The following is a 288,358-nucleotide window of genomic DNA, read 5'->3' as shown; positions in this document are numbered from 1 at the left end:
CCTCCCCCAAAATCACACTATTAATTCTGATTGATGTTATAAACTCTAATAAAAGGTCTGGGCTGGGGGAAATTTGAAACACTTGGCTAAAACAAGACTTGAAGACAACTGTCAGATCCACTTTTCAGCTTTCTGCCTATCCCTCATTACCATGCCTCAGTGCCAACCGATTATGTCACCGGGGAAGTGCCTATCTCTGTAATGAAGAAATATTACAGCATCCTTTGGTTCTCAATCCTGCAGGGAAAGAATTAATAACTAATCACATAATCTCTTCTATAATTTATTTCTTCATAATCCTTGGAGTATAACAGCACTAATAATGTAAAGGAAGTGAAAATCATGAGGCTATTAATATTTGTTGTTTTCATTGCACTCTTCTTATTTTGGTTTGACTGTGATGAAAGCCATCACTTTGAAATGTATTATAAAATTTGAAATCTATTACGCCTGATTTACCTAGCGGATGTTCAAAAGAAAGTGACAAGAATAATTTTGAAGAGCAAAATAAACTCTTTTGAGAGCCTTTTGGATTTCTGCCAAAACTAAAGCAATAAAGAATATGAAAAAAAAAAAAGAGTTTTAGGATAATGATTTCTGAAGTTCCTTTAACTGGAGACATTTTTCCCTTTCCTTCCAAGTTTCAAGTGATGGAATTGAGCGACAGAATTTGGAATGACTTCTTAGAAGGGGTTCATATTAAAAAGTTGTTCCTGTTAACTGAGTGTGTTAAAAGATTGCCATTAAGAACTTTTGAGCTTAGATAACTCATTAGCTAAGAAAATTAAATGCCTTCAAAGAAAAAATAATAGGGAATTCAGTGACAAAATGTGAAATATGATATCTGAATTTTCCTAAGCTGAAATACCAGGCAGAGCACCAAAAAAAAGTTAAATTATAAAAGGGGAAATGTACAAGGGCTTATCTCCCACCACTGCAACCCTTATTCCTCCTCGATTTTGGTTCAAAGAAGAAAAAAATAAAGGAAAAACGGACATTTACCTCCCTTAACCCTCCATTATTAAGTAATTAAGGAAAAGGCTGTGTTTAAAACAAGGACAATGTCCTGTTAGTGGCCACCACAGATGCCCCACAACCATTTCCTGGTGCATCCCCAAACTTTTATTGTGTTGTCGGTTCATGTGTGCCGTTGAAGGAATCTAGCTATTTCCAGAAAAAAAATGAACTCTATTATTAATGAATGTCAGGCAGAAACATCGTGAGTGTGTGTGGGTGTGCACGGGTGTGGGTCATAACGCCTGAGATATAAATACACTGTATGTATATGTAGATACCATAATATATAAGTATAATATTTTACAAAATCTGGAACCGCATTTTACATTTCTATTTACTTTATCATGGGCACTTTTGAGAAGCTATTGAAGGAAATAAGCCTTTGTTTTCTAAGTTACTACTGTTTGGGGTTGTGCTTTACTGCAGGGCAGCCCAGGACCCACGTGATGCCCAGTTTGCTCTTTTCAATAAGCTAATAAAAATGGAATTTCTAAAAAAAACAAAAACAAAAACAAAAACAAAAACCTATTTATTTATTTATTTATTTGAGAGAAAATGCATGTGAGCAGGGGGAGGGGCTGAGGGAGAGGGAGAGAGACTCTCCAGCAGACTCCCCGCTGAGCAGGGAGCCCGATGGGAGGCTTGATCTCACGACCCTGGGATCACGACCTCCACTGAAATCAAGCGTCGGACAATTAACCCACTGAGCCAGGCACCCCCATGTGTGGAATTTTTGTGCTAATTGTAATGATGCAGACAAAAAGGGAAAAGAAAACATTAGGGAGCCTAACCTCTCTAACTAGCAAGTGCCAGATCTGTAATTCCTAACCTGGCTTTATGAGCATCTATGTTCCAGTTGTACGTCCGTGAATGTTCTACCACACGTGAGTTTCAATTCATAATCATTACTATTCATTATTATCTTTAAAAAAAGAAAGAAAAGAAAAGAACATTCTTCATGCCTGATTTAAAGGTCCATTTGTTGAGAGCGGGTGTGGTGTGAGGAAGAGGCAGGAAGCCCTCAGCACTAAAAACAGCCCTTGTCACCCTCCATTTCTGTTGGGATGGCTGTAGAATGACAGAAAAGACATTACTATTGAGACTGCCTGCTTGTAACGCTGAAGGGAAATTTAGGTTTTCCTTTAGACTATCTTGAAAAAAATGAGAAAAGTGAAAAATAAACCAACTGAAAGCAAATGACAGATAGACAAGATTCTGAGTGTCTGTGATGCCCACGAGCTAAAGAAACAGAGCCAGGATGAAGGACGTGTGACTAAAGCAGGGTCAGAATGGCTCTTTGCAGCAAAGCAATAGTTAAGGATATGAGAGAAAAGAGCCAAATTATACACAGATGCATGTTTTCAAACTACATTCATAGAGACTGAAAATGTTTTTGTCCTTTTTAAATTGACTTCTAAAGATTGATTGAAGAAGGAAAATTTACTATTTTCTGTCCCTCCACATTTCAGTGCTTTGAATCTACTACAGGCTTTTTCTCCTGCAGCATTTCCAAGGCAGCACTTGTCCTTGCTAAAAGTGTAAACATATACAAATATGATAAACATAGTGTATGCCAATTTATTTTGCCCTAGTTTTAATTTGATCTTTAAATGTAGCACCTTTGATTTTTCTCATAAAATAAATTCAACTCAAATGAAAATGATGGAACAAGTAAAAACAAGAGTCAGAATGTAAGAATAGTCAGGCTGATTGTCTGTTCCAGAACTAAGAGATGACAGAAAGGAATAGGTTGCATGACATATATCAGTGAGAAGTACCTTGATGAGCAGAGTGACAAAGAAAATGATACCTGGGACTTCTCCAAGGAATGTCGGATGCCGACAACTTGCCGAACCTCATGGAGATCTATGCCAACAGTTTGCTGTACTGTACAGTAGAAGCCTTGGGCCATGTGGTATCAGCTTGACCTCTGGACAGACAGGAGACACAGGTTAGCCATGCAGGTGGTCAGTCATGTCCATGGGACAAAGTCCCAAAAAAATCTCTGGACACCACAGGGTGGTGAATGTTCCCAGTTGGCAATACCCCATGAGTGTTGGCACACATCCTTGCGAGGACACATAAGCACAGCTGGGATCTCCACAACTGGTTTCTCCTGACCCCACCCTATTCACCTTTTCCATCTGCTGATTGTAATCGGTATCCCTGAACTGTAGCTATGAATACAATAGCTTTACCAAGCTCTGTGAGTCCTTCTGCTGAATCATTGAACCTGAGGGTGACCTTGAGCCCTTTCCAAATTCACAAATGTTTTTAAGGGAGAACGTGGGAAGATTCTGACTCTTTTACTCCAACAGCCTGTGATACCGCTTTTCTACTCCTACATTGGGACCAGAGAGCCATCTGGAGGGTCAGGAAAGGAGAGGCATGCATTGGGGCAAAGAACAGATGTGAAAACCAAGAGATACTCTGGGATCATAATTCAATTGATAGATATTTTTAATGATTATCTAAATATTAAATATTTATAATGATTTATAAATATTTTTAATGATTTTTTATATACATATGAAGTTTGAAAACATCATCAGAAATTTTAAAAAATATAGGAAGCATGGTCTGAAACAATGTGTCACAACACAGCACACCTGTACCCCCTGAGCTGGCAAAGGTGAATGTCTTTGATGTGATGGTTCTGGGTGTCCACACAGCTATGCAGCAGATATTCTGTCTAATCTGCAACACAATCTGCCATAGGACAATGACCAATGCTCTTGGCCATTTGCAAGTCCGTTCTTCACAGATTAAAAGGGTGATTTCCCTGCAGCCTGATGGGCTTGGGTGAAATGAGCATTCGACAAGTTGGAGAAACAGAGAGAGACTTGCTCAGACCACAGATCTGGGGAATGACATTTTGGATTTGATAGTGTTCATGTGTTTATGATTTGTTTTCATTTTAATATAAAACATAATTCCACTGAATATTCAAATTAAGGAAATTATTCATTGGCGATCACAGCAGAGGATAACATGAAAGATAAGTAGATAAAACGTGTTGATCAATGTGGGGTTGGGTGTGTGTTGGAAAAGTGATTTGGAGAAAACGCCTTTTTTACTGGCCACCAGCCTGGAATCAAAATGGCATCCAATGGGAGCAGATCCATTTGACTTTTCCGAGGATAATGCAAAGCTAGGTGACACAGACACAGGTGACATTATTTTGTTTAGACTTTCAAAGGGCGTTTCATATGGTACAGGAGATAAAAAGCCATTTTGAAATACAGTCCCTTGGGGTTGCTGAAATCAAACAAAGTGCATTGAAAAGTGGTTAAAAGAAAGATACAAAGCACTTCATTTTGTGGCCGGTCAAAGGCATGCTCCTCACTGACATTTGTTAATTTTTTATATACTCATTGATCAAATATCTATCATTTTGATCCTTTTCTCCACAGAGATAATAGTGTCAACTCTTCACTCTGAACCCAGGAAGGAGCTCATTGAACAGGAAACGGGCAGAGAAGGGTGCGTATTCTACCTAGCTCCCATTGTTTGCCGTTCTATATGCTGCTCGCTGGCAGGACCTCACAAAACTATTGCTCTCCAGAAGCAAGAAAGGCTCTGGGCGCACACATCCAGCTGCCCTTCTGCTTGCCCTTCCTGCTTTAAAGAGGATAGGTGGTGGGTGGCTGGGTCCCCTCGTGGACTCAGATACAAATCTACCATGGACAGGTGGATAAGGGACTCCATCTGGTCTCCTGGTACATGAGCAATCCACCTGAAGAAAACTGGGCTTGTCTTCATACCTCTAAAGTATAACATGTTACATACTTTTTCAGCCAAAGGAGAATTCCCAACGCCTTAAAAAAATTTTTTTACAATGACCTGGGGAATTCTAGGAAAACATTGGAATATGTTTGTTTTGGATTAAGTTTTCCTAAGGATACGGGATGGAGGACTACGACCCAGAGACCCAAACACGGTCGCCCTGATCCATTTGTGAATTGCACTTGGATTTCAACATGGCAGCCAAGTTGAATGTTGTGACAGAGACAATATGACTACAAAGCCTAGAATATTTACTATTGAGTCCTTTATAGGAGACGTTTGATCCCTTTATGTAGAAACGTATGCATACATGAAGGTCGATCCTGTGAGAGTTTAAAAAATAAAATAGTTATTGCATATAACATTGTGAGATGTGTAAGTGCCAGGAGATGAAAGACACACACATATATATATATATATATGTGATATAAATGAATTGTAATATATATGTAATGGTCGTTAAAAATACAGTAAACTAGAAGTCACTCCCAGGAAACAAACAAAGACAGCCAAACCCCCGATATTTGAAATTAACCTTCATAAAGTTACGGAGAATATGGAAAGTTAATTTTCAAACCAGAAGGGAAATAAAAGGCAATATTATAAAAAATATTCAAGGCTTGGAACAAAATTTTCTGATAACTTAAAATTTATTACTTTTAATTCTTAAAGTGGAAGTAGCATTCATGATATAAACACATCTTTGGTTTTGTTTCTCTCTCTCTTTCTCTCTCTGTTTCCTTCCCGCTCCAATTTAATACAGCACTTCTCTGATGATTTGGCACAATTTCTCTCTCTAACAGGAACTTAAGATTTTGGATCTATTAACAGTGCATACATTATTTATTAACTTGCATCAGGAGTAATTTTGGAATTGGCAAGCTTCAGAAAGCTGCAGAAAATGATCAGACCGTCACCATTGTGTGTATTATCTCTCAGCAGTCCATGACAGATAAAAACATTAAAAAGGAAACTCCTTTTCTGTCCATCAGAGATGGCAAATATAATTCATAATCTCTCCTCTGTCCATGCAACAGTTAACTTGTGCTTTAGCGCAAACGCTTAAAAGGTACACAGACATTAATCTTAAAACGCTCTGGAGGCCCATATGAACTAGCATTGTATGTCAGTTTGGGGAAAATAGAAGTTGTCTTAGCTGTATTTTTGCAAACTTTGGCAGGCGGTCTGCAGTGCTGAGACACAGGACCATTGTCAGGTGACACAGTCGTCGGGGATATGGCCTGCGATAACTGATTACAAGCAGAAGTCACTCACAGCACTGTACCTACAAGTGCATTACTTGTTTTATGTGCCCACCACTACCCTTTAGGGAGTAGTCAGCAGTGCACACATCGGGGACTTCATTTACAACAGATGACAGCTATCTGAAGCCAGCTATGCATCAGATAAATTGAGTGTATGGGTCTGAGAGGTGAGGATTGATATTGTGTGTGAGTCGCCTGGCTTGGAGGAAAGCTGGAGATGCAGGGACCAAATATAATTGAGAAATGGTTGCAGAGGGGATGGAGTACATCTCAGGCTTAGGAATGCAACGCTGTAGTCAGAAAAAGAAAACATTTGAGATTGGTCACAATGTTGGTTCCGCCTGGGTCCAAATTTCCCATTTCATCACAATTTCTCAATGTATCACTTGTTTTATTAACGTGGCAGGAATGCACGTGACCTAATTTGACTCACATGTTAAGGTACCTCTCTTTGACTAGGTTTGATACAAAAATAAGGAGGAAAGAAAGACTTATCTATTTTGTTTTGCTTTTATTTTGAGTTTTAGAAGAAACTAATATAGTTTCTTTTTTATATAGCATAAATTTTAATATAGCACAAATGCTGAATGTGTGTTTAGAACTTTTGGAAACAGACAATAGTGGAAAATGAATCCTACTTTTAAGGGAGCAGTTTAAGATTTCAGTCTCCCAAGCATAATTTAGGTTTGACATTATGAGAAAAAGCCTTCATGAGTCACAGGGTTTTTAGGAGCTGGTTACCTTAGTGATTTTATTTATCTCTCTGATACTGTCTGACAGTTGAAATGTGCTTGGTGATACCTGCTGGCAGTTGCTAGTTTTAAACTACAGGAAATTGAAAGCAAGTTGCTTCTAGGACATTGAACTTAGAATTCCTTTTCTTTTTCGGCAAATGGTGCACAAATTGTGGAAGTCATCCCGTTGTCTTAATATTTAGGGAAAACTCACATTAAAATCAGCGTTTTTACAAGTGCATAGATTTCAGTAACATACATAGACCTATAGCTACACAAACATACATGTTCCTATATGTTGCTTTAAAAAGTAATGGGCAGGTACAGGGAACCCAGATTTAAATTACAATTGAGTAAATCCAGATTTACCTTATGAAAAGGCAAATCTAAAAGTACAATAAGTGCAGATTAAATTTTCACAATTAAGTTAAAAAGAATCTATTGAATGGTTAATTTCATCAAACCAGACCAATTTAATGAAGCATTAATATTTGCATTATTTTTATAAACCTGGATATATGAATAGAAAATGCCCCTAAATAAAGGTGCTATGGCCTGAATATTTGTGTCCCACTCAGTTCATACGTTGAAATGTTAATGCCCTCTGATGGCATTCAGAGGTGAGGCCTCACCAGTGGGGTTAGTACTTTATAAAGAGACCCTACAGAGCTCCCTAGCCCCTAGCACCCTGTGAAGACACAGTGAGAAGGCACCATCTAAAAATTCCAAAGCCCTCATTGGACATAGAACATTCCAGCACCCTGATTCTGGACTTGCAGTTTCCAGAACTGTGAGAAATAAATGTGTATTGTGTATAAGCCAGTCTATGGTACTGTACGTAGCAGCCTCAACAGATTAAGACATAAGAGATGTCAAAAGTTTGATTTAAACGAGAGTCACTCTGCTTCCGGAAATCAAAAAAATGGATTCCCTCCAAAAATCCATTCCATATTCATGGGAAGTTCGAAGCTCTTCCTAAAATTTCTGGGAGTTCTTTAGAAGCTTGTTCCAAATTATTTCTTTTTCCTTTTTTTTTTTTTTTTTTCCTCCTTATCCCAAAATCTTGCCTCTGTGGACTTGTTGTTTCAATTATGAGTCATCTCCCTGCTGTTATCTGAGTTACCAGCCTCGGGCAGTCCAGCTTCCTGCAGTGTCTCTACACCCCACCCTACACCTACACCTGCACGTGAGAGGACTAGGTGCATGTGCGCGCACACGCACACAAGCGTGCAAGGGCTGTGAAGTGAGACGGGAGCAGCGGAAGGGGACATGGACAAGGCGACTTCATACCGAACATCTCCTAACCTTATGCCTCATTCCATGCAGAGCCAAGTCATTCGGAGCATCCCCTCCTCAGCCCTCCTGCCTTTCTTCTTCGAGGCTCTTCCTGCTGGCTATGACCCTCAGAACTCCAATGTCTATTATGCAGATGAACTTGGCCCTCTCTAGTCTTTGGGTTTAGTTTAGACCTTCCTGCCTTTCAATCTTCTCAAAATGTTTAGCAGATCAAATCCCCTCTCTTGTAATGAAATGTTAGGATGCGGTTGTAATTACACATTGCAGTTATAGATTATATGCTGCATTTGTATTTGTCTCCCCACAAGTTAAAGTTATTCTAAGATGCAAACATTTCCATATAGAAATGAAGGACTATAGTGACATTACTGAGATTAATAGAACTCATCTCTTCTTTTTTTTTTAACAAACTTAGTTCTACTCCCATTCTCACTCAGAACCTTTTATTTCACTTCTCACCATTTTTTTCCTTGAGTTCTCACCTCCTCTGTCAAATACTGCTGTGCCTATTATCCTAGAAGTATGACATCTGTGTTTAATGAAATCACATTCTGAACCTCTGAGACTCTTTCCAGGATCATTATCAATCCTCACACTGGCTCCATGCCTCAAAACCAACTAACTCACTAAGCACTAACTCCACAGTTCTCAAAGTTGGTCCTCGGAACCTCTAACCTTCTTAAAAATATGGGAGACCCTCAAAGAGTTGCTGTGTATGAGGGTCATGTCCAGTGATATTCTGGAACCGGCCCACAGACCCTCCAGAACTAATTTTGAACATTTGCTCCCAACTTTGCATTTGGTAAGCTCTTTTAGTGGCTTGAAAATGCCCATAGATGGAGACTTTCAGTGATGCTCTGGAGCCAGCTGGCCAGAACATTTGATAAATTTTCAAAAATAAAATTGCAAGCCAGTGTTCAAAAATTCATGATTAAAAATTACAATCCATAAACTTACAAATAATTTACATTACAAACAAAATTAATAAATTTCACTACATTTTTCTATTACCTATTCTTTTGAGGTTATGTCTAGGCTCTCTGTAAAGTAGAAATATAATGTCCTGTTGTGCTCTATTAGGCACCTCTTCATGACTCCTTATTGGGTGATGCTGGGTCACTTGAAATTGGCCGAGGCAGGAATATTTACACCACAGCAATTGGCAAATGCTACAAAAGAAGGCTTGGTTTGTTGCTTTGTTGATTTAAGAACATATTAATAAAGAAGATTAAGTTTTTGTGTGTCCAGTCTGTGTAAAGAAGTTGAGGAAATAATCTTCTAATATTAACAAGATATTATTCAGCTTAAAAGCCATTCTTATGAAGGACCAAAGTTCCAATTCAGGGATTTGTCATTTCACTCGTAAATGTAGATATTTATGATGGACCTTCTCTCAGAGAAATAGTTACTAGATGTTTACCATCATAGCACTGGAGTACTTACCACAAGGAAATTGACAAACCTCAATCAGCATCTTCTCATTTTCTTTGTTTGTTTGTTTGTTTGTTTTTTCCAGTGAACCAGATTGCCAGCATACCATTGGTTATATTTATCAATGTTCACTATAGTGGAACAATTCTTACAACATTTAAAAATAACAGTCCAGTAAATGGTAACATGAATCATATAACAAATAAACTGACAACATATGCACAATTTTAACAAAATTATCTGTTCACCCAAACAAACATAAAACAAAAAAATAAATATAACTTAGTGAGATGGAACTGGTCTACATTTTTATGACTCTTTTTAATGCCTTTTTAATAGTTTAATAGAAGACAGATTCTTATAACTGTTTTTGGAATCAATCTGTTGCAATAAACTATTTCACTTTAAATATGTGAAGAGAAGTGAGTGCCACACAGATACATAGTTTAAAAAGGGAGAAACTCAGCAGCCTGCTGACGGTTTCTCCAGGACTCTGCTGTTCAATAGATAACTGTCAATTCATCAGCATTGAACTTGAGGCCAGCAGCGCTGTAACTCATGCCTGAAGGAAGCAAAACGAACACACATATTTTCTACACAAGGCACATCACAGCCTTCTCGCGTTCAGGAACTGTTAGATTAATTAATCAAGGAGGTCATTAGATGGATGTCACTCTCATGCCAAGTGGCCTACCTGAGGAAACCAAAATCTAAGCCTGTAAGTGCCTCGAGGTTACGAAATTGAAACACTAAGGATAACCAATCACACACAGCCAGCGAGGCTCTAAGCTCTAGCCAATCAATAATTTCCTGACCGTGCTGCTGCCTTCTCCCTTTGTCTGCCTGGTCTCCTGGTGGTGGGGAGCTCCTAACCACTTCCAGATTGCTGCTGCCTGATGTGAAGCGAGTTTTGCTCAGACAAATCCTTAACATGTTTAATATGCCTCAGTTTATCTTTTTTTAATTTAATTTAATTTTTCCAGTGTTCCAAAATTCATTGTTTATGCACCACACCCAGTGCTCCGTGCAATACGTGCCCTCCCTAATACCCACTACTGGGCTCACCCATCCCCCTACACTCCTTCTTTCCAAAACCCTCAGTTTGTTTCTCAGAGTCAGTTTATCTTTTAAAAGAACATTAGCCAGAGCTTCAACCACTACTCTTGGGGGCTATTTTAAAGAGTGAAATCACCAAAAAAAGAAAACAACAAAAAACCCAAAACCAAAACAAAACATAAAAACCCACAAAGCCAGAGAAGAACATGGTAGAAAATAAGTTACAAAAGGGAGAGTCAAGCACAGCATGGTTGCTGAGACAGGTGGGCAGAGCACAGCCTCAAGCGGACTTCGGTGCTAGTGGTACCTGCAAGTCTCTGCTCTGGGCACATCCAAATGACCGAGCCCAAATACTGATTGGGGGTTACAAATAAATTATGGCAAGGGGGTGAATTCACAGATACGGAATCCGTCAATAGTGAGGCTTGACTCTACATGTGTGTCTATATTTTATATACATATATATGTATATATACATAGTTTTAAGAAATTAGAAAATATATATCTATCATATATATGATATCAGCTGTTTCTCTAATTTCTTAAAATACACAAAAAGTAAAACATGTTTTCAAGGACCTTGATTATCTATACTTCAGAACCAGTATTACAGCACAAATTTTAACAAGGAAGCCCTAACACATGAAAGTGACAGAATTTTGAACACAGGAACACACATCACTTGTACTAAGCTTAAAGCAAGTGCGATGGAACAGATCAGTTCTTCCATCAAAATTAAGGCAATCATTCAATGGCTAGAAAACAGGGGCATAGGAAAGCTGATCGGTAACAAACCCTAGAAATGTGGGAGAAATCAGAACACAAGGCAGGTGCAGGAGAAGTTTGCCTAGAAGGCGGTAGTCACGGAAGAGATGAAAGGGGTGGGGAAAATGGAGAAACCTATGAAGCGAATAAACTGAAAACACCCCCTTAAATGCAGTGGAAGAAGCTACAAGGTCAGAAAATGAGTGGAGAAATTGACACACTGGCAATTAGGTGTGTGTATTCTAACCCCATAAGGTTTTGTTCTGACAAGAGAGGGCACATCAACAACTTGATTCCACCCCCTTTTTGCGAAGGTTCCACATAGGACAACAGTAAATTAAACCATAAATTTCTAACAGCATATTCAGTTATACACAAAGAAATATCAGGACAGATATTATTATAGCAGAATGTCAAGCATATGGATTCTTCCTGTAAAATGCAAAGAGAAAAAAACATGGGGAAACTGACAAATTAAAAAGACAACTTTGGCATCTTAATTGCAAGGGCTGAAAGTAATTTTTAAATACCTTATTAACTTAATATAAGAGTAACAGGACCACAACATATCAAAGCCAGGAACTACTTTCTAAATCATTGAAAAGAAATCTCTCATTATATTTGATCACACAAAGAAGTGACAGGACTTGCTTGAATACACATTGCTAATCTCAACACCAAAGGTGGTTCCTTAAGTTGCATCCTGGAGGCTTTTGCACTAATATTGCTGAATCGACCATTCATGGGATGCTGTTGCTGTCTCAAAGCAGAAACTTCAGCAGTCCCCTCCACCCACAGTCTGCACCATCTGAAACCTTGGTCATTGCTCAGCTGAGATTTGCTCGTACTTAAGAACTGAGGGTATTATATCTCACAGGATCATTACTAAAAATTAGAATTTTATACACGAATATAAATATATTTTAGAACAGTGGCTTTAGCATTTCAAAGTCATGATGCAGCAAGAGATGACTAGTGGAATATTTTAAAGTATAATTAGAAAATCACAAAGTTGAAAAATCATTTAGTATTCTGTTAGGGAAACTATTTCAGACACAAGGTACTGTGTGAATTTTGTGGAGTTTTTAAATTCATCAATCCTGCTCCCTGAATGATTGCCAAATTTGTCCATAGAAATAATCAATGTACTGATGATAACTTGAATTAGAAGAGCTTTACTGTTTTCAATGAAATTAACCTAATAAATTCCATTTAAAAAAGCATTTGGTTATAAGAATATCATTATCTGAGGTTTTCAAATTTAGCAAAGTTTATACATTTGTTATAAAACACAAACATACATAATATTACTTCTTTCATTATATATGCAAAACGAATTTTCTGAATGGAAGCATATAAAGGAATGGGGAAGACTGATCTGACAGTTATACATCTTAGTGCATGAAACATTATGGATATTTGTTAACTTATTCTAGGTTTATTTTTTTTACTTACAATATTATATGAAAATGTTTTAATTTAAGGACTTCCACAGAAAGGTAGATTCATCATTTATAGTCAACAAAAGCCATTTGACTTTGTTAGAGAATGACATATTTGTTGGTACAATAATAGCTGTTCTAAGATAGAAACCCCCAAATCCCTAATTCAGAACGAAAACTGTTTATTTTTCTCTCATATGAATTTTGAAACAGATGTTCTTGGTCAACAAGGAAGCTTTCCCAGCAAGAGGTAATTCAAAAACTTGGACTTTCTATTTTGTGGCTTTGTTATCTTCAATAAAGTTGCCACATTTATCTTCAGTAAGTCATTGGAAGATGAAAGCAAAGAGGCATGCACATCGCTCCTGCTCAGATTCATGTTAAAAGCTGCTCAGATGCCCCTACATTGTTGCAAGAGTGGTCCAACACTGTAATCAGAGTTTGGTGCTGGTATCTAGCAAGAAACCTGTATTATTTGGGAGACCAGTTACTGGAAAGGGGTGAGATGGAGGATGGATATATTCATCACAAATAAAATATGAACTTCTAAGACTTAAACCTGATTTATTATTAATAAGGAAATATTAAGCAAAAGTGGGTAAATATCATATAGAACAGTTATGCTGCCCTAAAAATTCTCTGTGCTATGTCTTTTCATCCCTCCCTCTCCTCAAGCCCTGGCAACCACTGATCCTTCTACTGCTTCTAGAGTTTTGCCTTTTCCAAAACGTCAAATAGTCAGAATCATACTATATTTGTTCTTTTTATATTGACTTCTTCCACTTAGGAATGTGTGGTTAAGGTTCCACCATATATATATATTTTTTTCATGGCTTCGTAGCTCATTTCTTTATAACACTGAACAGTATTCCGTTTTCTGAATACACCACGATTATTTATCTGTTCACCTCCTGAAGGACATCTTGGTTACTTCCCAATTTTTGCAAGTAAGAACAAAGCTGCTATAAACATCCATGTGCAGGTTTTTGTGTGGACATATGTTTTTAATTCCTTGGAGAAGTACCAAGGCGCATGATGGCTGGGTCATATGGTAGCAGCATATTTAGTTTTGTGAGCAACAACTAAACCGTCTTCTAAACTGACTATCCAATTTTCCTTTCCCACCTGCCGTGAACGAGAATTCCTGTTGCTCCACAACCTTGTCAGCATTTGGTGCTGTCTGTGCTATGGATTTTCACCATCCTAAAGGGCCTGTAGTGGTAGTTTGTTGTTGTTTTAATTTGCATTTCCTACTGACATTTGATGTGGAGTATCTTTTCTTATTCTATTTGCCATCTGTGAATCTTTATGGGTGAGGTATGTGTTCAGGTCTTTTGCCTGTTTTTGAATCAGTTTGTTTTCATACTGTTGAGTTTTACAAGTTCTTTGTATATCTTGGATAACAGCCCTTAATCACCGGTGTCTTTTGCAATTATTTTCTCCCAGTTTGTGGCTTCTCTCCTTTCTCTTGATAGTCTTTCACAGCAGAAGTTTTTCATTTTAATATAGTTTCATCGATTGTGCTATTGGCATAGTATTGAGAAGATCGCCACCCAACCAAAGTCATCTGGAGTTTCTCCCACGTTATTTCCCAGGAGTTTTATAGTTTAAAGGAGGTTCTTTTGAGGAGTTTTGCTACCAAGGGAGGAAAAAAATGTGGTGGTAGCTGGTGGGGGGATGGAGTGCAGGGTGGGTCCAATAGCAACATTAATTAAGTGATTATGTCAAAAGCAAGGGATTACTGAAGTATATCCCACTGTGCGTGGGAGGTGATGGAATCTAGTGCACAGATGGAGGGGACAGCCTTAAGATGGGATCATGGTTTGTTCATCTATGTGAACAGCAGGAACGCAAAGTATGTGGGTGCAGATGCCGGAAAGTGAATAGATGTGGTAGTGGGAGTTTGCAGAATTCTATTCTGAAGCTTGGTTTCCTCAGTGAATAGAAAGCCAAGAATAAAAATGAGAAAGTGGTGCTTGGGGTTTGGGAGAGAGAAGAAGAGAATGGGGAGGTACATGAAATAGAAAAGTAGATATGGTTGCCAGAAATCATCAAAGGGCAGTTGGAGTTCCCAGTGGTGAATTTAGAGGACAAGTTCAGTCCCCATAGTCATGTATATTTCTTTTGCCATGTTCCATGGAGCAATGCAAGCAGGAGATGGTGGATTGATTTAGGCTGTGATGTTGTCAAGTGAACAATGAAGTGAGGAAGAGTGAGGGTGAAAAAGTGAGAGCGTGGCACGGAAGAGATTATATTGAGTCATCATAAGACTTAAGCTAGGGAGGTCAGGAGAGTGGGGATCATTGAGGACGTATGACCAAGAGATTCAGGATGAAAGATACTTGAAGGCAGCTGTCCGAAGGACCAGAAAGTGGTGGTGGGGATTGTGCTGTGTGCTCCTGACATAACAGAGGGTCTCTGCTTGTGTGTGTGTGTGTGGGGGGGGGGGGGTTTATGAAGAAGCCAGGTGGGGTTGTGGGGTGAATGATCTAAGCATTGTTGCATGGCAAGATCATTGGAGGAGATAATGTAAACAGTTGATTAACACACATTTTGAATGTTATGTGTATTACATAATGTATTTCTATAATAAAATAAGCTAGAGAAAGAATGTTAAGAAAATTACAAGGAAAAGAAAAAATATTTATAAAACTGTACTCTAAAAAATCCACATATAAGTTAACCCCCACAGTTCAAACTTGTGCTTTCAAGGGTCAACTCTCTAAACCTGGAGCTGCATATTATGCTAGAAAGCAAGGCACGTAAAAAACTGTTAACTTCAAACTAGAACTTAAACGATAGCAAAAATGAACTAAGGAGTTGACTCAATCCTTACTGGATACACAACTTCTGGAGTCTGTATTTCCTTCCATGCCCTTACAATGCATGACTTACTAATGTGAACTTTGCACCCCATTTTCTTCCAGAATGCAAGCCTCGAGTTGTGCTTCAGACTAGGGAGAGAAGCACAGCTGAGAGAGAAGAGAGCATGGGAGCTTTGCTCAGAATGTGTAAGGCAGCTTCATCTCACAGTATTGGGCCAAAAGTCTGCAGCGAATGCAGGTCACAACTTGTCCCCTCAAACTTCTGCCAATATTTTTCAAATGTACAGTGGCATAGGTCACAGCAAAAACACAAGTAGGAAACAAACACGTAAAAATGTTCACTCTCACTGTTAAGCAAGGTTTATACAAAATGAAATGATAAAATACTAACTTTAAAATTTAGAAGTATTTTGGGATGCTCAGGTTGCTCAGTTGGTTAAGCGTCTGACTCTTGATCTCAGCTCAGATCTTGGTCTCGGGGTTGTGAGTTCAAGCCCTACATTGGTCTCCATATTGGGCATGGAGCCTACTTAAAAAAAAAAAATTAGAAATGTTTAACAATGAGTATCTTCAATGCTGTGATGATAGCATTTTTAACATTTCTGGCAGGACTACAAAATGGCTCATTTTCTCAAACAATACCAGTAAGTTCAGCTCTAAAATTATCTTTATTAAGTACCAATTCTGTGCCAGATCCGTATAAGACTCTGAGGAAAGAAAGAAATACTGTATGTTGTGTTTTGTTCTGTTTTTTTTTTTCCCCTAAAGGAATAAGATTTTGGAAAATTACTCAGAAAAATATTTCAAGAATATTAAAGATACCTATATTTGCTATCTCAATAACTACATATTTAGAAAATTATAAGAGCATTATTTTTAAAAAATGAGTATAATGTTTATAGAATTATATTCATCCTATATATATATATTTCATCCATACATATAAAAACTTAAAGATGGAAATAATAGAAGTCATTTTAGCATATTTTATAAATCTATAAAAATATAGTCATTAAAAATTACATTAATAACGTTAATGACAATGCAAATGTTTATAATAAAATATTGGCTGAAAAACATACAGTTTCAATATTACATAAACTTAGTTAAATATATATGAAAGAATAAAAAGAAATATATTAATATATTAGCAATTGTACTCTCTAGGACATTTTATTTTCTTATATATATACTTTATCTTTTAAAAAAGAAACTATTGCCACAAATTAATTTTATAATCATAAAAACCATGTATTTTAAAAGTACAAAGTTAAAGAGAGAAACTTTCTTGTCAGTGTATCATAGTACTTTATTGTCTACATTTTTATTGTATAGAGTATCAACATGCCTTAACCTAAACAACGGTATCTGAGGAAAAGTAAAGTCTAAATCATTAATAAGTTAATGGTGACTTCTCTTCACCACAGTAAAAACTCCCATTTAAATATGAGCCTCAGCAATAAAGGGAAAAAAAAACTGTATTAAAATCCAATATCTAAATGACTCTACCATATGCTATAAAATGAGCACTTTGTTTTTTTTCAAGTAAGTTAACCTATGGAATGGTTTCAGGCCAGTGTGAAATTCCTAGATAACCTTTGACACAGTGTTCACTGGGTTCATCTTATTACTGATGTACCTTGTGTAATGCTACAGATAGAGTCATCAATAACTGGTTTCACTTCTACCTCCAAAGCGCATATTTAAGGAATATTAAGACATGTGTGTTCTCTGAATATTATGAATACTTACAATGTAATAGTTTGCACTAAGAATAACTCTGTTACCATCAATAGTATAACAGTGTAAAGTGAACAAAGCAAAGGAAAACCATCCTGAATCCTGTTCTCATTATTGTTAACAGTGATGTGTTATTCTTAAAAAATCATAGTATGCATTTCTTTGTAGTTAGCATTCAGGCTTTGCTGTCAGACAGGTCTGGTTGCTATGTCCATTCTGTGTTCTCCTGGCCTGGGTAAGTTAGCAACTTGGTTAACCTTCTGGAGCTTCAAGTCACTCACTTGCAGTTTTGCTATAGGAACAATGAGCTGGTATACTTTAATGTTCAAGTGTTTAAAATTTCAATGTCAAAATTATCATATGTGTCATCAAGTTAAAAATCCATACAACCTCACTAAACTAGGGATTCATTTACTCTTTACAAATATTTGCAAAGGATTTACTATTGGGTTTTTAAAGGCACTTAAATTTTAAATCAAGGGTGGCATGATCCATATACCCCAAAATTTGTCCATTTACATTGAGATAATAGAGACACAGAACAACTAAAAAGAGCATGGCCTGAAGTTATCCCATGAAGTATGAAAGAAGCAAGAGAACATTCTACACTGTTGAAGATGATCCTTCCTATTTATTTGGATACTTCTGTCCCCTCCTTCTTCTATCAAGCATGCTTGCCAAGTTTGTTTTTGAGAAACCTTCTATTTTAGTTTCCTTTTGTAATGTTTTCCTTTTCAACCATATTGGTTTTTAATTTTTGGAAGCCTTATTATCAAGCCATTAGAGTTTCTGGTATTTACTATACTGTAGTGCAGGAAAAAAAACACGTTTTTCATACTTCTGGTCTATAAAAATTATTTAATGTGCTGTCTGCCTGGAAAATGCAATAGTGGTGGAGGTTTAAGGAGAATGTGCTTCTCCTAAACTGTATTTCATTGCAACACATAAAAGTACAAATAAAAACATCATGATGGGGCTCAACTTTTTTCTTTTTCTTCCTAAATGCACCTTCACCTCTCACCTTCTCAAAGTGGTTGAAAGGTCAAACCTAACCATTAACTGTGATGTTATCTCTCCTGGATTGAAGCCTCTTGGTCACCAGGCTCCCATTTCAAATGGACCCTTATGAATTTATATCATCTTCTTCCTTATTCCCCAATTCTACCATAATGCTTGCCCTTGGTAGATATCCGTGTACTGTTTTTGAGAGAGAGAATTAGGACAATGAATTAGAGCACTACCTGGACTGCTTGGGTCACAGAAGCCTGACTTTCTAGTCTTAGGAACTATGTATTCCTAAAGAATAAAGATGGTAAAGTCTTCTCTGGAATTTGAAGGATAAACCATTCTTATCTGGACAAGAATTCCCATCAATGTTTGCATTTCCCAAAAGCATGATAAAAGTATCCATTAGGGGAAAATATACATATAACTCCTTTTAACTAAGATGGATCTATTTATTTGAGAAAATGCTTTTAGGGGAGCTTTTGGTATCACTAGGTCAAAGAATATGGCTAGTAATTTCCAGTTTCAAAAATACAAGGTATCATTGATTTTGGAAGAATATAGGCACATTCTAGAAACTAGCAATCAGACAAAAGGCTACCCATTTATTTTCAAGGCCCTTCTAGAACCACTGAATTGATCGACATAAAGATTTCTCGTCAGACTAGGTTTGTCTCACAAGATTTAACAAAGTCATTATTGAATTCTGGGGGATATAGAATGTAGGCGAGAATGAAAATATTTTGGAATTGCAGTAAGTCAATGATTACTACTCCTGGCTAGAAATATGAAACCTGGAGTTTTAGGCCCACTCTTCAAAACTTAGTATAATTTTCACAGCATGACCTACACATTTAAAAAGTGTAGTGTGGGGTGGGGGGTATCTGGCTGGCTCAGTCAGCATGTGAGTCTTAATTACAGGGTCAGGAATTCAAGCCCCATGCTGGAAGTAAAGCTTACTTAACAAAACAAAATAAAAAGACCCCAAAACTAAAAACTGCAATATAATATATACAGAGGGAAAACTAGGAAAAAATAGATATGGGTGACACTATAATTAAGAATATCTTTAGAGTTCCTGGGTGGTGGCTCAATTGGTTAAGTGACTGCCTTCAGCTCAGGTCATGATCCTGGAGTCTCAGGATCAAGTCCCACATTGGGCTCCCTGCTTAGTGGGGAGTCTACTTCTCCCTGTGACCCACCCCTCTCTCTGTTCTCTCTTTCATTCTCTTTCTCAGATGAATAAATAAAATCTTTAAAAAAATAAAAAGACTATCTCTAATTTGGGGACATATGAGTGGTTTAGTTGGTTAGGGGTCCAACTCTTAGTTCCTGCTCAGGTCATGAACTCAGGGTGGTAAGATCAAGCTCAGCATCTGAGCTCTGCACTCAGCAGCGAGTCTGCTTGAGACTGTCTCTCCTTCTGCCACCCCTGCCCCACCTGAGCATGCACTCTCTCTCTCAAACAAATAAATAAATCTATAAAGTAAAAAACAAGAAAATCTCTAATTTTTGTATAGCAAACAACTACCAAAGTTTCTTTCAAAAACTATTAGAAAACTTGATTTTAAATATTACACCTTTTAAAATGCTTACGAATACATTTGGATTGGTTTTAATCAACTTTCATATGAAATATGCACTCCTTAAGAAGAGTGCCTTAAATCCTGAGAGGAAAATATATAGCAGTACAAGCCTGTCTCAAGAAATAAGAAAGGTCTCAAGTACACAACCTAACCCTACACCTAAAGGAACTGTAGAAAGAACAACAAAGAAAGCCTAAACCCAGCAGAAGAAGAGAAATCATAAAGATCAGAGCAGAAATCAATGAAATAGAAACTAAAAAACAAACAAACAAAACCACAATAGAACAAATCAACGAAACTAGGAGCTGGTTCTTCGAAAGAATTAATAAAATTGGTAAACCCCTGGCCAGACTTATCAAAAAGAAAAGAGAAAGGACGCAAATAAATAAATTCATGAATGAAAGAGGAGCGATCACAATCAACACCAAAGAAATACAAACAATTATAAGAACATACTATGAGCAACACTATGCCAACAAATTCGACAATCTGGAAGAAATGGATACATTTCTAGAAACATATAAACTACCACAACTGAACCAGGGAAAAATAGAAAACCTAAACAGACCCATAACCAATAAGGAGATTGAAACAGTCATCAAAAATCTCCAAACAAACAAAAGCCCAGGGCCAGGTGGCTTCCCAGTGGAATTATACCAAACATTTAAAGAAGAATTAATTCCTATTCTCCTGAAACCGTTTCAAACAATAGAAATGGAAGGAAAACTTCCAAACTCATTTTATGAGGCCAGCATCACCTTCATCCCAAAACCAGACAAGGATCCCACCAAAAAAGAGAATTACAGACCAATATCCTTGATGAACACAGATGAAAAAATTCTCACCAAAATATTAGCCAATAGGATCCAACAGTACATTAAAAGGATTATTCACCACGACCAAGTGGGATTTATTCCAGGGCTGCAAGTTTGGTTCAACATCCGCAAATCAATCAATGTGATGCAATGCATTAATTAAAGAAAGAACAAGAACCATATAATACTCTCAATAAATGCTGAAAAAGCATTTGACAAAGTGCAGCATCCCTTCCTAATTAAAACTCTTCAAAGTGAAGGGATAGAGGGCACATACCTCAATATTATCAAAGCCATCTATGAAAAACCCAATGCAAATATCATTCTCAATGAAGACAAATGGAAAGCTTTTCCGCTAAGGTCAGGAATACATCAGGGATGTCCATTATCACCACTGCTATTCAACATAGTACTAGAAGTCCTAGCCTCAGCAATCAGACAACAAAAAGAAATTAAAGGCATCCAAATCAGCAAAGAAGAAGTCAAACTCTCACTCTTTGCAGATGATATGATACTATATGTGGAAAACCCAAAAGCCTCCACTCCAAAACTGCTAGAACTTGTGCAGGAATTTAGTAAAGTGTCAGGATATAAAATCAATGCACAGAAATCAGTTGCATTTCTTTACACCAACAACAAGACAGAAGAAAGAGAAATTAAAGATTCAATCCCATTTACAATTGCACCCAACACCATAAGATACCTAGGAATAGACCTAACCAAAGAGGCAAAGAATCTATACTCAGAAAACTATAAATTACTCATGAAAGAAATTGAGGAAAATACTAAGAAATGGAAAAACTGTTGCATGCTCATAGATTGGAAGAAAAAATACTGTGAAAATGTCTATTCTACCTAAAGCAATCTACACATTTAATGCAATCCCTACCAAAATCCCATCTATTTTTTTTCAAAGAAATAGAACAAATAATCTTAAAATTTATATGGAACCAGAAAAGACCTCGAATAGCCAAAGGAATATTGAAAAAGAAAGCCAAAGTTGGTGGCGTCACAATTCCAGACTTCAAGCTCTATTACAAAGCTGTCATCATCAGACAGAATGGTACTGGCACAAAAATGGACACATAGATCAATGGAACAGAATAGAAAGCCCAGAAATAGACCCTCAACTCTATGGTCAACTAATCTTCAACAAAGCAGGAAAGAATGTCCAATGGAAAAAAGAGTCTCTTCAACAAATCGTGCTGGGAAAATTGGACAGCCACATGCAGAAAAATGAAATTGGACCACTTCCTTACAGCACAGTTGAAAATAGACTCAAAATGGATGAAGGACCTCAATGTGAGAAAGGAATCCATCAAAATCTTTGAGGAGAACACAGCAACAATCTCTTTGCCCTCAGCCACAGCAACTTCTTCCTAGGAACATCACCAAAGGCAATGGAAGCAAGGGCAAAAATGAACTATTGGGATTTAATCAAGATCAAAAGCTTTTGCACAGCAAAGGAAAGAGTTAACAAAACCAAAAGACAACTGACAGAATGGGAGAAGATATTTGCAAATGACAGATCAGATAAAGGGCTAGTATCCAAAATCTATAAAGAGCTTAGCAAACTCAACACCCAAACAACAAATAATCCAATCAAGAAATGGACAGAGGACATGAACAGATATTTCTGCAAAGAAGACATCCAGATGGCCAAGACACATGAAAAAATGCTCCACATCTCTCAGCATCAGGGAAATACAAATCAAAACCACAATGAGATACTACCTCACACCAGTCAGAATGGCTAAACTTAACAAGTCAGGAAATGTCAGATGCTGACGAGTATGCAGAGAAAGGGGATCCCTTCTACACTGTTGGGAATGCAAGCTGGTGCAACCACTCTGGAGAACAGCAAGGAGGTTCCTCAAAAAGTTGAAAATAGAACTACCCTACAACCCAGCAATTGCACTACTGGGTATTTACCCTAAAGATATAAATGTAGTGATCCAAAGGGGCATGTGCACCTGAATGTTTATAGCAGCAATGTCTACAATAGTCAAACTATGGGAAGAACCTAGATGCCCATCAACAGATGAATGGATAAAGAAGATTTGGTGTATATATACAATGGAGTACTATGCAGCCATCAAAAGAAATGAAATCTTGCCATTTGCGACGCCGTGGATGGAAATAGAGGGTATCATGCTTAGTGAAATAAGTCAATCCGCGAAAGACAACTATCATATGATCTCCCTGATATGAGGAAGTGGAGATGCAATGTGGGAGGTTTGGGGGGTAGGAGAAGATAAATGAAACAAGATGGGATCGGGAGGGAAACAAACCATAAGTGACTCTTAATCTCCCTAAACAAACTGAGGGTTGCTGGGGGGGGGGGGGGAGAGGGAGTGGGGTTATGGACGTTGGGGAGGGTATGTGCTATGGCGAGTGCTGTGGAGTGTGTAAACCTGGCGATTCACAGACCTATACCCCTGGGGATAAAAACACATTATATGTTTATTAAAAATTTTAAAAATTTAAAAAAATGCCAAAATAAAACAAATGAGAAAAACTGGTTAAACTTCTCAAACATACTAAATTATATCAAATATATTATATAAAAGCATTTTAACAAAATAAAGCATTAAACTATTAAAAAAAAAAAAAGGGGAGTGCCTTAGAGAAAATGATTCAGCAAATGGAACTGCTCCAGAGTGAACACACGTAACCACCATGGAGCACAAGGACTGTGACATCACAAGGAAGCCAGCGGGTCACCATAGGTTTGTTCCTATTATAACCTCCTTCCCAGTTCCAAAAAGTAACCCCTTACCTGAGCGTTATGTCAATTCATTGCTTTTCTTTTTACTACCAGAGTATACATCTTTACTACCTAAGTATACATTTTACTACCTAAGTATACATCTCTAAACAGTATGGCTTCACCTGCTTTTACATTGTATATAAGTGGAATCATACATAGATTTTTTTCAACCTGCCCCTATTTGCTCCCGTCAAACATTATGCTTTTGAGATCAGTTTAGGTGTTTCATCTAATTATAGGTTATTCATTTTGACATTGTAAAGTACCACATTGTATGTCTTACCCTCACTTATTTATTCCACTACTGTTGATTGACATTTAGATTGTTTTGCCATTTGGGAAATGATGAATAAAAATGCTGCTGCAAATGTTCACATGTATGTTTCTCCTAGTGCACATATGCGTTGTCCTGGGTTGGGTATTACCAAAGACTCTCTACTTGACCAGACTTCTGTCAGGCTCCTCTGCTGTCTTCTGGACTGGACTTCAACCTTGACTGCCCCCCCCAAGCCCTGTAATTGGGAGTTGAGTCTGATCTTCCATATTGCAATAACCCATTTGCAGTAGTCCTGAAGAAATTTCCTGTTTGAACATGTGTTAGGATAACTTTAAAAAGAGAGAGAGAGAGAATATGCTGAGGAATGAATTGCTTCATCATAGGGACTAGCATCTTCAATTTATCAATATTTTCTATTTTCTGCAATGAATATAACAATTTCCACTTCCACAATCAATCTTTGAACATTTCTGTGGTCCCCCATTTCTGCCATCTCTCGGTGGTTGGAATTTTAGACATGCTTGTAAGTAGACAGTGAATTTTGTTGTTTAATTGATATTTTGCTGGTCACTAATGAGCTTAAGTATCTTTCCACGTGTATACTGGCCATTAAATCATTTGAATAGCCCTCTTTACATACCATTATATTTGCTCATGCTTGCTTGGATTTTTAGCTCATTTTCTCATGGGTTTTTCTGTCCTTCCCATTGAAATGAAGAATTTTTCCATATATTGTGGAACTAGACCTTTGTGATTATATTTGTTGCAAATAATATTTTTTTCACTCTTTTAATGCTGAAATTTGGTGAACAAGAAATCTTACACTTAATGTCATCAAGTTTATAATATTTTTCTCTATGGTGAGTATTTTTTGTATTGTATTAATATTTTTCTGTCCTGATATTATGGAGATATTCTATGATCTTAATTAGATGTATATATCTGCATGTGTTGAGTTTGTATTCATAATCACCATGGAATTATTTCTTCATGAGTGAAATGCAACAAGGTTCAAGTTCTCTATTTTTTGTCTTTGAGGATGTTCTTTGGTCCCCACACCATTTATGGATGGACCAAGTATCCTCCACTGATGTGCCACCTACCCCGTAAATCCAGGCTCCATACATGCCTGTGCCATTTCCCTGCTTCCTTTGTCTACCCTTGCATCAGAACATATGCTTTAGAATTTGCTTTTTTTTTTTTTTCTTATGGCAGTTAATTCCTCCCACAGTCTTGTCCTTCAAGAGTGCTCTGCCTATTTTTGAATTTTTGCATTTCCATGTACATTTTGGAAACATCTCCTCAAGTTCCATCTAAAAAGTTATTTTTATGGAGATTTTATTACCTATAGAGATAATTTGTGGTGATCTCACATTTTTTGTTGGGTTGAGTTTTATCATACATAAGCATGGTATATATCTCAAAATATTAAACCTACTTTAAATTCCTTAATGTTGTTTTAAGATTTTCCTGACATTCTAGGCATCTTTTGTTGGACATATTTGTAGGTACACTTGATTCTCACTATTCTTGTTACTTACGTCCTATAAAGTCACCACAGAGGCTGAACTTGAAAATTGTTCCTGAGTTCAGGTGAGCCTCTGGTTATCCTTTTTGTCAACCAGTCAAAACACAGACTTGTTTTATGTATGATTCTGTTTAAGCATTTTCTCTTTTATTTAAACAATTTTTAAAATTCAAATTCAATTAATTATCATATAATATTTTATTGATTTCAGAGGTACAGGTCTGTGATAAAACAGTCTTATAAAACACCCAGTACTCATTACATCACATGCCCTCCTGAACGTCCATCACCCAGTTAATTACCACATCCTTCCACCCTTCTCCCCTCCAGCAACCCTCAGTTTGTTTCCTATGATTAAGAGTCTCTTAGGGTTTGTCTCCCTCTCTGGTTTTGTCTTGTTTTATTTTTTCCTCTCTTCCCCTGTGAGTCTCTGTTTTGTTACTCACATATCAGTGAGATCATAAGATAATCGTCTTTCTCTGATTGACTTATTTCAGTTAGCATAATACCCTCTAGTTCCATCCATGTCATTGCAAATGGCAAGAGGTTACATTTTGATGGCTGCATAATATTCCATTAGGTATATGTGTCTGAATACCATATCTTCTTTATTCATTCATCAGTCAATGAACATCTAAGCTCTTTTCATAGTTTGGCTTTTGTGGACATTGCAAGCACGTCTTATTTAATAAAGAGTGGCTAAATCTTACACAAGGCTTGACTAGTATTAAAGAATTATAAATATGTTTGATTTCTTATTTTGGAAAGAATAGAGATAATGGATATTAGTCCAACATCAGAAAGATCTGCTTTGAAATTATTTTGTTATTACAGTATTTATTTAGGATATATTTCTCTCAAGGGCACTTGTTAGGATGAACACTGGGTGTTGTATGTAAGTGATGAATCACTGAATTCTACTCCTGAAACCAATATTATACTATATGTTAATTAAAATTTAAATAAAATTTTAGGTGGGGAGGATATATTTCTCTCCTATTTCCAAAAAACTTAAAGCAGTTTAGAGATTAAGAAAAAATGGCAAGATGCGTAATTACACATAATGCAAAATAAGAATTATTTAAAAGATTAGAAAAAGACCTATTTAACTGAATTGACCAACTTAATAAAACATTAAGCAACTACAGTGACATAAAGTTTTCTGAAAGACACAGGATAATCTAAAATATTTGCAGATGGGGGCGCCAGGGTGGCTCAGTGGGTTAAGCCGCTGCCTTCGGCTCAGGTCATGATCTCAGGGTCCTGGGATCGAGTCCCGCATCGGGCTCTCTGCTCAGCAGGGAGTCTGCTTCCTCCTCTCTCTCTCCGCCTGCCTCTCTGCCTACTTGTGATTTCTCTCTGTCAAATAAATAAATAAAATCTTTAAAAATAAATAAATAAATAAATAAATAAAATATTTGCAGATGGGATTTAAGAGAAAACATAAAAATGTATCATAGAGGGGCACTTGCTGGCTCAGTCATTAAGCATCTGCCTTTGGCTCAGGTCATGATCCCAGGATCCTGGAATCAAGCCCCATATTGGGCTCCCTGCTTGGTGGGGAGCCTGCTTCTCCTTCTCGCACTCCCTCTGTTTGTATTCCCTCTCTTGATGTCTCTGTCAAATAAATAATAAAAAATAACTTTTAAAAATGCATCATAGAGAAGATTTAAGAGATTAATAGGGGGTAAATGAATGATTCTATTTTCAGACAAAAGCCATGGTTATCATTGCCTTGGGGGAGGGTAGCACACAGGAGCAGCATGGAATTTGAGAGGAAGATAACTTCACTCACTGTGATGTGTTCCCTCCACTAAAGCTTCCCCACTCTGAGACTTGTCCATTCAGGGGTTGGAACAGCACTAGCTAGTTCATGGTGTCTGGAAGCAAGAGATGCAGAGCAGCTTTTCCCAAGGCCCAGGGACGAAGTCCAGGAGAGAAGCTGCCTGTGTCTTGACCTTTGCCAACACTGAGAACCAAAGGCTTGTGATGTGTATGCCGTGCTCATGATTGCTTGGAAAGCAGACCCTTGGGTCCAATGGAAAGCCCATTGGAAAAACAAAACACTGTAGAAGGGTTATGTACGGCATTCTCAACAAAAACATTAAAAATGAGGTCTGGGGCGAGATGATAATTAGTTGTTAAGGAAAAGACCACAGTCTCACTTGGAGTTGGAAAGCCTCATTTAGACCTACAGCTACATTTGTATTCTGCTAAATCTTTAAAAGTTTTTGGTTGAGCTGCGGTCAGTGAGTGGGGCCTGCATTCCCATGCAGGTCTGCTAACCTCTGCTGAGGCTCACTCTGCGACATGGCCCAGGCTTCTCCGCGTTGGGAGCAGAGCAGGAATCTGCGGGGATCTGGCGCCGGGCACGGAGGAAGGCTCCAGGGCAGAGACTGAATCTGGAACACAGGGGTGAATTTTGACCTCATGAAGACCCCCCAAAGCACTGGGGAGGCAGGCTTTCTCTCAAACCCTAGGTCTTAGGTTCAGGTTGCCATAACAGAAATACCATAATTAAGGTGGCTTAAACAACAAATGTGCACTTTCCACAGTTCTGGAGGCTGGAAGTGGAAGCTCAAGATGACAGCAGGTTAGGAGACTGGGGGTGGGGGGGGACTTCCTGGTTCACAGACCACACAGCTGTGGATCCAGAGGGTGGAGAGAAAGCAAGCCCTAGGCTTCCTGGTCCTTCAGAAAGAGGCACTGATCCCATCCTGGAGGCTCTATCCCTTTGAGCTCCCCAATCCAAATGACCTTCCAGAAACTCCCAACTCCAACTGCCATCAGAGTGGAGACTGGGCTTTGAAATAGGAACAGGGTGTGTCGGGGCAGAAGGGGGAAGACAAGCATGCACTCCACAGCGCCACATATGATCAACTCGGAATTCCCAGGCTTTTTGGCCTAAGCATCCCACAAGCTGAACTCTGGGAAAGAGGAACCAAAGGGAGGGAGGAAAGACATCAGGGGCGCCCGGTGTGCCTGCACTACCAGCCACAGCTTTGGGGCTTTGGGGCATCTCTTTTTAGACAAAAGCAGCTGCTCATTGGTTTGCCCAGGGCTGAGGCCCCGATTCCCTCTCATTGAGACCCACCTCCTTGCAGACTCAAGTCCCAGCCTCTCCTGTTCTGTTTTGTGGGGGAGAGGGGCAGTTCTCTTTACTAAGGGAGACACCAATACATTTCATGTTTCCTAAACATCATGGAAACCATAAAAGTTCAGTTTTCTGTTCTTTGTGTGTTTTATTTTAAGCTTACAAACACTAATTTTGCAAATTAGGTATCACAAGATTTATAGCCCTATTTTGATATTGGGTTTTTTTGTTTGTTTGTTTGTTTGTTTGTTTGTTTTGATATTCCAAGAGTCTGAGAAAATGGAAGCAGCCAGAATTCTGAGACACCCCGGCTATGAGATAACCAAGTCCGTTTTCTCATCACGGACAGCTATGCTAACATAACAAAAGTCCTTCCGTAGCCTTGGCTGCATGTCAGGATCATGTCCCAGCCTTCCCACCCTTGTCTGTTTTCATCTCTGGGGGGAGGGGCTAAGACCCTTTTAAAAATCCCCTGAGTCAGGGCTGTAGAGTCCTGGGCTGCACCTCATACAATCGGGGCTGCAGCCATTCGTTTTCACATGTATGAAGCTCTTGATCTGCGCAGACACTCTGCGAGGCATGTGGGACCTAGTTTCTTGTTTGTTTAATGAAACTTCCCTGTAGGCTTATTACTGTGTCCCACAGAGCCCAACGTTTATGGCTTCTACCTACCAAGCTCAGTGATCTGATGTCTTCCTACTACCATTCCCCAGGCACTCTGATCACCCAAAATGCCAGTTCCTAATTTCAGGCCTTGGATCACACGCCCTCACTCCTAGAGACATTTCCCCATGTAGCTACTCCTGTATCCGCATTCAGGCCTCAGTTCCAACGGCTCCTCCACACAGAGGCCTTCCCAAACGCCCTATTCTTCTCCTCCTTGTTCTTATTCTTCCTCTTGTTCTTCTTCAATATAATCTATGATGCAGGTGCACATTTGAGTTCAATACACTAAAGGTGGGGAACACTGCTGTGAATTTCTTTACCATTATTTCCTTATGTTCCCAGATGGCTCCAGGAGTCCGGCTGGAGCTGGCAGAGGGCAGAGCAGAGGAAATATTACCACCAAACAAGAGGCCAGTCTTCCTGAAGAATCACAGAAAGAAAAGTAATGACCTACTACTCACAAGTATTCTCTCATCTCATTTTAATTCATGAACTGTTAAGCTTTCAGCTTAAGCCAAACTTGAACATTTTATTGATCTGTTCAACACTATTCATGAAGATCATTTGTACTCACACAGTACGTTTGTGACTGATGTGATTAGGTGAAAATGGAATCCAGCTGAAAGGAGACATATATTGGGGAGCAATTACCATATAAATAGACATTAACTATCTATCTAAGAGAGTTCTCCAACATAGAATAAGTGAACCAGGTCTTTGGGGGTGTTCTTTCTGAGATTTCAAATTGGAATGGTATTTCAACACTAGTTTTTTTTTTTTTTTTTCTTTTTCCTCTTTTCTTTTTTCTTCTTCCCTGTGCTAGCAGATGAATAAAACTCTAAGTGAGGTCGAAATTTTCAAGTCTTCAAGCTATGGCTGCAAAATAGCTATATGAACATACTATCCAGTTACAATGTGTGAAAAAGCACAAAAATAGATACAAATCTCAGCATTTTTCATATGGAAATGACAGTAGAACATTCAAATAACACATAACACATATGTTATGGAGGCTTAAAAAAGTTGCATGGATTCAAAAATACAGCTTTAATTTATTTTTCTGTTTATTTTTAAAATTTGTAGAAGCATTCCTTAAGTCAATCTGGCATGAAGTGACACTATTTTCCACATAAGAAGAAAATAGGAGAGAAAAATAAAATCTTTTTAAATGTGGTTGGTTTCTTATGGAACCTAAAATACATTGATTTGCTTCGCTGTTACTTAATGCGTAACTTGAGACATAGATCACCGCTTCACTTTCTTCATCTAAAAAGTGAATTAAGGTTCTTACCACAATAAAACAAAATTTAAAGGAAAAAAAAGACAAGGATAATTATTAGTTACATTTGATTCTCTTTATGTGGAAGCTCAAATTTTTCTGTAGCCAAAAAAATGTGAATTTAAAACATATAACTGTGAACACAGCTGATTAAAAAGACGAGGAAGTAAGTTAGGAAAGTTTTTTTCTGTCTCCTATTTCTAGTTTTTGTTGTACATCCCATCATTTTTGTGTATTTGTAGATGAAACAGGCTACACTTTCTTTTTGACCTCAACGACAGCAATTATTTAATGTTTGAATAGTGCTTCACATTTTACAAAACAATTGAACATAATACAAGACACACTAACTCTCTGAAGACTCAATGGAGCATGTGTAATATAGTTACAGTCTAGAGTCAAAAAGAAAGTGTTGCTGAGACTCAAAGCTCTGTCTTCTGGTTTCAACTCCTGTGTTCTCACCAGGATACTGAGCTGCTTCTGAAATAAAGATGCGTCTGTTAAGTGTAATGGATTACATCTTGCCTGCAAGTGTGTATGTCTTTGTGGTGTACAGAATCCCTGAGTATCAGCTAGGATGGTGTTTGGCCCTCCCTAATATTCTTATTATAATCATGATAACTATGGCTTTGGATTTGCATAGGACTTTAGAGTGTATAAATTGCTGTTATGTAAGTTGGCTCATTTAGCTGTAAAGCAAATATGTGGCTGAGTAATTTGCTACATTACCTCACCCTGATAAACAAATTCACATAGGAAATTTCCCATCTTATCCCTTATTCAGAGCTGTGATTTGCAAGGGTGTCTGTTACCAAGGTCTTTGGAAATTCAAACAAGTGTGAGGAGGTTGTGTGTACTCGGCAACAGTCCCCATACCACTGGTCGATTCTGACCTCTAATATGCTTCAGTGTCCTTCTGAATTTAAGTTTCACTTATCCATTGGATCGAAATGTTTTGAATGCACAGTTAGACAAATGCAGGTTTTAGTTTTTCTTTTTTATTGAGATGAAATTCACACACTATAAAATGAACCGTTTTTAAGTGAGTAATTCAATGGCATTCATTTTGGACATTCACACTGTTGTGCAAACACCACCTCCATCTGGTGCCCAAACATTTTCTACTTTGAGTTTCTACTCTGTTTTCTGCTAAGCTCTGGCAAAAGGCTGAAGGGTGAGGTCAAGAACCTCCCACTGGAGGAAGTTGGGGAAGGTGGACTTCCATGGGAAGTTCTCAGTGCTCCGTGGTGGTGCCAACAGAGGTGAGCAGAGGGTCCTGTGGCATTGGGGGTGGTGGGGTCTATCCTGGGGAGCAGGTACGAGTGTGGGGCAAAGTGCAGCTGGTCCCATCGGATTGGATCTTTGAAGACTGAAGGAGGACTTAGTCATGCCAAGGAAGGGGAAGAGAAGCAGCTGCCAGGAATCCTGTGTTAGGGAGTCTCAAGCTCTTCTCGAAAGCCACAGTGTGATTGTAAGTGACACACAGTAAGAAACAGTGGGGGAGACGGGACGGAAACACAGGCAGACGCAGATCTGGCTAGTGGAAAAGCATGCTTGTTAGGAGCTGGCGAACTTCATCGGGCACGCGGTAGGCAGCCCAGGGGCTGTTGGAGCTGCTCTGGTCAGGTTGTCACTTTGCACACATCATGCACCTGCAGTGTGGCCCGGCAGCGGGGGAGGGCAAGAGTGAGTCCAGAGTTACTGAGTTAGTGGGTGCAGGTAGTGGCGAAACTCATCACAGCTCCAGGAGCGAATTTAGAATACGTAACGGGGTAAGAAGTAAAAACAAGGCATAAAGTTTTCATAAAATAAGCTTTGAAAGTGAGTGTTCAGCAATTAGCATGCTATTGGTGAGTCCACTAGAGTAGTTTTGCATTTAAGACACAAGGACTTGAGACATGAATTTCAGGTCAAGAGGGAGAAACAAGGTATGATCCAATTACCTGGGAAACCATGGATAAGACTGGAAGGAGTAGTGGAAATAAGAAGCCATTGTGAGAGCTCCAAAGGTGAGGGTGGGGGCCATCCGGGGCTCCTCTTCCTTCCAAGTTTCAATAGTACTGCTCATGGCAAGTGAATAGGAAGATGCATCCAATACTAACATATCATTAATAAATAAATTGCATTTGGGTTGAACTGACTGTAACATTAACTGAATTTTCTTTTTAAGAAATCACATAAAATGGGGCACCTGGGTAGTTCAGCAGGTTAAGCCTCTGCCTTCGCCTCATGTCATGATCCCAGGGTCCTGGGATGTCGCCCGGCGTTGGGCTCCTGCTTCCCCCTCTCTCTCGGCCTGCCTCTCTGCCTACTTGTGATCTCTCTCTCTGTCAAATAAATAAATAAAATCTTAAAAAAAAATAAAATAAAACTAAAGTGAACAATGATAACAACAACAAAAATCTCTGACTATCAAAATATGGCATTGGTATATAGATTTTGATTTAGGACTGGAAGTTCATGGTACTGGAGTAACTGAAATTCTGTAAATATTCTTCCAAACTTATTATCCAGTCAGGTAGCCTACCATAGTAATAGATCATTGATTCCTTCATGGTGATATTTAAGTCCTAGCCTTCTCATTTCTAATTGGCTAAGCAGCTGCAAAATTGTCAGGAAGATGAAAAGAAAAGAAAAGAAAAGAATGTAAATAATATTCTGATAGATCATTGTGTTTGTTATATTCATCCTGTTTAATTCATATTATTTCTGTAGAGAATCCTGCTTGAACATCTATTACTCTTTGTGACATTGCCAAAGACAAAGAGCTGCTGTGTTTGATAGCTCCTTGATGTATTTGGCCAATTTTTAGCCGAAAGGATGTGTTTTCTGAATCGAACCATCAATATGACAGAAGCCAGGGAGATAGGGTGTTTTATCTGCAGCAAAGTTTTTCGGAAAAGGGGCTTAAGATCAATTTTTATCATGTAGTTGATATACCGATTACCCAGCTAGCTATAAATTTTGAAACACTAAGTACAGTTCCTGTCTTGTTTACAAATCTTACTCTAACCTGATTAATTTGAAATGATACACAATGAATGCGCCAATGTGACAAGGACAAAGGATAAGGAAAAAAGCCCAACACACCTATCAGGTCGACTATGTGGTTTTACTGACTTCTCTGTCACTGTCAAGTCCTCATTTCTTTTTTTATGAAGTATTTTTTTCATGGATTTACTCCTTGAAATGTCATTCACTAAAGCAAGTTATTCTTCCTCTAAATTCAATTAATTTATTTTCTTTAAAAAAAAAAAAAAAAAGCATTTAAGGGGTGCCTGGGTGGCTCTGTGGGTTAGTGTCTGCCTTCGGCTCAGGTCACGATCTCTGCATCCTGGGATCGAGCCCCGCATCGGGCTCTCTGCTCAGCGGAGAGCCTGCTTCCTCCTCTCTCTCTGCCTGCCTCTCTGCCTCGCTGTCTAGTTGTGATCTCTGTCTGCCAAATAAATAAAATCTAAAAAAAAAAAAAAAAAGAAAGAAAGAAAAGAAAAGAAAAAGAAAGAAAGGAAGGAAGGAAGAAAGAAATTAATTTAAAAGGTATGATTGGACAGGAATGACCATAGGACCTCCCAACAGAAAAGTTCATGGAACTGAATAGAAGGATGTCTTAATACTGATTCATGATTTTACTAATGCAAATCCGGACAAGAATGTTAACTTAAAAATTTTAAATATATGTATATATAAAGACTAAGATCTTCTTTCATATATCTCGTTTTAATTTAGATTTGACATTTCACTTCTGTGGACATACTTCTGTATTTTTCCCAGAAGCGTATTATTTGCTCCATTAATCAAATAAGATAATCATATATAGCAAAATAAACTTCGTGAGGCTCACAGGGGACGTCTACACCAGGGCCCATTTTTATAATGCTGTGACAAAGAGCCAGTAGGAAAAGAAACAAAAAACAGCTAACAACCTTGGAGAAAAAAAGAGGGACTTAACAAATCAAGTTCCTCGAAGCAAACTGAGGGAGGAAATCAAGGGCAGGAATGAGGGTTTGGGCTCCATCCCGCTAGGTCGGAGGAAAGATGGCAGGAAAGTCACTGAGAGTCCGGGGTTTCACTGCTCAGGGTTCAGGTTCTCCTGGAGAAGTTTCTCCAGGCCTCAGTTTCTCCCGGGGGAGATGGGAGGTGGCCTGCAGAGTGGAGGGTGGGGTAGCTGCTTTGAAGGGGCATGGCCTTGGCTGCTCCTGGGAGGAACCCGAGCTGCCCCAGCGCCCGCCTGAGGGTGCCCTTCCGGCAAGTATTGCTGCCTGACCCCTCGGGCCCCACAATTTTCTCTGGCATTGCACAAAACCCCAAACTTCCCACTGGAATAAATTAGGTTAACTTAATGACGTGTCGGTGACATGGGTTGGTATACAATACGTTGGTTATTTAGGATGACAAATTGAACCACCAAAATGATTTAAAGAGAAGGGGAAAATATTATAAACTTGATCCTGAGCTGTGGGATGTGGGAGGCAGGTGTCTATGAAAGTCGAGAGGAAAAGAGAGTTAGGATGGGTGAGTAGGAGGTGAGCTGACATGGCACGGAAATGGCTGGTAAAGGAGGAGTGGGGAACATACAAGGTGCTCCGTAAGGCACAAGGGCAAAGACCAAGGGCATTAGTAAGGCCAGGTGATGAGACTAATGTCGTTCAGTGGAGTTCAAGTTTTCAAAAATGAAGGGTTTCCACATGCACACAAAGTCCAGTGCCTGGTGTAAGAGGTAGCAGAGACAGGGACCATCAGTTAAGCAGGGCGAGAGTGCAGGAGGTGACTTTTTGAGTAGAAGACCTCTTGGGCCGGGGGCGGGGGGAGGACGCCCTTCTCAGTGTCCCTCATACTTAAACTGTGCATTGTTTATCTCATTCCAATATTATTTTCACTTTTGCCCAACCCTTTCTGTTTTTTAAATGGGCTTTTCCCTTTTTCCTCCCTCTTTCCATTTCTAGTTTTTATTGAAGCTCCTTTTCACCCGTGTCAGCCCCTCCCCTGACCCCTGTGCCCACAACCCCACATTCAAAGACACCCTGATGGTCAATTTCATGTGTCAACTTATCTAGGCTCCAGGCTCCGGTCAACTCAACAGTCATCTAGGTCTTTCTGTGAAGGCATTTTGTAAATCTAACAAAAGCCCGTGATCACTGGACTTTATGTAAAGGATGTTATTCTAAATAATCAGGGTGGGTCTCATCCAATCAGTTGAAAGAGCTCAGGAGGAGAGCTGAGGTTTCCCAGAAAAATTCCTGCCTTGGGGCTGTGGCTTTACCACCTGCTAGGGTTAGCAGCCTGTAACTTCCCAACAACTAGCCCTGAGGAATTTGAACCCGCCAACCCAGCCTTCTAATCACATAAACGGATTCCTTGCAACGACTCTCTTAATATATATATTCTGCTGGTTCTATTTCTCTGGTGGAACACTGACTAGATCACACACCTTTATGTTTTGCCCCTTCACAGTGTGGTGGGGCCAAGCAGAACTCCCACTTACTGCCACTAACAAGGTCACCGAGCAGTCTTATCACCTCTAAAACCAACATAATAAAGCCCATAGCTCCGGCTTCCTGAGAGCATTAAATGGGAGTACGTATACATATTTCATGCCACAAGGAGAATCTCAATAAATTAGTTTCATTTCTTTCCCCTGCCCTGTTTTTCCTTTAATTATTTACATTTTCCTTCTCCTTGTGACATACTTTACAATTCGTATTTAGATTGTGTAAAAACCTTTCTCATTTAAATCTCCAATATCTATAAATAATAAAATATCTCTTCAAATGGCACGGAGCCATTAGCCCTGAAAAAAAACTAAGGTCATCGGAATTTTTACTCAGACCTCTGCATTTTTCAGGTTTTAATTCAATAAGTGATACATATTTTTTTCTAACAAAGGATTCACAATCTAAATCACTAAATAGGCAGCCAACTGCCGATCAATATGTGAAAAGTAGTCACTGTACATTTTTGAATCATTCAAAGCTTTCAAAGATTCCCTTAAAATGTTAATCCGTGCATTCATATTTTATTATTTTTCTGCTCTTGCCTGGTTCAGAATAATGGACTTTTGGTAATGAACATTATTCCACTTTTTCTTTTCCTTGAGGCTGCCATTCCCTCCTTAATTCCTTGCACCAGTCATCTGTGTGAGTGCTTGACTTCTAGACATTCTCTTTGAAATATTTTACCAGCTAAAACATCGAATCCCCAACCATCTATCCCTGCATTGTTGAAGGGAATAAACCGATAAAGTCAAAATTCCATAGTTTACTTAATATATTTCAATGAGAAACCCAAAATAGAGAAAACACATGAAATAATTATTTGAAAGTATTGTAATGACTCCGCTGGCAACTGGAAAAATATATAGCCTCTGGAACTCACTTTCTCTGGGAAACAATCCTCGTTATTTTCTAAAAAACAGAATGTTACTCACCTCACACCAGGAGTTTTCCAACTTCTCTGCATATGGAATCACAGAGTGTCCTTTAAATCCCTTGATGCCCAGGCTTGTGTCCCATACCAAGTACAAGAGTATCTTGAAGATGGGGACTAGGAGACAGGACTTCTCAAAGGGTACAACCAAATTTGAGAATCTGTGATTTATGCTGAACTACTCTCCCTCAAAGTGTGCTTCAAGGCCCATTCACATGGTATCACCTCGTTGGGACTTAACACTTACAGGTGTTGAACCCATCCCGGTCTTATTGAATCAGACCATTTTTAGGAAAGTTCACCGATGGTTCTCCTACTCTTATAAAACCACAGCTCTATTCCCCTGCATGTTTTAGTCAAATGTCTTCCATAGTTTCTTCATTATTTCCAATAGAATTAGGACCAGTGAGGTTATATTCTAGAGTAATGTAAGCAGTACCCTAATAGATCACTTTTTAAATTCTATTTAACTTGCATAATGCAAACTCTTTATCTACCTGCCTGTCTACCTGAGTAGCTAGCTTTTTAAGGCGGAGTACATGTGTTGTAGGGGACACACAGTTGACCAACCAAATCTTCTTCGAGATCTTTTCTGGCCCAGCCACACCAGGATGAATGGCATCACTTCATTATAATAGAAGACTAAAACGCTATTCCTTTCGACTAAAACCTGCCATGAAAGACGGGGCAGATTAGAGCAAGTTTCTAGAAGAATATGTCACCCTGTTTTGTATGTAATTAGGTCCCTGTCATATCTAAACACTTGACCCTACCTTTCATGACAAATCAACAATGCTTCCTTCTTCTTCTCTCCAAATAAGTTTCTAATTGAAATTAATTCATAGTCAAGCAAAGTATGATTACTTTACCCACTTCCCCAGAGGCACATCTTTTCTTGGGCCGCAAAGTGACATTTGAAGATGGGGCAAGATTGCAGGCATTCTCCTGTTTAATGGATCTGCACACTTTTCACTCTTCACCTTCCCCTCTTAGTAGATGCCTCATGATTTGTTTTTAACGCAATGCAGAAGTTAATTACTGACCTTCTGTTAACAATGCCAAGCAAGTCTGGAAATTGAACCCAACTGGCTTCTACTAATTTCTCTCCACTTCTCATAACAAATGCAGAGAGATAATACAATAAATGGCTTGAAACATGAAATACTGCTTTTATTAATAGATTTTTCTAACTTTTCTTTTACTCTATGCAAATGATGCCATCGCATACGGACAATAAAGAAGAGTCAGATATAACAGGAATTTAAGGCATGTTCTCCAAGGGTCCCTTGAAAACATTGATTAAACATATATCTGGGGCCACGTCAAATCCCTGTGATGTGTGAGTGATACAAGAACTCTCAGGCAGTATTTAAGAGTTTCCCAACTAACAGTGTTTCCCCTTTCTTTGAGCCACTATTAGAATAACCAAAAGGCAAAGTCTCCTTAAAGAGACATTTCACAGCTTCACCTTTCTCCTCTGCTTCTCTGGGTTACTTCTATCTCTGCCTCATCTACACATCCAGGCACACGGAGGAGTTTGTTTCTTGCCTAAATGCTGTGGCACAGAGAAAGTCTGCCTATGGGCTAAATATGTCTGAAGAAGATCACAGTCTCAGTCTCTTCCGATCAAGTTTTAAAGTACTCGGCTATGCAGTCAGCTGGGTGAGTCCCGTCAAACGATGCCCCCTTTCCCACTAGGTCCTTGAGGTTTTTCCCTGATGTGAAAGCTTTGAATGTTTGTGAGACATCCTTAAACAGACTTTCTCCTGCATTCTTTTCAATCCAATACAATCTCAATACTTTCATTGGTCCCTATTTTCATTATCATTGAACCACTTCAACACAATAGCCCTCAAAAACCAGTTACCAAGTCCGTAATTTCTTATCCATGAATGTGAAACAACAGGTTAATCATAGAGGACAATACTCATTTATAGAACATATAATTTCTTATATGTTTTATAATACTATATGTTAATGCACCGCATATTAATATATAATTTCTTCTCTTTTTTTCTTGGGGGGGGGGTATAGTAGGCACCTACAAAGGCAGCTTTGAGAGCCCGAAAGATATAGACGTATTTGGACATCGATGACGTGCCTATGGGATATGCCAGAAATGATGATTCTGAGCACACTGACAGCTTCCCTTACATCAGATCCTTTGAACTCACATGTGAGTCTAACATCTAAAATCTCTCAGAGATATTGAAATCACGGGGCAGTGCTGCTCTTAGTCCATTTGGTGGTGACTACAATTGACTTACTATTTAAGCCCGAGAGAAACTCAGCAGCCAGAGAGACTGGCCACAGCAGACCTCTGTAGCCTGGAGAAGACCTCAGCTCAGGCAGGCAGGCCTGCCGCGCTGCCCAGGGCCCCGGGGAGGAGGGGGCAGCACTCTGTGGTGTCAATGGGGCCTGTCTTGTAGGCTGTTTTATAACAACTGTTACACAGGAAGTCAAAAATGGTGAGGAAGAAATTGGTAGGCTCCGAAGAGGAGGAAATGGACTTTGTTCTCTGAAGCACACGTTACGTCTCCCTGATACAGGTTGGATGGTTTCCCCCACCCCAAATGTGAAACAATTCACAGATTGAAATCCTAACCCCCTAAAATGGGACCTTATTTGGAAACAGAGTCTTTACAGAGGTGAGCACGTTAAAATGAGGACACACATGACTGGTGTCTTTATAAAGATGAGAAATACGGACACAGGCACATGTGCATTTCTCATTCAGCAAATAATGAGCATCTTTTTTTTTTAAGGAGAAAGAGTAGCAAGCCTTTCTCCTATAGGGTCCCCTGTGGCTACTACCCAGTTCCTCCAGCAAGAAACAAATGAGAAGAGTGTAAGTGCTGTCTTTCTCCTCGCTTCTAGACGGTCCTAAAAAACACCCGGCCCCAGCTTCTTTTCTGATACTTCTCTCCCCCCGTGATAGTCCACATAATTCCACATAAATGTGTGTCACTAAATGAGATGTCAGCCACACCAGTACTCAGAGCGGCTGTGTCGACGTGTACATCTCAAAGTGTGAGCAGGTGACTGAGTCCCTTCTCTCCCTCTCGGCTGATTTTCTGAATTCCCTTGTCCCTAATCAGGCTGTCACTTTTATTGGGAGCATTCAAACATACTGCAAGGTTTTCTTCTCACCACAGCTATTGTAGCCTGATCAATACCTTCTTGGCAGCTGCTTTATTTCCGGAGAGAATAGCACTGGGTTCAGACATATTTGAAGGCATATTCCCTGAGCTCTTTCAACAGCCTTCAACGACTTATCTGACTATTTTTGCCAAAATGAGCCATCTAAACAGCTCTAATTTTTTCCTCTGTCTTTGAGGTTTATATGACTGTAGAAATATCTCAGAAATACATTAGAATTATTCTTGGTGAATTTATAATAACAGTTCCCACAATACTTTTCATCAGGCAGCTGCTTTGTTCCTTGTAAACAAATCTTGGAAAGAGAAATCCTTCCTAAAAATCCTTTCTTATCCTTCCCAGCTTTTGAAACACAGTATAAATCTCCATGTTAACCTCAGATTTCTATTCTCTTGCCGAGTTGAATGCAGGCAGAATGAAAGAACCAGCAGTTCCTGTCTTCCTTTTGTATTTTTGTTTCTCTCTGCCCCCACTTTGGGGACCCCACGCACCACCATTCCCTTTGGAGCCCTCGCCGATCGGCCCCCTCTTCCCGAGGGAAGCAAGGCATGGGAAGCCAGCTGCAGCTGGAGTCACAGGAACCTTCTCTTACAGGTCCCTGTATGACGGGCCTCACATTTCTCTAGATTCCTCGTTAACGCTCTGTCCCACGTACCTGAAGAAAGGACACGACCCTTGCCCCCACACCTGTGTCAGGGGCCTCGGGCATCACAGCAAGCCCTGCAAGGAGGCTTTGCTCACATGGGCCCAGAGCAGAGGTGGGGGGCTGACTGGACAGGAAGGAGGGAGGAAAGCTTCTGTGCTGGAGCACAGGCCTAAAAGGGAAGATGACCTTTTTTAAAATAATTAGAACACTGATGCATTTTCATCAATATCGAAATGTTACAGGCTGAACGGTGTCCCCTGCGAATTCATGTCTTGATGTCTTAACCCCCAGAACCCTAGAACACAACTGTACATAGATTTGGAAAGAGGATTTTTAGGGCAAGGATTAAGATAAAGCGAGGCCCCATGGGTGGACTCCACTGTAATATGACTGGTGTCCTCGTAAGAATTGTTGATTAGGTCACCGGTGCAGAGGCAGGACCATGTGAGGCCACAGGGAGAGGACAGCCGTCTACGAGCCCAGGCCTCCGAGGGAACCAGTCTCAGACTCCAGCCTCCAGAACCATGCCACAGTGCACTTCTGTGGTTTAGGACACTGGGGCTGGTTCTTTGCCAGAACAAACTGCTACAGAAAACCATCTTCTTTAGTCTCTAGTCCAAACGATGAGAAGCTTTAACATAATGATGTTTCTAGTGGGGCTCCGTAGCTCAGGGGTTAGAGCACTGGTCTCGTAACATAATGATGTTTCTTTACATTTCATGGACCAGTTTAACAGGAGAAGTTCACGTATGCCGTATCCAGGTGCACAACGTGTCACTCCTTATCATTTCCTGTACGCTGGATGGAAACTTCATGTGCGGTATGCGGACTTTATTTTATTTTATTTTATTTTACTTTATTAGAGAGGGAAAGAGAAGGATGGAGGGAGAGGGAGAAAAACAGGAGGAGCTCGATCGCATGTCCCTGAGATCATGTCCTAAGCCAAAATCAAAAGTTGGTTGTTTAACTGGCTGAGCCCCCCAGGAGCCCTGTGCGTGGACTCCTCGAATGTCCCCCAACACCCGGCAGTCGTCGTCTCTGGCTGGTGTACGGAGCTGCCACTGCCTTTCTCTATGCCATTCAGCCATTCAGGAATTTTCTTGTTTTCCGTGCCTGGCCTTCCGCCTCTGGGTCCCACCTCACTGACACTCTACCCATCGCTCCTTGGGGACGTCCAAGTTCCCTGAGAGTCTCTGTTGTGTGTGCTGACCCCCTCAGCTGAGGCTCATCCAAGGCCCCCTTGAAACCTCAGCCTGCCGAAGTGGGATCCACTTGGCTCTGCCCACCATGACTGGCCTTCCCCTTTGTCATCCTGAAATTACATCCAGGAGCCCTGAAGCTGTTCTTGTGTATTTCTCTCCGTTGGGATGTAAAGATTTGTCTGCTGAGACACATTCGTTGGTAGTTCAGTCTGATTTAAAAAATCAGCCTGTTTATGGGTGCGTGTGTCTGTGCACATGAGCACGTGCTTGCGAACACCTGTTTATACGTGTTTATGCATGTGCGTGTTCCTAGAACATCAAAGGTCCACTGTCGCCAAATCAAAGGTGAATTCCTCAGCCTGACATTCAAAGACCTTTGTAGAACGGCCTCCATTTTCCTCTGGGGCTTTCCCTCCCTCAGTGGAGATGCATTTTTTTTTTATATTTTTCTCTGCTGAATGTCCTTCTCTAGTCAGAAACCTCCCCTCCACACTATACACATTCCTGCCTCACCTGTCCCAATTCTGTCAGTCGCCTTCAGGCTTAGTTTAAATGTTACCCTTTTCTGTGGAGATCTCTCTGGTCTGTAACACCCCGCTAACCACCCTCCCGCCCAAGAACTTTAAAGCTTTATTTGACTCTGCTTTTTCTTCTCTCGTGATTTGTAGTCTTGCTTGGCAGTTCTCGTAGGGGTGTGTGTATCTCGTTCCTCCCAGAACGAACACTGTATCCGTTTGCTAGGCCTGCCTCAACAAAGAGCCCCGAACAGGCTTGACTGCAGCTTTTCCTGCAGTCCCGGAGGCCACAAGTCAACAATCAAGGTGTTCACTGGGTGGGTTCCTTCAGAGGCAAAGTCTGCATCCCTCCCCTCCAGCTTCTCATGGATTGTTGGCAATCATTAGCATCCCTGAGCTTCAGCTCCTTAACCCCAGTCTCTGCCTTCAAGTTTCTGTGAGACGTCTCTGTGTCCACATTTCTCCTTCTCACAAAGACAGCCATGTTGGATTAGGACCCAACCTACTCCAGCGTGACCTTATTCTATCAGCTGAGGCCCTATTTCCAAATACGGTCACCTTCTGAGGTGTTGCCAATGAGGACCTCCTCATTTTAGTTTGGGTGGGGACACAATTCAACCCTGCATTGAACCACTTCCTTTAGGAGGGCTTCTCGTCTTCTGCCTTGGTGGGGCCGTAGCGTCCCACCCAGGGTTTCTCTCCTTTCAGTGACCCCATAATGATGTGATTGAAATGAACGGTGTTACTTATGCTCCATGCACAGGTATCTTTCCCAACAGCGGGTGCATAGTTACTATCCAGCAACAGATTTTGTTTTAATTGGCCAATATGACTTGGTCTTATACATTCTGGTTGATAGTTTATCCTTCAATTTCATTTAAAAGAAAAAAAAAACACATAGCAGTTCTATTTACACTTTTCTGTGGCATAGACCCTACTAATATAAGCTTTAGTAGAAGCTTCTAGTATTCGCGTGGACAGAGAATAACGGTGTGGCCTGGAGGAGGGCAGCTGTAAGTGGATGAGCACAAAGGGAGATGAAGTGGCAGAGGGGAGGAGATATTTGGCTTGTTCAGCTTGCAGAAAATCACCGATTTGAACAGTGTCACTGCCGTGGGCCCTAGCGACATGTTTATTTACATGTTTTCCTCAAGCCACTGCCCGTCCATTTCTTTGAAAGCCTTGTACATCCCAATCTTGTTGACTCCGAAGGTGAAGTGTCAGACATTTTATACAATGTTACCCTTTAAATTTATATTATTATCTTTCTTTTTAGTGTCTTGTGGTGAATGCAATTCATATTCAAAATGTCTTCTAAGACAATATATGCCTTGAGCCCAGGGAAGTACTTTGAAATCTCTTTGTGAGGTACGATTTCTTCTGTTACTTTCCGTCAAAGAGATTTCCAAATGGCCTCTATGATCTTATTTTTCCTTTTACATGATTTTTTACAGTTGGCCGCACAACAGGACGCCGTTCAGGAATGTTTACCTAAGCCAACTGGAATGAGTCTCACTGGAAAAGGGTGCTTATTACCTTCAGACATGAGGGGCAAATTCAGAAACAAATGACAAGATGCATTTAGCCTCAATGCTATTTGTGAACTTTAGCATAAATAACAAATCCATTAAAATGAAATAAATCTTAAAATGAAAACAAATAACATATTCAAATTTTTGTAGTTTCTAGTCATATATGTCACCTAAATGTAGTCTAAAAAATTAATTTAACACCGTATCTAAACATGAGGTTGACTGTTAGAACTTGCCAGATTATGCTATTCATTCTGAGGTTTGAGTTTTATTTCTTCTTTCACTGAATGCATTAGGATGGCCAAATAACCTCTTTTTATTTTGTTTTTGTTTGTTTGTTTGTTTGTTTGTTCTTTGGTGTCTGTGTGTGCATTAGGACTTCATTAGAGAACAAACTATGTAGAAAGTAAAAAGACGGACCATTCGGTTTGGTAATTTGAAAATCGCTTGTCTGAAATGAAAGATCCAAAGATTTATTTTAAAATGTACACTATTTATATACCATATCCACAATAATCGAACTATTGGCATTAAAATGTAGCCTTTGTAAAACTCTAGATTGCCGATTTGCAAAGGTGGTTCTAAGAAAGAAGGTCATAGTGATTCATGCCTGCCTCAGACATAATGAAAGAATCAAATAAACCACCTCAGTTGATAGCTCAAGGAAGTAGGAAAAAAAAAAAGGACAAATGCAGCCCCAAGTTAGCAGAAGGAAGGAAATAAATATTAACACTAGAATAAATGAAATGGAGACTAAAAAGACAATAGAGAAGTTCATTTAAAATAAGATATGGCTCTTTGACAAGATAAACAAAATTGATAAACCTTTAGTTAGACTCACCAAGAGAAAAAGGCAGAAGACTCAAATAAAATCACAAATGAAAGGGATGTTACACTTGACCCCGCAGGAATGAAGGGAGCATGAGACCACTATTAACAATCAATTACTAACAAATTGGGCAACCTAGTAGAAACAGATAAATTCCTATAAACATACACCCAACCAAGACTGAATCATGAAGAATAGAAAATCTGAATAGATTACTAATGGGGATATTGAATTAGTAACCAAAACGCCCCCAACAAACGGAAGTCCAGGATCAGACAGCTTCATAGGTGAATTCCACTCAATATACAAAGAAGAAATAATATTAATTCTTCTCAAGCTCTTCCAAAAAATAGCTAAGAAGGGAACTCTTCCAAACTTAGATTTTACAAGACCAGCATCACGCGATATCAAAACCAGACAGGAATGTCACAAGAAAAATAACATTTCAGGCAATATCCACGATTAACATAGTGTAAAATGCTCCACAGAATATTAGCAAACTGAATCTAACAATACATCAGAAGGGACATATACCCTGATCCAATAGGATTTATTATGTAGATGCAACGGGGCTTACACATCTGCGAATCAGTCCTTGTATTACGCCACATTAACAAAATGAAAAATAAAAATCACATGATCATCTCAATAAATGTAGGAAAAGCATTTGTAAAATTCAACATCCATTTATTCTCAACAAACTGGGTATAGAAAAACCAGACTTCAACATTATAAAGTCTGTACATGACAAGCTAACATCTAACAGCTAGCATCCTAGTGACTGTGGAAAACTGAAAGCCTTTCCTCTAGGATCAGAAGCAAGAGGAAGATACCCATTCTCACCAATTGTATTCAACATATTTATTGGAATTCTGAGCCACATCCATTAGGCCTATTAGAAATAAAAGTCATCTACACTGAAAAGAAAGAGATCAGTATTTTCAGATGACATGATTTTATGTATAAAAAACTTATAAAGACTCCGTAAAAAAGAAACTGAGGACTAATACACAAATTTAGTGAAGTTGTAGGATACAAAATCAATACACAAACATCTGCTGTGTTTCTCTGCACTAATATTAAGCAATTGGGAAAAGAAATAAAAAGTTCTATTTACAACTGCATCTAAAGCATAAATTTCTTAGAAATAAATTTAAAAGAGGTGAAAGATCTATACTCTGAAAACTGTGAGACTCTAATGAAAGAAATTGAAGCAGATACAAATAAATGGAAAGACTCACTGGAAAATGTGCCTGTGCCCCCATGGTCATTGCAGCCTTGTTCACAATAGCCCAGATATGCAAACAATCTTCTTTTCATTGATGAATAAATGGATAAAGAAGATGTGGCATATATACGCAATGGAATGTTACTCAGTCATAAAAAGGAATGAAATCTTGCCATTTGTGATAACAGGGATAGACCTCCAGAGCATTATGCTAAGTGAAATAACTCAGACAAAGACAACATACACTTTCACAATCTCTCTTACATGTGAAATCTTAAAAAAGAAAGGAAGGAAGGAAGGAAGAAAAAGCTCATAGATATAGAGAACAAATTTTGGGGGGTTGCCAGAGGGGATAGGATAGATAAACTGTGTTTTTTTTAAATTATTAGTAATAAAGAAAAATGTAAACTTTACTATTAAAACATTTTTTAAAAGTGTAGCTTAAGGAAAATCCTTAGTTGTCAACCGAGAAAAGAGCAAATCACTGATTAAATATGAAATTAAATACAAGTACTTTTGAGACTTTGACAAATTGCTACACAGTTAAATAGATGTTATTAAATTCATTCCTTCTGTAGAGTTGGCTAATTTTTCTTGATAGCTAAAATATGCATTTATCAAGCTAACGTAATTTGTTTCAGAAAAATATATCTACTCGATTTGAAATAAGTTTATGTTAATAGTGACTCCAAATTACCATAGCTATGTATTAAAAGGATATCTCTTGCTGTAAGCATAATACATGGATATTGGCTTGAGTCTGACTATTTTGACTATAAATGTAAAACAGACAGTCTTTCTGTTTGTCAGTTAACAACTCAAGGAGATGAAGAAAAGTCTTTTAAAATGCAGATTAGGAGACACAGGATGAATTTCCTTTTTTGTGTTAGCTAAACTGAACTACATGTCCGTGTTGCACAATGCATATGTTAAAGGCATTTTGTTTTGTCTTATTTTGGTTTTGATGATTATCTATAAAGAGTGACCCATGGGGCGCCTGAGTGGCTCAGTCATTAAGTGTCTGCCTTTGGCTTGGGTCATGAACTTAGGGTTCTGGGATCTAGCCCCACATCAGGCTCCCTGCTGGATGGGGAGCCTGCTGCTCCCTCTCTTGCTCCCCCTGCTTGTGTTCCCTCTCTTGCTGTGTCTCTCCCTGTCAAATACATAAATGAAAAAAAAAAAAAATCTTAAAAAAAAGAAAAAAAAGAAGAGTGACTCAGTAAAGCAAATTTACTTATTTTATGATGTCTAGTGAATTTTTACAATGCAACAAGTCACACAAGTTAATTCATACTTCAGAAAGAAGCGAGATTAAGGCCCCTCTCAAGTCAGAGTATTCTATCACGTTGTCTTCTCCAAGGCAAGATCCAGTTCTGTCTGTTTTCAAATATTCTGAGAGAATTAATCCTTCATGTTTTGGACTCTTTCTCCCCTTCCTATGACTTATTTTTCCATCTGAAAGCTCCTGGTTCACCCTCAGCAGTGAAAAACCTTCCAAAATTTTTCTAGAATACTAATTTACCTCTTCACACTCATACTAAGCAGAACCACCAGATTATTGGTCCTAAAATACATCTTTATTTACACCATTTTCCAACTGTGGATGGGGAACTGCAAAAAAATTTTAGTTAGTGATATGTGATATGTAAGTAAATTTAAAATATTGCTCCAACTTAGCTTTATATATACACCCATAGACACACACACACACACACACACACACACTCACACGCATATATAGCTACATCTTCTATATCTAGATATTTAATCTCACAACTCTCCCATGTATAGCTTCTTTTCCAAATACCCCAGTCTACTCATGGAACTAGTTCAAACAAGTTCTACTCATAATTCACAGGTAAACCCAGGATGTTTATAAGGGTGACTATATTTATTTTCATTCCAGGCAAATAGACATACACATAAATTGGGCAGTCCTGAGGAAAATGCCATGTTTGGTTCTATACTTAGTGTTACTATATTATGCAGCAGCAACAACATGTAATCCTATACTTGGTGTTTTTATTATGTAGATAACTTTAAAGATAATCTCAATGAATCTTTTCCCAGTATGATGTAGCATGCCTCATATCTATGTTTCAATGATTGCTGTTTCTCTTCATCTTCTTACAAAACAGTTTTTAGTTATGCTATATTTGTCTTACTCCTTTCAACACTTAGGTTTGCTAAATTTATATATATATGTGTATATATATATACACATATATATATATGTATCTTCACTCATAGATATAACACATTATATTTTGTACAATCAAGGCAAATGGGAAAATAAATATCTGCATTTGCTTATATTTACAAAAAGAAACATTGTAAGAAGAAATAAAAACCGAATAAAAACTATTACCTACAAGCCATAGTAGGAAAGAAGGTGGAGAGGAAGCAATATTCCTGAATAGATCGTATTTTCTTATAACTTTAAAAAATTTAAATGGTTCACATATTTTAAAATGAAATTAAATGAAAGAAAAACAGTATCTCAGAATAAAAAGTAAATATACAAATGAGTTGAAGCTTGTGAAGTAAACATAGTTAGAAAAGAATCACTTTAAATAATGAGGGAACACCAAGGTTTTGAATCCACAATAGCATGAATGCAAAGATGAATAGAACTAAAAAGACAAAACAAAAAACAAATGAACCAAAAAACCACCACCAACAACAACTACAACCAAACCCTCCCCCTTAAACTTAATTTTAAATTTAGACTTCATTTTTCAGTATAAGTAGTAATAGTTTGAGATTATCTTGAAACTATTTTGTAGGTCTTAATGATGTTAAGATCATTAAAAGTCTATTTTGTGTGTGTGTAGGAGAAAGTACACTGATATAAAAATCAGTAATGTTAACTTAAAAATCTGACAGTGCTTAACTTGAATTGGAAATAAGTTACTGAAATCCAGGTTTCTTTTAATTTCTAAAAATACGCATGTCTTAACTCTGTCCTCGGAAAAGCCTAGAAGCAATGTCAGTGAAAGAGTAATGAGTACCTTCCACACCCAGAAAATGGTTTCTAAATGCCATTCCTCACTGTAAAGAACTAGGGATCCTCCGAGAAGAGGCCAGTCCCACATGTCATGTAGGAAACACATGAGTGGTAGTCCCGAAGGACAAGAAAGCCAATATGATGATGCACTCATTGGCTAAAATTGTGAAAATTACATATCAAAAGAGACCATGAAATTTGGTGAACTATATTACACAGTATAAACCCATAATGCACTTAGGTAAGACAGACATGCAGAGAAATCCACCAAACCAGCAGTGGTAACAGCATTTGGGCCCATGGGAAATGAGCATATCACATCTTCCTCTAAAAATTAGATTGATGAAGGAAATAATTAAGCCTTTTTTTGTGAACTGTATTTTATGATATCTGAATAGATAGTTTATTTGAAAAAGTACTTTTCAGAAGAATTCTACCTATTACATTAGACAGGAGTGATAAAATTAGGAAATGGCCAATTTTCAGCACATATTAAAAATTCAGTCATATAAAGTCCATCCCAAAAATTAAATGAAAAATTGATACTGGGCTTTACAGGGAAGAAATCAACCTGTCACCACTTGAATCCACAAAACACAACCAAGCACCACTAAACACAGATGCTGATATTGCTTTCTGATATGATTTCAAGTGAAGCACATCACAGCACCCATGAAATATTCTTGCCAAAATGTTGAACTTTATCAATCCTTGAAAGCCAACTTGAACTTATAAGTAAAATACAGGTAAGGAAACAAGTTAAATGCACCCAAGAAACCAAGCTAATAAGTCTAAAATAGGAGATACTTTATTGGAAAATTCAATTTATGCAGCATGTCAAAGGTATGACTGAAAAGTTATGAAAAGAAAAAGTATGAAAAGAAAAGTCATGGGTGGAGAGACTGACCTGCTACCAAATAAACAGATTAAAGAGACAGAATAATAATAATTTTAGAAAATCAAGCTATGGTCTTTGAATATTTATTCAAATAAACTCATTCTAAAAAGAGACTTTTTAAGCTGTGAACATTTATTGTTAATTTGGTGTTAGATGTGCATAAAAATGTTCACTATATTAACAATGATACTTTTATTCTGCCTTCTTGGATCAGGTGTGCTATTTGCAGTAGACACGAGAGCAGCGTCATTTTAAAAGACATGTAATAAATGATGTAAATGACACTGGAAATGTTTCAACAAATAAAATTTTAAAAATAAAAGATGAAGCAAATTTGGCAAAATCTTGAAAATTGTTGTATCTGGTAATGAGTGTTTGAAAATGCATTATGCTGTTCTCTCCATTTTTGTGTTCTTGAGTATTTCGTAATATTTTTCAGTCAATATCCCCTGATCAGCTGAGCTCTTCCGTGAACATCCATCGTATGTTTTAGGATCTAATCATCAGTGTAATGAACCAAGTATATTAGTCCAGCCTAATAGCTTAAATGGTAGTGATTTTATAGTGACTGTGAATACACTGACACCTGCCCTTGGAAGTTTCCAAAGCATTTCATAATCAATATGATAAAAGCTGAACCCAGACTCTCTTGATAAATAAATATAATTATATATTCCTAATATGGAAAAATAAAGAAAATGACAGTATTTGAGGTTATTAAGAGACTCTTGGCTCAGTTTTTATAATTAGATAAATAAAATTATATTATTATATAAGTATTACATACTTTATTACAATTTTATATTTATATAACCTAAAAGTTATCATTATCAACTTGCTGTTTTATTTCCTCTATCTAACCAGATTCTACTTATTTTGCCTATAAACAAAAATCCACATGCTTTTTAGATGTTTTTCTCATTTTCTTGCTTCCACTCTTGATCAACTATAATCTGCACTCTTTTGAGAACATAAATCTAAAATAAATCTAAAAAATTTTCCATTTCTCTTAGAACAAAGTCAAAGTCTCGTGTATCCCATAGGGGCTGTCGGATACAGACCTCTGCCCTCTCACAGCCTATTTGGAACTGCACAGTGGACATTTTAAGCTCCTTCAATGTGCCATGGGTCTTCTTGCCTCAGGGCTTTTGCACATCCCTCTGTTCTGTCTAAAAAATGTCTCATGACCTTCCTACTGTTGAGTCTAACCAATAGGTCAAATCTCAGATCTTTTTATTTTCTTTTTTTGATTTCCTAGATTGGATGGGATACCCCTTTTTATATTCTCATAAAGTCAGATTCCTTTCCTTCTTAGCATTCATCGCTGCTGAAGTTTTAATGTTATTTCCTTAAACTCTCTTTACTTGGGTGTTCATGCTCTGAAAGTATGTGAACCCTACCTGTTTTCTGTTCATTCTTGTACCAGTTCTGGCCAACACAGTAGCAACTAACCAGTTATTTCTTGAATCAATGAACAGATTCATGAATCAATGAGTCTGAGAGTGGTACAAGAATTATAGATTTCTTTGTCTCTTGGACTTACTGCGAAATATTTCTTTTACTACGATTTTGGATGTATCAAGAACCCAGTTATTCCTTGGCAAATTTGCAGAGAGATCCAGCCCCATGTCAGGCTCTGTGCTCAGTGCAGTTTCCAGCTGCCCTTGCGGCTCTGTGCACTCTCTCTCTCTCGCTCAAGTAAATAAATAAATCTTAAAAAAAAAAAAAAAAAGAAGAAGAAGAAGAAGAAGAAGTTGGATTCATCTTTAGCAAGACAAACCTCAGAGAACTGTCTCCAGATAATTAAGTGTGGATTAGCTTCTCTCATTACTGCTCAAGTTAAACATTGTGAACTATTTTCCATCAGCAAGATTCCCACTGATCAAGCTCTGCTCCCTATGACTTCCATGATTTTGAATTCCTTTCCCTGCCACAGCCTTCACGTCTGTAAAACTGGAATGACAGTGCTCAGTTTGGGGCTGGGAGGGACTGGAATCACAACGAATGTATGAATGTGAACAAAACACGTGGGACAGTCCCTTGCATGTATTACAATTGTTGTCATGTTGGCATACACAATAATATCAGAGCATTTCTAGAAATATAGTGATCACTCTTTTGGGCTGTAAGTTTCCAAAGGTCAAACTTTAAAATGAAAGTCATTCTGGTCCACATATATTTACAGCTTCAGACATTGCTCGTCTAGTTTTTCACAGAAATTAATGACATTGTGTTTCTTGTCAAATTATTTTGTAAAATGCCTACAGTCTATTTTTTATTACCAGGAATCTATCTGTATGGTTCTAAAACTGTGATCCTGTTGTCTTTCTATCATCTGTCCCAGTAAATCATCAGAAGTATGGTTTTATATTCTCTAAATTCTTGACGAAAACAGTCATTTCTACTTAAATAGGGCTGGTTGCATGGGCATGGGTAGAACCTGTGTCATCACCGAGATCCTGCACTTAAAGATCCCACACTTGTTTCCATGCTCTGCCTTGCCATCTTGAAATTATTAATACCTTTTAAAGAAGGTGTCCTGCATTTTCATTTTATGCCAGAGTCTGAAAATTTTGGAATTCATCCTGACATTAAACGGCAAGTAAAAATGTCTTTGCCACAGTCAGGTTTCCCAGGAGGTCATCGCTGCATGGGAAAGCAGGACATAGAACAGGTGTTAAAGGATACCCGCAGGATCCCTCTCTGTGGGAGGAATGGGAAGAAAGCATAACTGGACAGAGGGAAAAACTGAGTTGTCATCCTGGACCATCCACACCCGGTTGCTCAGGAGTTAGACTGTCCTTTTCAGAAGTGTCCAGATTTGAACTGAGTTGGCCATGCCCTTCTCTCTCTGTCCCTACCAATAATCAGTTATTGAATCCAGGCTGCCCCACACAACATAAGATCTCTCGGGCTGGATGGAGAGATGCTCTCTGCAGTCAAGGTAATTGTTGGAAGGCCTCAGAGCCAAAGATCCAAGTCAACAGCACTGACAGCATCTAAAACAGAGTCCTTCATTGACAAGGGCCTACACTGCACATCACCCTGCCCCTTGTGATCTTCTGCATTTGTGAGCAGGCCCTGACTCTCCAGACACACTTCCATAGCACCCTCAAATATCCTCCTGGCATTGACATCCACCCAATGTGTTCACTCTTTTATCACTCCTAGCCACTGGTCTATAAAATGATTTTTCCCCTAACTTGTGATGAATGTTTATGGACCATGTTCATTACTTCCCCTTTGGCCTGTGCAGGGATTTATTTGTTGGGTGTGTATCTACACTTAAGAATTCAGCCCATGGCAATGGAATGGGGCAAGGCTAATTGAACTGGACTTGAATCCAGGACTCTGACCTCATTAATGTGCCTCCTAGCTCAAGAAAATGACAGCACTTGCCTCACAAAACGAGGCTGCTCCAGTTGCCAGCAAAAGAGTGAGGACCATTCAACCACCCACTGTATTTATACACATAGCTTCTAAAGTCCAGCAAATTGGGACGCCTGGGTGGCTCAGTTGGTTAAGCAGCTGCCTTCGGCTCAGGTCATGATCCCAGCGTCCTGGGATCAAGTCCCACATCGGGCTCCTTGCTCCGCAGGGAGCCTGCTTCTCCCTCTGACTCTGCCTTCCACTCTGTCTGCCTGTGCTCGCTCTCACTCTCTCTCTCTTACAAATAAATAAATAAAATCTTTTAATAAAAAAATAAAGTCCAGCAAATTTAGGCAACAATCCATTGGCTATCCACTGTAGTATAACGAAATCAATTCCTCATTATCAATTAATAACAAAACAAATCAATAAGTGCTTAAGTGTGTTAACTATGCCAACAAATTAGCAGAATACCAAGTGTCAGCTAATCCTTCCACTCTGATTTGCTTTATAAAATCAGAAGCAGCATTAAACGCACGCACACGCCCGTTTATGTGCACGACCAAAAACTTACAATCATGGATCAGAAACTAAAATACCAAAATTAGACACACTATTAGGATCTTGCTGATGTCCTCTATTAGCACGAAAAAAGCAAAAAATCTAAGAAAAATGAAGTTTGTTAACTTAAAAAATAATAATAAAAATAAACAGAGGGTAGTCTGGTGACTATAAGGAGGCAAAAGAAAGAGAAAAGATCACATTGTTTTCTAGAAACATTCCAGAGATTCTAAGTGAGGCAGGAAGAAGGCATTTAACGTTAATGGTGGACCTACTGACTACTACTAATTTGGATCAATTTCAAAGAAACTGGAGCAAGAAAAATGATTGTTTGCAAATTCTGTGTTGAGACTCTCAAAGCCTAGAAGGTAACAGTATTTCTCCAGTAACTTGACTCCTTTTTCTCTAGGATCAGATAAAACACCAGCAGGGTCAGTATATAAAGAGCTAAATGGAATCTTTGAAGCAAAATCATTGCTGTCTAGATGCTTTCATCATACTTAGTATTTAGAATAAACAACTCCAAATATCCCCAAATATTTCTGATCACACACTTTTTAATATTGGGTTCCAGAGATACTGGAAATCAATTTGAGCCCAAACCACCTGTCTCTTAAGCAAAAGATATCAATCTGGAAGTTACAAAATTAGCATCCAAGTGGCTATTTCTTGAAAAGGGTAAATAAAATCTTACATGATACAATTTCAGATATACTGGAAGGGTCTAATCCCACGATCTGGAAATGCATGAATTCTTTTACCATAGGTTCCTACACTACGATTTTACCGCTGATGAAACTGCTCTAATCCCTTAGAGGACCACATCCCATCAGGGTCCTCACTTTTTTTTTTTTTTTTTTTTAACCACCGGAAGGATTATCGCATGGTGTCTAGATAGAGGCACTAGGACTCTAAAGGAGGAAAGGGAACCTAAGTGGTCAGAGGACCAGTTCAGTGCACAATACTGAGCGAAACATTGTGACTAGTCTCTTTCTTACTCCAAGCTTTACAGTTGCATCCCAATATCTTAATTGCTGACTTATGATTTATTTCCTTCATTACACCGTGACCTTTCTGAAGTCAAAGATTATTATTCCTAGCGTAGTGCTTAGTTATAGTGAATTCTCAGTGAATGACTACAAAAGGAAGAAGTTATAGACTTGATAAACCCCTGCTGCTCCAGCCAACACACACACACACACACACACACACACACACACGCATGCATGCAAGCACACACACAGAAAGAGAATTTTACCATTCAGATACGAAAATTGAGATTCAACATTCAACTGACTGATGCAAGGGCACTCAGCATGGTGGCAGGTCTGATAATAATGTGAAGTCTTTTCATTTGGAGTCCGGCATTCTTTCCAAGACACGAACTCTTCTTTCCTCTGCAATCACTTTAATATCTGTTGAATTCTTTTGCTGTCTTCTTTCACACAGACCTGAACACAAACAGCCTTACGCTAAAATTACTCTACTCGACTCAAACACATAATAACAGATCCACTCCTATTCTGAAATTAATACGAGCTATTACTGTGTGAAAATAGTTCTTCAATGAATTCTCAAGCACAGAAGAGTAAACATAGTTTTGAAACTGTTTTTGCTTTAAGACTAAAATCTTTGTAGTAACTCCAAAAAATTGTTACCTATCTAATAATAGGATACTTGTTCCTTTCTACAAGAAAATTGGTAAAGTATGCTTTCCTGTGGAGGACCTCTGTGACACAAGCATACTAACAAGGAGATTAGATGCTTTGCCAACTTCTTTGGTGAAGAAACTGCTTTTTTTTTTTTTTTTTTTTTTTTTTTTTTTTTTTTTTTAATGGGCATTTCTGTTTCCTAGCAACTGGAAAGTTCTACACTAATCTATATCTACCTTCTTATGGGACTAGATCAACTCAGGTGCTATTTATGGCACTTGAGCCTTCAAAGAGAAAAAAAGGAGAAAGGCAACCTGAAAAGAATTTATCATGTTGTTTTGATCCTGAGTCTTGGTTTAAATTATATGGTCCCGACACAGCTTTCTTGGGTTTGTAATTACAACATTGAAACCAGACTAAGGGAAGAAAACTTCACTTGTACCCTCTAAGGTCCTTTGGCTCATCTAACAATGAAATTGGCTTATATAAAACAGATTAATGGAAGAAACAGAAATTTAATTGTGCACTTATGAGAGCTCATAAAAATATGAGACTCAAAGAAGTGACCAGAAGGAGCCATTTTTATGTCTCTTAGACAAACAATACGTTTATGAAGAATTGATAAGACAAAGGAGTTTGCATTTAGGTAGCAGATTAACAGGAGAAGTAACAAGTTCTGTTTATTCAGCCTGCTCAGCCCTGAGTTCCTTGTCTCTGGTGGTAAAGGTGTCCCTTTATCTCCTGGTCCAAGGAGGGTGACTTTAACGCAGGAGGTTGATTTCCTACTTCTAGGGGGACAAAGGAGGGTCAGCCTGTCCTTTTGGCCCTGGCTCTTCCTATAAGTGATTTTAATTTAAAATAATCAGTGTGGCCAATTCACACATTTGGGGGCCACCAGTCCCTGAACATGAACAGATTACAAAAGTATTCTAAAGTGATTCAATAGAAAGGACTAGTATATATTTAAAAAAAATTTTTTTTTCTTATTAAAACAAAACAAAAACCTGAACTTGCATAGTGACTCGTTTCAAAACCCACTCCCAATATGGAAAGCGCTTTCTGAATTGTGTACGTGGAAAACATGTGTGAGGCCATGGGATGCATGACTCTCCCTCGTTCTCCATCACGGTTACTAGAGAAATTTGGGGATGGAAAATCACAGCAATATGTCCCCGCTTGCTTATGTATGCAAATCTGGAGGTAGAAGTCATGGAACTAGGCTCTCAGGACCATTGTTTGTCAAAATTCCTCTCTCGTCAAGCCTGGCGCTCTTGCCATATCCCAGATCTCCTCAAAATATCTCGCCAACAATAGAGCTACAAATTTCCATCTGAAATTCATTCAGGATATGCAGTTCAAATTTGCACAAATTTAGGCATTACACAGTGTGCTAGGGATGCAGTTTGAATCAAATATTACATATGCATTTTAAAGGAATAATATCATCCTATGATTGATGATTTTGATAGTATAAAAATCCTTCTTTTGGAATTAAAATTTGATTTATTGCCAGTATTATTTCTTTGCTATCATCCCGTTGTTGGGGAGGAAAACTTTGGTCTTCTCCCTTCTACGTTCTTTGACGGGGCTAATAATTACATTAACATAAGACAGATTAACAAAAGAAAAAAAATACAAATTCATTTCTGTACATAGAACAATGGCAGAGATATGCGGCTCCTGGACAGTCAGGCAGTTGGAGCCACAGTTATCCTGAGCTGCGAAGTGGAAGGGGGTAGGGACCTGGGTCTTCAAAAAAGAGGAAGACAATTCACAGGAAGAGGGGAAGAGCCAAATGTGTGGTAAGTAAATGTTTGCCACATCATGCAGGTCAGGCTTTTGGATGCAAAACTGATCCCTGGCATTAGCTCTCTTCTTGGGACAGGTTCCCAAGGAAATTCTTTGAGGCAATTAGGGAGGGGGGGAACCCTAAAAACCTCTTCTGGGGTATGTTTGGCCTTGATTGCCTTCAACTCAAAATAAACCACTGGCCAAAGTGGCATAATCTGGGGTCACATAATCTGCTCCCCCTCAGAGCCTCCTGGTCTATTTCGAATTTAGACGTTATTTTTATGTTTTTGAGGGGTTCCCTTTTTGTTGTTTAAATTCAGTTAATTTACATATAGTGTTTGTTAGTTTCTGCGGTAGAGTTCAGTGATTCATCAGTGCTCAGTCCATCACGGGCTGCCCTTACGCCCGTCCCCCAGTTACCCCATCCCCCACCCCCCTCCCCTCCAGCAGCCCTCGGTTTGTTTCCTATGATTAAGAGTCTCTTAGGCTTTTCTCCTTCTCTGATTTCCTCTTGCTTTAGACGGATAGAGGATAATACTTCAGCACTCATTTGAGCAAAGTTTGTTTGAGACCACTTTCCTTTATTGTGGTATCCTACAGATTCCTCTTTAAAGTACTGTGAGTTTAAGATGTTCATCTAGGGGTGCCTGGGTGGCCCAGTGGGCTAAGCCTCTGCCTTCAGTTCAGGTCATGATCCCAGCATCTTGGAATCAAGCCCTGAATCAGGCTCTCTGCTCAAGCAGGGAGTCTGCTTCCCTCTCCCTCTCCGCCTGCTTCTCTGCCTACTTGTGATCTCTCTCTGTCAAATAAATAAATAAAATATTTTTTAAAAAAGATTAAAATAAATAAATAAAATGTTAAATTAATTAAAAACAAGCACTAAACAATTTAATGATTTGAAATACAGTGAAAGAAGAAACTGTGTGCATTGTTTGCATTTAGACGTACACAGAGTGTATACTTTTATAATTTTATTTTATATTTTAGAAATTTATTTATTCATTTGAGAGAGACATCGTGAGTGGGGTGGAGTAAAACAGAGAGAAGGCTCTGCAGTGAGCCTGGAGCCCGATTCAGGCTCGATCTCACAACCCTGAGATCACGACCTGAGCTAAAACTAAGAGTCAGATGTTTAACCAACTATGCCACGAAGGTGCCCCTGTATTTATAATTTTAAAACTAGCAATGGGTGTACCAGGGTGTCAGACAGTCAGTTGACTGTCTGATTCTTGGTTTTGGCTCAGGTCATGATCTCATGGGTCTTGGGATCAAGCCCCGAGTGGCGGGGGAAGGGGGAAAAAAAATCAATGCTCAGCAGGGGGTCTGCTTGAAGACTCTCTCTCCACTCTCTCTCTCAAATAAATAAATACATCTTTAAAAAAGCTAACAATAATATGGATTAGATGTATACCAAATGTAACTAACAGTCTATTATTCAGTCCATAATTTTGTGATTATTTTGTGATAAAATATAATTTTGTGAGAAACAAATTTTGATGGGATCCCACTAACATATGCAAATATGTCAGAGAGGATGTAATAGTACCCACTGCCTTTTTAACCTATTTTAGCAACCTGTTGTTACCGTCAATGATATCATTAAATTCAATTAAATGCCACTTAATCTTTACCTACCCCGTGAAGGAATCTGTGATATGTGTGATCCAAAGTGTACTCAGATACATCAGAAAAGATCTCATGAACTCTTAAATCAGAATTTAATTAAACCTAATTTTTAAAACCTGCTCTCTGCCACTCATAAGCCATGCATTCCTCCCCTTTAATGTAGACTGAGGACCGTATGAAGTGTACCTTTACTGGGAATGCAGAAGTGAACAGGTCAGGAGAGCTTACAACACAAGGTAAGTGACGTCTGTGTAAGTAGGTATTTGATACCATGTGTGAGAAACATTATACAAGACACAAGACACAAAAGCAAACGCTTTAGGAGCTCCAGGGAAGAGCGGTCTAGGGGTAGACTAACAAGCAAGCCCACATTATGCTGCAAGACAAGCTGTTAACAGGGATTCATAATTGTAGTCACAGTGGCCTCCTGTGGTCATAAGGAATTTTTACAAAGTGATAGCCTTTACTTACTCAAAAAAAAAAAAAAAATTAGAGCCTGTACACTTATATATCTGTACTTACTTTGGGGCATGAGAAGCAGCCGAGGAAATAGCCCAGAATGGCCGTCTTCCATATCACTTCTCTTAACCTAGAATGTTTGCTTTCAGAGATTCAGGAAATACAACGGAGGAGAATAGGAAAAACTGACCATGGCCATTCTTTTCAAGACAAGGCGATTCTTTCTTGATGCCCGCTCTTATTTCAGCACACTCTGATTCTTCTCCCCATTGTGGTTTTTCATTTTATTTCCCTAAGTCAATTGATTTTATAACAGTATTATGTAAAAGAATATATGGCAGACATTTTCAGGAAAACTATCAGCCCTAATTATTTTTAAACCATCAAAAAAGTAAGAAGTTGGGAGAGGGCAAGAAAACAAAATTGTTCAAAACTCAAGAGACTCAGATATTTAACTTTCAAAAGTCCAAATGAGTTTGATGGAAAGGCCCTATTCTAAATGAAACTATGAGGGTATCATTGAAAAGAAACAGTATCTCAAACCATAGTCAATTCTGTCATGTCAGAAAATAAAGTCAGCAATCATTGGCATTTATCTTGGTGCATTTCCATGGGAAAGGAAAGAAAGTGGATGAGAAAAAAAAACAAATGTCTCTGTAAACAATCACAATAGCCTTATACTGGCAAATTATTTCCCAGTACAAATAAAGAGAAAGATACGTAGTTTTATTTCAAGTCAAACAGGCTATTTATTTTTAAAGTTTGATGTCCACTGTTTAAAAAGAAAAACCACATTTTCCTTCATGCTAGAAGTTTTTAAATAAATGGCTCATATCAGAAATATCCAGACATGTTTTCTATTAATATATGTAACTTATATTTTCCAAACTCAGATTTATTTCTTTTTTCTGTTGTGAGATAGAATATTATCTAAAGGACGTATTACTCAAAAGTATTCAAATGCCAACTATGTAGGTCCTAAAAAGAAGATTTCACATTCTGTTATTTTTATATAAGCAGGCATTTTTTTTTTCTCTGACTCTGTACAGATTATACAACACGGCAGAACTGATTATTTAACAAGTCACACCACAGTAAGGTAACTTAATGTGGCCAATAAAATGACAAACAAAATTAATTATTAAGTGTATGACAGGGATTCTGCTCCATAGGGCAAAGCAGTCCGTATGGACGATTTTCCACACATTGCACGAGGGGAACAAATATTCCGTAAGCTTTTGCAATATGTCAGTGTTCACATGACAACTTCTCCCTCCAGAAACCTCCCTTTCCTAGAGGTAGACATATACCTTTGGATAGATCACCTTCTCGTTCCCTTCAGAAGCAACAGAAAACCCAAAACCCTGGTTTCATATTTAGTTTGAGAAACTGTCCCATGATAAAAGTTTAGGAGACATTCCATTGTGATGAAGACCATGAACCTTGACTTTTCCTATCGAGATGGAAATTATTTCAACTTATGGTTGTGATAAGGAGCCAAGTGACATTTGTAAACTCCTGGCATCCAGATGCTCCTGAAAAATTATCAACTCTTACCGTGCTCACTAGGACGACGATACTGGGCTTAAAATTTCACATTTGAAATTTCAGGTTCGGTCACACAGCCATCTGTTTGTATGAAAAAGGATCTGAGATGTTCACCCCATTTAGGTGAAGGGATCATGATCGGGATCCGTCCTTAACGGTATCCGGCTATGGGAGGAAAACAATGCAGGGGTGCAAACTAGGGAGTAGGGGCAGGGCAACCTCTCTGCTCTCCCATAAACTGTGAACTTCAGCAACAGTGACTAACCATAGGGACAAGTTCCCTAAATGTTTATATTTTCTAGAAGGCAAAAATCGTTTTGAGCTAAGTGTAAACACTTGTGCACATCTCAAAGTCCAGTGACCGTGACATAAAAAATAAAATAAATAAAAATAGTTCTAGGTTATAATGTATGACCTGCTCACCAGGTATATGTATTATTATTATTATATTATATTATATAATATTATATATTATATTATATTATTATTATATATATAATATATATATTATATTATTATATTATATTATATCATATAATATATATATTTCTTTGAAGATACATATATCTTCTATATATATATTATATTATTATTATATTTATTATTTTTCTCTGCAGAATAAGTTTGCAAAGAATCCCATTGTGAAACAGTCCATCTGATGACAGCAAATGAAAGACTCTTGAGACTCCAATCACATTTTCTGAGCCGAGCCCCAGCCCTGACACGCCGGCAGCTGCTGGTTCTTGTGGGCACGCAGGCTGGTGTGAATAGAAAGTGACAGGAGTGTGCTGCATGTCACATTTGAATGAACAGCTACCGTGACAGGAAGACTTTTCTTGTCAACACGATGACTGTGGCTCTGTGAGAGCCCACGTTCCGTGTTATTTTTCCCTGGAGGGAAGTTGGTACCTGATAAATAGACTTCATTCAATGAGGTCAACATTTATTTATTAAGTGTCTACTGTTGCCCGGCGTGGTGGTTCCCCAGGGAGACTGGGTGCTTACCCTCAGGGAGCTTTCATTCCCAGGGAGAGATGGGGGAACCTGCGCAATGTAGATGACATACTATGTAATTGCCCAGACATAACACATATGTTATAATATGTAACTATGCACACACATGACATATGATAGGAGAGGTAAATACAGACTCATAATATACACAAGCAAAAGGAATGTCCCCCCAATACACTGATCTCCAAAGCAGTCTGTGGCTTCTAATAGGTTCTAAGGGAATGTCTACTGTTAAGAAAACATGTGTAACTATTTGGATTACATTTAGTTCTTAATTATGTATTACACCTCCTTTTTGTTCATCCCACGCTCTTTTTCTAGGACAAAATGCTAGAGTGTCCCTGGCCCCCACCTCCATTCCGTTCCAACACTCGCAGAAAATGAAAATAGGTCCCTCCAGATCTGGAGAGGAGTTGCCAAGTAAATTCAATTTATTCCATTTTCACATCTAATTTCACCGAGGAGTAGCCTAGGTACGGCCGCCATCCTTGCAGGCGGACGCGATGATGACCTGTCGTACGCTCCTATTCCATTTATGCTTATGACGAAATTCCAAGCGGTCCGTGAATCATCTGTTATTTCCTACACATCTATTTTAGACTTGCCAAGGGAGAAGCAGTTCTGAAATATGTTGTTCTAGCACTGCTTTTTCCAAATGACATATGCCACATAATCTCCCATGCCACAACAGGAAATCCTGGACACTTTTTTAAATTGCAGCAGCTTCAGCTACTACCGACGGCCGGAGTCACCGGGGCATTATTTGGCAAGAGAGTATGATGCTAGCCAGGAGCACAACGGTTCACCGGCAACTAAAACTCAGTGCTATTTTGAGAATTTTGAGAAAGAGAGAGGAGCTCTTTCTCCAGCATGTGACGTCTGATTGATGCTTAGTGGCAAGTTCAAGACCTCTCTGCGTCCTCTGCTTCGAGCAGCACATAGTTAGACCGCTTGAAACATACTGAGCTTTCAGACCAGGCTGCTAGAATTTCAAGAGACCGTGTTTCGTTTTGAAGGCAGACTTTCGAGCTCAGCTCGGCATTTGTAGACACTTGTTTTGTTCCTGGCAAATCATGCTCAGAGACTCAGATTACTTTTGCCACTAATTTAATGCAGGTTCACTGCGGGCATTATAATTTATAATATTATTTCACATGCCCATACAATACAGAATAACATCTCTTAATAAGCCAACAAAGAAATAGCGTACTCCAAACCAATGTAGGCTAATCACCCAGTTGTTCCAGGCAAAGGGGAGCGGAAAGATATAAAAACCCAAATTCTGTTGAGGTGTCCCTTTCTGGGAGCCGGTTCTCTAGAGTCAGTTTTGCCAACCAAGAACGGTCGACCAGCTGCCATGGCAAAGCAAAGGCCCACGTCGCTAGGGCAGGATGCTAGGGGATCCACGGTGCTGGTGTTGGCAGGTAAGACAGTCTTCTTCATGGGGCCTCTGCATGGTTTTCCCTGCTGCCAGCAAGGAGCAGCCTTGCCATGGCAGGGGCCAGTGTCCCAAGGTCTCCAAAGTGCTCTTTGTATCAGCAAAGTGAGCCTCACCCAGACGGAAGCTTCTCCGTAAATCCTCACAGATTCTTGGCATTTCAGGATTACATGTCTGTTACCTTATCGTCGCCCCTTCCTATGTTCCTACAGATAAGCCCTCGGCTGCACCACAGTTTTGATCACCTCATCCTGCCACAGCCTTCACGACGTAAACGAACTCACCCCCAGACCAGAATAATGTCACCTGAGCACACGTGAACTTGAACTCATAACAAAGGAACCCACACCATTGGTATTTGACAAGTGAAGTTTAAAAAAGAAGGTGTCAAGGAAGGCATCATTGAGTGTGCATTCTCATGTAATAAGGTCAAATTGCCATTTTTCCCCCCTAAGGTGAAAAGATTTTAATTAGAAAAATGTTGCTTTGAGCCCAACTGGTACTTTTCTAAGCACTAGTTTATACTGCTTTTGTGCATGAGTGTGTGTGTGTGTGTGTGTGTGTGTGTGTGTAGCAAAGGACAGCTTCAAAGGAACCGGAGAAGGGGCAGAGTCTCGTACCTACTGGAGGAATATGCCACAGACCATAAGCTAGTGACAGGTGTTGCCGAGGCTTAATATTGATCATGTAAAGGAATCCAGTGGACAAAAATGATTGCATGGACTCCTACTGGCTCTATGTGAGACCTGGCATTTCAAAACTATGGCACCAAAACAGAATAAGCTGGGATAACTGGACATGTGCATATACATTCCTTGTCATTCCCTGTATTTCTAGAGTCCAGACACTTTTACTTCTGTCTGTTAAGCTCCTGCCGCAGCTTTGTCCCGGGTCAGCTCTCTCATGGACTACGAGAGATATGGCGGACCTGCCCACATTAACATATATGTGTGCATAATTTGGGATTGTTGATAGCGTTACCATGCATTGGCCCAGACAGGTTTATGTCTCTTGTGTAATTAAGAGTAGGCAAAGTTATTGTAATATTGCGGTATGTGAGCATGATACGGACAATGAGGTGGCCCACGTTAGTGCTGACAGGTTAAGTTTTGGTCACTGAATGTTTGTAGTGGAATCATGGTGAATGTTTCTTTTGGGCATAATAACAGTGTTAGCGAAGTAAAAATCACTACATCTCAGTCTTGGGGTGAATATATGACTTGATTCTTAGGATAGAAATCTAGAAATAGAAAATACTAAGTAAATGATTAGAAATATTTTTAAGTCTCGATATATATTTTGCCTTTAAAAAACATTCCACTAATTTTGCATTTTATACTAAAGAATGGTGTGCCTTTGTAATTCTGATTACACTGAGTATTAATCTTAATTCATCTTGGCTTGCTTGATGGAAGTAAGTATTTTTCATTCAGTTTACATGGTGCAGTTTCATTACTAATGGATATGAATATTTATCATCTTTATTTGTTTAATGTCATTTATAGTTTTCTTTCATAAATCGTAAGTTTGTATCCATTCTTTTTTACTGGGGTGCTGGTAAAAATATGTTTGTAAGAAACTCTTAGGAATGAGAAGAGAGTTGAGGGAAATTGGAAGGGGAGGTGAATCATGAGAGACTATGGACTCTGAAAAACAACCTGAGGGTTTTGAAGGGGCGGGGGGTGGGAGTTTGGGGGAACCAAGTGGTGGGTATTAGGGAGGGCAGGGATTGCCTGGAGCACTGGGTGTGGTGCAAAAACAATGAATACTGTTACGCTGAAAAGAAAAAAAAAGAATGAATCCTTTTTTGATTATTTTTAATAAAAATATTTTCCTAATCTGCCATTGTCTTATGATACTATCGAACCATGGTTGTTTTAGCAATTTTATATGGTCAAATACAATATGCTTTCTCCCTACATTTTTGGTAATATATTTGTTTTATACACGTACACATTGAAGTGATGACGAACTTTACAATACATTTTGGAAAGCTATATGAAAATGAAAAGAATGTGCTTATAAAACATAAGAGCAAGTCATATAAATGTGATAGATATCAGATTACATGAGATATTGATGGAAAATATCTTGAGATTAAAGAGAAAACAGGGTGAAATAAACCCCCACCCAGGAGTAAGCAAAGAGGAGGAACCATTCTAGAAGAACAAAAAGAGCATTCAGACGGAGGGAAGAGATGAAGTCAGCAAGCGAGAAAGCGCCATTCTTGGGAAGAGTGTATTCAAGAAGGAGAGAGTCATTAAGAGTATCATGTAATGTAGAGCTGCCAAGAAAAACAAAGATTGAGGAAAGGCACTTGAATTGATCTGCTATTTGTAAAACCCTCAGCTGCCACTCCAACAATCCAGGACTTTCATGATAAGCCCTAGCTAATGACTCAAGCTATCATCTGCAAAGCAACCGAGGTACGTGGAGAATCCCATTTAATACAGTTAAGAACCTGACATTTATCACTCCATTCCCTGAAATGCAGCATTTGCTAAAATAAAATATCCTGACATGGGGAAGATTGTGGAAATACGAACACTGGCTACGAACGTTTAAAATGTGACATTTGTTCAAGAAGTTGTCATAACATTTTCTAGATCTCTACTTTTAAAAATGCAATTTCAAGAAGCATTCTCCCAGAATAAGGACATCTCCTACAACCGCATCAATTGTAAAATACAATTTCTATTTGAGGAAACAATGTGGATATCCACCCTGGGGAAAAGAATCAACCTGAGATTTCCTTGCTGAGTTGTGGGTGTACCTACGCCCCCACTCGCACCCCCACCCACCCCGCACCGGGCCACCCACTCCTGTGCAGCCCTCCCTGATGCCGACGGCACTGCCTCAGATTTTAGCTAATCTTACACATCCTACTTCTGCAGAACAATTGACCACCATCACAATTCTTTATGTCCTCAATGCCTTACATGCCTTTAAAATCCAGCTTATGTCTCTGATCCTATACCCAACCATTCTTTATGGTTTCCTTAACTGGCATTTTTTTTCACCAAACTCAATGAATTTTATTTTGCCTCAGGTAACATTATCTTCTGTAGCACTTAACCTACCTTTCTTACCTTGGTTGTTAGGGTGTGAGTGTTTCCTTGCTCTCCTCCCTAATTGCTCTTTCTTTCTATCTTTTAATGGATCCAAACCCATGTCCATCTTTTTAGAGTGCCGGTCTTTTCCAAGGTTATGAATTTTACCTCCTTTCTCTCTCTTTCTCTCCACACATTCCTCCCTCACCCAAGAGGCAATCTTGTGTAGGACAAAGATTTAACTTATAGTGATGTTATCATGTATATGTTACATTTCAGGATAAAACTACAAGAAAAGATGGCCAAATATGTTTTAAAGATTTGCCTCGAGGGGCATTTGCTTCTCGATGTAGTTATTCTAAGTTTAGCAACTGGCCTATTGTGTTATGCATTTCTTGTCCTCATTTTTATCCATTTCCTAGAGACAAGCACAACCCAAGAAAGAAACCTTCCTTGTGGATTCATGATATTTTTGATTGCTGAGTGACAACACCCTCAGGTCCCCCAGTGAGAAAAAAAACGATGACCAGGAGGTTGCTATCAGAGCCAAGGGAAAAGAGGTTAAGATATTTTTTAAGAGAAACATCAAGCTCTTGTAGTAGATGAATCCCATTTCTCTATTTTACACGATTTTTACCTAGATATCAGGGCTAGTCATTAGCATCAGAAAATCTTCTTTCTGCCAGACGGCACTGGCGTGATACTGACAAATCCTCAGGCTCAGTCTCCTCACCCAGGGTTTCCGACCAGTCAGCTGGTGGGTGTTCGTCATTATAACACTTCCTTGCGCTAGATCTCTTCCCATTGCCAAAAGCACAGCTTTATGTTAATGTAGTCACATTTGGAATTGAGCTGCTCTTATAAGAAAAAACATCTGACCTCTTACTGACATCTAGAAAACCACCTAGTTTTATTATCAACACAGTTCAAAAATGGGTTACTTGGAGAAATATTTATGAAAATCGTTCAAGTCACCCATTTTGTGTTAATTTTATTAGTCCGACATTACATATTCTCACTTTGCCCTGAATGCTATAAGCTGTTTTCAAAGGCTCTGTGTAGATCTCTCTCTGGTTCCCATTTATCTTTTGACCTCCAAGCTATCTGTTTAAAGCCCTTTGGATGCTTTTCCACCATGTTGCCAAAAGTAAACACTTAAACTAAGGCACATTCAAAATCAAGGTCACTGCTGTCTCTGTGCCTTCCATCTGTTCCTCCCAGGAACTAATGATCCATATTTGCTTCTTGTATTTCCTTTATCGAATATTGTTATCAACTTCTTACCATGCTTTGGAACATCACCATCGCCTTTGACTTCCTATATCTTGTTTGTATCTACCCTGGACATGCTGCTAATCCCATGATACCCATCTTGGTTCATGTCCTCGATGCTTGCACAGACTAGTGCACTCATCCTGCTTGCTGGGCTCCAACTTCTAATCTCCATCGAATCCTTCTGTCTAATGCACTAGAGCCAGAAGAATCTTCCTTACTCAGTGTTCTATTCGCACTGCATTCCTGCTCTAAAGTCTTTCTTGGCTTCCTTTGGACTTAACTAAAACCTAAGGTAATATGAAGAGAATAATTAAAACACAGAGACAGTCAGAGCTAGCCAGCTTTGAATGGTAGATATACCATCTTTTAGTGGTATACCACCTTTTGTGACTGGCCAGAATTCCTTCATCTGTTACGTGGGTATAACAATATTCCTTACTCAGTGTTTAAGATAGTATAGGGAATATATTAAGCTATTATTAAGATTATTATTACTATACAAATTACTTCTCAGAACATTAAAGAACCTGGTGATCTGACTCCAGACAAAGCTTTTAACTTGAAGACCCTCAATCTATATTTTAATCAAACTGATTTCCAAATAGGTTCTCAGCAAGTATTCTACTTTCTTATGCTCATTATTTTCTTGCTTCCCTATTTTCCCAATACAGACTCTGGGTGTCTACTTATTAAAGTCTACTCATTCTTTCAAACCTAGATGCATTGTCATTATCTTTGAGAAGATGACTTCCCTCTTCATGCTTGGTAATAATAAAATTGATAAGATCAGTACTATAATATGAAGAGAACAATTATAATCTGCCATACTATGCCTTAAGAGCATCACATATAATGTGATGTAGTCTCCTTCTCTTGGATTCTCACAGCGTTTCGACCACTCTAATTCGTCTTACGTTCCATGGGCAGAATCATATTTGTAAATTGCTGTTCAGATCATGTCATCTCCCTGCTCAAAATCTTTTCCTGGATCCCAATTATACCCCCCTAAAAATAGTGTTTGAATTCCTCGGCTGCTGATCCAGCCCACTACTACTCACTGCTCCCAGCGTCCTGTGGTCCCCTGGAGACACGCACGGGCACTTCTCTCAAATTCAGCCATGTGCTACCCCGCATGCACTTCGTACTTTCCTGAAGCTGCGTCCCTGCCATGCTGCCTCCCCTACCCAGACACCCTTCCCAATCTGCCACCCTGTCTTCCTGTGTGTCTTTAGAAACCACGTCAAGTCCTGCCCCCCACAACCATCTTTAGTAGCTGCAATCCCGAATGATCTCACTCACTGAATATGCAAGTACTGTCTGTATCACGCATTTAAAACTAACAATACAAGGAGCTTTTAGCGTGGAGTTTTTTTGGTATTTGTTTCTTACTTCTAGAAATAACTCAAAAGCTATTCAAGGACAGGAAATATGTTTTATGCTTCCTTGTCTAATGTGGATACTATTTTAGATCTGATGAAATGGCGTATCATCATTTCCTCCTTAGGTTGCCTTGCCTTGCTGTCTTTTCTCTCCTTGGCTAAGCAAAGAGCAGGAAGATCCCAGGGAAAGAGAATACGGTATTGACCAGAAGAGCCGCAGATCGGCTTGGAGCCACGGAGAAGACTGTTATGAATCTTACAGTAGACGACAGTCTTGAGAGCCAAGATTTGTTGAAAGGAAGCTCCACATTCATCCACAATCCTTTAACTCCCACTTAACAGACCAAGAGGGAGGCTATGTTAACTTGATCTTAGACTTGATGAAGGAAAAACCTCAAATAGACTTGAGCAGGAGATAGAAAATGTATACCTTCAGTTTTGGGGTGATTGAGAAAGGGCTGACTGGAGAGTCATCAAGAAAAAATAGGGCTGACACAGAGATGCTTTCCTTCCCTCTCCAGCTCCAGTCCCAGATGGGGGGCAAGGTGTGAGTCAGATGCTATGGGTTTGTTATATAGTATCCAGAAAGAAATGCAGGACCTTAACAGAGCTCAAATCCACAGCCTGGGCAGGCTCTGCTCCCAAATGTGCCACCTGTGTCAACACCAAGTGGGGGCTAAAGTCATTGGAAGGCAGGCTCACTCATCCCTTCACAGGGGTGCCGGACAGGAAGACCCCAACAGCTGGGGGGAGACAGTGGAGGCTCCTCACACATTTCTCTCTAACTCCATATGGATAAACTCCTGTTAGCAGGGCTTCTTACCTAGTGGCTCATTTATAAGGAGGGAGGGAGAAAAGGAAGGAGAGAGAAAGAGAGAGGGGCCGGGGAAGTGTGAAAGGTAACACTTCTCAGACAAGTGTTACTAAGATTGACCTATACGTCATAGAAGAAGGTTAAAAACACTGTTTGTGGAAGAAGTGTCAAAAGAATCTATAGAGAGGCTTCACAACCACCACAGCAGCTATGTGGTTTCAATGGAAATCTGGAAACAGAGGAAGACCCCTGACCACCACATGCTTAGGAATCTTGAGGGCATCACCAGGCCAAGCAGACCTTGCATCAGTGTAGAGGGAACAGTGTTTCTCTTGTGATGGCACAGCAGGGCTGGACAGAGAAAATACATCCATCCTTATGGCGCAGGAAGGATTCCGACGATCCAAAAAGCTTTCAACTGATACACCAGGCAGCTGTGGAAAGGGGGAAATAAAGAAGGAAAAGTCTTCAGAGTTGACTTCAGGCCAGATGTTGTAATCTGTAAAAGGAGAGTTGGAATCACATGTCATCACCTACAGGAGATAAGATGTGCGGGGACAGCATCCGAGGAAGGACGGCACCCTGACCAAGTCATTGTCTTTGTCAGAGGATGCCGACAGAGCTCCAGAACGGTCTCAGAAGAGCTGCTTGGTGGATCCCGACATCACCTGTCCCCAAACCAACAAGAGGTCCCCACCTTGCATGCCATCAGCACATATCACCATTGTCTCATCAGGTCCCCATTTGGGGAGAAGGTGGAAAAGGCAGAACTCTGGAAGACTGAGAATTAAGTCTTGGGCCATGATATCTGATGGACACCAAACCTGAAGGGTGGTGAGTGGCTCTTAGAATAGCTGGAAATGACTGGTGGGAAGAGACCTGTTAAAATGAGAAGAGACAGTGAGGCTGTCTTTATGATTGTCTTCATTATTATGTCTTAATTTCTCTAATACCCACTGGAGTACTTAGACTGGGGGCCTTGCAGGAGAGACTAATCAAACGCAGGATATGAAAAGTTATACTATATTTCCTTTGTGCCTGTAAGTTAATGTAAGTAAATTTTTGACAGTGACATGAATATACCCACATTACAACATACTGTGAGTGTCTTGCATATAGAATGGATTTAATAAATATGTATTAAGCTGGTCCTTAAAGGATTTTGCAAATGTGAAGAATTCCGAAGAGGACTTCAGCAGAGAATATACATTACAAGCAATGAAACCCAGAGTATGTTTAGGACGGTCAGCTGACAAGTCTTTCGGCTTCAGAGCTGTCACTCAGCTTATAAGGGGCTACATGGCTTGAGACTAGATGTCTGGCGTGTTAGGTCATTGACACAGTGAGAGGTATGGATGGGCGGGGATAACTTTCCTGCTCGCTTCCTGGGCTCTGGAGACACTCGGTACTGCGGCGGCTGCTGCTGACTTTTCTCCCTGGCTTCTGCACACCAGCTTTGCTCCCGGGCAGTCGCCTCTCTGGCTCCTGTCCACCTGCTCACTTGGTCATTGGGTGACATGGACTTCCAGCTATGAATACCAGGCTGAGAAACTCAAGCTCCCTGATTTCCAAATCGTGAATGTTAATTTTTCATTCCTGTAAAGAGATGCTTGAACGTCCTCATAAGGGAGTTTGTTTCCCATTCTCTGAGACTGATAGGAGTGATTAGCTTACCACCACCTTTGAGGTCCTGATTGACCTTGCATCTGGAAGTAGGAAACCACCTTTGGCCCTTTGACGCCCATGAGAGAGGTCCTAGCTCTTTGTGTCTGTTCTGCCTGTAAATACAGAGACAGTCAATTTCCCATTCTCTTGGCATATCTAGTTATTAATCCCAAATTTCCCCTCCTTCGCTCCCTTTATAAAAAATTGCAAATGGGATTGCTGCTAATTTTCAAGAAAATGGATCCATATTGGCCAGTGAAAGGAAGGCAGCCACAGGGACTGGTACGGGTTGAAAGCTGACAAGATGACGAGTTGGACAGAGGATGCTTTCTCCCACATCTGTTCACTGCCCGTGGCTTGGGCTGCAATGGGCAGAGGGCAGCATTGGCTTGAGATGCCAGCTGGTGCAAGGGCAGCCTTGGCTCCTCAGATCTTACCCACCAGGTGAAGCAAACACCTAGTTAAGAGGGGTTTCTAGGGCCCAAGTCTGTATAGACCTCCTTTGCCATGCCACTGAACCACACGTGAGATCCTGGATCTCTCTTTGTGCTGGGCCCTAGTGATTCATAAACCAGTTTCTTTTGCAATCCACTCCTTACAGAGCCACGGGGTGCACTTGGGCTTCTGCGAGACTTGACACTACAGCGTTTCTGAAGTGACGAGTGAGCTCAGAATTCACCTGATTTGCTCAGCATGTATTTCAAAAGTTTCAGTAGAATCAGAGAGGAGATGTACATGCAAGGTAGCTTTCTGTAATCTTGGAAACTGAAATGGATAGAGCAGACGATCAATTGACACAATGAGGAGAGACAGGGAAGAGAGGTAGAAGTTCACGATCATCTTTGGGGCCTGATGGGAAGAATTATAATCATCCAAAGAACGCTAGCTCCCCTCCCGCAGAACGATAGACCCACAGAGGATAAGCCGTCGGAGGTAATGTCACCGAACATCGAGGGCCCAAACACAAACAGTAGAAGATCTGTGCCAGTGGCCAGAAAGAAATAAAGAGAAAACGCAGTGAGAAATCAGTGCTCTGAAGAGGCTTGGGCTAGCATCCAAAATGGGCAGACCATCTCCCCCACTGCGGCCCCGATCAATTGCTCCTTCTAAGATCCAATCTGTGGCAAGGAGTTCAAGGACAGTAAGTTGACCCAAAACGGGACTGGAAGGAAAATGATTTCTCAGTTCCTTGGGGCCTAGGTAAGAGCCACAGAGATTTTGACATCCAGATACAATAGGAAAACAGCAGAACTGGTTAATTGCCCATGTCAAAAGCTGTGTGTCGCTGACAACATATTGTACAGAATCCTCCAGAGTAACTCCTCTTATATATCTTCAGGGCGTTTTCCGACTTATAATAAACATCAGGCTGCTTCTAAGACCTGCGTGGCCATCACCCTCTGCTCATCACTGTTTAAGTCGTATTGGTCAATGACGTCTCTTCACCTAGAAGTTAAGATCTTGGAGGGCAAGTGTTTGGGACTTTTCATTATCCCCCACCTTGCCCACAAGAGTATCCTACAGATACGCATAATGCTATGCAGTTGATGTCCTTTACAGTAATAGCCTCAGGCAGGGTTTATTACCTGCCATTTTCAGAAAAATAGAAAGAACTGACTATGTATAATGAGGGTCGTCCCCTCATCCCCATTCAGGGCAGGGACGAAAGAGTGGGTCAGACTCTGCAAATGTTTAATTTGTGTCAGGATCATGTATCCTCTATCAATGTAATTTCATGCAAAATAAGATTGGTGTCTGAACACTGAATAATTCATGTGTGACTTACATAAATATATTTCCTTTTGTGCTGAATTGTGCACATTTAGGTTAACTTGGGTTTTTGGTACTTATCCCCTAAAAAGACACTTTTATTAAATTAAGCATAAGTGTGTTATTTTAACATGGACTTACTGTTCCATAGGAAAAGATTCGCTGTGTCATCTTGTAACCAGGGACTTAGCCTGATTGCATAATTTACATGGTTGTATGCGGCCACCTGTATTATTGCCTAATCGGCTTCTCTCTTGCAGATCAACTCATGGTCCTATGATACAAGCTTCCCCCAACAACTAAGTGGCAGCTCTTTTCTGTTAGAGGAAGAGAAATGCCTTTTATTTTAAGAAGTTAGCTTGCATTACTTAAAAATATCTCCTCTCTCCTTTTCCCTATTTTTAACAACTTTATTCAGAAATAATTCACATGCCATAAAAATGTACCTATTTAAAAAGATACAAATCTGTGTTTTTTAGTGTACTCACAGAGTAGTACGACCATCACAACAATGCAAATGATTTTCATTTTTCATCGCCCCCAAAAGGAAAGCCCCTGCTGCCCTGGCATCATTCCCATTTCTCCTCCCTGTCAGCCTTCCCCCACCCCAAATCTATCTCCTGTCTCTGACTTACCTGGGCACTGCCGATACACAGAGTCAGACAACGTACGGTTTCTCGAGTCTTGCCTCCAATTCTGAGCATAATGTTTCTGTGGTGTGCTCACGTTGCAGGAATCAACCTTCAACCTGTTTATTGCAAATACGCTCTCGTTGTATGGATATACCACAGTCTGTGAGGCTACTCATCAATGAATGGACACTGTGGGGATTTCAGCTTCCTGTCTAAATCTTGCAGTGTTTTAAAGAGATGTATCCTCAAAAATTCCTGAAGCCTACTTCTGCTTTAACACTTTGGAAGTGTGACAGTCAGCCTCGACTCCAGGTTCCAGCACGGCAGCTCCCCCCGGCTTGTTGGCCCGGCAACCACACCAGACCCTGTCGCCGTTACTATCGAGATGGGCTTCCATTTCTTCCCTTACGTTCAGTGGCGTGATCAAGATCACTGCTTTCTTTTCTCCCTCTCATTCACAGGCTGCATCTGTGGTGCCAATAGTCTTCATAATATGATGGAATAAAAATAAATACTTCCCTAAATTGAACACAAGAGCCCAAGGATGGCAGCTAGAAAAATCTGTTTCTCTTCAATGCAGCTCCTGCCTCCTGGGGAAAACAAGCATCATCTTAATTTTCTCTAGACCTAGGGCTGATTTACAGCGGAGTGACCTGGCTGATACTCTGCCCTAAGATATAAGAAACTTCATGAGGAAGCAGAGCTCCTAAAGTACAAACTGGTACCAGACAAGCCAAAAGCAAAGCCAGCACTAACAAAACTCTCACTGCTGAATATTTTGTTTGCTTGTTATGCTTTTTGAATTTCTTAAGTGCTAACATTTTCTTTATCTCAACTTGGAACTTTAAATGCCGGCAGACACACAGACACATGCACACACAAAGACACACACTTTCTACGTGTTTAGTTCAGTTAATATAATAAATATGGGGTTCTTTTTCCTTCCTTCCTTCCCTCCTTTTTCTGTCTCTGTCTCTGTCTCTATCTCTGTCCCTGGGCAGCATAACACTGAGAACTCCTTATGTTTTAATTATTGCTTGTTTTTGCGAAACTGAGTGTCTTTCTGGGAAGGATGTGACGAATGCAGGAAGCAGTTTGATTGGCTTGAAGGAAATAAAGGATACACCAAAACGCTGAGTGGGCTGGATTTATGAAGACATTTGTGGGAGCACATATATGATATGCCTTTCAAACCGAGTTAGAGGCTTAGATTCTGTTACATTTATCAGGAAAATAAAATAGAATAACATGGCCAAATACAAGATAATTTTTTATCTCACATGTATGATAAACCTAGAGATTGGCCATCTATGATATTAGTATGTCAATTCCCACATCTTATTCAGGATCAGACTGTGGTCCTTCCACTCAATCATGCCAAAATCTGTTTCTGTCTTGCAGATCAACTCATGGCATAATATGGCTGCTGGATTTCTAGCCATTGCAGCTGTATTCCAAGTTTTAGGGATGAGAAATAAAAGGGGCAAAAAGAGGAACACTGCATATGGTGTAGCATCTTTTAAACTTATCTTTCTTGGTGTCATAAGCAATGCTTTCACTTACATGTAGTCAGCTAAAAGTTTGTCACCTATATTCACATCTACTTCCAAGGGAATAGAGAAGGTAGTCCTTTAGTTGAATTCCCTCTTGCCCCTCTTCAAGCTGGGCGGTGTCATGAAGCAGGAAGCGGAGCATGTATATGGGGCAGACTCTGCGCCTTGTCCACGCCCCTTGTCCACGCCGAACCCAGGGCCCATCTGACTCCCTGGATTTTGGACTGGTGTCCACTGAGAGCAGTGCTAGCACTGTGTCTGGAGCCTGTGAGCATGCATGACAGCAAGAGGGAGGCTGAGTACTCCGCTCTGTGGGAGACAGCAGTACAGAACATGACTGGCAGGGCATGGGCACATGGTGAACAGCACACAGGAGAGGGCTCACGGGCTTGTCGTCAGGTACACTGGGAAATAAGGAGACATTCTCAAAGATGAACAAGGGAATGAGCTCTGCCAACTGAGCCAGCCAAGGTCCAGCTTACGATGAGGATATTCCCTCTAGAGGGGCCTCTCTCCATAGGCACAGGCTGGCAGGGTCCATACAAGGTCACTGAGCTAGTCTATTGGAACAGCTCCAAAGCTTTCAATTATGTTCACACCTCTACCAGAAAAAAAAAAAAAAAATCAAGCAACCACATCAACATAAACACTGTAATTATGAATTAACTAATGAACTACTGATAGATATATTTTTATATAAACTGCATACAAAATAGACATTTAAAAATAATGATATTGTAAATAAATATAGGAAGTTCTAATACTTCCTGCCCCCAGCACCAGGAATTTTCTTACACAATCCTTGCCATAGGCCTCCCACTTAGGGCAATAGAGACAGAGGAATTTTGAGGACTGGGTCAAGTCAACACATCACCGACATTCTGCTAGCCTCCTCAACAAAAAATAAATAAATTAGTTTTTGATATTAAAATACTTCAAGTCTCTTTGTGGAGACAGGAATATTAACAAATGATTATAGTAATTATAATTCAGTGATAAGTGCAACAATCACATTGTGTACTGGGTCTTAAAATGGTGATGATAATGTATGACAGAATCAGAAAAGCTTCATGAAGGATGGAAAGTTATAGAAGAAAGTGAGGAAGGCAATTTTCTCAGTGATGAAGTGGATCCCAGAGAAATGCCACCCGTTGGTACACTCTAAAGATCATGACCATTAAGCATAGAAATATCCCAAGTCATGATGCGATTCTCCAACTGAGCTCCCAAATGTTAACACTGTACACCCCAGTGCATACAGATAACAGTGAGTTAGAAAGGTCATGCTTATTACAAAACAAACCAACAAACAAAAAAGGTTAAGGACTTTGATTCATTTATTCATTCTTATTTTTATTGCCTTATATCTCTACTTATCTGTTGAATAAATATTTCTCAACTCTTGTGCTGTAGACATTGTTCTAGATGCTGGAATTTAAGAGATGAACATTCAAGACAAAATGTCTGTCCTCATGAGACTTGTATTTCAATGCAGAAAAGAACAAAAGAATGATGAACGCACGTATGTTATGGCAGGTGGTGATAAGCTCTCAGAATAAATGTGAAGCGTAAGGAGATAATGATTCGGAGAGTATAGAGAGAAGGATTCTCTAAAGAGGTATTTGAGCATTTGTCTAAACAAAATGGGGAAGCTGGAGCTGCCCAGATTTGGTCATAAAACCAAGGACGCTATCTTTTGGAACAAGTCAAGTTTGGGTGCAGGTGGAAATGTCAGTATGTTATCAGATATTCAAATTTAGTAGCCTGGAGACACTCGTTTCATGAACTTACATGGGTCTTCAATGAAAAAGACAAAGGGAACTCCCCTGGGACAGGTGCCTGTGGAGGGTAGTAAAATCCTATGGGCTGTGGCAGGAAGTGGCCAGGAGGAGGGGAAGGGAGAGCTGAGCAGGTGCAGCCACTGAGCTGGGAAAGTGTAGGCACCAGCCAAGTCTCCAAAAGAAATAACAAGAAGACTATTCCAGGAAGGAGAATTAAGCTATGGGCTGCCAAGTGTTACCGAGAAGCAAAGAAACAGAAAGGGACTGATAATTTGCTGCCAGTGGAAGACCTAGAAACTCCGTTCTCATAATGATTTCAGAGGCACTTCTCACCACCTCTGGGTGGATTATAGCAAAAGCTGTTAGTGACTTGGATGATGAGCTACCCTAGATGGGCAGGTCCCCGTTTATGAAGGGCTTATATTGCACACCATCTGCACATGTGCTGACACAGAGTCACACAGCACAGATGTAGGAACTGAGCCTCGTACACACGGTACTTCAGTTCGTATCAATTAGAGTGTCCAAGAGTCATTGTGAGGAACAGTAACCATGCTAACGAAAGAAAAAAAAAAAAAGCGTATGCAATATATATTTTCTTTTTAACAAGAACAGCCTTCCACATCTTTCTTTCCTGTCAGCTACTGGGCTGGGAGAATCTAGAAAAATCCCAGTTCCAAATACTATTTTTCATCTCGGTAGTTTTATTCTGACATAATCTTAGATTTCCAAAAACAGTTGCAAAATAGTTGAGTTCCTGGGTAGCCTTCTCCCAGTGACTTCCAATGTTAGCATCTTACATAACCACAGAATATTTATCAGAACTAAGAAATCAACACTGATACAATAACCTTCACGGGAGTGTAGACTTTTGTTCAGAACCACCCCCCCCACTCCAGTTTTCCTCCTAACATCCTTTTCTGTTCCAGAATCCCAAGCAGAGCACCACATTGCATTAGTCATGCTGTCTCTTTAGGATGCCCTAACCCATAGCATTTCTCAGTTTTCCCATGATTTTCGTGACCTTGATACTCCCGGAGGTGCCTACCAGGTCTTTTGGAGTGTGTCCCTCAATGTGGGTTTATTTAATGCTTTCTCCTAGATGTTGCATGCAGGTTATGATTTGGGGTGAGAATGACTCAGAGGTGATGTGCTCATCTCCATGAATCATATCAGGAAGGTAAGTGATAGCGACATGATACTGTGGTGTTGACAGCGACCACCGGGTTAACGCCACTTCTGTCCCTTACATAGTACGCTCCTTAGCAGAGAGTCACTAAACGCAGCACATGTTCAAGGAAAGGGAGGAAAACTCTACATTTTGGAGGCAAGAGTATCAATAATTTATGATTAGACATGTATTAAAACTGCTACAGTGGGGCACCTGAGGAGTGGCTCAGTCAGTTGAGCCTCTGACTCTTGATTTTGGCTCAGGTCATGATCTTGGGGTTGTGAGATGGAGCCTCAAGTCAGGTTCCCTCCTGAGCGTGGAGCCTGATTAAGAATCTTTCTCTCGGGGCGCCTTGGTGGCTCCGTGGGTTGGGCCGTTGCCTTCGGCTCAGGTCATGATCCCAGGGTCCTAGGATCGAGACCCGCATCAGGCTCTCTGCTCAGCTGGGAGCCTGCTTCCTTCTCTCTCTCTCTCTGCCTGCCTCTCTGCCTGCTTGTGATCTCTCTCTGTCAAATAAATAAATAAAAATCTTAAAAAAAAAAAAAAAAGAATCTTTCTCTCCCTCTGCCTCTACATGCCCCATGCCCCCCCCAACACACGAGTACATGCACGTGCTCTATCAAATAAATGAATAAATCTTTTAAAAAATGCCACAGTAATTGATAAGTATTTTAGGAAGATACTTGGAGTATATGCAGGTGTCTAGTTACCCTTTAAGGTTTTGCTCAGCATTCACGGTGGATTTTGCCCAGGGCAGTTATGACTGTGGTATTCCAACAGTTATCTCCTCTTCTTTTTTGTTAGTCTGTCTTCACTAACTGGGATTCTTCTGTAAGGAAGATTAGTTCCTTCCTTCCTTCCTTCCTCTATCCATTCTTTCATTTTTTTTTTCATTCTTTCATTCATTCATTCAATCACTTATTTATCTGAGTGTGGATCCATTTTTTAAAAATTTTTTTGTGTTATAATCCAATACATTTCAGTCTGGTTTTGTCTGTTTCTGTTTTTGCTCAAAGTGGTCCTACTTTGGTCATTTGGGAGCACTTTCATGTTGAAGCCCATGTCCTTCTGTCACGTTCGCAAGTCATATATATGGTCCATTTTATACATTTGCTGTCCCAGCCTTAGAATCCATCTTTTCTCCAGAGAGTCCTAAAAACAAGTGGTATTTATTAGAGAATGACATTTAGAAACCTAGGTCTGGGTATTTAATTTCTGGAACACTCTTAATTTAAGATGACTAAATTATCTAGCCTTGTTCTTCTCAAACATGGATCCAACTTTTACCAGTAAAGTTCATGAGAGCAACAGAGTTATCACCTGAGAATCTGAAAACAATAACAAAAAACCTAGATATATTTGTTTTCATAGAACTAGCTATGAAGTTATCCATAATGGATCAAATAAGAATTACACAGTCACCTCTAAAAATGATTAAATAAATACATTTTTAGGCCATGTTGATTTTAATATGTAGAAAAATATATCAAAAAAATAATGCTTTTCATAGCATTATTTTTTATCTCTGCAAATTGCAGAGATAACCAGAGTTTCCAAATCCAAACCCAAGGAGAGGAATACACTTAAAAGCAAATTTTGAATATTCAGTTGGCATCGGCATTGATCTTCTTGTCTTGCAGGTAGAGATACAATCCTTGCCTGTTACAGTCGATTCATCCTAGTTCCTGGACTTCTCAAACTGAGCCATCCAGAAGGAACCCTTGCTCTCCCACCGCAACCTCTCTTCCCGCTGTGTTCCTGCAGCCCTGCCAGCCCACCATCTCCAGAGAGCTCCTCCCCACCGGCTGGGTTGCTCAAGCCAGAAAGCATCTCCGGATCCTCTTCGTTCGGTGTCTTACCGAGTCCAAAATCTACCTTGAGCAGAGATCCCTGTCATTTCAAAGCCACTATTTAATGTGCCCCTTGACAGTTTCCCCTGATTTCTTTCTTGTATGAATTCCAATCTATTCATCTCATAGCAGTTGAGGATTCTTAACAAGTAGATCTGAGCACGTCACTTCCCTGCTGGGATCCTTTCCACCAGTTCACTTAGAATAAAGTGGATGCCGGCTGCATGCCGGGGACATGGGACCTGATCTGGCCTCCAGTGGCCCTGCACCCTCGGTTGGGTTTCCTGCCCCTGCATGTACTCCTCTTGAGTCTCCTCTTCTTTCTCCAAGCTTCACACCTTCCCATCAGAGGCACCTTCTTCAGAAAAATCTCTTCCCCTCTACTCTTTGCCTGATTAACTTTTCTCTACGATTGTTTTGGTTGTTTTTTTGTTTGTTTGTTTTTTACTTAAGACCGATGGATCAGAGAGGTGGTCAGTGGTTCTGTCATCAAAAATGGGTTTCTTTTGTTATGTCCACACAGCATATTTGATTTTCTGCTTGTAATGCATATCATGAATACAAATCACAAACGCGCGTGTACAAAGATATAGCTTTGGATGGATCTATCAAAATCAACCTTTGTTCCCTCGGTCGTCATAAATTTGATCTCAAACGTTTGGAGTTGTTCTCCATTCTGTGGGATTTAAGGGGCTTCATTTCACTCCAGCACCATCGACATGACTTTGTGGGAGCAACCACTGGTTCCCCGTGGCCAGTCTCTCAGTTGCATGACCTCCACGAGGATTCTTCACTCCATGATCCTCTTAGGGGCTGCTGGGCCATTACTGGAATCTACACTCAAGGCCTCTCGTCTCTGCTCACTCGTGCTCTACACGCTTCACCAGGTCACATGGGGAGCACTCCGTGGCTCGCTCGTGACAGCAAGGGGAACTCTGTAGGGCTATTTGGCGTCAACCTGCCTGGAGAAATCACAGACAGTTTCTAAAGTGGGGTTCTACTTTCTTTCCGGATACTTCCCCGGGAAACACAGCAGGATCCCTCGCTCTTGGGTTCTCCAGAGCTACTTAGGCGTTTTATCGTCATCCTCTCTGAGGGGTTGGGTCAATAGTGCGTAGAGAACCAACTCTGTTTTTCAGCAAATCTCCAACATAAAAACATTTATTTCCCTCTGAATGTTTCTCGTCACAGCACTGTGGGTATATTCCTTTCTGAGAGAGCTTTATTCTGACTGCAACATGGGTATTTCTTGAAATAATGATCTCTTCTTGTGTCCTTTCTTGCATCTGCCGGGACATTCTGGCTCACACTTAGTGTGGGCTACGTAGGAGTTTTTGGGAGATGAGACTGGGTTTTGGTGAACACACAGAGCCCCTTCCTCATACAGCTGTGCATAATACTGATTTGTTTAAAAATTGTTAGGCAACCCCAGCCAAGGAAATGAAGGCTTACTTCACTGAGAATTAAATATAACGGGGAGCCTTCACTGAGCCTTTCCCACCTCCCTCCGCTTCTTCCTGATAAGTACAACCCAGGTCGTGCGTTCCACACTGACACACCTGCTACATTAGCTGTGAAAGCTGTCTGAAAACAATTCTGCTTCTCATGGGGGTTTGGCTTTCCCAGGGAGATAACCCACTGCTACTTAGAGAAAACGACATTCTTTTGATTCTGAACTTCAATTCACACGTTCCACCTGACGTCCAAGGACTATATATATATATGTATCTATACATATATATATATATTTTTTTTTCAAACACTAGATAAACTTTAAAGAGATCTCCTGAGGACGAGTAATTATTTTGGAATTGATTCTGCTGTTTAAGTGACTTCTTACTTTGGGAGAAACAATTAAAATTTTCCACTCCTGGGCCTCAATTCCTGGGGTAATTGGGCATCAGAATTCTTCTGGATGCTCCGAGGCGTGGAGGCTGAGACGGACACCAGCAGACCTCACTGAGGCAACTTCTTCCCCCACTGCGGTGTCGTGTACCTGCAGGGGCAAGTTATGCTGTAGCAGGTGAATGTCAAATTTCCCACCACATTGGTCACCGCATACATATTTCTGCATCCTGAGTCCCCACGTTTCCTAAGATATGGGGTCTTGATGCTCCAAGTGCATAAATACACGTAGCACGCTGAAGGCAGGCAAAGAGAATTCCAAACGAAGGACGAGTGTTTCCCTTTCTGTGGGATACATAACAACCAGCTGGACACACACTACTGAGCAAAGGGTCAGTGGGAATCCAAAATTATGGTATGTCAGTCCTCAACTAAATCATTTTGGATATATCTGGCTATGAAAAGTGTTCATTGTTGTTTCTTCCTAGAATTTTTGGTCAACTCACATCTACGGGCAGAAAACATTCATAGGGATAGAAAGAGTAGTGCATTCATTATCTAAATTCCAAGTTATCTTCCCATAATAAGAGATTGGTACTGCAGGTACACCCATAGACAGGAAGTCTCTCTCCATGGAATTATTTCCTCATCAAATGCAATTATGATATCAGACTTCGTATCATCAAATCTCATAATCTCATCTTCCGAGGTTGGGGTTGACTCTTACTGGAAAGCATTTTCTTTGGTCAGTTATTTCTATTACACTACAGTAAGAGGACAATAGTGCCATGTTTATTATTTCCAACACAGGGTTCTACTAATGACCCTCACTGAGTCCCTCTCCGCTTCAGTCATGGCAGGTAAGCTATGGTATCAAGAATTGGGCGATTCGGCACACCCCCTAACACATTTAGAAATAAAGAGGCTCTAAACTAGGTCCTAAGAATACCTAGTCAAAGCAGGCACGCTGTTCAGTGCAAATGCGTGCTATTACTAAGACACCACAGTGCATTACAGGGAGACTAATCTGATCTGTTCTTTTGTGTTTCTTTTCTGTCTTTAGAGAAGACCCTAGAAGAGAATACAGCTAACTTTGGGATCTGGTTTCAGAGCGTCTCATTCAAATACCATACAGAACTTGAAGAAATCAAGGATGACAATGCCTTTTCCCCCCAGTCAAAACAAAAAAATCTAGAATCACTACAGGAGCCAATTCAAAGAAGCAGAAATGTGTAACTTTCAGCTGGGAAGATGATCAAGGTCTTCTTCACTAATTAATAGCACATTGAGGAAATAAATTATCCTGCCATGCTTTCCAGAAGGAGAAGACCAAATAAAGATCTGGGATTTTACACCATCATACATGAAAAACTGTTCAGGGTTTTGGTTCTCTCCATGGTCCCAGCAACTCCCCACCGGGTGCTAATTCCCCATCAGCTTTCATCCTCTCCTTACTGACCTATCTCAGTGCTGCTTCTCCTCCTCTTGACATACTTTTTCACGGGTTCCAGGGCACTGTATCCTCTTGATGTTCATTCCTCCTACCTCACAGTTTGCCCCTCTTGGGAACACATCTGTGGTTCCTCCTTTTCTTCCCTAGCCTCTTGAGTGTCAGGGGGTCAGGTTTGAGTTCTTGTCTCCGTATTTACTCCCTCCTTTGTAATCTAATCCTGTCTCGTGTCCTCACACCGTTTATTTACTGACAATTCCTGTATCTGTGTCTTAAGATCCTGAAATTCAGACTCATAAATCCAGCCACCAATATGAAATTGCAACTTGGAGATCTCATAGACCCCCAAGATGCTACGCGCACAGTGCAATGCTAATGACCTCTCATCAGACCTGATCTGTGGCAGCTTTCCCAGCTGTGCTGATGGCAAATTTTTGCTTCCATCCCCTCAGCCCAGACCCTCTATCTCATCCTTCACTTCTCTCACTGTTTATGCAACATGGTCAAGGAATATGTAGAAAATCCTGGGAACACGGTTGCCCCACATACTGAAGAGTGGGAACTACCTTGTCTCTGTCTGTGGGGTGTATCCAGTGGTTTGGGCTCACTCACTGGTCCCATGCCCTTCTCCACCATCTTACCTCCCGCTGGGACCACCGTCAAAGCCACTGGAAGGTCTTTCCCTGTCATTCTGTCTTCTCCTATGGGAGCATCCAAGCAAACCTTTTGGATCTCGGATTCTGTCACAGTGCTGCTTCTCATTTCATTCAAAGTCATTAGGTTAGACTGAGGAGTCGGCTCTGGTTGCCCACACTTTGCTTTTCACTGGTTGCACCTATACCTGTCTTCCTGCTCCTCCAGGACGCCCACAGGCCACTGCCCACTTCCCACCACCATTTCCTCTGAATGGAATGTTCTCGTAGGTGTCCACCAGGCTAATTCCCATGCTCCCTTCCAGAGTCTGCTTCTTGGCACCTCCCCCAGAAGGCCCACCTGTCCCAGCTTATTTGAAATTGCAACTCTCCAAATCTGCCTTAGTGTACATTTTACTTTTCCCAAAGCACCTTTCACCTCCTCACTGCATGACTCCACTCTTAGTTGTATGTATGGGCGTTGTGTGCAAGACCACGAGACCCACAGGGCAGACATCTCTGCTTTGCTGAAGGACGCCCCAAACACCTGCACAAGTCTGAATCACGGAGTATGAAACAGATGACCACTCCTTAACAGTCAATTGTTTTGTAGAGATACCAAGTTAGGCACTCTGAAAAGCCATCAACAGCAGAATTAGAGGAGAATTAAAGCAGCCCAAAGATTTACATCTGCATGGCCTCAGTGCTAGGTGAGGGCTCCTTCTGCTCCTCCCTTTTCCACCTAGGGTAACCCTCCATGCTAAAGCCCTGTATTCAAATAGCTCTGAAGTCACGGTGCTGACAGATAAGCAGAGAAACTCAGAATACACGAAGCATCCATATGTCTCGGCTTATTTTATATGTTTCTCTTAGTCTCTTGCCTTTAAAGAACAATCTTCAGTTGCTTCAGTTCCCTGAAAACACTGTAGGGAGAGTCCTGAAAGAATCGGATGAACAAAAATAGGTTTGTAAAATCAGAGAAATTTCACTTATTTATCTTTTCCCAGCTGTTATCCACTTTTGCTTCATTCTCCAAACTCAAAAGAGTAATACGTGAAAAACACAACGGGTTTGCCCTTCTGTTTGTTTCCACTACTTTTTTTTTTCCCCCACATTAGCACGGTCCCTCTCTAGCCCTTGACTGTTAAATATACCAGAAAATCTCTTTTTAGATTGTTCTCCACGTGTTTTTTCTTATTCCGTTAAATGTTGTTCTATTGACATCCTACCCATCAGGGCTGACATATTCTTTTTTACAAAAAGAAGGTGGATATCAACTCTGTAAAGAATCCATTGCTCATCTTTGACTTTCAAAATGTGTTTAAAGATTCATAATAGTGAGGATATTCAAAGCTTGTACTTTTATTAGTATTAAGAAGAGTAGAGAGCATTACACACACACAGACCCAAACAAGTCAGACATTAGTAACATGAGCACTGCACACGGTCATTCAGTCTGTGAGCATAACTTCTTCCATCATGGGAAGGACACAAAAACCCTTCTGGGGTGGAGGAGGTGAACCAGAGCAATATGACGTCAAGGGAGTCAGAGCCACTGAGAGGAGTGCACCCTTGTTCATGGCCTCCTTGACTTTGGTGGGAGTTGCGGGGGGGGGGGCACAAGGAAGAAATAACAGCCACATAGAGCCCTAGAACAATCAGGATTGTACCTTCCTCTGTCGGGACCCCGGGGGGGATGCCACCTGCCACATGTGCCTCCTCAGCCAAGAGAAGAAAAGAAAGGAAACTGAAGGCCTGAGAAACCATGGAAGGAAGTTGAAACTGATTTAATCAACCTTCAATCATGATATAACTGTATAAATTGAACAGAAGACCAAGCTTCAGAAAAGGACATTTAAAAATTTTCCACAATCTAGCAGACAGGGACTGACAAAGAAGCTAATTTCATCTTTTGAAAAACAAAGACAGAAAAAGTTATTAAAGTATACTGTGTACATTTAAAACTGACCCCTGCGGTTGCTTGAACTGCATTCGCTTTAGTAAAGTCTGATCTAGTCCTTCCTGAGTAAATAACAGCCATATGGCATCTTTTATGATTTTGTTTTCATTTTCTTTGATGTAGAGCAGGAATCTGCAGAATTGTGAAGCAATCTGGTTTCAGAATCAGAATGAATTTTTATGTTTTCGCCAATCTTTTAAATCTCTTACTCGTATGTAAACAATGTGGTTTTTTCCACTTTTTCTATCAAGTTTTTCAAAACCATTCAGTATATTTTTTACAGAAAAAAAAAAAATCCCCATGTGCCTTCACAACTCGTCCCTTTAGATGACAGCTGATTTTATGCTACGATTAAAATAATAAACTCAGCCACTATGCACAGCATTGTGAAGAAGCAAACCCATCTCTTGGGAAGCATACAATTAATTACAGGAAGCGGAAATTCTACAATCTACAAAGTAGACAGCATTCAGCTAAGGCAGAAGCAGTTCTAGGTCATGGGCTGATGTCAATATGTCTAAAAAATAGGAAAAAATAAATAAAATAAAATGAATAAGTAAAAGAGGCAATCTGGGTTAAATGATAAGCCATTAAGAAAACATCTCCATTAACTCCAATTAACTTCTGAAATAATTATTGCCTGAAACTCTTCCGAGAAGCATAAAATAAGCTGATGTTCCCAAGGCTGTGCTTAATGTACAGACGTGCACAGGAGTAGAAGCCGCAGAGGTAGGGTAGCAGGAGCCCTCCCACACCTGCGCAGATACCTGTTCCCGATGGCGCCACACCTGTGCAGACACCTGTTCCTGATGGCTCCACACCTGTGCAGACACCTGTTCCTGACTGCCCCTCATCTGCTGTTTCATGAAGGCAGAGCCTCATAAACAGGCAGCACACTAACGGTTTGCGATGTCTTCACAGCGTGCTCTCCGCTCAATCGCCTACATGCAAAAAAGCAACTCGATTACATTTTTTTTTTAAATTAAGGGAAGTTAATGCATTAACAAACTAGAAGCTAACTATGAATTTTTAATCTGATTTGAAAACAGGATGTCGAGATGTATTTCGCAATTAATATTGCATTTTATTTGACTTGTGATCAGTATCTGGAGGGGTTGTGAGTGGAGTGTGGAAGTGGAAGCATTTATCGGCATAGGCAAGTGTCTGGCCAGCTTTTCCTTTAATTCTCATCCCTATTCTACTCCACTGCTTCTGGAGACAGAGAGGGAAGGGCCAGGTATTAACATAAAATAATTGTATCTTCGGCTTTTAATCACATTTAAAAAAATCAGTACACAATTCCAGAGTGTTGGTTCATTGGATGAGATCCAGCAATCAAAGCAAGATTTTAGAACCTCTGTGTTTATAGAAAGTTTCATTATTTTCCTTGTGTGGAGTCCTAGTCCAAATGAGAGTCACTAGCCCCCTCTCATGGTGTCCTTGAGGTACTACCACCATTCACCTCAAAGTGTTCTGTTAAGTCCCTGGATTTTCTATTACCAGGAAGTCATTTGGAAGAAATAATCAAGAATACGTTTTTGTTTCCACAACTTCAATCCATTTTAGACTTTCCTAAAGAATTTGTGCTTATATCAATTTTAACAAAATTAATGATTTTCCCTTAAAAAGTCTGAATCTCTAATAAATTTGACCAATGTCTGCTTTTCATTAAAGATTTTCAAATCGTGTTTACCTTGAGCAAACCTTGAAACAAAAGCAGAAGTATGTCAGCGACCATCTGAAAATTTGGAGCTGAAGAGGCTGACATGGTGAGACAAGGAGCCCTGTTTGGCCGGTTCTTACCCAGTCAAGCAGAAGATTACATAAATCCCCCGTAAGCACTTACAGAGACAAAGGGCATAAAAATCCCGCACTTCACACGTCACATTAGGAAGGGCACGAAGGCGAGTTTTAACCAGTCCCGAGGCCCCCGTGCAGCCCTCATTCTCCTTGAGTGGCAGTGGTGCATGGTAACCGACGATGTGGGCAAGGTCATGGACTTGCTTCCGCGGAGCCACACCCGCAGCACGCGTGGGGACGCTCCCGAGAGATCTGGTGCGCTGAGTCACACCAGCCTTGTTCAGGTACACGCTGTGTTCAGGGGCAGGCAAGGAGGCAGTGAGATTGCAAGTGCAGCCAACGCAATTTCAAAAAGTTGTACCTTCCTTCTCTTCTTTTTTAAAAATTTTATTTATTTATTTGAGAGAAAGAGTGTGAATGGGAGCACAAGCAGGGAGAGTGGCAGAGGGAGAGCAAGAGGCAGGCTCCTCAAGAGCAGGGACTTGATCCCAGGACTCTGAGATCATGGCCTTAGTGGAAGGTAGCCGCGTAACCGACTGAGCCACCCACGCGCCCCAAGTTGTGCCATTCTTGATAGAAGTTTCTCTGTGTAATCATAGGTCCAATTTACTTATTTTTTAAATATTTATTTATTTTAGGGAGAGAGAGAGCTTGTGCTCAAGTGGGGGGAGGAGCAGAGAGAGGGGGAGAGAGACTCTCCAGCAGACTCCCCGCTGAGCCCAGAGTCTGTTGCAGGGTCCCATCCATGGTCCTGAGATTATGACCTGAGTCAAGAGCAAGAGTGGAAGGCTTACTAGACTGAGCCAGCCAGGTGCCCAATAATAGGTCTAATTTGGACAATACATAAAAAGAGTTTTAAAATCACCTTAAGGTGCTTTTAATAAAGTGATCTATATGGTTTCTAACATATTATTTGGAGAAATCATGTCAACTTTATATATATATGTATATATATAAGCTTTACATATATTTAAACAGGAAAATATATTTGTATCTATATCTCTAAAACAGGAATAAATACATTTGTATCTATATCTATAGATATAGCCTATATATATATAATGTATATGTATATATATTATATATACATATAAATACATAGATAAATAGATAGATGAACTCAAGTGTCTCCTTTGATTCTGCATACAGAAAGGAAGGGAAGAAGAGTGCCCTCCCCTTCATTTCTTCATTAATCTCCTCCCTAAAATTACATCTTGAAAGCAAAAAAAAAAAAAAAAAAAAAAAAAAATTTACTTTGGAATAAGAAATTATAAGAAAATTAGAATGTAGATTCTCCATCAAAACATATTCTCAAAAAACTCACTCATAATGTAATTGAATTTAACTCATTCCAAATTCAGAAATGAGTTCAAACCAGAATAACATGCAGTGAAACAATCAGTGTATTCTTTCAGAAGACAAATGTTATTTACAATAAAGACACCTAATTTTGGATCTCAGGTACTTCATTTATGAGTTTTGTGATCTTGGTCAAGTCAATTAACCTCAGAGCCCCTGAGTCTCCACATCACTTACATGGGGATGAAATTATCTGACAGTAACTGTGATGAGCGAGTGAGATGTGGCCTGTGACAAAGTCCAGAGAACTGCAAAACGAGGGGCCTTGCAGCTTTAGAATCAATACAGTGGTGTCGGGAAGACTCTTCCAGAGAGACTCCTGGATTACGACACATAATGGTTCCCAAGACGCAGAGGATATTGTTGCCCTGATTGACTATCGAATTTTCAAATAGTAACAGAAATACATTTTAGGTATCAGAATTCTTTTTAAGAGAGTATCTATAAGACAAAGAGCAAGGCTCATCTGTGGATGTAATAATGTGCCTTTGGAATAAAATTGTCTGAATCAGGCAAGATGTGAGAATACAGAGAAGTTAAGAAGCAGACTGGGCGGTCTGTCCCTAAGCCCAGAGCTGACCTTATTGTCAGAGCAGATCCAGCTTCACCTGCCTTTACCGCGGGGCTTAGGAGTCATGACCTCCAAACTCTCATCTCTCAGGGTCTTCCCTCAACAAGGCAGCAGTTATCTCTTAACGTTTCTCAAGCAATGTCAGTAAAACTAGGCTTCTCTCCATTGTAGTGCTCTTGAAAACACTTTGAGAAGATTTCTGACGGAGTTTGGAGACTGTGTCTGCAGTTGTTTCTCCACTAGGCTCCTCGGTAGCAAGGAACAGAAATAGCAGGTAGCTGCTTTCCCCCAGAAAAAGAAAAGGGATAATTAAAAGGATGTGAGAATACTCACACAGCCCAAGAACGCGGGTATGCTGTAGCTAAAAGTTCATCCCACAGGCACAGGTTGGGGGGGGGGGGGCAGCCGTGACCAGTGCCATCAGGAAGACCTGTTTGCAGCACAAACACCAGCAGCATGGAGGGCTGCAGGCAGCGCGGATGTGGCCCCAGAAATGCCAGTGCCTGCGGGGTCCCTGCGGGAAACACATGCCAAACAGAATTAGGAGAAGATGTCGGGGGGGGGGGGGGGGGGCGATGCTTGTGAAAGAGGATGGGGATGGGGAGCAGGAGGAGGCAGGGGAAGGCCTGAGGTCAGACAGGGTGAGAGCCGGGGAGGGCAGCCTGGGCACGCAGAGCGCACGACTGTGGGGTCCCTCCAGAAGTCTCCCAGAGCCCAACGAGGAGCTCCGGGGCAGAGACTGCTCCCACAGAAGCCCCCGCCTGGGCACAGGTAAGCAGGCCCCACACCAGCACCCTGGGTCATCGGCGGGACCGCCGGAGGAAAGCGGCCGCCTGGGGGGCGCCGGGGACCCCCAGCGGACCGCAGGCCAGCTCCAGGGTCACGCCTGAAGGATCAGAGCAGCCCTCGGCCACGGCCACCGCTCCGGCCACCGACAGCCAGGAGAAGGCTTGCCTGCCTTTCACAGGTCGGCGGGGCCTCGGGCTCAAGGTCGCACCCTCTGGAGGCTGGGGACCTGGGAGCCCAGCACGGGGGAACTGGTATTTCCAGCTCTTTCCCAGGAGCCGGACTCTTGCCTTCCACAAGACGGACGACGTAGCTGTTCTGAAGGACGGTCCGCAGCCCCTGGCGGAAGGGCTGATGACAACCCCGTCTCCCGCGTCCCTGAAAGGCATTTGGGGAGCTTTCCCCAACCTCTCAGGTAGCTGGTGGTTTCACCCCCGAAAGGGCTAATACTGGGCTGGGAGAGGCCCGTTTACTGCTGCTCAAGAGGAGCGCACCGCGTGGATGCAGAGTCCCCAAACCCAGAAAGGATAAGTGCTTCCGCGGTCACGGGCCGCACGCGCAGACATAAAATCCCGGATTATTTTAAAGGGGGGAGCGCCCCGCCCCCGCCCCCCGCGGCCTCAGCTGTGGCCGAAGCCGGAGGAGCCGGAGCGGCTCGCAGGCTGGTGGCGGAGCCCGCGCCCTGTGGGCGGACAACTCCCTCCTTCCGGGCCCTTAACAAAGCTCTCCGCATCCCGCAGGTCAGAAGTTTGGGGACCGGCGGCTCCGCGGCTCGTCGGCCGGAGTCTCCACGATGCTGGCAGCTGCGACTCCTCTCTGGAGCCTCCGAGGGCGACAGACTCTCCTTTAATCTTCCTCAGGCTGTTCGCGGAAGTCAGTTCCTGCGGGTTCAGGGCTTCCTTGTGGCTTCTTGGCTGGCTCTCGGCGGAGGGGAGTCTCGGCTTCCAGACACTGCCCGCCCCCTGCCCCTGGCTAGGATCCCGGCGGCAGGTGTCTGCGGGCCCCGCCCAGCGGCAGGTGTCTGCCGGGCCCCGCCCAGCGGCAGGTGTCTGCCGGGCCCCGCCCAGCGGCAGGTGTCTGCCGGCCCCGCCCAGCGGCAGGTGTCTGCCGCACCCCACTCCCCACCCCCCCACCGCCTGCCTCCAGGCCCTTCCGCACTCCACTTCCGTTTTTAAGAGCTCATATGATCGCGGGGCCCTCCTGGGGGTGATTTTCCTATCTTAATATCAGCTGATTTTTCAACCTTGTTTTTATCTGCCGAGGACCCTCCAAATAGCATCTGGGTCTCGGGGCGATGGAAAAATCGGGGCAGGGAGGAAGGGCATCCTCAGTCCTCAGAATCTCGCCTGCCCCAGCCCGGGCTCCGCAACTCACCAGGCCTTCTGGTGCCCCTGGGTGTTCGTTCATTCTTTCTTTCGTTCTTTTTTTCTTTCTCTTTTTAAGATTTTCTTTCTTTATTTGACAGACAGAGATCACAAGCAGGCAGAGAGGCAGAGAGAGAGGAGGAAGCAGGCTCCCCGCTGAGCAAAGAGCCCGATGCAGGGCTCGATTCCAGGGCCCTGAGATCATGACCTGAGCCGAAGGCAGAGGCTTAACCCACTGAGCCACCCAGGCGCCTCCCACGGATGTTATCTTGACCCCAAAGATGCTTATTTCTTCGGTGCCTTGCCCTTCTCCCTCATTTCGCAGACACCCCAAATTTAAAGCCAGGGTCACATAGAACATACTTTAGTTTCCCTCCTCTCACCCGTCGGTATTTACCCATGTATAGTGCGTCATAAATATCTATCGGTTACAGAGGCGATCAGTATATATTTTACACAAACATGTAGTGTTCAACCCACATGTACACAGACCTGGGCGCTGCAGGTGGAGTATGGACTCGAGGAAGGGCCTGCTCCCAAGGACCACATCTGCAGACCCCTGCGTTAGATTCCTGACTTGCCCAGCCGAGGGGGTCAGTTTCTAGATTTACCGAAACACAGTGGCAAGGTGGCTGCAGCTGAGTCCTATGTCTGAAGAGTTTTTTCTTCTGCTACTTGCTTTATAAGGGCTAGGCTGACCCCTGGGGACATCCCAGAACCTACGGAGTCCGACAGGGTGGGATAAGGAGCTGAAATTCTGCTGTACCTGTGACTTCTGTAATCTGCCTCTCGGGATCTGAGCATGATCTCCCATTTCTGAAATTCATGCAGCACCTGCAAGGTAACATCTTCCTCCACGTGGGAAACCCAGGCAGAGCCCAGGGAACCCGGAACAGGATCTGGGCTGCCAATTCTGCCACAGGCCCATGGGTTCTCTTTGGGGAGCTGTATTTGCCCCAACAAACTTTGGCGGTTCCCAGGCAGAGATAACTCTACGATTACTTTCATGTCCTCAGAAGTCCTAGAAATTCTCCCAGGGGGAAGATAATGCACTGAGACCCAGAGAGGTTCTTGCATCAAAAGGTTCTAATCTTTGTTGCTCTGGCTTTTTGTTTTTGTTTTCATTTTCCCTTTCCCATAGCAGACACCCTTGCATCTTCTCGGTTTGACAGCCACTCAGCCTCAAAGGGAGATAGAAAGATTTGGCTCAAAGACAGGACTTCCAGTAAATGAACAAAAACAAGAAAGCACAGATGTGGGCTTGTCAGCTTTTGAAGCAATCTCATCACTGCTTTCAAAGCGAATATATTTCATGATGTTTTTATGAGCTATTTGAAATAACTCGTCTTATTCCATAAATCATTTTATCACATTACTTACTCCCTTCTTTTAAAAACTGGATTTTGCTTGTTAAAATGTGCCCTTAATTTTCAATAGTTGGACAGAAAAGTTGGGCATGATGGAATTTCACAAGCATATTGATCAGTTCTGGGAAAGGTGGAATGGCTACATTCCTCCCCAATTCTACCTCCCAGCACTAAAAGTCCCTGAGCATGAGACAACCAACAGGTACAAGAAGCCAGCTGAAAGGGAGACGGTGGCAGAATAGGTAGGGAGCTGGGGACGTGAGGAAGGAGCGGGTGGGAGGTTCTTCCACTGGCGTCTTCTGCTGGCTGCCCTACATCCCAGGCCAGGTGCCACAGAGACGGCATCCAAGGGGATGATGTCATTAATATGCCTTGACTGCTTTGTCACAACTACAGTGATTATGGGTGTTTAGTTGACAAACGTCTAAACACTCCTTACTAGACACTATGGGAGTCTCACCTAATTCATTTTTCAAAAGTTTGAAAGCCACACACACACATACTTATATCGCTTCAAGTTTATATTTTAAAAAAATTTTTCATTAAGGATTTCACAGAATCGTGAAGCTGGAGGGGACAGTGAACCCTCAGCCATCAAATACCCATGTTCCTTCAGCCAGACAGGGTGATGTCAAACGTTTCAGCTTGTTACCTTCTCCGACATGCACTAACGGGGACAGCCATGGCCGAAGTCTCCAAAGATATTAAAAACTCTAACCCTGTGCGCCTGGGTGGCTCAGTGGGTTAACGCCTCTGCCTTCGGCTCGGGTCATGATTCCGGGGTCCTGGGATCGAGCCCCACATCAGGCTCTCTGCTCAGTGGGAAGCCTGTTTTCTTCTCTCTCTCTGCCTGCCTCTCTGCCTACTTGTGATCTCTGTCTGTCAAATATATAAATAAGATCTTAAAAAAAAAAAAAAACCTCTAACCTTTACACTCCAAGAAGACCATTTCCACCTTGAAAGTTCTGTCTTTGAAACAGCAGCTTGCTTTTCACAGGAGGAAGGGTAGGGTATTGGCCAGGAGGGAGGGAGAGTTCCTCGTGGGCAAGTGTCACTGTGGATTAGCTATGGGCCACAGAATTATAGCTGGTGCTGTGCCCAAAGTTAATTGCAGAACATAGTAAAGGAACTTCTATTTTGACTCACTAGTGCACCGTTTTAAAGGAGCTGGGGTCACATGTCTGGCACCCGAGCTACCGTATGCCCCCCTCGGAGGCTGTCGGAGGAAATGGATTCCCTTCTCGGGGCCCAGGGGAAACAGCTCCCATCACCCCAGGAAGATTCACAGGACAGCAATGCTCACTCAGAGGGGCCACTGGAGCCTATCACGTGGATGTCTAGTGTACTTATATAAACATACACCTCTTCGTAAACACTAGAACTTAAAGATGATTTCCCAATACAACTAAGTGCCAAGATAGTCCACCAGAACAAAGAGAAAAAATAAATCACTTTCCAGATACTGTTGTTACACTGTAACTGTTTCTTGAATTTCTACATATGGGCTTGTTTTTGTTTTATTATATATGCTTTTGTTTATATTTATGGAAACTGTTTAGGGGAGTTTGCCTGGTCCTGGCCCTAACTTGTCCAGTTTGAATTCTTCTCTCTCTCTCTCTCTCTCCCCTCTCTCTCTCTCTCTCTCTTTCTCTTTTTTAAAAATAAACAAGCACCATGTCCTCAAAACCTTGACTATTTTCTCCATATATCCTCTACTCTTGATTCGTCGCCCTGCTGATTTCTCCTGATAGGTAACCAGCTTCCAGACTCCTCTGTCCCTACTGCTCCAAGTTTGAATATGCGATACAGCGGTTAAAATTAGTTTGCAGGTGTATACCTCTCTTTTTCCTGAACTTCAGGCCTTATACATGTCATACAGATCCAACAAAATACTGACTGTACAAATGGGAAAAGCAAGGAAACCTACAGAGACCAGGTGGATGACCAGAATCTTAAGTCGAGCTCATCGCCTGGGCTGTGGCATCCTTCCGTGGTCTCACCTCTGTGGTCAGATGTTACAGTGGATCATATACTGGCCTCAAAATTGCATCTGCAGCTGTATCTAAAATTAATTGCAAAATGTACTAAAGGAACTATTTCTTGACTTATTAGTGCACAATTATCTGTGTGAAACTGCATTTATATGGTCTGTCCTAAACTCTCTACTTTTCATTCTCTAGGTAGATCATGTCGGATAAAATAGTCATTCAGTGTGTCTTATAATGTGTTGAATGGCTGTCCTGTTTTAGGCAGTGAAGTAGATGCTGGCATGCCGTGCCGTGCAAAGGTATATGGTTCCTGCCTTCACAGGACTCACTGTCAGAGATTAAGGGTAATCAAGTCATTCCACAAATGTATTTATTATGACAAGCCTGCAGGGCTATGTGAGCAAACATGGGGTGTGTTGGGAAAGTAAAATGGGGAGCCTGTTCTATCTGCTGGTCAGGGAAGAATTAGCAAAGGCAGACATACGGGATCTGTGACGAGAAGGAACCGAAGGAAACTGGGGTGGGCAGGGGTGACGGTCCGCTGGAGCCCAGGGCCTCAGGGAAGGAGTCCGTTGAACCACCCTAGAAAGTGGAAGCGGGGCGGGGGCTGGAAAGAAGTGAGGGCAGTAGGAAAGGTAGAGGGGGCTGGGGTCGCAGGGGGTTTTGGGATCTGGTGGTCTTTATGCCAAGAGCCCCAGAACGCTAAAAAAAAGGGGGGGGGAGGGAAGAAGAGAAGAAAAATAAGAGTAGAGGAGAGAAGAGGAAAGGAAATGAAAGGAAAGAAAAAGGGAAGGGGAAATGGAAAAGGAAAGGGAAGGGAAGAAATGTAATAACCTTTGTCTTCACTAAAATATTCTGGCTGCATCATGGAGAGGACACTCAGTGACAAGGATGGAGAATGGCATTTTTAGGCGACCACAGTCATCTTGAGTGCACCAGACCTGCAGATCCACTCCGAGTCCTAGAGACTGAGACCCGGAACACCCGGGGGCTGTGGGTGCGCAGCAGCTCCCTCCCTCCCCGTGCAGAGCTGGTTCCCCATGCACAGTCCTTCCTTTCTTTTTTCTGGGGGTCGTTCCTTTACTCCATGTTTCTTTAAAAAAATGGGGCTCTTTCTCCTATGTATTTAAATAGATATCTATATTTCTTCATTATAATATGCATTGTTATAAAGGATATAACCCAGGGATAAAGCATATTAGGGCAATGTGATATCCATCACATCATAAGCTATTTAAAACACACCTGAACAAGCCCCTCTTTAAAAGCCAACGACTTTACATTGACCAGATTCTTCTTGAATCTCTATGCCTTTCCCACTTCCCCCGGAGAATGTTTGTAAGGACTTCTCATCGAATGCCCTGCTGTATGTCCATGCCACACAAATGAGCATATCCATTTGATTTTTACAATGCCCTGTGTACAGAAGGCATCAGGGTTAACATTTGTTTTAGATTAAGTTACCATTGCAGTTATTTTTAGCAAAAACATACTGAAAAACAAATTACTATATGATTTATGAAATATTAGACATAAAAAGCAAACTCATGGGACATGAATCTCATGAGAGAGAGAGATGAGGTTTTCTTTCATTTTCAAATATTTTAGACAGATGTGTGCAGTAGCACCATGTCTTACTAGAATGAAGTACGGTTGGGCAAAATTTTATATTACTGTTTATATAATGTAAATGTTTAAAAACCTGGTTCAGAGAGACAGAAATGAAATGAAGTTTGGTTTAACAATGCCATTTATTTCTTCAATCCTGTTTCAGGATATATTTCCCTATTACCTAGTGAGTGATCTAGGATATAAAATTATTTTTAATACTCTATACTGTGCCAACTTGATGAAGTTCCATCTGAAAAGAATTTCAAAGACTTTATAATGGGCAGAGAGATTGTGTTCATTCAATGAAATACTGGAACATCTAAGAGACCTCAGAGGTTATCTGATTCTACAGTTTCTGAATCTTTCTTTTTCTTTTCTTTTCTTTTTTGACTGAGCTATTTTATTCACTCTTTAAGATGTAAAGAATTGAAGGTAATGTAATTCTTTTTCATAGATATTTAAATGCATTGTATTAGGTGGAAATTCAATTAATTTCTTTTTATAAGATTGTATTTATTATTTACTTGACAGAGAGAGAGAGAGAGAGAGAGCAAGCAAGCACAAGCAGAGGGAGCACAGGCAGAGGGAGAGAGAGAAACAACCTCCCTGCTGAGCAGGGAGCCCGATGTGGTGCTTGATTCTAGGATCCTGGGATGGTCATATGACCTGAGCCAAAGACAGATGTTTAACCAACTGAGCCACCCAGGCACCCCTCAGTTAATTTCTACCTTTAGGGAAGATGCTGCCAGCCTTCCACTACATTTTATGCAAATTCATGTTAGTACTCCTGTTCTTTTATGTGTGTGTCTGCCTTTGGGATTATTGTTTGAAATGGTTTTCCCACCATACTGGACCCACTAGTAACCAACCAGCTAAATAAAATCTGTGTTTATTTTCTATCTGCAGGAGAGTCAGAGCAACACTGTTGCTGTCGGGGCTGGAGCAGATGAACCCCATCAATGCAAGAGGAACACGTAGAAGAGCGCCAGCGGAGGGCAAACCCGCGTCTCAATAGACATTGGCCTTTATCATTCTCCTGTGCTCTCTGGACCAAACACAAGTCTGTTTCCAAACTGTTCCAGTGAACAGGCTGCATGGGGCTTGCTGAAAAATATGATGCCATAATTTATGGGAAACTTTCCATGATCATAGATATTGAAGCAATATTTATTCCATAAATAGTCTCTTCCAAAGGGGAAAAATTATGTTTTCCTTAGACAACATTTTTCAGATGATACTTCTTTATTTCAAGCTTGAATTATTTGCTTGATAGATTCCATAATTTATACTCTATTCACAAAGGAAATAAGCACAGTACGTATCGATGTGGGAGTATCCTATGTTCCTAAGACTTTTGCCTTCGGGCTTAACATCCACTATACTTTCGAATGTTCTTTCTGTAACCCAGAATTTAGCTTCTCCCTGATCACTGCTCTTTCCAGGAGCCCTAGTTTATCTCTCTCTCTGCATGACAGTACAGCTGTACCGCTCCAGATACGGGATAAGAAATTCATCAGCATTTTATTGTTCTTTCCAGATTCTGTTCTTCCATTGATTCAACCTAAGAGTTTCTTGTAGTCGTAACGTGATGTCGCCATGCACAGAGGCCACTTGCAAAGCAACCCTTAAAACATACACTGTCTTGTGTTCACAGTTTCCCCTTGCTTCTCTTCATACAACTGATATTTTACATCCTGTTGTTCAAAGCTGTTGAGTACTAATTTTGTCACCCTTATTCACTGTGCTACATATCTTCTCTCATATTTGGCTTGGAGTTTCCTAAAGAATGGGTGAGTAGCATCTCAATATAATTTTCAAAGCATTAAATTATTAAAGCATCATAGCACTATTATTAAAGCATTAATAAATATATAAAAAAGGACACGGACAAGGTAGGGATCAACAGTAATCTTTTCCTCCCAGGGATATCCAATAGAAACAGCACTATTCTGATACTGATACATCTAGGATCTATGTGTCTATCTACCTTCCATTTATCTATCTACCTATCCCAAGATCATCTGCTGACTCTTAAGTAAGGTAGTATCTCAGATCCTTCAAGCTTTTAATATAACACTAATATCATTTTTTTTAAAAAAAGATTTTATTTATTTATTTGACAGACAGATCACAAGTAGGCAGAGAGGCAGGCAGAGAGAGAGGAGGAAGCAGGCTCCCCACCCAACAGAGAGCCCGATGCGGGACTCGATCCCAGGACGCTGGGATCATGACCTAAGCTGAAGGCAGAGGCTTTAAGCCACTGAGCCACCCAGGTGCCCCAACACTCATATCATTTTATCATCAAGCATTCCAGTAAACTTTTAGGAAAAGAAAATCCTTTTTTATTTTAATTAATTAACTTGTATATTGATTCTTTGGTATTCCAAATACATAAAGCCTCCTTTACTGTTCTGTTTTTAAACAATCTTAAAAGTAACATGATTTTTTATTAACAACTTTATTGATGTGTAACAAAAAACTGCACATTTAATGTATGCATTTTGATGAGTTTGGGCATATGTATGCCCCTGTGAACCCATCATCCCACTCAACATCATAAATGTATCCAACCCATCACCTCCAAACATTTCCTCATGCTTCTCCTCTCTTGGGGTAGGAACGCTAAACACAAAATTTCTCTCTGACAATTTTCTTTTAAGTATACAATACAGTATATAATAACAATACAATACAATACAGTATTGTGAACTATTCTTTGTTTACTCCTAATCCCTAGTGTTGGGATTTGGTGGGGAGACCTTAGGGAGGTAATTAGGGCTAGATTCAGTAATGAGGATAGGGCTATCATGACAGGATTAATGCCTTTACAAAAATGGAAGAGACGAGATTGTTTTTCTCTCCACCATATGAAGGAGAAGGTCTCTTATGAAAATCCAGGAAGGGGGCTCTCCCCGGGAACTGAATCAGCTGGTATCTTGATCTTGGACTTCTCAGACTCTGAAACTGTGATAAATAAATCTCTGTGATTTAAGTGCCCAGTCTATGATATTCTGTTAAAACAGCCAGAACTAAGTAAGGCCCAGCATCCAGGAGGATACCTAATATTCCTAGTTTGTGTACCTATAAGATTGATATAATGTCCTCAGCATACACCCAGGCTAACTTCCATGGAGAGTTATTCCAACTTTATTTAGATAAATCGGGTCTTGTGACATTGGTGTACCTGAGCTTCCAGTAAGTTTTGCGTGACTTTCAAGCTCTTGCAACTTTTCATTCACAGCTTCTTCAAGCAGTAGGGGACCAGGACCTAAAACTCTTACTTTTATCCTGTTCTGTTCAGTTGTCATTCTGTATCCCAGCTAGACTTGTGCCTGTATTACTTAGATAACTGACAATTGTTTTGCATCCATTTCCAGATTTGGGCCTCTTCCAGCCTGTAATGTTTTAAGCCACAGAACTGTGCTAGTTCAATTTCAAAGAGATAGGAGTTTTCTAGCTTATAAAATAACAATCCCTATGATTTGGTATATAAGGTTTATAGAAATGTTCTGAAATGTTTAAATAACAATTAGTATCTCACACAAGAAAATCCATCATTGGTTTTAGGATTTACATATTATTTTTTAGATGTGGAGCAACACTTTTGACTTACCAAAGTGGTTTCTGAATTAAACTTAGCCTTCTCCTGACAATTGAGCATATGGTGTTCACACATTTTCATAAATGGATCTTCATAACTATGGTAACGTGTTCATCTCAGAAGTATATGGTGTAAAGTCTTGGGGCAATGGAAATAGAGTTGTGTTATCTCCCTGAAACTGAAAACTTATCTGATAACAAGGTATGCCCTCTTCTCTCCAGTAGATGTCTCTCTTACACTTTCTCAAGAATCTAGAAACTATCCTAGGCAATGATTTTTTTTTTTAAAAGAGGGCACGGATTGCATGGAGCACTGGGTGTGGTAAAAAAAATAATGAATACTGTTTTTCTGAAAATAAATTAATTAATTTAATTAAAAAAAGAAAAAAAGAATATGTTAGGATCCTATATTTAAGAAATGTATGTCAAAATATTTAAATAAAGCAACTCTACTTTTTAAAACTTTAGCACTGGTAATTGGGTTCCATCTTTATATAGAATTACTTTTACATGTGGATTGCCAGTTCTTCGATTACAAAGGGTTAATATCTTAAAAAAAAAAAAAAAGAGGGTTGTCTATCCATGTTTAGTGATACTTTTTACTCTCAGCTTTGAGTGTTTTTGAAAATCAGTTTCAAAGTATGCCATCATTAGGGAAATATGTTCCTACTATTTACACATAGATTGATTTTCATTTTATTTTATTTTTCTGCACAGAACTTTAAATAAAATTGGAGGATGTTTCTAACAATTACAAAGGTGTGAGGAGCTTTCCGGTTCTTTTTTTTTTTTTTTTTTTAAGATTTTATTTATTTATTTGACAGAGAGAAATCACAAGTAGTCGGAGAGGCAGGCAGAGAGAGAGAGGGAAGCAGGCTCCCTGTTGAGCAGAGAGCCCGATGCGGGACTCAATCCCCGGACCCTGAGATCATGACCTGAGCCGAAGGCAGTGGCTTAACCCACTGTGCCACCCAGGCGCCCCAGCTTTTGGGTTCTTAATGGTGCTGACCAAATGCTTAGGAAAGTGAGGCCCTTTATATCCAGATGTTTGCAATCTCTACTTCCACTTTGAAACAGAGGCGGGCAGAGCCATCGTGTTCTGGAAAGGCAAAGCATACTGTTCATTCCCTCAGCAAGCATCAGATTATTTGATCTTAGTTTAACTTCCTGATGCCGCTTCACTTGGCAGAGGGCATCTGGCAGCAGCTGTGGAATAACAGCTGTGATTTCCTTTAATTGAGTCAAATGAGTCTTGAGAGCTGGGTAGGAAGTTGTTCTTTTGAAATGCTGTTCCCTTTACGTCACTTTCCCCTAAAAGTTGAACGAGATTATAGAGGGAGAAATGTTCTCAAGTGCTCTTTTCCAGAGAAACGTCATCCATAATCATTCAAAATCTATAAAATCCATTCTGTAAGAGAGGCAACAAATGTGATGGAGGTTAGAGGAGAGAACCGAAATCAAACATGGCTGCTTGGAAATTCAAAACTGTCTGCATCCCTCCTAATTCACACTCTCCCCAAGACACACAGGAACTTCACTCTTCGGCCTACATGTAGCTTGTAGCAATATCTGAACTTTATATGGCTTCTGTATGTATTCATCAAGCATATATGGGCTCAGAAATCAAATAATGTGCCTGACAATCACTTTAATAGGTTACCTTGAATTTAACAAACCTTTTTTTTTGTTGTTGTTAATTGCTTAGTCTTTGAACTAATTCTTTCAAGGAAGTGAATATAAAAATAAAAATTGGTAATCTATCTTATTTTAGGGGAAGGGTTTGGATCCTATAAGATCCTTCTAACTTTAAAACAAAACAACTTTTCTGATTTTACTTATCATACATCTTTCAAATTAGGTAAATAAAGTAATACTTCTTTGAAAGCCTTCTTCAATTCCTGTCAATTCTGACCACTGAAATACCCTTTTAAACAGTGATATAAAACAGTCACAGGGATGGAGTAAACCAAACGCCTCTAGATCATGAATATTAAATGTTACTGCAAAAAACCAAAATATCCAATTACTCCTGAAGAAACAAATATTCCTCTAGTATAAAATAATATTGAAGCTAGCTATTTCAATGTTGAAGTTTCCAAATTATATCAAACTTTCTTTTGTAAAGGAAGCGAGCTAAATTTTTGAGGTTTAACAAATTGTACACTTTCGCTTTCAAATAAAAAACAACACGGATTAAAGTGTCATCTCAGCAGGAATAGTACAGCAGAATGTGGGTCAGAGTGGGTATGACAACTGGGTGCACTTTTGTTTGGTCCTGATACTTGACACTACTGGAAGCAGCTTCAGAATAAGCGGGAAGTAGTCACGATATAATCATGATCATTATGATCATAATAATGTCTCGGTCAAAAGTGTACAATCTCCTCTCCATACTTCTTAATTCTACATCGGTCATGTTCACTTTCCTGGAACAAGAGGATCTGTGCTCATGGGGGTGATGTGAGCCTATTACTCCAATGCAACAGGTCACCGATTCATTTCCTCTGTGACTCCTCTCTATAAACGCTTGCTATCTCTTAGCAACGATGCAAACCCAGGTTCTGCAGGGCTTCGTTCCTCCATCTCCATTGCTGGCGATGGGACAGATGACACCACGAGCTTTCTGAATTGTCAATTGATAGAACATTCTTCCTTTTTAATAAATTAATGGGAATGCCAGGATTTGTAGACATGTTTTGTTTTGTTTGTTTGTTTGTTTGTTTGTTCGTTTTAAAGAATCTTATAGGGGCAACTCTGCTTTGGTAAAGATGAAACAAAAGGAGTTTTTCCCCTCTTCCTTCTGCTAAATGCTGATAAAACTCTGAAATTGATATGGAAAGCAAACACAAGGAAACTCTGAAAGGTGGAGGAAGAAGACAGACCAGTCAGTGACCTCAAAACTCAATTAAGGAGTTAACTGAGTTCCTGGGTTTGTTTGGTTTGTTTTTCTTTTGGCTCATATAAACTACATATGAAGCTGAAGAATTCTACCAGCAACCCAGATTTGTGAATGGAAGCAGGCAGAAAAGCCTGCTCCCTCTGGCTCAAGGATCTGGAAAGGGGTGTCCTGGGAAGACAGGACATCTGAGACAGTAATCTCTCTACCTCAGCATATACCACAAGAATAAAATGAGGCCTCATTCTACCACTGCCACCAAAAGGAGTAGGGAGCTTAGATTTCTGATTGCCCCAGGCTCTTAGCTCCCCACTGGCCAGGATCATTCCAGTTGGACAATAACAAGGTGCCCTCACATGGAGGGCTTCCAGCTTCACCCAACAGTGATGAGATGCCCTTCACCTCTCTGCTGGGTTCTATCACCAACGTTCTAGTGCCCAACCGTCATGAGGCTAACCTCTCCACTCCCCTCAAAGTTAGCAGAGGCCAAGTTTGGAGTGTTAATAAGCTGCACCTGTCCCTCCAAGTCACGGAGGGTCTAACAGGGAAATGGAGTAAGGAGCAACCTTATCCCACTCCCTGGTGTTAAGAGATTGATTGAATGGGGAAACTTAACCTCCAACCCCACCTGGCAGTGAAGAAGTTCTGGCCCCTTCTTTCTGAAGGATAGAAGGGGAGACCAGCTTAAAAAAAGTAGATGGAAACAAGACCCAGATTATCCCAATATAATACTCAACAGGTTCTGGTTTCACCCATCATACCAGGAACCAGGAAAAACTCTAAATGAGAAAATCAACCAAAAGGTCCCAAACACCAAAGTGATATAGATGCTAGAATTATTTGACAAAGGATTAAAAGAAGCCACAACAAAAATGTTTCACATTGTAAGCACAAAGGAAAGAAAAGATAGAAGATTTCAAGAAGGAAATAGAAAGATACAAAGATGAAACAAATGGAAGGTTTAGAACTATTGAATGTAATAACTGAGAACAAAAACTCTGTGGATAGGCTCAAAAATAGAACAGAGAAACAGAAGGAAATCCATGAACTTGAAAAGAGAAGAACATATATTGCCTAGTAGGTAAACGAAAGAGAGAAGCAGACTGAAGAAAACGTGCAGAACAATAGAGGCATGGGTGCTTACAACTCAAGACCTGAACCACGGGCCATGGGCATCCTAGATAGAGATGGGGTAGGGTGGTATGATTGGAAAATAGTTGAAAAAATAATGGCTAAAAAGTTCATGGATTTGGCCAAACACAGAAACCTATGGATTTGAAAAGCCGTGGGAACCACAAACAGTACAAACCTGAAGAAATCCACAAGACACATCATCATCAAATTTACGAGAACCTAGGACAAGAAAAATTTTTGAAAGTAGTGAAGAACATCTTAACCACCAGAGGGGAAAACTCCAATGACAGGGAGTTTCTCACCAAAATAAATTTGTTTTGTTTTGTTTTGTTGTTGTTGTTGTTGTTGTTGTTTTAAAGTGTTGAAAGAAAACATCTCTCATCCACAAGTTCCGTATTTAGTGAAAATATCCTCCAGGCATGAAAGGGGAGTCAAGATACTTGCAGATGAAGAAAACTAAGAGTCATTGTTGCCAGCAGTCCTGGTCTGACAGAATGACTAATGGTCGTTCTCTAAACTGAAAGAAAGCCCCAAAGAGCCAACTGTGGAAGATCAGAAGGACAAGAAGGACACAAAAGGGAAGCAAAAAGACGGATAAATATGATAGACTTTCCTTCTCCTCTTGAGATTCCTATAATATGTTGGATGATAGAAGCAAAAAAATAACACAGCCTAATGTGGGTTTGAGTGCATGCAAATGAAAGATTTAGGATGGCTAATTAAAAACAGAGAAGAGCACAGTAACATAAAGATAAGTAAAGCTTCTATATGTCCTCAACCTAGTGAAAATTCCCAAGTATACTGTTTTGTTAGAGTGATATAATCCTTGAGCAACCACCGGAAGCTATACAAAATCTATCCAAGCACTATACAGATAAATCAATATAAATCCTAAAAAAAATTTAAGCAACTCCCAGGAAGGCAGATAAGTGAAAAACAGAGAGAACAAACTGAAAGGAAAACATAAAATGGCAGCCTTCAGTCCAGTGATATCAATAGACACATTATATTTGAATTGTCTCAATACACCAGCTAAAACACAGAGATTTGCAAGACGGATGTATAAAAAAATGAACATAAGAAAGCAAAACCAACCAAAAAAATACAGACAAAGAAAACTGACCCAACTATACGCTGCTTATAAGAAAATCTCTTCAAACATAATAATATGGGTGGGTCGAAAATAAAAGTATGAAAAAAAGCTCTATCATGCAAACATTAATGAAAAGAAGGCAGAAGTATCTCTATTAAAATCAGTTAGCATTGACTTCGGAGAAAAGAAAATTGCCAGAAACAGTAAAGGACATTACATAACGATCCACCAAGAAGTAGTCATAGCAACCCCGAATGTGTGTGTGCCAAACACCAGAGCTACAGAGCTGCACAATATGGTCATGCGTCAGGGATGGACAGAATTAGGAAGAGAGACAGATAAATCCACACCTCCTGCTGGAGACCAGCACCTGTCCCTAAACAACTGATAGAGGAACTAGAGAGAAAATCAGCGAGGGTAGAGGAGAACTCAATGGCACCGTCAACCAACAGGTTCTCATCCATAATCACAGAACACTTCAAACAACGGGATACATAGTCTTTTCAAGTGCCCATGGCACATTCACCAAGCTAGACCATGCCCGCAGTCAGAAAACAAACCTCAGTAAGTGTAAAACGATTGAAATAATATACAAGGTGTTCCTTAGCCACAGTGGAATGGAGCTAGAAATCAATAACACAAAAAGCCAGGAAAATCTCCAAACACTTGGAAATGAAACGATATACTTCTAAATCATCCTTAAGTCAAACGGGACGTCTCAAGGGAAATAAAAGAAGTACTTCAAACCGAATGAAAGTACAAACGCACTGAACTGAATGTATTCATAGGATTTAGACAATGATCTCTAGAGAATTAAAAGGAAAGCCAATGAACTAAGATTTATCACAGAAGCTAAGGATGAATCTGTGTCTCAGCCCCAGAATATCAGTTTCTTAATATTATGATGTGATTGTATGATGTTTCACATTTTGTTTTGTAGTTAGTAATAATGATTGCCAATAAGTACTAGTTTTGTGCTACTTTAGCTGTTTTATTATTGTCTACATAAAGAATTAAATGGAGAGCCAACAAATATCTACTGTACTTCAGAAAAGTAATTCCACTTGCAAATCCTGGATAGACACCATAGGTAACTAGGCTATACCCTCAAAGCTTCTTAACTTTATTTCACATTAGAAACAGCCTCTTTTTGTGAAGGGCTCTATTGTTCAGAGAAACAACAGGGATTTAACTCCACAACCCTGATTACAATAAGGACAATTTTTTTTCCAGGATTTTATTTATTTATTTGAGAGAGAGAAAGCACAAGCATGGGGACCAGCAGGCAGAGGGCGAAGCAGACACCCCACTGAGCAGGGAGACTGATCTGGGGCTCCATCCCTGGGATCATGACCAGAGCTGAAGGCAGACGCTTAGACTGAGCGACCCAGGTGCCCCAAGAAGGACAATTTGGATTTAAACAGAAAAGAAGGCAGTGGATATACGTTCTAAAGGTCTGGCAAATCATTTTAAAACACTGAATTAACACACTGGGAGGGATTTATAGAGGATTTTTTGCATGTAATATCAGAGGGAATCATGACGAGTTTGTTTCATTTTAAACACAAAATTCTGGCAAATTGATATGACGGTGTGTTCTGCAGAGCTACCCCTCACCCACCGGTACTTATCACTTCCCACCTCCGATACCTTAAAACCCTGCTCATAATTGTTATATGAGGAAAAACGAAATGTCATCTGCTGTTCCTCACAGCAAATGAACCCCATGCACTCTACTGAATACTGTTGATGTAAAACATACGGGAGATGTTATGAAATCCACTGGCAGGTGTAAACATACTTCAAAACACGGGAAGTCTCCATCACAAACACGGGAAGATCCATCAGCACAACAGGCAACTTCAGCAGCCTGCTGCTCCAGGCAGGTAGGACAACCGCAGAGTTCCAGCAGGAGCCGTGCCCGAAACACCCTCCCCCAGGAGCTCTCTGCTAGGGGGCGAAAGCCCTTCACTCCCGCAGCACCCAGTCCGCGTGTGAAAGCTCACAGAAATTCAGCTGAGAAATTAGGGCAGGTGGAGGGTAAGTGTGAGTTGTATGACCCATCAAGTCAGAAGTCAATGCCATATTATAAAATTAGTGCATCACTAATCTGAAACGAGGAAATGGGGAGAGACAGAGAGATTGAGAGATTGCGAGAAAGGGAGAGCAAGAGTGAGACTTCTTCCAACGGCCTTAGGCAGTTCATTTATTGGAAAGTAGTTTATTGGGAAACTGTGAACAATATATTAATGCCTTCAAGCAGATACTTTCCATTTGAAATACAAACTGGATCTCAGAGCTAGAGGGCCCTTGAAAATCACTTGGTTCTTTATTTTACACACGGGGAAATCACGCAATTCAGCGATTTACTCAAAGTCTCAGCCAGTCAGCAGCAAGAGCTGATAATAGAAACCATTTCTACCCAATTCTCAATTTATTTCTGATCGGACTGCTTGCTTATTCTTCTCCCCAAATTGCTGGTGTCAAACAGAGCTCGATCTTTTATTTCAGTTTGTATGCACAAGGCTCTACGTCCTGGGACTGACACCCAGGGCAGCTGAGGGGGAGCAGAGAGGTGGATGCTGCTGTCCCCCACCGTGGGGAGGCAGGTGCAGGTCACTGACCGCAGAGCCCAGAGGGGGCTGGTGCCCGTCCTCGGGCCGGTGTTCTCACCCCAGCATAGCCACTCACAGGCACCACTGGTTTAAGATTTCTCAGGGTCTGTTTTCTCAGGAGGGAACTACTATCCAAATTAACTTTACATGTAAAAGCATCTCTTACACGACTAAGCCTGAACACACACACAGTGTGGCTGCCCTGATTGTCCCAGCACTCGCCGCGTCACAGCAATCTTACAAAAAGTGAGCAGAGCCACCCTCGTCCTTCACAGCTGAGTGGCCCTGGTCTCCTGTTCCAATAAGTTCTCCTACACGACCTTCCTTGTCCTCTAAATGCCAAAAAATAAAGTATAAATCCCTCAGCCTGACTCTGAGCCCCCAAGTCCCTGCTCCCCCAGCCCGGGGCCGGGGCGGACACCACAGGACAAGGAGGGTGTCCTGAACACAGCACCTGCCTTATCAACCATACCTTTCTGCACCTGGTTGCCCCTAGCAGAACATTCCTTCCTCTCTGTCTCCAGCAGAAAACCTCCACTTCATTAAGTGCCCAAACGTCACCTGCTCCGTGAAGCAACAAAAGCCAGCACAGAAGCATCATGGTGACATCCCACTCAGGAACTGTGTTTTGGGAATGATTTTGTAGTTCAAATACATTCAACACAGTGATTTTTCACCATTAAAAAAAAAAAAATTCTCCAACCATGGTTTTCAAAATGGTTTCACATTATATTGAATAAATTCCGGAGGTGGGTAACAAGCAGCCTCCAGAATAATATCATCAACTATTTTGAGGTCCTGTGATAGGAAACTCAAGATTTAAACAAAATCTAAATTTAACTGAGGACATAACTTACAGAACAGTTAGTCACATTAAGAGGAAATGCATCATTCAATTCTCGCAAACAGCGATTTCCCTGAGTGCTTTTAAAACACCATTTGTTGTATGTGGAAGATTTCAGGGGCACGACATAGCATGAAGCAAAGTACAGGTTGTTGATTTAATATTTTCTTTTTTTTTTAAAGCTTTTTGATTTAGTATTTTCAAAAGAAAGATCCAGTTCTCAGCGGGGTCATGACGGAAGTAAATATCTTACAAACTATTGAATTGATAGTTCAGGAAAAAAATTACTTTTAGGAAAACTGAAAGTTTGGCACAGCTTTGATTTTTAAGTAGAGGACTTATATTTTTGTTTATGACTAGTTCAACAGACTTAAAACCATAAACCCTTTAATTCTCTTACATGTTATAATATGATTTATATTTACTTTCAAAGACAAGTGAATGGGACTGGGACTAATGAAATCCATGGATCTATGGCTTCAGTTTTAATTGATTATAAGGAACATACAGATATCGATTCAGGATCTATCCCGATGTTTTAAGTGCACAATACCTTTCTAGCGACAAAATAAAAAAAAACTGGAGTCTAGGATATCACATATACACTATTATTGTTCTTCAGCTGGAATTTCATGGAATCAAGGCACATTATCCCCATGTCCACTGGGAGCCAATTATCAGTTAAAAAAATCAGTTGACTTTTGACTGTACTACAGTAGCCCACCGCATTTTTATAGTGACCTCGAGGGTATGTAATGCATTGGCATGCTGCCTTCTTAAATCTTATCCAATAAAATCTTCCATATACTCTGTGCAGTAAGTAAGTAAGTAAGACGGACTCACACCAATAAACACCGGCTGGGCGGCCAGTAGGAAAGGAAAATACATCAGGACCAGGCCAGTGAATAAGCTGGCCATACTAATAAGTTGTATTATTTGAGGGGTCACTAGTGTTCGTTTGAGGGACCAGGAGCACGGAAGCCCTCAACCCTCTGGAAGCAGAACACACAGCACGTGAGGAGCGTGTGTTGGCTGAAGAAGTGTGTGTCTGCGGAAAACGAGGGGTCCTGAGAGTCGGCTGCGCCTGCGAAGTGCCGCTCCCCCTCCGGCCCAGACCGCGACTCCGATGGGCTCTCACGCTACAGGGCCTGAACGTGGCTGCCACCTGCAGGCTGGAAAGGGTGTCTGCAGCTGAGGGTAATGCAAATTTGCCTCACAAAGGGTCAGGGATGTTATTTTCTCCAACCGCAGAAACATCTGTTATTAGCTAAGTTTTGCAATTCTTATTTCATAGTTACTATAGTAATAGAAAACATAAAAGGAGGAAGAGATATAATGAGATTGGTTGAGATAAAAGACGGAAAATGTTATTTATCTAAAGGGAAATGTCCTTACTGGTTTCAGCTTATCTATCATCAGCTAACGCTGCACTTCTTTTTTTTTTTTTTTTAAAGATTTTATTTATTTATTTGACAGAGAGAGATCACAAGTAGGCAGAGAGGCAGGCCGAGAGAGAGAGAGGAGGAAGCAGGCTCCCTGCTGAGCAGAGAGCCCCATGCGGGACTCGATCCCAGGACCCTGAGATCATGACCTGAGCCGAAGGCAGCGGCTTAACCCACTGAGCCACCCAGGCGCCCTAACGCTGCACTTCTTTGAGACTCAAAAAAATCACAAAATACAGATAATACTTAAGAGATAATTAGGGCATATGTGGTAGGTACACATAAAACATATTTTCATGACTTTACTTGTTAAGGTTTATTTCACATTATCCTTATTTTTTATTCTTCTCTTCCTGAAGTCATAACAGGTAAATAAAAGTTAATAAACACATGTTCTAAGGAGAAAAATATTTGACTACTATAAATTTCACGATCCAGAGATGACCAGTTTCATCGTTTTCATGTATATGTTTCTCCTTCTCCTTATGCAAATCGCACACACACACACACACACACGCACACACACAGCTGCCGATAATGTAAACTCCATACATGCTTATTTCCTGAAAGTACGCTCTTATGCCATTACGTATTTTCTAATGTAGTTCATCAAGAATATTCTTCCATGCAAATAAAATCTAAATATGCCACGTGCTTTTTAATGGCAGCATTATATTTCAACATATGGAACCAACAATTCAACCGGTTAATTAATTAGGTGCCTCAAAAGGAGGAAAATTTTGTTTTATAATCACTGCCTTCAAGCTGTCTGCTCTCCCTTCCCTATCCCATATAGAGAAGATGCCAGAACTTTTACAGTTAATTTTCATTTTACGATTGTCTTATTTTCAGTGATTAAAAATCCAATTGTCACCCAGTTCAAAATCTGCCCCTTCGTCTCTGCTTCCAGATGATGTCTAGGTGCAGTGGGACAAAGGGAACTCACCTTTTTAAGTCCGTTTTCTGTTCCTTTCCCTTCTCTTATTCTCTTTACTGCTTCTGGCTCCTCTGGATCCCAGGGCCCAGCCAGAGAGGAAGGATGAGAGCAGAAAGCGCTGGCTCACTCAAACCTTGGACCGCTTTACTGTGTACCCTGTGGGGCCAGGTGACTGAGTGCAGCCAATGGGATGCCAGTAGAGTGACATCAGCCTTCCACCAGGCCACCCTTGCTGAATGCAGATGCTCCACGGAGATCTCCAGGCCCTCGAAGACCACCGTGACTGGAATGAGTGCATTGAGTGGAGTCCGTTAGCTCAGATATGCACGAGATTATGGTGTGTTAAGCCATAAGATTTGGGATCCCTATTAGAGTCAGCTTCACCTTACTAAAGAAGAAGGTCAAGTGTTAAAAGCCAAATCGTGTACCTGAACTTTGACCCAAATATAGTTGGTCTTAGCTGGTACCAAATTTTGGTTTATTTATTTATTTACCTACTTATTTCTTTATGTTTTGGTGGAAGGTTATCTTTCTTCACGTAGAGGTATTACATTTTTCTTCCAAAGCACCACAGCCCCTCCCATCCTCCAATAGTGGGAATTTTCAAGCAAGTGCCTTCTGTAGGATCTGCTTGAGCCACACTTGATGTCCTTGCCTAGCTGTCTCCAGAGTGTAGACCACCTTCAACCAATATTTTTCTTCAGCTCAATAAACACCTCGCTGGGGTGCTTAGTCTGTGTTTTTGGTTTTCATTGTTGATTTTTGCTTTGTTTGCAGAAATGGTGGTGTCGATGAGGAATCTCATCTCATCTCACTTGGCTTGGGAAGGAAAGGAGAAGAAACCTTTTTTTTTTTTTTTCCTCCATCCTAGGTGCTCAGGGAAAGGTAGGGGAGGCAGCCTTACTGAGGTTCCTAATGGGTGAGGATTCTTGAAAGAAAACCCAACTGCCTGCTAGCCGTTGTCCCCCACCATTTCCTCCTGGCTTCCATCAGAAGCCAGTGGTGATAAGGTTGAGGATCCCAGGGCCAGTTTTTACATGAACACATTAGAAACTCTAGGAAAAAGGACCAGTTCCCCTGTTTACTGTAAGCCAATAAACATTCCATTATATGGATATTTGGAATAATATCCATTTAAAGAAAAGATCTTTATAGCTAGCTATTTTTTCACATCCTGAGTAATTTCATCTGGATAATTTTATGAAAGTTGAATTACTTTTTTCAAAAAATATGAATTATTGGATTCCTATAAGGCATATTCTCTCTCCATTATGACTTTTCTAGCTTATTTGCCACTGTAAGAAAAATCTGTCTCTGTACCCAGAGCATCAATAATAGAAATTGAAACTGGAAGAAAAAATTTGGTATATCTGATAGATGAAAAATGCTTTGATGTTTTGTTTGTTTTTTGAATACAATGAATGAAGTTGAATATTAATCTGTGCATACTGGGCATTGGGTTTCTTCTTTAGTGAGTCACCGACTCATAGCAAGATATGAATTCTTGATTTTTCTCCCCAAATTGCTCATCCATCTTCTCCACATATAAATGATACCACTCAGCTTTGCTGGAGTTCAGGTTAAAACCTCATGAATCCTTCTTGATTGTTCTCTGCTCCTCACTCTACACATCAGATCTTTCAGCCGCTTCTACCTGTTTAATCTCCAAAATATACCTGGAAGTCATCTTTCCCTGAAGTCACTTATCACCTGTCTTGTAGACAGCTGTCATAGCTTTCCACCTAGTCTGCGTCTCCCAGAGACTCTCTAGACAGTCACACACTTTGAGAGTTTGGCCTGAAACAATCTCAGCTTGGAGGGTGGGCTGTTATTTTACAATGTGTCCTTCTAATAAGGAATCCTACTGTATTTTCCCCCCAAAATCACATGCCAGGAGTGTTACAAGCCTCCTACCCGCTCACTCCCCAAACACTTTCCACAGAGCTGTCAGAGCAACCATTTAGAGATATAAATTGGGTTGCTGTACAGCTTCTACCTTTCAATGGCTACCCAGCACTTAGAAAATTTCTATATTTATAAAAAATATTTGTATTTTGAAACAATTTCAAACTTCACAGAAAAATTGCAAGTACAGTACTAAGAACTTTCCCCCAAAACCATTTCAAAGTAGTCAACGTGTTGTCCATCGTCCCAAATATTACAGTGTGTATTTCCTACAAATGGGGCCTCCTCCTATGTAATCACAGTATGGCCAACAAACGTAAGAAACAAAAATAGATACATTCCTAGAATGCCATCTTTAGATCCTGTTCAAGTTTAGTGAGTTGTTCCAATATCGTGTGTGTGTGTGTGTGTGTGTGTGTGTGTTAGGGCAAACTAAGCACTTGATAAATTCCAGCTGTCATTCTTTTAAACCAATCCAAGCTACTCATTTTACAGAAGGACAAACTGATGTCTAAAAGGGAAATGTGACTTCAATAGCATTCTTTTTTTTTTTTAAGATATTATTTATTTGACAGACAGAGATCACAAGTAGACAGAGAAGCAGGCGGAGAGAGAAGGGGGAAGCAGGTCCCCACCGAGCGGAAAGGCCAGTGCAGGGCTTGATTCCAGGACCCTGAGATCGTGACCTGAGCCGAAGGCAGAGGCTTTAACCCACTGAGCCACCCAGGCGTCCCTCAACAACATTCTCTATAGCAAAATGATCTAGATCAAAATCATGTCTCTTTCTCAGTCTTTCCACAACTCTGACACTTTTGAAGATTACAAAATAGTTATCTTCTAGAATATCCTCTAATTTGGGTTTATCTCACCTCTTTATAGGATTTGACTCAGGTAATGCATCCATGAAGCAAAAATCACAAACAATATTGTGTTCTTTTCATTGCATCCTATCAAGTTTGCTCTGAATCCTCTCTGTTGATTTGAACTTAAAGTTAACTTAAGGTAACATCTGCCAGACTTCTCTGTAAAGTTACTTGTCTGTGTCACCAACACCATATCTGAGAGCCAAGACATTACTGTCACCCAGTTCTCTCTCTCTCTCTCTCTGTTATTCCTGTCACATTAGCTAGAAACCAGAACTCAGCTTTAGCTTCTCCCTTTCCCCACTTCCTCCCATCCAATTACCAAGCAAATACAGCAAAAGACCAACTTCACTTGAGGGAAAAGCTTTTCCACTTTTCAAAGTTATTAGAGGCATCGCCAGTAGAGAGCTGGCAGAGCACTGATTGAATAGATGAGCTTGATCTTGGAGGGGAGGGCTGGGCTGGGGAATCATTTGCATGTGGACCACAATGGATAAAAGGGAATGAACAACATCACTTGGAGAACATTTATGGAATAAGGGGAGTGAAGGGACAAGAATAGAATTCTTTTTTTTTTTAAAGATTTTATTTATTTATTTGAGAGAGTGACAGTGAGAGAGAGCATGAGCAAGGAGAAGGTCAGAGGGAGAAGCAGACTCCCCACAGAGCTGGGAGCCCGATGCGGGGCTCGATCCCGGGACTCTGGGATCATGACCTGAGCCGAAGGCAGTTTTCCAACCAACAGAGCCACCCAGGAGTCCCCAAGAACAGAATTCTTAGAAACACCAACACTGATGGGATTATTGCAGGACAAGAAGTTTAGATAATAAGGAGTGATGGAAAGGACACAAAAGAGTCACAGGGAGAAGAAGTAGCTGGAAGAAAAAATCTTCCAGATCTTCACCAGCAGCAGATATACCTGCAGAGGGACTTAGCCAGTCTTTGAAAGGAGAAGAGTTAGAGATTTGAAATATTTGCCTGGTTTCTAGGGTAAAGAATTACCTATCTTGTTCTGTGAAGAAGGAAAACCAACACACATTAGATCTCTTAGAATAATTTTATTTAATACATTTTCATGAAAAAAAAATGTAAGTAGGCATTATTATCCCTGCATGTATACTGCACAACAATACGCAGTTGGCAAATGTCATGAATAGATTAGAGCTCAGGTCGTTCAGAACCTCAGCCTACACCAAACCATGTATCCTCAAGAAAGATGAAAATAAGTTTGGATGTGTATGATGATAAAACTCACACTACATCAGAGACACAGATTTCTGTTGCCTTCTGTTTAGGTGTTTATAAAGTGAATGAGAATTTGTGAGACTTGTAAGTTCTTTTTTTTTTTAATATTTTATTTATTTGACAGGCAGAGAGAGAGAGAGAGGGAAGCAGGCTCCCTGCTGAGCAGAGAGCCCGATGCGGGACTCGATCCCAGGACCCTGAGATCATGACCTGAGCCGAAGGCAGCGGCTTAACCCACTGAGCCACCCAGGCGCCCCAGAGACTTGTAAGTTCTTTTTTAAGACTTTCTGAAGGACAAGATTTTCTTCTGCCTTATAAATGTCAAAAATCGAATAAAGACCACATTATGGATTATTGAGAGCAAGTACTTGGGAAATAAGGACTGAAGAATATATAATGCAGAAATATTCCCCAAATATTTATCCACTTAGTCAATATGTACTTACTGGCTGCTTAAAGTGTTCCAAGCTCCCTTTTAGTGCTGAGAATACAGTACAGTAATCAGAAAAACATAAAAAATTTCCTGTTCTCATAAAGCTTACTTTTATAGAATAAGATGACAGAGAGTAAGCCACCAAATATAATGTGCCAAGGGATCATGATCACTATAAAAAAATAAGGCAGGACCAAGGGCTAAAGACTGGTGGTGGTGGGAGGGGTCGGGGCAGGGTAGAGGCAGAAGAGAGGTGAGTGGGGCTCTTTAGGTGGAAAGCCCATGGAAGTCATCTCTCCAGGATAACAAGTGAGCAGAGACCTTGAGTCAGAGAGGCAACACCATGGATATCTTGGGGAAGAACTGACCAGGCAAAATAACAGGCAAGGAAGCCATTCTAAGTGACATGGAGGAGATGAGAGATGGATGTCAAGAGGCTGAGGAAAGGTTGTGTAGGAAGTACTATATTGAATGTCCAATGGCCAATGCCTTATTTTGAATCAATGAGCCCTTTTTATTTTAGCAACATGTTCCATTCTACTTGATTTTCACCAATAAGCACATTCTTGTGCAGATGTTTAAACTCTAAAGACGGAGCATTTAGAATGGGAGAAACCCATTTACTTGCTACCTCCATCCCTCTGGCAGTACAGAGCAGAGGTTAAAAGGATGCTTAACAGCTATCTACAACTTCAATAAGCTGAATCCTTGTAATTAGCCATTCACAGCATCTCCCTGTGGTACATCTAAGCATTGTAGCTTCCACTTCCTAGATGAAGAACTGGTGTCGATAATAAAGCTGAAGACTGCTCAGAACATTATTCTCAAACCTAGCATAAATCTTGGGCTTACTAACTTCACGATACATTATTAGACTGGGAAATCCCAAATCACCAACTGGACTAGATGCAAAACCCACATGGCTCATTTTGCACAAAGGTACTTACTAGCTTCTAAAGAAGCTTTTAAGGAAGAGAGATACAATCACAGACCCCTGTTCTAGGACTTTCTCTTCAACTGGAAATGCATGGATTTAAGGCAGACGGGTCAAGTTCATCACATGAAGAATTCGTCAGTAGCAGTCCTATAAAGCATGTCAGTCTGAACACAGAGTCAACAATGTGTCTCCTTAGATTTACACTGTCTGAATCAAAGAGAAGTACTTTAATGTCACACTCTTACTATATAAACTTTGGAAAACTATTTTCAAAATCTTAAGAGTATTAGCCAGGAGCATAGAGATATGACAAACCATGAGAGACTGCGAACTCTGAGAAACAAACTGAAGGTTTTGGAGAGGGGTGGGGGGGTGGGGTGAGCCTTGTGGTGGGCATTAAGCAGGGTACACATTGCATGAAGCACTGGGTGTGGTGCATAAACAATGACTTTTGGAACACTGAAAAAAAATTGAATTAAGTTTTTAAAAAAAGTTTTGTATTGAAAAGAAATAAGGATATAAGACATTGGCAGAATATTGTAGAGAAACATTCATATTGTTAAGAATATCAGCCTTGTTGTTAAACTGGTGTGGGTCCAGCTGCAGCCAAGTAGTCTTTGACAAGATTCTCAATCTTTCTAAGCCTCGGAACCCTTTAAAATGGGAAAAATAATACCATTTCACAGTGTCACTGTGGGTGTCAAATAGGAGAATACCTGTAATTTGGTGAACACTATTCCTGGCATATAGGAAGCACTTAATAAACTGTAGCTATTAGAAAAATAATTAAATGATTAAACTTTTTTTTATATTTAAGGATTAAAATGTATTAGACTCAATTTCAATACTTCTTAAAATATAAAGACCTATAAAAGTCTCACACCGAATACATTAAAGAGGTCAATAAACCATTTCATTGCATTTTTATTCTATAATATAATGCAGGTTTTATAGCATTACAAAAGTCATTTTGGTAAAATTTCCATGAGGAATTCCTGCTTTCAAAAGAGGTCAGTTGTATCAGGAGAACACTGCATTACCTGATTCCACCTAACACTGGGCTATAAAGTATAGCTTTTAGCGAGTAAGTCATGAAATAGTCAATAGTGTTCATATTTTAAACTATTTTTTTCTGTTAGTCATTTCAGCATGTGTTCCTGAGATTGGAAAGAAGCATCCTACGTGGGGACAGGAGCACTAATATGAACACAGAGACACAGGTCATTTATAGCAACAACAATTTAAATACAAAACTCTTTCCCAAAGTCATATACAACCCCCAAACATAGACACATCTATATCTCATGCCAAAATTGTTGGATAGTGAAGGGGGAAAAAGAAACTTACCTAATCAGAGGAATATATAAAAATTTCATGTTGAAATTGGAGTTTTCTTTCTTATAAAACTTCAAAAGGATGAAAAAATTTACCTATTTGTATCTATTATTTGATTGTTTAAATGAACAGAATAAAGCAAATGCATTTCTCCTTTCTGTATTCTAAATGTGGTCTTGACACAGATTCTAAACTATGAAACTCTACCCTTCCCGAGGGATCAAGCGACAGATATTCACACCACATGGTTGTATATATTCTGGATCCAAATAGGAAACTTCCCTGGTTTCATTCCGCTTGGTGTCTCTGTGGGCTGGTGAGTGGTAATTTAGGTTAATGATCGTCAGCTGCATTCCAAGCTTTAACACTAACCACCTCTTTTCACTTGTTTTCTCTCACATTAACTATCTACAGATGATTTCATTTGCAAAAAAGGAAATACTTCAAAGTGAGTCATCCTGAAGCCACACTGTAGGGTGCTCTGGTGGTGGTGTGCTGTGTGAGTTTACCACGCCAGAAAACTCTATTTTGAGTTGATTGTAGAGTACTCATTGCCTGTTGCGTCATTGGTTAGCAGCAATCATCATACAGTAACGTGCTACTAAATGGTGTGATCACCACTACCTGGGATCATGGAGTCATTGCCTGAATTCTCATTGGCTGGATATATACTGAGAAGACATCTAAAGCAAACACAATTATCAAAACTCAGATCAGAGGTGCCTGGGGGCTCAGTTAAGCAGTGGAGTCTTGATTCCAAGTCAGGTCATGATCTCAGGGAGGGTCCTGGGTTGAGCCTCATGTTGGACTCCCTTGTGCTCAGGGGGAGGGTGCTGCTGGATTCTTTCTCCCTCTTCTTCTCCCTCTGTCCCTCTCCCCAATCATGCTCACTTGTTCTTTCTCTGAGATAAGTAAATAAATCTTTAAAAATATTCAGATCAACTTTGGGTTAAAAAAATTAGAGTCCACAATCTAAAAATTAAGATTTGTTGTCTTTTTCGACAGACAACCACTCCACAATTTTACAACATTTCAGTTTTGTCTCTTGCAGACTGTATTTACGGTCTTATTAATCTTCACCAGACTTAATGTTCTTGTTAAGCCACATAATGACCACAGTGTTTTATTTCTGTTTAATGGATGAAAAATCAGAGAGATGCAGAAATATAAGAAATGATGCAGAAATATAAGTGGTCACACACACACACACAATTGTTAAGCGCCCGCCAGCCCATCTGATTTTCCTGCTATGCAACACTTGCTCCCTCTTTAAATCTTCTGAGATTCTACCAATATTTTAGAAGACATTTATAAAGACTATATCTGCACTGTGAAGTAGAAATTTAATTGATGCAGCTCACACAAATGGTCATTTTTAGAAATATAAAACTGGACATAAACCCATATCAATATGTATGTATACATCGTTCCTTTACTTACAAAGAAGTGAAAATAATCTGTATGTTTTAATAACTGATACCAATATCTTCTTAGCAAAACAATAAAAAGTTTTCTTAAAAAAATATGGTCAAATACATAATACTTTAAGACATGGTTGAGGTAGAAAATCAGGCTTTGTGTTGGTATGATATCTTCAAAAGAAAAAAATCAGACTATTGCTCATGAGATAAAAGGAGAGAATTGCTTTTAAGCTTTCAAAGAGAAGTTACATAAAAACATAAAAGTGGGAACTGAAGACTGCAGAGAAGAGTCAGTGGAGGATAGGACCCTAGCCATTACACGGAAAAGTTGTCAAGAAAACCTCCATTTTTGCAGGGTCCAAAAAAGACAAACAACGTTTAAAATCTCAGCTATGTGATTTTAAAAGTGCACTGGCATTCAAAGATGGGAGACACTTCCTGTGATTGTCAAGTGTTTGGAGAAGTCTTCCTTACTCACAAATGCTTTGTGTGAATAGATTGTGGGTGTGCTGGAAAGAAGTGAGAGGCTGGGCTTTCTTCTCCTGTATTTTCATGACAATAAGCAAACTCATGACATACAAGCAAAAATGACTCTTAAAATATAAGATCTTTTTTACTTAATTGGGAAAAAGTTCTAGAAAGAGCTTAGACACCCTTGTGGTTTGGGATATCAATGATCAGCCAAATAAGGATTAGGGTCTTTAATCTCATTGGCCAGCTCAGAGAGGTATATACATACATGAGGCCAACCTGTTTTGGACTCTACATTTTTCTGCTCTGTCTCCTTCACCATGTGAATTTTTTTCTTTTCTTATAAAATCAAAATAGCCACTTCACTTTCAGGCAGTATATCTATAGCCCAAGTAGAAAGATGAGAAAGTCCACTTGACTCCTTTTTAGTCCAAAACAATGGCATTTGCCGAAACCACATTCAGCAAACATATTTGGGCATCTCTGATGTGGCCATGCATAGCTGGGTAGGTAGACATTTAGCTGGATTCATGGATGCTCCTGAGAAAATTGAGATTCTGCTGTTAAAGGGAAGGGGGGCACACGGGCAACCCTTTTGAGGCTGGGGAACTCTCCAGGGTACTGACGAGAGCTTTCCTCTTCATCAAAACAATTCCTTAAAGTGTAAAGGTCCAGAGAACTGAGAGTTTGTCATTCTGTCCTCAATTTTAACAGCCCTCTCCATGTTCCCCCTACTCATGCCATAGAGTTAATTAATGCAAAGGGTAGTTTCCTGGAATAGACTCGTAGGTGAATCCCAAATGGGTCTCGGGCTGCCAGTTAGGAATAAAAAGACGTAGGCTTGTGTACATATACTGCATTAATTAGAACCCATCTGGTTTCATGAAAGGACTCCAAAATCTTTATGAGCCAAAAGGATGTGTTTTATCTGCTGTGACAATGGCAGCACCTACGGCTCTGTGTCAACTGGTTTCATAATTAGTATTCTGGAGCATCTGCAACTTACTTTCCTGCTAGCCACAAACCCCCAACCCAAGTTCTCCACCTACAGTATGCCTCAAAAAATCATTGAAGTCCACGACATCATGACTGCTGAGACCCAGCATTTCTTTCTTTCTTTTTCAAAGAGACAATATTTCCCCTTTTGGATTTTGTTAGTATTGAGTAAAATATGTGCTTAGGAAATGAAATCTGCTTTGCATATATATTAGATCTATTTGTTTCTTCCTGACATAGCTCACGTGGTAGACTGTGTGGGGCAGTTGGCAGACAACACCGAACTGACAATTAGAAAGAAAACGGTGGTGTTCTCTGATCTGGTGAGAGACCTTCAGGAAGTAACTTGACTTTTCTGGCTTCCGATTTCTCATCTGTAAAGCCAGTAGTTTGCACTCAATGACTCTCTGATTATTTTATGCTGCGTAGATCATTTGATAGAGTTCCCTTTCATTAGAAGGCAAAGAGTTGCTCTCCCGTTGCTTCCAGCTACCGTCATTCAAAAATCATTCAAAAAAGAGGACAGAGAAGGGAATGAGATTTTGGAAAAGGCGTAAACACAAAAAGATGTAAAAAAAATACTAGTTTATGTCTAGACAACACCGAGTGCCATCTTGGTGGAACCCAATTAGAACCACTCACAGGCAGGCTTAGCCATTAGATCACCCTAATTATTTATAAACTATATAAATAATTAAATATCCCCAATAAGGGACCAAAAAGCACACTATATACAAAAATGCAGTATGTACAACATTTATATATACAAGATATTGGCAAGAGTCTGTATGGTCACCCTAATGAGGTGGTGGGGAGGACAGGACTTCTATATACGAAATATTTGTAGTATATGTCACCCTGATGATCATGGTGGCAGGACTGCAGAGCTTTCATTATTTTGGTATCAGGAAAGCCACAAAAGGTAGAAATGAAAAGGTAGGAAATGAAAATGATAATAAATGATCAATACAATGGCACAATGCTTAGTAATATAAATTAATTAGAAGTGATCCCTGTTCTTTCTACTCATGCCAAAGAAAGAAGTAAGCTTTATATCTATTACAGTTCCATTTGTTCCATAAGTCAGTCACCAAAAAGTAAAATAAATACTGTTAATAATTTAAGAAGTTGATGGTGCCTGGGTGGCTCAGTCGGTTAGGCATTCGACTCTTGATTTCACTCAGGTCATGATCTCAGGGTCTTGAGATTGAGCAGTCACTCAGGCTCCACACTCAATGGGGATTCTGTTTGTCCCTCTCTCTCTGCTCCTTTCCCCACTTATATGATCTCTCTCTTAAAGAAATAAAATGTTAAAAAAATAATTTAAGGAATTGAAGAAAATATAAATAAGGAAATAGGGTTTCAGTATGCTAATTCCTATATTGAAGTTTTAATATTTTGACCCTCTTGTACCCTGAAATCTGCATTCTCTAAAACCATGTATTTGCATATCATCTCCCAGTCCCTAATAATCTTTATATAATGAATAATATAACTAGTATGATTAATATTGGCCAACAATTTAATTATTTAGGGAAGAATTTTTAATTTAAATTCACTCTGCTGTTTCTCTGGTAAGATATTATTTTAATTCTCAGGTTCAGAAAGAGATTAAAAACTCTCTAGCACCCATCTAATTCTTGGGAAACTTTTATGACAGAGAAACAAAGAGATCCAACCACCCCCTCTCATATGGTAATACAGTGCAGATGGGTTAATTGATAAAAAGTGTCTCCTAACACATAATGCAAGATAATTATTCATAAACCGCAATTTTGGAAAAGACATGCAAGAAATGATGACTAGAATGCTTAATAAAATTTTGACTTAATACTGGGGTGGAAGATATCTAATAATAAATTTTATAAACACTTATTAGACATAATCTGCATCAGACATTTTGCTGAATTCTACTGATAAAATATAAATAGAGCCATCCCTCATCTCAAATATTCAAATACAATGAAGAAAAATAACCAGCCAAACCTGTCATTGTGATACATGAATTCCGATTTCTGAGAGCAGAATATAGCAGTCGCCACCCCAGACTGATAAAGTCAGACATATTACGAAGTGCAAGAAAGATGGTGAACCTCCTAAAGGATTGCCAAGAGCCAATCTGGAAAAAGAAGGAGGTACAATGATCCTAAAGTTCCCGGGTTACAACAGAAGTTATTGTCATGAAACAGAGTCTCTGAAATGTCAATCTGGCACAAAAGAAATATTTAGGTCAGAACGTTCTACATCAAAAGGAAGGTAAATTAATCTAGGATGTCTACTTAGAAAATGTATATGTCTCAGTGTCAGTAATGGCAATTAATGGGAAATAATATATGTGGTGACTGGGGAAGGAAGGGCTGGAGAACTTCAAAGATACTTAGAGTCAAGAGGGATTCTTTTTGTTGAAATTTGATCTACTATAGTCTGAACTGATGAGAACTAAAAGAAACATTCAAAAACCTTTGAAGTTTACAGGACAAGAGATGAGGGGTGGGTGTAGCTAGCATGAATGGCATATGGCTGCTTTGAAAATGGATCCAGAAAACTCTACCCTGCAAGTGACAGCAATTTAGGTAATTTCCATGTTCAGAGGCCAAGAGCATTCCCGAGATTCAGCTAGTTCAGACTAATTAAACTCAGGCTTTCCCAGGATGGTTTCTCTCACATCAACCTTCCAAGAATATGATCTCATTCTCCCCACCATGCTGCATTGGTTTGTGTGAATACTCAATGACTTTCTTCTCTGCTAATGATCAAAAGCTTCTCAAAGTCAGAGAACTACTCTCTTTTTGTGCTTGGCTGGCTCTTCAGATCTGACATAGCTCTCAGCAAAGTTTGAGTTCAAGACTGAATGGTGAGTGAATATACTAATTCACAAGAAGGTAATCTGAGCCAGGCCATCACATTGAAAAGTGCACAACCTGGCCTCTACTTATTGTCTGGTCCCACCTCCCAGGCAGAGGTTCTGGGAGAGACTGCCCTCCTGTACGACCACTGGCAACTCTCCTCCTTCTTGGAGGGGCTTTGGCAAGTTTCTCCACCTGGAAAACTCCTTATATATTTTCCTTTGACATCCAGCTTAAGAGTCATTTAAAGGGCACAGGCTTTGTCACCAGGCAAACTGCATTTGAATTTAGCCTCTGCCAAAGAAGTTTGTCATTGTCAGGTCACAGGAAGGCAAGGTATTTAAGAAAAAAATATCAATTTCAAGCATAAAGGAGCATATCTTTTTTTTTTAAGATTTATTTATTTATTTGACAGACAGAGATCACAAGTAGGCAGAGAGGCAGGCAGAGAGAGAGAGGAGGAAGCAAACTCCCTGCTGAGCAGAGAGCCTGATGCGGGGCTCGATCCCAGAACCCTGGGACCATGACCTGAGCCGAAGGCAGAGGCTTTAACCCACTGAGCCACCCAGGCGCCCCGGAGCATATCTTTTTAATTTTCTGAGGGAACTACTACTTTTACAATATTCAATATAAATTGTATTATATAAATACTGATACTTGTATTTCTATGTAGCTTGAATCTATGGTACTATAATTATCTGTTTACTTGTCTTCCTCATGGGAACATGAATGATCATATCTACACTTCTAGGTCTCAGGAGAAGTGTCTAGCACAGAGCCTGTAAATACATAAATGTCAGTCTAATGTATGAAGACATGACCAAAAGATTAAGGGGTCAAATAAATATTTTCTGAAATACAAAAATGAGACAGTTTTACGTGAACACGATTAAATCACTCTTAGTGATTTAATTTTTTTAAATGTGATTTAAATTTCTTTAAATTTTGCTATATATGTATGAAATGTGCATATATAATTATACATGCACCTTATAATGCTTTATATATTTGCCATAAATATGTTGTTGTTGCTGGTCAAAAGTCAAACTAACAAACACTCTTGATTTTTTTTTTAAGATTTTATTTATTTGACACAGAAAGAGACAGCCAGAGAGGAAACACAAGCAAGGGGAGTGGGAGAGGGAGAAGCAGACTTCCTGCAGACCAGAGAGCTCAACATGGGGCTCCTTCCCAGGACCTTGGGATCATGACCTGAGCCAAGACAGATGCTTAATGACTGAGCCACCAGGCGCCGCAACACTCTTGATTTTTACCAAGAGCCTGATAAATAGTATAGGAAACTGTCATGATGCTAGGCAAAATCCATATGTACAGAATTTTACATTTGTTAATTAAAGTTTTGTATTTTGATTTAAGTTAAGATTCATTTCAGAAGCAATCTGTCAGATTATTCAAGTTGGAAGACAGTACAAACAGTCACTTTATTCTGAGACACTTTACACGAATGTGGGTGGGAGAGAAGAGAGATTCTTCTTCAAGAACAAAATTGAAAAGTTGAGTTTCCTGCTGCCAGGAACTCTATTCTTACATAAGTTTCTCAATGTCTTTGTTATGAAGAAGGATAGAGGAAAGCGCGGAAGGGATGACCATGACCTAGCAGATCTCTAGATTTAAGAAGGAAAAACAAAACCACTCATTTATTTATACCAAATCCTGTAGTTTGGGAGAATATATTGCCTGAGGGTAGCTATAGAAGCCAGCTGAACCCCAAAACCTAGAGGTGGAGAACAAATCCGCAGCTTTCAGTATCAAAGCCAGTTGATGTTAAGTGCCTTAGGTGTATAGTGCCAAGGACGGTAGATTTCAGGGACCCAACAGGTACGGGGCAAAGCAGTGAAGCTAAGGGTTTATCCCAGCATGAAGATGCAGACAAAGGAAAAGAGGGGGTAGGTGCTGCTCTAAGTCTGGAGCTGTCCTCAGAATTTTTTTTACATGTTACTTTATAATCTGCATGAAAACTTTATAAGGTAGTTATTTTAGTTCAATTTTTCATATCCTGACACTAAGATGCAGATAGGGCAGGTAACTGAAACTTATCAACATCACAGATATGTTCATTGCAAAGCTCAAATTCGTGTGTTTGATACCTAAGTCCTTTCTAATTTCTATTATTTTAATTAAACATTTTGAATAACAAATGCTGGTCCTTGAAAGTCATACTTAAAATGGGGGTTATTTTCTAAAACATACTTACTTTACAGGAGAAATTTTATAGAGAGTTGAGGTGGATTGCATTACTGTCTCCAGTGACTTGCTCCCCTTTTCTTTGTAAGACATTTTATATTCCTCCCCACTGATTCCGTGTCTGGTCATGTCACAAGTTTGGCCAGTGGCAAATGTAGCAAACGTACCATAAACCAAGACCAAACAGAACCGCAGAAATATCACTGGAATGTCTTCCAGCTCTCTTGTTTTTTTTCTACCCAATGAGAATCGCATGTCCTCAATGAAAGCATTCCCTCCAGACCAGCTTCTGGAATGAGAAACATGGGGAACAGTGCTAGAGGAGCCAACCACTGTCTCTGACATGAAAAGAGAATAAGAAATAAATGTTTATTGGCGTGATCATTGAGTTCATGTGTCATATCTTAGTGTTGCCGAGATGACTATTATAGGAGACAAATGTCCTAGTGCTAGAAGCTCTAAGACCCCTTGAAATGAAAAAGAAGAAAGATAGAAAGAAAGAAAGAAAGCAAAAAGGGAGAGAGGAAGAGAGAAGGGGAGAGAGGAAGGAAGGAAGGAAGGAAAGAAAAAAATCATTATTTAAAAAAATATTTTATCTGAGTTATTTACACATTCATTCATGAGATATGCATTGATAGCCTGCTATGTTCCAGGAGCTATACTGAATATGGGATATAGAGAGGTAATTGAAACAAACAACACAGAGCTCCTGCTCCCCATGAAGTTTTCCGTCTAGAGGGATGACTATTTCCTATACTAATTGTTGGTCCACTGGAGTAATATTTATCTCAGTGGGGAGGTGGGTTGCAGAACACAAGGAAGCACCACCCAACAGGGATACAGGAATGCCGGTACTGCAGATTAGTGACAAACGGTGTTTCAGCCAAAACGAAGGTCAAACAGGGAACATTGCTATTACAGAAGCTGTAAAATCCAGTAACCAAGACAGGAGACTCGCATGAACACTAGAATGATTTTTTTTTTTCTGAAACAATTCTTTTATTCTTTACATTTATACATCAAAACTTCACATGATGTTGTTGAATGTATATGAAGGCAAACACTGCAAGGTAAGTCTCCTTCCGGATGTTTGCGTAACTCATTGTCATTCGTGATGATTGCAAGAGTGCTCATATTTCAAGCGAGAGAGGCAGAAACCAGATGCCTTTGTTGTCACTGTAAGCGACATTCTGAATTGGGAATTGGCTCTAGATACATTCTGTGTGGCACTGTGGCAAAGACTCCCTACACATTACCATATCGTCTCCTAGTTCTTCATCATGCTATTTTGGAAGTATTATTCTCAATAAATCATATTTTGAAATTAAAAATCAATATTCACTTGCATCTGACAGAATGTTGTCTATAATCTGTTTTAGTCACAGACTGGCAGCATAGTGTACAACTGTTTGGATCAGATTATTAAGAGTCAAATAATATATTTGTGTATACAAACAATGTATTTAATAGTCATTCTATTCAATAATAAATTTGCAGCAGTATTATGGATAAAGATTCTTTCATCTCTCAGAGACACAGACAGAAGAAGTAACATCTGTAATAGACAGAAGGCTGTTAATCTTTATTTAGTGGGTATTGATAGATGGGGCTGAATCTCATCATGAACATTTAATAGCAGGTTTCGTTTTCAAAGGGCATCCTCTGCATTAATCTTTATGACAGTACCAGTGACAGTACCATCATTTTGTTTTAGGTTTGTACACTCTGCACCCAAAAAGCTGCTGTTTTCCCACCACATATAGTTTAATATGCTGTCCCTCAGCATGTAGTAAGAACTTACATTTAAGGTCTTATAATCTATGATTTAAAAACCTAGGCTTTTAAAACATAGACTTACCTGCAAATGTTATTTTCATATGCTTGTGCTACATTACTTATCACAAAAAATATATGTAATTTCTTATAAATTCAATGGGCTCAAACTTTGTATAGACTCAACAAATGGTAGCCATATTGATAATAAAAAGTAAAATACATTTTCTAGAGTAAAGACTTTTAAAAATATAGTCAATATATAGAATATGTCAATATCATTATCAACACATTAAATTCTTAGTCTCATTTCTAGATACTGAGAATACTGTTCCTATTTTTGCTTGTACAATGTCAAAATCCATTCGCCCATGTGTGTGTGTGCAATCCCCTTCACATCAAAGCTAACACATGTCATTCATGTTTTCTTAATGGCACTATTTGACCAGTGAAAGCAATAGGATAAACATTCACCTCATCACTGCCACAGGCTTATTTGCTCATGTTAATTATTTCTCTGATGCCTTCTATCATTCTCTCCCTTCCAGAGTCAACTGGGTAGAATTAAGCGAATTTATTGCAATATACATATATATATATTTTAAATTTCCACTGTGTTCCACCCAATGGCCAAGAATCACTGCACCTTTACTGGCAATAACACAATTTGGATTAGGCCACAAGACAAATCTTCCACCTATATTGGTCTGGGTTCACTCAGGAAAATAGAATTTCTACAGCATTATAGAATGAGGAATTTAGCATTGGAGTTGGTGATCCCACAGGTGTGAGAGGACATGGCTAGTGAAAGTCTGGAAGGGCAGCTGCCCAAGGATTGGAGAAGTGGTCCCTGAGGACTGAGGATCGAAGCTCAGGGATGGGAGAGAAGCTAGAGCTCTTGGAGATTGCTGGAGTCTCTACAACCAGTCACTGTGATGGAGAACTGGGAACTCACAGATGTGCTCAAGGAGCTGCTGCATCTGCCCTCTGCGACCTCCCAAGGAGAATGACTTCCACTCCGTCTTCCCTTCCAGATCTTTTGTGAGTTCCTCTCATTGACAAATTCCAACTCAGAGCCAGAGAGGGAAGGGACACTTTCAAAGCTAGTCTGCAGTCCTAGTAGAGAGTGTTGGTGGTGCTTCATTAAAAACAGACAATCCAACATTATTCCTATAAAGAGAAACCAAATAAATAACTACTGATGTGGGGAAAATAGTTTTCATAGATATGAGGATGCATGCATGTGATTTTTTGGTTTGTTTGTTTTGCTTTGCTTTGACCCTCCAAAAGGTTGCAAATTCTTTCTTTGGTATTGGTCGTTGAACGTCACTGAGCGCCAATCTCTTCAGAAAAAGCACGGGGCGACTCATACCCCCCAGCAATGTGGTTCCAAAGGTTGAATTGGAAAATGTATATCAAGGATTAGCACATCCCTGGGGCTCAGTATATGAAATTAGTACTTTGGTAGCAAATGAGTGTGTCAATAGGAATCTTAGATTAGAGTCTGGGAGTCCCTCCATTTATTGGTTCTGTTAACTAGATAAATCAGCTGACTTCTTTTAAGATTCAGTTTACTTACCTGTAAAGTGAAGAATGTAATAATGTCTTCCTCCAGAATGACAGTCAGGATACAATTAAATAAAACAATGTGTGTCCAAGAATCTTCTTTACAGCTAACCTTATCTTACTCGTAGCAACTTGTCATGTTCATGATGAATGCTTACTCTAAGACATGAGGAAACTAAGTGTCTCCTGTTGAAAACCAGACTCTCTTAACAGATGTGTGTGTTGCTTGCCTTTACTGTGACTGAGCTCCAGCTTCTGCCTTGTTCTAACCTGCCCAGGACCATCAGGTACAGCGAGAGGGCTCCATGGAAAGCAACAGCATCAAGTCTGGTTCTAAAAGGGTTTTATTGTTATTGCATTGTTGTTTTGTTGTTGTTGTTGTTTGTTTGTTTTTGTTTTTGTTTTAAATAAGCACAATTTCCAAAATGTTTTCTTGGATAGTCCTCAGATATATCCTTTCAGAACTTGACAAGAAGATGGAACTGTCTTATTTACAAAGTATTGCAACAAAAGTGTAATTGTATCTGAAAGAAATACAAGCATATCGATTCCATTATACTTGGTAAGCCTTGAGAGTATAAATCTCTAATCTTTTCTTCCCAAGTCCATCATGAACAGTTGAAAGATTCCCTTGATTAAATAATAATAATAATAATAGAAAAAAATGAAATGGTATACTCAAAATAATCCACAGATGTTTCAAGCCTCACGGCACCTCGTATAACTTCTTTTTTTAAAACCTTGCTTCTTATAGTTGTCTGCTCTTCACATTTATTTTCTACACCTTCACAAATTCACTCAAGTTAGAATCATAATTTTGTCATGAATCATAAAATGATTCACACCTTTTAGTATCTACCTCTCCACACCTGGTCCATACTGATTGTTTCAGTGTGTTGGCACTCAGTTTGCCCTATGATGATTCCTTTTATTACAGAGAAGTTTTTCATTCAATCAAAAAGTATTTATGGGGAATCCAGGATATTCCCGGGAGGTGCTATTCTGGGGATAAAAAAATGAAAAGAGTTTCTACTTTCCTCAGAAAGTTAGTACATTAGTAGGAAAGGAAGCTATGAAAACAACAAGGTACTTTTTTAAATAATGAAATTCGTTCAGTGAACTCCGACTTCCAGAAGACAGAATGTGACCATACTGTATTTATCTTCCTCTACCAGGCCATTGAATAATGAATGACATATGAAAAGGAAATTACTTTGAAAGCAATACTACAAAAGGTAATAATTCTGGTTTCAGGAATTTTAGAAAGTACCAATGAAGAATAGCATTTGTCAGTGATGAGCACTTGTGTGAGTTTCCACTGATGGAAGAGACCGGCGGCCCTTATCCTCCAAAGCACACACAGCCAAATGCATGTACGATGTGCACATATGTGCAGGCATGTCCTTTAGAACTACTCTCCCCACTCGACTTCATTAGATTCAAGTAGTTCTGTGGCGCTTCCCAGAGATTCTTGAGAATTGCAGAATCTTCAGGTTTCATCGGGTTAAGAGCTTCAGTGAAGCTTCTCTGACTTTTGTTCCTCAGGTTTTCCAAAGGTTATTTAAGCCCTTAACTCCTGTATATGTTCTAATGCCTTGACTATGTACAGTGGCTTTGGTTTGCCTGACTGCACCTTGACAGATATGCCACACTTGCTTCATCTCTCAGCTGCACCCCTGGATTTCCTCCAGTTCTCACTGACTTTCCCCCTACTCCTTTCGGACTCCTCTCAACACAACAGACAGAGCAGACCAGGAAAAGCAGAGCCACAACATGCCAGCGTTCTGACAAAACCCTCTGGTGACTTCCCATTTCAGCCCAAACAAACTCTCTATTTGCAAGCTTTTCTTGATCACTCCTACCTGCTCTCTGTCCCGGCCACCCCCTTCATTGCTTCCTACTGCCCACTCTCCTTCTCGGTCCCCACCACAGTGTCCTCTCAGGCACACCCAGCACACTCTTTCGGCCAGAAAACCTCTTCTCTCAGAGATGGACAAGTCTCACTACTTTAGTCCATTAAGATTGTGGTCAAAAATCACGTTCCCAGAGATGTTGCGCATGCCATTTCCACATGACATGCCAATTCTGTATCTCAACACTTCCATCTCTTAATAGCCTTATTACTGTTTTTTTTTTTTTTTTTTTTGTCAAGGTAAATTCACAACATGCCATAAGATTTTTATTGTTATTGCTTCCCCTTGTTATTTAGTTTATGTGACACAAAAGTGAATCTTTTCGTCCATTCTGTGACTAAAACGCTTCTGTGCACTTAGTATGGATGCAGTGAATATTTACTGAGGAGCTGTGGTGTGTTTATTGAATGGTTTCACAGAGCTGGTGATAACCACCAACAAAAGCCAAAGGAGCACACAGCTTTGGCGCTGAACTTCTTGAGTTCCAAAAGAGATTGTACAAAATTCCTTAAGAAAGCAAAAAGAGTCAGACTTACAAAAATCACAAATCTCACAGAGAATCTGATTTTACCAATAATTCAAAGACTACAGGTACTTTTGAGTTAAACGTGATGTGTGTGGAAGTATGGTTGTAAAAATTGAACTTACTAGGTCCTTTATTAGTGTAGCAGGAGAACCCCAACACACTGTATGTATGGGAACTGTCTAAGGCACACATGTAGGGCATCGCTTACGCAAACATATTTTAGTTATGAAGCATTACTAAGATAGTGATATGCTGACTCCCAACCGATTTCAGCAGGTCTTGTGCCATACATAAATCCATAAATTATAAATTCATTTACCATAAGCAACCTAGACAGACCAGATACATCATGCTAAAATTGTAGATAAAGATCCTCCATTATTCTTCTCCAGTATCTCCATGGGAATTCCTAAACATGCTTTTAAGGAGAATTCACTGTTATGTCTATCGTCTGATCCTTGTCTCTCCTGTCTCAGTACTCACCAAGGTTAGAAAGAGTGGATTTAAATCAGTAACTAATATTTTTCTTCCCACTCATTAAAATCAACAAGTGGAGAATCAGTGAGAAGCAATTTGATTCACAGTTCAAGACTATAGATTCCACAGGCGCCCGGGTGGCTCAGTGGGTTAAGCATCTGCCTTTGGCTCAGGTCATGATCCCAGGGTCCTGGGATGGAGCGCTGCATTGGGCTCTTTGCTTGGTGGGGAGCCTGCTTCTCCCCTTCCTTCTGCTCCTCCTCGCTTGTGGTGTGTGTGCTCTCTCAATTAAATAAATAAAATCTTAAGAAAAAAAAAAAAAAAAAGGACGATAGGTTCCATATCCATCCAGACTTTCAATGTTTAAATCCAGGCCTTACCAAGTACTAGTGACATGATTTTGGAAATGATATTTAATATCTTTGGAACTCTTTTTTTCTCATTTGTAAAATAAAACTAATAATAATGACCTTGTAAGGTTGTTGTGAGAACTAACTGTGTGAACACCTGTAAAATACTCAGAACAGTATCTCACAGACACTGCACACTCAGCAGTGGTCATGTATTCTTAACACTTCAGTGCAGAGCTACTGTTTTGCTGGTTAAAGCTCTGTCGAGATAAAGTCTGTTCTTTCTGCGCTTTCAGAAATGGCTACATTTGCTAGATTTACTAGAACAACAGGGATAGATACATGTGAGTGTTCTGGGAAAAGTCTAAATTTAAGTAATGTCAAGAATATTTCTTGTATGAAATGAGTTTATCATAACAAGCTATGGTTTCATCTGATTAAACCAGAAAAATGGATCTTTTCCCTCTGTATAATCACAAACTGCAGAAAATCACAATTTAAATAGACCACAGACTGAGTCAAAATTAGTCAGTTCACCTATCAGCCAGATGTCGATGTCTTCCTGTTCCCTTGAGATTAAAGTTTGATGGTGGTTGACTTAGAGGGATTAAAATTCTCACCACCAGGTGATTAGATCCGAAGGCATTCCCTGTGAAAAACTGAAGTTATAAAATTTTAACTTGCCAAGCTCTGTGGCTGATTAGTTCACATTTAAGTTATTAGCCCCTAGGAAATGCTCTGAAACTTCTAATAGACAAGAGCAGGATCTCTAGGCTCTCCTGAGGGCATCAGCACACCAAAACTGTCCAATCATTTTGACAAAAACTTTATTCCTGAAGAATAAAGTAAAATTTAAAGACTCACAAAAATTGATTACAGTGCACATAAATGAATTAAGAAATTGCCTGGAGCCTGCCTAGATCAGGAATATAAATTAGAAAGAGGATCCATGATGATTTTAATCTCAAAGTCCTATTACTACAAATGATACCTCTCCCCCCTCCCTTATAAGTCCCAACAAGGCATGAAAAATACCCACCCCATGAAAAAGAACACCTGTTCATTACCAACATACACATTATAGTCACATACATTTTAATAGTTCATGCTCTAGAAGTAATATTTCAGAAATAATTTAGCCAGCATATGAAATTTAACTAGGCAAAGTTTCATAAGGTAAGCAAAAGACTCTCAGGAAATAATTTCAAAATGCTCTTGGATAAGAATGCCAGGTAAAACCCATCAGAATCCTCCAGCCAGTAAAAAACAGAAAACGTACCAGATACATCGAGAGGGTTTGTGTTGAAAGGAATCTGTTGCGAAGGTTGGAAGGCCAGGAAAACAAACAGAGGATAAGGATCATAAGGTATGTAAAGGCTGACCAGCCCTCAGGCTCAGGAAACAATGGGAACAGAATGAGGTTTTTCATAATCCAGAACCTAGAAGGTGTCCTGGAGGCAGGGCTCAGCGGTTTGAGGAGAGCAGGCCTGGTTCTGCAGATACCTTTGAGGGATGCTAGGAGGCATGGTCTCCAGGTGCCAAAAGAGCCTGCGGCTGCTGTTGAACCCAAGCGAAGATGCTTGGAGGATGTTCCAGGGACAGAAGCAAACAGCAAGTAAGTCTCTGAGGTCCTCAGCTGACTCCGTCTTCCTCTACTGCCCTGATAGGAGATCTGAGCAGGGACCAGCTGGCAAGGAACTGACCGGCTTGCAGTTCCCAGGCCTGTCATCCAGAGCCGTCAATTGAAGGTGAGATCGTTTATCTCACCAACAGACACAGTCCTTCAATAAATGATACGCATTTACAAGAGACAAAAGGATAAGCGTCTGGTCAGAAAATACCTCCCTATTTTATAAGTCTCAATGTCAATGGGAGAAAAAGCTTGGCTATAAGGGAGTAGAGAGTGTTTTCTCCCAACGGCACTAACATTTTATAAAATACTTTATTATCAATTAATGACAGAATCATTTTAAACACATAGACAGTCCTTTCAGAAAGTTGGGTGAATATATTATAGGAAAATGTGTTCATAGGATACATCTTAACAATGATGAGCCGCTTGGAAAAGCTGCATTTTAAAGAGTGATATTTTTGAAAAGACACTTCCATTTCTAAAGTTAGCATGTGTGAGAAGTTAAAAATCATGAACCACCCAAGGTTCCTAAGTATACTGAATTGATATGTATCAATTGATCCATGAGTATTGCTACTTCAAGAAATTCTATTTAAATATTATTCTAAGTTTTTGTGTTTCAAAACTTACCATTGCTGTTTGTTTGTTTGTATCCTGTGTGTGCTTGTTTGGAAACCACAACCTGCTGTTTTTTTTTTTGTTTGTTTTTTTTTTTTTTTAAGCTAGTATACCTATCATACCAGTTACAAAACAATACTTTTTCAGGCTTCCTTTAGAATCCAGCTTAGTTCTATAAGTTCTAGAAGGAAGGGCTAGATATATGGGCGGGTGTCAGGTCAGGACAGTGCTTCTGTGTCAAATAAAGAAATTTAGTTACTTCTTAAATGTAATTTTTCTACTCATCTGCTCATTTAATAGACCCACATTGACTGTGCACTGTGAACAGCTTTTTTTAAGAGCACATAAGTAGTATGAAGTGAACCTAAAGTTTGAGTTTGAATTTTTCCTGTTCAAAAAGGACACATAATTTTTAGTGCATTATACCACATTTTATATCATAATTGTGGCTTGGAGAGTGCAATCTTCTATGTAACTGTCTACATGCTCGCTTATCCACTATTTATATCATGCAAATGTCTATTGAGCAATTGGCTGGGATTGAAAACAGGATTTTCTTTCAAGTGTTGGTATTTCAGTGTATACTTATGTCTAGGGCTTTTGGGGTCACTTCAGAACTCAATAAAATAACGTAACAAAGTGAACATCAGAGAAAACGCCATTCCAATGAATAACAATCAGTGGGTTCTGGGAGTCAGTCATTTCACTGTGAAGACAAGAAGGCTGGAATCATTCTTCATCACTGCTCATTATAGATGATGTACTTGCTCCATGTCGGCAATAAATGAAGTTTACACATGACTTAGGGAAAACTACGTATTTATAATGTATTATAGGATATAAAAATATCCTCCAATGCATTATTTGACCCTTAAGTGCTACAGGGTAGAGAGAAGCTGCTATAATACATATTTTTGCAGATGAGAAAACACAAAACTATGGGGTTTCTATGGATATGAACTAGTGCCATGTTGACCATTAGAGAGCCATAAGCACATGGGTGAAGACTGTTGGCTGATTCTAACATTAATCATTAGGGTTGGTGCCGTATTTATCATCATGGAATCTTGGAAAAGTTAATAGAAAACTCTCTTCAATTTCCTCATATGTACAACAGAAAAACAACAACCGTAACAACAAGTATTGTTATTAGTAGTGTTAGGACTGCTAACAGGACCAACAGAACACTTGATTTGAAACCCTCCATACGGTATTTAGCACATAGGGCTCAATGGGTTGGTTAGTGAGTTAATCATAATCTTGAAAGTTAAAAAAATATGGCAGAAAATAAACAAAAGCAAAACAGATATTTCTGGATATCTAACAATCAGCTATTCTTTTTTAATGTTTTGCCTTTGTATTGCTTTAATTTCCTTTACTTATTCTAGTCTCATTCAATTGAGCAAACATACTGCTATCAGAAGATGTGACTTAAAGTATAATTCATAAACCATATATGCTAAGAAGCATTAAAATATTCTCCTTGTAATAAAATATGAACCTCTTTAGATGAAACTACGTGCACTCAGAAATCATGATGCAAATGCCAACCTACTCTGTCAACTATATTTACTATTTCTCCTTTTGTCTACTCCTACGCTCCAGCTAACTGAAATAAACATGTGGCCTCCCAACTACTCCCTGCTCCAATTTCTCTAGGTGAAAATACTTCCTTGGCCCATTATTTGATGGTCTCCAAATTTCAAGATCTGCTTAACAGGACGGCTATTCATTAAGCCTTTCTCGATCCCCTTGAGAAGATGTTTGTATCCCATTTTTATGCTACCAACTTCTTTACTATGAGAAATCATCGGGGAAAGGTGGGTACCTGGGTGGCTCTGTCCCTTAGATGGCTGACTCTTGGTTTCCACTCAGGTCGTGAGCTCAAGGTCCTGAAATCCAAGCCCACGCTGCTCAGCTCAGAATCTGCCTGGGATTCCTTCTCTCCCCTTCCTTCTGCCCCTCCTGCTGCTTGCTCATGTTCATGCTCTCTCTTTCTCCCTCTCTCAAGTAAATAAATAAAATCTTAGAAAAATCATCTGTGTTGCATTCTCTTGACAATTGAATATATTTTATCTTCCATTCAAAATTATGAAGGTGATAGCTAATTAGCTTTTTAAGGTGAAAAACTTGGCAAATAATTTTGGGTTTCATTTTTCTGATCTAGCTCCTCTAAACACGCTTCCTTCTATGAAACTCCATAATCATGTTCCCCAACAGACTGCTGCCTCTTTTTTTTTTTATTTCATCCCCAAATCACTTAGGCAGAATCTCAGTATATAGACTATATAGACTGTACAGGATCAAAAGACTGGCTATGCTATTAAACTTAATAGAGAAATGACAAAAAAAAACTTAATGAGAAAGTGACAAAAAAGTACAAATTTCATAATATGACATAATAGAAATGTTTTCTTTTAAAAAATTTAAACATTGTGTTTTCTGCTCGCTGTTATGTTTTTTGTCTACATCTGTGACTGTTTGGAGAACAAAAAAATAACTTTTCAAATAATTGACCAATGTAAAATGGCATAGCTCAGACTTTGGAGAGGCGGTAGAAGTTAGGGACAAACCAGCATATACTGAATTGCATAATTACTAGGAATATAAAACAGTGGTTTAATTACATAATTGTATAAACAATTTTCTGAAAACCAACCCTAGACACTCATAAATGACATACGTCTGAAGCAGGTAGAGTTTATTATTCCTAACTCTGAGAAATTAAAGGCATGTTAAGAGGGCATTTGCTTTTTAAATAATGCACAAGGAATTACAGAACCAGAGGCTACAATAAAAAATTGTATTGAGGTGTTAAGAATTGATAAAAAATTGATGAGTTAAGAAGAGCGTCTGACATTGGTCACCCACATTGGTATTTCTATGACACTGTTGGATTTATTTGAGTGAGTCAAATAAAGTTAAGGTTAAAGAAATTTGCAGTATGATTTAAACAACTCATTAATAAAATGAATCAGGATAAATCTATGTTAACATAGGGCCTCAGATTTATGGAACAAGATTATTTATAAAAATACATCTCTGCTATTTTTACAATATAGCTTGCTTTGCTACTTTTTTTCAACCTTTAAGAGAAGAATGGGAAATATTAATTAAATGGATAAGAGAATTACAATAAATTCAAGTCCAAGTTCTTCTATAGAAGAATAGATACTTCTATTCTTCATCTATTTAACATTTTGTTGGCTGAGCTCTCTGTGCCATTGTGTGACAGATAGAAACAAACAAAAGGAAGAAAGAATCATAAGTAGACATGACATCAAAACTAGCTCAGTTCAGAGAAATTGGAAAAAACTGAAACTCACTCCTCAAATCATATACATTCAGGATTCAGAGAATTTTACAGGTTTTATTTACCTAACCTCCCTCAAGAGCTGGAATCTGACAGGAATCATTTTCATCATTGAAATATATAAACTTCATAATAAGATAAAATTCTATTATGTATTTTGCCACTAATACATAAATAAGTTATTTGCCATTACTTTAATTAAGGTAATAGGAACCAATATCATATTTTGCCATTTATTATGATATTCAGAGGCTGAGGAAAATCCACTCATGGGATTTTTTTTAAGCTACCAAATTTGAGGAAAAACCAAATTCCTAAGGGAAAAAACAAAGACGTTGATGCAACAGCTTACGTGAATATTCATTCAGTTTTTGTCAAAGACCTAACTTTATTAAACACTAGGAATAACAGTTTATAGAGTCAGACCGATTGAAATATTTTTAGTGGAAAAAAGTTATGCAAAACAAAAAAGCCAACATTTCCACAAAGTGGATTGTTCTCCTTTAAAAGTCCAAAAACACTCATTTCCAGTTACAGTTATAGCCACATTTAATTATCTGACCAAATGAAAGTGAATTATGGAAGATCAACATTACATATCTCTATTTTGCAATATGATTCATAGAAAGTGCATGTATATAAAATCAGGTACAAAAAATCGCATTTCCAAATCAGCACATCAATCTTGAATTAGGCAATCGAAATGCACTTGGACAAATGGAAGAGGCTGAAAGCAGGGTTTCACAGGTGTTGCATAGACTCATGATATGTCTTCCAGTTTTTGAAAGTGAATTCAAAAATAAAGAAATAAAAGGAAAACAGCTATTTTCAAATTAACTAACGTGTAACTATGCTTTTAGAACATCTTGTGGAATTAATAAAGCACTTGTGTAAGTCATATTTGAATTCACTTTATCAAAAAATATCATTATTTATTAAAATAACTTGACTTGAAATATCTTGAAACATTTGAATGTCTTAAAACACCTCATTCCTTAACCACAGTGTGTCTCCCTATTTGAATCTAAACCAAAGTTTGATATTTAGGTGTAAGATCTGGTGTGCCTGTCAATAGGAATTTATAATATATGGATAAATGTCAGTCCTGGCTTTTAAAGAGCCTCCTCCAGGGACTTCCCAGGCATCATGGACTCCCGTGTTTCCCAGATCTAGCATCTAGAGTTACATCAAGGGCCAACAGGGAGCGCCAGGTCCCTGCGTTCATGATTTGATTCATGTCATCACTACCTTCTCTTATGATTCATCAATGACCATTGTTAAGTTTCTTTTCTTTCTTTCTTTCTTTCTTTTTTTTTTTTTTTTTGGTATGACCACTGAGGAGACCTAGTCTAGTCTTCACTTGAAATATTTTTGTTTTCCCATGGAGCTGTTGTGTACTAAATATACACAAGAAATCCATTTTTGTCATTTTACTTAGTGTGGTTGGATTTTTGGTTGTTGATGAGTGGATTTCTGGTGCAAATATCTTTAAGCATTGAACCAGCAGATCAGGAGCCTTCTGCATATTTAGGGAGAACTGCCTGTGGACAGCTATAGGCAAGTGAAGAGTCAAGTGGTTCACTTAATTTATTTTCCATTTTTGCTGTATAAATAAGTCTTGACATGAATATCGTACTTTTCTGAGATTATTCATTCAAATTGTAAGTGGTCCTATGAAGATTTCTAAATAGGGAAAATAAAATATGGCTAACCACTTCAAAATTAATCTGTGGGTGCATTAAATTTGAATTAAAGGGCATAAGGGTTGGCATGCAACTAAATAAATCAGTCAAGTCAAATACTAAAGGCTAGATTGTGACATAAACTGTGTACAAAATAGGTAGCAAAACAATAGAAATAATCTTTCTTTATCACATTCAATATATTTTCCATACATCAGTGTATCACATTCATGGAAGTGATTATTTATGTATATTGACATTTTTTTCAATACAGGTTATTCAGAATTGCTATGATAATTCTTTAATGTTTCTATCATAAAATTTTATTTTCTTTCCCATTTATTTGTTTCTGTAGCATATATGAAATTGAATTCCTAACAGAGATGGATGCAAGTAATTCATCTATAGGTTTGTAAAGCCGGCTTGAGTCACAAAGTTTTAACTGTGATAGACCAGACTACTTCACTATTTGAAGGACAGACTTCCATAGAATTCAGCAGTTTTGGAGATGTTGGTAAGCGGATTTACAGTAATTCTGATTTTTAAAATTTATTTTCTAGGAATACACATTGAATATTTAAAAAGTACCCATTTATTAAATCAAACTTTAGAGAGTGTGTATATGACTCAACAACAATTAAATATATTATATGATTTTGCTTTATTTATATTAAACACATCATGATTAGTAAGCTTTCCGGTATTATATGTGTGCCTGAGTAGGAGAACAACTCAGAATGGCATAATTTGGTTCTTAAAAGGGCCTGTGATTTTAAAGCATTTAAAAAGATTGTCCTATTCTAAAAGGAGAACATAGTCATAAAATTTGAGAGATCAAATTTAGAGAAGTAAGCCTCAATACTAAAAGACATCCTAGAGCCTAACAGGTAGAAAGAGTTGATATAAAGTGTGCACTTATGTAAGTCAATTTTTTATCACTCTAATAGAAGAAAACATTTTTCTTAACTCGTTAGGAAATTATTATACATTTTTATATATCTTTTATATAAAAAGTTACAAGTAGCAAGCATATGACACAAAGAAATGGAAGCGTAACAGCAGTATCCGAGAATGCATGCTTTTTACAATGTGTCTAATAAAAAGGATATTTTTCCAACTCAAATATCCAGTACTGACATGCAGGGTATTTTCTCAAACTGTCAATTCAGTCATATTGCTAAGTGCTTAATCAAAAAAACATTTCTACTGATGGGTCTGAGTGGTAAATTACCTGATTTCAAAACCTCTTTCTGAAACTTAGTATCTTCCTTTGATATAAAACAAAAAGGAAATTGGGAAAGACTAAAAAAAAAAAAAAAAAATCAGATGTTTCTTATTGCAATCTGGTATTTTTACTCATGACTCTTGGCTGCATTTAATCATAATACAATAATAGATGTTAATAGTCCATAAAACCTCTAGCTGGTGCTTCCATGGTCCATATTTTCACTTCTTAACTGTAGCATGTTCAAAATCCCTCAGGGACGCACTAGTCTCAAGCAGTCTATCTAATGAAAACAATGTACATGTAACACAAAGTTCATCCAAAATCGTGTTGTTCACATGTCACACAACGTACAATTATATAACAAGGACATAAAACAACATAGAAACAAAGTGAAACTAAGAGTAAAAAGAAAAATTGGGATAGTCTTAATCAGGAACTAATTTCTTCTTCAAGTTTCCAGTAAATCTCAAAATGTATTTAAAAACTAAGGAGCACTTGGTGACCAGCAACCAAATTATGAAATGAACATATCATTGTGCAGCGGGGATGTCTTGCCGAAGGAATAACAAATGTCTCTAATTCTTAAGTTTGGATAAAGGCAGTGGAATGAATTTAGAAATATGTCCACTTTTCACAATTCACTAGAGAATTTTCGTTTCACAGTCCCCATGTTTGTATAAATAGTTCTTCTCTGAAAATAAAACACAGTTAAAACATTTTCTCCCAGTGAAAAATGCATACAAATACATGAATTTATCAAGGTAATATAGAGCATGGAAATGCATTCACCTAATTCAAGAATAGTTGATAGGCTTGAAGTGTTTTGAAGAGTTTAGCTGTCAAGCAAATTTAATTGGAGACAAATTAGTCTAATAGAGATATAGATTATCAAGTGCTAAAAGTAAAGCTCTTATGGTATTTGATCACAAAATAGATGTACACATAGACAGCTAGTATTTATGGAACATTTACACTGTTAAGCATTCAAATCTGATATCATAGAATCTGGCATAACATGCTGCACTTAACTCTGATGACATAAGCTACATATTCATGCAAAAATAAAGAGTGCACACACTGTATAAATACCACCAAACACTTAGTGTATGAATCTGAGTAGAATATTGCCAAATTAAATAAGAAAATTACCAACTGCTTGTGTCGACTTCAGTTATATTGAGACAATATTCCATTGTTTTTGTTATGAAAAACTTGCATTTCTTCTGATTTTTTTGAAAATTTACTATTTTTTAATTTTAACCTTGAAATATGTAAAATTTAACTTGCTAATTTAACATCCTTTTTGAAATAACATTCTAGTACAATGCCTGATGATAAGAATATGAACATTTATTTTAAAGATGTGTATGCTAAAAGCCATCACTCCATCAGCACTGAATCCAGCATATTTCTGATTATGAAGTATTATGAAACACTTATCTCAAGAGATAATGAAAAAAGAGCACATTCCCTAAAAAAAAATCTACAAGACAATTGCAACAAAACAAAACAAAACAATACAACAAGGTGGGAGAAGGAACCAAGGGCATTCGCTTACCTTGAATTTTCTTTTTAGACCCTAGTTGTGTTGTATTCAGATTCATGTTTGCTTAGAGACCCAATCAGGCAGAACCTGGAATGTTATGGCTATTTCATTCAACAAAGTAATACTTGCACAAAAATAAATATGCATACAAATATTTACTTAAAAACATTCCTAAAAATTCATAAAATTATGGAAATAGATTTTTTTCCATCAGCATGCAAAAATATTAAATCAACTGAAAATATTTTAGGTTTTGAAGATGCATGATGAATTGAGAAAGTATGTCCATTTATAAAACAAACTGAATGCTAGTAAACATGCAAAACAGGACATATGTATTTCGGGTTTGGGGGGTTTAAAATAGATATATTTTCCCTTAATTAAATTTTCCATCCCCAAAATTTTTACCAATTTTAGGGCTAATAATATGATACTGATAATATTATCTTTATGTTGAAGATGAATCAAATGTTTCTACTATTTTTTCTACATTTAAATATAAATGTTTAGTATTTTAGCATATCATACTATTATATGCAATTTGTCATGTAAGTATCATGTGATATGGGAAAAAAGGGTTTCGGCATTTTCATTTTCATATAAAAAATATAATACATCATATTGCAAAATACGTTATTTTTACATTAAAATTATTTAATAAGATGGGCTACCCATCTTGGTAAGGCAGTTATTTCCAAATAGCATTTCATATCTGAAAATATATTAAGTATTGATGAAAGCAAAATTCATGAATATATGGCAGCAAATTAGCAATACAAATTTATAATATAAATTAAAACCATAATTTTTGTAGAAATAAATACTAGATATGTGTAGAAATAAATGACATATCTTTGGTCTGTGTGTGCTCACACACAAACACCTATGTATATAAATAGGACTTAGGAAGGGTCTGGATAGCATTGAAAAGGAAAAGGGAGAGGAAAAAATTGAGACACTATGGTTTAAATTGTTATAAAAAGAAACTGAAATAAGAAGATCAACTAGAACACAATATTCTGGAGGCATTTCAGTCCTCAGGTTCTAGGTGTCATCAAAAAATCTATTGATACTGACCGCTGGACGGCTTTGTCGTGGCGGGACAGCCTGTGACTCGTCGTTGGCACCTCCTCGATCTCGTCAATGTCACAGGCATCTGCAGCATCTTGCGAGTAGTTGTGTTTCATGACGAGGATGTTTCTTCTGCTCATGGGCGGGATGAGGGGTTTGATGGGCTGTGGGGGCATCTCTGTCAAGACAGAAGCATCTCTTGTGCTGAGGTTACTGCGGCTGCCTTTCGTACTGGACACTTGTGACCCACAGTGATGGTCGTGAACGCATTTGGAAGAGGATCTCCGCAGTTTATGGTAGTTTTCAAAGTCATCTGCCACATCTGCAAAGTCAGCTGTAGCTGCTGTCCCTCTTAGAGTACATAACTCATAATGAGGAGGTTCAAACACCTCCTGGAAAACTGTCTGGTCAAAGTCTGATTTCCTTTGGACATATTTTTTACGAGGCTGTTTGATCTGCACAATGACAGAAATGATAATAAGGATGATCACAATGCAGGAAGTCACGCCAATGACAGTCCCGCTGGTGTTGGTGAGCTGGTCCAATAGGCTGGTTTTCCTCTTCTCTACAGGTTGAGGAGAGTGAAAACAACAAACAAAACAAGAAACAATCCACCATGCATTAATATGGTAGTCAGAGCACATAAAAAGGTGTACACTGAGCCGAGAATTTGTACAGGCTTAAAGTAACATGAACAAATCTTTAAAAATAAACAAGAAGCTTCCCTTTTCACAAGGGCCCTATCTTCTAAACTTAGAGATAGACCTCCCATTGCCCAGCATCCTTACTTTCAACATACGTTTGAAAAAGTTCTTACAAGGTCTTTAGCAAGACATTTGGAAATAAATTAGTAATGTTAAAAGCAGTAAATTATTTTTCTCTTCATAGGTATAAGAAAACATCCAAATTCGACTAGTGGGAACACGACTCTACCTATATTGTTTTGAATTTATTCCTGAGTTAAATAACTGAACTCACAATAACACCAATATTCTAATACCAAAAGGTAATTAAATTTCTTGACAGACACTTCTGGAATGGTAGCATGACTCCATCTGTGGGCCTTTTCCCCAATGAAACAACCACAACTGGTAAAAATAATTAAAAACAAACAAAAATCTGTATCTATATTTATACTTACTATATCTTTACCTATATCTATCTATCTATCATCTATCATCATTTCTGGATATTGTCATAATGGAAACAGCAAATGGAAGTACATTTATTCAGGGAAATTTACTAAATTTCTTTAAGAACAGTGAGAATCTATCCTTTAAACCCACTCCCTACCCCCACCCCAATTTGCCATGATGGAAGCTTACTTAGGGAGGTTTCAGACAATAGCACAGGGCTTCCTCTCCCTAATGCTCCCCACCTAGAGCTACAGTACCTCCCCAAGTGGAACAAACCACAAGCATCTCTCACCACCCCCCAAATCCATAGTGTGGGTACGTACTGTATTCTAGGCAAAAGATCCTTAGTTATCAAGGGTTCCATTCTTCCTCCCAGCCCCCACTGGTAGGATGGAAACCCTACACCAGGTGCAGAAGGCTGAGAATATGTGTCTCCCATCACCTTTGCCCAAGCTCACTCATTGAGTCGAACTGCCTAGAGAGGCAAGCTCAGAAGATAAGAGGTTACCACCCTCACTCTGTACCCTACTCATAAAGCAGAGGTGTTACTCCAAAAGAAGTTGGTCACTATCCCTGCCTCCTTTCAGCACCCAAAGCAGTAATGCAGACACTTTGGCAAAGAAGGGAGGCAGGCCACAAGAACAGAGAACACTATAGCTTTCCCCAAAGAAAGTTACATTTTTTGAAACAGTGTGGAAAAGTTCAAACCTAAGGATATCTCAAAACAACAGACATTTTCTGGGAAGCGATTTAAGAAGAGACTGTCAAGCTCCACAGTAGCAATGAGCCAGACACTAGAACAGGTAGAAATTTAACATAAAATACCAGGAAAATAAAGAAAACCCTCCTAGTTTAGAACAAATCACAAAGCCTAGACTCAAAGACTAACCCTGAAAGACTCAAAGACTAACTAAAGGAACTGAATTTAATTGGAACAATTTACACTCCTGGGAACTGTCCAAAATGACCTAACAATCATTTGGCAATTAATAGAGAATAATAGCTGGGTGTGATAAAAAAAAAAAGACAGATAAACAGGACAGGAAAAAGATGGTCAGAGAGTGTCTTACTAAACCATGGCCATCTGAGGCTATGGTATGCTTGCCCACAGCATGGTCTCCATGCAACACCATCAGTGACAGACATCACTGAAACAGTCCAGCCAACTCTACACTAACACACACACACACACACAAAAAAAAAAAAAAACCAAAACAACAACAACAACCAAAAAACAAAACAAAACAAACAAACAAACAAACAAAAAAACGATAGTAGAACAAGCCCTGGGGAGAGAGGAATTAGTATCCAGAATTGCTACAATACATTATCTAACATGATGTTTCCAATAAAATATCCCAAGGCATGTAAACAAATGGGATAATGCAATTCATACACAAGGGGAAAAAAGCCTAGGGGAGGGCCAGACATCAGACTTAACAGACAATGATTTGTTACAAATATGTTCAAGGAACTAAAGGAAACAATGGCTAAGGAAGTAAAGAAAAATAGGAGGATAAGATCTTATCACGTGCAGAATAGCAACAGAGAAACAAAAATTACAAAAAAGAAAAAAAGTGAAAAATCTAGAGTTGAATGGTACAGTTGCTGAAATAAAAACTTGATTTGAGTGACTCAGCAGTACATTTCAGCTGAAAGAGGAAAGTAACAGCAAACTTGAGGAGAGATGAAGGAAAATTATGCAATCTGAAGAAGACTAAGATCAAAAGACACAGAAAAATGAACAGAAATGAGACAAACCATCAACGGCACCAACCTAATGGATGAGAGTATAAGAAGGAGAGAAAGTAATGGAAAAACATTCAAATAAATAAATAAAAGGTGAAAACTTCCCAAATTTGGTGAGCAAATTCCATCCAAGAATTTCAACAAATTCTGAGTAAGATAAATGAACTGATACCCAACTCTGACCTATAAGATAAAAAATGTTGCAAGAGAAAATCTTGAAAGCAGCAAGGAAAAAATAACTCTTCACATAGAAAGGAACCCCAATCAGATTAATAGCTGATTTATCATCAGAGATTTTGGAGGCCAGGGGACAGAGGCATGACACATTCAAAATGCTGCAGGCCAAAAAACCAAAACAAAAACCACTTTTTATCTAATATCCAGCATACTAACTTTCAAAAATGGGGATAAAATACACATTTCCAGGTAAACAAAACTAAAGATAATTTAATGCTGAAAAAATGCCTTAAAAGAAATATTAAAAGAAATTAACTCCTCTATGTGAGGAGTTATTTTTTCCTTGCTGCTTAGGGTCTGAAAGTGACTTCAGACCCTAATTGAAACCCAAATTAAAAAATAGAGAGCAAATTAAAGAGGCAAATAAATAATGCCAATAAAGGCCATTATATGCAAAATTACAAAGAACTATATAGTTGCATATATCTTTGGCATTCTTCCCTTAACTTCTTAAAAGAGTAATGTCATACATATAAAATTGTAATGTTGGGCCTATAACTTATAGAAATAGTAAATATTTGGTATTAACAATACAAGTGATGTAGGTAGGAGCAAAACTGTCCTGGAATAAGAAGTGACATCAGACGGGAATGTGAATCTACAAAAACAAAAGAAGAGAATCATAAATGGTAAAGAAGAAGTGTTATGTAATGAACTGCATAATATATTCTTGCTCTAAAATTATGTAAAGTAATAACACAGCAATGCATTATTTGATTTGAAAATACATAAAAATAATATGGACAAAAGTAACAGGTAAATAGAAAGAGAACAGAGCTGTATTGAAATAATGTTCTTAAATTAGTATAAATCTGAAATACATTCTGAGAAGTTAGGCTTTGTGTTGTAAGACCTAAAATAATCACTAAGAAAATAACTCAAAAAAAAAAATGAATACTGTTTTTCTGAAATAAATAAATTGAAAAAATTTTTTAAAAAGTCACTAAAGGAATTAAAATGTTACACTAAAATGTATTCACTTATAGCAAAAGAGACCAATAAAAGAAGAAAAGAGGAACAAAAATACGTGGGACATAGAGGAGAAAAGAAGTAAAGTAGCTGATGTAAATCCAAATATACATCAATAGCACCACTAAATATGAGTGGATTAAACAATCTAATCAAAAGGCAAATATTGTCAGACTGGATTAAAAAATAAGATCCAACTGTATACTGTCTACATTAAACATACTCTATGTTCAAAGATACAGATGGACTGAAAACAAAAGGATAGAAAAAGATTGAGTATACAAACTGCATTTAGAAGAAAGCTGGAGTGAATGTGCTAACATTAGACAAAATAAAACAAAAAGTGATTGGTTTTTAATGATCAATAAGAGGGCCAAGCCATCAGAAAAATACAACAATTTTAAACATATATGGACATAATAACTAGCTCAAAAATACATATAATGAAAATATACAGAAATGAAGAAAGCAGAAAATTCATAATAGTTGGAGAATTGAACAGGTACTTTCAAAAATAGATAAAATATAAAATATAATGTCATCTGCAAAGAGAGAGAGTTTGACTTCTTCATTGCCAACTTGAATACTTTTTATTTCTTTTTGTTGTCTGATTGCTGTTGCTAGGACTTCTCATACTATGTTGAACAAGAGTGATGAGAGTGGACATCCTTCTCGTGTTCCTGATCTCAAAGGGAAGGCTGTCAGTTTTTCCCCATTGAGGATGATATTTTCTGTGGGTTTTTTCATAGATAGATTCTATGAAGTTGAGGAATGTCCCCTCTATCCCTATACTTAGAAGGGTTTTAATCAGGGAACAGATTCTCTATCTTGTCAAATGCTTTTTCTGCATTGATTGAGAGGACCATGTGGTTCTTCTCTCTTCTCTTACTGATTTGTTCTATCACATTGATTGATTTGCGAATGTTGAACCACCCTTGCATCTGATGGATGAATCCCACCTGGTCATGGTGGATAATCTTTTTAATGTACAGTTGGATCCAAAGATAAACTGAAAATGGATAAAAGACCTCAATGTGAGGCAGGAATCTATCAAAATCTTAGAGGAGAACAAGGCAGTAATCTCCTTGACATTGGTCACAACAACTTCTTTCAAGATATGTCTCCAAAGGCAAAGGAAACAAAAGCAAAAATGAACTTTTGAGACTTCATCAAGATCAAAAGCTTCTGCACAGCAAAGGAAACTGTCAACAAAACACAGAGGCAACCCACGGAATGGGAGAAGATATTCGCAAATGACACTACAGACTAAGGACTGATATTCAAGATCTATAAAGAACTCCTCAAACTCAGCATACACAAAACAGATAATCACATCAAAAAATGGGCAGAGACATGAACAGATACTTCTCCAAGACACATGGTAAAATGTCCATCATCATTAGCCATCAGGGAAATTCAAATCAAAACCACATTGAGATACCAGCTTACACCAGTTAGAATGGCCCAAATCAACAAGACAGTAAATAACAAGTATTGGAGAGGATGTGGAGAAAGGGGAAACCTCTTGCACTGCTGGTGGGAATGCAAGTTAGTGCAGCCATTTTGGAAAACAGTGTGGAGATTCCTTAAGAAATTAAAAATAGAGATTCCCTATGACCCTGCAATTGCACTACTGGATATTTATTCCAAAGATCCAGATGTAGTGAAACAAGGGCCATCTGTGCCCCAATGTTCATAGCATCAATGGGCACAGCTGCCAAACTTTGGAAAGAGCCAAGATGCCCTTCAATGGATGAATGGATAAAGAAGATGTGGTCCATATATACTATGGAATATTATGTCTTCATCAGAAAGGATGAATACCCAACTTTTATATCAACATGGATGGGACTGGAAAAGGTTATGCTGAGTTAAATAAGTCAAGCAGAGAGAGTCAATTATATGGTTTCACTTACTTGTGGAGCATAAAGAACAACATGGAGGACATTAGGAGAAGGAAAGGAAAGGTGAACTGGGGGAAATTGGAGGTGGAGACGAAGCATGAGAGACTGTGGACTCTGAGAAACAAACTGAGGGTTCTGGAGGGGTGGAAAGTGGGAGGGTTGGGTGAGCCTGGTGGCGGGTATTAAGGAGGGCACATATTACATGGAACACTGGGTGTGGTGCATAAACAATGAATGTTGGAACACTGAAAAGAAATAAAATAAAATGAAATGGAAAAATAAATAAATACCGGGATCAGTCTATACCTAAACTGGACCTACTGACCGAGTATTCAGTTACATACCAAATATATAATTGACCTTTAACAATGCAGGGGTTAGGGACACAATCCATGTGTTTTTAAAAATCCATGTACAACTTTGACTCCTCCAAAAGCTAACTACTAACAGCCTTCTGTTGACTGGAAACCTTATGACAATGTAAACAGTTGATTAACACTTAATTTGGTGGTGGGTATTAAGGAGGGCACATATTGCATAGAGCACTGAGTGTCATGCATAAGCAATGATTTTGGAACACTAAAAAAAAAAATAAAACAAAACAAAAATAAAGTTCAAATGTAAAAAAAAAATAGATAAAATATGGTCGAAAATGAAAACAGAAACAGAAAACTTGAACAATGCTGTAAACCTACATCACTAGAGCAAGCCACCTAATAATGGCAACATGCATTCTTTTCAAGAGCACATGGGACATTTTCTAGGACACGCCCTGTGTTAGTCTGTGGTACTAACTCCAGTAAACTACAGGTAGGCTCCTTTCCTCACACGTCACCTTGTTGCACTTCACAGATACTGTTTTCGACAACTGAAGGTTTGTAGCGATCCTGCATCAAGGAAGTCTATCAACACCCTTCCCCAATGACATTTGCTCACTTTGTTTTGCTGTGTCACATTTTGATAATTCTTGCAATATTGCAAACATTTTCATTATTACTATATTTATTACGGTGACCTGTGATCACAGATTTTTGACTTGCTGAAAGGTTTTGTGATGGCTAGCAGTTTTCAGCAGTAAATACTTTTTAATTAAGCTGCATAATGCATTGCCTCTATACACATACTGCTATCAAATCCTTAATAGACTGCGGTGTAGCGTAAACAGATTTTATATCTGCTAGGAAACCAAAAAATTCATTTGACTCGCTTTATTGCTACATTAGCTTTATTGTGGTGGTCTAGAATGGAATTCGCAATATCTCTGAGGGTAGCCTGTCACAAAGATCGAAATGGTAAAGGTGTGTTCCCTGCAAGAGAATGAAGTAGAAATCAAAATAGTGGTCTTGCCATCTGGAGAAGATAAACATGGAAGCTCAAAAAACCTATCCATTCACATTCTGTTCACTTCTCTCTCATGTCAAATGGTCCTACATGTGTGGGAACAAATCCCATTGGGCAAATAAAGCTTATTACTACCAATCATTAATGACACTAATTTAAGATTCTACTACACAGATAACTTACTCTCCCATCATTTAGAAGTGGTTCCTTGAATAATCATCTACTTCCACCATCAAAATAATCAAGGCTGCATATGCCTTTCTCCTTGACCATGAACCATGCCTACTATGGTGATGTCTCTTGGCTTCCATCGACAGAAGACATTTTAGTAGACAATACTGCACTTGAAGCAGGAAAGGGTTGATTGCCTGTTATTTCCCTTTACAAATCATTTAATATTGAACCTGAATAAAAGAATATGCCTGGCATTTTTCAACTTAACTAAAACACGCAACATTCATAGCCAACCCATGGATTGTTATCTACATAAACAGACCTTTGTGTTCAAGCTAGAAAAGGGAGCAGGGATATTGGGAGCTATTTTCATTGGAAAGGAAGAAAAGCATTTTGGTAGCAAAACTGAAGTCAAGTTAAGTGGCTGGAAGTATCTGAAAGCACAAGTGTTCCTTCAGTGCACCTTCCCCCTGGAGTACATGCACACAGTCCCGAGAAGACAGACTGGTGAGAGGTGCAGGCACAAAGGAAAGGCACCAGGTCTGACAGGAAAAACACGCTGCACTAAAAGCTGCCTTTCCTCTCCAGGGCTCTGCAGGTGCTAACAAGGTGTCTTTAATGAGCATTCAAATGTTAAAGATTCTCTACTATACATTAATGAATAAGGAAACTTCTGGCAAAAGCAAAGAAAGACGTTTGCACATAAATTACAAAATATACAGGAGGCTCCACAAAACCCATATGCATATCAATTTTCAAGTCACTCTGATACATTTCCACATCCTAATAAAGGCTTCCCACTCTACGGGCAGAGGACTTCTGCAGATTTTTGATCATTACCTTTACAGTGATTCTCGTCCCAAGGATACACACAGTTCTGGAGTCCATTGCAGACCAGTGTATTGTTAATACACATGTTACTGTGGCAGAAGAATGTATTGCCTTCACAGGGAGCTAAAGATAAGAGTAGGAAAGGAAAATGAAGAAAAAAGTTAGACCTGATACTCTAGTAAATCACTCATATTGCAAATCTAAAAACAAAAACAGTAGAATGATAATTTCCCGTCAAATTGAGATAAATCACCTGACATTCTGTTCTCAGAAGTGCTGCCATTGTGGTAATTATTCCTTGTGTTGCTAACAGGGCTGGCACTTCTCTAGATGTGCGTAGTTTATAAAACTGGCACAGGGGGTTTCCATCATAAAAATGAAATACATTATTTCTATGGGTCTTTTTTTCTTTGACACGGTGCATTCATTTAACAAAAATAAAGTGTCTGCTACATGGATAATGCTATGCTTTACACTGAAATTCTGTCTGTACAAATGTAGTATTGTGTAAAAAGTCTTCATTCAATTAACATTGAAATAATTGCATAAAGCACAGACTTGCAAAATACTAATGAAGAAAGTATGTATCAAACATCCTTATACTATCACTGAAGCACATGAACAAAACAAAGAATACCACGGAAATTCAGAACAAGGAAAATTAATCCTGAACAACATAAGAAAAAATGTATTTTCTCATCAATGTTTAACATATGCATGGTGATGAAATTAGCCTACTTTGCATGTATTTCACGCGTCCTAGTAACTCTAGGTACAGTGATCCACGATCTCAGGTTACAGTGTCTACTCAGGGTGCTGGGAGGTAAAATAAGAACACAGGGAAGGTATCCAACACATGGACATGAGAAATAGTGAGGAGTTGAGCGCAGCAAAGTAGAACACTAGATATGACTTCAATATTAGGAAATACATTTATTTATCAAAGTAATAGGATGTTTACAATACTCAGTCGCTGGAATAACAGTGAATTCGGGATGGTAGTTTACAGATCATGCTTCACAGCTAACTTTTGTTTTTACCTTCACAGTGGTCCCACCTATCTTAGAAAATGTGACTTTAGTGTTTCACTTTTTTCTCAATAATAGTTCTAAAGCCCTTTTAAGGATAGATTCTAGAAAAACATATTTGATATAAAACACATCATTTACAGTGGCTAATCGATGAGTAAAGATTTATTAATGATCAGTACTACTTAAATGCCAGTCATGTGGTAATGACTTTTTCACCTTCAAGACTATATATATCATGGGTATTTTGGAAAGTTAAATACTAACCAAAAACGTCAGGCAAATAATTTGCATATTGCAACTTAGTGTATTTTAACACACCTAGAGAAATCCTAACAATAGTAATAACAAAAAACAAAAGAAAACAAAAACACTCAAATCTTGAAAATAAAAAAGATACGGCAAAGATAGAGCTAACTCAAGCAAAGTGATTCCTTCTGGATCTCCACAACCCTGCCTCCACACTCTTCCCTCGCCCTTCCCAGAAGGACAGTTCCTTCTTCCCTTGGCTTGGTTTGACTTTAGGTCCCTGGCTAAAGATTTAAAAATGTGTGGTGGTCATTTTGAAAAACAAACAAACAAAAAACAAGCATATTGTAGAGTAGAAAATATACAGTAGTACATTTTGTAAAGAAAGTATCATGCTAAACATGGGCTGGTGACTTGTTAAGCATCATGTAAGCCTTTTATAATGTAAAGTTTAATGATCTGATATATGATTGCAAAAATCTGCTCTTTAGTAAGGAATGAAATTTAAATTTCTGTATTCAGATATGGCTTTCACACAACTGATACGGTCTGTTAAGCAGATAATGAATGTTGTCAAAATGTGTACATAGAACAAGAAGTTTTCTGCAAATGGAGTAGCTGTGAAATGCCTTGGTAAAAAATAAATAAATAAATAGATAAATATGCCCTAATAGAGTGGGGTGGTTCTGGAAGTACAGTTATCCATCAAGTAAAAAAAAAAAAAAAATACCTTTAAGAGGGCATAAATTTTATTGCCCTTCCAGAATAAGTTGGAAAAATTGCTACAATTACTATTAAGTAGAATGGGTTAGTTTTTAAAATTTTAAGTATGTAAATAAAAATGACATTGGATTCTGTAATTGAACACAATACATGAGAATATTGGTAAGAGCACTGAAACTTAAATTATGAATTCTCCAAATGGGATTTTGTTTCTAGTTCTGCTGGTTTGTAAGTTGTGAACATCTCTTATACGCCAATGTGCCAGTATCAGCTATGGTTAAATATTGGTGGTTTGACTGGTAACGTAACAGGTCCTCAGGACTGTCAAGAAATCACATTCCTGACGCACTTCCTTACGTCAAGTGATTAGGGAAATGTGCCAGCTAATCATCTCGTTCTTTCCACTTATTATTATTCTAGGTACCATTCCATCTTCTTCTTCTTACTTTTGCCAGAATTTACAGAATTGCTATGAAAATGACAAACACAAATAAAGAGCAAATCTTGCAGTGGGTAAGAAACAAATGTGTAACGACTTATATTGGGTTCTGAGTGTTCTTGTATGTCTGACTATTTCTCTCACGTAAATGCACATAGGCAATGGTTCATTAAAGATCTTATTTCTACCTCCCGCTGATAAGACAAAGCAAGCCATGTTCTTATTGTGCTTTCGAGGCTGTCTGGACACATTCTACACACTGACATTATTTTCCATGACCCACCACACATTCCCGATATCTGTGGCTCAGAGGCCAAGTATGTTCCTCCCCTCTCTCTGTCCTGCAATATCCATTCTCCACTCTGCTATCCAAATCGTATCAGCACTGTATTCTCTGTGCGGTTTTGAAATATTATTCCAAACTACCAAGAAAATTATCTTTTTCTTAAATCCTATTATACTTAAAATTTTCAAAAGAGCTTAGCACGTAGCATAGGCTTATCATCTTTCCCCACATGTTCCTTGAGACTAAGGGCATGCCTCTAAAATATGTTCATTTTTAATCTCTCGTATGGTTTAACATTTCTAGGCTTATAGTAAATATTCAACAGATACTTTTAATTGATTACTGTTCCTGAGCAGAAGGTTAACTCTGGAGGTGCCTGGCTGGTTCAATTGGCTAAGCATTTGACTTTTGATTTGGGCTCAGGTCATGGTCTCAGGGTCTTGGGATCAAGCCCCGTGTCAGGCTCCACGCTCTGCATGGAGCGTGGCTCCCTCTGCTCTCCCCCTGCTCTCTCTCTCTATCAAATAAATAAATAAAATAAAAGAAAGAAAGAAAGAAAGAACAGATTAACTCTGGCCAGGGTGCCCACCTGAGTGTCCCAGAAAGCAGAACACTCTAACAGATGTGTTTATTAGTGGAGAGCTAGCCTTCAGGTATAATCCAATTTGTGATATTCTCAGAAACTACACCTCAGATTATTTCCTTGGCTCTTACTGTGGCAGAGAAAGACACATTCTACCGGTTTGTGAAGGACTTGTTCTACTTAGAAATTCAGTATGCATTGTCATAAGCTCTTGCCTCGTAAAAATCAGCCACCTTATTTCCTAAAACCGTCTGTAACAAACTGAAGGATGAGATTTACTCACAATAACATGGCCACCGAGGAAGCAATACTCAGTACAGACTACCTCACATGCATGGTTCCCAACATCAAGAATCTACTTATTTCCGGAAGGAGGTTTTCTGTTGCTATCAGGATAGCAAATGTAGGGGCGCCTGGGTGGCTCCGTGGGTTGAAGCCTTTGCCTTCAGCTCAGGTCATGATCCCAGGGTCCTGGGATCGAGTCCCACATCGGGCTCTCTGCTCAGCAGGGAGCCTGCTTCCCCCCCATCTCTGCCTGCCTCTCTGCCTTCTTGTGATCTCTCTCTGTCAAATAAATAAATAAATAAAATCTTAAAACAAATAATAAAACATGTAGCTTCATATTGGCTTTTTAAAAACTATGTAGAAAAAAATATTTTCATGGCTTTTGTCGTTGAACTTTTTTTTTTTTTTAAGAGAGGGAGGGAGGGCAAGAGAGGGAAAGAGAGAGAATCTGAAGCACACTGCCCACTGAGTGCAGAGCCTGATGCAGGACTTGATCTCACAACCTTGAGATCTTGACCTGAGCCTAAATCAAGAAGCAGATGTTTAACTGGCTGAGCCACCCAGGTGCCCCATTTCTGAACTATTTTAAATTGTATTGAAAAATGAGCGCAGCTCTGCAACCTTGCTTCGTGGAAGGACTTACTGAACATCCCCATTTTATTATTTAGACACAATACTAGGTATTTCTTTTTTAAGAGAAGGACAGAAACTGAACATAGTGAACTACTCTAGTCAGTCAAAAGAACGTCGTGTGCACAACGGCAGCATTGCTCTTGATACAAATCCTGCAGGTAACATAGAAATGGTATATTCTAACCCCACTAAATGGGTCTTACCTCACCGTTCCCTCCTCCCTCCTGCACCAAAATATATCCTTCTGTGCAAAGTGTTATTACTATTATTTATTATTATTTGGCTATATAAGAGACTGCACATTAGAACGAAGCTTAGCCTGTGTTTCTCCAGACACTTCAATCCAGGACAGCAGAGTCCTGATGACTCTATTGTGGGAAGAGCTGGGTCTCAGCTTCGAGGAGTAGTAATCCCAAAGGATAGAATAGCTCCCTCCATGAACACTTACTAGTTATCACATCTGTAAAATGGGAATAAGGATCATACTTACCTAAGTGATTTCATAATGCCGAGAACTGTGGATGCAAGCGTTATGACCATAAGCTATTCCAGGACACAAGCATTGCACGGGGACTGTGGATCCAAACTGCTTGAGACTGAAACCCAGATCCACCCTTCCAGGTTGTGCAAACTTGAGCCAATGCTCCTTAAAATCCCCCAATTTCGGTTACACCTATAGAAGGGAGGCTAATCTTGACTACCACATACAGTTGTGAGGATGAAAGGTGATCTGTCTTGAAACACTGTAGCCAATATAGGATAGACGCATGGTAGCTGGTTTTGAATTATGATGATAATTACCCAAAATCAAATAAATACAACCTCTAATATTAAGGAGATACAAAATATGAAAGTAGAGCGATGTAATATTAAATAACAGTCATTCTAAAAGTAGTTACCCCTCAAGTATAAAAAATACCTTTATGAGCACACGGTCATTCACAGATCTCTCACCAACACTGGAGGACCACGCAGACCTAAACAGATGATTTCATACATGACAGGGTGCAATAAACGGTGTCTAAAAAGATGAGTTATACACACATGTGTTTACTCTTTTGTGTAATAAAAGGCATAACTGTTCTATAGAGAGCACAACACTGTAAAAGAAATAATTAAATGGTTTCAGCACATAGATGTATAAGCTATTATACCTCAGGGTGATATTTAAAATATCTAATGATCAACTCAAGGGAACCAACCCGTGGGAGCAGTGGGACGCTGACCGCTGGGCCTCACTGGGCACTCCCGCACGGCGGTGCACACGGGCTCTGGGACAGCCCCGTTCACAGCCAGGAATGTATCGTGAGACATCCTTTTCTCAAAAATGTCTGGGGAATATTAATTTTAGAGTGTCCCTAGCATATCTTTCTCCAAGCTGTTACTTCCTACACCACCTACGGTTCATTTCACAAAAATCCAATCCCACATGCAAAGCGGACAACTCCCTCCTAGGAGTCACAAAATGGTTTCAAATTATTTCTAATATAACATGAAGGAACAATGACCGGTAATATCAATAATTAATCTTACAAGACTCACAGAAATTAATGTGTTTATCCCTTTTCTCTCTTGAAAGTAATTATACGAATTTAGCAATATATTTAATTGTGAAAACAAAGTCACTAGTACACCAGAAACTTAGAAGCTCCAACTCTTTGAATCTATGTTGTTGTAGTATTTTCATATGAAAAGGAAAAAAAAAAGGTAAATCTGTAACCAATCTCCATTTTTATAGTCAACTATACACCTTTCTAGATATGTTCAGAGCTTTCCTAAAATTGAGACTTGCTGAGTTATTTTAACATCTTGGGGAGTAATTTCTTTGCTCTACTCATGCCTATTATTTTATACTTCATATACTGAAGTTCAATTCTAAAAAAGAAAGAGAAAATAGATTTTATGCATGTTAAATACAATGGCAAATGCCGATCTTACCACATGCTTAAACTACACTAAAGGAGGAAGGTTTAGATGTAGAAAATAGTTATGATACTTCTGATTCACAGGATAATAAGATGATCAAGATATGTGCATTTTCTCACACCAAATTGGAAAGACAGATTCAAGTCCCATCCTGGAAAGCCAAGACCAGCAAGTGGGTATAATAGATCTGGGTGTTTTGGCTCCAATCTGAGTGTTTTTTCTGGCTCCCTGAATGTTTTTTTCTGAACTTTTTAGTGATCCCATAAATTGAGGTTGGAAAAAAGTGACAACAATGTTCTACAACTGTAATAACAAAGTTTTAGGAACAGAGAAACACAACATACAGATGCAGATTTTGAAAGCATCGATGAGTACTTAAAGTCCAATTTTAAAATTTCAATTTAAAACATCTCAAGCAAACATTTATCCAAATATTTCATGATAAGTTCTTCGGAAACATGAAATTTAATGCAACATTTTGCTCTAGCAAGGAAGAAATGTACTGTGGGTCAGTAAGACTGAGAAGCACGGTGCCCTTCCATTATCAGCTTTTGGTAAACCCTCCCTTGTTCACAGAAGTGGGTACCATGAAGCCCATCTAACTTTGTTTAATCCAGATGCTCCAATTTTATTAGTTTACCGCTTGATAGACAAACGAGAACAAAAACAAAAGCCAAAGCAAACTCTTCAGAAGTCTTACCACGGTGTTCAAAAATTATCGTGATAGAATTCTTATTTCTTGAGGGAATAGAGAACAGCATGGGAAATTACTAAGGTATAAAGCTGGATGAGACATTAGGAAACATTTTGTTTTAAATTATAAAGCCTCACATACAAATATGCACATGGGAAGATTTTACTGGAAATATTAAGCAAAAATGTGGACAATGACTATTTCTAGGATATTCACAAATGATATTTAGCTTTTTTTGAGAAATGTTTCATATGAACATATACACATAAAAATATGTATACCAATACTTGTGTATCTGTACATAAACACACATTTATTTTTTGTAATTCAGAGACACATTTTAACTTTTCATGAAAATAGTATTTTTAAAAATCTTTTTTATTTTTAAAATTAATAATTAAATAATATTTTATTTAATATTATATTATATTATTTATTTTAATAATATTTAAAATATTTTTATATTATTTTAAATAATATTTTTAAAAATAATTTTAAATATATCTTCTTTTTTATAATTTAACCAGTAAAATAATAGTTTTCACAAAACATTTATACCTTACGATATTTAAAGATAATTAGTGAACTTAGTTTTCACTGAATTCCTCGCTTTCTTTGGGGTGGTTTTGAAATGCTCGCTTGTACCCGCTCTCACCACAAGGTGGCAAGCATGCACCATATTTCCTGAAAGAGCACTTCACTCTACCCCAATGTGTAAATCCTACAGGAGTCTGAGACAAACAACATATACTTATATGTTGCTGATTTTTAAGAATAAAAACTTCCGTAGAAGACAACCTAAATAATTTTGGGCATATCTGAATTAGTGGAGGGAGGACAAGAGAGAGAAGGGCAGTCACAACACTCAACATAAAGGAAGTTTTATTTAAAATGTTAATAAAGAGTCATAAAATGTATTTACTCTAATGTTAAAGTTCTAATCTTGAATGTTTCACCATTTTTCAGTATTGTGCCACATGTTTACAAATATTGTTCCACTTCTGTACTTAAAATTTTCAAATTTATAGTAAGTGTTTAATGCTAAAGTTACTAACGCTCCTTCTCACTATTGGGGTCATTTCTTCATAATAGCTTTCTTTTTCTTTTTATTATTTTTTTCTCTTTTTCAGTGTTTTTTTTTAATTCCAGTATAGTTAATATACAGTAGAATTTGTTTCATTTGTACAATATAGTGATTCAGCAACTCTCTATAGGACTTGGCGGTCATCACGGTAAGTGTTCTCAATCCCTTCACCTGTTTCTCCCCTTCTTTCTGGCAACCACCCATTTCTTCTCTGTAGGTAGGAGTCTGTTTTCCAGTTTGTATCTTTCTTTCTTTAGTCTTCTGTTTTGTCTCTTATATTCTGCAGATGAGTGAAATCACATGGTATGGGTCTTTCTCTGACTGACTTCCCTTAGCATACATAATACTCTCCAGATCCATCCATGTGGTCGCAGATGGCAAGATTTCATTCTTTTAATGGCTGAGTAACATTCCATTGTGTACACACCACATCTTCTTTATCCATTCATCTACTGAGGGACCCTTGGGCTGGTTCCACACTTTAACTACGTAAATAATGCTGTAGTAAACATAAGCGTTCACATCTCTTTTTTCAAATTTATGTTTTCACCCAGTTGCATTCTTTTTCAATTTGGTAATTCACTAAATGCTACCCTTAAGGAATATTAAAAAGGAAATTAGAAACTGGCAGATTTCTTTTTGAAACATGGATACTTCAAATACGTGTGTCTTATGGTTCATAAAACTATCATTTGTGGGTTCATTCAAAGTCAAAGGACGTGATAATCCACCAAGAAATAGAAATGATGATCCTTTTACTGATTCTACCGTATAAACGACAGCTCAGATGCTCCCTCCACACCTCCTGACCCGAGTCTTGTTCTCTCCACGCACAAACTCCAGATTCTCGCCAGCCTCAGGTGCTTCAACTTCTTTGACATGAAGTTTGTCAAAAGCCCAACCCCTCTGTTCTGGCCTGTGTGGTTGCAGCCACACGTGCACACACACTCTCACACACCCATATCACTGGGTCTTCTACTTCTCGTCATTATCCCTTGTGAGTTCTCCCATGTGAAGTTGGAGTGGAAATGGTCACAGACATGTGCGGAGCTGCAGGAGAGTGAGGGCGTAGCTTGGAGAACACTTACATGTCCTTGCTTCCATTTTTTAATTCAACTTTTATCAGCCTTGAAGACATTGACTTATGAAAACTTTCTGACACTCAAGATGCTCTAGAGCCTATCAGCCTCCCTCCTTTGCCTGGGAGATGGAAATAAAGCTTAAATTTATCACAAATATGTAAATGGGATACATATCCACATTATATATTTAAGTAATGAATTCATACTAAGGAATGAGATCTAGCATAGTTGGAAATTCAATTACTTTTATTCAATAATTTTAATTGATTTAGATGACAGAGAGGATTTTCTCTCTGCCTCTCAGAACCCTGTAGTCAAGTCTCCAGGGTCATCATCCGAGGCCCCTTCTCTTCTCTGTCCATGGTCTTCCCCTAGGGGATCCCAGCAGACTTAAAGTCTCTGACACTCTCTTTTCTCCTGGGCTCACCCTTCTGGCTCTGTCTCCCAGCTAGCTTTATACCAAACCATCGAACTCCTATATAACATCTCCACTTGGGATTCTAAGTACCATCTCAAATGGAAAATGTGTGGACAGGCTTGCAGAAACAGCTGCCAACTTAATCCTCTTTAACTACCTTTTCCCCAACCCATTCTTCCCCTCACACCTTCCTGACGTTAATAAGGAACAGGACTATCCCCCATCCTCTCGGCCCTTAACATTGAAGGTTGAGGTCATTCTTGGGCCCTTTCTCCCTCAATACCCACATCCAAAAAGCCTTTAGTTGTCTCTGCCCTATCTATCTGTCTGTCTATCTCTCTATCATCAATCCATCTACCAAGTTCTTGCCGTCGTCTCCACTGATACAGGTGGCTCACGGGCACTTGTCACCAACTTCCCTCCTATAGCAGATGCATGGACACAGCCGCCAGAGGAAACTTGGTCATTTAAAACTATAAATCAGACCGTGGTTCACCCCACTTTCAAACACTCTGAAACCTTACTTTAAAAGGTTAGATTAAATCCCAAACTTCTCAGGACCCCTTCTGCTCTTCCAAAATATTGACCCAGCTGCCTCTTGAACTCCAACATCACCCACCATAACCCTGGGACCCCCAGAGCCACACCCTTGCCCACCATGTTACCCAGTGTTGTTGTTTTCCCACAGTACTTATTAGGATTAGAATTTATCTTCTTTACTTAATGTACCCGTACATCTTTTTCCTCCTCTTATAAAAAGGTAAAGCAAGGGAGTTGTCTTATTCACTGCTTTATCACTTGGGCTTTGAATAACACGTGCGTTTTGGAGATGCTTACTAAATACCGGTTGACTGACAGGCATCAGAGCAAAAACTTTTCAATAGTAAAATGGATATGGAGGGCAAACTTCCCATTAAATTCTGATGATCATTTTAATTTCTAAGGAAGAGGTAAACCTGGGGTGCCTGGGTGGCTCAGTGGGTTAAAACCTCTGCCTTTGCCTCAGGTCATGATCCCAGGGTCCTGGGATCGAGTCCTGCATCGGGCTCTCTGCTCAGTGGGGAGTCTGCTTCCCCCTATCTCTCTCTGCCTGCCTCTCTGCCTACTTGTGATCTCTGTTTGATCTCTTCTTTTTCAAAAAAAGAAAGAGGTAAACTTTTCTTAATGAACTAAAGGGAAGAAAAATCTAAAACATCAGAGATAACAATTATGAGTAAGCATCTGAGTAAGAATTCAAAAACTTCAAAAACTGGATTCAAAAGTGTATAGCTTGCTGCTAAGTATCATTTTTAATCATGATATTCTAATTACAGAAAAATTTTATATATATATATATTATATATATATGTTTTCTTTTTCCCTAAAATAAATGGAAAAACTCCCCCTGCCACCACATTTTAAACTTAAAAGGTCCCTGAGGCTATGCAATTAGAGGAAATGAACTTTTTTTTGAAAGATGATGACCAGATTTCAGGCCAGAAATAGATTTGTGCCTCTTCTCTTTGCCTCCTTTATCATCTTCAAATATTTTTTTTTGAAAGATCAGTATCTACCTCCAAAACTCTATGTTCCAATGTGACTTAGTTATCTGTCAAAATATCCAGTATTATTAAGATACATTTTAATCTCTTTTTTTTTAATTTTTAATTTTTTATAAACATATATTTTTATCCCCAGGGGTACAGGTCTGTGAATCACCAGGTTTACACACTTCACAGCACTCACCAAAGCACATACCCTCCCCAATGTCCATAATCCCACCCCCTTCTTCCAACCCCCCTCCCCCCAGCAACCCTCAGTTTGTTTTGTGAGATTAAGAGTCACTTATGGTTTGTCTCCCTCCCAATTCCATCTTGTTTCATTGATTCTTCTTCTACCCACTTAAGCCCCCATGTTGCATCACCACTTCCTCATATCAGGGAGATCATATGATAGTTGTCTTTCTCTGCTTGACTTATTTCGCTAATCTCTTTTAAATACAAGACAATCTATTCACAATTTGAGTCTAATCCCACTCACATTTATTAGATTTCCCCAATCTTTCTGCTAGAATCACATATTGCTACGTCTCCAAAAACACATTATATTAAGAAAAGAAAAGCATCTTCATGAGAAAAGTATATTCCACAGAGGCCATTTCTTTCTTCACATAGGACATGAACCACATCATGATCTTATCCATTCTGTTTGATTCCAAGAATGAGTATACATTTTTATACTATGTTGCATCTGCCTTGGGTCGGCTACATGATGATTTATTCATCATCTGTAATCAGACAGGACTGCATGACAATAAGGAGGATATTACGGTTCTTTGGGGTCAGTACTCTGATGGTTATTGTACTTGAACATGTGTCTCAGGCTTCATTTTCATGACTGTTGTAACCATGTCTGCAACAGTTGTAGAGACATGCTGTTCTGTTAAAGTTACTATATTTGGTTTCATTGTCAAACATGCCAAGTCTGAAAAATGGGAACTGAGGTAAATAAAGAGTAGAGTGGAGAAAACATGGGCCATCATAACCTCGAGTTTGTGATTCTCCTAGTTCAAAGGCTAACAATTCAGAACAATAGTTTTCTGTCTGCATACAATGTCTATACAAAGTCTACTTTCCGTGGTAGACATAAACTACACCAGCTGTAAAGTCAGAATCAAAGAAATCAATATATGTTATCCCCGAGGAGTCTACCAAAAATTAGAAGGAATTTACTGCCTTTATTCTTGTGCACAGGCTCCCCAGCAGACTGACAACTAAAGACAATGTTGACCTAAAAAGTTCAATGAAAATTTTGCAAAATTTTCTAAGTAATTCAACAAATACATATAGAAACCAACATGATTTGAGTATTTTAGTCTAAAAAGCCACCCAAGGAAATTGATTTTAAAATATTAATTATTCCACTGACCTGTATATCTACATGCATACTATTTAAAAACATAATTGGAGTTAAATGACCAAGTCAATAATAAATGTCCACCAATAATTAACTTCAAATATTAAAATATCTCTGATAGTTGTTTTCTTCATGCTACAGTTGGACTCAACCACATGCTTTAAAAGGAAGGTTGGGTCCCTAGCAGACTATCCAAGTTTATATTATAATTCCTTGCTCAAAGTCGTCATTAAATTTGCAAGTAAGAAACTACTGATTATGAAAATTTCCATAATGTTATTATCCCATTAATTAACAGAATAGGCAACCACCATTTGCTCTGTTCTGAACACATATATTTAAAAACATATATTTAAACCTAGTAGCTTACTTCTGAGGGTAATCAGAACACAACTGTTGGTGTAGGTGTGGCCAAACAACATCGCAACAGGGTCAGGGTCAGGAAGGTCAGAAATGGGAAAAGTGAACAATGAGATCTCTGACGTGGCCTGGCAGTGGTTTTCCACCAGGACACCCAGCAACTCCTGAGTCATGATTTGTGAAATGGAGCAAAAGCAACGTTTTCTTTCTTTCTTTCTTTTTTTTAAAAAAAGATTTTACTTATTTACTTGACAGACAGAGAGAGAGAGATCACAAGTAGGCAGAGAGGCAGGCAGAGAGAGAGGGGGAAGCAGGATCCCTGCTGAGCAGAGAGCCCGATGTGGGACTTGATCCCAAGACCCTGAGATCATGGCCTGAGCCAAAGGCAGAGGCTTAACCCAATGAGCCACCTAGGTGCCCCAAAAGCAACATTTTCTAATTACATACAGCGTCTCAAATATCAGCACAAACTCAAAGATTTACTCATGTCACCCAGCAGAGGAAGGACTGCATGAGCTCTAGTGTTCTAAGAACATTACAAAAATGTAGGCTTACCCAGGAGCATCTGTCATGCCATACACAAGTCATCAGGTGAGAGGGTCTTAGAGGTAAAAAGTTGAGAAGTTCTAATGTAGACCACGGTAATTATCTAGTCTAAAAGAGCAGGTCATAAGATAGTGACCTGTCCTCATGTGTTGGCATTATTACAACTCCCCAAAAAACCTCTTGATTGGTTATCATTTCTTGACATTGTAGATGTATCTTGATTTTCTCAATATAGAAAATAATGTATATATGGGGCACCTGGGTGACTCAGTTGGTTAAATGTACAACTCTTGATCTCAGCTCAGGTCTTGATCTTGGGGTCATTAGTTCAAACCCCGCATTGGGCTCCACATTGAACATGGAGCCTACCTAAAAATGTGTGTGTGTGATGTGGCATATATACTCTTCTCAGATTTAATACATCCCTTCAGAAAGTCATTTATGTCAAAAGTTTTATTTATTGCTTTAAAAAATATTTACGAAAACAAAAACTGTTCATTGTAGGAAAATCACAAAACATAGAGAATCAAAAAACCTCATCACCTAAAAATAATCACTATTACTACCTTAACTGCATTGCCTTCTATACACATGCATTGCATATATAGTAGATACTTTATATTAAACATTTATCACACATGTTGATAGAAATACACAAATCATAAGAGTGAAAAGAGTATATGTAGGTTCCAAGAACCATCTAACCATTAACTTAAGCAGGTTTCATTTTTTTAAATGATTCTAAATGTACTTAGATGTACTAATATATATATATATATATACTCTTAGGTTAATTTTTTAGATCTACAGGAGAGATCTTAATTTTATTTTTTAATCTTTTTGTTTTTTATGATTTTTTAAAAGATTTTACTTATTTATTTCGGGGGGGAGGTAACATGCAAGTAAGGGGAGCAGCAGAATGGGAGGGAGAGGAAGGAGAGGAAAGAATCTCAAGCAGACTCTGTGCTGAGCAGGGAGCCTATTGTGGGGCTCGATCCCAGGATCCTGAGGTCATGACCTGAGCTGCAACCAAGAGCCGGATGCTTAACCAACGGAAACACCCAGTACTTTTTAAAAATTTTTAAACCTGTAAAACTTCTCCTTTTGTACCATCAGACATCTATTCTCATTTTACTACACTATCTCCAAAACTGGGTATTTTATTATTGCTATTTTTGTAAAGCAATTTGATAGATGAAAATGATGTCTTTTTCCTATTGGAATTTACATCTCTTTGTTCACTAATATGGATAGGTGTGTGTTTCCTGTACCAACAAGTCATTTAGCTTCTCTGGATATGAAATTTTCACTTTATCTGCCCCATTTTCTTTTGGTATGCTTATATAACTTTCTCTAATCATCTTATGCAATCTTTATTCCTTATCAGTTCAGAATATTTACCCACTGCCTGCAGTTTCTGTTGCCAATTGCTCAATTCAGCTTTTCCTTTTTGAATTTTAATTATGTTTTTGTAATAATATATATCTTAAAATTTGTATATTTGTCTATCTGATATGTTCCCTTGTCTGTAAAGTGTTTTATGTCTGTTTTAGAAGACAGGCCCAAATCAGACATATGTGCAGAAATTTTCCCAGCCTATTTTGTGTATTACTGATCTTTCAATCTATGCCATCTGGTATGGACGCAGCTGTAGGAGAGATATAAGTAAATATTTCCTGCATCATTGAAATAGTCTTAAACTTTTTAAAACACACCAAGCCATAACAGTGAGGCATGGAGATCTCTATCAGTAAACACATCACTTTACATTTTGGTCTGTGTTATAACTGGTAACATGGCTGCCTGTAATAAATACCACTTTTTCTCCTTTCATGAAATACATGTAAATACAATGCTTTTTAGTCTTACCATTTACCCTAACCTTGTAAGTGTGTTTGGCCTTGCTTTTTCTGGAGAGGACATTAAATATTATTGTTGTGAGTTTGATCATCATCAATATTTTCTGATGTATAATCTCAGAGTGCCACTGAACTTGGTGCATTTTACATTCATAATCAAATATCTATATACTTTTCCCCCTTTAGGATCTACCAAAGTTAGTTTACCGAGGTCCTATGACAAGTGTACTTGTATATAGCAAAACTGGGAAGGCACACTATCGAGGACAGAATGCAAATTGTATATACAAGAGGCAGATAGCCACCAAGTTAGGCTCCAGACAAGAAAGGATAATAAAACTGAAACATGAAATAATAACTGATCACTGTGGCCGAAGCATAAAGATTCTACTAATCTAAACCAAGGCTGGAGAGAGAAGAAAAATCCCCTACAAAAGAAGAGCCGGGCATTTAAAATACAGTGTCTCAGTGGGTAACTTACTAAAGTAACTGAGGACGTATGTGGTCACAGTGTGGTGCAGAGTACCAGACAAAAATCCACATTTTCTGAAGTGAGTCACAGGCTGGAGTTCAGTTTGAGTGAGTGCGGTAGCAACCCATCCATTCATTTCTGCGCCTGGGTGCTCACATGTTTGCGGAAGTAACAAAAGAACAAATGATAGCATACAAGCAAGTATCAAAATGAAAACCCTGATGACTAAGTTAATAACATAGTGGTGGTGGTTACTTAACTTTTAGGGTCACGCTGATGTTGGAGTGATTATTTTTATGTATTTCCTACCATTCTACCTTGTCACATCTCAACTACCAAACCTCTAGAAATGGCAATAAACAGTTAATAAATAATAATATATTAGTTAATATATGTAAGTAACATATGTAGATGGACATCTAGATTATCTCTTGCACTCAAAAGTGTACATCATTACAATAGGAAGGTGTTTGGTTTTCTATTGACGACTAACAAAGTACCACAACCTTACTGGCTTAATACAACACCCACTTACATCTCAGTTAAGTAAGTCAGAAGTCTGGGTTGAGTAGGTTCTCTCCTTAGGGTTTCACAAGGCCAACATCAGGGAGGCAGCAGGATTGGGACTCAACTGCAACATGAGGGTCCCTTTCAAGCTCATTCAAGTTGTTAGAGCTCAGTCTCTGGGACTATAAGGACTGAGGCTCCTCCTTTTTTCCTGGCTCTCAACTGGGTGACATTCTCAGTTCCCAAAGCCCACCCACCCTACTCTGCCTTCTCTATAACTGGTCAGCGTGCTTCTTTAAGGTAGCAGGAATATTCATTACAGCTTAGAATTACTCTGACTTCTTCCATCCCTGACCTTTCCAACTTCTTTTAAAAGAGCTTAAAGACTATTATCAATATTTTTTTGTTTAGAGTCCAACCCACCAGGATAGTCTCCCTTTTGATTAATTCAGAATCAACTTATGCAAAATCCTTTTTGTCACAAAATAGAACATGACATCCCATGATACAGATTCTTCCTGCACACAAGGGGAGGGTTATATACAAGGCCTGAATAGCAGGAGGTGGAAATACTGGGGTCATCACAAAATTCTGCCCATCCCAGCCCACCCACGGACTCCCAGTGCTTCTCTTCCCTCATGGATGCAAAACAGATTCTCCCCCTTTTGAAGGTTCCCACGAGTGACATCACAATGCAGCACTCACTCAAAGTCCCAAACCTCATGTCCAAACCATCTAACTGTGGCGCCGAAGAGGCTGCTGGGCCGTCCTTGAACTGCAGCCCCTGGGGTCCTTTTCCCTCCGCCCAGAGACCCAGGGAACCCAAGAGACAAGCCACCTACCTTAACACCCCAAACACAATGGTGGGAGAGGCACAGCGTAATGGACATGGAGATTCTGGCTGGAAACAGGGGGAAGGGAGAGTAAATAGTAATAGTTTTGAAGTTCGGCAGGGTAAATGCTGGATTGCACTGGACTATGTTTCCGGTCCTAGGAAAAGCCCTCTGATGGTTTGGGCTTCACCTTCCAGGCTCTTGGTGCTTCTTTTGGAGTCATTCTTCCTTTCTTTGAAAGTTGCCACATGTTGGCAGTTATTAAGCAGTTTTAGCTGGCAACTTCCTGCCACAAGAATTTAGGGGTTCTAATGATATCTTCTCCTCGGTACTCTACTCCTTTCAGTCCAAACTGGAAGTGTTTCCGCTAGAGTGATTTCCTCAAGAACCCCAAGGCCCTTGCTTGAAACTCACTGTGTTGTGTCCTCAAATACTCACCCAAACTCTTTCTGAGACGATCCTGCATCTCTCCTTGTCTCCTGCTGACGTGACAGGGGTCATGGCCTTTGTCCTCCTGGATGCCCTCTGGTTTGACTGAAAGATCCATGAGGCACACCTTTCATCTCTGGAAAGGGCCCTTCTGTTACGGACACTGTGCTTTTCTGATTCTGGTCGTTTAGCAAAGGCTCTACAGTCACGCGTCCCACCTCAACTCTCTGCCGGCATTCAGCATTTATTCTGATTTTTAACACCTCTGCCACCCAGAGAAGCTGACAAGTTTCAAAATCACTGGGTCCTAATTGCTTTTTGCTTAAGGGTTCTCCCCTCCATGTGTCCCCCTCCCCTCACAAGCTTCTGCCAGCAACAAGAGAAACCAGGCTATTCCTTCAATGCTCTCCGCGGTGATTTGCTTTGCTGCATGGTCACTGTTAGTCACTCACCAGGTGGCCTGCTGCATGTCTGCAGGACACAGTTTCATTGAGCTTTCTTGCCACTGCCAAACAAAGACTTCCCAGCCTCCAGTTTCTAACAACATACCCCTCCCACTTCTGTCCCTGGCAGCCCTCTGAGTCCAGATTTACTGTGTCCATCTAATTTCGGCTTTTTCTGTCATGCTCCTCAAAATTTAACCAACCCTTGACGCCTACCTAACCCAAGGCTGCTCCACATCTTGGGTATCTGTTATGGCAACAGCTCTCTTTCAGCACCAAATTCAGAGCTTCACTTCTGCCTTGTAACAAACCACCACAAGTTTAGGATTTTAAAACAATACCCATTTATAACCACACAATGTCAGAAGCCTAGACACTGGGCCCTCTGATAGGGTCTCATAAGGCGCAAACAAGGTGTTGGCTGGGGCTGTGGTTTGCACCTGGGTCCAGGGTTCTCTCACTAGCTCGCTCAGTTGGGTGGCAGAATTCACTTCCTTGCTGTCCTATGACTGAGGTTCCCATTTGCTTGTGAGCTGGTGGCCAGAGATGCTCTGAGCTCCCTAAGTCAGTTCACAACGTACCTGTCTACACTCTTTCTGTAGGTCAGCAGCTGAGGCTTCACTTTATTTCAGAGAGCTCACATTAGCACTCAGGTCCGCCCAAGGTAATCTCGCTATTAATGAACTCAGTGTCAATTGATTAAGGGATGTAGTTACATCTGCAAAATAACTTTTGCCACAGAATGCAAATGAATCAGTGAATGATATCCCAAGGTTCTCATGGGTTCTACCTACTTCAAGAGGAAAGAGATGTGAGTGACTTCCATACCCAGAGGTGGGATCTTTTGGTTCATTTCAAAATTCTGCCTTCCATGGAATCCTTCAACTTAAAAGTTGTGTTTTTGTTTGTTTGTTTGTTTGTTTGTTTTGTTTTTTAAGATTTTATTTATTTGACAGAGAGCAAGAGATCACAGGTATGCAGAGAGGCAGGCAAGAGGGAGGGGGAAACAGGCTTCCAGGACCCTGAGATCATGACCTGAGCCAAGGCAGAGGCTCAACCCACTGAGCAACTCAGACACCCGTCAAATCAGTTTTCCTTGGAATTTAGATGCTACTGTATGTATGTCTTCATTGTAAATAAACCTATCGTTTATATTTGATACAATCTTTGTCACAAAATAATACAAAACTAAATAAATTATGTCATTTTGGCAAATTATTTTATTTTATTTTATTTAAAGATTTTATGTATTTGACAGAGAGAGATAGGCAGAGAGGCAGGCAGAGAGAGAGAGGAGGAAGCAGGCTCCCTGCTGAGCAGAGAGCCCGATATGGGGCTCTATCCCAGGACCCTAAGATCATGACCTGAGCCGAAGGCAGAGGCTTAACCCACTGAGCCACCCAGGCACCCCAGCAAATTATTTTAAACAACATGCTACAACCTGAAAACGGACAATTTGTTTTTCACCTCTTTTTACTTGTCTGTTTTTAACAAAAATACGTTATTCATTAATCAAGTATTAAGTGACTAAGATTTTATTGTGCAAAACCTCTCATGAAAGAAGAGTGACAGAGGTGGAGCTTCAGGATTACTTACGTCGTTCCTCCCTTCCAGTCACTGCAAATTTATGTTACACAGAAAGTCTCAAAAAGTTTGGCAGGCAGCTCAATTTGAGCACATTTCAATAATATTTCCCCTATGTGTATTTATACAAGTCCATTATAATTGGTTACGAATTTTCATATATTAAGTATGTTTAATATTGAAATTATACTAACAATAATTAAATTTCTAAAAAAACTGAGTGATTCTTGAGAGCAAAATCGATGACTTATAAAAAGTGATTTGGGGCTCCTCGTGGCAGGTCAGTTAAGCAACTGACTGTTGATTTTAGCTCAGGCCATGATCTCATAATCATGGAATGGATCCCCACATCAGACTCCATGCCCAGAAGGGGTCTGCTTGAGATTCTCTCCCCACTCTCTCTCTACTATCCCTTCTCTGGAATTTATTCAGATACAAATGCAAAAATAGGATGATTGAAAGTATATTTCTATTTGCATTAGTCTCCAGATTAGTATGTTCCAGAGTAGAAGTCCCTTGTTATAATTTTACATGCATCTAATCTTGTAGGTCATATGGAAGTGGTATATGGTATGATCATAGCATGTTCGTATGACATGTAGACCTCAGGTCCAGCAGATAGGACCAGAGGATCAAAGCTCCCTTTGTAAACATATAAACCAGTGCAGACATATCTGTGCTATATGGGTGATGTGTAAGTGCTATCTATTGTTATTGCCACCTTTATTATGATCATCTTTAGAAAATGGGAGCTCTGTCATTCCTTACAAGGGACAAAGGTATCCTAAGCTAATGAGCTTAGCACCTTCGGAATCTGGTCTTCAGTCCTTGCCACAGTAGTGTTCAGTCACTAAGCATGGAGTTGAGGGTGTGCTGGGAAATTCAGTTAAGTTCCTGGATCTTTTCTTATTCTGTTTCACTTCACAAAATGTTTGGGATTGAAATAGATGGACCCTGAGCTGTCCTTTAACACCTAAAAATATAACAAACATAAAGCATAATCAGATCTCTACATACACAGAATGAACTAACAGGGAGGTGGGTGGGCACTGGGAAAAATGGGCGAAGAGGGTGGGAGATACACGTGTCCAGTTATGGAATGAGTAAATAGTGGGAATAAGAGGCACAGCACAAGGATTACAGTCAATGACACTGTCACAAGGATGGCATGGGACAGTCGGGAGCTACCCTTGTGCTGAACACGCAGCATCGTGTATAAACCTGTCAAATCACTAAGTTGTACACCTGAAACTCATGAAACATGGGGTATCAATTACAGTAAAAAAAAATACATCATATGGTCCCAAGACCTTTGACAGATATTAGAATATTGTTGAATGTGCTATGAGCACTTTTGAACACTGCGCTGGGGAATACTACCTTATAAATGTTGAGAGCCAAGAAAAACAGCAAGGAGCCAAGAAAAACTCATTATTTGACTATGGCAAAGCTGGTCATTGCTTTCGTGATTCTAATCTTTACTCCATATGTGTGCAGGTGTGTATGGAGTAAAATTAAAGAAATATATTAAATATGAATATTAATGTGTATTATGTAATTATATATTGTTATATTATCTATAAGCTATATATGTATATGATCTATATTATATAAACTTTATACCTATCATCATCAAGAAAAACAAAAATGTAATGCAACGTACTCTCCTAGGCACTAATATTGAATAAAACAATACCATTTGTGGAACTTGAAACTCTCTAAATAGAATTCCTTTGTTTCCTCATTAAGAGCCTTTAAAATGACATAACCACTCATTTCTGAGTAGTAGCACTAATTGAAGTTCTGTTCTTGTTGTTTTGGAATTATCATCTCGTATCTGGAATATTTTGATTTCAATACAGATAGACTTAGTCCATCCCCACATCCTTCATCACACGATGGCTTTGATTTTAGGCATATGCCATGGTAGATTCCACCCAGTTTTAGCTGCCCAAAAAAGCAAGAAAAAGCAGAATATTCAAATGCTGCATAGGCAACATGACGCAGAGGATAAATTTGTTCTAATCGAAGCTTGTTGTAAAGTGATGAGATAATCACAGAGAAAGCCTCGTAATACTCACCATTGAAATGAGAGTGATAACCCACCCCTTGTGCCGGAATATAAAGGATTGGTGTGCTTTCCTCCCACAGACGAAGAAGGCCAAGCTTTTTTCTGAATTCAACATTGAAATGTCCACCCACTTGAAGGACTTCTGGAGATCATTTACGTACACGCACAAAAACTCTATTTTTTAGCTCAGATAGAAATACTTCTAATGGCATTTGCACCGTATGATATAATTCACCATTTCTTGCATAAGCAGAATTCTAAATACTCACAGAACTCAGTCACTGTTAGAGTTGAACGGGACCTTCAAGGTTTACCAGTCCTTTCCCTACTAAACACGGACATTCCCCCTCCCCCATTCATGTAACATGATGATCCATTTTCCGACCAATCACTCTCCAGCCAGAGCCCATATCCTCCATGGGAATCCATTCAGTTTTGGAGCATTCCTATGAGCCAGACATGTTTTTCCTGAATTTCACTTAGATGTTTCCCTACAATCTAGCAAACAAATCTCAGCTCTCAGACATTAATCCATCCAACCAACGTAAGTCCATGGTAGTTATCACATTTCAAACAACAACAAAATCTCTAAGATAAACACTTCTCCTCCTTTGACCTGGTCTCATGTTTCCAGTGGCTCCTGAATCCAGCTCAGCCTCTTCTAAGTGATTACTCTCCTTCTCATTCACAAAACCCAGAAAAGAACAGATTATGTCATCAGCAATCTTCCCACGAGACGATCTCCTTTGAGTTGTTTGTTTCAGTTTCCTTAATATAAGCTGATACTGCTAAGCTATTTTTTGTCCATTATTATTATTTTTTAAGTATTGGCTCAAAATGAATTTGAATGAAATACAACTTCAGGAAGTCCTAGGAGTTAGGGTTCTTTTATACTACTGTTGTTTTAGTCAATATTTGAAAGATAAAGATGTATAATTTCATTTTCCCCCTATTACCTTTCATGTTACAGTTTTGATAAAAACTGAAGACTTTTGGGATATTGTTTAAAAATCTGATAATATTCTCCAACATATAAGCTAACCCTTCTATATGTGTATCATTTAAATTAAAGAGGAGTTCTCAATGTATTATCATGCAAGACTGAAAAGGATACTGAATAAGCACCTTTAACCTCTCACCAAAGGCAAGAGCTATCGTCCACTGTGGAGTCATCATCAGTGAGATTAAATGTGCAATCTTGTAGCCGGAATTTTTTCCTACTCTAGTCAAGAAAATGACAAGTTTGTTTTTTGTTTTTGTTGTTGTTTGTTTGTTTGTTTGTTTTTGACCCAATACCTTGTTGAAATCAAGATGCACTACCTCTAACCTTTTGATCAACCACTGAAATGAGGACGTGATGGGAACATGTTGCTTAAATCTGCAATAACGTTGGGCAAGATAATTCGTTCCATGATGGTATCAAGATTTAGAGTGCTTCTGGTGTCCTAGAACTCTCCAACTGGGTAATTAGAGAGGAATTTCATTATATAAAAGAATTGTCCAGTGTATTTAATATTTATGAACTGAAAAAAATATTGCATGTTGTGCCTATCACTCAGAAATCCTTGAGGTTTCAGAAGCATTTTTTTTCTATTTAATAAATAGATTGTTTCAAAATACAAAGTGCTGATTTCTTTTTTTTTTTTTTTTTTTTTAAGATTTATTTATTTATTTATTTGAAAGACAGAGGTCACAAGTAGGCAGAGAGGCAGGCAGAGGGAGAGGAAGGGAAGCAGGCTCCCTGCTGAGCAGAGAGCCCAATGTGGGACTCGATCCCAGGACCCCAGGATCATGACCTGAGCTGAAGGCAGAGGCTTTAACCCACTGAGCCACCCAGGCACCCAAAGTGCTGATTTCTTAAAGATGAAGTTTTCAGGATTTTTTTTTTTCATTTGTATAAAATTATTAAACATGAGTTATTCAGGGTTTCTAAAGAACATTCCAAATATATCTATTAATATGACTCATTATTTGTTAGAACATAATTTTCTAAAATCGCTGTGCTTTGCACATAACTCTGGATATCACCCATTGTGCCATTTTAAATATTTTCTGAAACCTTTTCTGCTTACTCTCTTCCCAAACAATTCTCCCTCTTTGCCTACGTTAATGGGAACTCTATTCTCTCGGACCTATTTGCAGTACGTGGGACTACAGGAGGAGCTCACTGAAGAGAAGCTACCAGATACTTTTGCGCAGGTTTTTAAGATTTAAACTCAAACTTCATCAGAAGCTGTGCAAGTTCCATACACTTCGTAAGAGCTAAAGCAAAGAGAAATAAAACTGTCATTTCCCGGTTGAACGCTGAGCTGTCTTAAGCAAGGCTGCGATGCCTGTGCAGAAACAGGTCACCAAAAAGTGATCTTAACTCTCTCCTGTCTCTGGGCCCAAATGACGGAAAGGGAATCTCGTTAGACACAGCCTAGTGTGCTCCCACTGCAAGAAGAAACACCGCGAGCCGCGGGCGGGACCTGCAGCCTGGGACCTCCTGAAGGACAAACAGCCAAGTGCAGGGGTTCTTACGTTCTTGGAAGGATGTGAAGAGCATCTGAAATCGGCTGTTCCGACTGCCCTCATCGGCCCACATGCGGATGACGCCAAGACCCGTGCGGAGCATGACGTCATTGGCCACGGTGCTGCAGAACTTGGCCTTCAGATCCCCCACGGAGCTGCTGCCGTCATACACAGCCACAAAGTTCCTTTTGCATTCGTTTGAATTCTGCATCTCATAGTCCAAGAAGCGTAAGTAGATCTGTAACATAACGACAAAGATGCAGTAATTTCCTCAATTCAAAACAGGAAAGTAGTACAGCGAGCACCAGGCTTTCTCTTTAGTCTCACAAGTCAGTCTTGATTGCAATCAATCTTAGGATGTTTCCCTGTGGGGCGGAGGAGGTAAAGATGTACAACTAAGATCAAACCATGCTTAGTATTTTTTTCCAATGTTATTATCCTTTCTTGACATAGGTAAGTGTATGGAAATAAATAATCTGTATTACTATTAAAGGAAAACAGAAACGGTATCAAAAGATAGTCTCTGATTTCACTTTGTTTAAATAATTTCACAGAACCACACGGTTTCCTTTTTGAAGTAGAGCACATTAAAAAGAATAAAATAAAAGAGAGCTAATCTGTGATTATTCTTGCCACAACATAGAGTCAAACCATTTAGTGAAGTCCACATAAATAAAAATTAAATTAACATTTAATGAGTAGAATTGCCCTATAACCTGCTCTATAGATTATTTTTAAATACTCCCAACTACTCTATACAGTTTTATTGTCCTATTCAGATGATGAAACAGAGACTCAAGTGGTATACACTGGACATCAGACAGGGTCTCTCTAGCTCCCTAGGCTATGAGCCTTCCACAATATAACACTGCTGCGGACATGCTGTTTTATGATCAACAGACTTTATCTGACTCTGTTCCAGTGTGCTTTACAAAATCATAAGCAATTAATTCAGCTCAAGATAGGTTTGAAAAGAAGCCATCGGCCCTTTCAGCCGCTGGTTCAGCATTACCTACAACCTGGCCTCTGACTTTATCCCAGTCCCTGTTCAAGGCACTGAGGAAACGCAGGTGCCCAGAAGAATTAGGCTCAGTGTTGAAAGTATGTGTTCATTAAACCATGACACATGGACACAAAGTCATCCAGACAGAAGTGATATAAAGGGAAAAAAAATCTCTGTACTATGAGAGGGATATCTGGAATGGTTCTGAAATAAAGAAAGCACCCTTCACAAATATCTACCAAGCCTTTTATGCTTTCTAACATGAAAATCTAGGGTCTACCTCCTCTCAGACACCCTTCTATTATTAATGTACCGTGGGTGTAAACTGAAGACATGTGTTCACCTAAATATCCATCTCTTTCATCTCAACACTCATTTTTTGCTTATTTATTTATAAACTATGAACCCCATACAACAAAAATGTATTGGGCTCGTTTTGTCTGCCTTAAACATAGAAGTTTCAGTATTTCAAATTAAAAGAAAGTTCTCCTTTGCCCCCAACATTCTAACTGAATCAGGCAGTGATACTTGTTAATTTGAACTTCAAAAGAGTTGTTTCCATCTCTGCTGGCAGGTCGGTCTATGATAGTTCAATAGTCTCCCAGCTGGCTTGGATCTGTCCAAGGTTCTAATTCTCCAGTCTACTCCAAAGCCCAGGCCCATCAAAGTTACACTTCTAAGAAACAAATTTAAGAATCATACTACCATCTTTTAACTGGTATCCAAATGGTTATAATTTTAAAATGTTTAAAAACCATGACCAAATTTTTCTTCTCATGTCTGAACATACCATATTTATTTTACAAAATGCCATCCTTTTTGCAGAGGACATTAGTTAAATGTGAGTCACCATTCCTTTTTCTCTGCCTACTAAGCTCTTCCTGGTTTTTCAAGGTCCATTTCAATGGTTACACACGCAGTCCAGAATATCCGTGGCCTCCACTCCCCAGCCATGGCAGAATTAATCTATGCATCCTCTATCCTAAAATATTATTTTGAACTTATTTTAAGCTTTAGTTACAGGTTCTACAAAATTTTTACTACTTTTACTTTCCTAAAAAGCTGGGGCAGTGGCATACATTTTTGCATTTGAGGCATCAAGCCACGTGTTGTACACACTAGGCATTCCATCAGATATTGTGAGGGCATGATTGTGAATGACTGACTGATTGGAGAATTCTATTTTGCTATTGATTTCATTTCTTTATTATCAATCGACTATTGACTGGGCCCGTATATGTCAGAATGTTTAAAGTACTATAAATAATAATTATATGGAATAATTGACATTTTATTATTTGCAGTAGGAAACCAAGTGCAAAAATCCCCCAGACAAGGTGTTTCTTTATAACTCTAAACTGTCAGAGAACCACAAAATAGTATGCTGCAGACTATACAGGAGAGAACAGACTAAAAATAAAGTGTGAGCTCCAAGTCAAGAAATTCTCATATAACCTTGAGGAAGAACAACAGAGAAATAGGAAGAAATGGGCAAAAATTGAGAAACAGTGGAAAGCATTTGAGTTTGATGATGCTTTTCTTGGTGAGGTTTTCATACGAAGGCAATCTGTAACATTATAGTTGGAGCTACTGTAAAGTTTCCAAACACTTTGATGCTAATTTTAACTGCCATTACTACAGACATAAAACATATACCCTAAGAAAGCCTCTATGTTCCTCATTCCCAGGTTATATTCTACTTCATTTTATCAGAAGTTCAGCTATTACTCACGTAATCCATCTGGGACGCACTCTTCCCAACCATTACTTTCCTGAAAGCTATCCAGGAAATCCCCAAATGTCTCCTTTAAGAAGGCATATGTGAAAATGTTAAACCTTCCAAGTTTTCACTAACTACTGTGTTTTTCAAATTTTCACATGGACTTATGAAAACGGATTGGGTCTTTCAGATGACCTTTACCAGGAAGCCAGAGCAAAGGAGACAAAACGGCTTGCTCAAGGGATGGAAGCAATCGATGTGGGAGCCTTAAGCAGGAATAAAATACCTAACTCTTGTTTTAAAGCTCTTTTCACTACACTACATCACCTGATCCTGACCTAAAAGTAAACAGACTGAAAGTACTATAAAAATATAAATACTTACAAAATATAGGGATTCTTATTAGGTAATATAAATTTGTTAAATGTAATAAAAATCAAGTATAAATTTATATTCTCAAATACTATGCAATCAACCCAACCTCAAAAGAATTAGCCATCAAAAGAATATGCAATTACAATTGTAAATACACATAGTTATCAGCAGGAGGAAAAACTGAGTAGGGTACATGAAAAGGTCCTTTGGAGTTCAAATGTAAAGTAACCCCTCCCTCCAGTGCCATTCCAGAGCTACAAAAACCAAACAGTCTGCCCACAGAAAGAGAAATAAATCATCATTTGACTAATTTAAGGAAGAAAGATATTTGAGAGGCAGATGTTTCCAGGTTGAGTGAGTCAGTGGCCTAAGATGCCTGCCCTCCTATTTTGAGTATCTTACCCTGCCTGAAGAAACCCAGTTTCAAATGCTAATTTATTATTTACATCCCAAACTGACAATAACTTAAGACATTGTGCTAACACGTGATTTCACTCCAATCTCTCGACAACCACAGACACTTGTTATAACCATTTTAAAATGAAAAAGATGACACTGGGAGAAACTAAGTAATTTTCAAAGTGACCCAAGCCCTTAGATGACAGATGAGTACTGAACGGAGATCCACCCGACAGTTTCCTCCTTTGTACCACACTATGCAGACTGATGTATATTTTTTTTAATAATTCTCACAGATTTATATTCCAGAAAGAAAATTATTGTCTTAAGAAAAACAAACCACAACCAGATAAATGACTAAACCAGCAAAGCCAAACTATTTTGATTTTCCTACAGGGGCAAGGAAACATGTTGACCATCCAGATAAAAATGAGATTCACGGAAAATAAATGTGTCCCACTGAAAGAAAGGGCTGTCTTAAATTTTCTTAAAAAGAAGTTTGTTTCATAGAAGAGCACTGCTATAGTTAGAAAGGCAATTTGCAGATTCAGCCCGTGGCTTCTCATCTGACAGCTCAAGAGAGCATCCACATTTTTCCATAGGAGGCATCTGACTGCTATTCTCACATGAAGTTCAATGACAGTGGTCTAAGCACCTTCTATATTTAAAGGCCATTCTTAGGACACCATTTATAGAGGAAGTGAACAATTAGTCGCTAGATTTTATATATTCACTTCTGAAGCGTTCCATTATTTTTTTAACTTCATTTTAAAAAAAATCATTTCAGGAAAGATACAAAATATGCCACTGGCATATTTTGGTTTACTGGGTGCAGTGATGTCGGTGCAAAAGCCAACTGTCCATAGCCAGAGAAGTGACCAAGCTTCCCCACACTAGCTCTAGGATACATCGTATAAAAGCCTTCCTTAGATTGGGATTTAAATGATATCTGGCCAGCTTAAAACTTGTGCCATAAGATCACCAAAGGGGAAAATGCCCAATGACATGGGTTTTATTTAAGGTGGAAAACTACAGAATGCTCTTTAGTCTCTCTGCCGAGAAAAAGGGAAAATGATAAACAGAATCATACATAACTCCAGTAAAATGGTCAGATTACAATCTCCTTTCAGTGAATCATTTTGATGCATTCTTCTTTCTAATCAATCACAGGGTTTGAGCTGACAAAATGATTTATTGAATAGGACCGGAGAAGCTTCAGAACACATAAGCAATTTCTAGTAATATCTGTCTTCTAAATCACACTAATATGGAGAGAAGAATCCCTTAAGGCAAGTAAATCTAGCTAACAATTTACTAAGTAATATATTTACAAAAAAAAAACAACATTTAAATACCAACCTTTCAACCTGGTCCTTCCCCTTGTGTTGCAGTGAGATGCAGAAAACAGACATTGTTTGGGGCAATTATTTAAGACTTGCCAGAACAGTTTTCTCCATGAAAATACAAATTAAATACACACCGCAGCCTCAGAAATGCTCTCCATGGTTTCAATACTTTCTACTTTAATAAATAAAGCCACATTCTAAAAAATGTGTAGCCCAGAACTTCCCTGTTTACTGTTTGATTTGTGACTGGACATTCCAGGTCTTAGAATTTTAGGTTCGATATCCCATGAATCTGGAGGCTAGCAGCAGCATCCCCTTTATTTGGAGGAGAAAATCACAACATCATATTCTCTGAAGTGTTGAAATGATACCTCCTATAACAAATCCTGATGGGAATATTAAAATGATTTTCTGGCATGCATAAGCAAGTATCAAAACACGCCATCTCTAAAATCTGATCGTACAAAACTGAGATCTCAGTTCAAAACCAAGTGAGTCATGAGCTGTTCCTTGGTGGTTATCTAGCCAGTTAAAATCTCCATTTTGTTGACTGAATTTTTATTTTCACTTTTGGAGATAATAAAGGAAGGCTCGGTGTTTAGAGCCCCGGGACTCATCACTGTGATCAAGCACAGCCGCTACTATTCATCTGCTGCTAGTCTCCGGGCCGGTGACAAGCTCCCAGAGATAGAGTAGCTTTAAACAAGACCCATTCAGTTTCCCTGAGTTCTGTAGGGCAAGTGACTGGGGGCTGCACTGTGTTCTCTGCTAAGGGCATAGGAAGTTGAAAAACCCAGCAGCTTGCCATTCTGGTATCAAGGTCCCTGTTTCCTTGATGCCCATGTACCAGGGCTCACGTTTAGCTCCTAGAAAACATTTTTAGTTCCTCTGACTCCCCCTTTTGCCTACAGCCAGAGAAAATTCAGCTTGTAATGGGCTCATGTAATTAGAATAGGCTCACCTAGATAAACTGTCTTTTAACTAACCCAGAGCCAATGGATTGGTAACCTTTATTGCATCAGCAAAATCCCTTTTGCCAGATAATTTAACATAATCAGGTATGTAATATTTTATATTCATAGTCACTGATTGGGCTAGAAATCTGGGGTGTCATCTTTAAGATTCCACCTACAATTAAGTTCATCATATAATTTACCTTAAAACAACTTCACTATAAAATATTGACTTACTATGTTTGTCAAGTTTAATGCTAATTTTATTCAAAACATTTTTGACTGGAGTAACAACACATTAAAAATTAATGTGAAGTTTGAAATGATGGGTAATTACTAAAAGCTAGAGTTTTATTGTCCCAACACCTTAATCATTAAGTTAATCATCTTCATTTGTGTACTTTTCTAAGTCTTGGATTTATCTCTTTTTCTATCTTAACAAATTTGACAATTCCCTCAAATAGTGTGGTTTGGTGACACAACATTGGACTGCGAGTCAGGAGACTGAAATCTTGCCTTAGCTCTGTACCAACAGACCAAATACTTGGGCAGTCACTTACCACACACTCACCAAGTTTTAGTCTTGAGGTGAGTTTAATATTATCTATGCTAAAGAACTACCTTGCTTTTAAATTATTATACCAAATATTTGCCAAACTTTATTTAGATTCCTCCTTATGGAATATCATTCAGTTTTTGAGCAGCTCCATTATTAAAACTAAAGACAAACCTTCTTTATATCAAACCAAAAGCTATATAGTTCCAGTTTCAAGCATTCAAATAAATTATAGTACTTGAAATCATGCAGATTAACCCTTATCCTCTTGTTCTCCATCATATGAGAGTCCTTCAAATGTCTGAAGATTGCCACCATGTCCATTTTTCTAGATACACATCAGTTTGTTTTGTATTACATGAGTTTTAACTGAATGACAGATGTTTCACTCGGTGCTGAGTATCTAGAGATACATTAAGCTGCAGCCTTCAGGGAATTGACATTCAAATAGTTACCATGATATGATCACCCAACATTGTTTTCTGTCGGTTCTCTTCTGTACCAGGTCCAGGACAAGATACCATAACACCCTTCCACCATCCTTGCTCTAGAGTCTAAACAAAGAGATCTCTATATTCCATTATTAGCCCATATAAGACTTGATGATCATGTCTCATCTTATTTATCTGTTAAATGAGTTAATCAGGAGCAGAATCCCAACGTTCTTTCTGGGTCTAGCATGCCAAATTCTAAGAAATCTGGACTAATCACATTCTAATTAAATGTGTATGACTATTTTCTATTTGTCAAAAGTCTGAGAAGCAATATAGCCTTGATATAAATTTTAATAAAACCTGGGAAACTATTTAGCACTTGCATTGTGGAATATGTTTCAATTTCCCAGTTATCACTCAAATATTCACCACCAGCCCCTTCAAGTTTAATTCGGGCTTTGATAGTCTATCCTCATAAGCTGTTAGGAACTCCACAAAAATAGAAAGCCCACATAGGCAGTCATATCCAGTTCTTGCTTTTCTCCACAGTTATTCAAAGCCACTTCCTATCTTCTAACCTTTAATTTAACGGAGAAACCTGTCACAATAGAGTCATCTTTGTCCAGCTCTGCAGGCGGCTTCCCCTTTGGGTCACAGAATGCCAAATTCTGTAACAGACAGGTACACCGGGTATTGTTGCTCTGGAATTGTACAAAAGACAGCCTATTTACCAGCTGGAAAAAAAAAAAAAACGACTTGTGTTTACGCTCCCATCAAAGCCCTCTCTTTAACACTGCCGTGACAAAGATGCTCCTTACAGCAATGAGGAGGGGCTCAAATGTTTCCAGCTGGAGAACTTTTTTTTTTCATTTTTCATTCATAGAGTTTAAGAAAAATGAATAGCACTTGCATGTGAACCCACAGATTACATAAGAGAGAATAACACTTGCAATCTAGCTCCTTTATAATACAGCGAGTGCGTTGGCTTTTGTGTCACGAACAGTCTTTGATTTTTTTTTTTTAAAGGAGGAATCACTGGGTCTTTCTTGATAATACAATATAAGTTTTCAAAGATTTGCACAGATGCAAAGAGGCCCACCAGGGGCAAAGCTGGAAGAGGGAGCGTGGCTCTGAATGTCTGTGATGGCGATGTCGGGGCAAAGCGGGCGGCACTTATAAATCGTATGCAGACCCAGAGACAGATTCCTGGGAAAATCAAGTGAAGAAAACCAACCTACTTCCTGAAATGCCAGCCTCCCCAAAGATGCCTCTATCCCTCCCCACATCCTGAATATCGAGCCACCAAATTCTCCTCTGTTGATCTTGAATCTTTCTTCGGCCTGTCTACCGTCATCCGCTAGCCTCAACCATGGGGCTCATTGCGGTATCTTCCTCCTGAGTGTTCTTCTTGCAGTGTTCATGCCTCTGTCCCTGCTTCCCAGGGAAAAGCTCTTTTTCCAGAGTGCAGATCGGATCAAATCGGTTTCCTGCTTCATGCTTATCTGTGTATCACTAATGCTACCGGAATGAATCCAGGTTCTTTACAGCCCTTGGGCTCAAAGACTCACCATCGACCTCCATACTTTTATTCATCTCCATGCTTTTATTTGGTCACATTCAATTACCTAACTCCTAATTGTCTGCTGATTCTATGGCCCCAATGCTCTCCCGTCTACCTGGAGAGCGCTTCCCTAATCTACCTGACACAAAGCTGTTTCTTACTGAGAATCAGTGGACACCCTGGCTGAATTTGATTCCACATTTGACTTACCTCTGCAGGTGTATGTGACTTCCCCCTCTCTCTACTACACCTTAGGGACACCTCAATTCTCATGGCTCATTCCTTGGGTTATTTGGTTACACATTTGTCTAAGAATTAAACAGGAAGAGGGCAGGGGCTGGCATGCTTTCTTCTTCTCTCCAACATGATGCTCGAGACTTTACAGAGCCACTAAATCTATTAACTAAATAACAAACTGTTTCAACCTCAGTAAAGTCAACGACAAACCTAATAAATCAATAAGACTTAGTTGAAACTATATAACTGAGGAATGGCAATACAGGAAGGGAGACTGGCAAATAATCAACAGTCCCCACTGAAGATAGTGACTGACACAGTCACCATCCCCAGTATTCCTTAAAATTTCAATAAGAGGATAAATATGGTTGTTCTAAGGAAGTAGTTCCAAAATAGTGGTTTGAGTCTGAATCTGACCCATAATGTATTTCGTTTAATAGCATGTAAATTTACAATTTAAAAAACGTATTGCAGTATTTAAAAGTCAAGGTGATAACATAAATTGCTGACTTCTCTGTCATGAGAACATTGGAGGGCTTGGTAATGTTAGACCAAAATGTTCTCATAACGACAATAAAAAGTAGCTTAAGAGGCAGTGAAGTCCAGGCTGACCTCTTTGCTTGGGCCAGGCTCTCCCAGGTCCTGTTCGCCACTGTCCCCCAGCCTTATCACAAGATATCCTATATGCTAGAGATATGGGGTATTTGCAAGGCCTGGACAATTTCTTCCAAAGATTCGATATTAGGTTGAAAAGCGAGCAAAATACAAATACTGACAATACAGGCATAAATGTGATTATACTTAGGTATAGAATTTCAATCCATTTTCCAGAGAGGGAGGGTTGTCACCTTAGGGTCTCTTGTCCAGGTGATCTTTTCAAAGCACCTTCTCCGTTTTATTTATGGCATCAAAAATTTCCTTGGATGGGGTAAGACAAGTTGCATTACAAACTAAAATAAAACGAAAGCTTACGATTGCACTCTGAAACTCACTAAGTATGTCCAGTTGGTTCAAAGCAATGCGTGCTCCACATACTTCCCAAGCTGACTGTCAAATGTTTTCACCTTCAGACTGACCTTGGATCGTGGAGGTGCCCGGATGTACCACTTGCAATCCACAGCCTCACTAGCAGAAGCTTTGCCTTCTTTCATAATTTGTACAGATTCCACAATTCCTTCAGGACCGCCCGTCTCAAACTCACATGCTAAATAATGAAATGCCAAACAAACACACAAAAATGGAGCTTGAATAATAAACCAAAAGTATATTTCAGAGCAGAAAACAAAGACCTTTGAACATTATCGAGTATCTATTTTACCGACCTGGTAATGGTTTCAAAACTCCAAGGTCCTTGAAGTCAGGATCTTAAAAATTGAGAAAAAGATAATTAGTCTTATTCTGCATTTATTCCTTAAAATGATGGTGCGTAATATACCATTAAATTATTCAAGAATCTGCCAAAAAATATATTAAGAGAACTTAAGTGGATAAACAAAATGCATGATAATGTTATGATTGAAATGTTAATTTATAAAACAGAATTTTATCACAGCATTTTTATCACCACACAAGAAGCCATTTTTAAAAACCTTCCAATGCCATTCATCATCTAGGCATCAAGTAAAAATATTATTCATTACCTCAAGATGGTTTTTAAAATGTATCCATAGGTAAGTCAAGCTATGAGTAAACTTCCATCTATGACACATATAATCATTTGTTTGGATTTAACAGATTTTATAAGTTGTTGAAACACAATTTTCTTTGCCACTGAAATACTGGAAGTGCAAATTTCATCTGTGAAACCGAGGGCCTCCGTCCTGCAGCAGAATGCACTATCCTGTTTCCAGAAGACACTTTTCCTTAATTTTTTAGTCCATGCGAGCTTCCAAAGTGTTCCTCAGTATACGCTGGGTCCTCTCAAAGCCAGTTCCCTCTCTGGCTTTCCCCTCACCCCATCCCAGGTCCACGTATGTGTCCTCTGCTCATGTACTTGGAGGAAGTTTGACTTATCATGATCCTCAGAAGCATCCCAGGTGTTAAAAGCCATCATGGTAGGCTTGCTTCCATTCCCTAAAATTGATTTTGAGATAGGTATGCAACCAGTGAAATGTAATGGTAAGCAGAAAACAAAGACCTCTGTCTTTTGAAGGACTTTTGAGAAAGTTTTCTTCAGTAATAAGAAGAAACAAGGCATATAGTTTTCTGGCTTCCTCTGTGATCCGGCTTGTATGGGGTCCCTTTGGGATCATGCACAGTGGTCAGCTTATGATGTTGGCAGGCACTAACGTGAGGAGATGCTAACTCTCAAGGGGGAGCAGAATAGAAACCTGGAGAACGCAAATCCTTACGGACATCACTGGGGCACTGTATTCAACTAACCTGTAGTCACACGTCCCTCCCCCTTTTGCTTTTTGAAACAATGTACGTCCTTATAATTTCAGTTACTTTGAATTGGATTTTCTTTTCCTTAAGGATAAAGGCATTAAAGGCTACAAAAATTTTTCTTGGAGACACATGGCATCCAATTTAAAAGAAGACTGTGAAATTTAATTTCTTTATACTATTAAGGTATTGGCTATAAATAAATCTTACAAAGTTAAAAATATGTTGAGAGACACTGCGCGACAGGAGTCTAGGGCTGAAATATGAAAGGGCAGCACTCTCAGGAGGCACTAATTTCTGGACATCAAGACTGTGTGTGCATAGATGCGATGTGCATCTAGGGATGCTCCTTTCTATGTCCGTGTGCTTGGAGATGCCAAGCCCGTGACTTCCAGTGACTGTATCGCTGTACTTATTTCCATTACAGCTTTTCCCCCCTTATTTTCTTAAGCAATAATACATACTGATATATGGAAACTGAAAGGCCTGGCTTAAGGCCACCATTCAGTCAGGTCCACTACCCAGGTTCACTTTATCATAGAACACTATTGCAATGCGGGAATATATTTTGAATTGAGATATAAACTCCTTTGTAGAATTATTTTGAAGACATTTCTTTTACCTTTCAGAAGGAAGGAAGGAAGGGATGGGGGTGGGGAGGAAGGGAGAAAGAAGGAAGGAAGGAAGGAAGGAAAGAAAGACGGGAGGAAAGAAAAGGTAGAGAGTGAGGGAAGGCGGCAGGAAGAAGCAACTGTGTGCAACTTCCCTGGAAGATGAAGAGAGGAGGGCCACATCGTTCATTTGGATCAGGAGATCCCCAAGTGGATTTTTTTTTGCCTTTATCTAAATTAATGGATATTTGGTTATTCTTTTATATATATATATTATATATATATATAATATATATACACAGTATATATATCATATATATGTTGAGTTTTTATATATTATATATATTATAATATATATATATATATATATATATATATATAAAATTTGAGAGAGGGAGAGAGAATCTCAAGCAGACTCCCTGCTGAGCAGAGAGACCAACACAGTGCTTCATCTCATGACCCTGAGATCAGACCTGAGCAGAAATTAAGAGACAGATGCTTAACCAACTGAGCTACCCAGGTGCCCCTTAAAAAAGTGTATATTTAATACCTACTGTGTACAACAAAAGAACTATGTTTTGTATAGAATTATTCATACTGGTGGTCACCACTAAGCAGTTTTCTTGGTATTGAAGAGACCCAATATTTCCCCCTCACTTTTACATCAAGCTTGTCCACCTCAGTGTTGCAGATTCTTCATTATTATGTCCCTTTCACTATTTTACATAACATTTAATAATAGTCATTATAGGTTTGAATGTTTCAGCCGGCATGACTGTTCCTATGATTCTAGTGGAAATGTAGCTGGTATTCCATTTTCTGGTTTGAAGGCTAACATTTGTCATTTTTATAACTTGTGCTAGACAATGTTGAGAGAAATGCCAGTTCTGGGAGTTGAAAATTTATTTTTGTCTTTAAATTAATGGTGAGAGCACTGATGGTTAGGAAAAGGCGGGGGGAGAGAGGGAGAAATTGTTTCTGTACTTCCATTTGAATGAACCACCAGTAATAGCACAGTCACAATAACAGATGGGCCTATGACCTGCAAAATAGAAAATAAACAATACAATAATTTTTTTAAAGCAGCCTACACCAAGTTTAAGAACACCAAGATTAGTGGGGTTTTTGTTGTTGTTGTAGTTGTGTTTTTTGTTTTTTGTTTTTGGGGTTTTTTTGGTTGTTGTTGTTGTTGTTTGGGGGGTTTTTGCCCCAGGTTGTTCGTGGGCAATGACAGAAATGATTATGCAGCGGCACAGTGAGGTTAGACTCAGGAAGCCACCTTCTACTCTAGACCTTCCCAAAATGTTCTCCACGAAGCAACCCAAATAAACTTTTTAAAAATATAAACCAAATCGTTATACTCACCTGGCTTGTCACTCCCCATAACCAAAACCACAGATCTTTCTAAAGGACAGTAATTCTCTGTGTTCCTGCCCCTGACCCCCTGGCCCAATGTACCACAGGCTCTAGACTTTTCTGTCATCTCTCAAAACACGGGGAGCCTTCCTGTTCCTCCGGCACCTGAGGCTGCTCCTCCGCACTCAGAACCTGCTGTTTGCTCCCTCCACGCTGCCCCCGCCCCCTGCAGCTCTTTGCACAGCTGGATCCTTCCCCTTCTTCAGCTCATGACTGGAGAACCTGAACCGTCTTCTCAAAAGACCTTCCTTCATAAACCTCTCTAAAATAACTCTACCTCTTACTTTATTTTCTTCCTTCATGGTCTCTTTTATCAAAATCCACTATTGTTTTACTATTGGTTTACTTTCTTATTGGCCGTCGACTCTCACCAGACTATAAGGAAGCACACTCTAAGGGATTTTTGTCTACTGCTCCTTGTCTCCAAGACCTAGAATACCACTTGGACATAGTGGGAGCTCCATTAATACTTTTGAATTTAATGTATTTTTCTGTGAATATAAAAAATACAGTGATTTTATACCAGGTTGATTTTCTTATACTGTTGATGTATTTACAACACATATAAGTACCTCTTTCCAAATCAGAGGCTCCCACAGTAAATTATCGAATTAGAAGCTATATTAAGGACTAATCTCTAATCCACAAAACCCGAGTCTCTTTCCTTCTGGGCACCAGCTGACTACACTCCCCAGCCCCCCTTACAGTTGTGAGTAGCTGTGTGGCTGAGTTCTGCCCAGTGAAATGTGGACAAAATGGCTGAACTTCACTTGAAGGTTGAGCCATAAAAACTACTTGAAACAATTCTCCATTCCCTCTTCCTCCTTTCCAGGGTCCACCTCAAAAGCCATACACAGAATACAGAACACCATCTAAATAAATATGTATGGTGGTTTCCAGACCCTACATGCTGTTTGATGACATTATCACTACTATGGTTACTGAAATATTTGCTTGCATTTCCAAGAACATTCTTAAGGTAGTGAATTTAGGGTATAAATGATGTACATTTCCAGAGATTAATCCCAGTTAATTCTTAATAATTTTACTGGACACTTACTGGCTTGGTTCACTTTTCCCTCCTGTAATCTCTGTAATCTCATTCTGTCCAAGACACTATTATTATGAAATTTAGAGTTATATCTCTAACATACATGGAAGCACAACCAGAATTTAGGCAATTTTCGTCTTATTTTATAATTATATACATATTTAAAATATTTTAAATTTTCTCCTAATTTTAAAATTTTCATCTAACTATGACTATTATGAAATTCCATAATATGCTCCCTGAAATAAAAGAAATATATCTTTAATGTATTCTTCTTCCTGTGCAGGGAGACATTTGTTGGAGATGGAGGAGACTGACAGCCTCCTGTCTCCACCTGTCCTTACACAGTTTATTTCTAAAGCTGAAGAAAGGAGACACTAATATTCCAAAGAGGCCTCTTACTCATGAAGAGGAGAAATCTACTCCCAATAAGATGGGAAAGCTGTCCATAAGAAATGAAAATATGACAAAAGCGATCATCTCTTCAGCTTTATAGATGGTAATAATTTGTTTTATTGTTATTTATTTTCTAGTAATTTTATTGTGACAGTTTGATTGCAACATTATTTTGAGATAAATAATTTTTTAAGAAGTAATGAATATTTCAAATGCAGACATAATCAGTTCTTCAAAAGCTAAAAGTCTTATATTACACTTTTGAAACTAAAACTGATAAAGTCCCTTAGACATCTTACAAAGAAAGTTATTGTCCTGTGTTGGCTGGAGAAGCACACACGAGAGAGGCCAGACTGAGAAGACAGTGCATGGCTGCCATTGATGGATGTCTACTGGATGGGTAATCAGAAAAAAAATGAAAAAACAACAAAAAACAGGAGTCTGCTGCTTTCCGGTCGGACAGCAACTTGCTGATTTAAAGTTGTAGTTTTAAACAAGAAGAAAAACTTAACATCTTGTCTAGAGAATTTTATTTTTGTGTAACAAATAGATGTACAGACATGGGTGAACTTGCTTCTTTTGCTTGAGTTCATCCAGTGTCACTGTAAGCCAATCATCAACGACCTTCTTCTACAAGAATGCTTGGCAGCAAATGCTAGTTGTGCTGAAATATTCAAATTGTTGGAAAACTTTTGAATTTATGAATTATGCTGGAACATCTGTGTTGACATTTGCATCGACGGTGCAAAAGCAACGGTAAATAAACTGCTGATGCCTAAACAGGCTCCAAGACAATGGAACCAAACCATAGCCATAGTATTTATTGTATAATTCGTGCCCATGCATTTGTGGGGGTAGAGAACTATTTGCTTAAAAATCTCCTCGATGAAAAAGTGCTATTTTTTTAAATCTAAAATTTTGAATACATGTCTTTTCTGCAGAATGCACATAGTGAATTTGTTGACTTTAAGAAAAACAACTGACAATATTTGCTGCCAATGATCAAATGCAAGCTTCAAGCAAGGAAAATCATATCCATCACTGTGTATCTGACAGCTTCTCAGTACTTAAAGCATGTTTAAATGTGATTGTTGAGTAAATGAACAAATGTGATTTTTGATGTTCAATAATGAAATGGATCAACATTTGGAAGATCTGCGTTACAGTGATCCAATAATTGTTAAAGAGTAATGCATGACCTTAAGAAATCCTGTATGGATAAAAATGCCATAGACAGATGTTAATGAATAGAACACAAGAACTTCATTGATACAGTTTCACATTCCTCGTTGCAACTAACCTTTAAGAAACTATCACTTTTTGAGGTTTGAGGTAGTATTCATCTGAAAAGGCTATGACAATACACCTCCTTTTTTCAACTACCCATCTCTGTGAGGCTGAATTTTCTTCATTTACTTCAACCATATGAATGCACTGTGATGCATTTAATGAAGTGGATGTGAGAATCTAGTTATCTTTTAATAAGCCAGACACTAAGTAGGTTTCCAAAAATGTAGAAAAATGTAATTCTTCTAATTATTATTTTAATATTTATTAATATGTAAATATCAATCAATGCCTTTAACATGTTTTTATGTTACCACAGTATAATTTTTCTATGAATTAAAAAATATCTATTTAAAATGTTATCAGCTTGAATGTCTAATATAATAAGAATTGACTGATATGGCCATATAAGCCAAAGCACTTTGAGGTCTTCGATATTTCATAAGAAATGATAGGGGTTTTAAGACTAAAGTATTGCAGTTTGACCCTGTCACCCCACCTTTGTATCATGGGTAAATGTCTTCTTCCAACAAAATTCAAAGTTGTAATTTATTAATTCAGGACTGTGTGATACATTTATTTCATATTCAAAAGAAAGTTTTAATATTTATTAATATGTTAATATCAATCAATGCCTTTAACATGTTTTACATCTACAAGCCATATTGTAGATGGACTTTCAGTAAATTAATGTCTATCTGATTAGACTATCACTGAACAAAATCAGAGGTATCTTCATTTCATAAATGGACAAAATGTTGGTTCAGTTACTTTAGAAAAATGCAACTTGTTTTGACCTAAAACCTAAACAGCTTTATAGCTAACTTTAACATTGAACCATTCATTTAATATGCCCGAAACTTCCTTTTCCTGAGTTGAAAGTATTGTTGGTCTAGGCTTTTACAACTCACGGATGCCATTATATCACAAAACACAGAGCTAGTCCTTGAACAGCAGTTTATGGGAAAATGGAATTGCCTGACCTGGCCATGTTACCAGAACTACAAAACCCTCTGATTAAAAGGCGTAACTTCAGTACTTGGATATAGGCATAGCTCAACTACTTAACCGGATAGTCTTAGAGAATGTGAGTCAATATTTCCCTCAAACTCCCCACTCTCACACATTTTGAATTATGTCATAAGCTACATAATATCTCCACTTCTGTTTATTTACTTGGGAAAGTCCTGAAATATCTCTGGATATATCCTTATTCTGTCAACTCTGGCATGGAAACTAACTGCCATTCCAATGGCCACTTCGATGTCTCCACCCTTCTCTACCCATCTGGAACACATCTCAACCTTGGCTTCCAGCTTCCTACTCAAGACTGAAAAACCACTGGCTTTGGGGTTTTACAATTAGTTAACTGAACTTAAAATGCAATTTTAAAAGCAATTGCAAAAAATCTTGACAACATACTATTGCATCATCATATTATCTGATTTATTTCACTCTTGTCTAGAAGCAACATTGCTTTAACATAAAATTCATAGTATAATACTTTAGACCTTTTTAAGGTTGCTGTTATCTATAAGTATAAGGTTGGCATACATCTTCACAGAGAGTTTCTCTTCCTAAGGGTTTTAATGTTGGCACCAAGTTTATATACTATGACTTCTGACTTAACGTAAAATTTACTCATACGTGGATTTTAGAAATCAAAACGTAAAGAATTTCAGGAAGGAAGTTTGCAAGCCCTTTAAAATATTATTGATATTTGCATGGGCTTGTACGGATCTTTTGTTTCCTTATTTTATTTCTTTAGATACAATATAGAAAGTTTTCTTATGTTGCTCGTATTCACATTTTTAAATATATTGAGGAAACATAACTCTTTTTAATAAAATGTATGCAAAGAATCTGGATTTTGCTTGTGCTCACATTAAACAGGATTTTACAATATTTTTTATAGTCACCAGATAATAGTATTGTTCTATGGGGAAAATGTGCATTTACTATACAGAATAAAGAAAACACTTGTAAGAAGAAAGGAAGAAGAAATCATCAGAAGACCAAAAGAGTAATAAAGACAAATTTTAAAACCTAGATTGTCTAAAACTGGTATTTGGTGTTTGAATATTGAATGCAAAGGAAGCCGGGAAGTTCCTGGTGGATTAGTAGCAGCCCCTGCCCCCTGCCCCTGCCCCCTGCCCCCTGCCTCCTTGCCTCAGAAGCTCCTATTCGCTCATTCGCTTCATAGACCCTAAATGACATGAAACCTCAGATGAACAAATCCGTCTTTTGAACCATCTTTTTTATAGAACTGGTCTAGTAAGACATTTCTTGCTGGCATAGCTGTGGTGCCAGCCCTGTCAGTGAATGAGCATTTCCTTTTTTTAACAAAAAAAATTTCCTTTATTTATTTTTGAGAGAAGGGGAGAGGACTAGAGCAGGGGAAGGGGCTGAGAGAGAGAGAGAGAGAGACTATTCAAGCAGATCCCTGCCGAGCACGGAGGCTGGTGACACGGGGCCTAATCTCAAGAGCCCTGAGATCACGCCCTGAGCCAAAACCAAGAGTCAGACGCTCAGCTGACTGAGACACCCAGACGCCCCTGAATGAACACTGCCCATGCCCGTTTCCTCCTCTCAACAATTTCATGTTTACTGCTTTCCCAACACCCAGCAATGTTTATCCATATACACAAGGAAGACACAAGCTTCCAGTTATGGAATGGATAAGCCACAGGAATAAAAGGCACAGCGTAGGGACAATCGTGAATGATATGGTGATGACACTGTATGGTGACAGACGGGAGCTGCACTGAAGGGGAGCATAGGGTGTTGCATATAGAAGGTGAGTCACGATGCTGTACACATGAAACTAATGTAACATTGTGTGTCAACTGCACTCAAGAGAACTAATTTTTTAAAAGTGTTATTTTAGGGGCGCCTGGGTGGCTCAGCCATTTAAGCATCTGCCTTCAGCTCAGGTCATGATCTCAGGATCCTGGGATGGAGCCCCAAGTCAGGGGGGTGTCCCTGCTCAGCAGGGAGTCTGCTTCCGTCTTTGCCTCTGCCTATCCCCTCTGCTTGTGCTCTCTCCCTCGTTCACTCTCTCAAATAAATAAAGTATTTAAAGAAAATAAAGTGTTATTTCATAGGAATAACGGAAAGGTGGAATTCTTGACCACAGAAGAGTTTAGAGCAAATATCACGGCAGGTGGTGTGGGACTTGCATCTGAGGTTTCACACCTGAAGAGAGAGTAGGAAATGACATCATGAGGAGGAAGTGAGGGTCTGGGCCTCGGACTAGCAAGCGCGACACTCAGCTACAGAGGAGTAAGGTACTCCTGGCTCTAACATGCCAACAGCTGAAAGTAGGGGTGGCACCACAAGTTGTGTGTATGTGTGTGTGTGTGCACATGCGTGAGCATGCTAGAGTTTGGCGCAAGCCTCACACCAACCTCTTTTATCCCACTGTGTCACTATATGCTTAACAAATTGTCACTGAAAATGAAAAATGCATATAAGAAAAAGTTATGTCTTCTCAATCTTATTTAAAAATATAAATGCAAGAACCATGAGGAAGTCTTGCAAGTTACAGTTCACTATATATACTGCGGACATCATAAAGCTGCACAAGCCATACAAACGTGGCTTCAAGACAAGATCTTCCATGCTTCCAGTGGATTTGATGAGCCTTCACTGGTTCTAAATAGAGCTGGAATGGCCTCTAAATGGAGACTGTGGGAGCGTCCTCTGTTGGTGCCCTTGGCAAGGACACTAGAGTTTTCATGCCAGACGCCAGCAGTGCACTTGGGCAAGTGGAGCCATCATGGGACTGGAAAAAACGAGCAAATGCAGAGTGCCAAGTTCTGCCCCTGCCAGTAGATTGTCATGAACGCATGCATGAGGTTTCTCTTGATCCATCCTGGAGAGGCCCATGGAATTATCTAAACAGATGCATTCCTGCCCATCGGGATGAAGAGTTGAGTTACCATGTTCTGTCTTTAAAAGGAAGTATGTCCTTACTTTAACCCACACATCTCATCTTTCTGGACCAAGGTCAGAATCACTGACTCTAGCCATCCTTCAAATCCACAAAATCCAGTCACATACTTTTTATAAAAGCCATGTATGTGCAATGCATACTGATGTGGAGTGACTGAGATTAAAAGGACAAAAAATGATATTCCAGTCAATGAAAAAATTAAAAAAAAACAACAACTCTGAAACAATATTATGTTAAGCAAAATGGCCCTAAAAGCAAATCTAAAATATATAATCAAAAAGGAGGTCAAATACTAATTTCATTTTTTAAAAAATCACCAGAAAGATTTAATGATGCTTAACCTGTGTTATGTAACAACAATTATTGGCAGAATTCTACCTTCTAAGATATTAATTGCCTCCTCTCTAAAAAAAAAAAAAAAAAAAAAAAAAATTATGATAAAAATATCAGCCAACTTGGTACCAAGCAGAGAACTTATGAAAATCAGCTAAATAATGGATAGGATACAGATTTCCTAAAGTATAAAATGTGACATAAGTTATCCCATCCAGACACACCAAAATTTAAGCTCCTGCATGGTAAATAAATAAAAAATACCTCAAATATTGTTTTTAAAATGTACCTAAAATATTATTGTTATTCTAAATCCTTATTTACAAGTCAAATTCCATTGTTGTAACCTCCCTGACGATTCTGCATGTTGCACGTATTTCTACTGGGTAGCATCTAACTTTGGGGTAGATGAGGATTTCATCAGTCTTCCTCAAATGCCTGGGATCAGCTGGAGAATTCCTGCAGAAAACTAATAACATAGTTCCTACTGAATATTCACAAATATCCAAATAAGGATAGATAGATGGTAAATGCCCAGGCCTCCACTTTTCCTTTAACATATGACAATATATACGAGGTATAAAAAGCCCTTTTATGTCAATTTAGCTCAAAATTTATACCTTAATTTTAGATGATGATAAAATTGAGCTTATCTGAATATGTATGAAGCCACTGAAAAAAGCACTGTGCCTCTGTCACAGCTGGTGATCTCAGAGGACTTCTCCTAGAAGCACACACCTGTCAGAGAACTGGACATCTCACCATGTACTTGCCTTCTCCACTAGCAGGTAACTTTGGTCCACTTAAGTCTAGGGAGATTAAACGATTACAAAAATAAAAATGCAGGATCATTTCATTTCCACTTCTCACATTTCTTGTCATCCCCCTGGAATTAATTTCTCCAATACCACAGAGATTCTGAAGGTTGGAATGGGTGTCTGAAACCAATGTTTTTTAATGAGTATTTCATTTGAGAATGTAAGTGATCAGTCAGGTATCTAGTCTTGAACCACATGTTAAGAAAGCTAAAATACAGCTTCTTAAATTCTTCCTCCTCTGAGAAACCATTATTTATGGGAAGTTTAGCTTCCATCTTGGGAACTGGAGAGAATTATAGATCCTGGAGCTCCAGACAGAGCTGGGCAGTCAGGGTCCACTTGGTCTCATCCAAAAGATTGCTCATCCAAAGATTGTAAGAATCAAATGCTTTTCTAGCCTAGATCAAATACTATTAGTATGTCCATCAAAATGGAAGTCTTAGAAGGCTTAATAGTGCTGTACTGACATTTGTTTTCATTGGCATTTAAGAAATATTCATGTAATTGTAAAGCTGATGCTATATTATCAAAACCTGAAAATGCTTCATTTGCCTGGAGACTGCAGTTTGAGACCCAGCTGTTTATTGAGACACTTGCTAAATCTGCTCTCCCTTTGCTCATTTTTCTGTCATTCAAATATAAGAGCATCTAAAGTTATTTCATTAAGAGGTGTGAAAATAATGGAAGGTTTCCCCAAAGTAATGGTCTAACACAATATAAATCAATATCATAAATTTTAAATTGAAAGGAGACAATTAGGTCTCTCTTATTTTAAGTCAGAGAGTGTGACTGATGGGATGCCATCAGTTTTATTCCTCTAGACTTTTCATTTAATTTTTATTAATTACTGGCCTTCTCCTAATTACCTGAGCTGAAATTTCTAAAACAAAATAACCTGACTCCTTCACACCTTTGCTTTCAAATGAAACAAAACAAAACATCACCAAGAGCTTTCAATTATTCTTTGTAAAATCTTTGACTACTAACCTTCCTTTCCAGTCTGCCATGGTCTTCTTATTTCTGGCATTCATCACTTTAGGATATCAGAAGCCTAGGCAATCTCTTTGTCTTATCCCTCCTCCCTATGGTACTTTGTGAATATTTGAGCTAAAATTGACATAAAAGGCAGAAATACATTCTCTCATATAAGGTCAAATGATTTTTGACAAGGATGCCAAGACATTTAGTGTTGAAAGGGCAGTTGTTTCAGCAAATGGTTCTGGGAAAGCTGGATATCCACATGCAAAGTAATGAATTCAGACCTTTATCTAACATGTACAAAAATTTACTTGAAATATATCAAAGACTTAATTGTAAGACTTAAAAATATAAAACTTATAGAAGGAAACATTGCTTAAACTCTTTATGACATTGACTTTGGCAATGATTTGTTGAATATGGTACCAAAGACCCAAGAAACAGAAGAAAAAATGAACAAAGGGACGTCATGAAACTTGAAAAAATTTATGCATCAAAAGAATATCAACAGAAAAAAAATCAGCTCACTGAGCAGGAAAAAATATTTGCAATGCAGGTATCTGATAAGAGACTAAGGTCTAGCATGTATAGAGAACTCCTAAAATGCAACAATACCACCGATAAAACCTAACAGCTCATGATGCAAAAATGGACAAATGACTTGAATAGACCTTTCTCCGAAGAAGACATGAATACCCAATAAGCATATGAGAGGATCCTCAATATCACACATTAATCATTAGGGAAACCAAACGAAACTACAATGAGATACCAGCTCATGCCCATTAGCATGGCTACTCTCAATAACAGAAAATGACAAGTATCGGTGAGCATCTGAAAGAACTGGGTCTCTCATGCACTGTTGGGGGGAATGTCGAATGGTACAGCTCCAGTGGGCAACAGTATGGCAGCTTCTCAAAAATTAAAAACAGAATCACCATATGACCCCAAAATTTCACCTCTGGGTGGGAATAAATGGACAGAGGGAGAAATACTGATCATATCAGATTTCTAGAAAGAAAGAAGAAAATAGAGAGCATACAATATTTAAAGAAGTAATTATTCAGAGCTTTAAAAGCTGTTGAGAGAGATAGAGAGAGAAAATATTTAAAACAGCCAGAGAGAAAGGAGCACCTACTTATGTTTAACAGAATCCAGAAGACACTGGGATGACATATGGGGCGTGCTGGAAGAAGCGGGTGCCAACCCAAGTCACACCTGCAAGAAGACATTATTCAACACATATAACCTTCAAATCCTGATATCTAGAATATCTACAGACTGACAGTATGTGAGCGACAGCACCATATAAAATGGGCGAAATTCTAAACAGATATTTCATGCAAGAAGAAATCCAGGTGTCCAGAAAACAGAATGCAAGATACTTAATCTTATTAATCATGAAGAATTGAACACTAATTAGAACAACTATGTGATCCCATTACACAGCTAACTAACCAGAAAAGTAGACTAAGATTGACAGCATCAAGCTTTGTGAGGGTTTGGGACAATGAGAACTTTTGTCCATGCTGATGGTAGTGGACACTGCTACTGCTCCATTTAAAAAGAATTCCATTTTCTGCTTTGGAACTGGATAGTGGTTGAAGGTCAGAAAGCCCTTGAGAAAACTATCAAAGAGAGCTGGAAGAACGGTTAGAAAAATTTTACTAGACTCTTAACAGACAGCTGGGTCATTTCATGGTTGGAAGTGGCATGTGTAGCATTGTTGCCTGGGTAACATGGAAGATAGACTCTGTGAACTTGAGAGAGGTTAAACTAAGGAGATTTCCAGAAAGAATGTTGAAAGTGCCAAATGTTTTCTTGTAAGTGCATATGATACAGATCGACCTGAGAAGAAACTTTCATCAGAAACAAGGGGAGACTTTGCCAACTCAGGGCGCCATTATTGTCTATTTCTTACTTCTCTGACCTGGACATTATCCTAAAAGTAAAACACAACTGGGGGGCAAAGATCGATCCAGAGTGCGGCAGCGGACCCTCTCCTTAATGGGAGAGCAGAACAGCTGTGTGGCTCTCGGCTCACTGTGGAAAGATGGGAAGGGCCGCTCATCTCGGCAACAGGCTCAGAGGATCTTTAGCGCATCTTCTCAAAGCATGCTGGAGTGGATCATGTTGTGTTACACAGTAAACCTCGACGCTCTGATGACTCTCACAGCAGCTTTGATTCAAAGCGACAGAGAAACTTCAACATGAAAAGAGGCCTCTAGTGTGGTAACCCCCTATAGTCAGTCAGGAAGAATGCTGAGAAACCTACTCGCTGTGAACATGGGCACTTTGAATGGGGAAGGAGAGAGGACTCCAAAATCAGAGCTCAGAGTCCAGAGGCCAGAGCCACTCCAGGCACCCAAAGGGAAAGGACCCCAAATAAGTAAAAGTCCCTACTGCCAATCAGAGGATTGGTAACTTAGGTCAGGCTGGATTTTAGAATTACCATGGGTGACACTACTGTGAGCCTCCCAATTTCCCTCTTCTAATGGGAGTGAGCATTACGGTTTTCCATCCTGATTTTACCGTTGCACATTGGGTGGGACCTAGGGGGGGAGGGGGGAGGTGCAGATAACATGACTTTTTAGCTCACAGGTCTTGTCATCAAGGGAAGTGCACTTGAACAGTTATGCCATTGGGTTGCTGCCATGCAGTGCCATCCACACTTGGACCCAACACAGATGATGGGATACTAAATTTCAAGTTGTGTCTAATCCATGACAACTGGAGGGCCCTGGAAAGGGGTAAGCACCTGTAGCTTGTGGGAGGTATATGGATAGTTATGGCAGGGAGCACACTGAGGTAGCCAGTCTTCAAAGATGCTCTCCAGCAGAATTCTTCTCTAGTATGGGGATGACAGCTACCAGTCAGGAGATGGATATTATGTGTCCTCCCTCTGAACCAGAGCTGGCCCCGGAACTGCTCTGATCAACAGAATGGAGTGTCATTGTGGACTACTGAAGCTAGACCTCAAGAGACTGGCAGCGCCTACTTCCTTCCCTTGGGGCATTCGCTCTTGAGATGCTCCCTCTTAATACACTGTGAGGAAAGTCAACAGACCACATGGAGATGCCAGGAAGAAGGAAACCAAGTCTCCTCAGGCAATAGCACCAGCTAAATTCCCAGCTTGCCACCAACCCCAGCCGGTGGCACGGGAGTGAGGCCACTGGACCAAGTCAGTGCTCAGGCCACCATCACGTGAAGCAGAGGACCCAACAAGTCAACCAACAGAAACAGAAGAAATACACATTGCTATTGTTTTAATGCACTAAATTCCAGAGCTTTCTGTTTGCCCGTTGTTCTTGTTGTTTTTACTCAAAAAAGGTTCATATGAACACCAAAAGATCACTGATCTATAAAACCTACATACAGAGATTGAAACACTATGCAGTAAGTAGTCTTAAGAAAGCCCTGCATGTACCCCACTTCTTAATTAGTATTCATGTCCTTGTGTAACTGTTTCCCCTGCAGCGTGAGCCATACTTGTAACTCACTTCTAACAAATAGTGACTCATTTCCAGTAATGATGATGGGATGTGACTTCCAAAATTTGTTAGAGACACAGTGACTTTCATCACATTCTCCCTCTGTCTCTCTCTTGTTCTTTCTCTGGCTCTCATCTGTTCTAAGGGAAGTCAGTTCTCATCTTGTGAACTATAGAGAAACCCCACAGCAAGGAAATATTGTCTTGGACCAATGGATGGTGAAGACTGAGCCATGTGAAGAGCCATGAGTGGAGCAAACCACGGAGAACACCTTCCCTGAGATCTGCAGTCTGAGCTGATAAAGATGCTATGCACAGAGCTTTCAACTTCAGCTGTGTGTGTCTTAAATAATATTAGCCTTTGGCTGGCATGCAGTAAGAAAATCCAATCTCTGTACTTCCTGATTTTTAGGAGTTGTTATTAATCAAAAATGTCACACAATGATCAAAAACAAAACTAAAAGGATATGGACATACTTAGCAATAATTGGAAATTAGCAGGAAAACCACATAAAATGGATTTGACCACATTACCTCTTCACTAGTAGAAGACACCTGAGGTCAATACAATTTTCAAACAGAAATATAAATTCTCTCATGTACTTGTCTCTTGCAACTTGAGGATATTAAGGAAAATATTGACAATAGAAGAGATGCTGGATTTGGCCTCTGGCAATATGCTCCTCCATATTTAAGAAACAGTATTAGAGCACAGGAAGCAATTTAGGGCATTCCGCTGTGGAGAGCTCGAATCCTTGTGTGCTGGGAAAAACTGTGGAAGCTTCTCGTATACTTCTTCAAAATAAAAATAGATGGTTTGATCTTCAGAACAAAGTGTTCCTTTTTTCCATTTTAAGCCTATTCTTTATAAATCAAGACCTTATTCACCTAGCATTTTCAGACCTTAAAATTAAGACTGAGACATTTTTTTTTTTTTAATCATGGAAGATCCTTTGCCAATTGAGATGCCATGACTGACTTGATAAAAATATTAATATTATAATTTGTGGAGAAAACTTATGCCATAAATATTATGCTTGCTATAACTTTATAAGAGACCCTTTATTGTTTATCTATCAGTCAAATAAAGCAAATAAGCAATAGTCTTTGGAAACTCCCATGATAGTTATTACAATTATATTACATGTATCATTTTCCAATATTAATAGCAGAGAAAATTTAAAATTAGCTAAAAATATTAAAATGGAATATAAAATAGTTACATCTATGTATATGTATGTATGTATGTGTGTGTGTGTGTGTGTATTCTATTCCTAAAACATGCACACATGCCTCTACAATGAATTCCACTTTTCCATTAATTTAGAAGAAAATGTTTTAGCATAAGCTGCACTAAGTTGTCCTTTCTTCCATTTATTTTACATCTTCCATTAGCATACGAAACCACAGTGACTCTAAATCCCTGGTCCTCTTTGTCTCTGCCCCTTATCATTCTCCTTTCTTACTTTCTCCCTTTTTCTTTGTCTCTCAACATTCCTCCCTACTTGTGTTGAGAACTATTCTGGAGAGTGTGAAAAAGGCCACAGCAATCATTTGGCAATCACATCCAGCCCAGCAGGGATAAGAGAGGTCGGCTACATAAAACTGTGCCACAGGGAGAGTGTGACACATTCCAATCCAATGACTTAAAACAAACTCTAGTTTATTCATATATTGGCTATTACTTCTTTACAGAAAATAAAAAGATTCTGAGGAGCTGTATGTTTGCTGAAATTCTGAGACTGATTAACACTTTACTATGCTATGATTTCAAAAACATTTGAAATCAATACTGGATATTTCAAGATGAGATATTTTCATAACATCCCTTAGTTTTGTCTTAGTAATAAAGCATTTAAATCAACACTAAAATATACAAAGAAATCTGGATTTTAAAAGACACCTTTAAAATATTTGAAAACATTAAAACTTAATATAATTGTAATTTCATTCTTTAATTTGTATGTCAAAATTCCTTCTCTTAAATGTTAAAATTTCTATCATGAAAATTTTCACACAGTGAGACATATAGCAAAAATAAAATAATATTCGGCCAAAGTTACAATGTTAAGTATAGGGATATTTCTAAATAAAATATGCTGAAAGTAGAAAAAAAAGCATACTTTTTTCTTTAAATACATAAAATTCATTTTGAATCACATTTGATATGGCAAAGACTGCATTTCAGGATATTATATTTAAATATTATATCAGGACCTAATTTCTCTTAGGTCATTCGATTTAAATCATCCCCAATCTCTATTTCAAAATTTATTTTATTGATAAGAGATGAATGCAACATAAATGTAAACATGTAGTTGGTACTACTCTAGCACCAGAAAGATTAAAAGGTTTCTATTATTGCTTTTGTCCTAGAAAGAAAGAATATATTTTATATTAAAGCCACATTAAGTGGGAAACATTCAAATTCATAAGCTATTCTAAAAATTTTTGAAGAGGCTTTTTGATGTATGGCTAGCCAATTCTTGTTCATTTAATTTGTATATAGACAATGAGAGGAGGAGAAATTATTTTTTATGTTTCAGAAAAGAATAACAATAAATGTGTGAAGATTAAATTTTATAAGCTCCTGCTTCCAAAGCTTCATCTTTGAAATTGCAATGTGCCTCAACATAGGTCAAATCAACAAGAAGGCTAACGTGTGGCAAACCACCAGGCAGACTGGAAAGCAAAATCAGTTACAGAATACACAGGACTACTTTCTGCTTTGCCTCCTTTACCTCACTAGGCAATAGAACTTGGTGCTTCTTGCCAGCCCAGCCCTTGCCACAGCTTTGAAAACATAGGATGGTGTCAACCTGACTGGGCCACCACATACCCAGACCTTTGGCCACACATTATTCTGAGTGTCTCTTTGAGGTTGATTCTGGATGACATTAATCTGTGAAACTGTAGACACAGTGAAAAGACGGTCCTCCCTGATGTGGGTGGGCGTCATTACCTGATAAATTGAATTCCAGAATAGAACAAAAAGGGAAACTGGCAGAGAGAACTCCTGCCAGACTGCTGGGCTGAAACATCAGTCCTCTCCTGCCTTTGGACTCAAACTGAAAAACTGGCTCTTCCTGAGTCACGAGCCTGCCTGCTCTGGACTGTAACTGTGCCAGTGGTTGTCCTGGTTCCCAGACCCCTGGCTACAGATGAGAACTAAACCAACAACTCTTAGATTTCCAGCTTGTGGGATGCATATCTTTGGACTTCTCAAACTCCATAATCATGTGAGCCAAATCCTTAAAATAAATCCACACACAAAGTATGTCATACATATATTATATATATATATATATATATATATATATATACACACAAACACATATATATTATTGATTCTGTTTCACTCAAAAAGCCTGATTAATACTGATGGCACAGAGCCCTTCATCATCTCTCCTGTATCCTTGCCCACCTCCTGCCTAAGGAACAGCCCTAGATCCCCTTTTACTTCTTGACCCTGAAACAGCTTCCCCTGGCTGACATACTGTGTCTTGTCATTTCCTTAGCTCTTTATTTATCTCCATGAGATGAGCTTTATTTGCCCTGTATTTCCTCCTTTTATATAAGTCAATAAATGTAGGGGAATATCTCAGAAGAATCATGCAATATTTAGCAAGGTCTTCCTATATGCCAGACCCTGTGTAGGAACTTTGATGATCTCATTAATCCTTAGAGTGATACTTGTCCTGGAGGGTGGTTATCATCCTGATTTTCAAAGTTGAAGAAAGTGAGACTTCTGGTGACTGAGAGGATTGGTGAAGGTCACACTGCCAACAGGTGGCAAAGCCAGAATATGAATGTAGGCAGAGCCCACAGTTTTAACTGCCCCACAATTTCAGTGTCCTTCTAAGATTTAGTTTAACGGATTTGTAATGGGCAAGGTGTGAGGCAGTCATGGGACATATCACTCACTGCTCACCTAAGTTATATGCTAGATCTTCCCTTACTGGGTCCTGTGAGTCTTCTAAATTGTCCCTATGCAGGTAAGGTTGAGGAAGTAAGGATGAAAGGGACTTGATATTCTCCTGCTGGGATCTGATCAGGAAGGGAGGAACCCGTGACAGGAGAGGAGCAAGGGTCTTATACCAGACGGTGGCTTCTCACAGCTGCTGGGGAATTTGTATGTGGTTCACAGACGGAAAGAGGATGCCGGGGGTTCTCTGGGAGCTTGGGGGGGACGCCAGTCTCAGAGGCTGGGGGGAAGGAAAGGGTGGACACCAGAAGGACCATGGTGCATGAGCAAGGCAGTGAGCTGGGAGACGGAGCCTGACTCCCATGGGCTCATGGTGCCAGGAAGCTGCAGGCTGACCAGGGTGGCATGTAGACAAGCCAGCACAGGGACAACCATGCCACCAATAGATGGCAACTGTGGCCACAGCGAAGAAAACAAGGTCAAGACTACTGCCACCCTCATGTCCCCTTGCAGGACTTTGGGAAGTGCAGCAGGGAGCAGAGCCATCTGCAGAAGATACATCAAAAATAATTGAGTTGAATCTTGAATATGACTAAAAAAAAAAAAAAAGAAAATTCACTGGTTCACTGGTTAGATTGACTATTGCCAAGTACAACAGTGAGCTCAGAGTCAAAAACACAATTTTTGTGATTATGAAATAGAGTGACATTTTTCTGCCCCTGTGTTATGTGCATCTTGTAACTGTAAAATAGAGAGAATAATTGTGCTACTCTTATCAAAACAACATGGCTTGTCACAGGAATAAAAGCTGAAGACTTGTGACAAACACTGTTCTCTAAGCTGTTTTATAAATTATTAAATTTGCTTATACAATCAGATTTCTGGAAGTGAAATCAGCAATAGCAACAAATTTCTCAACCTCTCTCCTCTCTTTTCTCCCTCCCTCAAAAAAAAAAAAAAAACCAAAACCCAAAAAAAGGATAGTCAAAAGAGCTTCTTGTCCGTCAGTAACCGTCAGTAAGTTTTACTGGAACACTCTTCGCCCACTCACTTATGCATTGTCTGAGGCTGCTTACCCACCACAGGGCAGATCTGAGTAAATGCCGTGGAAATGGTGTGATCCCAAAATATGTACTATCTTGCCCTTCACCAAAGAGGCGTTTAGTAATGGAAGAACTCTTATCAAAAAGCCGGGCCAGTGAACGGTTATATGGAGGAGTGACTTTGACTCTATTTTTAAAAGATCATTCTGGCTGCTATGTGGAAAAAACTGTTGGGAACAACGGCTTGACTTTATTATACAATTTTATGTCTGATTTTTAGCATTTTGTTCTACAGTAATAATGTTTACTCATCCTGAACTCCTAACGAATTAGATACAAACTTTGAAAGTAGGTAGAGTTTTCTAGGTTGTTTTACTCTCAGTAAATAGACCTCAGAATCCCTAACATGTAGCGGGTACTCATGTTATACTCGTTAAAGAACTAATGGACTCAAATTGCAGACTGGGGCTTGGCTGGAAGTAACTTTATATCTAATTATATTTCCATGGCATTCTATTATTAATATGTTTCTTTTCTCATAACATTTTTGTGAGCCTCCATCTTAAAATTATGATCTCAAATTGAATTTATAATTACCTGGCTCTGTATGCTTGCTACAGATGAGTTAGGAATCCCTTTTGAACAACAGAAAATGTTCTGAAAAATACTCATTAACTACTGAGGACATCACAATACAAAAATAGCTTCCAAGTATTTATTTCATTTCTTCAGACTAGAAAATAAATTACCATAAAAGACATTTGGGATTAAATATAAAATTATGTCTTGACTTTAGAATTATTAGAACAAGAAAATTTGTCATATGTTCTAACAAGAAAGAAACCTCCAGCCACGGACTCATAAGCCAACTGTAACATCCATGGAAAGAGATCAGAAGCCCATGGTTTTCTTTTAGCTAATGCCTATCTTTTTATATTCCTTATTTCTAGCCATCCTGTAAGTAGATGGGTATATTTTAAGTTTAGATTTTTTTTTTTAAGTATTAGGTTCCTGATATTTTTCCTTAGGAGAATTCACGTTTTGCCATATTTTTTAATTGGTGAATTAACTCTATTTATATTTACAACGATTAATAAAACATCAGATTTATTTTTATAATCATAATTTGTATTTTCTTAGCCTTCTTTTTTCTTTTCATTTTCTTTTTCCTACTCTTCTGCTGTCTTTTTTTTTTTTTAAGATTTTATTTATTTATTTGACAGACAAAGATCACAAGTAGGCAGAGAGGCAGGCAGAGAGAGAGGAGGAAGCAGACTCCCTGCTGAGCAGAGAGCCTGATGCGGGACTCGATCCCAGGACCCTGGGATCATGACCTGAGCCGAAGGCAGAGGCTTAACCCACTGAGCCACCTAGGTGCCCCTGCTTTCATTATTATTTATAAGATTTGTTCCCCTTTTATTCTTTAACAGCTTGGACACTATGGAGAGTATTTCTGTATCATTAGCGGTTACCATTTTAACTCGTTTGTAAGTTACCTCTCTCATGGTAACTTTCCAATATCTGTAAAGGTTCACTAGTAGGTTTGTAGAATTTTATACTTAGTCCCCCTGTATTTTCTTGATCATTAATATATTCATAATAAAGTAATTTTGGAAAATAACTCTGAGGACTTCTGTTTGTTGTAATATCAGTGATTAGGAGTTCTGAGAGGCACCATACACATATACACATATGCATGTAAACATGCACACGCAGACACATCCACACACATGTGCATGCACACACTTCCCCCACAGAAATCCTGACAGGCACACTCACAAATAATCCTAAAATGGGAAGCTGAGCCCCTGTTAAGCTTGGACCCTGGGCCACACTAGCCTTCAGTATCTGGGAAAAGAAGACTTGGAATCCAGAATGGGTAGACAGACCAATAGTAGGAAGGAATGTGGGGAGCAGAAGTGCAGAAAATGGTCTGCATGTCAGGGGCCTTGAAACAGATGGTTCCCTGATGCAGGATTTCTTCAGAAACACTTCTGGAGGGATTTTGAACTTTGGGAGAGAACACAAGGAAACTGGGCCTGATAATCTTTTCTGTATCAACACTTCTGGGGGATGCTGAAATGGTATTGGTCAAATGTTCTCTTTTGCTACAGGGAGAAACAAGACAGATAACAAGTCATCCTTAGAGGAACGCTTTCCCTCAAATTAGTACACATTAATGGGAATAGATTTAAAAAACAATTAAAGAGCTCACCCCCCCCACACACACACAATTGAAAATTACTCTGAATGACAGCCTGAAGTAATGCACAATGATAGATTCTAGAGTTTGGAATCATTAAATATAGAATATACTTTTTTTTTCAAAAGTGGCATTTTCAAAACTAAGTAGACAATCAGAAATTACAAAGAAACAAAGAGATTGAACATGGAATTTTCACATACAAATTTGTTAAAGAGCAGAACTGAAATCTGGCAATATTTAAGGAAATACCATCAAATCTGGTGAAAATATGCAGCCACTGATCTATAAAGTATGATATCTTTCATGAAAAAAATAATTCCATGTCCATTGCCTACAGACATGGCAATGGAATCACAAAGCAGAAGATGAAGATAAATCCTTGAACAAGTCAGAGAGAAAGACCATGTCAATTAAAGGAAGTGACAGAATGATTACAGACATTTCAATGGCAAAAACACAAGTCAACAGACAGTCAAATAATATCTACTAAGAACTGGGAAAAAATACCTGTCAGCCTAGGATTGTCAGTGAGTGAAAGGATCTTTCAAGGATGAAGGGGAAAAGAAGACATTTAGAAAGTAAGTAAACACGGAGGGACTTTATCTCTAAGAGGCTTGTCTTAAAGGAGACTTTGATGTAGTTCCAAAAGAAAAAATGATCCCAGAATAGTCTCAAATGCAGGAAAGAACAGCAAACAAATAAAACGGTAGCAGGGAACACTCCACATTTTCTGATCACAACACAATTTAAAAGTTAATAACAAAAAGTAAATTCATTTCACTTAGAAGTTGAATACTACCATTATTGGAAAAAGAAAGGGGAGGCTCAAGAAATTTTAAAACACTTACTGAACAGATAAGACCTGAATAAGAGGAGACGCCCAGCATGTGCCATGTTCATTAAACACAACGCTCAACATACTAAAATTGCTAGCTCTCCTCAAGTTGATCTATAGACCAACCAAAACCCCAAAAGTGATTTTTTTACATGAAAATGAGAAGCTCACTCTCTCTCTCTCTCTCACCTTCTCTCTTTTTCGCACTCTCTCCCTCTGGAAGAATACAGGGTCAAAAATAACCAAGACACTCCAACGGGTTATGAAGTCTTATTACAATGTCATTCTTTATTATTATCATTGCTGTGTGTTCAGCTCTAGCCCATTCCCAACACACCTGCCATATTCAAACCTGTGAACTGAGAGGTCCACTTTAACATCCAGCTTCTACTGTAGCTGTTAAAGTGGACCTATCTTTGTTTTACTTTAGCATATGTTCACTTGTCTAAACACTAGCAAATTACTTGCTCCTCTGCCGAAAAGTTCACTGAGAAACAAGTGAAATGATAAGGACAGACTAGGGACCCCAGGAAACAAGACAGTTTGGGCCAGTTTCTCTCAGACCCAGGTGGCGCCCACACCAGTGCTCTTTGGTTGGGAGCGAGAGCATGTACGTCCCTCTGGCTGTATGGTTTTGTCACATCCTTGAAGCTGTAAAGGCAACGTGCACATATGTAGGGCCCAACGCTGCCTTACTCCAGCTTGAGGCTAAAAGACATTCCCCCAGGGTTGACCAAGGAGGTGAGGATACTTCTGAATATATATTTGGAGTGTGTCCACGGGTGAACTAAGGAAGCCTCACTTCCAGAAAAGAGAGACTTCTGGTTATACGTATAAAGCAGGTGGGCTATTTGGAAGATCAGAGCGTCTGTCCCTGAGACTGCCTCAGTCCTGTCCCCCGATCTACATATGCCACTGAAATCAAAGGAAGTCCTAAAAATTCTAATGTGTCATCATGCCTTCAGATGGGGATATAAGGCGTCCGTGGACTTGGGGAAGTGGCAGTGTGGGTGAGGAAGCCGCTATGCTGAGTAGGAACAGCAGTGCTGTATTGGCGGAGGTGAGAGAGGGTGGAGGTTGTGCTGCCTGGAATTGGCAAAAACGAGGTGTCGGCATCCACACGCTGAGCTTCCTGGATAGTCTCCAAACGCCAAAAGTAGGGGTGGCAGCTAGGTGTGAATTTCAGCAACGGTAGCACCACATGCATCTTCCGAACACTCTTGTCCTATCGCTTCTACTGGGCACTGGAAGGGACTGGGCATCTAAATAAAGATCCCAAGCAAGAAATAGAAAAATGGCAAAAATAGCAAAAGTCACAGGGGCTGAAGTTTAGCTTGCAGTTGCGCAGTGAGTAGGTAGGATAAGGAACACTGAGACAATTTTCTAGGAGTGCACTTTGTTTGGGGGGTCGGATGGGCAGGGGGAAGGTGGGCGGGTGTCACCAGGTAGAAACAAGGCATAAGGAAACTTATCTCGAAGCTAATTCCTAGTGGAAGTAAGACTTGCATGAAGAAGGGACAAATGGTCAACCTTAAGGTATCTCCTTGATTCTGCACTGTTCCTAAGTTCAACCACCTACTGTCTCTTCTTCCTATCACGATTGCTCTCGCAGACAAGGGCCCAGAAGGATGCGGTTCCGCGCTTACAGGCTCCAGTCCTCAGCTTTATCCACTACTTAGTTCTCTGCAGGCTGAATCCCACTCTGGCCACTGCAAAGAAGTTGTATCTGGTAGGAGCATCAGTAACTTCTAATCAGAAAATCCGACTGATAATTGCAGGTCTCTTTCCCTTGGTTTCCAGGACGTCTACCCCCCCCACCTGAAGCTCACTTGTCTGGACCCTCGTTAGCCATGCCGCTGACTATTGACTTTTGGCTCCTTCAACCAAAATACCTGTCTGTTCCCTCGCTAATACATCTATGCAGATAGTCTGTCTTTATCTTTCTTGATATTTATTTCTCTGATGGGAGAGATGATTTCTACTCCCACCTCCATGCAGAGGCCTGATGCATGATTTCACTGACCAGTTCCTCTTTTTAATTTAAAACCATATTCAGCAAGTGGAGCTACGATAATGAATTAAAAATGATCTATTTCTTCAGAGAATTGGAGTCTGTTGTGTCAGATAACAAAAGACACTTGGTTACTTCACTTCCATATTTCAAAGGTAACTCAAAGCAAAGATGTACCAATGTAATTCACTGTCATTTCTCCTTACATATATTCAGAAACCATATGCTATAAATTTTAATATCTCCCTAATACCTGAAGCTACATCTTTCTGTTCATCTCCAGTGTTACCACTGGAACTCATATTAATTCACCTGGACATCTTTCACAGCTTCCCGACTCATAAACAGTTGCAGCCTCTTTCACTGTACTCTCTTGTGGTCGGGTGGTGTTTCTATGTTTCCACTCTGCTCATATCCATATACAAAATATTCTGGTGGTTTCTACCGTGTCTTGACTAAATTCAAATATGTTAGCTTAGCAAATGCTGACTTTCATCTTGGATAACTTTTCTAAACACATCACTAATTACATTTTTGTGCATAGTCTTTATGTCAACAAGTCAAATCATTTGCAATTTCTTTGGTAGAAAAACAATAGGAACATTTGTCTTTGGGCATCGCAGACCCTCCGCCTAGCTAGTGCTTTGAGATCCAAGTGCTTTGAGATCAGACTTGGTCTGATCTTTATTATGACATATGTCATACCGCACCACCCCCTGTGTCCCCAGGTAGGATATGAGCAAGTTCTGTCTGAGTTTTATTCGTTACCTCCAGTGCCAAGCACAGGAAAAAATATATAACTGATAGATGAACCAGGTGGTATCTTAAAAATTCCTGCTAGCTCTACAATGTGCTTCTTCTTCTGTTTTGATGCAATGTAGAATGTTTTGTGATTCTTAGAAAATAAAATAAAAACATAGTCCCCAAAACTTATAAAAAAATATTTCACAACATCACAGAAATTCCAGTAAGATTCGAAATATTTTTAGAAGAAATGTTATTGTTTGCAGTGGTTCATAAGTCTGAGGTCTGAAAATAGAGGGATTTGCATCACCCTCATAAAGACCAAGTTTCTTTCAGGGCAATATAAACTCTTGAGGGATAGCCACTTTTCAATCATACTGCAAAAGAATAAAGAAGTAGTCAAATAGTCTTCCTTGGGCTTTTTCTAACCCATGTAACTGCAACAAGCAGCTCTTAGAACTCTATCTCCGGAGCTTGTAGGTAACATCTGGCAGTTAATGTTTATAAGACCTGTGACACAACATCTTCTGGCTGCCTAGTGTCAACCAAGGGACTGATGTGTGACCGTACTAACCTAATCTATTCTGCCTGCTGCTCTCACTTCTACAGGCTGTTAGTAATGGGTAGGCTAAAGTATGCTTTATTATAATTCAGTATTCCATTTAAAACTTTATACTTTGGATGTTCATATGCATATTTTTACTTATAAAGTAGTGTAGTAAAACTGTTCTTAATATTGCTTTAGTTTTATTTGCAAGTGATACTATTCCGTTCCATTTTCTAATGCAGGATTTATAATGCCAGTAATGTGAAACAAGATGAACAAAAAAAGTCAGAAATATTCTTGGAGAGTTTGAGCATTGCCCAGTGTAAATAATTTTTATAAATTTTAAAAACTATTATTTATTTCATGTAATTTTCTCTGGTCATAAGCCTATAATCGTTGTGTATATATCCATTCCAAAAGACCCATGGTAGGCACGAAATGAGATACAGACTTAGACCAAAGAATGTTAAAGGTATCTAGGAATATTTAACACATCAACATGTAACTCTACAGAATAACATACAATAGATAATATTGCCAAATCTGGGGGTATAGTCTCTAAAAAGAATGTTATAGGAACTTAAAGCAAAGAAAGGTCACTAAGTTAGGAAGATTCAGGAAGGAAATACTTTATAAGAGAAGTAGAACATGTTCTCTCCACAGGGTAAAATCCAGGGAGAGTCACCCTTTAGATGAAGTCGCCCTTTAGGTGAAGAAGTTGAGAAAAATGTGGCAAAGGGTGGTACAGAGCTTCTCAGAGAAAGCAAAAAAAGTTACTTTATTATCACACTTCCCTTCCTTCAGTTCTGTCTCTTTGTGGCCATGACAACCGCCAAGGTAATTTTGATAGAATATAAAATCAAAAGACAGAAAAAATAAGACAAAGTAATCATTGATTGAACAAACAATCAGTTGGCAGACTGCACTTAGCTTATGACTGAAAGTGCCCCCTAGAAATATTTCCTCCTGCCCTGGCAACAGATCTAATCATGCTTCTTGCCCAAATGTTCATTGAAGGTTCAGGGGTTGACTTTGAAACTAGAGAACAGTGATCTTAACATATCCTCATTAAAGCACATATGAAACACACTGTCCTGAAAACTTTGCATGGCCTTATATGCTCAACTGTCACCCTAATGAACTTCACGCTGTTGTTCTCACTTTACAGGTGAGAGGTCTAAAGGTCACCAAAGGCCACATGACTGCGAATTGGAGCAGGATTTTAATCGGACTCTGTGCTGAGCTACTTCCTTCTGAACCACAGCCTCTATTTTGTTGTAGCAAAATCTTTGGAACATTGGTTTAAAGCATCTAAATATATGTGACTTTATGGCAGACCTTCAGTATTTAATACTAACAATTTTCATACAGACACAATCTATACTAGACAATAAAACATAGACAAAATGCTTGGGCCCATGCTGCAATTACATCTTTAGGTTGTATGATTTTTGAAGATCATCAGCTATGCTGAACATTGATTTCTTTATGGATGATACAGAAGTAATGAAAAAAACTTTGGTGTCAATTTCATATGTTATTGTTCAGATCATAGTGAAATTGAAGATAGAGAAAAATCCATATTTTGTAACTCATTAACTTATTTACGTGTTTATTTTTGGCCCTAAAATCATCTCCAACTTTCTCACTGACTGAAGAGATAAAATATCATTTGATTTTTTACTGGCACATTTGTTTGAGTAAAAACTACAGTACAGGTATGGTAATTCTCAGGCACTGCTGGTTAAAAAAATAATAATTAGGTATAGCTTCAAGAACTCACAATATGGTGGGCAGGCAGCATGGGGAGGTCATGGCTAACACTATAATAGAAAGGTCATGAATGTCTGAGTAGGGATAAACATATAAAGTACCTCACAGAGAAGGGTGGTCTTTGTGTGGGTTGTAATCCAAGACCTGGTAAATAGAAGAAACTTTCTAGATGGAGTGAGTGTTCTCAGGGGCTCAAGTGGCAATGCAGTAGATGTTCTGAGTGTGGTTCAAGATGCTCAGATCTGGCACTGGAGCCTCCAGAGATGAAGCTGGAGAGGGAGGGAGACCATGGAACACCCTATATGTTCTGCTCAAGAGTCTGGATTGTATCCTGCAGGCAATGAGGTGTCTATCGAAGAGTTTCATGACCTTCACAGACAGTTTCCTGATCCAGTGAATTTTAGGAAACGCATTCTAGTAGATGTTTGAGTCTGGTGGGACAGGCAATTCTGAAGTAGGAACGTAGGCTAAAAATCCAATAACACAGGTAAAATATTGGGAATACCTGCAATTAGTGATGAGGTAATATAGTAAGGTGGAGACTCAGGAAATTATCAGAAAGTATTTCTGTAGCATGTGGGGATAGAGGAGAAGAAAGAATGGTGGATAATCACAGGTCACTGTGTGGCAGACCAGGGTTGGTAGGGTCATTACCCCAAATGTGAAACACATAAGGAAACGGTAATTTTCTGAGAAAGGAATACTGATATTCTTGAGTTTGAAGAGGAAATGGGACCTGTAAGCGAAAGCAGCAGTGTGTTGGGAAATAAGCGGGTGAGAAGTATATTCTTCCATATGTTGACACTATGGCTAATGTTTGGAACACAAATGTGACTCACTTACTTCCTTATGAATCTCACAGTGTAGTGGGAGAAAAAATATGTAAATAGATAATTACAAGGCAGTGTGAGAGAGCAAGAGAAAGATACAGGTACACACACACACACATTGGAGTGGCATGAAATGATCCTTCTCTGCCTTGAGACAGGAAAAGGGGTGGTGTAAAGAGAAAAAAGTGACCAAGGGGGCAGTATTTAGAGGTGATCCTTCAGTGTTCTCACCACAGAGAAGAACTGATAATGGTGTGAGGTGATGGAGGCGTGAGCTCACACTGTGGCAGTGATCCCTGCTCGATACATACATGTACCAAGCAGTGTTGTACGACTTCAACTTACACAACTTTATATGTCAGTTCAAACAAACATTTATCAGGTGGACCCGAGAGCCAGAATAATCTTTGCAAATTACAGATAAAATGACGGCACTCCCATATTCCTAAACTTTCAACACTTCCTCATTCTCTTAAGATTTAAATTAAAATGGTTATGAGGTGTTCAAAGCGATGCACAGATTGGTTCTGACTCCCTCATCTGCTACTTCCGTTTGAGTGAGAGATGAGGACTTAGTGAGTAGGAAAGAGAAAATCAAGCATGTTTCCTATGGACTTGAGTTTCCAGGTGAGCCATCTTGCTGTTGACCAATCACAAATGAAACTTAGGAAAAGATCTAGGCGTGGGGAATGTTCAGTATGTGGTGCTCATCTGGGGTGTGGAATTAGTGAGTCAAGTCTGTACATTGTAAATTCATCATCTGGGGTGCATTTAAGTGATACCTAGTTAATAGCTCGGAATGCAGAATTGGATCTCCAGATAAAGTGTGGTATAACACAAATGGAAGAATACTGAGTAGCTTGGGTTTAAGAATAAAGGATCATTCCCTTTCTCAGTAAGTCAAGAGATGACCCCGAATTTCCACAGCTAAACATAGAAACTTATGCTCCTTTTCTTTTAGCCTGCTTACCATGAAGATAGCTGTAAGTTTAATTTGTCATTTTTGTTTACAGAGGAAGTACTGCATTAGGGTCAGACTGCATGGGACTTAAATTTTTCTGTTGGAATTTGCAAACTGAGTGATGCTGAGTAGGTTTTTCACCTTTTCTTTTCTTTTTTCTTTTTTTGGAGCTTCCATTTTCTTCTTTCTAATGTATGAAAATAATTATATACCTAACTGATTTGCTAGGCTTATCTCAGTGGGGTTCAAAGAGGAATAATCTTACTTTATTTTATTACCAAGTCTAGCCTTTGACTGATGTAGAATTTCTTTTCCCTGTGAGTAAAGGAAAGCTTGGTATGCTCCTACAGCTTTTTAATTTTTGTTGTTGTTGTTGTTGTTGTTTGTTTGTTTGTTTTTTAGATTTTATTTATTTATTTGCCAGAGAGAGAGAGAGAGAGAGCAAGCGCACAGGCAGGCTGAGCGGCAGCAGAGGCAGAGAGAGCAGCAGGCTCCCCACCCAGCAAGGAGCCCAATGTGGAACTCGATCCCGGGACGCTGGGATCATGACCCCAGCCGAAGGCAGCTGCTTAACCAACTGAGCCACCCAGGCATCCCAGCCTTTTAATTTCTAAGAAATTTCTTGTTACTGTCATTAAGACTGCCATTCTGCTATTTCAGCTGTGTAGAATCCAGTAGTCACCCACTATCACACATCCCCCCTTCCTCCACCTCCAACCCTAACAAATGGCCTGAGAACCCTGCAGAGGGAGAGGGGAGACATGCCTTTCTTTCTTCGTAGCTTCCTCACCTCTCTCATCTTGCCCATCTGGCTGAGGCACAGGCTAAAAGAAAAGGAGCATACATTTATACTTTAGCTGTAGAAATTCAGGGTCATCTCTTGAGTATGGATGAATCACTGTGAGTGGCAGACGTTTCAATAACGGTTCTCCCACAGAGGTCACAGTTACATGAGAAGTTTGGACTCTTCTCCAGCCTGACCTCCTTGACGCTGCAACGAGACAATTCTTGCCTCTCCGATACCTTTACCTCCCTGACGGTCCACCCGGCTGGGCAGCAACCACCTGGCCCATGGGAAACAGGCACTCTTGCTACACCAAGATGTAAGAGAGCAGGTGGGATTCTCTCCTCCCCTGTATTTCTGCTTCCGTCACAAGCTGCTCCAGTCAGACCCTCGCCTGTGAAGTTCTTTAAGAAGGAAGCAGGCAGCATTTCTTTTGCTGACACACACTTCCAAACCCCAGGACACAGCTGTCCCAGAACTCCATGGTCACATCATTTCAGTTCATCTCTTGTGACAAGTTCCTAGCTCCACTTCTTGTGGGCACCCCTAATTGTTAAGACTGGTTTTCTTAGAGAATCCCCAACCAGGTTAAAAATTCTCCTATCCTAAGACTTGGTGAATTTTCAGGTTTTTCCTTAATGGAAGGCTCTTGGGAAGTAGTGGGTGAAATCTGAGGCACAATCTTGGTCACTTAAGTTCCACAAGGATGTACCTAACTGTGGTCTCTGGAATTTAAAATTTTTTCTTTACCTATTTTTTCTCAACTGTAAGCCTTTGACTAAAATCTGCAGGCTTTACAAAAATTACATCTTGTTATATCTGTAATAATGCTTAAAATTTTAGGGCTGTCCTGGAGTCAATAATGCATGAAGGATCTACGTAGACTTGCCTCTTATTATTATTTTTTTTCCTACTGTTTCATAAAGCACTGAAAATCACATGACCTTTAACAAATGTATACTTCTGTTCCTATAATGTGGAGAGAAAGTAAATAGAATAATGATAATTGTCTTATTGCAGATTTATTAAGACCTGAGTATTAAGGGGCACCTGGGTGGCTCGTCGTTCAGCATCTGCCTTCCGCCCAGGTCATGATCCCGGGGTCCTGGGACCGATCCCCGCATCGGGCTCCCTGCTCAGTGGGAAGCCTGCTTCTTCCTCTCCCATTCTCCCTGCTTGTGTTCCCTCTCTCACTGTGTCTCTCTCTGTGAAATAAATAAAATCTTTAAAAAAAAAAAAGTACTGAATATCAAAAAGTTCTGCTGAATATACAAAGCAAAGAATTTGAATCTGCTGTCTCCCCATTTGAACAAAAAGAGACAATGTAGAATTTAGAGTTGGAAGAGCAGCTGCCGTTGTCAGCTCCTCCTGCTACTCAGTCACTCATTGTACACATTCATTCCTTCATTAAGTGGACAAGGCGCTTAACCGCGCCGCTATCCACTCAATATTTTTGCTTCCCCCGCCCCCCCACCACCACCAAATTAACTTACTGAAAACTTAATCACACGTTGGTGGTATTAAGTGGTGGGTCGTTCAAAGGGTGGTTAAGTCACAAGGACAGAGAACTCAAGAATGAGATTAGTTCCATTATAAAAGGGACCCCAGAAAACTGCTTTTCCCCTTCTCCATGTGAGGACAGTGAGGTGTTGTCTACGAACCAGGAAGTTGGCTCTCAATACGGCTCAGGTACTCAATACGTTAGTGGCTTGATCTTGGCCTCCTAGGCTCTAGAACTGTGAAAAATGAGTTTCTGTTGTTTATAAGCTAGCCAGTCTATGATATTTTGTTAAAACAGTCCAAATGGACTAAGACTTGTTCCAAAGTTCAGATCACTCATCTATAAAACAGAGGAACAAGGGAAACAATACAAATTCATTTTGAAAAATCAAGGGATAGATATTTCTAAAAACATTTTTAATGGACTATGAATGATTTTACAATTTTAGAATGTTAGAGCTCTAACAGCCTTGGATGACATCAAGTTCTATGCATTCCTTTTTATAAATGAGCAAATGGGAGTCCTAAATGGGTGAAGGGCATGTTCAAGGTCGTATGACTTGCTCTTAATCCAGGGCCCATAAGACCTTCCCATTATGTAAGTGCCTTGAAGGGAAGATAACCTTCTCTAATTTAGTAGAACACCTCAAATGCCTTTAAAATGCCCACTTCTTTAATTTCTGTACACACACACACACACACACACACACACAAGTACACAATCTCCCTAAGGTATACAGAGAGTGTAAATAGAGGTATTATCCACATTAAAGGACTAGAGAAGGGGGAAAGGTTAATTTTTTTCTGAGGCTCCAACATCTAAGCATATTTAAGAAAGGTTATTATTAAGTTGTCTTTGTTTTTAATTCAGCCATACCCTTTTGTATTTGCCATAATTGTATTTGTCTGTTTATCTCCTACTCCTGGCGAACCATGACAGTTTGTATCTATTATTTCTAGCCCCTAACACAAAGCAGGTGCTCAACGACCACCAGTTAGTGAACACAGTTTACAAGTAAAAGACTTTCAAAACTCTCAGCGTCAGAAGCTGTTTCCATTCCTCCACCATATGTCCCACTGCCGAGAAGTATAACCTCAGTGTCTCATTTCCCTGAGGCCAACGTTGTCTTTAGGGCTTGTCCGTCACCATTTGAAGGGCAATTGCCCTGGCTGAGGGAATACAATTCCTCATCAGTAGAGACTGGTATACAAGACCATTCTCCGGTCAGAATAAATATCTGCAGGAAAGAGACCAGATAGGATTCTAAGGTGAGTTCTGAACATGGACAAGGGAAGGAAGCATGGCAGGAGGAAGCAAGAAAGTGCAAAACGGCAAGCTACTCATGGGCTCACCACAATTCTCTTTCTGCACTTTCTGTTTGCCTTTAAGTCTCACAGGAAGCCAGAATAGCCCCAAAATGGCATTATTGGTCTAGCAATATTTAATTTTTATGTATACAATTATTACCATAGATCTGGAAGCCACCATAGGTATTATCAGTGAGCCAATTAAAGACAAACAACCCAACAAATCAATCTCGGGCTGCCAGGCAAGCCTTTCCTAGTTCAAGGATCACTCTTCCTTCCCATGATACAAGCAAGAGGGGAGTAATTATTGAGGGTGATTTATAAAGATCTCAGAAAGTCTGCTAGTGGCCTAAAGAAATTTTCCACAAATGTGCATTATATAACCCAGTAAGGAATTTGAGTTTGTTCCAACAGCAAATTCAGAGGTAAAGTGGGGGAAAAAATGCTTCTTGGGAATTGTACTCCAGGATTTAACCAATAACATGGAAAAAAGATTGTGGCTAATGTAAGTTTAAAGGAAGATGAATTTCCTGGTGAGATCAGTGTTTGTTTTAGGGGTTCAAGGTAGAATGATTGACACCAGATGTGATCACAGTAGGATAGCAATGAAAACCTTCACAGACACCAGATAGAGGTGAATGGAGACTACCAACATAGTTAATATAAGCTTACTAGCTACCTTTTGTAGTATGCCTGCTAATTCATATCGTCCCAGGCAACATACTATTTTCTAAAGAAGGGAGCCCCTTCTTTGGGGCTTCAGAAGCATAAATTTGGGGAACAACAGCTGCTGGTTATGTAACTTTTGGCACCTTTTGTTTCAGTGACAGTCCTTCTAGCTGTTGTCCTGATCATCAAAAGGATGGAGGGGAGGCATTTGAGAGGCAGGGACTGGCTCAGACTTTCAGAGACACAGAAGAATTTGAGGTAAGGGAGAGGAAATGAATATCTGGAGAGAAGTAAATATTTAAATAAAACATTTAGGAAATTTGCTTTTTGATATTTGAAGTAGTTACCTAACCCAGCTCCTCGAGAAAGCTTTAGCAAAATTTGCATCATGGATCAAAGACTTGGCTGTGATATTTGTGGCTTTGGTAGGTAGGGATGAAATGGTTTCCCACAGTCTACACACAGGCCCAAGGTAGAGAAAAAGGTTCAAAGTGTCCTATCAAATGGGTTATACATATATTATCTTACTTAGTCCTTGCAAAATTGGATTGAACTGTCATTATAACAAGCACTTGGCAGACAAGAAATCTCAAGCTCAGAAGGGCTAATTGTTTTGCTTTTATTAATAGCTGGACAGCATCCTAACTTCAGCTGAAACACAGGCTCACCTTACTTCCTAAACCTACTGCCAGATTTCCCAGGTCTAAATTCTTAGCTTCAGTCTGGCTGGCTCAAAAGCTGTGCTTTTCTTGCTGTGTCCCTTGGCACTCCTGCCTGTCACCACGCACTAACACTGGGGGCTGTACCACTTTGACATTCACGGTCAAGAAAGTGTGATAAAGAGAAAAGATATTGAGCCCTCCCTGAAATTTAATAAAAAGGTAAAGCTGATTGATGCTATTTTTCCACTTAGGAACACAAAGTATTTACAGAAAAAATTTGGAGGGGCGAGGGAAGAGAGTCTCAATCCACTTTCAACTTTTCTCTAAGTTTGAAACTGCTTCACAATTTTCTTTAAAAGTGCAAAGAAATATAAAGTAGAACCTGTGATGGGAAATATTCAAAATGAAGAGGACTGAGGCCTATTATTTTTTTAGTGTTTGAAATTGTCATTTACTATTTTGTTACTAGCCGACAACATGGTGATTGAGTGAATTAGTCTTTTTCTGACAAATATGCATTATGATGTTCTCGAAAAATATGAATATTATTTTATGGAATAAAAATGGACTCAAGATAATTATAAGCAGTGATATTATTATTATTGATTCTTAATATTGATGACTAATGATGATGATGCCAACAATGAAAATAAAATATTATAATTAAGATTTTAAAACTCCAGGGCAATTGTTTTGCTTAATTACAATAGCGGAGGAAAATGTTGCTGCTATATGAAACGTGTTAGATCATAGTGAAAAAAGAAATTCTAGGATCACCAAAAACATCTCAAAACTCCATAATAAAATCACAAAGGATGAAAATAAAAGAATGTTTTTGAGACATTAAGCCCTGAAGCAAATAGACAATTTGTTGACAGTGGGGCCTATACCTAAATATATACATTTCTTCTGTACAAGTCTCAGCTTTGCTAGGGAGATGACCTTGAGCATAGCATTTAAACATTTTTAATCTTTTTTTTTTCAAAACCCAAAAGAAGAATGGCAATGTTATAATACCTACAAAAATCAAATGGAATAATGCATGCAAAGAGCTTAGACCAATGCCTGGCATATAATAAGAACTCAATAACTCATTATTTTTATTAAGATGAATATCATATAATAAGATTGTAGAAAGCAGGAATCACTGTCTAATTACACCATTATTTCATTTGAATTAATTTTGAATGACTAATTTATCATATATTGTTATGCTGAATAATTTCATCAAGAAATTTGGGAGAAAGGTGTTTTATCCAATAAATAAATCCAGATGCTTTTGATGAGGAAAAAGCTATTTTTTTTCTGCAAATATGTAGGATATATGTATAAGAATATTTTGCAAAATAGTATCCCCTTTCTCAGTCCAATCCTCTAAATTGTAGCCAATAGTGAGTAGCATTGCTATTTACATTGTTAAAGCTTGCCATTGCAATCAGCGGCCCAAACTCTTCTAACGTTCTACTCTAATATGAGGATGTCATCCCTAGCTGGAGTTTTGTGCTTCATTCTCTAATGATCTCTCTTCCCCTTCCCAGGCTATTTTCTCATGCTCTAGTTCAACATCGCTAAGAGCCTATAAAACATGTCTACAATACCACAACGGTCCCTCTCTTCCAGTATCTTTAAAAACAAACGTACCATGTTCTATTATTTTATTCTCCAACATAAGTTATGACACAACCAATCACCAAATCATGGAGGACAGCAACCTCAGACATCTCCACTTCTCTTTCTCAATATGCGCATCTGATGTGTTGTTCAATCTTCAGATTTGCCCTTTCACCACAGGGCCAAACACGACTTGAATCTTCGTTCTCACAATTCCTTCCCTGCAGTGTTTGAATTGTTTCATGTTCATTCCCTGGGCTTCTAGTCTGTCTCTTCTCAATCCATCCATTGCAATTCAATTTAAAATATTAGTATATTTCTCACTTTTCCTGAAGTTCTGTTTGTATCATTTTTAGAACCATTCAGCATCTGAATTAGATTACTCTTCTGGTCTTACCTCAACGCCTCTCCTTTCAAAGTCACACATTTACTTTTTAAATGGCCTTGACTACCTGCAGTACATTTTACCAACTTTTTCATACCTAGTATCTTACTCCTTCCTCATTTGATTATTCAATCCACTCACTCAATCGTTTATTCATTCATTATCTTATCCAGGTATTTCTTCAAATAAATTTCAATAAATGTCAATGGATGTTAGGCACTTGTCAATGCACTGGAAATTTAAAGGTCTAAACCAAAGTTCCTTCCTTTTAAGAAGTTTGGTGTTGACAGAGACAAAGAATATTTCCGTGATGCATTCTATAAGGGCATGACAGAGCTATGGCAGGTACGGACAGGAGGACACACGGTCCATCCTAGAGACGTTGGGAGGGTTGCGTGGGGAAGGACCATTGAGGCACAGTCTTCATGTCATATCCAGAAGTTCCCCCACTTATCCAGGGCACTCATCATACTGGGTAAATTATTATTCCCTCAAATACACTGTAATCTCCTCAAGAACAAAGACTGTCTCAATCTCATGTCTCAGCATTTAGAGTCTGGACCAATTATGGGTCAACAATCTTCTATTGTTACTGAATGAATTTATGAAATAATGAATCAGAGGTTTAGATGTGGCCTCAGGGAAAAACACACCACAAGTGAAGTAATGCCAATATTCTGACTGTATCACTAAGTAGAAAATTCTATAATGATAATGTGTCGAGTACTGATCTCATGAGGAAAGTAAAGCTAAGAGATTAAGTAATTGTTTTTGCCAAAAGTCACATAACAAAGTTTCCAAGCCACAATTTGAACTTAGACAACAAGCTAGCACAGAGCCCATGTCTGACCATGTTTCATAAAATTATTTTATATATATATATGCATGTGTTTATATATATGCATGTGTGTGCAAGTTTATATGCCATATGAAACCATAAAAAACTATGAATATGAGAAAAAATGCATTTATGCAGAAATGGAGAACTAAAACCATAGACAAATACACTATAGCAATTATTTGGCACATTATTAATCTTCTCTGAATAGAAAGAGTATCTTCCAATATATTTAAAAATAAAGACCTAAAATAAATTCTTTTTAGTTCAATATGTACTGAGATTACAGCTTCAAATTATTTGTAAATTAAAATTACTATTTTTCCCCCCTGATGAGGAAATACAAGTTACACTAGACATAGATTGAAACCCGTGAGGAACTTTTCTAGAACATGAGTGTCTTATAGGCTTAAAGAAAAATTTCATCCAAAGATAACAAGAAAACCATACCAAATCACATTTTTAGAGTGACTTTACCTCCACAAAATGTTGGACTTCATTGTGGATTACTTTATGTTCTAGAATAGAAAATGGAAGTTGTTGTTAAAAGAAAAACTATATCCAATTCAAGCTGGGAAGTGAAAAGTTTGGCACAGTGAGGATAAATGCCAATCCTGACATTCCGAACAGAAAGCTATCATATTTATTTATATAATTGCTACGTTTCTCTTTTGTTGAGGGTTCATAAATAGTTCGGATGGAAATAGCATCTGGATCTTTTTTCTAGAAAATGTGGATGCAGACCAAAAGAAAAACAAAAAGAAAAGAAACAAAAATAAAAGAAAAACAAAAATACGAGCTAGCAGAGTGAAGAAGTGCGATGGACAGCCCAGGGATTCGGCAGCCAGAAGGAGCAGGAAGGAGAAAGGTGTGGAGATGCACCGCCAAGTCTCAAGGTGTCTCAGGGAAAGAGGTATGCAGCCTCTGCCCGTAAATGAGAAATGCTGAGAAGGAATGGGTGGCAGGCAGGAGTAGAGGAAGAATCCAAGAAAATAACAAAGGGAATGCACCAAGTGGAAATAAGGTAAAACAAAAACAAAAACAAAAACAACAACAACAAAAAGAAACCCAGCTGTCAATCAAAAATAAGCATGGTGATCTCCCTGATATGAGGAAGTGGTGATGCAACATGGAGGCTTAAGTGGGTAGAAGAAGAATAAATGAAACAAGATGGGATTGGGAGGGAGACAAACCATAAGTGACTCTTAATCTCACAAAACAAACTGAGGGTTGCCGGGGGGAGGGGGTTTGGGAGAAGGGGTTGGGATTATGGACATTGGGGAGGGCATGTGATTTGGTGAGTGCTGTGAAGTGTGTAAACCTGGTGATTCACAGACCTGTACCCCTGGGGATAAAAATATATGTTTATAAAAAATAAAAAAATTTAAAAAAAAAATAAGCATGGTTATATCATTATTTAAATGCTCGTGTCCTTTAATTTCAAACTGAGATGTAAATACAATTTGAAAATTATTATTAAAAGAAAATAATGAACACATGCAACAAATATCAGGAATAATTTTCTCACCAGTTAACCAATGATCTATGGCAGAAGGTCCTAATAAGGCCCATGAAGCCCTTGACCACCGGCTTTACCAGCCCTTGTCAGGACAACCATCTTCTTTCCCAGTTTCATCGCACAGACACTGACCAGTCTACAAATTCTACGTTGTTTGTCCATCAAATCTGCTACACTTTCCCTTCAGTCCCATCAGCAAGCATGATAGAATCTAGGAATGTTTTAAGGGAGTACTGGTTTTCTGCATCACAGTTCTCCCTGAATCACTTAGAGAACCTCCTTAGGGCTCTGAAGTACAAATTTCAGAGGAAAAGTTCCCAGGGAAGAAAATAGTTTTCTGATTTGGGTTCTGATCAACAGAGAACAGAACACAAGTGACATATTTATGACTATGATGTCCACCTGCTTAGAAAAGTCAAGTTTAGTTCTTTTGTGGGTACATGCCTTTGCTGATTGCAAAGAGTCCTACTGTATTATCATCATTCTATAATTCTGATGGTAGTCTAGTTGAAGTGAGGTATCTGAAAGTAGCTGGAAAGGGAAAATGCCATAAGGATGTACTGAGGCAGAATTTCAAGCAAGTCAGCATAGCTGTGAAAATGGTGGGAACCTGGCCAAGTGAGCAACCGAGAACAGACAGCAGAGCTCTTCTGAAGCAGAGGCATGGGGCAGATACACCGTGAAGAGGCAGAGGCTTCAAGTGTGCCAGGTTCTACAAATAGCTATTATTACCACAAACAAAAATACCACCGTCCCAATGCACACCTTCAGGAAGGACTGCAAGTCATTATTTTGTTGCAGATTCAGCCATAGTTATGCATAATGATGGCATTCACATAAAATCAAGTGATACATATAGACATATGCATACATCCACATAGAAAGAGTATCAATTCATGTGTAGGAAAGTCAGGCTGAAATGACTGGGTATTCTGCATTTTGGACACAAGTATTTTCAAAGTTTGAGCTGATGGACTCAAAGGATTATGACCTTCATCCCAACAATGAATTCTTACATCATCTGTTTACTTTCTGTATCAGTCCCCAAATTCCAAAACATTTTTGAAAGCTAGTTACATGCCAAACTAGTTTCCTTTTGCTCCTCTAACAAATTATCACAATTTTATTATCTTACAGTTCTGGATGTCAAGTCTAATATAGGTCTTACCGAGTTAAAAATCAAAGTGTTGGCAGTATTCTGTTCCTTTTCTGAAGGTTCTAGGAGAAAATCCATTCCTTGCTTTTTTCAGATTCTAGAGGCTATCTGCATCCCATGGGCATCTTCCATCTTCAGAGTCAACAATAGCCACTTGAGTGTTCCTCACATCGTATAATTCTGACACTGATTCTTCTGCCTCCCTCTTGAAAGATCCTTATGAACACACTGGGTCCATCCAGATCATCTAGGATAATTTCCTTGTCTTTGGATCAGCTGATAAGCAACTTTAATTTTGTCCACAACCTTTATTTCCCTTTGCCATGTAGAAGAACATATAGCCAGATTCAAGATTTCTGGATGTAGGAAAATGGCCCATCTTTTTGGGCGATTATTCTTCCTGCCATGGTCTAACCTGTGGCCCATCAAGATTCAAGTCCATCCCACATGCAAAATACATTCATTCCATCCCAAGGTACCCAAAAGTCTCAACCCATTACAGCATCAAACCAAAGTCCAAATCCCATCAGCCCAACATCTGTGTCATTTAAGTCAGGTAGAGATCAGGCACTGGATATAATCCTGTAGCACAAGTTCTCTCTATCTGTGGAACTTTAACCCAAGAAACATCTTTCCTGCTCCAAAAACACAATGGTGAGGAAGGCATAGGGTAACATTTACATAGATTTCTCCTTAAAAGAGAAAAAAGTGGAAAGAAAAAGAATTCTGACAGTCCCAAGCAACTATGAAATCCACCTAGAAAATTCCCCTTAGTTTCAAAGCCTGGAAATAATCCTCTGTGATTCTTAGCTCTACCTTTGGGCTCAAAGCCTCATCCTCTGGGCCTGGGGTTGCTCCTCTGAATCAGCCTTCCTTTTTCATAAAAGGTAGAACATGTCTGCAGCTGAGAAGTTTTATCGCAGGTTTCTCGCCTGTAGATATTTGGGGGTCTTAACCATTTTCTTCCATTTCATCCTGTCTCCTTCAGTTCAAGATGGCAATGTTTCTGCTGATATAACAACATTCCCAGCAACCTCCTGAGTCTCCTGTGTCTATCACGAGATTCACTCTATTAGCCAAGAGTCTCCTCCACAGGTCTTTTCTAGATAATCCTATCTCTATTTTTGGCTTCTGCTGAGATGACTGAAGAGATTTATGAGTCACACACTTAATCATTTGAAAGAGCCTTTTGTGAGACTGAATATTTTGATGTTTCTATCTTTCCATAGGATTAGCAAAAGGTTGTCCAATGAGAAAACCTTCATTTTTCTCTCTAGAGCATGTTTTTCCAACCCCATCCCAAGCTCCCTAAATTTCAATAGGCAGTAAATCTCTTAATTTGAGAATCGTTTGTAATCTAACAAGTCGTTAAGCCTCAATTACTTTTGGTTTAAAAGTTATTTCTTCAATCTGTCTCTTCCCTCTTGTGCCTCCCTAAAGCATTAAGGAGAGATCAGGCTGAACCTTCCACACTTTGCTTGGAAATCTCCTCAGTGAAATACCCACGTTCATTGCTTAAAAGTTCTGCTTTCCATATAATGCCACGACACAATTCTGCTAAGCTTTCTGACTCAAGAGAACAAAGAATCCTTTTCCTCCTGTTTCCAAATCCGTGTCCCTCAATTCCTTCTGAGTCCCCAAAATTGGCACCTTCCACATTCACATTTCCACCAGCAGTTTGTTTATGATGACACATGTATTCTTGAAGGCCTATATGTTTCCAGCAGCCCTCCTCACTTCCTTGTGATTCCTTATTGGCAAAGTTGTTAATATCAATGTATCTATTAACAGTCTGTTTAAGGTAACATAGGCTCTTTCCGTCATGCTTCTCAGCAAAATTCTTCTACCTTTTGCCCACTGCCCAACTGCAAAAACCATATCCACATTTTTAGATGAGTTTTTACAGCAGCATTCTATTTGCAGGTAGGAAAATCTGTATCAGTTTCTATCACTGATGGAACAAATTACTATAAACTTAGATGATTTAAACAACACAGATGTATTATATTACAGTTCTTAATGTCAGAAATCTGAAATGGGTTTCGCTGGGTTACATCAAGGTGATGGCAAGGTTATTTATTTTCTTTTCCTTTCTTCAGGTTCTAAGGAAAAATCCATGCCTTGGCTTTTTCAGTTTCTAGGGGCTCCCCACATTCCTTGGCTCATGATCCTTTCTTCCAACTTTAAGAGCAGAAATGGCATTCGATTCTTGCTTGTATCACATCGCTCTGACATTGACTTTTCAGCCTTCCTCTTCTACACCGAAGAACTTTAGTGTTCACAGTAGCACCCTGAGTAGCACCCTTGATTTAATCTATTATCTAAATTCCCCGTGCCATTAACCAAATATATTCACAGATTCCAGGGATTTGGTCATAAATATCTTTTTTTTTCTTTTTGGGAAGTGTAGGGAGGGGCATTGCTCTGTTTAGTACAGTCTCTCTGATTTTTGTTATCTTATAAAGTATAAACTCATTGTATGGAGGATGGAATCTTGCATATACTATATTTCTACAATGTTGATATACAGCACATATATCAGGTATATACGACATCTCCAGAGTACATGTGTTGAACAAATGTAGTAGCAAATACAGCCTAGTGGAAATTGCTGTTCTCTGCATTCACTTTAAGAATAGTCGTATGAGCTATATTCAAGTAGCTATAATGGCATACAAATGCTAAAATAAGGAAACACTTTTGGTCAAGAAAATAACACTGTGGGTTGCTTTCCTGATAATTCCTTGATTTTATGCATATAAATAAAATAACATTAAGTCTCAAACTATATGCAAATTGTTACAGAGGAAGTGTTTTAAAAAATTATAGTTAGGTAATATTATCTGAGGCAAAGTACATCAGATGTTTATAATTTGAAACACATTCTTCTTGAATATGCAGTGATAAAAGAAATGATAGAGGTTTTTTTTTATTATTTTACCAAGAAGCTTAGTGACTCCAGACATCCAGAAAAAACAAAACAAAACAAAAAAAAATGACAATGCAAAATGAAGACAGAACATATGCATTATTTCTTTCTTTTGTTTTTTTTTTTTTTTTTAGATGTTCCTCTTGCTTAAATGATACAATTTCTCATTAAGACTATCTAAATGAAGGGTGGACGCTGGTCCTTTGATGCTGGGACTACTGTGTGATTGGGTACAGAGGTGATGTTATTATGACTGATTGAGGCATGGCCTCAGCTAGTCCGTAATACACGTTTGTGCAAATTAGTAAGCAGTATTGATTTCAGGATATAGCTCTGCACCAGGGCATCTGAATGTAAATGGGATCAGCCCTTCCTTCTCCTTCAACTGAGTGTCCTTAGGGTACACAGCTGTCCACAGCAACCTTGAAGTAAAGAATGGTGCTAGAGACTAGAAGCAACTGGCCATGTCCATCATAGCAGATGTTTGAGAACAGGGAATAAATCACATACTTCAGGCTCAGATAGGTTGAAAGGGCAGAGTTTTATAATATCATAGGTAGAGGGAGAGGACACAGATCATTGTCTCTTCGGCCATCTTGAATTAAAAGACATTTCAGACAACATGAAAAAGATAAAATTTTAAATTCATGCACCAGTTAATTAAACTTCTTAATATAACTGTACTAAATGTGCTTGCAATATGTGATGTAATTAAAGTCATAATCTCTACCCTTTGAAGAAGGTGTATCAGCACTATGGTTGTGTAGCCGATAAACGAGCAGTAACTTAACTTCTACACAGAGTCCTAAACCTAGGCAGCAGATTTTATCTATAGCTTTGGTATCTTCATCCTTAAAATGAAAAGGCTGAATGAGGTGAACTCCAAGCTCTCTTTCATATCTAAAGAAAATACACATCTACAGCAGAAATATGCCCGAGTCTCCATGTGGTCGAGCCCCAGATGTACCATAATTAATCTTGTGTGCCAGCAATTAACCGCTAAATAAATATAGACAACTTAAAACACTTTTCTATGCCTCTCCAGGAAACAAGTTGAAGGAGGCATTCTTTCTGTACGGGAAACTTCTTAAAAATCTTCCTTCTCTTTTGTTATTGCCTTTAGTATTCTCTGCACAGATGGCAGCTAATCCTGGAAATCCTCTCTCCCACTCTCAACTTCTCTCCTGAACACCCACCAAGACCAAATAGCATTTTGTCTCTCTCTTTATTCCTCATCCCTCCCCCTAAGCCCTATATTGTACAGCTCAGATGAACCAAGGGATGTGTTGGGTGGATGAGAGTAGGGGATAGATAAAACTGCCCTCACAGGAACATGTTGGTATCCATTACACACTCAATTTTGTCCCTGCTGTGACTCTCAAGTTTTTAATTTTATTCCTTAAAACATAAGCCCCCATTAAAAAAAAAAAAAAAAAAAAGAGTGGGTCAAGATGGTGGCATCTGAAAACCCTGAACTCCCCTCTTCCATGGAAACATCAAATCAGCAGTTACATATATAGCAATTTTCTCTGAAAAAGACTTGAAAACTAGATGAACAGCTTTTCTACAACAAAGGATATTGAGAAGTCTGAAGAAGCAGAGATAGATTCCACCAAGCAGGTGAAGAGGGAAGAATGTCACAGATATGGAATGTATCAGTGAGGAAGGAGAAGTCTGAGCCCTACATCAGGAATCCCAACTCTTGGGACCTGTACTGGAGAGATGAGCCTCTCAAACGTCTGGCTTTAAAAATCAATGGGGTTTCTATCCAGGAGATCCGATAGGTTGTAAGAAACAGAAACCCAGGTCCAGAAATCCCAGAGAATTCCAAATAAAATAATCTCAAAGATAGCCACATCATGATTCATTATAGTTAAATGTCAAAAGTTAAAGATAAGAGAGAATTTTAAGAACAGCAAAAGAAAAACAACTTGTTACATACAAGGAAATGTCCAGAAAACTATCAGCAGATTGTTCAGCAGAAACTTTGCAGGCCAGAAGAGAATGCCATGAAATAGTCAAAGTATTGAAAGAAAAAAACAAAACAAAACAAACAAAAAACCACAAAACTTCTAACCATGAATACTCCATCCAGCCAGATTATCATTCATAATTGAAGGAGAGGTATGTTTTCCTTAAAAACTAAAAGAGTTCACCACCACTAAACTGGCCTTATAAGAAATGTTAAAGGAACTTCTTTAAGCTGAAAAAAAAAAAAAAATTAGCACTAATTAGTAGCAAGAAAACATATGAAAGTAAAAGTCTGTCTGGTAAAAGTAAATATACAGTAAAGTGAAGAAACTACTTATAAAGCTAACAGAAAGATTAAAAGACAGATGTAGTAAAAATAACCATAACTAAAATAATTAGTTAAGGGATATACAAAATGAAAAGGTGTAACAGGTGAAATCGAAAACAAAAAACATAGAGGAGGGTATATACATAGAGTTTTAGAATATATTCAAATTTAACTTGTAGAGCACCTAGGTGGATCAGTCGGTTAGGTGGCTAACTCTTGATGTGGGCTCAGGTCACAATCTCAAGGTCCTGGGTTCAAGCCCTGAGTAGGACTCTGCACTCAGCAGAGTCAGCTGGAGATTATCCCCCTCCCTCCTCCCTCTCCCTCTAAGCTCTACCCACCCACTGTTTACTCTCTCTCACTCTAAAAGAAATAAATAAAATCTTAAGGAAAAAGATAAAGACAACCAAAAACAAAACTTTATGTTGCTATTAACCTAAAATAGATTGGTATATTTGAACTGATACATAAACTTCATGGTAACTACAAAGCAAAAAACTATAGATACATAAAAGATACTAAGAATGGAATCTAAACATCACACAAAAGACATCAAACTACAACAGAATAAAGTGAGAGAAGAAGAAAGGAATAGAGAGGAACTACAAAATATGTCTCAATAAATTTAAGAAGATTAAAAATATGTCAAGCATCCTTTCTTACCAAAAATGTATGAAACTGAAAATCAATTAAAAAAAAAGAAAACTGGAAAAATCACAAATATGTGGCGATTAAATAACATGCTGCAAACAACTAACGGGTCAATGAATAAATCAAAAAAGAAATAAAAGAGTACCTTGAGATAAATGAAAGTGAAAATATAGCATACCAAAAGCAATGGGATACAGCAAAAGCAGTTTGGAAGAGTTCAATTGCTTATCTCAAGAAAGAAGGAAAAAAACCTCAAATAAACAATGCAACTTTTCACTTAAGAAACTAGAAAAAGGGCGCCTGGGTGGCTCAGTGGGTTAAGCCGCTGCCTTCGGCTCAGGTCATGATCTCAGGGTCCTGGGATCGAGTCCCGCATCGGGCTCTCTGCTCCGCAGGGAGCCTGCTTCCCTCTCTCTCTCTCTGTCTGCCTCTCCATCTACTTGTGATTTCTCTGTCAAATAAATAAATAAAATCTTTAAAAAAAAAAAAAAAAAAAAAAGAAACTAGAAAAAGAGGAACAAATAAAGCCTAAAGTTAGCAGAAGAAAGAAAATAATAAAATTAGAGTGGAAACAAAGAAAGACTAAAAGGAGGAAAGAGCTGGTTTCAAAGAGCTGTTTTTTTTAAAGATTAACAGAACTGATAAACCTTTATCTATACTCACAAAGAAAAAGAGTGAGGGCTCATATAAATAAAATCTGAAATGAAAGAGGGGAAGTTGTAAGTGACCAAAGGAATACAAAAGATCATAAGACTACCATGAACAATCATACATCAACAAATTGGACAACCTAGAAGAAATGGACAAATTCCTAGAAATATACAGTCTTCCAAGATTGAATCAAAAGTAGAAAATCTGTACAGACCAATTGTTAGCAAAGAGATGGAACCAGTAATCAACAATCTCTCAATGGAGAAAAGACAAGACCAGATGGCTTCACTGGTGAATTCTAACAAACATTCAAAGATTTTAATAGCTATCCTTCTAAAGCTCTTCCAAAAACTTAAAGAGGAGAAATGCTTCCAAACTCATTTTACGGGGCCAGCATTGCCCTGAAATCAAAACCAGACAAGGACACCACAAAAGGAAAGACAGAAAAAGAAGGAAGGAAGGAAGGAAGGAAGGAAGGAAGGAAGGAATGGAGAGAGAGAGAGCGAGCGAGAGAGCAAGAGGGAGGTAGGGAGGGAAGGAAGGAAAGGAAAATTGAAAAGTAAAATCGTTATCCCTGATGAGCACAGACAACAAAAATCCTCAACAAAATATTAGCAAATTGAATTCAATAAAAATGATCAATATACACCAGGATCGACTGAGATTTTTTCCAGGCATGTAAGTATGGTTCAACGTCCACAAATCAATCAACATAACATCCTGCATTAACAAAATGAAGGATAAAAATTATAGGATCATCTCAAATAGACGCGTTAAAAACATTTGATAAAATTCAACATCCATGTATGATAAAAATTCTCAACAAAGCAGGTAGAGAGGGAATGTCCATTAACATAATAAACACCACCTGTGGCTATAGATGTGGAGATGACATCCTACTTTACAGTGAAAAGCCAGAAGCTTTTCCTCTAAGATTAGGAACAAGACAAGAATGCCCACTCTTGCCATTTTTATTCGACAGAGTGTTGGAAGTCTTAGCCGGAGCAAGAAAAAGAAATAAAAGGCTTCCAAATTAGAAAGGAAGAAGTGAAACTGTCACTACTGGAGGACAACATAATTCTAAATACAGAAAATACAAAAGACTCCACCAAAAAACTATTAAATGAATGCAAATCAATAGTAAAAATCTGTTGTCTTTTTACACATGAACAGCAATCAGATTAAGAATCAAGAAAATCCTTAAATTACGAAAACAACCCCATTTACAATTGCTTCAAAGGAAAAAAAAAAGTCTGGGAATTAATCTATCCAAGGAGGTGAAAGTCCTACACACTGAAAATCTCAAAACATTGGTGAAAGAAATTGCAGAAGACACAAATGATGGAAAGACATTCTGTGCTCATAGACTGTCATAATTTATATCGTTAAAATATCCATATTGTCCAGAGTAACCTATAGATTCAATGCATTCTATATCAAAATCTCATTGGCATTTTCACAGAAATATAACATTTTTCACAGAAATAGAATGAATAATACAAAAATTCATATGAACCACATTCCTAAATGCCAAAGAAATATTGAGAAATAAAAACAAAGTTGAAGGTATCATTCTCCTTAATTTCAAACTACAAATCAAAACTATAATCAAAACAGCACAGCACTGGCATCAGTCAAACGGAACAGAGAGCCCAGAAATAAATTTATGCATATATAGTCAACTAAGTTAGGACAGAGGCAAGAATATAATGGGGAAAAGACAGTGTCTTCAATAAATGGTGTTGGGAAAACAGCCACACAGAAAAGAATGCAAGCGGACCACTACCTCACACCATATACAAAAATTAATTCAAAATGGATTAAAGACTTGAATATATAACCAGAAATCACACAACTTCATAGAATAAAACATAGGTAGTAAGCTCCTTGACATCGTTCTTGGCAATATTTCTTTTGGCTCGGACTCTAAAGGCAATGGCAACAAGTGGAAAAATAAATGGAAGTATATCACACTAAAAAGCTTCCGCATGGTAAAGTAAACCAACAACAAAATACGTAAAGAAATCATATAACTCAATAACAAAAAACAATCTGATTTTCTAAATGGGAAGAGGTTCTGCACAGACATTTTTCCAAAGAAGACCTGTAAATGGCCACCAGGCACATGAAAAGATGTTCAACATCTCCCCATCAGGGGGAAATGCAAATCAAAACCACAAAGAGATATCTGCTGACATCTCCAAGAATAGCTATCATCACAAAGACAAGAAATAACAACTGCTGGCAAGAACGCATAGGAAAGGGACCCTCCTTAGGCACTGTTGGTAGGAATATAAATTGATGGAGTCACTGTGGAAAACAGGATGGAAGTTCCTTAAAAAATTAAAAATAAAGCTATCATATGATCTAGCAATTCCACTCTGGGTATTTATTCAAAGAAACAAGCCACTAATTTGAAAACAGATGCACCTCTATGTTCATTGCAGCCTTGTCTACAAAAGCCAAGATATGGAAACAACCTAAGTGTCTATCAGTGAATGATGGATGAAGATGATATATAATGTGTCTACGTATACATGTGTATATATATTATATGTAATACAAAGGGCTAATTCACATGCACACACACAGTGGAATTCTACTCAGCCATAGAAAGAATGAAATCTTACCATTTGTGACAATATGGATGGCTCCTAAGGGCACTATGCTATGTGAAGCAAATCAGCCTTAGGAAGACAAGCGTTGTATGATTTCACGTATGTGTGGAGTCCAAAAAAAACAAAACAATGGAACAAACAAAATAAAACCCAAGTCATAGATGAAGAACAGTTTAGTGGTAGCCAGATCAAGGGAACTGGGGGGCAGGAGTGAAACTGGAGAAGCGGATCAAGAGGTACAAACTTCCAGTTATTAAAAAATCAGTCATGGGGGTGTAATGTATGGCATAGTGACTCCAGTTAATGTATTGCATATTATTTATAACTTTATATGGTGATGGGGAAACTAGACTCATTGTAAACATTTTCCAGTGTATACAAATATCAAATCATTATGTTGTAGATCTGAAACCAATGCAATGTTGTTGTACCTCAATTATATTAAAAAAAAAAGAGGAAATGTGATGTTATTTCATACATTTTCTATCTGACAGCCTTTGCTGGGCTGAAGTTAGACCATTTGGGGTCTACATGCAAAGATAATAGAAAGGCAACACAATGCTATCTGATCTAAAGTCATTCAATTTTTTATTTATATGTGAAAAACAAAGTAAACAAAGTCCTTTCAATTTTAGCTTTTAAAACCCTTTACTCTTTCATTTTTTAGAGTAAAGTTCAAATTAAATTGTAGTTGTTAAAAAATGATACAGGTAAATAGATGTATGCATTTTTTTATCTTTCTTACCAGAGCAGGTATCACAACTCTGATTATGAAGAGAAGCAAGTGTAGGAACTTTCGATAGGGTGAATACTCGCACATGCACTCACATTTCAAATACAAAGAAGAAAAGCACTGTGTGGGATAATTAAAATAGCTTCGAGTCCATGACAATATTTTACCTAAATAATACATTTCATTCAATATGCATAGAAATCTTTTTAAAACACTCGATTTAAATCACATGTGGTGTATCATTTCCATTGCCTTTGATGTCAATCAGCTTGGAGTCTAAGAGGAAGCTAAGAATTGGGCAGAAGGTTCCTGAAACACTTTGAGCTCTCAGATGAAAGGTGCTGTTTAAGTACAAAGTATCATAATAATCTCAATATATTTAACAACGCCACTCACATGCATGGGGACACCTGACTCTGCCTCACCTGTTTGGTATTTTGAGGTACAACCCTTAAGTTGAATTTCTCTAATAGTGTATATATAACATTGTTTCATAAAACTAATTCAGAAAAAGAAATCATCGAAAAAGGAAGATCATAAACATTATATGTGGATGATAAGCAGAAAATGCCTCTACTAGGAATAAAAGCACAAGGCTAACAAAAGAGACTTATTCCTAAAGAGACTGAAAGGATTACTTTCCCCAAGAGTAGAGCATCCTAGATGTTTGTCTTCCTTAATATTGAATAAAGCCCCTTGTAATGCCACTGGACTGGGGGCACAGCAGATGTTACATGTTTTCTCCTTCATTTATATTTTCCAGTGGTAAAGAAAATTGAGGCATATAGGGATCTGGCTGTAGGGGAGAATTATTTTCAATTTGAAAAGCATTCTCAGTTTGAGTAAAAAATAAAATGTGGATTGTAGACAAATGGTATTCTTCTGCTCCAAAATTCGTTTAAAGATTACTGACTAAAGTATTTCTCTTTTTTTATTTTTTTAATCTTAAAAACTTGTATTTACATAAGTCATACCAAAAATGTAGTATCCTTTTCAAAAATGAAAGTATTACTGATAATGCTAATACCTTGTCACCATGTCCCCATCTGGGTCCCTTCAATTCCTCCTCATTTTCCACCAACCCCTACCTAGCTAGGGCAACTGTTGTTCATTTTTCTGCTATATATTTGATTTAAATCTTTCCTGCTTTTTGTTTACATTGTTTATTTTTATTATTTCGAGTTAGCCTATTTTCTTTTATTTTTTATTTTTTATTGTGTTATCTTAATTGCCATACAATACATCATTGGTTTTTGATGCAGTGTTCCAAGATTCATCATTTACATATAACACCCAGTGCTCCATGCAGTACGCGCCCTCACTTTTTTTAAGATAAAAAATGGTTGGGGGGTGCTGGGTGACTCAGTGGGTTAAAGCCTCTGTCTTCGGCTCAGGTCATGATCTCAGGGTCCTGGGATCGAGCCCCACATCAGGTTCTCTGCTCAGCAGGGAGCCTGCTTCCCCCTCTCTCTCTGCCTGCCTTTCCGCCTACTTGTGATCTCTGTCTGTCAAATAAATAAATAAAATCTTGAAAAAAAAAAAAGATTAAAAAAAGTCCTATGAAGATGAGAAAACTGTATCATTTTACTACAATGAGCACTTTCTTATGTTTTCTCATTAACTGTGAGCTCCCAAATTGTCCATCATGTAACGTTTAACATTTTCGGTGATTCTGAATTCATCCCTCTTCTCTGAAGCGGGAGCACATTGCTGAGGAGCGCTCACAACACAACTGTGTTTACAAAGAAAGAAGAGAGGCTCCCTTACAGATCACCCTGGGGCCTCCCACCAGGCCTCTGGGTCCCCTGGTCCCTCTTCAGACCCCACCCTTGTCCTTTGCTTCTGCAGATTCCAAGGCAAGACCCCGCCAACCGCTGAGTCCTGCTCAACCTCACAATTCTTACACGTGCCTGACTACAGCCCTGGGTGATTCACTGGCGCACTGTGGGCCCAGGCACTGACACAGTGTGCAAAGATAAGCAGAATCCGTGAAATAAAAAGTGAGGACCAGTCCAGTGTGACAGGAGAGAAAGGAGCTACCCCTTTAAGAGTGCTTCCATGGCGTCTTTTCTGGCTCTGCTCTCCTATCCTGCACGTCCACACAGGACCTCCAGTTCGCTAGCTCCCACTCACCATCGCCCCGGAACGCAGGTGCCTGGACCCCACACAGAGGCCTGGACCCATTCAAACAAACAGGGAACAGGGAAAGGTGACATCTTACAGGCACCCATTTTGCACATCTGCCACCCAAATCAGAGCGAGAGCGGTTGTAATTTAAAGTCTCTGAGACACTTGTTCTCCCAATAAACTACAACAAGGCCCCTCTGTTCTTAAAGAACACGTGATCAAATTAATAAAAATAATAGCAACCAAGAGCTGAGATCTCATATGAAGTGAAAAATCCATAGACAGGCATTGGTTGGCAAACACGCAATCTTCAAACACTCCAATGTGGTGGTCAATACCATCCTTATTTTATAAATTAAAATATGAGGCATAGAACATTAAGGATCATGTCCACAGTTTACAGCAAGCAAGAAATAAGAGAGCCAGTGTTGAAGCCAGATGTATTCCAAAACTAGTGTTCCTCAGAACCACGGTGGGGTCTAGCTCTGGAAGTGACCTGGTGGGCAGGGGGCATCCCCCTCCAACGTGGGGTCCACTTTGACCACACCTAGTGACAGCATCTGGTGACAGCAACAGTGACTCGTAATTTAAATCATGAAGTTGACTTCACGAACTCTACCTTTTCAATTTCTCCAAATCACCACCTGAAGCACACTCCCATATCAAAATTAAGCCCAAATTAAACTGAAGCCTGCCTGACTCCCTATTCCCTAAATGCTGTCTGAATTATTACTAATCCCTGCCCCCTTCCTCTTTCATTAACTAATTGGCTTCCTCAGTCCTGCCTCTTTATGAAATGAGCTGTAGATGATTGTGCCACTCAGGCAATGGCCTTGAGCCATGGAACATCGATGTCCGCAGTCATGGAAGTTTTACAAGTCTCTCTTTTATGGTCGCCCTCTTCCTCTGTACGCCAAGCCTACACCTCCCCGCGCCCTTACTTTACTCTAGTTTATCTAAATGGAAACAGGATCCTCACTCAATCCATAACTCATCCTCAGTTTCATGCCATCATCTCCTCACGTTTCCTTCTGATTCAGTAGTTCCTGGCAATAAGATCTCCTTTCATATACAGATAGAGTAAAGTGACTCTAAAGAAACAAGGCGCAAAGAACAGGGACCAGAGTGGCTTTTTCAAACCTTGAGAGACCACACTGAGCTCCAACATTTATGTTCTCTCTGGCAGAGCTAGAAACGTGGACAGCAAGGCTTATGTTGGTAAAATTGACCCTACAACTTTATGCAACCTCAATTTTAAATCCTAGACATTATCCCCATGATTTCCAATCTCAGGGTGAAGACATAACTTATAAAGGTCTAGAACTATCTTTAGGTCATGGTTATACTAGAAATTACCAGTCAAGAAAAAAAAAAAAAAACACATTTCCGTGTATAACTCTAGCAACTAATAAAGTAATCTCAATGCTTGCAGTTTTTCAGAATACATCATGTTAGTTTAATCACCAATATGAAATAACCATGCCTTCTGCAAAAAATCCAATATTAACAAAACATAATTAAAATCACAATACCTCTTAGTGATACTGTGAAAACATTCCTAATGTTTAAAGTTAATACGTATGATAGATTAATATATGACTTATTTAATGTAAACCATGATATTGTAACCAAAATCCTCATTAATCTTATATTATTATTTTTTTTTAATTTCAGTGCTTGAACTGAGCAGCTACGCCCTGCTCTTACATTACCTCCATAACATGTAATAGAAACTTCAACAAATTTTACATATCCTACAATTTCATCTCCTGTCTTTAATTATAACCTTAGTAAAGCAATATATACAGACTGGAAAAATATGTAATTACGTATAAATAACATGGTTTATGTAAAGTTGAGTCATCTTTCCATTAAAAAAAATGACTTCACTTCATCAAATTTCAAATCGCTTCAGCCTGATGTTGCAATTTAAAAATGTGATAACCAATTTTTATTGCAACAAACGGCAACTCATCATCAAGTGAGCCAGTCGACATCATAGACCCTTTTTTTAATATTAGCAAGTTAAAAGGAAAATTGACATAGAAAGCATAATTGTGTAATGACAAATAATGTCTGTAGACTTTGCAAATGAATATTTGGCTGCTATGGGTCTCAGTTTTGCTTTCATCAGAACTCTCAGGAATTTGCATTTCTAAAAAGGAATTAGACTGCTTTATAGTAAGATCCAGTTTGCTTTAAAAATCATAACTTCCAGAACAAAAGAATATTTTATTCAAGTTCTCCAAAGATCATTTTGATGGATACATTTTAGAATACTACAATTGCCTTTTCAAGTTTATAGGGATTCAATGTATACTGTAATTAGTTTCTTTATTACAGACCGCCTCTCAAATTACACATTTCAGCATAATGGAAGTCCATTTAATTAACTGTACTCCTGATGATCATGAAGACCCCTGAGTCATTACACTCACCTCTAGTGGAGGCTAAATTTTAAGGAAAACTTATTTTGCTTTCAGAATTTATGAAATGAAAAGAGAAAGCACTATAGATGTGTTTTTAAATAGAGTTAGACACTTACTTGAGAAAATAATAACCTGTCTTAGAAAAGTTCTTCTACTATGACAACAGATAACTAAGGAAGAAAAAACATAGGAAAATAAACCAAACCCTCACTTACCAGGTGTGAAGTTGTATCGAGCTGAAAATCCCATAGATTCCAGCTCTCCATCAGCAAAAAATTTAATCCATAGAAATCTTCCACTGGATTTTATTACAGGTGGATTTTGTTGTCCACAAAAGCGTCCAATTATTGGAGAAAATCCAAAAGGTCCATCCCGAACTTCAATGTGATCAAATTTGCACTCCCAAGACGGTTCAATAGAGTACTTTTCATCAAAGTAGAGTTCAATGCACTGTCTTGGGGCAGCTGAAAAAAAGGAAAGACTATGTCTAGAAGGCCGTTTTTCAATCTTTAGGTAGATATTTGTAATTCTACTTCAGGTTGTACCTGTACATCTATCAAACTTTGAGTATGACGTGCGTAGAAGAGCAAAGCAAGTCTGTAATACAGAGCATTCTAACATTTCCACATGTCTCGGGGATGCTCCTTAAAACTGGTGATGTTGCACAGAAGATTATTCAGATATAAAATGACTGTTTCAATGTCTAACACAGACCTCATAAATCACAGAATTTTTTGTGGAAGACCACTAAAGTCAGGTTTAGAAAGTAGAAAGACATCTTTCTGTCACTTTGCTCATATCTTCATATCTTCTTAGGTGTCCAGTTTTAAGATCAAAAGCCACTTACGAGTTGTTAAGCATAGAGTTACCCAAACATCCGAAGACTCCCAGTCAGATGTCTTGATTAGACCCAAGTGCGTATACAAGGGTATTAAGAAGAATTTTTCTAGTACACAAATCTCACCACGTCACCCTCAGGTTTAAACTTAGCAACTCTCAATCAGCTACAGAAAAGTGATCAATGCACTTGACACTGCAGGACCCTTGAGGGTCTCCTACTACTCAGACTTCCAGGGTCTACCTACTCCAAACACAGCCTAAGTTCTGGCCACTGCAGAAACACTGTTTTCTAATGCAATGTGCTCTTTTGGGCTCTCATGTATTTTAGCACTTTCTGGAGTATCTACCTCCAATTTGCTGACTCCTATTTATGCAGGAAAACCTTGTTTACAAGAATCACCCATCTGAATCTACTCACTAAGGAAAAATGTATTCACCTTCTTAATTCAGCACTCAGCATAGTACTTGTCATTGAGTATTTCTCAAAAAAAAAAAAAAAAAAAAAAAAAGAAAGAAAAAAGTCTCTGTTGGGTGAATAGTAAATGAGGTTATCATAAATGTGTTTTAGAGCTCTGTACAGCATCAGGAAGAGCCTCAGAGGGCTCGCAGCTCTACAGACCTCCACATTGGATGCACTTACTAGTGTCCTGCCATTTCTCCCTTGTCCTGTCCAAAACAGCTCAAAATCCTGGCACTCCAGACTGGTATTCAGCCGGGATACCCCAGAATAGCCATAACAGTTGTCGAAATATCTGTACACATTTATCCTAGTTAGTAAACAGCTGTTGCCTTGAGTCCTTTGAGTGCTCTCCTGCCATGTGGCCCTCCTCAGGGACCAACACCCTCCAGAAACTTATAAGTTATGACCCGGTACAGCATGGCCTGCTCCCCATGTGGTCAGTAATCATTCTGAATGACTGCTGTCCACACCACACCAGTTCTTAAATGTGTATTGAATATCACCCTTGATGGCTTTAAAACAAAAGCCTTGCATGCCTGGATGTCAAAATTTTAGAGGGAATTGAGATACATGATGAATTGGAAATTAGAGATATACAGAATAATCGAAGCTCATTTGGTTTAAGGTCAATGCATGTGACAAGACTATTTTAGGGAATATTTTTAATCTCTAAAAATGTTTGTAACTCTTTGAACATTGTAAAAGAAACATTCATTACTCTTCAAGAAAAACCAGGGATGGTTTTACCTACCACTAAAGTATATTCACAAAGGTCAACAACTGTAGTATTACCATATTGATAGATTTGATGAAGTTTCAATAATTTTTTAAAAAAATATCTGTAAATTGGAAAGTATCCTAAGAAATTACTTGGAAAACCATGTGTTTTTGTTTGTTTGTTTGTTTTTGTTTTTGTTTTTTTCCCCTTGAGATTATTTGTCCAACAACAAAAAGGCAAAGGCTCAAGAAACTGGACCTACTGATGTAGTAGAATTCAGTATACCATTTGTATGCATTAGCATCTTATAGCGTGTGCCTGTTTATCTGCTCATCGGCAAGCCAGTATGATAAGTTTTATAAGGAAATAAGCTACTGGAGAATGTAGGATATTTCTTTCAGTTATAAATAACGTATGCCTAGGGATCAATAAAGCATTGAGAACAACTGTGCTAATTTACTTAAAACTCTAGGAAGCAGTATCCATCCATCTAGTTCTCCCTATTAGGAAAGGCACGGCCATCAAACGTGAACTCATGTATGCATACCTTCATTTTCACTGTTGCTTAAGTGAATGAACAAACAAAACAAAGTGAATGCTTCACTGCTGCCCAGCATGGATGAACAAACCTCCCAATGTTCCTTTACAACACAAACTATCACCATGGCCTTGGGCAGTCCACACTTATGGACAGCTCATCTTCTTTTGGTCAGCATGTTGAAGTTAACGACACACACTCACATACAGAATTCCACTAACTGAATTTTCAAAGGCAATAAAATAGGGTTTTATAAGTGAACACGCCATGTGGTTGTTGTAATTCAAAACGAGTGATTATAGTACCTGGACGGCATTGGGAGCTCTCAAGGTTCAGCTCCTTACACTTAACGTTTTCCTTCCCTTCGAATCTCTCAATTCACAGCTGCCTTTCACACTTTCTCTAAGTCATCTGGTATCTGATTCTAACGTTCCTTTATGAGAGGTCTTACCCTCCTAACCTGTCCATGGGTACACTGACGACCTGAGTACTTTCACCTGAAAACTGCACATAGATACAGAACATTTCCCCCTCTTCGAAGGAGTTTTAGGACAACCTGAAACCATGAAAGGGATCTCCCTTTCTGTGACCTCCACTGTTCATCAGAACCTGTCCTACCTCAAGAAACTTGACCAATGATTTAGACCATTCTTAGATTTTACATTCACCTTTTTCTACAGAAGAGGCTACTCTTTTCAGAATTAAACATGACAATTTGCACCCCTGAAAGCGAGAAAAGACGAAAAGACAAAGAAAGTGACTGCCTTCCTACAGTGGGTCCATCAACACCCACCCCCCACACCTCCCCCCGCAGTGAGTCAGTTCCCACCTCCACTGGGGCAATGAGTGCACACGTCCTAAAGTTACCATCAGCTTCTCAGTGGCCTCATGCAATAGATGTGTTTGCTGCTACCTTACTTGTCTTTGCTGTAATAGTTGGCATTTTGGCTACTCCCTTCCTGCTGAAATGCCACCTCCAGTATGTGCTGGGGCATCTTTTACCTGATCTCTGGTCCACCCCTGTGGTTCGTCCTTCACAGTCCCTGTTACCCTCTCCTTACTCTCCCATCCCTTACCTACTGTTTTGCAGAAACCCATTTTATGTCTTCTTTCCACTATTTCTAGACCAGAGTTCTGGGTACCACTGGCATCCCAATGGATGTATATATTACAGTATAATGATGCCTGCAGCTCCATCAAAGACAAATTAAACCAGACTTCTTGGGGACAGACCCAGGGATCTATATTTTTTGAAAGATTTATAAAATAGCGCTCCTAATACTCTCTCTGGATAATTTTATTCATATCAAGAGCCTCAACAACAATTCATATTTATAACCTATAAATATCTATTTTCAGCCCAGAGCTCTCCAGTGAGCTAAAGACTCACATATCCAATTTCTTTACACGACGTCTCTATAAACACCAAAGCGGAATTCATTATTTTTCCTTTAAACCCTATTTCTCTACCCATATTCTTTACCTGGCATGGAAATTCCATCTATAGGGGGCGCCTGGGTGGCTCAGCGGGGAGCCTGCTTCCCCTCCTCTCTCTCTGCCTGCCTCTCTGCCTACTTGTAATCTCTGTCTATCAAATACATAAATAAAATCTTAAAAAAAAAAAAAAAAAGAAAAAAGAAATTCCATCTATATGTCACCAAGAATCATGTCGGGATTTCCTATCTCTCCTGCCTACATCCAGGCACTTGTGACTCAGTTTCCTAAAGACATCTTATCTCTCCCTCTGACCCACAGCCAATGTTATTAGTGTTGTTCAGGCTCTTACTATACTAGACCTTACTCATAAGAGCTATGGCTTATGTGGTCCTTCACAATAGTCTCTGCTTACTACTTTTCCTTCTGTCGCCTCACCAAAATATCAGCTTATTATTTTTCCACTTTAATTATTTCAGTGGCACCCCATCGTCTATGATACCAAGTTCAAACTTTCACAGCTGGACCAGACGGAATACCAGTTCTCCTTTATCTGAGATGGTTGACCTCTTGAGCTTCCTTGCTTCTCCCTGTCCTCACACCATGCAGAAGCTACCCCTGGGTCCAGATCACACCATATCTTGAGCTTTTGCACAGGCCATTCTGAACAGAGAATTACCTCCCTGAAGTTTTTAAAAACTGAGTGAAAGCATCTCCTTCTCGTAGGCTCCTCTTCTCTCTGCTCCAAACACTGCTAATTTGGGGGTCCCTTTAGACTGTTTACTGAATGGGGCATAGTCCCCAGACCACATTTTAAGTTCCATAGGCAAGTACCATGGTTGTTTTTATTAAAAGCTCTCTAAACTGTACCTAGAAGAGTGGCTATTCCTTAGTAATTTGTTCAATAAATCTTGGTTAAATAAATGTATGGAAGAAAACCATGGCTAGTATGAAGTATTTCAAAAAGAGTGCAGAAGTATGATTAATAGTAACAGGAAGTTCTACTGATGTCTCAACTTTATGTTTAGTCCTTGACATAACTAGGAATAAATGTAGATATGTGCATGATGTGAGAATAAAATGCTAGTGATGCTTTTCAATTCTAAATAACAATAAACATGGAAGCACAATTAATATACAAAGATCTGCTTCTGAATTAATCCTTCAAATGAGAGAACTAATTGATTTTATTCTTTTTAATAGTTCTAAGTTTAAAAATACTGTTGCTTCAAAACACAGATCAGGTGAGTTTAAGCAAGACATTTAACCTCCCTGTGTCTGTTCCCTTGTCATAAAATAAGGACAACGAAAAGTACCTACCACCTAGTTTAAATGTTTTAATATACGTTAAGTTCTTTGAATGTTTTATGCATATACATACAGATATATATATATATATATATATATAATAGATAGATAACATTAACTTGGTGAAGAGAACAACTAAGTTTAACCCAGAATTTCCATATTTCAATTTCTTTTTCTATCAATCACATGAGGAATAAAACTGCAGAGCTCAGATTTCTGTTTTCTCTTTTTATTATCAGAGCTTGTGCTTTTTTTCCTCCTTCTTATAGTGCAGTATATCTTTGCTAAAAGTTCACCCTCAAACACAGAAAGGAGAGAAGTAATATCCTTAGCTTAAAAGTCATAAAAAGAAAAAAAGAATCATTGCTAAACAGGAATTCTTGAAATCAGTTAAACAGAAAGCCTTTTCCTTTCCAAGATCTACCAAATGAACATGCCCCTCATTTAGACATAAACACTGAGTGTACACTGTCTTTTTCATCAAGATGGCCCAAACTGTCTATGTGTGTGAGGTAAGGAGAAGGGTTGCAGGTTTGGGGCTTTTAGGTATTAACACTTATAGTATTGAAATCTTCATCAGTAGATGAAATGATCATTCATTTTAGAAAGCTGTTACTTAATCTAGTGCTATCTACAAGGATAATGGAAATTGGAAACGTTCAAAGGGAAATGAATCTCTTTCTCAGAACTATTTATCTTTTGAGTTAGGAAAGAAAATGATGAAAAGAAGCGTCATAATTTGGAATTCTGACTTTGGCATTAAAGGATGATAATGCCACTTGTTAACATAAATTAAGGCAACTATCATTCACACTATTTGGAAACATGATTATAGATTGATTTTTGACATTAATATCTATTTTTGTACTTTAAATTATTAAAGAAAAATAACAAATGTATAGGCTTTTCTACTAACTGGTAACCAATAAAATACTAGTCTCTAAAATTGTTATACATTAGGTAATATTATCCCAACTATGTGTCCATTCCAATTAATTAAGAGTTCTAAATCAACTCTTAACTGCAAAATCAACTGCTTTTATTTGTCAGAATTTACTTACTCAAAACCCATTGCTAATAATTTCAGTAATTAGTTTGATCCCAAATTTTAGTTATTTGATTCACTAAGAGATATTTCTGTGTATGGTCTCCAAAACCAATACTTTAATATATACGCATATTGTCTATCAAAATCATAGTGATGACCAGGTTTGGCTTGGAGCTCTCTCCAGCCCTGGCTGTCTCACCCCTTACCTTCTATGATGTAGATGCACTCTCTGTCAGGAGGGTACTTGCTGGGGTAGTTGGGAGAGGTAAAGATACCTCCCTCTGCATGTTTTGTCCAAGTTCCACACTGCACTGACTTCTGAGTTTCTGAGGTGGCTTGCTTTTCTGTAAAAAATAAAAACAAGTACCATCATCCAATTTTCTATAAGACTAAAAATAGAGAGGACATTCTTATAATATCCATTAGTAAATTAATTTTGAAATGTCGTCTTAGTCAAAATCAATCAATTATACACACTATAAAATGTTCAGATATTCTGGGATATTAAGAATATGGGGAAAATAGGAAAATGTAAATAATTAGAGGTCTTCCACTGCATTTTCCCAAAGAAACACACCTGTTCCTTTCTTGGTTGCCCCAGACAAATGGAAGATGATTAAACTTGCTACAACTGAAACAGAAAAGAAAAATTAGAAAGAGATCATATTAATATACACAGAAATGATCGCATTCTATAACAACATAAAGATAATATCAAAGCAGATTCACTGTATTATTGTTAACCATTCTGTTAACTCAGAAGGTGCCAAAACTGGTTAAAAATGTACAAATCAGGAAAATTTAGAAATCCCTTCAGGAAGGAATGCAAGTTAAGGATGAATGATTCCCCAAAGCTGCAAATGTGAACCTCAAGACTTCAGAGGCAATGCTGTAATTTACTCAAGCACATTCCAGTAGGATTTCAGGATCTGTATTGTTTCCAACTGCCCACAGGGAATGGCTTTGCTAGCAAAGAAGAGGAAGAGCGAACCAAACTAAAGGCAGAAAAGGCAAACAATGAGGACTGACCTCAAGGCACTGCCAGTGTTGATGTATTTGAGAAAATAAATACTAGGGCAGATCCTACGGTAGGTGGGGGAGGGGAACAGGAGAAAACAGATAAATGTGGATTGAGGGCATTAAGCAGTTTTACAAAAATGTTTCTTATGAAAAAGTACTATACCAACCAAGTAACCCCTGTCTTCACCACTTCCTAAGCTATGCAGTTAATTTCTCCTAACCTTAACCTTGACTTAATATTCAGTATTACCCAGAAATGAGCATTTTACTGAACCAGTTTTTCAGTATCAAAAAAAGACCCCGATCTCTAACAAGAGTGAATCCGCAAAGACCATTGCAACCCAAACTTCTGCTTGACTTTTGTACCTTGATTTACACACCATGTTTATAGAACCTGAAACTAGAAGAGTAATGAAACAATCTAGTCTTCATAATTACTGGTTTTTTCCTCTTCTGCTTTATCTCTGATATTTATTTTGTTGCCTATTCCCTAAAAGCTCGAACTTCCGTTGGGTATATAATCACATTTCCACTTACAATTAACTTGGGAAAGGGAAGGTATAATTGGCGATGATTTCCTCAACCGAAGCTCAAGGAGGAGCTTACAGATTTATGCTTTTAGGTTATTCCAGGAAGAGAACCTGGGCTTTTATACTGGCATTTGAGAGAGTTCCAGTTAAATTACTTCCTAATCCTGCCTGATCATTCGCTTAGATTAAAACATTAACTGTTGTCGTCTGTGTCTAAACAGAAAAAAAGAAATCTTATTGTAATTTGCCGGGATTCTAGACACACACAAACACACAGGTGCACGGCCATCAACACCGGGACGTACTCGCGCTGTTGTCTTTACTCTGCTTTTCCTGTTTTGATGGAATCCCACGGTGGAACAAGTACTATGACTAACACATCCACAAAGCCGGTCTTTTAACTGCGTGGCACAGGATTAACACTGGAATCCTAGCTTTTTAATGTGGAATTTCCACCGCACATTCTCTCACACTGCCTTTTACTTGAGGACTTCTGAAGCCATTTTCCTCTCCACCGCAGGCGCTCCCGCACGCCCACGACGCAACACTAAAGGTCTTCGGGCCACAGAGTTGAGGTTGGCCCGCGCCCTCCCCACGAGCGTGGCGCTCAGGTGCGCCCCAAACTCCCTCCTGCAGGGAAAGTAGGAGCCCGCGGAAGCCCCCGGAGCAGGGCCGTTCCCCGCAGCCCGCGGACCGCCGGCCCCGCGCTCTCCTCCTTTCCACCTGCGCCCTCGCCGGGCCGCTCCCAGGCGCTCCCGCACGTGCTCGCCGCCGCCCCCAGGACGTCCGTGCAGACGGCAGGGACGCTGTCCCCCGCGGCTCCTGAGCCCCCAGAGACCCCGGGCCGGGCGCCGCCCCCACGCCTCGACTGATTATGCTGCAGCCCAGAAAGTTCACAGGTGCCCGGAACCGCGGGCACTGCGGGCTCCGTCCGGCTGGAGCGCGGCGGCGAGGCTTTCCCCTGCGCGTTCGGCCACGAGGGGGGAGGGAGGGAGGAGGGGCCGCCAGTGGACCCGCGCGGCGGGAAAGGTACTCACTGGGAAACAGACTGCGTCCATAGATCATGTCTGTTCGTTACACCAGAGGCTCCGATCTCCACTAATTCCATTTAGAGCCGGGAAGACTTCCAGCGGTGGGGACAGGACGGAGTCGGGGGGATTAAATGAGCAAACCCAGAACCAAATGTAGGGGGGAGAGAGCGCGGGGCAAGAGCGATCCGAGCCCACACAGCAGCAAGATCCGAATTCTGGCGTCCTCCGCCCCTGGCTCGCGCTCGCTCGCGCTCGCTCCCTCACCGCCGCGAAGCCAGCATCCCCACCGTGACGCTCGCATCACACCCGGGCGCCGACCGCCACCATCAGCACCGCCGGCGGCAGCACCCTCCTTCCTTGCATCATCGCCGCCGCCGCAGCTGTCAGGACGACGCGCGGGCAGTCTGCGCGCGGGCGGCGGCGGGCGCGGGGCGAGCCCCGGGGCGCCCGGACCGGGGCCGGGGCCGGGGCTGGCGGCGGGCGCGGCGAGGCGGGGGGCCAGTCCAGACCGACGGCAGCGACGGGGCGGGCGGGCGGCGGCGGCGGCGGCGGCGGCGGGGCTCGCTCAGTCCCCAGTTTCGTACACCACGAGCGGCAGGTCGGAGCAGCCTCTCCGGGAGGATGTCCAGCCGCAGCCCTCCTCTCTCCAGCCCTTGGGGACCTTCCGCTGAGGCATTGAAGACAGGAGGAAGGGGTCCGTCATCGGCTCGCCGGGCTCCGCGCCACCTCTGCGATCTTGCGGAAAGACGAGCGGGTGGGTGGGCGTCTGGGAGGAGGGCGTGAGGGTGGCGGAGGGAAACGGGGGTGGCCTCGGGGGCGGGGACGGGAGGGAGGGGGAAGGAGCAGGAAGATGGCAGAGTTACCAAGTGGGCGCCTGAGTCATAGCCGTGGGCTGCGCGACCCTCCAGGAAGCCCGGAGCCGGGGCGAAATCGGGCAGCGCGGCGCGGCCGGCGCCCCCGGGGCTGGTGCGCGGCGGATTGGGGCGGCGGCGGCGGCTGCAAGGACATCACACCCGCTCGGATCCTGGGGGGAGGGGGGAAGGGGGAGGGGGTGAGGACCCGGCTGGGATCCGTCACTGGGCCAGCCCGGGCTGAGGGGACCCGATGGGAGCAGGCAAATCCGGAGCTGGACCCAGATGCCCGATACAAAGCGAGCAAGGGGGAGGGTCCATCGCGTGACAATTCCCTGCGGGGCTCAGTGTTCACTTTTCACGGGTTAGAGATTGCGGCTGGTGTGTCTCCCACCCGTTACACTGCATCTGTCTGGAGGAAGCGGTTTGTCGCTCTCTTCGGGGCTTGTGGGGGGAGGCTCGCCGGGGACCGCGCTCCGGGGCTGGGAGACGAGCCCGGGGCGCGCCGGAGGCAGAGGCAGCGGCAAAAGTTTCGCGGTTAATAGCCCGGCCTGATGCGGGGGTCGCCCCCACCGAAGTGCTTCTGCGAACACTCTCTCACCCTCGCCCAGATATTTAAAGGCCCCAGGGCAAACCCAGAACACCCCCGCCCCACCTCGACACGCGCCGACACGCGCGGGCGCAGCGCGTGCAACGCAGGAGGGGGCGGGGGGAGAGTTGCTGGGAAACGGCCCGGAAAAGCCCCGCTTGCACACCGCGAACGCACGGTCGCGGAGGCAGAGTGAACGGCGGGCCGCCCGGCGGAGGCCCGGAGCGCGCGGGGGTGCCGGGGAGTCCCTCCCCGGCCGCTGCAGACCGCCCGCGCCACCACCGCCGCCGGCAGGACCTCGCCGCCACCCCGAAGCCCGCTACCCCCGGCCACCGCCTCGGTGGTCCTGGACCCCAGGGCTGCTCCCCCCCCCCACCCCACCTCCCGAGCGCGGCCTGGGGCTCGGGTTGGGACGATGGCGGTGATTGTTTGGGGGTAGGGCGGACTCAGGAGGCGGTCGGCGGAGAGGCGCGGTGCGGAGGCGCGGGGGACCACCTCCGAAGGCGGAGGAGAGAGGACAGGGCCGTGAGAGGGGACGATAAGTGTTAGCGCCGGGCTGCGGCCGCCGCCGGGCTCGGGCCTGGCCTCCCCCTCGCCGCACCTGCTGCTGCGGCGCGGGGCGGCCCACGTGGGGACGTGCGTGCGGGTGGCGGTGCTGGCGCGCTGCGCGCCTTCCCCGGGCACCGCGGCCGCGAGGGTGGAGGGCTCCTGCCCGCCACGTGACAAAAGGGACAGTAAGGCGACCCCCAAGGCCCGGGCGGGGGTATTCCCGAGTCCAAACACTACCTCCACATCTCCTTCCACTGAGCTTTTGGTTTCTGGATTCGAGGCAGCTGCAAGTCCTCAAGGTGGGTAAAAGTGACCAGGTAGAGGGTAGAGAGGGGGGGGGGGGTGTGTGTGTGTGTGTGTGTGTGTGTGTGTGTGTGTGTGTGTGTGTGTGTGTGTGTGTGTGTGTGTGTGTGTTTACACATCCATTTAATGAACGGGGCGGTGGGGGGAGTAGAAGGGCCAGAGGAAACCAAGAGCCAGAGGAAGAGACAGACTGTGCACCGACAGAGAGCTGACTCCACCTGATGGGAGCCAGAGTGAGGAGCTGGGAGCGCAAGGAAATATCAAGGGATGGGTGGGGGATGGAAAGCCAGGAGGAGCGCCCCCAGAAAACCGGTGTGTATCTGGCCAGGTTTGTACCTGTGAAAGGGTCAGGAGGAGAAATAAGCAGAAGGTCCCTTGGGAGTCGTAGGTCCCACACGTGATTCTTGTCCCAGCATGGGTGTTGGGAGTGGATGGGAGTGGAGTTGAGGAAGAAATGCCCCAATTGCAAAAAAGCAGGAGTGACCAGAGGGTGGTTAGCAGACCTTTAAAGTGGTTAGTAGACGTGTGAATAGGTGACAAAGACACAGGTCCCCAAGGTGGGAGGGATGGTCATCAAAAGATGTTCAAACCCAGTGTTGATTGTGGAATGTTGAAACTTTTAAAACTGGATGTTTTAAAAGTCTTAGAAAATATGTCTTCTTTAGGAAAATGATAAAACCATTTAACAGTAACAATGTTAAAAAAATATCTTAGTGAAATTACATTTCTCAGTTGCCATTTGAATATAAGAGAATACAAACTTGGACTTCGATAAATCCACCCACTCAAGTATGTGTAACCTGTTTCCTCGCCTTTGCCTAGGTCAGTTTCCCAGCACACAGATTGTGTTACTGGGTCAAGGAAGTGGCCATTCCTAAATTTTGCTACAAAAGTGGTTCTTGCAGGAAATACAGGAAGGAAATCCCAGAAGGAAAAAAGGGGAGGGTGATAAAAAACTTTTTATCCATTTCTCACTCCTCCACAATAACCTAGTGGTTCCATATGTCTGTGTTGGAAGTCAAATTTTCAGACATAGTGGCCTCTTTGATTTATGAACCCCAGAGCTCTCCTAGGCAGTGTCTGGGCCTGAGAGGTGACATTTCTGCTCAGACCTCAGTGCTGAGGGCAGAAACGTGCCTGTCCTGGACCAGGTCCTCTGCTCACTCACCCAGAGACTTGAGGCCGACGGATGATGTGGTTTTGCACTATTGCCCAATCTTCCTGGGCTGTGGCTGCAACTTTTCCTTGAAAATTCTATTCATTTTCCTACACAAGCGTGCAGAAATACTTTAAACTACCCACCACATTCTGCTGTCTTGGCCAACTGCCTTTTCACTTTTGAGTTTAGAACCACCACTTGCTGAGTAATGCTACCTCCCTAAAGGGAACCCACAAGATTTTTCTGTCTGAGAAAAGCCAACATATGGGAAAAGTTTAGCTTCTCCAAGGAAGGTTATGCATACATATGGTCAGGTTTCAAGACTTGATGGTTTTGAAAGGGGGGGGGGGGGGTTATAAACTGATAGCTTTGTAAACTCAATGTGCTATCCCAGAAGATGGTGCCTATCACAGCTTTTCAAAATTAGCACTGAAATAGATACTACTTTTAGAAAAAATGCAGACTGCATAATTCTGGAACCCAGTTAAGGTAACATTGGTTTCCTTACATTGTATCTTATAACGATAAATGTTAAGAAAGATACCCAAAACCCTTAAAAGAATTGGTGTAGGATGCTTGCTCTTCTGATTCAAAAGCAAGTAGTATTTGTCCAAGGCTCATAGCTCTGTATAAAACATTAGAAAGCTTCAGATCCTCTAGGACTCTTTCGCTAACTTATCTGCAGTATGGCATCCTCAAAGTTGTTTTTCTATGACCATAACGAATGATGTTATGATGTTATGTAGTGCTTCTGACACTCTATATTAACTAAACTTATTTTAAATAATTATTTTCATTTACTTGCATAGTTACATAAAGTTCTTTTTCCATTTTATTAACTCATCAATCTACACATCATGGTATTAATTTATCAAAAACAATTATTAATAAATGCTGCCAAATATCAAAACGTCTTTAAAAATTATCTCCAATTCTCTAACATGAAACTTGAACGAACATGGGAAGCCACTTACCTTCAACAATCTGTAAATATATTAGGGCAGAGTAGAAAATCTTCATGATGCAGAAGATAGTTAAAATCATTGAAATCTTACATTTCAACCAGGCAGGATACCTTATGAACATGACAGAGAAATAAAACATGGAGTTTTTAGAAGTATGAATACATGGTATTGTTAGATATTGCAGGGATATTAGCCTCTTGTGGGCAAGAATTTTCAGAACACATTATTCCACCTGTTTTCATCATACTTACAGATGTGTGGTCATTGTCCACAATGTTTCATATCCCATGATGGTTGTGCTCCAGGAACAATGTATGATTATCTCTGTTTGGGGAAATGAGGTAAGTAAAAATAACTCCATGATCGACCTGTCTATGGGAAAATTTAGTAAAGCTTTATCATACTTGTGATTAATATTTAGTTGACAGTGGCTTATAAAGATAATATCAGGATTTTTAAAATAGTCACCACCCTAGGGCTTGAAGTATTAAAAAAAAAAAAAAAAAGTCACCAGCCTAATTAATAGCTAGTATTCTGTAAATCAGCATAGACAAAAGGAACATTTAGAAGATATATCCTGACATGGGAAGGTACACTGTTCTCCCTAAAGGATCCGCCTCTGTACTGACTTAGGCCACAGCAACCACTCATTGTGATTTTGGGGAAAAACAATCACTAGTTGAAAAAGGAATCTAACCACATTTAGTAAGTATAAGTTAAACTGAAAAAACAAATGTATACATTTCATGACAATATGTCCTTTAAGAAATACAAAGTTTCACTTAAAGTTGCTAAACCACATATGTGACTATTGTTTGCATCAGGTATCACATTTTATGCTTTATTATAAAGTTAACAGCATCATCCAAATTGTCTTCCTTTACATCGTTAGGGCATGTCATACTATGATTATGATTTATTGGGTGCTAAGTAGATGATTTAGAAAACAGCAAAAGCCAGGATGTGCTTATTGAAAATAAGGCTAAATGTTGAGGTAGGACAGGACTTATGTCTGACTCATGAAATAACTCTAAAGAGTGAACAAGCTGTGGTGTATGGAAATGAATGTTGTTTTTTTAAACACTATTTTAAAAAAAAAAAATACATATAATAGCAAATTCATGTATATATTCTTTACTTGGCTGTCCATTCTCTTTAATATTCAATATGTATCAAGAAACATCCTCAAAGATCTCAGTTCCTTTTGCAAGACAAGAAAAATGTAAAATGGCCCTTTCCCCCCAGCCCCGTTTTAGCACCAAGGTGCAAAATAAATAAATAAATAAATAAAATAAGAAAGAAAAAAGGAAAGAAAATACAATTTCAGAAGGGAGTGATCCTGCAGCAAAATTTTTGCCAGGCTGCTACAGTTATGATGATTTTAAAACATCAAGGGAAAAATGCTATTGATGCTTTTGTAAATGTACCATTTTAAACAGTAGTCTGCAAATAGTTTTGGAATGGACATACATAGTTAATTTCTCAATATAAGTAGCTTGGAAATAAAGGATTTGTTGTAGTTATGAGTGGCTCTGCACAGTGCACCCTCCTGTGGCAAGTATAGTTCCTTCTAAAAGGAAGCTCTCCAACTGAGTAGAAGGAGAGAAGAGGTTGTTGGAAATGATATAAAGCATTAACCTTCTGAGGGGCGTTCTGAAAGCTGTCTTAACACAGTCCTTTACCAAGGAAAGAGACAGGTAAGGAATGCGACGGACCCGCAAGGACTGTTGGATATGCATAAGATACAAATTTGAATCTTCTATTAAAAAGATGTTTGTTTTCAGGTTTTTCTTAGAGACTGCAAGCTGCATGGCATGTTTGGTTATTACAGGAACCCATCCCACAAGGTCAGGGTATGAGAACTGAGTAACATCAGAATTAGCATCCGAGGGCAACTAAGTTAAAATCATTTTAATTCAGAATTTAAAAGCACAACAGAGTTCTCTTGCTAAAGGTTGTAAGTTGCTGCTTTTGAGGTATGTATTTTACTAAGTCTAATTCTTAATAATCCTTGCTTCTCTGAAAAATCCTGATTGGACCACAATTAACTAACCTTCTCAATGTCAGCAGCCTTGTTAATTTAATCAAATGTTTGATCACATTCTCTTTGATCACTACAATGTCCACCACCCTCCACTGCTCTGAGACACGATGTAGGAAATATCCACACTTCTATACCATTGTCACCAGCAGTTTTACATCTCTGCCAATACTGTTATGACACCAGTTTTGACTATTGGGGACACACAGTAGAGTTAGAATTGTTAAGGCTTCCTTACCTCACTTCTATATGCATGTGAGTTGGCAATACTTGATCTTCTCCCATTTTATCATTTTAAGAATGAAGAAAATGAGGCCAAAGGAAGTGCAGTAATTTCCACAGTGTTACTTTATTTGTAACATAGTAACTGTTGGATTCCAGATCTTCCAACTCACAGCTGAAAACAAAAACAAACCTTGCTATTCAACTTGAATGCATTTCCTTGAGCTCAAAGGAAAACCTAATGTTTTCTACCATTGTTCCACTTACTCCTGGTTAGAGTGTGCATGCTTCTAGAACTGCCGCTGTGGAGCATAAGTGTCCATGAAGGTTAGTATTAAAAAAAAACAAAAACAAACAAAAAAAGCCAAAGAGCAATTAAAGAAAACAGTAGGTGAATGTAGGGGGAAAAAAAAAAAAAAAAGCTTAGGGACGAGAAAGGACTTGGTACTTAGGAGGTTTAAGTGGGTGATGGCGGCGATCATTGTGCTGTTGTTAAAGTCTGGCTAGAATAAATAAGTAACTGTATGCTCGTTCATATAGAAACACATGTACAACGTAAGGAGAAAGCAGGTGGGTACACATTACATATAACCAAGCTGAATAACATCACCTGTTGGAAGAAAGGACAATTCCTTAATAAGCTTTTTACATTGTTTCAATGTGATGTGTACAAGCTGAGAAGATCGGAGTCAGGAATTTCTTGTGAGAATGCCAGCTCTGTCAGTTCGTAAACACATAAAAATTACTTAAACTCTCTTAGCCTATTTCTCTCACCTGTAAGACGGAATAGTGATATACAGAGTTATTTAATGATGAAATGGATTTACATCTAAGTCACTGTGCACACTGACAGGCATGTGTAAATAAATATTGCTACTTTTATTAACACAGTGATGAAACCTACCTATTTTCGTGTCTTGGGAGATGGAAGCAATTTCATAAAAACCTAAGTACCTGGCTACTATATATACCCAAAACTATTTCTGTATCTCTGTCTGTATTATATCTGCATTTATATCTCTAGCTCTATCAATCCCTAGAATATAGTTCTATCATTAAGACATATGTGGTTTTACTGTTTAATGTAACAATGCTGATTCACGGCTGAGCTGAGAAAAATTGTCCTATATCACGGCCATGCTCGTAACAAGACAAATACTGTAAGATGCTCTTCGAGGAATCAAACATACTAGTTAGTGTCCTGAGTTGAGAAAACTGGGGCTTGCAGCAAAAACACAACAGGCTAGAGGTGAGAGGAGAGGTTGCTGAGGGAGAGTTTGTGTGTTTTGTTTTGTTTTACTATTTATTTACTTGAGAGAGAGAGAGAACAAGGGCAGGGGCAGAGGGAGAAGGAGGGAACCCCCAAGCAGACTCCCGGCTGAGCATGGAGCCGACAAGGGACTTGATTCCAGGACCCTGGAATCATGACCTGAACTGAAATCAGAGTGGGACGCTTAACTGACTGGGTGATGCAGACACACTTGAGAGTTCGTATTAATGCTGTAAATAGACCCTTGCATTGCTCTGGAAGCTTGTCAGTATCCTTTTAAAATGTTGTGGGTTTCCTGTAGATCTTATTAGAGGGGTTCCCCTCCATCAGATAAAAATTATACTCGTTAATCTCCTTGAGAGATCTCTCCCAGCTTTGGGCTAACCAGGAGGCACGTGGAACAATGCCTTCAAGGTCTTCCCTTGTCCTATTGGTCTAGTTGAGAGAAAGCACAAGACTCACATGAGACTCTTGACACGTTTTATTCTCTTTGAATTATTAACCAAGGTTCTTACAACTTCAACCTTGTTTTGAACTTCTTCTCCAGCCCCCTTTTACTGGCTATGCCCCAGGCTGACTTTTTCCTAAGCCATTTCTTAAATTTGAGAGTATTTTGCTATCTGGAAAGACTGAGAATGACAAAAAGTTTTTTTTTTTTTTTTTTTTTTTTTTAACATAGCAAGTTCTGATTCCTTTTTATTTCCTCTAAATTCTGCTCGAAAGATGAACAGTTCCATCTGTAGCTGTTCCCTCTCGACTTGTGTCTTACCGCACCCAGCTCTAAGAAACCTGCTGGCATGTTCTCAGGAAGCTCCTTAGCTAAATCCATTCCATCACTAGGTATATTTTCTATTTTCTACATTAACGCAGGTGACAGTCGTGTTACACTTTCTATCACAACACAATAGCTGCCAACTTTTCCCCTGCCTCTGACAACAGTTTACACGTTGTCTTTACAGCTCCTACACACAGTTTCCTCGGGATCCCAAGGCCTCTGACTTCTAGAAGCTCAGTCCCAAAGACACCACCATCTGTTTCAGCCTTTTCTCACAGCAGCACCTTCTCCCTTTGAAGTACTAATTCTGTGCTGTGTAACAAAGTGCCCCAAGGCTTCATTTGAAAACAAACTCTCAGGAAGAGTGTGGAAGGGTGGCTTGGTGCTGCCCCATGAAGTTGGTATCAGCCAAAGTAGCCAGAACGGAGGCTCAACTTCCAGAAAACGCCCTTATTTGCAGTTCCAATCCCTCGACGCTCTTCTCTCTCTCTCTCCTCAACGATGTGCCCTCCAGTGTTTCCACATGGCTGGGGCTTCTCATACTGGTACTCTCTAACTACCTGCATGTCTCCCAGTGCTTTCTGACTCAACAGGGAATGCAAACTGCAGGCCTGGTGGAAATGGATGCCTCGAGTGGCACATTAGCATTTCTGTCATCTTCTGTTGGTCAAAGGAATACAAAATACAGGGTCCACTCAGTTTCCAGATCGAGAATTAGGATCCACCTCACAGCAGGGGAATGACATGGTAGCATTGCAGAAGAACATGTGGCATTAGAGATATGATGACAACCATTTTTGTAAATACAATCTGCTGTACCTACCCCATTGCCATCCTCAGGCTAGAATGCATCTAGGTGAGCAATAAATATCCAGGGAGACCAGGAGGGTAGCTATAGCGGGGAGCCATTGAAATAGTGAAGCTACCAGCATCCTTTCACTTAATCCATATCCACTCTTTCTCGGATCAAACATTTACTAAAGGTGTTGGATGCCCGGGAACAAGAGTAGTACCTGGGGCAGTGTTATTATGAGGTGCACAGAGAATGGGGAAATCAAGATGAAAACACTAGTGCTTTCCTATCCTGAGACATACTCCAAACTGAGGTGGAGAAGAGCAAATTAGGGCTTGAATTGTTGCTTTTCCTTTACATAAGCATCCTATCAAGGCAGCTGCTAGTCCCAAGAGAATAACAGATAACTTTGTACAAGCATTCTGAAAGGAGTACAAGGCATAATACCTATATAAGCATAAGAAAAAAATACTCACCATAAAAGAAGGCTATTGAAAACTTTAAGAAGTTACAAAGGTGTAGTAGAGGCTTGTCATCCATGGTTACAGTAATTCCTTCCTCTCTCTCTGCACAGTATTTTATAATATGACATTGATGCTTCTCCCATAAAGATGCTGGAGTTTGCTTCTCCATCACCTAATCCCAGTGATGTACTTTGGCCAATGAGACATTAGCACACGTGGTAGAAGTAGAGACTTAGCAAGTGCTTATAAAATGGACTCAACTTGCTGCTCATGAGAAGTCTTCCATCATCACTGGCGAAAAATGACAGCCTCTTGAAGGATGATACTATCTGGAACATAGATGTGCCATCCCAGTGAAGGCTTCTAGAGCAACAAACTCCCAGACAAGTGCCATCACCGTCTGCAAGACATCTGCGTGAGATGATCTTAGACCATCCAACACCATCCAACACTAGTTGAGCCATTAATGACTACTACTGAATGACTTCATATAAGACCAGCTATAAAGCCACCGAACTGAGAAGAGTACAAACTGCTAACCACAAAATCATGAGTTAAAAAACTGAGTTTTATTTTAAGCCACTAGGTTTTGAGTTGTTTTATTTTAGGAATAGGTCACTGATACAGAAGAAGACATTGGAAATTTGGGTCTATGAATGATCATTGCCGAAATGTTAAAAAACTTAATGAATGTATTGAAATGTTCAAAGTTGAATTTCTTTCCCAGAAGACATCAAGAAAATATTAATGGATATAGGGGATAGACATATCAGGTTATGCATACATCTCAGAATGAAAGAAAGGTTAAAAATGACAAAATATGAGAAATATTAAGTTAATAATAACATAATTAAAGAATTTTATCAGACATCAAGCCAAAAACACATATGACTACTGAGCAGCTTACTTTGGAGAAAAAGAAACAACTTGAATCCAATAATGACATTTAATAAAATCAAAAGCAGGAGAAAACTCTGAAAGATTATGAAGAAAGCAAGGAGAAAACAATAGCAAACAAAGCTCAACAGAAAAAAAACATAGAGCACCTCAGAAAAGAAGATTCTATTCACAGCGATCTTCTGGGCACAAAAAGTCAAGAGACCTGTATTGTTGTTAGAGAAAGGTATTGCATATAAACCATTGCTTAAATTCAAGAGGGAAAAGAAAGATACTTTCAGCACATCTGATTTTAAAGAATGCTAGTTATAGCAGCAAGAATAATGACTTCAGGAGGATATATTGCAATATGGAAATAAAGGTGAGCAAAATCTTAGAAAAATTTATTGTTCTCTAAGTGAGCAATTGACATATATTGGGTATGGCAGGCAGGTGGCAAGAACAGAGGCTAAGTGTGTTCTAAGTTTCCTGTCTGGTTTGGATAAAATATAAAAAAAAAAAAAAAAAAAAAATATATATATATATATATATATATATATATATATATATATAATATCGCAATGGTAGGGAATACAAGCATAACTCTATATAAATAAATTAGAGGTTATCACTCTATGACTAGAACAATGTAAAATGTTCATGTCAATTAAGAAATATTCAACTCATTCAGGACACCTGTGTGGCTCAGTCTGTTAAGTGTTTGCCTTTATCAGGTCACAATCTTGGGGTTCTGGGGGATGGACCCCTGCGTGGGGCTCCTTGTTCAGTGTGGAGTCGATTTCTCCTTTTCCCCCTAATACCCCCCCTCAGTGTTTGTGCTCTCTCTTTCTGACAAATAAGTAGGCAAAATCTTAAAAAAAAAAAAAAATCAACCCATCCAATGGAAGATGCAAGTAAAAACAATAAATTACTGAATAAATAAAGCAAAAGGGAAAAAAAGGAAAACTGTAATTATAACAGATCTACAAAAATTATTTAAATTATAATTTAATTTGCTATGAATATATAAGGATTAAATATGTCAATGCAGTGAGTCTTTCTGATTCAATATCAAACTATATCAACTAAAATGAAATCCATCACTAAGATATCTGTAAGGGAAATATTTAACATAGTTTACAGACATAGAATAAATGATTAGTAAAAGGAATCCCAGGCAAATATGTATATCTGGAAGACAATTTTAATATTAACCAAATAGAATCAAAGCAAAATAAACATCATGAAGGAAAAAATGTTATCATATATTTGTAGAAAAAAAGAATATGGCAAACTGAAAGAATGTTCCTGAACATATATGCAGCTAAAATTTAGCCTCAGATTAACATTTTTCTAAAAAAGAATAAATGAAAAAATAGTGAGAAAATTATTTTAAATAATAACTAGTTTAAAATTCTTAATGCAATCATCTCAGAAACTGATTAAATATACCTAAAGTTAGCAAAGATTGAGAACACATGGACATAAGGTCATATGCAGAAATTTAAATCCAACAAAAATAAACATATTTTAAACTTCTAGGAAACATTTATTAAAAATAAATACAACCGATGCAAAAAAACAAAATTGGCCAATAAAAGAATAAGCATACGGTCCTCGTGGGCCTTACCCTGTCCATTCACATTGGCTTACTCTTCCAAGGCAGAGGGTTTTCTACAGGCTCTCTCTGGGGGACCTCCTCCTGAGTAGCTCTCAGCAGGGAAAAGTACAAAGTACAAGCAGTTTTCAAACAATAACTGCTAGGAGCTGGTGTCCCTCACCCACCCTGTGGTGCCATCTCCAAGTACATGTTTGACCCTGATCCAGATTTCAAAGCAGGATTAAGGAGTTGCCCAAACCAGTGGCTTGTTGGATAACACACACTTACAAGGCTGATTCCCTTCCTAGCCTCAGTGTCCAATATCCTGGTAATACTTCCTAGAAGAACCTCTAAAATAACCATTCAATATACAGATTCTTATCCCAGAGGTTGTTTTTGGTTTGTGTGTTTGTGTTTGTTTGGTTTGGTTTTGGTTTTCTGCCAGGGAAAGACAAAGAAAACAATTGGTTTGGTACCCAAAGCGTTCCTAGAAGGCAGATCCTGGGGATGGGATTCTGGCCTTGAATCATTCACTGGCCGTAGAGTAACAGATACCTCGTTGATGGGGATAATTGGAATCTTGATGCCCCCAGCACACTAGATAACATCACAATTGCTAAGACTTTTGTCTAAGGAAAGTTGACCCAGAAAACAGAACAGGGAGCCCTGGCATTTCCCCATCACGACTCTGTCTATACTAAAGTCAGGCTGTGATGGGAAGGAAGTGGGACCCTGAGACCTGTGAGTCGGTGGTCGCCATGACTGAGAATTTTGACGATTCAGATACCCCTAATTCTTCTGGGCCAGCCTAAGTGTCTGATCTCCACCTTCTGGAGCAGCCTCCTTTTATCTCAAAACTGTGGAATTCCCTCCCCCCAGACAAATGCCGTGAGGTTGATAATCACTTTCTCAAGGTCTGACCTCATCTCCCCTCATTGACTCCAGGCTAATTACTAGGTTAAGGTCTCAGGGTGGGCTTAACTGGGGAAGTCCTATCTATTCTGAGACAAAAGAGATCATCAGCAGAATCTGGGAGTGGATCTTGAAGGTGCTCCGTACCCTTGAAAACAGCATATCCAGATGATTCATTGTAAGCCATTATTCTGGGAAGGCTTCAAGGAAACATTCCAGTAGTTTATTATCAGCACCTGCTTCAGGTGTCCTTGTCAAATCATTACGCTTTGAGTCATGGGGTATCCAAACTGTCTTATTGATATTTATATTATATTTGTCTCCAGCCTGGCAGCTTTTCATTAATTCCCAGTTCTTGCTACTAATTCTGTTCCTCGCAAAGCAGTAATAGGATTTTCCCAACTGGGACATGCTGGTCCTTGAACCTCGTCATTGGTCTAGAATCAATGGGAGGAAGGGAGTTTTAAATCATATGCGGTCATGTTATCCTCAGTATGGAAAATAACTATTTCCCTGTATTTGAGCAAATATTAGAGTTTGAGGGTTAGACTGAGTTCAGAAAGAAGAAAATAGAGCTAGTCATATTTTTGTTCACTGAGTACATAGTCTCCTAGATTTACACCCGGCTGTCTCCCTTTGCTCCGGAAAACAAATTTATTTCCAAATTTGACTGAAGCATTCCTCATGACATGCATATAGCTACCAAGGAGATGAGATTCCACCTGAAATCTTACACCCAATGCAAAAATTTTTCTCGAAACTGAAAAAGGGGAAAATATCTGTAATGAGGGAAGAGCGGTCGAAGCCTACATCACTTACCAAGGAAGAGTCGTGAGAATTCAAGGGAATGGTCGAATTCATGCCAAATACATGATTGGTGCCAGTTTGTGGCCATGGCAATTAATCTTTTTGTTTGTTTTTGGAATTTCTCCCAACTTTTTTCTTTTCTTTTCTTTTCTTTTCTTTTCTTTCTTTGTTTTTTTTTTTTTTTCCAAATGAAAAAGTCCTCAATGGAGGAGAAAAGCTCTTATATAAAGTCTCTTCTCTTCATGTTTTTATTTTCCTTTGCAAGAAGTTTCTGCATTGAATACACAGTAGATTTGCAAGGCAGTGAGAGAAGAGGGTCAGATTGATTCATGGAGAGCTGTGTGCTATGCTAGAGTCAACTTCTTACACAGCCAAAGGGTCTGTTTTGCAAAGCCTAGGCCAACTGAATTAGACAGCGATACCAAGAGTATGCAGTACCCTTGAAAAGACTGAAAGAGTTATAATTTTGACCCTCCAAAATAGGAAAAAAGCATTCAATAAATGAAAAGAGATTGGACAAACAAGTAGGGAAATGGGTGATGATGATAGATGGGTGACAGACAGATGATTGATAGAGAGATGATAGATAGAAAACAAATATTCATGTCTGAATGTAATACCTTCTTTTTATCTATTGAGAATTTACTTGCAAGCCCCATACTATCCATCTTTTTGAAATGAAGGATTTGCCTTGCCTTAGACAATCTATATATTAATTTAAAGATGGAACACATTGTTCTTGTTTCCCTTAGCAATAAGGATTTTTTATGATTTATTCTTAGTATATACCTTTGACTCATATTCTTTTATTTTAGGCACACAACTCAAGATTCGTAACTACATACATATGGATAGGGGTGCTTGAAAAGAAAATCTGCTCTTCTGGAATACTGAATGCAAAATAAAAGCCCATCACTGAAAGCAGAATTTGGAGACTAGAAATGAAAGATGGAACACAGGTTTCAAAGGGATTATTAAAATCTAACAATTAAAGGCTTTGCTTAAACAATATGAAATACAAAAATACATTGCTCCACTCCTGCCTCTAGGGTTACAGGATGATTTAAGGTCAGCCAACTAACGCAGAAAATTCTATGGCCAGAGTGACTGCTCAGGAATGAACATTCAATCAAGGCAATGAGATATAATGACACTATTTCTGTTAAATACTCAGGGAGAATCCATTGGTCCACATGTCCAGATGAATGTTTACCTTAGGGCTTTACGGATATGGTTATGTTGTCTGTTGGATATTATTGAGCCTACTCAGGAATGATAATTTTTTAAAGATTTTATTTATTTATTTGACAGAGATCATAAGTAGGCAGAGAGAGAGAGAGAGAGAGGAGGAAGCAGGTTCCCCACTGAGCAGAGAGCCTGATGTGGGGCTTGATCCCAGGACCCTGAGATAATGACCTGAGCCGAAGGCAGAGGCTTTAACCCACTGAGCCACCCAAGCCCCCCAGGAATGATAATTTTATACCAATATACAATCTGTCTGTATCATGCAGGGTAATAAAGATGCACTAGCAAAGACAGCGTAGGACGGCTTCAGGGTGGAACAGCTGCCAGAGAGGAAGACGTGAGCCTGGGAGTAAAGAGGAAGCTCAGAAAAGAAGCCAAGAGCCAAAACAAAACAAAACAAAACAACAACAACAACAACAACAAAACAAACAAAAAACCAACCAGAAATAAATGATTCCACATAATTTGAGCTTCTGGCTTAAATTATGTCTAAAGTACTACTCCTGGGTCTTTGGGTTTTATGAGTCAATAAGTCTAGTTTGGCAAAAGTCAGTCTACATTGGTTTATAGTCATTTGCACAGGAAAGGAGTCCAAATTGATACAATGCAGTTTAAAGCAATTTTGTCTGATGAAATCCTGCTCTGGTCAAGCTGGACAGCGGGGATGATGGCAGAGAGCCGAGGCTTTTGAGGTGATGTCCTACCAGGAGTCAAAGCAGCTAGTGGACGATACAGGTCTTCAGCCGGCTGTCAGATTGGGTGGGATATGTGCCCAAAACAAACCCAGTTTTTCCGGGTTAGAATTGATTCAAGTGACTTTTTTTTTTTTTTTTTTTTTTTTAATTGTGGTAGAAACACATAACGTGAAATCTACTCGCTAAGAAAATTTTAAGTGAAGGGCACAATACTGTTATTTATACGCATATTGTTGTGGGCAAATCTCAAGAGCTTTCTTGTCTTGCATGACTGATGCCAGATGCCTGAGAACAGCTCCTCTCCATCTCCCCTTTCCCAGCCCCTGACCTCTGCAATTATCCTTTCTGCTTCTGAGACAGTGACTATTTTAGGAATCTCATGTCGATGAAATTATACAGTATTTGTCCCACTCAGGTTCATTTCATTTCACAAAATGTCCTCAGAATTCATTGTGTTAGCACATATAGCAAGGTATACTTTTTTTTTCTTTTTTAAGGCTGACTAATATTCCCGAGTGTGTATACATTGAATTTTCTTTATCTAGTTTTCCACTGATGGACATTTAGGTGGTTTTCACTACTTAGCTACTGTGAATGATGTTGCAATGAACATGGAAATGCAAACATTTCTTCAAGATCTTGATCTCAGTGCTTTTGGATAAATATCCAGAAATTAGATGGCTGGATCATATAGTAGTTCAATCTTTTTATTTTTCCTCCATCCTGCTTTCCATAAGGGCAGCACCGTTTCCTATTCCCACTAACAATGTAAAAAAGGTTCAGTTTCTCCCCATCCCTACAACGCTTTTTATTTTCTATTTTTTTCTTGTTCGTTTGTTTGATAGTGTATGTTTGATATTTATATGTTTTCTACGGAGAAATGTCTGTTCAACTTTTTTTTACCATCTTACTCAGGTTATTTGGCTGTAGGTTTTGTTGTTGTTGTTGATTTTTTTGTCCATTTGCTGTTGAGTGTAGGAGTTCTTTCTGTATTTTGAATATTAACCCCTTATCTGATATGTTTGCAAATATTTTCTATTTCATAAGTTTGCTTTTTGACTCTGTTGACTGCTGTACAGAAGCTTTCTAGTTTGATGTAGGTTCACTTTTCTATTTTTGCTTTTGCTGTCTTTTCTGTCACACAGAAACAATTAAATATGGCAATTAAGAAAACAGTATGCCTTTTCCTTCAATACTAAGTATTGAAGTAGTTAGTATTCCTTCAAGCAATGCTAACTATGTATTTGCTTATTTGCATTTAACTAAATAATAATGATTATTTACTCATTATTGAGAGCCAGACATTCTAAGCAACTTACATATGGTAACTCTTATAAAAAGGATAACCTTATAAGGTATGTGCATTTTATTCATTTTGTTCCAGATAGAAAAACTAGGGCACAATGAGATTGAATTACAAAAGATTTTATTTATTTATTTATTTGATAGAGAGAGAGGGAGAGAGAGTGGGGAGGAAGGGCAGAGGGAGAGAAAGAGAAGCAGGTTCCCACTGAGCAGGGAGCTGGATGCAGAACTGGATCCCAGGACCCAAAGATCATGACCCCAGCACAAGCAGATGCTTAATCTACTGAGCCATGCAGGCGCCCTGAGACTGAATTATATACCAAGAAGTGAATTCAAACCTAGGCAGTTTTCCTGCAGAATCCATACATTTCAACATTAGTTCATGTTGTCTCTCCACTATATTATAACTTGTTCAATTGAATAAATATTAATGTGTAAGTGAATGAATGGTAAGTTAATGAACAGAATATTGACGTGATAAGAAATTAGTAGAATTGCCATTTAGAATATTTTAGGAGGAAGACCTAAGTTTGGAAAATTGAATTAACAAAAATATTCTGTACATGAGAAAGAATTTCTATTATTTGTTTATTTTGAGATAAAACATAAGGTGCTTGGGCATCCTAGTCTTGGTTTTGGCTCAGGTCATGAGCTCAGGGTTCTGGGATGAGTCCCATAGTGGGCTCCCTGCTGAGCAAGGATCCTGCTTCTCCTTCTCCCTCCGCTGTTCTCCCTTCCTTGTGCTCGCTCTCTCTCTCTTTCCCTCTGTCAAATAAATAAATAAAATCTTTAAAAACTAAATAAAAAGGAGATAGAATATCATCTCTGTGTCTTAGTTGGCTATTGATAAATACTTTGTTTTATAGGACCCAATATTAAGAAATAAGATAATATAATCTATTAGTTTTTAAACTATTATATCAGCCTAGAAGAAAACTCATAGCTAGTGTAAACATTCTCATATAAATCTTTGCTAGGATATTTCCTGGGGTTGTACAAAGAGATGATCGCATAGCCACTTTGACCACGAGGGGTCAAGCTTAAGACTAACGTCAATTTATTGAAGATCGTAGTTTGAAAAGATTGAAAGAGGCTATTTGATGATATCACTTGGGTGTTGAAATCACCTCCAGAGATTCCAGTAGGAAATAATTGATACCATTATTAAGTTGTTTTATTTTTCAAAAAAAAATGCATAAGAATTTTCTCTAAAGCACACTGAAATTTAGATTTTTTATTCCAAAGCTTTTAAAATTGTGTTTAGTTGTGTTTCTATTAAAATTCAACATCTGTGATGAAAAACCATTTCTAGAATATTGGTCCTGTTAGAAGCACCCCATGACACTTGCAGAAAAAAAGGATTAGGTGTCAGAAAAACAAAGAACTGAATGCATAACGTTCAGCTAAAACACGAGGCGTCACATCACGCTTCTTCCATCCTCTTTTGCTAAGTCAGTTTCAAGGATTATCAAATAGCAAAGATAACACTGTGCATAAAGTTGTTGCCACAAGTGTATGGTAGAGACTTGGTGGGAGAGGACCAGGTGCCCGGAGATGTGGAGCAGGTGGAGAAGTGGCAGGGGGGAGGTGGAGGGGGACCCAGCAGGCAGGACTAAGACAGGCTGAGGTATTCACAGATGCACGCTCACCAGAAACAGGTGGGATGGCGGCAAGCTGCAAGACACTCCCTCTCTCTCTCCTTTCTTTTGTATCCACTCACAAGCTGTAGGCGTCTTTTCCTGACATAATGCATTTCTAGTTTCTCATTCAAGGTTGCTGGTTTTGTTCATCTGAAGATACATTATTTAAGTTGTAGAAAGATGAACAGATAAACTACTTGTGATCTTTTTTGTTTTCTTTTTCTGTCACTGTTACCTAAAGACAAGTTCTAGTGTCTGGTGAGAAGGTGAATGATAAGAATGGATATGCCATTTTGTATTCTAGAGGAGAACCACATGGACTGCATGAATATAATGGCTCATACCTTCACTTGCCCATCCACTTTCATATGCCCAGTGGTTCATCTATTACATCAAAACTTGGGCTGTACAAACTTGGGACCAGTGATAACACCACCCCATAGTAAGAAGTTGGCATTAGTGGAATGCATACAGAAAAATGGCCATTTTTGTTTCCAAATTAGTTCTTGGCTGCATTTTGTTCAGACAAAGCACATCTAAGGAAAAACAAAAAGTTACAAATTATTGAAAACTTGAAATAACACTGGATAATTCTTACCTTGAAAGAGTCTATGGTTCTGGAGTTGGCATTAGACCAACAGAGATGACTTGGGCTTCTCTTTACAAAGTCAATTTTTCCCAAATAACATGAACATGGACAGAAATAACATAATTGGGAAAGACTTTTTAAAGGATTTTATTTGTTTATTTGAGAGAGAGACAGAGAGAGCATAAGTCTGGGGGCAGGGCTCTGTGCTCAATCCCAGGACCCCTGGGATCCTGAGCCAAAGGCAGATGCTTAGCCGACGGAGCCACCCAGGGGCCCCTTGTAAAAAACTTTCAATGAAAAACAACTACCTCCTCCTCCTTCCCTCTTTATTTCCCTCCAAGGCAATAGGTTTTACATCTTGAAGCTTTATATTTGGGTGCTAACAACCATATCTCTGAAGTTACTAGACCACTGTATCCTGAATTCTCGTCAGGTGAGACACGACCTATTTATTTCTTGACAGCTAATGATTTATCTATTGTTCATGGCACACTACCTCCCCTGCTTCATGCTGTCATGAGATTTTAGTATATTTACTTAAATAAAAAATGAATATTCAGCGTGTATAAAAACATGATCATGTAAATAGTGTTCACTCCAAAGTCAAAAGGTGGAATGCAATTATATTTCTTTCACTTAGAAATTTTGTCTTTCACTGGAGTTTCAGGCTTTTTTTTGCTACTATAGTATGCTCTTCATAATAAAATCATTTTTTAAAAGGTTTAGCCTAGCCAGGGTTCTAGGAGAATTACCTTTTTTTAAATTTTTTTTTTTTTCTTGGTAATCTCTAACCTGAATGTTCTCTTCCAGCCCCAAACGGATCTAGTAGCCCTCTGGGTTATAAACCTGGGAATATTCATTCATTCCTTTGTTTTTAATGCACTGTTTTATCATTCTTCAGTACAGTGTTCTCTGTTGCTCTGTCAGCACCCATGAAATCTCTCAGGAGGATCACTGATAATGTGATTTCAGTGAGAGAGACCTTCCTCACAGGAGGTGGATTCTCAGTAGTTTAAGCCACGCACTCTAACTAATTCTTCTTGTTCCAGCTTTGATGGAATAACCACTTTGAGCCAAGAAGAGTGATTGGGACTGATACCATTCTTTGTTTATTTTTGGGAGAAGAAAGGTTCTCTTTCCTTGAAGAACAGCGGTCTGAGAGGGTGTGTCCAAATCCTTTGCATCCACCTGCCATGGCCATCAAAGGATGAGAGAATTGAGTCAAGGTGAAGGTCATCAGTTGCGGATAGCATTGCTGGGGACTAACACCAACCCTGCCCTCAAACCATCATGCAAATGAGTAAAAGACACCCACCTCGTTATTGTCCTTGCCGTTCTTCTGTGCTTCCGCTAGTTTTTATTGGTTTTCTGGTATTCAAAGTGGACATGACATAGATGATACATCAGATCTAATAATTTTTTTTGGTTTCATATTCAGTTTGGCTGAAATGTGCTGTCATACAATTTCCTGCGAGAAGCTTACAAGAGGAAGAAATTGTTCTGAGCTCTTCCATGACTGAAAAGTCTTTTTTTTTTTTTTTTTGACTTTCATTTAATTGATAGCTTTGTGAGGTATAACATTTTAGATTGAAAATATTTTTTTCACATTGGTATTTTGAAAGCATTTAGAGTCTGGTACTGAGAATAAGAGGTAAAAGGAAAAAAAATTCTGAAACTCTTTCCTGTGTAATTTAACTGCATTTTTATTTCTGGGAGTATTCAGCATATTCTCATTATTCTGATTATCTTAAATGTTACGAGATGTCACCTTGGTATACTTAGTCAGTTTTGTTTTTATTCATCTTGGGAGGAGCCTCAATATGTACTTCAACCTGGAGGCTTTCTCAAGTATCTGTCCATACTTTGTCTTATTTTTTAAAAATAATGTGATGAAAAGATAGTAGGAAATTTGGATACATTTCTAAGTCTTGTCTATTGTCAGATTTGCTTAAGAGTGATTGGAAGTAAGCTAGATGTGATTATGCTGAGAGAGAACCCAATTCTAGACCATGGAATTGCCTTTCTATTAGGAAAGTTTAATTTTCCCAGGGATGAAAGCTTGGATCTCCTCCCTGGGGCATGGGAGGGAGGACAGATGCCAGACATGCAAAATTCTGTGCATGAAGGCAGGGTATGACAGTCTACAAATGTATATAAAGATTTTCAGTTTATTCTCCTCTTTTCAGCCTAGACGAATGTCTACCCTCCTTTGTCTCTTGCATCTCCAGCACTAAGTGAAGTTGAAATGTCAGATTTCCATCACAGAGAGTGGCTAAGGGAAATGGGCATGCTAGGGTGGGTATACTGTGTAAGACCTGAAGAGGATTACTATCCACAATCAGGTCCAAAGGACCTACCATTAACCACCATCAGGAAGAATGAGCTGATGACAAAGGCACCAGCATCTCCAAATGTTTAGTGGTGGCCCTCCTCCTCACCAGGGTATATGGCAAGGGAGGTCATTACAGAATTAGGCACACTGATAGCCATGGGGAAACTAAGTGGACAGAGCATCCTCATTATCGTGTTGGAATGCATGCAGGAAAGAAGGCTAATCCAGTGAAAGTTATGGAGATAATTAATTGAACACGGGGACCCTAAGAACAACATAGATGCGAGGTCAGCAAAGTTTGAACTACCAGTATAAATCAAGGACATATGCCCAGGATGCTGAACCCCTCCTCCCCACAAATGTCAAAATCTTTTGTTCCATTTCTGGACCTGTGCCAGCTTTCCATACTGGAGCCCACCTGCTGAAGAGGAGGCCATGTTCCCAGAAGGAAGGACTCAACGATGCCACCATAGTCCTTGGCATCACTGCCTCTGTCCTTCCACCAAGGACCCTCTAGTCATGTCCTTGGATGTATGTGTACTGAGAATACTTGTTTCCAAGGGCTGCTGTAACTAGGCAGCTCACATACAGTAAATGTTTTTTTTTCACAGTTCTGGAAACTGTAAATTTGAGACCGCGGTGTCAGTGGGGTTGGGTCCTTGTGAGGCCAGGAGGGAGAGTCTGCTCCTGGCCTTTTCCTGAGCTGCTAGTACCTTGCTCGAAATTTCTGGTGCTCTCTGGGTTGTAGAAACATCACCCTAAGCTCTTCCTTCATGTTCATGTGAAGTTCATTCTGTGTTTGTGTCTGTGTCCAAATCTTGTTCTGTAGGGACACCAGTCAGATTAGGGCCCACTCGTTCCAGGATAACCTGATCTTAACAGTTGCATCTGCAGGGGCACCTGGGTGGCTCAGTGGGTTAAAGCCTCTGCTTTCGGCTCAGGTCATGATCTCAGGGTCCTGGGATCGAGCCCCGCATCGAGCTTTCTGCTCAGCAGGGAGCCTGCTTCCTCCTCTCTCTCTCTGCCTGCCTCTCTGCCTACTTGTGATCTCTTTCTGTCAAATAAATAAATAAAATCTTTAAAAAACAAAAACAAAAAAAACCCCAATTGCATCTGCAATGGCTTATTTCCAAAAAAGGTCACACTCGAGGTACTGCAAGTTAGTATTTCAACCTATCAGTACTAGGGGGACACAGTTCAACCCATAATATGGAGGAAAGGGTATGTCCAGCCATTCTGAGCACTGCTGGACACAAAGTCTAGGTTGGCTTTACTACGTATAATCATGATCCCTGTTAGAATGGGAGCATATGGGAGCCAGGTCACATATGCCATTATTGTGGGAGGGCCCAGCAGAAGCCTGTGGAACTGCACCTGCACATCCTCCAAGGTAGTGAATTGTTGGAGGGGAGGTAAGCACAACAGAAACCAGAGCCACCTTTAAGCATATAAATCAGGGATAACCAAGCTACAGCCTGTAGGCCAAATTCAGGCTGCAAACTACCATTGCACGGTTCATAAACTAAAAATGGTTTTTATGGTTTCAAAAGATCCTAAAACCAAACAAGAAGAAGAAATGTCACTGAGATCAGAGGTGCTTCAAAAAGCCTAAAATATTTAGTATCTGATCCTCTACAGAAACACTCTGCTTTCCTGATTGAAATGATTCAGAGCCCCAATATATTACTGCTGACCACTCTGGTCCCTACAGCAAAAGGGCAGGTTCCAGAAGATGCTGCCACCCTACTACTACCAGTCGTGACCGCCGTCATCAGGGCCTCAGCTATAGGCCATGTGTCAAATAGATAATTTTCTGTCCCATCGGAAGAGAGGATGCTGCCGGCAGACAAGCCCCGGATGGTCCGCTGCTTCGGGAGCCCCTCCCCAGCTGCCTCCATCATACCCTGCAGCCCATAAAGTCTGCAGGTAAACTCCAGCTGGCGGGTCACGGTCCAGAATGCCCTGGGGGTGGGCTGAGGCTTTAGGCTTTCCCTTCTAACCTGTCTTGCTTTGGATTATAGCAGTTGGTATGAGCTTATTAGGAAGGCTTGTCATGTATTAATGCAGTTGAAGAAGCAAGAGAAATAAATCAAAATGTGACCAAACAAATAAATATCTTGGCCAGTTAAGTCAAAGGAGTGAACATCCCTCAGGTTGCAGATGTCCCTCTGCTGTCCTCCCTTTGACTGAGGTCAGGACGTGGGCTTTGCTGAGCTGCCTTCTCTCTGCTTGTAAAACACCCACATTTGCCAGATTGCTTCTGGCTAAGATCAAGCCTTCTCTCCAAGCCCCCAAATCTAAAATACACGCTTCTGTTTTTCTCACTACAGTCTGAACGACATCTAAAGAAACTCTTTACCCCCAAATGACGATTTTCTGAGCATGGAAGTTTTCCTAATGCAAATTTAGAAATCTCAATCTATGACTGTGACTAGAAATGGGGACTGTCCCAGCTGATCTCAGACATTCTATTCCCAAATGTTTTGTCGCAAACGTGATTTGCGTGAAAAGAAGTGGGTCTTCTACCCCGCATGCTGTTCTTAGTAGCTAGCTGTTCACGTATGGGAAAAGGTTGCCGTCACCTTAAAGAGAAGTACAGATGACAGACCTTGATCGTATAGTTTTCCTGAGGGCTGAACCTTTTCTTCCCCTTTCTTTTTAAAGACGGGGCTAGGATCTTGTCCTATTGTTAGTGAATGCTAGTAGAAATTATTCTTATTATTATTATTATTATTATTATTGAGCTGAAGAAAATAAAATGTATAAGTCGAATGACTTACATGCCAGTTTGTTGTTGTTGATTTTCAAGTCTGTGCCCTGAACACAGTCAGGTAATGTGGGTTTGCACTGGATACAGACACAGAACATCCTTGTGGTCTGAACCCCAGCCCCTTTGCACCCGCAGGCTGGAGTCCTGGGAAAGTATTCCTGACAAACACTGCACACGAATGGGGGGCTTTTTCCCTTTGTTGTGTCAGGGAGGAGAGCTTAATTTGGAATGAAGAACATTTTATCCCATGGATATCCATTACTTTTTTAATGTTCTCTTTATTTTGACCAAATCCAAACCTCTTTGATTAGGATAAGGTAAACAGGCCTATCTACTTCATATTATATAGTTCTAATTAAATGCAGTTAATTGAAAAACCTAACGAAGTTTTTATTTGGCAGATTTTATGACTAGAGCGTTTTAATTAAGTAGAATTTCCAAGGGATATTGATAATAGTATTTGGTTTTAAATTGAGAACAAAATCCCCTTCCTTGAGGAAAATGAAAGGAGTGAATAGAAACCATATTTATTTATTTCCTTAATGAAAAGTCATGCTGAATCCGTTCATAGCGCTTCCCAGTGCAACAGCTGACGGGTGTGTTTAAGCCATTAAGCAGGGAGGTGATCTGGGCAAACACAGGTGCTCACCTTGTTCTAAAGCTGCACCTGCAAAACGGAAGCCGAAGGGTTCAAGAAAGATAATTCTCAGCAATTGCCGTTTAGGCAAAGGGGTTTCTTTACCTTTGTTGGCTATTTTCACCCTTGCTCCTCTCCAGGAAGCAGTCCTGAAAATAAACAGAGAAGCTCAAGATGCTCAAATCATGCTTTTGAAAAGCTCACATTTCTCTCTGCACATGAAGCTTTGCTCACTGCCATAACTCCTGTCTTGCTTATCTCCCCATTTCTCCAGGGAGAGGCCAAACATCTTTCTCTGCCAGCTTTGTCCTCACAGGGTGCAAAGAAAGGACTTCAGAGAGAAGGGACGAGATCATGAGAAACAGAATTTGATGACGGGGAGAGAGTGGAGGACAGTTCACGGACTTCAGATGTGCAAGTGGGGGCGAGAGGACCTCCGCGCCAGAAGGTTCTGTCAAGTGTTTACTGTTTCCAAGTCACAGTGGGTCTGGACTGATATAAGAAACAGCAAATTATGTTCTAATTTTTAAGCATTGATTTGGAAAGACAAATGAGTGCCTTAGAGTACCATGACTAAAAATGAAATTGTGTAATGATAGTAATATAACAATATCAAGTAAGCTAAAAATTATTTTTATGTCTCTCCCCTTCCTTTAGCTTGTTTTGATGAGAATCCCAAACATAGTAAACATTCATATTCAGTATCAAAAATTCCTGCTCATAGTTCACGTTTGATATAGTGGGGTCTGACAATAAAATAAAAGCTGTATTTAAAAGGTAGCTTGTTGCAGGAATGCTATGCCATGAGTGTATTATAAAGTTATCCTTCAGCATATTACAAAGAAAAAAAAGGCTTTTTGAGTTTCTTGCCATAACCATGAAAACAGTAGAGTCTTAAAAACAATAGCAAATGGGAGGGAGACAAACCATAAGAGACTCTTAATCTCACAAAACAAATTGAGGGTGGCTGGTGGGAGGGAGGTAGGCAGAGGGTGGTTGGTTATGGACACTGGGGAGGGTATGTGCTATGGGGAGTGCTGTGAAGTGTGTAAGCCTGCCGATTCACAGACCTGTACCCCTGGAGCAAATAATACATTATATGCTAATTTTAAAAATCATTTTAAAGCTTAAAAAAAAGCAATAGCAAACATCAGAATATAAAGCAAATCTATCCTTTACTCTTTATGTCTAAACATAATAGACACTTTATAACTCTCTAGGCATTTGTCAAAAACCCTACTATGTAAATATTGATAATTACATTCAATAACTTCCTTGAATTTATGGCATTAAATCACATAACACATGGGACAGTGACGTGCATTCATGAAGATCATAATGTATATTTTGACAGGAACCAACATTATTGAAATGGATCTAGTTATTTAATATTTTTAAATGTATCAAGTATATGTAAGAGTAGCTTCCCTTAAGAGAAATTCAGTTCTAAATATGTTTCTTCTGCCTATTAATAAGACATTCAGTAGCCTACCAGGCAGGATTCTAATTAAATTACTTATGTCTACAGAAGGTTGAACTTTTAAAAGAATAGACTGTCAATGAAAACATTCAGAATTCAGTTACCATAGACCGTATTTCATCTAATTTAATAAAATAAAGCTTAGAGTATTCATGTAATTTTTATAACATTGGCCTGTAAAAGAGGAAAAACTAACTTTTTGTAAAAGACAGAATAGAAAACATCCATTTGGCTCTAATGTGAGTTCATGAGACTGTAAGTTTTGTAAATTCTTTGTCTCATGAGAGACGCTCGCTCACAGATGGAATGTTCTTCACCCCACAGAAGGACACCTGGGATAGAGAATGATATTTGAAGTCCTGGTCCAGAGAAAATTGAGCGTCATTAAACTGTTAATGTCGAAGGAAGGTGGACATCTCTCCACCCAGACTTCCTATGCCATCTTTACTTTAGATTCAAGTGTATGAATTTTGATGTTATGATTTTTATGTTTAAGTGCGCAAATGCAATCCAATGTACTCAATATATTCTGCGCAAGTGATGGAAAATAAAAAGCATTTAGTTTTATGCACTTTTATGGATCAAAGATTACACTAATAAAATGAAGAAGCAGTATTAAAAATTGCTTCTGAGATTCAGAATAGAGTGTTGTTTTAGTTTAATTTAATTTTATTTTTTTTAAGATTTTATTTATTTATTTGTCAGAGAGAGACAGAGAGCAAGCATAAGCAGGGGGAGCAGCCGGGAGAGGGAGAAGCAGACTCCCCACTGAGCCAGGAGCCCGATGCTGATGCCGGACTTGACTCCAGGACCCAGGCTCATGACCTGAGCTGATGGCAGAGGCTTAACCCACTGAGCCACCCCAGTATCCCAAAGTGTTGTTTTTATTAAAACAATTATAAATACTAATGGATTGCTCCTCACAACTATGCACTTACTAAGAGGTCTCTGGCCGTGAGAAAGTCATTTTAAAAAATGTTTCATATTTTAAACTAATAAACCTAGAGGATAAGCTTCTTCATAGGCCTCGTTTCAACTAAGCAATGAGGGCAGGGATCATATTCTTTGCATTTTCTCTGCTTTGTATTGTCTAACAAATTTCATCTTTCTCCTCCGTCCCAAACTTATTCCTCTTTTTTCTTAGCGACATCACTATTTTCTGCCTCGTGGCAGTTTAAACCTTCATGATAACATCCTAGTTCTGTTATGTGTGTGAATGGACCACAGTGTGTTTTCTCATTGACATGTTGACGTACACTGGGTTGTTTCCAGTTCGGGCTGTTACAAACATCCTTTTGCAAGCTCAAATAACATGTCTTAGTTCCTCAAACTTTCCGTTCACATCTGATTATTGTCCAGTCTTCATCTTCAGTAGGTATCTGTCAGTTATCCTTAGAATTCGGGGAACATTGTCAGTAAAAGTAGATGTGTCCCTTGTGTTTTCACTGCAGATTCCCAGAACTTTAAATCTGGGTCTCTTTCCTGCCAGACTGTGAGTTTAATATGAGATGGTTATTATCAATTCAAAATTCGGTGAGTGGATTTCTCTCTTTAGCATCTGATACATAGAATGCATTATCTGTGACAAATATTGCTATTTTTTTATTTCTCTGGTGGGTGGGAGTAGCACTGTAGGTGTATCATTCTCTGGTAGCAATATTTGATCTAAGGGAACAATCTTTGTGACACTTCATATAGCTGGGAAACATCGGAGTCAATGAACTTAACTCTAGAATCTGATGTAGGAGATAGTCTACTTGTCACAGAGAATATTTTTTCATTTATTGGCTTTTAATGGATCAGTGTCTTATGAATCCAAAAAAATATTGTCAATGCATTAAATAGAGGGAAGCTTGGGTGGCTCAGTTGGTTAAGTGTCTCTGCCTTGAGCTCAAGTCATGATCCCGGAGACCTGGAATCAAGCCCCACTTTGGGCTCACTGCTCATCGGGGAGTCTGCTTCTCCCTCTGTCCCTCTCCCTCCTTGTGTGTTCTCTCTCTCTCTCCCTGACAAATAAATAAAATATTTAAAAAAAATTAAAAAGTGCATTAAATAGAAAATGCAGTTTGCTAAACAAATGAAGGTATGAAAATGACTCATCATAACTAATAAACTCATCTTCATTACCATCAGCAGCATGGCACAATTTACCAGGACAAGAAAATAAGCTAATTTTTACCATGGATTTTTTAGGGAAATGTTATAACTAGATTTTAATTATAATTAATATTTCATTTCCTACAAATTATTTTAAAAAGGTCATGTTATTACTTGCAATTTCCATTATAGAGGCATAGAAATACATGATCGAGGTTTTATAATTTTAAAATAAAAATCTTACTTTGGAATAATTTTAGGTTTACATAAAAGCCACAAAGGTAACAAAGTCACTATAAACCCTCATCCAGTGTCCGCTGATGTGGACAACACCTGGCATACTTGTCAGAGACGAGACACCAAAACCATCGCACCACTGTGAACTCCAGTCCACACAGTTTGCATTTTAGGATTTTCCTTCCACTAACACCTTTTATTTTTCCCTCTAGAACTCAATCCAGGACACCACACTGCATTTAGAACATTATGATTTTCGGTAAGTTCCTGCAATTAAGTGTAAACTGTGTGTGTATTCATAAAATTGACATGATTTTATATCATCATAATATTATCACAAGCATGATAATATTATATAGAAATTTAAATAAAACAGAATATAATGGCAAATATTAGACTGTCTAAATTTAAAATATCAAGGAACTGAGTCTTCAAATAATTTCTAAATATTTTTTAAAAGTCTCTCTAATAGGTTTAACTTTTATCAGTTATTATATCTTTCATATTTCCTTTTTAATATTTTCTCTTCATACTAATAAATATTTTGATATAAAATCTGAGATATGATTTTGGAAAGCCTGTGAGGTGCAGAAGAGAATTCAGTTGTTTGACCTACAAAATAGCAAGTGTATTTTTAAGAAACAGAGCAATTTTACTACATAGCACTTTCTGCTGGAGAAGAGTAATAGTCACAGCTTAATATTCAAAGGGAGGCAACAGTCAAGAAAAATCCCACACTCATGCTACTCGTTCCAAAACGTGCATGTATCTGAAGCAAACCCTTTTTACTTTTGAAAAACCTAAATGGAAACCCTGTCTCTACTTGTAAAAAGCAGGTGTGAAAACTGTATTTTAATAAATTGGCCTTTCAAATATTATACAAAAGAAGAAATTCTGTTCTCATCATTCAATCTGCAGAATTCCATCTAAGTCGAGAACAGAGGGATATCCTAAGCTTGTGTTAATGGGAAGGACCAATGGCTCATCAAAGAAGCAGGGCAAAGTTTATCCACTTTGTGTGATGAAAAAGGTAAATTTGAAGCACCAATACAGACACATCATATCTATTTGCACATGAAAGGCACTCGGATCTTTCTTAGGACCAGTGACCCTGCAATTTAGGGATTTACGTCTTCCACACTTCAGGTCTACCCCTGAACAATACCTGGAGAAAGCCAAACACAAATTAATTTCTTAGACTATTGTGAATACCACTTCCAAGTGTGACCATTTCAGACTCTAATCAAATAAGAAAAGCGGTTGCACATATATATTGTTTTACAGGTATTTTTAGTGACTTCTTCACTCTGCATATAGCAGTTTATTTAAGGGTGAGTTATGCTGATCTTAAAGGGGTCGTACTCATTCTCTTCAAATAATCTGTAGGACCCGTCAGTCAGTCAACCACCGCTCTTCCCCTGCTCATTTACTCTATGAGAAATGGACACACTGGCGTGATTTCCACGGTACCATACCCCCACCTCATTTATCTGGCCCCTCCAGATTTTCCTAAAAGGGCATTCTTTGAAATGAAAGCTTAGCTAAATTGTCTTTCTACTTCAAAAGATGCTCTGGAACAAGGAAGTCAGGAGACTTTCTCTTTTCATCTTTCACTGATCCTGGAGAGCTCCATTATTTCCTTTCCTGTGTGTTTCTTTTAACCTGGCTGTTAGCAGTCACCTGCATTAATGCCCCCACATGCAGATTCAAGGCAATGAACGTGGTTTTAAAGCATGCATTCCGGGTGCCTGGGTGGCTCAGTGGGTTAAGCCTCTGCCTTCGGCTCAAGTCATGATCTCAGGGTCTCCAATTGAGCCCCGCATTGGGCTCTCTGCTCAGCCAGGAGCCTGCTTCCCCGCCTCTCTCTCCCTACTTGTGATATCTCTCTCTCTCTGTCAAATAAATACATAAAATCTTAAAAAAATAAATAAATAAAGTATGCATTCCAACCTTCCCAGAGTCCTAGTATACGTTCCTGGAGAAACCTGGGTTCACAGCAACGTCCTTCGGCCTCGGCTCTCTCTGTGTGGCCGCCAAGTCTTCTTTTGACAAAACTATTATTTCAGTCTTTAAGCCACTAACTAAACAGACCACAGTGACTTCACCTGATTCTAGAATCATGAGCTATAAAGGCCGAGAAAAGAAGATGAATTTGTCTAAAGCCTTGTATCAAAATACAAACAAAGCACATCTCAGAACAAAACAGAAGAGCAGCCAACCTGCTCTGATCTGTAGGAAGCCAGGAAGGTTGTTAATTCTGGGGCGGTGATTTCCCCTAAATGCCATGTTCTCCAAGAGCCTCAGGCTCATCCAGAATTGAAAGAGTCCATGTCAAAGAGAACGTTTAAAGTTCTTGTTTTCCCAACTTCCACCCTTTGTACAGGGCTACCTCTTAGGATCTCAGCCAGTAACCACGTCTAGGAGGCAGATTCGAGCACAGTAATACCACCCAGACTAGGATGCCCAGTGGGCAGTGCAGCTCGGGAACTCTGAGGGCCACTTTTACCATTGCTTCTTTAGATCATTGGAGCATCACTTTTTCATTTGACATCTGCTTTAAAATTTAAAATTGAGCATAAATTGATCTATTTTATTTCTAACATTTCATGCATAGCAGGACGCCTACACATTTCAAGCTCTTCAAATGCTTCTCCCCTCACATTTTTCCTATGGTTTTATTTTGGCCATAGTTTCTGGAAAGAGAAAATGCTGACCGTGGGCAAAGATTCTTTCTGTCCCTGCCACCCGTCCGCATTGAAATCGGAATGATGCTGGCAATATGGAAACACTTTAAGAAAATCTAACTCAACACACACTTACATACATATATACACATTCATGCACTCCCCCAACACACACTTGGGCCCCCCTCTTTTTAAATTAATACATAGTCTGTAACCTGAACAAAGCAGTCCCTAAAGGAAAGTACTATTATTAGTGCTACTTGCAATCTATTTAATAGTGATTCTGGCAAGGAAGCAGAAAACCAGTATGAAAATGAGGCAACATCAGAATAAGCCAACTATTTTGAAATTTGGTGTTTCATTTAGAACAATTTAAAAGGACGAGGGGTTATCAGATGGTCATTATAAACCATGACTTTCAGGTATAACCATTAATTTCATAGATGCATTACCACAATAAATTATAATAATAAAAATGGCTAAGATTATTTTAGGAATAAAGATGACATATTATTCAGAAAAATGAATTAAATATGATGTAGAACTTGGCTGTATCTCTGACTCTTAGAATCTTATGGAACCTTTTTCAATTTAGTTTGCTGTTGCAAAATTTAACACATTTTGTACCTTTGTTTCTCTAGAACACTCAGTTTATCTATTATGATAGCTGCCTCATAAATTAGTTTGTATTTGCTTATGCTTTATTTATTATATGATAAATAGATATTTCTATATGTGTCTCACCTACTTCTGTGTGAATTTTCAAATGCAGAGTGTTTCACAGAATTTCCAGGCAAAGTACAAAGACACATATTCATAGGTTGTTTAATAAATATTTAAAATTAACTTTAGACCTTTAACAAGATAACATCAGCAAAATTGAACATAGAATAATTTTGGGCCCTTTTGTGCATGACATTTGCTAAGTATCCCAAATTATTATTTTAAAGTGCTCGTAAGTTTCCTAATCTTCAAACATGTGGGGTATGGGAAAAAAGCAGTTTTTTAAAAAGATTTAATAAATTATTTGTAATGGTTTTCATATAACTTGAAGACAATTAACGTCTATGCTATTATACCCAGTGCTTTCTATTAACTATCTTGTAATTTGAACAAATTTTTGATCTTTCATTTTCTTCATTGCTTTCTTTAAAAGAATGTCGTTGAAAGTTTGTCATTATTCCTCATATTTAGTTCCTCGCGTGAAACATACACTCTAGACTCGTTCTTGCTTATGACCACCCCCAGCAGCATGAACATCTGCCCGGCAGTTGGCATGATGATCCTGAGAATTCACCCACACCTCTGGAAGCATCTGATGTGATCTGACTCCCAGGTGACTCATGTGCACTTTCAAGGTGAGGAAGCATCAGGCCATGAACTAACAGAGGTTGTTTACTAATATTGAGGTAGCTATGTTTTTTATTTCTCATAATGTAGGGTACAACCAACTTAACCCTCTTCTGCAGCTCCTATTATGCTTGTGATTAACTCTTACTCCAGGCTTTTCTTAATGAATTGATTTTAATTTCAGCCTCTCCCACGTGATGATAAATGGTGATTGTCATAAGAGCAAGTGGTATTTCTGCAGTGATGACTTAGTGTCGTGTGCCGTACTAAGCATCTTATGCGTATTATCTTATTTAATCCTCACATTTCCATTTTAGGAAAAAGGACACTGAATCTTAGGAAATAAATCATTGACCGAAGTCACAAAAGAAAGAGTGATATTTCATTGATTGGATCCCAGTCCTATCTAACTCTGGAATCTACTTCTTTCAATCCTGCAATCCTTCTTTAAACACACCTGCATACAAGACTGGACACTTTTTTTTTTTTTCTATATGGCATTTCGTATTTCTTGTTTCAGGCTTTTGTTATAGTTTTTTGAAGTCCATTGTAAATTCTGCTGTTGCCATTCTTCATGACAGCCTCGTCGCTTCACTCTATTGATACATGTGTGTAACTAGTATTTTATATCCTAGCAAGTAAATGATAAAATATTACAATAAACAGTCAAGGACAGAATGCATCACACATCTCGAGCAGCCATCTATAGAATGCTTGTCTGGTAAACTCCACTATCTGCTCTTATTCGACCCACACATTTATTATATTCCAAGTTGATAACATAGAGATCTTAAGACTTAAAAATCTGCCCCGGGAGAAGAGCCAGGAAAATGGACAGAATTCAGATTGGACAAGATTTTGTAGGAACGTTGTGAAGAGACCATCTATGAGGAGTGATCAATAGGATCAGGAGAAATTTCCAAAGGCTTTGGTAAACCCCGCTCAGCCCAGAAATTGATGGTGCCTGGTTTTTTTTTTGTTGTTTTTTTGTTTTTTGTTTTTTTTAACAGCAACAGAATGTCTTCTTTAATAAGGAAAGTGGTGGAAGTTTTAGTGAGTAGAAGCCTATCGTCAAACCAAAAACCTGGTCAGTCTGAGAAAGAAATAAGAAATGTCCACCCGGCATCAATCTGCACCACATCATCTGACTGCTGCCCTAGGGACGGGTCCCCCGGACCGTGTGGCTCTGAATAGTTAGTGGGGCTTGCATTCATGGTCCTGCCTGTTCTATTTGGAGAGCAGGAAGACAGAGGTTTCAGATTGTAAAATTTATTTTGTAATAAGCATTCTTTTGAGTTATGAAAAATATATTTTAGCTAATTTATAGTGAATGCCTGTGATAAGAAATAGCATATAAAATATATCAATGAAATATTAACACAAATCTGATATCACAAACATCTAAATACATGAATCATAAAAACATACAGACTACATACAACACATCAGTAAAATTACATATATATTATGATTATTATAATATACACACACATATATACTTAAGTTTCCTGGCAGCTGGATAAAAAAAGAGATAGTTTATGATTTAGTTACAAGAAACAAAATCATGATTATTTAGGGACAATTTTTTCTCATGACATTAACTTTGAAGAGGAGAGATCACATGGTGCTTTACTTTAATCTCGCATGGTAATCAAATGATAAAAATCCTTGACATAGTTTAACTGTAAAGTCAGAAACTGACTTCACTTTTATTTTATGCATTAACTTCCAAAGAAAGTTATTAGTAAAATTCATTGAACTTGTTCAAATATTCTAAACCTTTATTAGTCTTTGGATGTAATCATTTATACTGGCCAAAATATACTACCTAACTACATTGTATCGTCAATTATGATATTGTATTTCAGAGGCTATTAATAGGACAAATTAATGCCTTTGTCACAAATCACATAGTTTTAAGTCTGAAATGGAATTTGGATTTATGATTTTTTGATGGAATATTTGATCTTAAAAAGTAGAAATTAAACCACACTCGAGTGTTGGAAAAATTAAACAAAAATGAATTTAATCTATTATGATTGACTTAATCCTGTGACAACTGATTTCAATCAGAAGAGTGTATGGGACTGAATCAAATATTAACCAATTAGGGACACCTGGGTGGCTCAGTGGGTTAAGCCTCTGCCTTCAGCTCTGGTCATGGTTTCAGGTTCCTGAGATCGAGCCCCACACTGGGCTCTCTGCTCAGTGGGGAGCCTGCTTCCCCCTCTCTCTCTGCCTGATGCTCTGCCTACTTGTGATCTCTCTCTCTGTGTTAAATAAATAATGAAATGAAATCTTCAAATATTAATCAAATTAAAAATATTACTTATATGATATTCTTAATTTCATCAAGTTTCATGCCTGGCTTTTAAATGCTAAATGTATGTTGATTAATAAGTCTTAGAAAATAAAAATGGAATGGAATAAACTTAATTAGTTATGCAAATGACAAAATAATCTAATGATATAATTTTACTTACCTTGTCCCTAAAGAGTGTATGTGCCTAGACATAATCTTGAGAGTGTTGGCTATTAAATTATACTGTGACCATCACCCGTAATAATGTCAAGGACTGTGAGATTCAAGTGGACATTTTTTCCTTTGGTTACAAGTCCAAAAATACTCCATTCTTTAACCCTTAGGAGAGAGAGTCATTCTTCATCCTGTAGATTATTCTCAAAATACATTCTTCTAATGTTCCTCTATCATCATCACCTCCTACCATCCTCTACCAGTAGACTTCTTCATTCTTGGAAGCTGCTTACATTACAAGTCCTTTACTGTGGATACCTATGTGGAAATAAGCAAGATTTCACTTATTTCCAGAAATCTTTTTATAGCTGACCGCCATTAATTTATTTTTTTTAAATGATAGTAAAACACGTTTTGAGAGAGTGGTCTTAACTAAGAAGGATCATTTTCTCTAAAACTATCAAAATACTATTTTCCAGCATTTCATTTCCTATAGCTTAAAATAATTATTTCTCCCAAATAATACTTTTTGTTGCATTTCAACAGAAGGATACCCAGTATGTACTTCAACTGTGCAAATTCATTCTTGGTTATAAAACAATTACTATTTCTAGAATCGATAATCATCGAATGTCTTGTCACCTGTATGTATGACTAAGAGCAATGTCATTATAATACCTAATATTTTTTATTCATTTTTAATTCTCAGAAAATGATGATTTGACATGGAAAGATACATGGGTATCATCAAGGACTTTGTAGTTTTGGTTTCATATTGAGAAACCATGAAGTATTAAAACATGAACCATGTCGGATATACTTCTGAGAAGTTTAAGAGCTCAGTAACACTGAGGATAAAGGACCCTCCTGAAGTATAACTGTGAGATGCTGACATTTTTCCACAGAAAATATTGTAAAATTACAAACGTGAAAAACCATTCAATATCAAATTAGTGTCTCCTGGTATTATGTACAGAGACAGTAGAATGAATAAAAATTATATTCATAAGAAGAAATTACCTAGCACTCTACACAGAAGAGTTCGCTGAGAAAAAAAAAATCAATGGGACTCACATTCAATTTAAGAATGTATGATGACATTTCAATAAAAAGGCAAATAAATGTTTTTTTTTGTCAAGAGGGACAGTTAAGTTATAAATATCACCAAGAAAATTATCTGAGAGTTTAGTAAAATGATAAGGTGATAAAACAGCAATTCATGGCACCTCCAGGCATGCAACACACTCACAGAATCACTGCAGTGTCTACTGAAGGTTACACCAATCTTGATCTAGATTTTAGAGCTCAAAAACTATATAGATAAGAAATAAGCCAAGAATCACTTGTTTATCTTCTTGAAAACGGTTAAGAGATGCAAATCAAACTATGAATGGCACCTGCTACAGTCAATACCCACCCTAAGTGGGCCATTTTCCCATTGCTTTATCCATCTAGAATCCATTTAGAGTTGCGGAGGCAAGAATTCCTGGTTCTGAGGAAAGCGCATATCTAAGTAACCATGTTTTTGATGAAGCATTTAGATGCATGTGAAAGTCACCTTCCTTTGATTTTTTTTTTGTGTGTGTGTGTGTGTGTGTGCTAGTGACTAATCTTTCCTGGCCCTATTAATTCTTGGTGTTAACAGTTCAACTCCTCAGTCAGTGAGTAGCATTTCCTGTGCATCCTATCAATAATAACTGGTACTAAATAATTTAGGGATTAAAAAAATAAAAATGTACATAGCATAATATATGTAGTATTGTGTAGTTTTCTGGCCAGCAATGTTTTACCTGTGTTCTAAAAATGAGAAAGAAAGGACAAATATGAGAAATCTGGAATATAGGGGATTCTACAGGATAAGCAATCTGGACTTCAAAAAGATGTTATTCTCATAAAAGAGTGAAAATCTCAGGGACTTCTCGAGAGTTGGATAAAATAAAAAGACACAAAAACTAAATGTCATATGTGGATCATGAGGAAAAGAATATTGCAGGGGGATTAAGCAACAGTTCTGTGCTTTCCTCTCTCCCAACACCAGTGGGAAGACCCCAAGAAGGAAACAAGGTGAATGAACTCTTGGCTTGTAAACATCCTATTACCAGATATTCATGCAAGAAGATAACAGTGCTTGCTAGCAGAACTGCTTATCTATGAAGCCCTTTAAGCTGGATATACCTGGTTGTCTAGAAATACAAAAAACAAGGCTGTATTCTGAGGGTTGGTGGAGCATGGATCCATGAAAATATCACATAAGCTTATAGCAGTTGTGCAACTGAGTAAAAAATATTTTCATACCAAAATGACTCTCAACTATGTAAGTAGTAGGAAGTGCAAAACTTGCCCAGAGACCTTCCAATTTCTTCAAGACCAAAGGATGTCAAGGTGGTGAGAAATCACCTTGGAGAGCAGAGTTGATGGTTTCAAATCTTTCCTTTGTTTGGATCTCTTGGGTTCGGTCTTTGCAAGTATTAATCTCATCCTTGACAAAATGTCAGATTCTTGCCAGTCTAATTTGATAATCTGAT

General features: G+C 39.2%; 2 protein-coding genes across 5 annotated transcripts; one reads left to right on the top strand and one right to left on the bottom strand.

Annotated features, from left to right (window-relative positions):
* Window positions 1-137,440: 137,440 nt before the first annotated feature.
* Window positions 137,441-250,241, bottom strand: NETO1 (neuropilin and tolloid like 1). 4 transcript variants are annotated; one of them, XR_009345980.1, is made up of 12 exons: window positions 250,127-250,241; window positions 248,117-248,170; window positions 247,746-247,883; window positions 241,409-241,657; window positions 186,052-186,093; window positions 185,806-185,933; window positions 176,155-176,383; window positions 152,212-152,325; window positions 143,868-144,426; window positions 142,803-142,877; window positions 142,034-142,080; window positions 137,441-141,935 (listed from the first exon to the last, which is right to left on the bottom strand). XR_009345980.1 is itself a non-coding variant. In XM_059140189.1 (11 exons), exons 1-10 carry the CDS (start codon window positions 250,152-250,154, stop codon window positions 142,817-142,819), a joined length of 1,602 nt encoding a protein of 533 aa, XP_058996172.1. In that variant the 5' UTR covers window positions 250,155-250,241; the 3' UTR covers window positions 137,441-142,080; window positions 142,803-142,816. The 4 variants fall into 4 exon arrangements, 3 of the variants coding, with proteins under 3 accessions (XP_058996172.1, XP_058996173.1, XP_058996174.1); XM_059140189.1 differs by having other exon boundaries at window positions 137,441-142,080; XM_059140190.1 differs by lacking the exon at window positions 142,034-142,080.
* A 10-nt stretch (window positions 250,242-250,251) lies between these two features.
* Window positions 250,252-273,203, top strand: LOC131811545 (transcription initiation factor TFIID subunit 4-like). The gene is made up of 2 exons (XM_059140192.1): window positions 250,252-250,874; window positions 270,820-273,203. The coding sequence occupies exon 1, from the start codon at window positions 250,252-250,254 to the stop codon at window positions 250,789-250,791; it is 540 nt and encodes a 179-aa protein (XP_058996175.1). The 3' UTR covers window positions 250,792-250,874; window positions 270,820-273,203.
* Window positions 273,204-288,358: the final 15,155 nt, after the last annotated feature.

Source organism: Mustela lutreola, chromosome 11, assembly GCF_030435805.1.
Source record: "Mustela lutreola isolate mMusLut2 chromosome 11, mMusLut2.pri, whole genome shotgun sequence".
NCBI classification, from domain to species: domain Eukaryota; kingdom Metazoa; phylum Chordata; class Mammalia; order Carnivora; family Mustelidae; genus Mustela; species Mustela lutreola.
Note: the sequence above shows the minus strand (reverse complement) of the source record. Positions and strands in the feature narration are given on the sequence as shown.

What these genes read in the sequence shown, in the direction of transcription:
- LOC131811545 (XM_059140192.1), top strand. Translation starts at nt 250,252, where the DNA reads ATGAGCAAACCCAGAACCAAATGTAGGGGGGAGAGAGCGCGGGGCAAG.
- NETO1 (XM_059140189.1), bottom strand. Translation starts at nt 250,154, where the DNA reads ATGATCTATGGACGCAGTCTGTTTCCCA. An exon ending in AGTTTTGAAACCATTACCAG is followed by an intron (nt 185,934 to 186,051) that starts GTCGGTAAAATA and finishes TTCATTATTTAG; the next exon opens with CATGTGAGTTTGAGACGGGC. An exon ending in CTTCACATCCTTCCAAGAAC is followed by an intron (nt 152,326 to 176,154) that starts GTAAGAACCCCT and finishes TCTTATCTTTAG; the next exon opens with CTCCCTGTGAAGGCAATACA.